General features: G+C 37.6%; 1 protein-coding gene across 1 annotated transcript; it reads right to left on the bottom strand.

Annotated features, from left to right (window-relative positions):
• Nucleotides 1-22503: 22503 nt before the first annotated feature.
• DSEL (dermatan sulfate epimerase like) lies at nucleotides 22504-26154 on the bottom strand. The gene has a single exon (XM_009485580.1). It carries the CDS (start codon nucleotides 26152-26154, stop codon nucleotides 22504-22506), a length of 3651 nt encoding a protein of 1216 aa, XP_009483855.1.
• Between the last annotated feature and the right edge of the window lie 262204 nt (nucleotides 26155-288358).

The raw sequence follows: 288358 nt of genomic DNA, 5'->3' as shown, positions 1-288358 counted from the left end.
CACATGAAAGAGAAATAGCAAATGTCTTTAAAAATATCAAATAAAGAAACACTGCAACAAACACTATGGAACCTGTAAGTGTTCTGCCCACTTAGTGCAGTGTCTGTAGCCAGTTACAGCCAATAACTGTTTCAGTAGAAGATACAACACTATGTATTACTTATTTATAGAATAATTTTTTCCTCATGTAACTTTTCCTCCTATTTTCCTGATGCTACAGGTTAGTTTATGACTAAAAGGGATTTTCTTTTAACTCTAGACTCTCCCTTTATCTTTAATACTGTATGTACGTATGTTTGTATAGATAGATAGGAAAGGAGATAGACAGATACAGATAGAAATACAACTAAATAATTTGAAAGGTCAGATTTCATTTTTTTCCACAATGTGGATCCATTTCACCCCCCTCAGTTCATGATTTCCCAGTATATTTCCATAACAGCATTCACTATGATTTTTGGAATTAATCCATTCTTTTTAATGCAGTGATATCAACCACCACTACTTACACATAAGCCACTATCGTTATTCATCATAAAATTTACTTGTATTTCTAAATACCAGATGCACTTACTTGTCTGACGTATGTCTATTATCCAAAATAGAAAGCCTGTGCAACAAACTTGGCTTGTGTTGGAAAGTCACAAATCAAGTGAAATCCTTTACGTATATTAAACAGTGGTTTAAATTGAACTCTTCCCATTTTCCCTGCCATACATTTTGCTACTTTTAAAGCTCTTTTCATACTTTTTCTCTCTTTCATTTTATTTTTTCTTCTTCTGTGTTTTCTGCTGGGCAATAAAAGCATTCCACAAACTTTTATATCAGTTCTTTTCTGCATGCCATCTACTATTAAACCATAGTAGTTACCCTTTGAGAGTACAAATACTTTCCTGACTTGCTTTGCCAACCTTGTTACACTCAGTATACAAATCCTTAATGTAACAAATATCCTTTCTTTTTAATTGTTCATAGCCTCGCCTGATGGGCTTATTTTGGGACCTTTTTGTTTCTTATGAAAATAATATGATGAGCAAATATAAAATGTAAATCCTTCATAAAGCTAGACTAATGCACCCAGCAAAGCCCAGGAAGACTAAACACACTGCAAACACTGTTCCCATTACAAAAGCAGTCAGGAATGAAAACTTGAACAATTATAATCCCAAATCAATTAAACAAAGCCAATAAGCAAACACTTACTTTCCCCATTAAGAATATACACAAAAGCTTTCCCAGTAGTGTTTTTCACTTCCTACCCAAATCACTCTGATGTTGCATATAAAATCAGACAGATCTGAACTCCTCCAGTTGCTGAATTCATGTTCCTAGGAAGATCAGATTAAAATCTTTAACACTAGGTCTTTGGGCCCCATCAAGGAGGCATGATCTTCCAACACTGGAAATGAATGCCTTTCACACAAATATATCACAGGGTAGTGACCATTCCGACTCTTTTGTGCTTGTAAATGGGAGAAGAGGTCCATTTAAATAAAAAAGCATTGCCAGTTGAGAAAGACTGATTTAGTTATTCAAATCAAACTTGTGTAGTGATTCTCTGTACATAGTGTGTGCTGTAACACAGACTTTCCTTAAAGAGCTTCAGTTCAGTAATGAGGAATGCTGCCCAAATAATTTGTGTTTTCTTTAAATACTTAGGACCATATTTTCCAGAAGGATTTTAACAGCTTCTCCAAAATTTAACGCTGTCTTTGCAATATTAGTTAGTTAAGAAGTTATCATGCACCTGCACATGCAAGTATACTTGAATACCTTTTGCAAGAGCACATATTTCTGCTGTTATATTTTGTTAAAGCTTGTTTCCACCCACCAGCTGGTCCATAAAGGAGGGGCACACTACTTCCTGTTCAAATCAGCACTCTGAAATCACCAGAAAAGGGGGCATGTTTGAATACTATGGTAAACAATCCATGCTAAAAATCAGTATCTACTCTTCAGCAAGGAAATGTTAACTTCTATCCTGCTTTGAATCTGCATAAGTTAAAAAAAAAAAAAAAAAATGCAGTAAATTGGCTCTGAGCAAGACATTACGTTTCTTTTTTTTTCCCTACCCAATTTAGGATGGCAGCCATTTCAGACATAAAAATAATGCATGGAACTTCTTAGGAATTTTAATTTTCTGAAATGAACAAAATAGGGACAGTCACAAAATGAAGCATAAGGCAATACAGAAGACTCAAGAAAGAAGTTCTCAACTGTAAGATTATTATTAACGTTTTGCAAGCATTAGCATAAAGTAAAAATTATTATACTTTTTTCCTAATGTTGCATTTCAGCTCACTAAACAAATTACTGTAATTGGAGATTAGTAGGTCACCTCAAATTGTTATAGTACCATCTAGAATTGCCAATGAAAATTAGGCATCTACTGTAGCCTCCATTTTTAAAGGGCTTGCAATTAAAGTTCAAAGTATAACAAGCCTAACCTGGGGGAAAATCCAGCACCCTTATAAATTGGATGCTGGGAAGTACAGAGATCGCAATCTATATGACACATCCAGAAGCACCCACCACACTCTTTACACTTATTTCAGTGTGGATGACCCTGGATCCCATGATGCACCAAATGTTGTCTCCCTGCTGTTCTTTGGTTTTCTCACTGGGAGAGCAAATTCCTACAGAGCACAGCAGGAAAGGCTGGAGCAAGGCAAGAGGGCACTGGAGGGTAGAAGGACCTCTACAAAATTGAGAGGAGAATACATCACTCTGAGATGTCACGGGGCTCATGAAGGAAAGGTCATACAGGATGCTCGCTTTGCCTTCACTGGCAGCCTCACTTTGCCTTCGCCTCTCAGCATCCTCCTCTCCTCCTTTAAGACCTTCAGCTATGAGATATCTCTCTATATATATATTCAACTCTTCCAAGTTAAGTTCTCCAAAATCAATTCCACTGCTTCAATCATCTCTGGAGGCACCAACTCTTCCTTCCAACTCCTTCCTTCTGTCCAAAACAAACCAACCCATACATTCCCACTCTCTCTAAAATACAGGGAAAACTCATTACACCCTGGGAGATGGCTGTCTTATTCCTGTTTTGTACTCTGAAAACATCCTTTGTGGAATATATATATTTAATATATAGTGGAAGAGATACTTATGGTAGTGAATCTGATCCTGGACTTTCATGCTGGAAGGTCCACAGTGGGAGTAATATACCCCTTTCTGATATATGCATACATCCTCCATTCATTGCAATTTTACAGTAGAAATCTGGCATCTTTAGCTTTCAGCCTGAGTGGGAGGAAAAGCTGGTCAGTGCCAGACATAAAGCAGAGTCACACTTACAGAGTTTTCCAAGAGAATGCTACCCACACAGTACCCTTTCCTGCCTCTTCTGTTTCTTTCCATCCCACACTTTCTTCCGGCTTTTTCAGTATTTCCCCTCTGTCCTGACTGAAGACTTCCCAAATCCTCTTGGTAGCAGCCAAGAACCTCTGTCTTCTAGAAACAGCAAGTTATTTTCTGCTTTGTTCCTCACATTGAAGATGTTAGGGTCCTCTTTATCACTGTCTGCAATCTGAAAAATGCTGTGTAGAGACTTGAAACAAAGTCTATCATTCCCTGTTGAGCAGGAACTCAGCTATATTTCCACACATGCAGTTAAGCAGCAGATGTGATTTGTCACTGTGATCAAAACCATAGGTGCAGCAACAGTAAATGTGGTGTGAGAGTTTGCTATGTTAACAACTCAGGTGGGGTGAGAATGCTTATATGACTACCAGTCAAAGCACGACCCTAGCCACTACACCATTTTGATAGCCATCTTACAGATGGATCCTATGGCTTTTTTTGAGTTCAGTACCTTCATTGAAGGCTGAAGGTTGCCAAATACTCACAGACTGCTGTAATCACCCAGATGATTTGTAAATTGGGCAACTGCGCATCCTGCTCGTGCTCCAGAGTGTTTGGTTTGTTTGGGATACAGGAGTTTGATCAGAGGGGCCCATTTTGTGCTGCCTTCTCAGATATGTGTCAGAGGGCCAAAGAACTTCAAGCCAATGTGAATAACATAGATTACTCAAGCAACTGTCTTTCATGGCATCATACAGGCCAGAGATTTCTGGATCCCTCTTCTAACTGGAAGTCTCTCATGACACACCAAGAGCACATGTGACTAGACTGTACACAGCCAGGGAATGCAGACTAGACATCTAATCTAATTATTTACCAGAATCAAGTGCATCCATTGAACCAGTTTCTTTGGAAATGAGACTTAAACATCTAAGCCAAACAACTTAGTAACACTGAGAAAAGCTATACTTAGATAACTTTAAAAAGTTAATCTTGTCAGGTCTCCACCAAAGTCTACCTAGTCACAAAGCAACTTTTAGGGAGCATATCCTCTCCTTTGTATAATCTTCTCCTTCCTGTGGACAGACATACAGCTACGTGTTCAGAAACTAGACTGATTTCTTTACTTCTTGATATAGGAAGATTACACCAGGTGGTCATGCAGGAAACAGCACTGAGAGCTCCAGCACTGTATTCTAAGCAGAAAATGTTCCTTCACAAAGAGTATTCAGAGAAAGACATGTTTGCATAGACAAGGTATCTTAACATGGGGTATATTTTACCTATATACTTATGACAAACTTTTCTATAAAGAGAGAAAAAGAGACACAGGGAACACAAACCTCTGTGGTACACCACATTTCTTATATTCCTGAAGCAAGATAAAAGCTCTTGAATATTTAAAGAGTTAATTAAATGTTCTCATACCTTTTCTTTTTTTGTGCAATGCCATGCAAAATCCAGAGGTGATTCTACTTTCAGATTTAACAAGGAACACCTTGTGCAGATTAACAGTCTGGGTAAAAATTTCAGAACTACACAACTGACTTTGAAGCCTAAGTTGCATCAACTTTCAGAACAAAGACAGGCTACTCCATTAGTATTTCTATCAGCTTATTAGCTATTCATTCATTATTTTGTCCTGAAAATTCACCCATTCTTCTCTGTGACAAAGTTGAAAACTAGTAGCAAATTTCGATTCTAAGAAAAAAAATAAATTTAATGTTGCTTAAATTTCACTGGAGTGTTTATTTGGCCAGTTTTCTTTGTAAACAGAGGCCTTGCTTTGTAGAGCAGTCTGAATTTTTTTGCTATGACTTGTAAACACTCAGTTAACATGGTCATAATTTATTTATAACACTTCTGTGTTTAATATGCAAACTTCAAAATCTCTCTCTGAGAATCAGAGTACAAAACAGAACTGGCTACAGTTGCAGGAAAAGGCAAATATCTTTAAAATGTGATTAGGCAACTTCCACCTCTGCCACCAATGGCAAACCAACTTGGAGTCATAATGAAACCATCTAAATCAGTGTTTGCCCACATCTTCAACATTATGTGCAGCTCCTGCTCCCCTAGGAAAGACAAAAACAAAAAATCAGATAAGAGAAGCAAAGATGATTATAGGAGTGGAATGCTTTCAAGCAAAGAATGACTAAGTAAACAAGGACTTTTCAGCTTGGAAAAGAGAGTACAGGAGCCAGGATGAAAAGAAATGCTAAAAGATGGCACTTAAAATAAGGCATAACAGCCTTGTTGAACTCCTTGCTGGAGGACATAAAAGATTCTAAATTTTACATGGGCTCAAGGGAAGACTGAAAAAAACTAATGGAAAAGAAATCTATCTAGATTTCCTAGATACATCTAGCTCAGTCCTGAGGCTGGGAAAGCGATCAGAGAAAGAATCCTGTTTTTACTCTATTCTTACTCTTGCCTAAGCATTCACATATGGCAGCTACTGGAAACAGCACACTGAGTTGAATGGTCCTTTTCTCTGACCAAGTATAGCCCTTTTTATCTTCTTATAGTCTTAAACTGACCCTTCCTTTGCATTTAGTGGAAAACTTATTTTGTCTTCATTGAGTTACGCCAGGTGCTTAAACAAACCCATACCTTTATAATACTTGAAATCTTATTTCTACCTCATTCATGTCCTGATGGGGTAATTTCATTCTGAAGGAGAAGTCACTGATAGAAAATCATTTCTCCTTAACTCCTCTTTTTCTTCTTTTTTCCTGTCTCCAAGCTATTAATTTGGAGGAGAAATGCCAGTGGAAATGTGGTAGCTGTGGGGTCCAAAATGTCCAGCCCTAATTCATCTGTGTTAGGGTATATGCCTGAGGAAAAATCGGCTAGGATCCATGTCCTTCAGACCTGTAATCTCTGGTCTGTTTATCAAATGGAATAGGATTTATAACTGTATGGATCTCAAGAGTGTCTTACTCATACCCACCCCTCTTGCTGGTGGCCCAACTTTAGCTTCAGAAGGCTGGAGGCAAGAGAGAGAGCTATAAGCTGGCTCATAGGTGTTAAAACAGGCTATCCTGGTTTTGGCTGGGATAGAGTTAATTTTCTTCCTAGTAGCAGGCGTAGTGCTGGGTTTTGGATTTAGGATGAGAAGAATGTTGATAACACACTGATGGTTTAGTTGTTGCTGGGTACTGCTTATGCTAGTCAAGGACTTTTCAGCTGCCCATGCTCTGCCAGGCGCACAAGAAACTGGGAGGGGGCACAGCCAGAATAGTTGATCCAAACTGCCCAAAGGGCTATTCCATACCATATGACATCATGCTCAGTATAGAAACTGGGGAGGGTTGGCTGGGGAGCAGCAATCGCTGCTCGGGAACTGTCTGGGTATCGGTCGGCGGGTGGTGAGCAATTGCATTGTGCATCACTTACTTTGTATATTACTATTATTATTATCATTATTGTATTGTTATTATTCTCATTACTATTTTACTTTATTTCAATTATTAAACTGTTCTTATCTCAACCCAGGAGTGTTTCTCACTCTTACTCCTCCGATTCTCTCCCCCATCCCATCGGGGTAGGGGGAGTGAGCAAGCGGCTGCGTGGTGCTGAGTTGCTGGCTGGTGCTAAACCACGACACAGGCATACATCAGCTTTAAGAGCCAGAGTGAAACTCCACTGAATTTAAAAATCACTTATTCATTGAATCTCTGAAGACTGAGTTCTAAAAAGCCAGTATCAAATTTGGGCAGAATAGCAGAACACCTGTAATTCTGTTGCATTGTAATTTCTGTAACACCTGCTACCGAAAACTTGCTAAGAATAAGGAAATTTCACTTAGGACTTGCATCATCTTGGATGATGCAACTCAGATCCTCTTTATCAGGTGACCTTATCATAAAGAAAGCCCGTGACAGGAAACCAGTGAAGCATTACAGCTGACATGCCTACAGATTCAAGATAATATAGAAAGGGTGCCTCCTGGAGAAGATCTCAGCCCTTGCTAAGGAGCAAATTTTTAGCATGTAGGCAAGAGACATGCTGTTTTATGCAAGTATATGCTTTGCAGTTCCACCTGAAGGTTAGGCTAATTACTCCCTTCTTTTACCTGGCTTGAAAGATCGTTGCAAATTCCATTCAGGATTTTTTTATTCACATTATTTTTGTCTGATATACTTGGCTAGTCTTTATATGGTGTTTTCTAAGTAAGTTCTAATCTCATTGCTGATCTTATATAACTAGATCTTCTGTTCAGCTGGCCTGTAGTGAAACACAAGCAGCATAGTGCATTCATGTAGCAGAAAAAACAGCCAAGAACTGCCATGCACTTTAAAAGAAAGAAGAAAATGAACCAATTAGTAAAACCAACAGACTTCTACTACTTGTCAAACTACTTTGCCTTTACTTTCTAACATATGGAGTGACAAACAACTTCAATGATGTCTGATTGAAACTTTTACTTCAGTTTCACTTGCATGGGTTTCAAATTCAAGGATATTATTTTTAATTCTGCTCAAATTCAGAATCTTTAAATGAAACTGAGCTGAAACTGCTGGGGTTTTATGGTTTCACCATTTGAAAGCAGTGCAGGTATCATCCTTTGTTACTGTGCTCTGTAAAACAAAATACCTCCACTGTTGGCAAATATCTTCAGGATATGACTACGTTATCAGACCTGGGTTCCAGGATTTGGCTGCAGGATGTAGCCATGCGATAAACCTGGACCTGTAGATTCAGAGCTCATGCAAAAGTGCCCTGGAGAGAAACCAGCCCCAGCAGTATGCTACCAAGTGGTTCAGCACATAGGTACAGACATAGACTAAGATACCTGATTTCTCACAAAACCATAGCAAGCATGCTAAGCAAAAATCCTTTATCATTATGATTTCAGTCAGGTCTTCAAAGAGAGCTGTAAATCTAAAGCTTAGCAACCACTTGGCCCGCCTTTCAATCTTTTAAACCTCTGTGATCTATTTTGTTATCAATAGGTTTTTCACTATTAAAGTACCCAAAGCACAGAAATAGGTGCCCAGCTAGTTCTTGCACAGCTTTTAGATAAAGATCCAATATCCTTTATTTATTATCAGAACAGGGACTGCCATACTGCCTTACAAGAGAACAAAGTAGTATGTAGTTCAAGTGCCAGTCAGTATTTTCCCTTTGTGTTTTTGATTGCAGGCTGATTACACAACACTAATGAGAGCTTTTATTTATTTATCTAAATGAACAGAAGCCAAAACACAGAAAACAAAAAGAGGTTAAATCGCTAAAGAGATTACTTTTCCGGGTCGTAATGGGGCTATGGACAGTACGCCTTTTTTAACCACAGAAGGAAAGCAGGAGGAGGACTTGAGGACTTGGGGGTGGGCACATAATGCATTGCACAGGCTGAGTTTTACAGTAGCTATATTCTGGCTCACTTCCCAGAGGTTATGCCATCCTGTCATCAAGATGAAGTCTCTGTCCCACACTGACATTTCTTCTGCAGACAGAAGGCTACCTACCCTCAGCTGTTGTAGCCCTGCTCAGCTTCATTATCTTCAGTGATACTATGCTAATGTACAGTGGTAGAGTGTCAGGCGCTGCTTGCTTTTGGAGCATCTTCTAAAATGAGAAGGTCCTTCTTTTTTTTTGAGGATCCATATATATAGCTGCTTAATGTTTATTCATAGAAAATAAATTAAAAAACAACTCACAGAAGTTAGATGACAAAATTGAAAACAAGGAATACAAGTGATGAGAAATAGTAGAAGTTTGCTACATAAAATTATTATGCTACAATCTAATTTCATAATACTGAGGCAGGAGAACTAGAGATTTTGCAGATAACATCCCAGTTTTAAAGTATTTCATTTGAATTGCTTGGAATTAGCAAAGCTCTCATCTCTCTCACTCTTCTATATTATTTTTAGTAGTTCATGGAGGTGCATATTTTATTTACCTAATCCTAATGGAAATCTGTGATTAAAAAAACCCCAAAAACCAAAAAAACCCAAAACTAACTTTCAAGATATTACATTCTGAGGTCTAATTTGTCATTAAATATACAATGTACGATGCTAGTCATTTTCATTTTTGTAAAAAGTGCTTAATTATAGAATTAAATGAGGCTTCTTTACAGAACCAATCATGCTATTCTCCTTCGCAGAAACCTGAAATGATAGCCACATTGCACAGCGGCTAACTTAGAGAAGTGGTATCATTACAAGCATTACAGCAGGTGCCTGTTAACATGCCACATTTTTGCCCCTTTGCAGATGGCTGGAATCTCCACTTCTCTACAAATTATTCATATCTCATCCCTTTTCTTTCCTGTTGTTCATCCCAGGCTGCCCCTGCCTTTTCATTCACACTACATACTTCCCACATCCCATTCCCACTGTCAGCCTAAGTCCTGAACTTAGCCTTGTACATGCCATACCTTGTACGTACTTTGGCATATTTCACTAGTTCAGAACCAACACATTAAGGACCTACAATGGCATCTTTCACCAACATGGGAAATTAAGGAAGTGGAGCCCATACCCTCCTTGTGTTATGTGGCCCTGAATGAGGCCACATAACAGCATTTGTTTTGATCGGTATCTTAATCAGTGCCTAGCGTTTGTGCTGACGCTAGCCACAGCTATCAATCTGAGCCAGCACTAGAAGCTGTGTGGAAGTCCGTTCTGTCAATTTATTTGCCTACTTTAGAGTCGTGCTGTGTCATGTACTTATGGCCTGATGAGCTGAAACATTGTGTTTCTTATATTCCAGAAAATTACCTTTTCTGTTACATGACTATATCCCACACCTGGGCATTTTCAATCTTTCAAGACCATCAGTCAAGGTCATGGAAGTTGTGTAATTACCTCATATGCCATGAGATTAAAAGCAATTTGAAGGATCATTTTTAAATGTCTTCTCATTTCTGAGTCTGTAGGGTGCTCACAAGTCAGAGATTTCCAAGATTTTATCCATGCCCTAGGAAGAAACAATAGGCTTGCTCTAGTATATATTTGTGGCTGCACAGCAAAGGTGACACTCCAGAGGGTCATCACATTGCATGGATATTCTGACATATATCTTCTCCTCCAGCTATGTCCCTTTTTCTCTACTGTGCTGGCAGCAGGGAAAGACATAGCATGAGAAAACTCTGCTAAGTCTTCCAATGAAGAAAGAGATCACTCTTTCCACAGCTTGCAGTATGCTCTGTGAGCAAAATAAAAATAATCTATTTACAGTGTATTTTTTGGCAATACTCAAATGCCACCAGTGAAAAACTCCAGGCTATAGTCTACCCTGTGCTGACTACCTCTTCTGTCACTGCATAATATGAGCTGGCATATCATCACTTTTCCTAGTGCAAGCAGATACTGACCTCAATTAGAAATACATACTCCAGTAAAATGTGATTCTCTATACATTCAGGCAAGAAAAGTAGTTATTAGGAAAGCCTGCTATATATTACTATGTATTGATTAAAACTACTACTTTTTCTCCTTGAGATGGCCTTTGTGTTGGTGTCAGGACATCCAAGAACATCCTACCACTTATTCCTAACAAGATGACCACATAAGAGCAGGATGAGAAGTCGTGTTGTGCATTGGTATTCATGGTCTGAGAGTCAGAGTTCTCATTTTGATACGAAAAGCATCTATTTTTGATATACTGATCTCCTAGGTGAAGATCTTAGGGCACTTTTACAATCATTTTGCAGTACGAATCGAATGGTCTACTGTTAAACTACCATATATTCTCTGTTGGTACTGAATGCAAAACATAAGGAGTACTTGAGTCCAGAAGTAATGTTTAATACGATGTGCTAATGTAAAGTACATCAGCACTTTCTGCAAGATGTCTAGAATGTCCATCACCCAGGAAATGTTTCTATTTAATAGGATTACAATGGGATAGATTTGAGGTATCACTGAGGATTTCTTTTCGAATTACACTTGTAACTCAAAGTCAAAAGAGATGTAACCAGTACAGGCCATATACTAAAGACATTTAAAGCAGTTTTACTCCTGTTTAGTTAAATTCAATACTCTTGGGACAATTAACAAAATTTAAACTTTACTGAAAGAAGAAAGGAGTAGAGCTATTAGAAATCTGCCTGTCAGCAAATTTTGGAGGGGCACAGGTAAGATAACTTACAGGTGAATTTAAATGAGTGCATTTTTCTATCAAAATGAAAGCACGATATTCAACCTTCACTCAAAAATAAGATCTGCAAGAATAAAATATGATAAAATATTGTTAAATTAAATTTCCTTTCATGTGTTTGGCAGTGTTTTAAGTGCCATGAACAGATTTTGCCTTAGAGCAGGAAACCTATTGAGTTGTTGGCCACTCTTGTCACAGTTGAAATCACAAAGGGTGCAAGAGATATTGCAGAAGATTTGGTCTACCACAGAATTCCAATTAGGAGCTATTCATAATAATAATAATTATAATTGTAAACTATAAGTATCTGTTTCGTTGAAGGAAGTGTATTTTATTTTAAATAAAAATGGGTGTATTTTCAACATAAATGGTACAATTATATCAATAAAGTTGCTGTAAAGAAAATAAGGTTAAATTCGTATGCTTTTTTTGTCAGTATAAGAAGACATTCTGAAGTTATTGATGTAGTTTGCAACCACAGTTATATTCTGACTACTTTCTCTAATTTGTGACTTTAAGAAATTCTGATAGATTCCTTCACAAAATGCCTGAAAGTATGATTTCTATTTTTAAAGCAACAGAAGGAAAAAGCAATGAAACAGTTCATCAAATTAACCCTTGATAAAAAAAATCTTTCTCAAATAAATAAATAAAAGTCTTATAAGGAAACTACACAGCATAAAAAAAGAAGAGCAAAAAAGGATGGTCAGTCTCAGAACACTTGCAGCTAAAAAGCCACACTAGCAAAAAAGAAGTGCTTCATTTGCAAGGAAAACATAAGCCACAACCTAAATATTTCCCAGTAAGCTTCATATATCAGAGACTGTTTTAAGTTCTAAATTAAGAGCAAATTCAGTGTATTTGCCGAGGGCCTTCATCACGTTAAAATCTCTCTGCACTTCACTGCATAAATTTTCTGTGTAAGACTTAGTTCCACACCACAGACATGGCTTGCTTTCCAGCATTTTGACTCTCTCCCAGAGTTAGCAGGACTTCATGAATTTGGTGATATGCATTCACAGCATATATGCTACACTACACTTGATCTTAGCCAGAAGGCCAAGAAGCCCCCTACTACAAGAAAGACACTGAAGTGCTGGAGCACATCCAAAGGGCAATGAAGCCGGTGAAGGGTCTGGAGCACAATTCTTATGAGGAGCCGCTGAGGGAAGGCCTCAAGCTGCGCCAGGGGAGGTTTAGGTTGGAAATTAGGAAAAATTTCTTCACCAAAAGGGTTATCAAGCACTGGAACAGACTGCCCAGGGAAGTGGTTGAGTCACCATGCCTGCACGTATTTAAAAGAGGTGTACATGTGGACATGATTTAGTGTGGTGGACTTGACAGTCTTAGGTTAACGGTTGGACTTGATGATCTTAAGGGTCTTTTCCAACCTAAATGATTCTATGATTCTATACTGCAAATGACTATGTTTAAGGATAAGTTGCATGTGATTCATAGAAGCAGACTGAAATTTCAGCTATTTAAATTCAACTTCCATTACACCCATAGAATTATCTATAAGCCTTATGTGAGTTACTGGACTTAGAACCTCTAAAATATAGATGCTAATAGTTACTTACCATTTAGACTATGAGATCTTTAAAGTTATGGACCATTTCTCCCAGTGCTCACACTTACTACTAACAATGCATCCGGAATAGTAACAAAAAATAAAACCAAAATTGAGTTACTAAATCTTCACTGATAACATGAAATAAAAGCCCGTAAGTACAAGAGTAACTGCAAGGTACCTAAATGTGGGTAAGCCTACCTTTTCATGAGGTTACTACATCTGCTTTCAGTTAAAAGTTTTTTGTATATCTAGCTGATTCTGTTCCAGAAGTCCAACAAAGGCAAATGGCTCATATTTGTACCTGTTTTGCAGGATACATTATAGAGTAATATTTTAATAACACACTTAATGGCAGTTCTGCTAAATTGACCCTACAGATTTCTTTTTTCCAAAACTTTAATAGCATCTGAACAACTTTATTTTAGAATGCATTTATTTATTTATATTTAACTTTAAAGGGAATTGAATAACTTTTTTTCTTTCATTTTCTTTGCAGCTTTAAATCAAGAAGAAAATTGCACCTACATTAATTTAAGAGGCACTAAAGCAATGAGATATATATATTAGCTGTTGAAAACTGTACCTTTCAGTTATAAACTTCTCAAGGGAGATTCTGCAAAGGATGCTATGAGTCTGTTGCTATGCAGTCAACTGAACTAAATGCAGATGAAGCAGATTGCTGGCAAACACTTTCAACAATCTGTGAACAATGAATATCAGAGCTTTTTCTTCATTGTCTAGCCTGGCTCTTTACTAATCATTCTATTCACTTCATGTGTTAAAGGTACTAAGGCGTGGCTATTATCAGAGAAAGACGGAATACAAATAGGTAAATTCCTGTACACTGAAGTCAACAGAATCATTCATTATGTAAGATTTGCAAATGTACCCTGGAGCAATTTAGAGGTACAGACATACATTCAAGTGACAGCAGCTTAAAAAAAATCCTAGTATATCAACAAAGCCACGGTATCTTCACATGGGCTTGCGTTTTTCTTTCAGCAAATGGAATTAAATTCATCTTAGCCTAGCCTGCAATTAAAGAGGGTTTTGAAGGTTAGTAATTAGGCTGAGGAATGGATGAGAGCTACACCCATACTTTTACAGATCTGATTATGAGACTGGCTTAATCATGACTAACCAATAATATCCTGACTGTCTATAATATGCATGTTTTCACATCACCTCTATTTTGTTCAGCAACAGTGCAGTCCATTCTTTAACATGAAACAATTCTTTATTACAGAAGTCAACTTTTCTTTCAAATGCGTAACCAAAGGATGCTGGCAGTTGAGAAACCATCAATATTGAATGTACACCCAGCAGGTAAAGCTGCACCCTCTTATTGAAAAGCATCTTTTTGGTGCCAACAATGTTCTTATAGAGCTACACTGGGTAATAGCTATCTAGTTATAAGTTAACACAGCTTGGGAGTACAAAAGAATAGCACTGCTTTGAAGAAAGAAAATAAAAATCAAAATACATCAAAACAAAAATTCCTTTTAACTTATCTTTCCGTCAGTACTCTTATGGTAATTTGAAACAGACAATGTTCAGCTGATCAGTTAAAGTGAATAAAAAAGTCTATTCTTCAGGCATTCATAGTGCATGATGCAGCAGCTCATTAAGACCTAAATATTCCAACACACACTTTCAAGTCTATTCTCTTCAGCAGCATAACATTTTGTTTCTTCTGTTTCTCAGTTAATTTCTGTGTACCTATCTCAGTCCTCACCAGGTCTGAGACTATGTTTCTTGAAATCAAGTGGCATCTGTAGGATGTAATTTATGAAAAGAATAGACTAGAACATCCTGAAACACAACAGAAGGTTCAAGAAAATGTACCAAAATTAACATTGCAAACTAAGATTCAGAAAATATAACTTAAAATCTATTTTTAGGCAAGCTGTAGGATGGAAACACAAAAAGGTCTAAAAAACCCCGAAGAAAATGTAAGCAATTCCTCTCTCAGAAAAGCAATTAGGAGTGAAAATATTAATGACTTTCACAAAAACAAGTGGGTATTTATTATCTCTGGCAGCCTGCTTTTTATCATGTTCTTGGTATTAGTTTTCTCTGAGCTCTGTACATTGAATTTATTTACTTTGAACAACCTTTCAGAAAATAGCTGGAGACAAATATTGTCAAAGAATTTGCAATAGACAGTAACATACACCACACCTTGTTGTTCCTATCATAAGAGGCATTTTCCATGTAACTCTCCCAAAAGCCAAAGCTGGGTTCAAGATTCAGAAGGTTTAAAAAAAAAAAAATTACTTGTGAGAGTACAGTGACAAGACCTAGGATGAGCGACAAAGGATAAACACATACCACCCACCAACTGCAAAATAACTCAGCAGCCACTAACAGAGAAGGCACAGGGCTAACACCCTCCAGAAAAAAAAAGCCCAACATTAAACCTGTTTCACAGCTAAATATAACCTCATCAAGACTTAAAAATGTGCAAACCTTTGCTTTACAACATAGAATCATAGAATCGTTTAGGTTGGAAAAGACCTTTAAGATCATCCAGTCCAACCATTAACCTACACTACCAAGTCTACTCTAAGCCAATCAAGGGTAGACTAGACTAAACCATGTCCCAAAGTGCCACATCTACCCGTTTTTTAAACACTTCCAGGGATGGTGACTCCACCACCTCTCTGGGCAGCCTGTTCCAATTCTTGACCACCCTTTCCGTAAAGAAATGTTTCCTAATTTCCAACCTAAACCTCCCCTGGCACAGCTTAAGCCCATTTCCTCTTGTCCTATTGCTAACTACTTGGGAGAAGAGACCAACACCCACCTCGCTACAACCTCCTTTCAGGTAGTTGTAGAGAGCGAACATGCTGAAGTTCACAGGAGAATCAGGTTTTATTCCTGTTCCTATGTTTAAGAAATATCCCAAGCACCTTCTGCTAAATTAAATGGACAAAAAAATCAGTTAGTTAAACCTGCAAAACTCTGCTGCAGGAAACTAGTTGCAGCTCAGATGCACCTGCAGTGGGTTATAGATCTTTGCAGCAATAAGGATGCTGAACTACCTGTGCCTCTGGATCTGATAGATACTGCCTGCACCAGCCCACATTCAGTAAGAGAGATCCAGAGGGCTGCAGTTACTCCAGTTAACTTGATTATGTGTCTTTTTTTTTTTTTAATTAAACACAGATGAGAACGTTCATGGCTGCTGGAACTTGCTTACCTACACTGTTAAATTGTTAGAATGGTCTCTGGGCCAAATATCAGTTTCTGAAAAAATTCCTGGGTACAGTTCAGGAACTAAAAGAAGAACTATTCTAAACATACATTTTGCATACAGCTATAGTGTTTATAGACTAGGAGACTTCAAAACCAGTTGGCCAGTTCCTGACAACTTAGCAGGAAATCACCCTTTTTGTTCTAGGAATACGGCTATTTTGTGGTCTTTTACTTAACACCAAACATACTTACTGTTCATCCAAGGGCAGACAGAATCAGGTCTTGCCATCAATACTTTCTGAAAGATAACAGTGGCTCCCATATTCAAAACAAACAAAAATAGTAATAGTTTTAAAATTTAAATACATATGCTTGACCACATCATAGTTTTGTGATATCCTGAGTGGTGAAGTAATTGAAGAAAAAAAAAAGAAAAACAAAAGGATAACACGAAAGTATTCTTTTACTAACAATAGTTTTATTTTATGCAGGATGTTTCATAAAATTTTGTTTGGACAGTTTATGTACTAGAACCATTCAGACACAGGAATCTACTTAGATGTAAGACCATACACATTTAAAGCCAAATTCACTCCACTTCCTTTGAGGCCTTTCAGTGGGCATCTAAAGTAAGAGTTTAGTCACCCTTGGCTTTTGAGGATTTACAAAGATGTAAGCAATGTCTGATTTACCTTTGAAGGTGACATTCACTTTCCATTGATTCTAGAGTAACAATGCTCCTTATTTGGGTGTGAAAGTTAAGTTACCTTATGTGAGCTAGATGAATTCAGGTCATGTTCTTAAACACCACAGTATCTTTCTCAATGAAGACAGTAAACTAAATGTTGAGTTTATACCAGCATAAATGAAGAACCTTTCAGAAATTATTGTGTTACACAGTTATGAATGAAATCAGACTGTCTTTGTTCTCCTACATCACATGTAACTCTCAGCACACTGTCAGCTCAAAAGATGTATAGTTTCATTTAAAACAGTATCATTTTGGTAAAGTGAAACAGCACTTTTCCATTATTAATTATTTTCTGAGAGAGCACAAGATTACCCATTCACATTCTTTATGACATTTATGAGAACAGCATAGATCACGTATCAGCAAATTTCTCCTCACTAAAGAAAATCAAAGTCCCAACATTTGAAACAGTGCTTTGTACATTATTTTGTATATCTGTTGGTTTCTATACCTCCTTTTATGAGTTTATAAATTTATCAGACAGCCTACAGGTATCTTTGATTAGGGTTACAGAGCAATTTATTTTTTTTTACAGTATTAAAATGCATTTTCCTTTTTTTTATCAAATAAAAAGAACAGTAATTTTTCATGATTATTTGAGGTATTTACTTCCCATAATTTCTGCTGGTTTGGACTATTCAGGCTAGGTGGATGAAAATAGTTTGATGATAGTAGATGATAGTATTTTGGCCCTGTTGAAGTCAATGGCACAACATTCATCGAGGTCAGCAAGGCTTCATTCCACTTATGGCCCAATTCTGAAGAGCTCACAATTTAGTGATTTGATCTATGACCCATAGTCCATGATATTCCACACTGAAATGCAATGAAATGGAATTTGAGACTATAAGAGTCTCCAGCCAGACTCCTCATTCAGAAAACACCCCATTCATGATGAGATTTAAACACAGGTTTTAGTCTGAACGAAAGCTAAAAGCAAGTCCAGAGAAAGGAAAGAAAGCTTATGATGCCCTGATCATAAAAGCGTTAAGATCCAGTACTTATCCTCTTGAAGAAAATCATTTAATGTGTAATTAAAAAGAAATAATTTTGATAAATTATTTCTAAGTCATCTAAATAAATAAGTTTCTAATTATAAAACATTCCAACATATGGACCCAACATATGGGCCACTTGCAAAGGGGTTAATTTTTGTAACTTACAGAAATATTGAGGTAACATATTTTCAAACTTACTCTTGAACTGTGAACTTCAAATGTTTTCAGCAAATGCAGTATTATATTCCAGATTATGTATGTTCATGTTCATCAAATAAATAGAGTCTCTAAGGCTAATAATGGAAATAATTGACTGTCAGGCAGAGCCAGGACTCCCCTAGCAGTCACATCATTAAGTTTCAACAGTAAGTGAAACCGTTTTATGGTTAAAAAAAAAAACCTGATCCATGACTGAAGCTTTACAAATCAGTTACCAATAACTTTATAAAACCTGAAGTGCATTTTTTGTTTCATTTGCATTCTAACACTATCAGAATAGTATTACACTGTCAAATGAATTGTGCCATATATTTTACGTATAATTGAGGATCTTGTACAGAAATTCAACTCTGTATCTGGCAAATTAAGTGTTCAAACATAAATCCGATGAGGACTGCATGCCAACTGCATGCTAGGAGGGTGAAAGGAACCAATCTGACCATGATACTGAGGCTCATCTCCACAGATGTCACTCTTGGAAAAAGCCTACTGGGAGCAATAGAGGCATTACGGTATGCTCAGAGACTATAGATTCATGTGATTTGATAGAACTTTGAATGACAAGACCCATCTCCCCAGGGCCAATGTCACTTAGAAAGTAAGTAAATATCTGAAATGTTTTCCTCGGCATTTATTTTTCTTAGGCTTCCAACTATGATTCAGAGATGTAAGCATTTAAATAAAGCCTGCTTTTAAAATATGTCAAAATCTTAGCTGTCTTGTAATTAGACAGTTCAAACCACAATATAGTACAAATAATTATCAACATTTAAGAGGGAGAAAAAGGAAGCAAAGTTAAGATAAAGTACTGAGACTAGTTTTCATAAGTGTCTTTATGAAAGTGTAACTGAAAGTGCCAGAACACTCTTCAATACAATGTACCTAAACAGACATGCTTTTCAAAAAGGTCTAACAATTCTCAAATTTTACTGACAGTCTTAAACATTACTATATGGAGAAAGGGGAGGTTAATATCTGTGTCTGTGTAGTGACCATTCTTCCTCTGGATGCTAGTGACAGAAGAGAATTTTGAGGGTAACTCTGCACATCCACAAAATCATTTCATATTATAAAATTGCACTCATATTATTCATACACAGAGCCATACTAGTCTCAATAGGAACACTTGCATAAGAAAAATAAAGATCTACTTAATGACTGATTTGACTTAAGATCAGCACAGACATAAAACTGGAATTTATCCATTAATAGACAAAGTTTATTTATTTTTTTTTTTTATCACCAGGCCTCCACAGGATTCGTACTTCTCCATGCCACAACTGTCACTTTATGGATGGTGCCACTGAAATTTATTCTACAAAGTCATAGATCTGCATCTTTTAGTGGGCATTCTCTTTAACCATATGCATGTTTATTCAGCTTTCTGCTGTGTCTTGGGTTGCTATTCCTAGAGGTAGTAGGCCACAATCTCAACACAAAGTCATTCAGCTCCATAGCTGGAATACCTCTCGTCTGGTACTAACTTTGGTCAAGTGGTCACGTAACTTACCATCTAAAACTCAACAAAACAATTATTTGATTGAAAATTAGAGACTTGCCATGCCTTAGGCATTCCTACCCTGTTGTTTTCAAAGACACTGTTTTTCCTTTTAAATATTTTTGTCATAATGATTTTAATGCATTTGCCCTCACAATGAGATCTAAAAATAAAGAACAGAGTTATCCTACCTTTTTGCATCTCTATAAGGAACACACAATGCAACAAATTCTGAATAATAGATTATGCATTCTTTGAACTGGGAAAGTACAGTACAGAAAAGAACTAGCTCCTAAATCTTGCATATAATTAATGACAGCAACGACACTATTATGAATGCAAGTGCATGGGATAACTTGATTCCAAAAGCAGCACAGATGATGCTTCTGACAGATGATTCTGTCCACCCTAACTCTTCAAAAACAAACAAAAAGTTGGTTTATAGGCTATTGTGGCATTCCATATGGCACTTTCAGGAAGGGATTTAAAAGTCTCTTTCTACTTCCACAAACACACAGTCAGTCTTAATTCTTAGCTCCAGCTGCCCTAAAACATCTGACAGAGAAAAGCCTTTTCATTTGTTCTGATTCTAGAGTGCAAATCCTGGAAACAGAAGGCAAATGCTGAAACTTATTCTGTCAAGTACAGACTGTACAGATATCCATACTTTTTTTTTTTAACATATGATCAAAAATGGCTTCAGAGAGAAGCCAATTTGAGAGAATGATACTTGGAAACCAAAGTTCCACTAACATGTCAGTGTATATTAACTTGTTTAATATTTCCTTAACATAACATTCGACCTAGCCAGGGGTGAGACGTAGGACTGAAGGGGGATAAAACAACCACTGCTAGTAAATGACAGCCAAGTTATGGTTAGTGAGACTGCAAAATATCAATACCTTTATCATGCTAGAGGCCTATTTTGACATACTAATGACTGGCTGAGGAAGAGCTACATTTATCTAGGTCATAATGAGATATCACAACATGCCCAAAGGACGTGAAATGTATGTATGGGAGGGACAAGACAGTGGGGTAAGAGGTAAGATTGGAAGGAAATGTAAGAACTCCTTTATATCAGAAATCAGCAAGGGTACCTGTAATCTGTATGAAGAAACTCACTGCACTTTTGACATTGTCTAATGCTTACCACCCAAATAAACAGTAATTACACACATATTTCAATATAATAAGCCAAAACTCTGATCCCAGCTCCCACAAACCAACTGAGGCATATTTCAAGACAATTCCATTTGTAATAAAAAACAGATGGTAAAGGCAGCAGATGTCTCTGTGCTCTGATTTACACATCTGCAGACACTTACAGTACACATGCATTTCCAAAGAATGCTCAGAAAGTTAAGTTGGAAAATGGGAAATTTTTTTCTTAATGGGCATGTGCCAACAAAGAGTGACTCAAGAAGAAAATAAGCTGTGACAAAGACACATATACCCTATCATGCCTATCTGTTTCCAAACCAATATCATATTACAGCACCATGTTAAAGAAACACCAATCATGATAAAAATCAGACAACTTTGGAAATAGTTTACTGCAGGGAAACATCACTCAAATGTGAGGTGGCTGAGAGATGAGTGATTTTCAGATTTCTCCCCTCTCTGAAAGAAGACTTGAGGTTAGCAATGGTAGTCCTTTCGAAATTTTTTACACAGAAAAGCAAAACATCGCTCAACAACACAGACCTGGAGATTTATTTAAGATCTTCTAAATCTCAGATTGGCATTTTATTCAGACATCAACAATAAACCATTGACAATGACATCAAATATTTGCACTGGCCTTGGTGAAATTATGCACGAGAATCAGCAGAGAAATGTGTTACAACAAAGAAGGATGGAAGAGTCTCACGCAAAAAGAGAAAATCCTTGCAGAACCTCTTAGACCAGAGGTACAGGATAAAGCAGTGCAAGGAGCCAACATGTTAACAACCTTCAAAATTAAGTTAGGTTGAGGCAGGTCAAAACTACACAAAATCTTCTCCAAATTTAACTGTTTGTTTTGAAGATCTTGTTGGTTTCTCAGATTTTTGTCCCATTTCTTTTTCTCTGTGTAGTTTACTTCAGGCTCACAAACAGTACCACATTGTCAGGCACAGAGAATGAAGTCGTCTTCTTTCGTCAAAGCACAAACCCCAATATAAATACCACATCTCTGAGCTGAAGGAACCACTTCCTATAATGATATTCGACATCCATGTCCATTCCAGTCCTGGGCCTGGCTGCTGAGACTGTCAATAAGGAACTAGATTCACTCAGATGTTCTGTTTCCTCCCACTGAAGGGATGCTGAACAGCCTGAAACCTCAGCTTATGTTTATTTTGCACCACTATAGTGACCAGAGAGACACAGACAGAATGCATCAGTAAACCTGTCAAAGGGGAGCTAATTATCACCATTGGGAACTGGGCCAGTTTAACCAGTTTAATTTCATATAAGCCATCATACAATCATCAGATGGTAAGTACTTTCAGGAACAAACCACTTGGGCCGGAATCAAACTGGTGAGCTGGAGGTGAAAAGCTCCATATTCTATTACTAATCCCCTGAGCTATAGAGTCCCCAGCTGGTAGTTTTATAAAGGTTCACACAGTTTTTTTTTTGAAAGGCAGCGAAAGTAGTTACAAGTTTGTTTTCTTAAAAAACAAAACAAAACAAAAAATTCACACTTGCAAGAACAACTATTTTTTTCTTAAAATAATCTCTTTGAAAGTAGCAGACTGTACACATTTTACAAGAATAAACAAAATTCTCTAATATTTATCCACAAACTGGGAGTCAGAGATTATTAGTGCAAATTTCTGCTGACCGGCAGCATTTATTCTATAAACTTTGGGTATCCTAAGTGGTCCATTAGAGAACAACAGATATCTTCAATCCGTCTAATCTCTTCATTGGGCATGTTTTGTTTCCAGGCATGAATGCTACTTGGTGAAATTTCCCCTTCATAAGGAAGATAGAAAAGACTGGTGGAGGTGGCAAATAATATTTGGTTTAAGCTAGCAGGAGGAAGAGGAATACCAAGAAAGGCAAAAATTGTTTCAGCCGTCTTCTGAGGAAAGCTCACAATATCTTCAAACTTGACCAGCTGATAATTTGTTGGCTGCAAGTCTCCATTTATTCTCAGTGCGGCTGCTGTGTTTGTTAGCCATAAATAGGACAGCACAGAAACAGCATTTGAATTAGAATTTGAAAGTTCTTTTTTTAATGATTCATATTCAAAGGCATAGCCTTCATTTAAACTACATTTTCCTTTACCATTCTTTCCTTTAAACATCGCAGCCAAGCGTTGTGGAACATTTTTCAAGGAGTAAAGGCTTGGCTTATTTTTGTACAACATTGAATAGATCCATGCCCGTGGGTCCCTTACTACATATAACGCTCTCATTGATGGTCCTAGGATTTCCTGAAAGAAGGGAAGCTTTAATGTCCAGCTCCCACTACTTAAACTAAGCACAGGTCGTGCATTAGGATAATAGATGAGATGTCTTCTCAGTTCCCTAATATATTCAGCATCTTTATCTTGACTCCTTCTTGCCCTGCTTCTTTGCTCTGAGAGAGATTCTCTCTTTTTGGATCTTTTCTTTTTGTCCTTGCTTACAACAGAATGCTGAGCAATTTTACTTCTGCTGGCTTCATATAAATGAATGTTTTGTAAATGTAACTTTGTGCCTCGAACTAGAGACTGGAGCCAACCTTGGATAAGACGAAAATGACCATTCTGGACATCAGAAACCTTCCATTCACATGGATCTACAAAGGAATCAATTTCGAATTCAGTCTCAGGAATTTCAAGATAGGGTGTAGGTATTCTGATGTATAAGAAGTCACTGCTATTGAAAAACAGCTGTTTCAAAATTTCTGCACCAGAAGCAGGAAGTGAAGTAATGATAACATCTGGCAAAACAACGCGATTTCCTTCTAATTGTTTGGCTTTATTGCCTTTATCATGTTCTAGCCTTGTCATGTCACTGCTCCATTTGGCACAGATGGGCTGAGTACACATGCTCCACACATCCACCAATTCAATAAGCCACAGTGTGACAACCAGTATCAAGATCCAACGCAACATTTTACTGAAGGATATGTAAAACCGCCACTGAAAAGCCAGTATGACCAAACTAACACCCAAAATTAACCCTGCAATTATGTTCACTTTGAATCCGAATGGGAAAACCACCTTATTATTTTTTATCCATTTTTCCACAGACTCAGTACCTAGACCAAACTTGGTCACTTTGTTTTCATGAACTACTTTGGCAAAACCACCAAATCCCAAGTAATCGAACCTTGCCTTTAAATTCTGATATTCAGTCACAACAGAGATGGTATTTTCAGTGTTGTTGACACTGAGCGAAATCTGAAACCCAGATTTTGCATTATCTATGAGTCTGCAGTTAGAAACATTGACATATGGGCCATAGAAAAGGTAAACAATCCTTGTAGGTGTGTTTTTCACTGGAAAGGTAACATTTACAAACTGTGTCCATCGCTTTTTGAATTCAGCAGCTTGTTCTGCCTCCTGTATCCTAGCAACAGGACTACTCCCATGATGATCAAACCAAAACATCTTGTAGTGGGCATCCCATACATCCATCATAGCTCCATTATATTTGTTCTTAAATTTATAGGGTATGTACTTAAAATCAATGTCAAGGTTATGAAAAAAGGCACTGACAGAATTAACAGGAGAGTCTTCCTCCTTCTCAATATGGTCTACTACTAACAATGTCTGAGAATTTAAGAGCAGCAAAACGCGATACACACTTTTCAATTTCATTGCTGTTGTGTAAGCAGATACTGCCTCACCACTCACAAACATCATGTCTCCAGCCTGGGAGGCTGTTATAATTTCTCCAGTTGAGTCTCCAACCTCATCACCAATCCACCTCAGCCACTGCGCACACTCACCAAGCTGTCCCTCCCAAGGCTGGTTGCACTGGCTTGTAGGAGATGGAGCAAAGACCAAGACATTGTTCAGGTGGCTGAGTTTAGGTCCATAAAGAGCCTCAGATACAAACACCTGTCCATTGGGAGCAAAAGTGAAAGAGTTCTGATCGGGATGTTCATGTCCTGGATTGAAACTTCTCCACCCATCAATCCAGGCATAGGGTTGAAAGTGAACAATATCGTAGACAGCACGTCCACCGAGTTTTCCAGACTTAAAGGACACAAAGGTGTTTGTCTGACTGTTTGGCAATCCAGCCCCATAAGTAACAACTCCCCAGTTAGGAAACACATGCATTTTAGCAGTGCCATAGTCAGGAGGTGGCTGAGGAGTGATTTCAGCAGCGTACCATATAAATTCAGTGTGTAGTGTGCTCCATCTCTGTGCAGTGGACGGCACCATTGGCCCATCCTTGGGTCTGTGTTTTCTAATCTGCTGTGCCAGCCAGTTGCCAGCTCCATTCTTCATGATAAACTTATCCAAGAAAACCAGTTGGCTCTCAGGACCATAAAACCAGTTGTAATTAGAATCTGCTACGCCAACAGTCCTCTGAAAGCCTGGTAATAGGGTGGCATAGTAAAACCAAAAGTGCATTTTGAGCCAGTTATTCTCCAAGTTGTTAATACCAAAGTGGCGCTGGGCCAGAAAAACATACTGGGTTACTGACTTGGCTGTGTAACTCCCATAAGCTACTCCCTCATCCAGAGACCCGTCTACAATATGATTGAGCAGAAACATTGTTTTCTCCATCACATCAACAACAGTGTGTTTCCAAATATTTGCCTGGGATCCTTTGTCCACCCCTGAAACCAAAGCCCCAATAAGCAAAGCAAGCATATTGGTTGCTTGGTGATTATGGAGAAGCTGCTTTCCCCAGGAACGAACCTTTGAGTACTCATACATTTCCTCACTTACAGACCATATCTTCTCCAGGTATTTTTGCCTTCTCTTGTTTTCCAGTGAATTATACAAGAAGTCAAAAGCAGTGGCAAATCCTGTTAGGGAGTGACCGAGTGGCACTTCATCTCCAGGTGCATTCTCAACCAACCAGTTTTTGTAGCCAGCCATTCTATCCATATACTCTAGGGCAAAGTCAAACGCAGCTTTATCTTCGGGGCACAGCAAACAATAAAATGCTAGAGGTGGCAGATTGTTACCATAAATCTCATTCCACTTTGCAGCAAAATCAACATGCTTGGGTGGAGGTAGGTAGTATAATGGGTTGGATAGCATAACCGTCACAGCACTTCTGATGGCTCTAAATAGATGGGAATGGCTTGTATGAGCTTTCTGCCTCAGTGCCTGGACATCTTCAGCATCGAAATACAAGCTTGGATGAAGAACTGTTTTTTTCAGCTTCTGCTCAGCATTAAGACCTTCAAGTTGCTGTTTTTCATACTGATCTACATTTTCTATGAAAGTCACCCAATCAGAGTAATTGCTTACAGATTCTTCAAAAGTGAAGACAGCAAACATCATTAATGCTAGAAATAAAGTATGCCCCGTGAACATCAGAGCCATGATCCATTAGGCAGCTCCTCTTCCCCAGGCATGCATTTCCTAACAAAACACAATGTTCAGATATCAAACTTTGATCCAGTTGGTACAAAACCAAACATCTTAAGGTGTATTTTTAGGAGAAAAGACTTAGCATGTACTGTGCATTCTAACAGATACTCAGAATACCTGTAATCTGAGCTACAACAGTGAAATAACAAGGCGCTTGAAAACTTAAATCTCAGCTGCCTTGTCTGTTCACACTTTCCTCAAACACAACACTACAGCATAAATACTAAAATTAGGGGAAAAGCAATATCTCTAAGATATGCATATAAACCACAGGTTGACAGTGCACGGTAAAAGACTGAAACACTCTCTCTTGATAACTTGAAAAAAGAAACCAGAGTCATACATTTACTTTTTTAAAAAGCTTTCATCAGGTCAAATTCCACTTCTAGAGCTGACAAAAACTCCACTGATCACAAAATGATATAATTTATTCAAAACAATATGTTATATTTGATGAAATAGGGAATTTACAGCACTTGGAAAACAGACTCCAAAACTGAAGTTATTGTCTTCAGCCTTCCCCTTATCTCAGTCTCCATACACACTCTTTCCATCTTTCTCTTTTGGGACTCATGGACAAGTGGAAAGAAAAAAAATTGATTAAAAAAAAAAATCAACATAGATCCTCCATTAGCTCCTTTTGATGAAACTGCAGTGCTTTTAACCACTATTCCCCTCTGTTAAAGGTGCGTCTGAATTAGTAGTCACAGAGTATTGACATATTTTCAAGTCTTCTTTCATCTTATCTTCAGCCAATGATGCCTAAATTTTGCCTCAATGATTCAGAGGACCCTGCTCCTTCCATTATGAAGCAAAAGGAAAACAGGTGAAAGAGGCAGAGAGACAATACTTTTTTGTTAAAAGAGCAGTTTTGTGTTTCCTTCCACTTTGCACGTTGGTTCTTTCTGTGGAAAGAGAAACAAAAGTTGTCTGAAGCTGTGTAGGTGTCAGAACATATTTAAAGGACTTAAAATACAAAGTACTGCTAACCTTGTAGAAAAGATGGGTCAATACACCTTTTCCTTTCCAGAAATGTAAAGAAGGGGCATTTTCAAAGCTCCACAAAATTTGTCTTTGGCAAAACAGAAATTCAGATTGGCTACTGAAGCTCACTTTACTTCACCTTTTCCTGCGTGCCTACGAGGTCGCAGGGCGCATTTTCCCGTCGCGCCATCAGGAGCTAACCAGGAAAATAACTCCGAAACACGCCACCGAAAGCAAACGGAGCCCCAATCAACACTAAAATCGTATGTATGGACAAGCCACAGGCGCGGTTCAGCCGGCGAAACGAAGGCGCGCAGAGGGAGAGCCGAGAGCCGGGCTGCCGCCGCGCCGCCCGCGGGAAGGGAGCCCCGGGACGAAGCCCGGCGGCGCCCGCCGCGCCTCCCCCGCCCGCGGCCAGCAGAGGGCGCCCGCCGCCGCCGCCTCCCCCGCTCCCCGCCGCCCCGGGGCCGCACAACTCGAACAAGTTTCGGCGGCGGCCGCGGGCGCGCCCCCCCCTCCGCCGCGGCCGGCAGCCTCCGTCTCCTCCCGCCCGCCCCCCCCCGAGTGTAACCCCAGCTTACCGCAGCGGGTCCGGCGGCGGTCGGGGCGGCCGGCGGCTGCCGCGCCTCTCGGCCCCGGCCGGCGCGGCCCGGGGCGCGGGGCCGGCCCCCGGCTGCGGGGCTGCGGCTGGCGGGGCGCTGCGCCGGCCCCGCTCGGCTGGGCCGAGCTGCGCTGGGCTGCGGCCCCTGCCGCGTTGCCGCTACTTTCCAGCCGGGCTGGCCGTAACTTCGGGCCCCCGCCCTGCGCCGGCGGCTCCCCGGAGCTGACAGCGAGGGAGACGAGATGGGGCGGCGGGCGCCCAGCCAGGGGCGCAGGCGGCGAAGCAAACTCGCAGGGATGTCGCTGCGGAGGGGCGGGGAGGGAGGGAGGGAGGGAGGGAGGGAGGGGAGGCGGCGGCGGGGTTGGCAGAGCCGCCCCCGGCGGAACAGGGATGTGCCGCTCCTCCGCGCCGTGCTCCGGCGGCGGGCGGGCTCCCGGCCCCGCCGGCGCTCCCGGCTGCTCCTCTTCCCTGCGACTGCGGGAGCCGGCCGCCGCTCCCAGCGCCGAGCCCAGCCCCGCTCCCGCCGGCGGCTGCCGCCACCGCCGGCCCTGCGCCTCGGCGGCGACTGTCGGCGGAGCGCAGCGCAGCGCAGCGCAGCGCGGGGGTGCGCTCGGGGGCAGGGCCGGGGCCGGGGCCGGGGCCGGAGCCGGGGGGGCCGCGCCCGGGAGCGACGGAGGCGGTGGGGGAGGCGGAGCCGCGGCGGCTGCCCCGAGAGCGCGGTGAGGGACGGCGAGGGAGGGTCCGGGGGGCGGGGATGGAGCGGGTCTCGGTGCGGGGAGCGGGGAGCCGCAGGCAGGTGTGCGGGGGCTCCGCGGAAGAAAAGCTGCCGCAGGGGGTGCCAGCCGCGGCAATGGCAGGGCAGGGCAGGGCAGGGCGGCAGGAGCCCTCGGTCCTGTGGGGAGCAACTTTGGAAGCACGGAATAAATAATAACAGTGCCCGTATCTCAGAAACCACGGGGATGCGCAGCGTCTGCTTGTTGGAGCCGTCCTGCTTTTTATAACTACCTCCCTGCGCGGGCGCTTTTATTTTATGCGAGGCATTAAAGTAGTTCTCATTCAGCGTTAGCTGAAGGCTTCTGAAGTAAAATATAAAACCGTAATGAGGTGTAATAAACCTCTGCCCCTCAGCTCGTTCACGGTCAGTGGTGCGGTGAAGGGCCCGTCGGAAATGCTGGCTAGCCCGCCTAGTGCCTGTGGCCCACCCACGAAATTCCAGAGGTATAATGCCAGTCTCGGTTTATGAATCGGAGTTTGGATTGCTGGTGATGACTTTCCGAGCCTGATTTTGTAACCTGTCTGATGTGATACCAAGCTATTCTTTGGTAGTAAGTGTGCTCAAGGAAAAGAAAGGGTGTGAGGTTTTTTTATATGTTACCAATTACTGTGTTTATAAACTGTACCTCAAAGGATGTAGGTTTTAATCAACCCGAGAGCATGTCACCACTTTTCCCCAGGCACAGCCTATATTATTCTTAACTTTTCTTTTTTTCCCCCCGAATATCTTAGAAAATACAGGTGCACATTTAAGTATTTCTCTAGCCACTCAATGTATAACTATCTTGAAATGAATATATTAATATATAATGGCCATACATTATGGATACTGGTTCTGTTTCTTTGTGCTATGGAGAGCACCTTAGGAGGACTCAATTCTTAAATTATGCACATTTCCATCAATGATGAACTATGTCTGTCTGGAACCATCCTTGTCTTTCAGATGTGCCCTATCGACTTGGCTTAAGAAGGAAAAATACTGTTTATTGCCTGGATCATATCTTCCCATCAGAAGAAATTTGCATAATGACCAAAGATCAGCACATATTTCCCTGACCTTGAATCTGTTAAAATTCTGCCTTTTCATGCTACTGGGGAAGTTATTCCAGGAGGAGAGCAAAGGGAAATGTAAAGCAACAATAGAGGCCACATTCCTCTTTAAGTTGGTAGAAACTGAGTGGAATACGCTACAAATGAAAATCTCCCAAATCTTTTTCCTTCTATTCCCATTGTACCAGGCATTGTACCCATAACATTTTTCCCAAGGCTGACCCATTCTGGAACATATTGCAGTCTCAGAGAATGACTTCTCCCATAAATTGTCAGGCAATTCTGAATGAGCAGAACATGTGGAGGACTTTTGTTAGGTTAAAAGCTAGAGTAAAGCTCTCCCAAGAGCCCTTCTTACTCTCTGGAACCTGTGGTGAGATCATTACATATACAGTGTTCAATTGCAATGTGATACTTGTAGAGAAGCATGAAAATGAATTATTGACTGGCCCCATATATTCACAAATGATACCATTTTGACAAAGTCTTATATTATAAGGCAGTGAAGGCATTTGTAAGGCATTTCGTTTTTTTCTGTGGAAGCTCTTTCACATTATCAAAGAAGCACTGGCAGAATATTTAAGGCTGATTTTCTGCTAAGCCAATTGCAAAGCAAGAGCATCCTTAACTGTGTGTAATTTCAACTAGTATAGGCTACTTACTTTCTGCCATTTTCAAGTCATTATGCTTAAAAAAAAACCCAACAACAAAAAAACCCAAAAAATGAAATAACAATAGTGGTAGAACTAGTATTCAATTATTTTTCTATTAGTAATTTTCAATAGTCAGCAGAGACCCATAGTTACTATACTACAACTGAAAAACAAAAACTCTTGGATCCAACTGGTATCCAGGAGAAACAATTAAGTGAAGCAAACTTCAAAGGAGTTGGATTAAGGTAATTAGAAATAGCGACCCTGCGTTGTGACCAACTCTTCTGCATAAAATGAGCCTGAATTGCGTTGTCATTCTGCCTTACTTGATTGCATTGTGGTCAGTAAAATAAAGGTCACTTTCAGAACAACTGTTAATTGTGAAAGTAACTATTAAAAGTTACCATTTACATTTTTATTTGTAGAAGCACTGACCATCTGGCAATAAAATGCATTATATTGTTACATTTCAAATATTCTTCATAACTATGAATAGCTGAAAAGCAAGGCTGATGGGCTATCAGCAGGAAAAAGATGCTGTAAAATCTCTACCAAGAAAATGAGTTTTGACTCATGGGAAAGTGACCTCGCTGTCACTTCAAGTTCTTAGTATAAGAAATCATGGTCATTGTTGGAGATGCGCTCTGGTGTACCCCTTCAGGGATAGCATTCTGCATTGATATCGAAATCAGCCATCTGAATGATCTTGAAAATGCTAGCAGCATTATCCTGCTTGAGTACAGGCCAAGTGCTAACAGATGGAAGTGAAGAGTAGGATAATCAGCTGGACCGCAACAAAATATTTGCCAGTGTCAAAGAGGATAATAATTCAAAAGTTCATAAATGAATGAAGTGCTGCTGTCAGATATGAGACTTTGATGCACCATTGAGCCAGATATTTAGGTAGAATCTGGACTGAGATAACTAGGTGTCCAGTAATGGAGAACTCTTGAAACTTCTGTCTAACTCCTCAAGCAGCAAAAGTACATAAACTCATAAGTTTAAAGTACAGGTTTTATTTCAGAGGCATCACAAGTCTGGGGGAGAATTCTTGACCACTCAGAAATCTCTCCATATTGGGAGGGCTCAGTGCTTATTTCATGACTAAACCTAACTGGCCTGAAAGATACGCTTTTCTTAATCTAAATCCACTTGTAGATCTAATTCATTGTGAATTCTTGAAATATACCTCATGCACAGCTCCTTCTTTTACAATAGACAAACAAAAAAATATTGGAGGACAATGCAGTGGTCATGAGGATCCTCTTTAATGCAATAATCTGTTGGTCAGAAGCACCCACCTTTCATAGAGAAAACATGGGTGCAATGGTCTTTTCTTCCTTAAAGGATGCTAACCAAAATCTCTCAACTCTTCAGTCACCTAACCTCTTTTCTGTTTCAGCATACAACATCTTTTTCTTCCAAAACAGAGGCATCCTGAGGGTGCCTCAGAGGAAATCATGTTAGTTTTCATTAATATAATCACACAGAGAAACATACACACATAAATGAATTGTATTCGAATGAAGGAATTAGACCCTCTGCCATCCATGAATAGCTCACTCACTTTATGACAAATAGGTTTTGGAATGAAGTGTATACTGCATTCTCGGAGCAGGAATCATTCCTTCAAAACAGCTCTCCCACTCCTGACTGTGATACTGACTTTTGCAATATCCAAGTCCGCTTCCACTCTGTGTAACCCCATGCAACAGGATCACAAACAAAAACCACACTGTTAGCTAGTCAACTGGTTTTGGAGGGAGAAATCTGATGTTGCTGATGAACATTTGACAAATAAAGGGGGTGAAACGTGAAGTATATAAACAATTGATATCTAAGTTCCTATCTTTTGGGGGTCAAACTAATACAGGGTAACTGTATTGTAGAGTACACAGAAAAGAGCAAAACAGCATGTGGTGATACTATTCTTACTTTTTAGATTTTAATTTCAATTTTTATATTTTTTATTTTTATTTTTACTTATTTTAAGATTTTTTTTAATTTAAGAATGATAACTAATTAAAAGCAACAGCAACAAAACACAAACAAATGAGAATATCCTGGTTTTATTCAAACTAAAAATTAACATGATTAAGTTTATCACACTGCACGAGCAAAGTAGAAAAGGCGTCACTTTTTTTCCATATTACAAAGGCTCTTCTTTTTAGTGGAGTTCTCCAACACTGCAAGACTGGAGTGCTCACAGGCTGAAAAGTGCCTGGTGTCACCGTCAAGCAGAGAGACATAGGATGGAGCAACTGCGAAAAGCCGCAGTGCTGCACTCTTCCTTGCCCCAGCTGTGTTCTCCTGCCAGCCCCTTTGTGCCCGAGCAGTTGACAGTCTCACTGCTACATAATTGCTTGTGCAGACACAACAGGGCAGCACAGTTCTAGGCCAGCTTAAGTAGACAGCAAAACTGCACCTTAAAAATGCCAGCTGCATACAGGTGTAATTTTAAGTCCATTCATGACTATCTCAGACACTGCATAGGAAGCAAATGGGACTATTCGTACTTTTTTGGTAGCATTTGTATCAAACAATCTTCAGTGGAAGTGATTTAAAAACATCAGCGATTACATTGTGTACAGCGGTGGGACCTCAAGAAGGTTCTCAGCAGTTGGTCGGAACAGTACAGCACCAAACTCTTAGGATACCAAATTCACTAGAATAACATCTGTGCAGATCTACATCAGTGCGCATGTTTCATCATGGAAACTTATCACCAACTGTAGAAAGATTAATGCTACAAATGTATTTATGGAAGCACTTAAGTATTCAAGGCTTGCTGATTGTATTTTGGCTATTTTGCAACTTGTCCCTAGATATTGCTATATTAAATACAATATGTTGGCAAATTAATAATAACAAAAATCCAAAAGAGTGGAAGAGGATGGTGTCTTCTTTTCCTTGCCCTAGTATCTTGGCAGTCTAAGAAACTCTTGAAATTAAACTACACCCCCCCCCCCCCCAAAAAAAAAAAACCCAAACACTAAGCTCACCAAGCATTAAGTTTAGAAGCAGGATATGACACATTCACTGGGTATATGAGTGATCAAATATACACTACAGTTTGGGACAGAGGAGAAATTAACATCAGAATCTCATGAGGTAGATAAGCTTTGTATAATACTGCTGTAAATGGGGTTTTACTCTTGGACTGCAAATGAAGGACGCACATGAAGAATCAATGGATGGAGGCCTACCTATCCTCTGATTTTGGTGTAACAAATCCCATGGTTTTTCATTTTAGCAAAGGTGTATCAGCTGTAGCTTTGCAATCCTAATGTAAGCTCACTGTTGTGATTTCCATGAAGTGTATGCCTTTCTATTGACTTCATAAGCTTTGGATCCCAGCCTAAATCCCAGTACCCCATCACTGGTGACCTTCCACTGGCAGTTATTAATACAGTATTCTTATTTGCTAGCAAACATAAATTAGAATTAGCTTAAAGAGATTTTTAAATATATTGTCCAGCCCATGAGGAATATATATGAAAAATGTTCTTGCTGGACAAGCAGAACCTACAGAGGTAGCAATTAAATCATAAGACTGAAAATAAAAACTGTTATGATCTACACCATTGTCTCCAAATTATATGATTAAGGAGATACTAAATTAGACATTATAGTGAAAGAGTACAACTACAAATCTTAACTAAGCATATTTTTTGTAGTTCTATTCATTATACTAATGTACAAGCTTATATTTAGCAGCTTTAGAAACATTAGAAAACTGGAAAGCTACAGATTACAGCCCATATGGGTATGCTCAGGTTGGCAGCAGTGATTAATAGTATCTCCTGGTTTTGCCTTTTATAAAGCAAACAATATTTAAGACAAATATTAAGATGATTTACATCACAAAGAGCTCAAACGCTGTACTTAACTTGAACAAAGAATACTGCATTAAAAGGAGTGTGGGCCGGAGTAACATGTATTAGTTCTCTCATTATCACAGGGAAACAGGCAAGTTCTCAGGTTAAAATGGAATATCTCAGTTTGCAGCACAGTACTTTAAATTTACATAACATTTAACCCATTCTACCTAAATATCCTAAGTCATTTGCTGTCAATAAAGGCCACATTCATCCAACTTAGTGGGATATCTTACTTTCCACAGTCCTATTAGATTTAATAAAATGACTGTGAGCTACTACTTAATGGAAAGGTGTGGTTCTACAAGCACCTTAACATTAATGAGGGTTCCTTGGAAAGGAGTGATCTACCACTCCTGTTATATCTGGTTGCCTATTCCCATCTCCTCCTTTTTCAAGGATGATATAGCTGTGATGAACCAGGTAAGGGGACTGATTTTGCAAAAATCTTACCTGACAAAATAAAGATTAGATTATCCAGATAGATAATTTCCCTCAGTTTAGTTCACCTGGCATAAGGCAATAATATATATCTGGAGGTGGGGAGCAATAAAAAAACGCTTCTTTGGAGACTACTTTAAGGTAAACAGCCTTTGTAAAGCTAGTTCAATCCTTCTGTACCTAATTCTGATGTCTTGTTCCGCAGGAGGAGAGGTCTAGAATGCCAACTATTTTTAATCATCTAAGTAAGCCTTAACAGTTTGAGAACTAGGCATTTAAAAATGTTGAAAGTATAGACTACCAAGCCTTTTCAAGTAAGAGCTCATTGTTGGAAATATTTTTTAATGTTATTGTAAAAAATACATTCCCAAGCACTTACGGTTACTGGTCAATTTTAACATTTACTTTGCTAAATGTTAAGTAGATTGCCACTGGCTTCCTTTAATTCATGTGGGGAAAGTGGTGCAGAAATATTAAGGTCATAAAAACATACCAGTAAATTGTGATTGACTTAGGCTGGATTATAGACAGCTCAGTGACCTGTGTTCTCTCACAACCTAGAATACAGGGTTTGTTTCAGTTGTTCTGGGTTTAACCTAGATTTTTTTGAAGGCTACATTATGGGAAGATTCCACTTTTATTACAGTTTTTCCTGCTAATGTATTTTGGCCTGCAGGTTTCATTTAAAGTATCTTCTCCATCTGTCATTATTTTTAATTTGTAAATGCTACCAGAGTGATGGGTTATGTCTACCTAACACGGTGTAGCTCTGCACACAGGTACCCAAGCTAGTTGTACCAAGCTTAGCTAACTGGAATAGATAACATGCTCAATTAATGAAGCTGTTCTTCTGGGATCTAAGCTGATACATTAAAAATTAGCCTGAATATTACTGCAGGGCAGTGGATGGTTCTTAGCTGATCCATGTTAAGAGAAGACTCTATTTACATTTTGGAGGCTAAAGTTAGGATGCAAGTTGACCAGTCTATAGATCACTACACAGAGAGGTCACACTGGAGGGTTCATAAATTAACAGCAGGAGATATGAAATGATCAAATAGCTGGGACCTGAAGCTCAAACTTTAATGATGTATAAGTTGTACATTATTAACAGTGGTTGTAATTAAGACTGGAAGAGCCTTTCAAAGAATATGATGGATTCTCTGTAATTTGAAGTCTTTAATTAAGACCGGATGTACCTCTCAGAAGATACTGTCAAATTTGATAATAAAAGAACTATCAGGAGAAATTCAAAGGTCTTAAACTCTATGAATTTTTCATCACATCTGACTTTCTTTTATGGCATTCATTCATCTAGAAAAGTGGAAAAACACAATGGACATTTATAAAGGTCATATAAATAGGTTTCTTATAATGGCAATTGAATTGCTCTCTGTTCTGCTAATATAACTGCTTTTGGAACCAGCTCAAGAAGTCTCAGCAACACAGACAAAAAAGAATTTTGCCACTCTAAGCATGAAGGCTGGTCCTTCAGCAGTAAAAGAAGACAGAGGGAGAAGAAGTAGAGCTGAAATGGGATGGCAGAATTTCACATCACACTTACTGCCTCTTTTCTCCCACCCTGGTTCCAAATAGCAGTAACTCCTAGCCCATACACCCTGACCTTTCTGGCAATATTAGCCAACCTGAGTGACTTTCCAGACATATAGCATAGCTAGGGGAAGATAATTAAGCTATGGATATTTTCCTGTCCATTCCAGTTTGCTGCCTAGGCAACAGCCTCTTCTGCCAATGCTTGAAGTTGGCCTTGATTGTACTAGTGATTCATTAAATTAGTGTGGACTCATTCAGAATCCCACCTTAACCATTGCAAGGCTCTCCATAATGGTCCGCAGTATAACTTTTAAATCAACAAGTCATATATAGTATAAAAGATGTTGTTTTGTTTATGAGGCTTTAAGAAGACACAAACATCTATACAGAGGTGTTGTATATCAACTGGTAAGTTTTTTTAAAATACACATACATACAATAGATATCCTTGGCAGATGTGAACAGTATTATTTAGGCTCATAGGAATGATGTATTCACAGAAAGATAAATTCAATCAAGTGTGCTTTCTAAATAGTACTACTGAAAGGCAAGAGATGTAAGAACAAAAATATTCACCCATTTAACATGCGATGCTTGCCATTGCAAATGCTTCAGAGAACACTTAAGCAGTTAGCATATTTCTGACATTTTTTCATTTCCAGAAAACATGGCTATTGATAGATCTCTTTTCTATCTAATTGTCCACAAACATGGAGCTTTTGGTTTCAAATATTTTTCCCCCTTGCTTTTCTACCACACAAAAAAATAAATCTGTCTCCATCTCCAGATCCTTTGTAATATATTTACAATCACAACAGCAGCAAGCAAACAAATACATAAACAAAGCCTGTCAAAAACCAAGATGAGTTCAATTGCCTGTGCTGAACCATGCCTTTCCCACTAACATGGGATTACTGCTGGCAGCCAGGAAGGCAGCAAAGTATCCCTAGTAAGCTCTGTACCCTTCCTTCTTCCTCCCAAATCCACACGGTTTTGCAATATGCCCAGACAACTATCCAAGTTCCAGCTATTTTAGTCCAGAGCTCATTAGAATTGTGACAGACATACACTGCTGCTGCCTAGAGTTGCAAAGAAATTTCAGAGAACTGTTCAGAATTTTCCTGACAGTTCTCTGTAAAAGTAAACAATATATTGATATTGCTGATTGATGGGATCTAAACAGTCTAGACAAACACATGAAATCTCTTGAAATTATGACAACTGAGCAAATTTCTAGTCATCTTACCTACGCACATCTCTATATTCCTCATCCCCTTGGCAGTTCACTTGTCAGGGGTAAGGTGCTCAACCTTCTTTTGTCCTCCAAGACCTTAGCAACCTAATGAATAAGAAAACAGGAACTTTCAGTCTGCTGCTAAATTAGCATGAGTGTTTTGAATCTAGTAGAAAATAGCACAAACCTGTTCAAGCAGTTGTTCTATCTTTGTTCTACCACAAAGTGAAACTTTTCTTTAGGTAAAGCTTCAACACATTAGGTTGCCTGAGAACATCAAACAGGACAAATTAAACAAGAAGAAGTTTTATCTCCATAATTAGAACACCTATTATTAAGAATATTAAAAATCAAAAGACCTGCCTTCCAAATATAAAGAATAGAACCACAATCAGAAAAAGAATGTGTAAGGTATCAGGAGTTACAAATTTAAATATTTCAAATATTAAACAATTTAAATATTTCAAAGCAATTCAGTTCTTGTTTTAAACTGGACTAATTTCTGCAAACCCTAATATTTTTAAGTTTCCTTCCAGGTCTGATGGCCTGCAAAGGAGGTTGGGACCGTCCTAAAAAAAAAAAAAAAAAAAGAAGAAAAGAAAAGAAAATAGGAGGCCAAGCATTGGCAAGGTGTTCTCAGAGGCCACTCATCTGGACTTCTCATCTGAGTTAGGTATGTGTCCTAAGTCACTTAGAATACGTTAAACAGTGTACAATAAGCACCTCTTTCCTGTGGAAGAAGTCTAGATAACAAGTCAAGATACAGGTCACTGGTTTAGGTATGTCAATGTAGACAGGTAGATGGAGATGAATCTGATGTCTGGTATCCAGTGCATCACTATCTGAAGTCAAGAACAATCTATTGTCTACTTCTCAGACATTAAATTAAACCCTTGGCCATTAACAGTAAAGCAAATCAATGTCTATTTCAATCTAGTGATATTACAGTTTGAGATGTAAATCATATCTTTTAAGAAAATCTGTGTAAAAGATACAAGCTAGCCCATAGCAGTGAGGCTTATATAGCATCAGAAATTTGGTGAAATAATGCAGTACATGAGTCATACATTGTGCAATATTTTAAAGATTTTCTTGACATGCTGCAGCAAATTTAGTTTAAAAATGGAACATTAAAAGAAATATCCTGCTATAAAAGTAGTTAATTTTCATCTCAACAGTAACATGATACTGCAGTTTAAAGAGTAAATATTGTGATGAGGTAATGTATGACTATCATCATCATTATTTTCAAACACAGATTTATTTGGGACTGTGAAATTTGCCATGTATAGCAAATTGACAACTGTATATAGCTTTCATAGACAACTGTAAACACATATGAGGAAGAGGCAGGAAGAGGAGGAGGGAAAGAGAAAAATGTTGAAAAGGATTCTTTAATTAATAAAAATGCTGAACTGTAGGAGGGAATACATTAAAAATCAGTTATAACTTACACAACAACAAAGCTGTATGCAGGTAAATTTATCAGTTGATTGCTTTAAATATAGGATGCTTTTGTTCATGATTTTGTAGGTGGCAAAACTGCATTAGCTGTGGATTTTGTCTGACTCAAATTGAGGAGCAAGGGTAAATACTAGCTCTATCAGCATAAGCAGAAAAAAAAAACCCTTCTTTGTAGGTGGTCTTCTGTCAGGATTGTTTTTCAAGTTGAGTGCCACTGAGTAAAGGGAAAGTGAGATAGCATATTCTTCTGGAATGGGAAGCAGCTGAACCTCAAATACTCAACAAAATACAGTTATTAATTACATTGACTTTTCCAATCAGCTCTCTGAAGAGCAGCTCACTTTTCCATTTCTTATTCTAAAATTCAAACCAAAAAGCAAAAGCAGACAGTGGTCGCATAATGTTACAAAGGTAAATTGTAATGGCTTTCCCGAAGAGGAGCTTGTTTCCACTTATGATCTCCACTTATGTGGAGGCGTTGGTACCACAGGAGCTTTGTCTCAGTCAGCATTTACAACTATACTGCAGTTGTATAGTGGACTTGGAAGCTTTCTAATTTAACACAGAAATTAATCAAATTCAGCCTGTTATTGAAACCATGAGTGGATTTCCAGAGGGCTTGTACTGTGCTGTCATGGTTTAGCCTGAAACCAGGACATGTGTGTAAATCAGGGCACAAAGCCAACTTCCTTTCTGTCTGAAGACGGACTCTGTTGAGAGATAGCCTTTCTCAGCCTTTCACAGCAAAACCAACACAGCAAAACCAACAACAGGCATACTGAAGCAATTTGCTGCAATTTTATAATTATTTTTGTGCAAGATTGTTTCCTGTCATTCCAATCAGAATATTGAAGGATGTGTCTAAATATATACAACAAATTTAGGGTTTTTTTTATGTCTATCTTTTTCTTTTTAATCAAAGTTGTATTTTTCCACCCTACATTATACTTGTAGACCCAAATGTGCCCTGCTGTTCCAAACTGACATTTGAAGTACCACAGATAAAAGTTATATACAGCAACACAAAGAAACTATAATAATCACTTTCAGGAAAATAGCATCAACAATAAAAGAGAGGTCACAATTTTTTTTTTTTTTTTTAATGTTTACCTCACCAAAATATAAACTACCACAGGTAGATTTTCATACTTTTTACCTGTCATGTGATTTGTCTGTCAGACTGTACTCTAAGTCACTCACTTAGAAATTTCCCAATCCAGTTTATATATTTGGTAATAGATATCTGAAATGCTCTCTGTAATACTGTACTCTTGAGAGAGGGTACCTCAGAGCTGCCAGTCTAACAGGTAGGATCTGCATTCAAACAAAAATAAGCACAAGAGCAAACCAATGGCATTAACAAGCATAAGGAACATGGTATGGGATGCTGACAACTCAAGTGTTCCATTTTAAAAAGAACATACTTTAAGATTTCCTCTAGCATGGAAAGTTTTTTTTTCTCTTCCCCCCCACCCCTGACACTAGAGGGACAAAGTGCTGTGGCATGGTGAGGGGATAAAATAGGTTTTATTCCAATTTCATAGCTCTTACCTAGCCTTCTTGTCTCCTATTCCTCAAGGGTCCTATTTTCCAACATCATAACATCTGCTTTTTGTTTCTTGACCTTGCACTATCCCTCTTTCCTTCCAGCCTATTCATTTATTTCCATTCCACTTCCTCCTTCTCACCAGGATGTCGGCAGGGGCAGGGGGAAGTGCAGCTTAAGCAGAAGACAGAAACTCCCTGTTCATAGTCTTGATTTTTACTTGGCATTACAGACAAACTTCTGCCTTCCCTTCTCTCTCCAGTAACAGCAAGTTACAACAAGCTTACTACAGAAGCCAAGTGCTATGCAGTTTCAACTCAATATGTGAAAAATGCATGTTTTGACAGTTGTTCTTTTGCTCTTGTGTTTCCCCTGCCCCTGTAGGCTTGGTCCAACCTTATAATTCCCATGTGAAATGACACATTCTTGATACTAGACAGGTAGCACTGTCTCAGCCCTGAAGAATTCCTTCTCTTTGCTCAAAAGAAAGGAAATGCTACAGTTTTGTAATGGACTTTTTTAACATTAACTTTTATTTTTTTTTAAGAAAAGATACTATTTTACCTTAAAATTCACCCAAAACACTCAGCCTGAGGCAGACACCTGACATAGACACCTTTCAGAGCTGCAGTTTAAGTTCAGCAGTTATAAACAACTGCAGATAGGGTTTTATAGAGACTGTAACCTCATAACAATTAAATACAATGCAGATGTAACTGTATTAGTTTAATGAATTAATTTCAACTTTTCATAGAATAGAATCACAGAATCAGAGAATCATTTAGGTTGGAAAATACCTTTAAGATCATCCAGTCCAACCATTAACTACCAAGTCCACCACTAAACCAATTAAGGGGAGTAGCAAATTCATGTTTCCTGGCTTGGTGGATGGATTATTTTTAATTTAAGTAAAAACTAGGAATCATTAAGGTTGGAAAGGACCTCTAAGATCATCAGTCCAATCAGCAACCCAACACCACCATGCCCACTAAACCATGTCCCAAAGTGCCACATCTACCCGTTTTTTGAACACCCCCAGGGATGGTGACTCTACCACCTCTCTGAGCAGCCTGTTCCAATGCTTGACCACGCTTTCCATGAAGAAATTTTTCCTAATATCCAACCTAAACCTCCCCTGGCGCAGCTTGAGCCCATTTCCTCTTGTTCTATTGCTAACTACATGGGAGAAGAGACCAACACCCACCTCACTACAACCTCCTTTCAGGGAGTTGTAGAGAGCGATAAGGTCTCCCTTCAGCCTCCTCTTCTCTAGGCTAAACAGCCCCAGTTCCCTCAGCCGCTCCTAACAAGACTTGTGCTCTAGACCCTTCACCAGCTTTGTTGCCCTTCTCTGGACACGCTCCAGCACCTCAATGTCTTTCTTGTAGTGAGGGGCCCAAAACTGGACACAGTATTCCAGGTGCGGCCTCACCAGTGCTGAGTACAGGGGGACAATCACCTCCCTGCTCCTGCTGGCCACACTATTCCTGATACAAGCCAGGATGCTGGTGGCCTTCTTGGCCACTTGGGCACACTGCTGGCTCATGCTCAGCTGGCTGTCAACCAGCACCCCCAGGTCATTTTCCACCAAGCAGCTTTCCAGCCACTCTTCCCCAAGCCTGTAGCGTTGCATGGGGTTGTTGTGACCCAAGTGCAGGACCCGGCACTTGGCCTTGTTAAACCTCATCCAGTTGGCCTCGGCCCATCAATCCAGCCTGTCCAGGTCCCTCTGCAGGGCCATCCTACCCTCCAGCAGATCGACACTCCCACCCAGTTTGGAGTCATCTGCAAACTTACTGAGGGCACACTCAATCCCCTCATCCCGATCATTGATAAAGATATTAAACAAGGCTGGCCCCAAAACAGAGCCCTGGGGAACACCGCTTGTGACTGGTTGCCAACTGGATTTAACTCCATGCACCACAACTCTCTGGGCTTGGCCATCCAGCCAGTTTTTTACCCAGCAAAGAGTACACCTGCTGAAGCCATGAGCCGCCAGCTTCCTTAGGAGAATGTTGTGGGAGACAATGTCAAAAGCTTTGCTAAAGTCCAGGTAGATGACATCCACAGCCTTTCCGTCATCCACTAGGCTGGTCACCAGGTCATAGAAGGAGATCAGATTGGTCAAGCAGGACCTGCCTTTCAGGAGCCCATGCTGGCTGGGCCTGATCCCCTGGCGGACCTGCACATGCCTGTTGAGCGCACTCAAGATGAACCGCTCCATAATCTTTCCCGGCACTGAGGTCAGGCTGACAGGCCTGTAGTTCCCTGGATCCTTCTTCCAGCTCTTCTCATAGATGGGCATCACATTGGCAAGCCTCCAGTCATCAGGGACCTCCCTTGTTAACCAGGACTGCTGATAGATGATGGAGAGTGGCTTGGCAAGCTCCTCCACTAGCTCCCTCAGTACTCTCGGGTGGATCCCATCTGGCCCCATTGACCTGTGAGTGTCCAGGTGGTATAGCAGGTCATTAACTGCTTCCTCCTGGACTATGGGGGTTCCATTCTGCTCCCCATCCCTGTCTTCCAGCTCAGGGGCCTGAATACCCTGGGGATAACTGGTCTGACAGTTAAAGACAGAGGCAAAGAAGGCATTAAGTACCATGACATCTCCCACGAGTCCTTCTCTGTTTTTAAACAGCAAGTCAAGTGAGGCACCTCCCCTGGTAGGCTTACTTACCAGCTGTGGCAGGAAGTTATCTTCCACACACTCCAGGAACCTCCTAGACTGTTTCCTCTCTACTGTGTTGTATTTCCAGCAGATGTCCGGCAAGTTGAAATCCCCCACGAGAAAAAGCACTAGCGATTGTGAGACTTCTGCCAGCTACTTACAGAATGCTTCATCTACCTCTTCATCCTGGTTGGGTGCTCTATAACAGACTCCCAGCAGGATTTCTGCCTTGTTGGCCTTCCCCCTCATCCTTACCCATAAGCACTCGACCTTAGCATCACCACTGTTGAGCTCTATACAGTCAAAACTCTCCCTAACATACAGGGCCACCCCACCGCCTCTCCTTCCTTGCCTATCCCTTCTGAAGAACTTATAGCCATCCAATGCTATTCCCCACTATTCTTTTTCCACAGATTAAATTACATGTTCTCTTAGGGTCCTCCAACTTCAACAGGTGTCAGGATAAAGCTGGAACGTATTTGACTTTTGTTTGGTTTGCTTTTCACAGTATGGGTGCAAGACAATAAAAGCTGGTTGTTCATCTACAGGGAAAATACAAATTTACAGGCAAGTCATTGCAAGAAACTCCCATTTCCTTTCAAGAGACAAAAAAACAGAAAACAAATTGTTCCCAACCAGTTATTGATCAACTTTTACTCATTTTAAGGTGATTACCTTCAACTTTAAAACATCTAATGGAAGAATAAGTGTAATTTATTTCAGGCTGTCGTGCAACGTATAGGTGTTAGTGACAATAACATATGTTCTTGTATACTTGTTTTGCAATACCAAGTTCCTATGTAATTTTTGCTCCTATGAGTGCAAATAACAGGAATGTATTTAATACATTATTTAGTAAACAGGCAGAAAAAGGCAGAAAATTGCAAGATAAATCAGATCAAGGTAAAGTAATACATTTAATCAGCTTTCTTCCTTCTCTTCTATTAACCTTGCTGAATATTTTGTCCCTTGTTCCAAGGTAAATGCATGTCTGACAAAGCAATATTTTCAGAATTTTCGTTTAAATTTGTATTCCTAAATTAAAGGAAGATGATAAACAAAAATTAAACTGACAATCAATGCTTTTTATGGCAAAAAGTTTTTTTCTAATAATTTGGGAACTGATTGGAAGTCCTTTTCTGGATATGAAGAAAAAAATTCATGTCTGAAGCTGTGAGTTATTTAATTTTTTATTTAATTATTTTTAAATGGAAGGGGAAACTTTTACTTAATAGTTGTTAAAATTGGAATACTCTATATGAAAATAGTGCATTATATTTATATTTCAAGATGTATATTTATACTTTGAGAGGCAGATGAATGCTGAAAATACAGTCTCATTATTAATCTGAAATATATGAGAATATTAGACATAGAAAAAAACCTTTTTAAATACAAATAAACTTTTACTTTATCCCTTTTGGAACATAAATATTGGTTAAATAGTCATCTAGAAATGAAGTGTCTTTGGTCATCCATTGGGTAATATAACTTAATTGATTATGAGTCAGATGTAAAGATAAAATTTTCAAAATCTAGCTGATAAAGGTATCAGGAACTCCCTAATTGAAGGTGAATGACTACAACCCCTAATCAGCTTTAGAAATTGCAAGACCAGGTTTATGTTCCAAACAAGTTTAAATTATGACTGCTGGCACTGTGTCATTTTGGCAAAGCTGACAGGAAATTAATGTTTATGACAGTTCTTGTTAACTGTATGTCTCAGTTTCCTTAAGAGCTCTGGAAAGCTGGCCTTGCTCCTGCTGTTGCCATTGAGGAAACGAGTGGCCTAGCCTGTAAGGACCATCTGCTGTAGTCAGGCAACCATACCAGTAGCAGCGTTCACCACTCATATGACAATCACGTGGTCAGAGGCCGTCTTGGGCTTAGTGACCATGATGTGACAGAGTTCTCGATTCTTGGCAACGTAAGGAGGAGGGGCAGAAAAACCACTACCATGGACTTCTGGAGGGCAGACTTTGGCCTCTTCAGGATGCTGGTTGGGAAAGTCCCTTGGAGGCAGTCCTGAAGGGCAAAGGGGTCCAGGCAGGCTGGGCCTTCTTCAAGAAGGAAGTCTTTAGGGTGCAGGAGTGGGCTGTCCCCATGTGCCATAAGACCAACTGGCAGGGAAGATGACTGGCCTGGCTGAACAGGAAGCTTTTGCTGGGACTCAGGGAAAAAAGGAGAGTTCACCACCTTTGGAAGAAAGGGCAGGCAACTCAGGAAGACTACAGGGATCTCATTAGGTCATGCAGGGAGGAAATTAGAAAAGCAAAAGCCCAGCTAGAACTCAATCTGGCCACTGTTGTAAGAGAGAATACAAAAATGTTTCTACAAATATATTAACAACAAAAAGAGAACCAAAGAGAATCTCCATCCTTTGCTGGATGTGGGGGGAACATTGCCACCAAGGATGAGGAAAAGGTTAAGGTACTTAATGCCTTCTTTGCCTCTGTCTTTAACTGTCAGACCAGTTATCCCCAGGGTATTCAGGCCCCTGAGCTGGAAGACAGGGATGGGGAGCAGAATGGAACCCCCATAGTCCAGGAGGAAGCAGTTAATGACCTACTATGCCACCTGGACACTCACAGGTCAATGGGGCCAGATGGGATCCACCCGAGAGTACTGAGGGAGCTAGCGGAGGAGCTTGCCAAGCCACTCTCCATCATCTATCAGCAGTCCTGGTTAACAAGGGAGGTCCCTGATGACTGGAGGCTTGCCAATGTGATGCCCATCTATGAGAAGAGCTGGAAGAAGGATCCAGGGAACTACAGGCCTGTCAGCCTGACCTCAGTGCCGGGAAAGATTATGGAGCGGTTCATCTTGAGTGCGCTCAACAGGCATGTGCAGGTCCGCCAGGGGATCAGGCCCAGCCAGCATGGGCTCCTGAAAGGCAGGTCCTGCTTGACCAATCTGATCTCCTTCTATGACCTGGTGACCAGCCTAGTGGATGACGGAAAGGCTGTGGATGTCATCTACCTGGACTTTAGCAAAGCTTTTGACATTGTCTCCCACAACATTCTCCTAAGGAAGCTGGCGGCTCATGGCTTCAGCAGGTGTACTCTTTGCTGGGTAAAAAACTGGCTGGATGGCCAAGCCCAGAGAGTTGTGGTGCATGGAGTTAAATCCAGTTGGCAACCAGTCACAAGCGGTGTTCCCCAGGGCTCTGTTTTGGGGCCAGCCTTGTTTAATATCTTTATCAATGATTGGGATGAGGGGATTGAGTGTGCCCTCAGTAAGTTTGCAGATGACTCCAAACTGGGTGGGAGTGTCGATCTGCTGGAGGGTAGGATGGCCCTGCAGAGGGACCTGGACAGGCTGGATTGATGGGCCGAGGCCAACTGGATGAGGTTTAACAAGGCCAAGTGCCGGGTCCTGCACTTGGGTCACAACAACCCCATGCAACGCTACAGGCTTGGGGAAGAGTGGCTGGAAAGCTGCTTGGTGGAAAATGACCTGGGGGTGTTGGTTGACAGCCAGCTGAGCACGAGCCAGCAGTGTGCCCAGAAGGCCACCAGCATCCTGGCTTGTATCAGGACTAGTGTGGCCAGCAGGAGCAGGGAAGTGACTGTCCCCCCGTACTCGGCACTGGTGTAGCTAGCAATAGGACAAGAAGAAGTGGGCTCAAGCTGTGCCAGGGGAGGTTTAGGTTGGATATTAGGAAAAATTTCTTCATGGAAAGAGTGGTCAAGCATTGGAACAGGCTGCTCAGAGAGGTGGTGGAGTCACCATCCCTGGGGGTGTTCAAAAAACGGGTAGACATGGCACTTTGGGACACAGTTTAGTGGGCATGGTGGTGTTGGGTTGATGGTTGGACTGATGATCTTAGAGGTCCTTTCCAACCTTAATGATTCCTAGTTTTTACTTTAATTAAAAATAATCCATCCACCAAGCCAGGAAACATTAAATTGCTACTCTACCCTTAATTGGTTTAGTGATGGACTTTGTAATGTTAGGTTAATGGTTGGACTGGATGATCTTAAAGGTCTTTTCCAACCTAAAAGATTCCCTGATTCTATGATTCTGTGAATATTCATGTAGCATCCTTAGAAATCCATTCTCAAGTGGCTACAAGAAAAGTAAGCCTGGGTCTCCAAGGGTGTTTTCCCAAATCTATCATCTCGACCCTGCCCTCATCCTCTGCCCTTTAGCTTCCCTGTGGCAGAAACAGTAAAATTCAGTTCTGCTTGCCCTGCCGAGAATTCAGACTGCTCTGAGTGGTAAACACATTCATGAAGAATAGCACCAAAGTATTGAATCAGTACATAATGAGTCTTTCTAATCATGCCTTTGCCCTTCATTCCAATAGTCAACAGCTCTCAGAAGTGTGAAATGTACAAATACATGAAGAGCTTTCCATAATATATTTGTGTTTACTGTGAATAAAAGAAGTAATGTGGCATCTCCCTGGCAAACATATATTACCTTTATCCATTAATAAAATATTCCCAAAAGGTTAATTACACAAAAATAAAATGCAGTTCAGCATTTAGAGACTGTATGAATACATTAATTAAGCCTTAATGATCAGGGTCTGTAACACTTCTGGGGGATTAATGACCTGCTGGGAGAGTTGGTGGCCCAAGACTTTTCCACAGGTCAGTCTGTTCATTCATTTTCTAAGAAATGTTCCTGAGTCAAGGTCATTACTGATAGGTCACTAGTATAAAAATAAATTGTAATAACAACAAACCCCACCTTGTTATGCTTTTATTATAGTGGAATATTTATCCAAAGCATAAGATATATTCTTTCTTTAAGCCATGCTACTTTTTGTTACAGCCAATATTTAAAATGGTAGGAGAGCAATTACATGGATGTATTTTTACACTCAGCTTTATTGTCAGAAACAGAAGTTTACACAACTTTATTCTTCTTGCTAACTCTAAGAAAAAGTGGGAAAAAAGTCAAAATCTACTCTTGCATTTTTTGCAAAAAACTACCTTGACTCTTTTTATATGTAGTCATGATTTGAAAAGCTAAAATTCATAGACTGTTTAAAAAAAATTGTCACCTGTGAAAACAAACAAACAAAAATACACCAATAGATGACTCCCAATTATTTTTTCTTCCAGTTGCCTATCCTGCAAACTCATCCTGCAATATGAAAATCAATGATAATTTTCTTTACTGAATGAATGAATATCAAGCTGCAGACTTTACCCAGACCTCTGTCCTGCTGGGGTCACAAAGTCCACTATCAGAAGTTATATTGAATGGAAAGGAAGGCAAAGCAGTGTACATCCTCTAAAAATTACCAATCTGATAAACATGTGTCCAAGAGACCACTCCGTACACCTAGTGATCTTGCCAGTTTGCAATATCAGCTCCTTTCTTAGGTAAAAAGCTAACATGATTCTTTTTCCAAAATTTCAATTCCTATAATCATCACAACCTTTTGTTGAAATTATTTACATTTTTTTGGTCCTACTTGATGGTGAGTAGGGTCAAGAAACTTGATGTTTCCTTGATAAATGGAAACAACAGTATGGTTATTTTTTTCATTTTGATAATAGCACAGTCAGAGACTACATTTATTTGCAGATATAGAACTCAATATGACACTGACTCTTAGGAACACCATTTAATAATGTTTTGCTGCCTTTTTAAATTTGTTTTTAACTTTAACCTTGTGTAGTCCTAATTATTATGTGGAGCCTTATATTCTCATTTTCCAGAGACTGTACTAACTTCCCATTAATTTCTGGATGTAAACCTATGCAATTGTTTTCTTCTGTAGTTATATCTGACTTGGGACCTGTCTTTTCTCCTTCTGCCATGTTGAGGCTATGTCTGCACCATGACAGCAGGCATTTCTGAGCCTTTCTTTGCTACCTGCAAAACTGGAAGCTTGGAGTAACAAGATGATGGGATTTGTAAGCCAGCATTTCTTTGCTCAGGCATAGGGCCATACAAACAAAGCTTTCTGGACTTTCACAACTGAACTGTCTGTCTTCACAGACCCTGTGGTGGTCATAATCTCTGCACCTCTGCACCAGGTACTGTTCCCTAAAGCAGATTTGGCAATGCCATTCCTGCTAGGGAAGAAGATTCAGTGATATTAAATTTATGCATAGATTCTGCTGATAACAATGGGCTCAAAAATGTCCAGGTACTTAATATTTGATTAACTAATGTTTTTACTATCTTTATGCATATCCAGTAATTGATCAGCTAGCAGACAATCTCAGCAAAAATAATAATACGTGAACAACAGTGGAAAGTGGACAATGTGTCTTGACAGTAATCAGTGGTAGGGCCTTTGACAGTGCTCAAATGCATGCTTATTCTCTTTATTTATTTTCCTTTTTGTCTGCCAAAAGGCTTTCTGAGAACACAAAATCTGCTTCCTTCATATCTATCTGAAAATGTTTAAAAAAATGAGTTGGCAGAGCTCAGATCTCCTCAGAGACTGAACTATTTTGGCTTCAGAGAGATACTAGTAATGGAGCTTGAAATTCAAACACTACATTAAAATATTGTGGAGAGTCTCCCACCTTTGCTAGGTTTTCATCATCTCTGTTTTACACACAAGCTTCCTCTGCTGTGATTCCAAGTCTCTTTGCAGGCACGGCTTTGTTTCTGTAAGCTGCTATTATGCTCTGACAAGCTAAGGGAAGCTGTCAGATATTCTACTTTGATGTCATCCAGATCCAAACAGAGAAGCTTTTTGTACAAACAAATCATTATCATTTCCTTGCTGCCCTTTGCCAGTGATCTATCATATACTAGTGGAACTATACAATGAGAATCTTATACTTTATTTCTCTGTTTGTTTTGTTTTGCTTTGGTTTATTTTTTTGCTTTATCTCATAATAGATAAGAATGTAGTATCTATTTACTGTTTTGGTCGTAAAATTGTTACATTATTTTACATATTGGGTGTAGTGATGAGTCTTCTAAAAGGCAATTACTGTGTTAATAATTTTCTCAGACGTGCCCAAGTTTTTACAATATTTTTGCCAGAGGTTGTATATTCAATGAATATTTAGTTTCTGGGCTTAAACCAAACACACTTCCTTCTAATTGCTCAGTGCTTTCTGTTTAATTTTTATCTTGTGTCTATGTATTTATAATGTCCAGCTGTATGCTGACTCCAGATTTGACAAGGAATGCATTAGGGTTGTCTGATGATATTTTAATGTATGCATATAGTCCAATATATCTTTGCTACTTAACAGTTCCCTTGATTCTTTCCCTGAAGCTCTTAAAAGTGAAATGAACAGAAACAACAATCAGATCTGATAACCTTTCAAATAAACATGTGAAATAGAAACAACGGAATTAGGCATTCTTCATCCCACTGCTTTGTTTCTTAGGCATTATGGCTTGCTTTCTGAAAACCTACATCTACACTAGATCCCCCAAAAACCCCACATAAAGCAGGCTGAAAGAACGTTACTTTAGATTTACAGTTAAACACAAAGTCAGAAAATGCGGTTTCATGTTTGCTTGTGCAGCCTCCATTCAGTCTATATTTGCATCCCATCTTAGGTACTTAGTAATTCATGGGTTCCAATAAAAAAATATGTTATGGAATAATGCCAATAGAAAATGCATAAAGTACTTGCACCCAGAGAGGTGTATTCAGTATGTGTAAAGAATATGGAGTCCAATATTTCTGAATTTTGAGTGCTTCACTTGCAGCCTGAGTTAAAGTCATCCAAGTGGTGCATCATGAGCTGATGTAAACCCATAGGAATCTTCCCCATCTGGCTTTTCCCTACAGGAGAGAAAGTGACTGTTAAGGAAGAAGTACTGTGCAAAGAATCAAATGGCCTGTCCTATATCTGCTTATAACCCTCCCCAGAGACAGAGGTTACTACAGCTTCCGTCACACTGGAAGGAATGGTGAAGGAATCTCTACCCTCACAAAATCCCCCTGAGTCACTCAGAGCAGCCCACTGCTGTTTCTGCCTCCGGAAGGCAGAATGTAAGGGGGTTGTGGCACTTCCAAAACACTTGTGTGTTCCTGAAGCTGGGAGCCAATTCTGATGTAAATAATAACCTCTGGTATAAACAGTGTTCAGTTTACTAGTTTCTAAGAAAAGAAAAATATGAGCAGAAAAACCTCCATCATATCCTGTAAGGATCAAACTGCAAGCTCTTAGGTTTATAGCACAGGCTTTTATCTTATAAAATACGTGACTAACTACATTAGTTGTCATCCAGATACTGTCACAGGAGGAAAGGATTCTCCTTAAGCCACAGGCGTTGAGCTGATTCTTTCACATCATTGTCCCATGCCTCCTGGCTGTTCCTAGGATGACATGTGCTGCTGCAGCTATATTGGCTGGCAAGATAGTCCTGTCTATAGTGGGTATGCTTAGTTATTATTTTCATATCTGCCAAAATGTTTGAGATAGATGCAACAGAGAGAAAGGCCACAACACATTTCAACCATTCACATCACAACAAAAAGCCAAGAAGAACATCTTTAGGTGAGAAAAGATCCCATTTGTCCCAGGGAAACTCCCTATCATGTCAGATGTAATAGATAGACTGAATTTCTCATAAAAGGTCTTTAGATAATATTTTTATAACCAAAAGGGTTTCTTCCTAACCAAAGGAGTCATCTCTAGCTTCCTTTAATTACTATGATGTAAGCACTATCAGGACAGAATGTTGTCTTCTTGTTTGCCTTTAAAGAACTGTCTTGTCAAAGACAGTTTTCATTAGGTCATTATTTTACAGATAGCGATGGAGAGTCATTTGTTTCCTGGTGGAAAAACTGGCATCAAAAAGGCCTCTAGATCCTATTTGTGCTAGATTTTTAATGCATTAAGGTAAATAAAACAGTAAAATTAAAAGTCTTACAATGTATCAGTTCCAAATGATTGACAGTAAGGGAATGCAAAAGGTTTATACTTTTCTTTAGCCTACAGGTTACTATCACTGAATATCTCTAAACTATGAGATGAGCCAAAGTCCCTCATTAGGAAGCTGAAGATATGTACTTTGCCTTTGTAAAAAGCATCAGCTGCTTGTCTGGGAAAGAAGAGCTCAGACTGTGAAGCTGGAGTGTATAAAGGAAAAAAAAACATTAAATACATCCGCATGAAGAAAAAGAAAATCTGCCTTCTATATGTTTATCTAATGTTTATGTCTTTCCTAAAAATATTTACAATAGCAAATACTGTGAATGCCAAGTCCAGCAAGATATAATTAAACAAAATAAATAGAAAAGATGATACCCACAAAATGGAAAAATATACTTAGCTGCAGGCAGCAGCAGCAGTAGAAAGAACATTTCAGCTGGCAGTGGACACTGAAAAATCTGAACTTGCAAGTTAACTAAAATTTCAACATTTTATGCCTTTCTGTGGCAGGTCATTTAAAAAAATGAATGCTATTTTACCAGATGTGCACAATAACTTGTTTTTCCCTTACTGTTGCGAGGATGGATATTGAGGTTTGTAGTAGCTCCTTCTCTCAAATCACTTCATATCACAAATTCCTCAGAGTGTGGAGAGGCTATATTAAATATACAGAGCCCAGACAATGCTGTCAGTTGATTCTGGGAAGCAGCCAAATCTCTGACATTGGTGCTGCATTAATAGAAGTCTGCACTGTGTTGAACATATGCTTCTCAACAGGCAATATAGTACTGTTTACAACAAAGAGATGGTACAATTATTTGCAGAACTTTATATTTGCCCAGAAGAAAATGTAAGATCAGACCTGATACTTCCATTGACAGCCAAAAGAATTCTGAGGTTTCAGCACTTTGAAAATCAAGTTATTTAACTGCCCTAGTATAAAGCAGCATAGTATAGATTTAGAATCTTAACTTTAGGTATACATTAAAGCATTCTGACTTCCTTTATTTGTCCCATTCACTAAAGATTTGCAGATGCTTTCTAGAAACTGGGATCCAAAGTTTCTGAAAGACCTTAGTAAACTATTGCAAGGTCTAAGTAACTCAAAACCAATTAAGCTCTTTAAAACATAGTAAGTACACAGAAGCACAAATCTAAGTGAAGCTTATGGTTTAATCTATAAAATAGGTTTAAATCACCTTAACAAGCAGAAGTTGTCACCTTAACAAGCAAAATATTGCCAATCCTAACTGGCTGCAGTTATGAAATCCGTATTCCTAAAGTAGGCAGCTTGACTCCCTATATATTACATAACAATATTAGTACGGTTTTCTCTCCTCTGCATTCTCTCTTACAAAGAGGTTTGTTGTTGTGGTGGTGGTTTTGGGGTTTTTTGTTTGTTTGTAATTAATTTTTATTTAATATTCCCATTACAAGCTGTGGTAGCTGTACCTGCCTTAGAAACAACTGCAGAAATTAAAATACATCACAACAAATAGCCTTCTGTGCACAATCTGTGTGGAGAAGGATTTGTTTTAAATGAAGTTTTTCTTTTCATGATGACAGAAGTGCCTCACTTCATGATGTGTCTGAGGATGTGATGTGTCACTGAGGATTTACAGACTTCATTCAGAATCTGCAATCTTGACTTCCTTTAGCAAGAGGTAAAGAGACCTGCTTTCTTTCAGAATATCGTGGTGATATGCCTCTTGTCAGAGGATAAAAGCACTCATCCAGAATGTTGTAAACACTGACTGTAGTTCTTTGCTTTGTGCAAACAGATATGGATCTGTAGTTGCCCCCTCTCAGGAGAGTATCCCAATCAGTAAAGACTGGGGCTCTCAAGCCCTTCTGTTCAAGTTTTATGGGGCAATTTTAAGAAAGAAGAGGTGAAAGAATACGTCTCTAATTTAATAGTTATGTACACTTGAATAGAGAAACCTCCGTTTTAGTTCCTACTCCAATGACTGTTAATGGAGAGGATTCTCAGGTACAAGTATTTCACACTTGTTTATAGATAGTAACCAGAATCTTGCACCAGCTGCTCTTGATTTTCTGTCTCCTTCAAATGGCCGATACTAGTGCAATTAACTAAAGCTCCTTTATCTTTCACTTTCAATTCACCACATAGCTATGCTGCTGTCCACAAAATGAGTGAAAGCTTCTAGACTTTTTCATGATAGGCTACAGAGGAGCAGAAACTGACCGTCCAAGAGTTTCAGGACCTCTTACATGAATACACACACTGAATACATGGATATGCATATTGAAGGGAAATGCACATTACTAGGCTCTTTCTTCCATAATGGCAAACTAGGTCATGGCTTCATCCCATTCTAGTTATTGACAGGTATCAGTAAGAGCATAATCATCTTCTAGATCTAGAACAAAATCAGAGCACTGAACTTTAAATTGCTGAGTCTAATTTGACATCTGGTCAAGGAAACACTTTCTTACCCTGAAATATGAGAATGTTGCATCAGGGAAACATTTACCTCAAAGACCCCATATCAAGCCCAAGAGGGTGGCTATCCTTTTTGGGGCCAGGATATCCTGCTGAAATCTCTGCTGAGTGGTGATGGAAAGTACTTTCAATCAGTCAACTGGACCACAAGTTGATATATCCTCAGGAAAAAGGCTCAACAGCAGCATCCCAAATGCCATTGTCACAGTCTTACTGTGCTGACCTATGGAAAGTTACCATGCAACTTGTATAAAAAAAAAACACAAATTGTCTGTGCAATCTTCCCTCCTATACACTCTTCTCTTCTTTTCTTTTCTTTTCTTTTCTTTTCTTTTCTTTTCTTTTCTTTTCTTTTCTTTTCTTTTCTTTTCTTTTCTTTTCTTTTCTTTTCTTTTCTTTTCTTTTCTTTTCTTTTCTTTTCTTTTCTTTTCTTTTCTTTTCTTTTCTTTTCTTTTCTTTTCTTTTCTTTTCTTTTCTTTTCTTTTCTTTTCTTGTTTTGTTTTGTTTTGTTTTATTGTAGTTTTGAATTAGAAGTCACATTCTTCACTGGTTCTCCAGTGCTGGTGTGCATTCATTTCTGTACATCTGGACACAGTGATTGTTATTGGAACAAACCTGATTTAATGCTTCAGGACTCCAAATGCTTGCAATTTCCCAGCCATCTACAAATTTCTTGAAGTCCATCAAAATATCAAATGTCTTAGACTGTGAAAACAAATTGTCTCCTCATTGCCTTGTGTGTATATGACTAACAGATCAAGCAATGCATAAGGCAAAAGGTCTAGATCGTGGGAGCACTCAGACATGAGATTCAATTCTGAATATTCAGGATTTTTGTAACTTCAGAAATCTTCATGTAAAAATATGAACTTTGTTTTCCAAAAGAGTCAGGGGTAGGAGAGCATTCAAAAAGGGTTAAAGTACTGAAAATCTGAAATCAAGGGAAATGGGACTTTCAGTTTAGCCTATGTTTTTTGCCATCTGATTTCTTTTATCTTGACATAGAGTGATGTATAAATTTATTTTTAACTTTAGAAGGTGTTAATATTTTAATCTAATTTCCAATACATTTTCTTGTCTATCTGTAGAAATTCCATTTAAAGCTTTTCTTCTCCTACCCAGCATAGAATAATGATCACACTAATTAGAATTTTAAAAATAATTGACTAGCTCCATTTTTTCTTATCTTTCCATTTAAGCCTTTCTCTATAGTACCTGTGTAGGAAATATGCATTGATTTTAAGATGCTTTATTTTAGTCTTCTCCGTTTTTAGCCAGGTATCAATAAATTAGCAGTTGGGAAACTCTGAAGAACCTTCCATCTTTATCAGTTTCAGAATAGTTTCAGCAGGCTCTAGACCTTGGAGAACTGCTGATTACTAGAATCATGTTAACTCTTATCAAGCCCAGATACACAGCTACAGTGGACCCCAACTACTTGTCCATGTGTACTTCTAAAACTAAAAAATAAATTGTCTTCCTATTATTTCATTCCCAGGCTCTGGTCCCCAGGCCATTTACACCTGCATAGGTGTCTATGCATAGACTCTCTTTTTGGAGTTCCACTTGATGTAGGAGTAGTTCTGGGAAGAGTTTTCTTTATGGAGAAATCCTGACAGGTTATTTAAACATGATCCCACAAGGTATGCAGCCTACACACCAAGCCATCCTTCAAAATCCTAACAGATGCTGTACCCTTCATGCCACGTACCTTCATGTCGTATGTCAGAAAAGCCATCTAAGATTCTAAGCTTCGTGGGTTTAAAATGTTACCCTTGGTAGGGCCACACATTATTTCAGACATTGTGAACTGGACAGAAAATACTAAACTCTAAAACAGCTCTTATAGAAGCAAGAGAACCACATTTAAGTCCAGACCACAAGCTATGCAATGAGGTCATAGCTGTCTGCCCCAGGCAGCTATGGCAGCCTAGCTGAGGAGTGAGGACGTGTGTTGCTTTGTACCACCCAGCCTTGAAGACCAGGGATCTCTCTCTTGGGGGGATACTTTTAGCCGTACTAATGTAGCTTGCTATTCCTAGACATGTTCCTATTCCTAGCAGAAGTGGGGAGATCCCTTTACAGGGTTATAGCCTACAAAAATATTTTCTTTTAATTAAATTAAAACAAGTAGTATAGCACCAATAAAGTTACACTGATCAGTTTTTTTTGTTTTGACATTTTAGGGGGTTTTATAAGATCCAGATAAAAAATCATCAACAGATAATAAAAGTAATGAGTATTTCAGTCAGCCTTCATTTTGTTTCTTTCATCATGTCAAGGAAGGTACACTGCAATGACAACATTTTGTTTTCATTTAATAGTGACCATTTTACCCTTTTTTTTTGCCAGGCCTGAAGGACAATAGAGAGGCATATTAGGAAAAAACCAGAATATGTTATATTCATGCTCTATTGCATATGAGCAGGGGAAAAGCTTGTAAGAGTGAGTTATCACATTTAATCAGGAGATACTTGTGATTAAAGTCACCTTGTGTTTGTTTGCTTAAAAATATTTTAAAGGACTAACTGCTGAAAAACACTCTGTTATTTATCCATACAGAGGTTACATAAACAAACAAAAAAACCTCCTTGCTAATATACTGAAATTGAGAACACTGAAGAACATGAGTAGCTTTACTCCCACGTAAATGTGTTGGGTACTGATGACCTAACTTAGCTCAACTTCCTGCAAACTATTTTTCCTGTGACTACATTTCATCATTTGATTCACTTGGGACCCTTCCCAGGGTTAGATTATTAGAAAAAAAATTATTTTTTCAATGAAAATGATTTTTTTTTCCCAATTTATTCTTAAATGCTCATACATATTTTTTTCCCCCCTTTGGTCTCTAAAGAGAAGTCCACTTCGTCAGAAACTTCGGTCAGTTATGCTGAGTTGATGAGATTCATCATTCAGCTTTTCCTTTTCTTTAGGAACAGCAGAAGACCCATGCACTGTATGGATCAGTTGCTGTGGTGTATTCAGACCTTAGCTTGCTTGTTAAGACTGCCAACATTTGTATCTGTCTCACCAAATGTATATGTATTGCTGTAGCATATTTGCTGTATTAACAATGTTTCACTAAGAAGTCAGATATAATATCCCATTTAGTGGCTTCAATTTACGTTATTATTGTATCTGCCTAAACTTGAAATATGGATTAAAATCTAAAGGAGAAAAAATGAGTGTGGAAAATTGTCATATCTAATGCCTAGGCATTTTTTCCTTTTTTTTTTTTTTTAACATATGAATTCCCTCTTCCCACTTAGAGGATGAAGTTCGTGCTGTATGTGACTGAAAATAATGCAAGTAAACACTTTTCTTCCCTCCATTCTATTTATGGGATTAGGGCAAAAATATCAATATGATATGTGAATGCTCATATTTTTTAACAATACAGTAATCTCTTTCTCCTGCTTTCCCTAGCCTGAGGCGCCTCTTCTAGAAAGTTCTGAAAATTCTTTCCAAGCATATTTAATTTCTTTAAAATAAGTCATGTGCACCCCTTTCTTATTTAATGGACACTTTTCCTCTGGGCATTAAAGTATTTACTTTTTCCACTCACCCAAACTGAGATGAAGACAAAAAAAAAAAAGACCAAACCAAAAAAACCTACAACCAACAAACCAAAAAAACCTTAAAAACAAAATCAGGCAGAAATTCATTAGGTCAAATGGAAGAACAATAATTCTCAAGAGATGTTTCATTGACATTTACTCTTGAAATGAGGGCTGATAATTTTAAGGGGGGAAAAAAGTTAGGTCAGTCTATTTATTAGGAAAATGTATTTCTATTCTTAAAATGCTAAATATATGCTCAAAATACCTAACTGGGGAAAAAAAAAAAAAAAAAAAAAGAACTTATCCTAACTCTATATGATGCTTTAAAAATATGCTGCTGATGCCTTAGGCCTTATACTTTCAGTATTTTACAACCCATTTGCAAAATCCAGCCAACTGGCATTTGTTCAGAGCATGTTAATTATGTCTATTGGCATTTAGATGGGAGATTAGGAGAGTAAAACTGCACTGCTCTTTGTGCACCATCTTTTATTTTTAACTGGTTTCTTGAGTATTATTGAAGAGGACAGTCTGTCACAGATTAGTACTGTTCAGTAAGTAATCCATTTCAGCTTCACATTCTTTGCTGAAATATAAATAATACATCAAAAAAGGTCTTTTTTGTCTCTGTTAAGGCTTTTGATCCTTCCTAGTCAAAGACTAATATTAAAGAACATTTCACTTGGCTGTGCTAGCAAGATTAAAAAAAGAGAGAATACACAAGATAGTGAAGAAAAAAAAAAAAAGAAAAAGAAAAAAGAAAACTTGAAAAACAATCCTCCTACTAGCATACTGAACACAGTTCAAAAGAACCAGCTGATCCTCCCATCTGCCAGATGGGTCCTACCAGCTATGTTTCAATTATGAGATGCAGGTTCTCTAGGGAACCTGGTATGTACAATAGAAATCTTTGCTTGTTTCCCCTCCCTCATTTTCTCTGAGTGTAACCTACACCCAAAATAAGTTTGAAAGCTGCTTCTTTGGACAGATGTGTAAGTTTGAGCAGAAACATGTTTTCCATTTTTTAAGATGATTTTTATATATACATGCATATATATTTTTAAAAATATATAATATTTATACGATATTCACCTTTTCTTCCCCTCCTCTTTCCCCCAAACTCACAAAAGCTTCATCAGACCGTTAGCAGTTCTTTGTAGGATTAAAGGCACTGTTCCTGAGCCATCATTAAAGAACATTCCTACCTGGAGCATTCTAATTAAAGTTTATTCAATTATTTCTGCCTGCCAGAAAGCCCCAGTTACCACTAGGAAGTGAAAATGAAATCCAGATGAAGTGAAAAGAATACTTGGTTAAGATTCATGAAGTGTTAAGCATATTTTAGGAAGTTAAAATAGATCAGTAAAATGGGAAATCACCATACGTCAGCATTGATCTAATATTTCTTGGGAACCTTATAACTGTGTAATATTCATAGGCTTTTCATCCTTTGGATTTTTTCCTTCTTACAGCATGTAAGTACAATTAGAAAGAAACAGAAAGAAATAAGGAAAATCAGAGCCAACTTCAGCATGGTGTGCTGGCCAGAGTTCTTTTGAGCAAAGAGTATACAGAAATGAGAGTAGAGATTAAAATTTATTCTATTTAGAAATTCAAGATAGGATTTTGGAGGCTGTGTGGGCTTGCATCGATTCTTTTAAAAGTAGCTTTATGGTGAGGAAGTGAGGTGTATTTACAAGAGGGAATAAGGAGGAATGAAAAAATTCAGTGGGCAGTGGTAGAGACTAAATAGGCCCAAAGATCTGCAGGTACAGAGTTAGCAAGTTTTATGCAAGAAATAGTTCAACCCAATCTAAGTTCATTTTTGTAATCTGTGACTATATGTAGCAAATCTTATAATGCAAGTTATACTGAAGGTTAAATAATTAAAGATACTTAAAAAGCACAAAAACAACAAACAAGAAAGGAGGATTCAATACTCTATTAACACAACTTAAGATAAAGATCCAAGAAAATTTGGGAGTTTTCTTATAGAATGTTCTTTTCTTACTGGAAATTGCTTTTTTTTTTTTTTTTTTCAAAATCATAATTTTCTGTTTGTGGTTTTAAAGGAAAAGACAAAGTTTAAATATTTTCATTCAAGCTCAACTTTGTGATGAATACGTCAGTCATTGAACAAAGGAGCAAAGATGCTCAATTCTTGTTTCATAGTTGCAGGTACTTTTGTAACACAGTTTAAAACCAAGTATTTCTGTATTGCTATTATTGGACTGCAGCAGATGAGAATGTGAATTATTTTTAAGAGCTTGGAAAAACAATCTGTAACAAAACCTTGAGAATATTTTGGCAGAACATACTGGAAAGAAAATATTAATAAAGAGTAGGAAAATAAGCTACAAGGAAAAACCCATCAGGAATACGGATATCCTTTTCTGCTGTTAAACAATCTGAATATCAACATAGCAATATGCCTATGGTGATTTATACTGTTCATGAACCATACCTGAAATATTAATAATATTTGCATTATATGCATTTGGTATACTACTAAAAAATAACAAAAAAAGAATCTTCTTATGGGATATGATTATGAGTTTAAAAATAAGTTAGCACAATCCCTATGTGTGTTCCTTCTTCCTGTTCCCAGATTCCAGTTGACTAGGAGGTAGTTTTCAAAGAACTTACAAGACAAAACTTCCTGTTCCAGAAAATAGACCCCTAAACCCTCCTTATTCTGCATAAAGTCTCAAATTGCTCTGCAAAAGACAGTTATTTAGTTTAAGAAAACTAAGCTTACATATAATTTTCTTTTCCTCTCAATAAGAATTACTCAGCAATGAGGTAATAACATACCCTTTAATAATGTAAATTTAGACATAGGGTTAAAAAATAGTTTTGCTCAACATTCCTTACATACTATTCCCCCACAAATTATTCTCCAAGTAGGAATAGTTTGGCTTTGCACTGCCTTTTATTAGCTAAGAAAAAAAATGAAACCAAAACATTTTTTGTGGAAAGCTGAGCAGAAATACCACTGGAAAATTATCTCAGACAACACGAGACAACACTTTAGCAGATCTGGAAAAAACATAATAATTTTGTATTTTGCTCATACTTAGAGCAAAGCTTGAAGAACCAAAACAATTCTCTTATGGAATGTGCCCAATGGTGAAAAGGTCAGTGTTTCCTTCCAAGTGAATCAGAACATCCTACTTAACACTTTTATTAAAAAATATTTAAGGCAGTTGGCACTCCTTCACTCTCTAAGTGTAAACTGTAAGGAAAAGCATTTTGCTAACTAATGTAAAGTCCTATGTAATTGTCTTGTATACCTTTTTATGGGGGACAGAATCTCCCTTTCTGGAAGTATTGTCCAAAACCAAATAGAGGAGTCATCACAGAAACATAGAATCATAGAATGCTTTGGGTTGGAAGGGACCTTTAGAGGTCATCTAGCCCAACCCCCCTGCTGTGAGCAGGGACAGCTTTAACCAGATCAGGTTGCTCAGAGCCACATCCAACCTGACCTTGAATGTTTCCAGGGATGGGGCCTCTACCACCTCTCTGGGCAACCTGTTCCCTTGCCTCACCACCCTCATTGTAAAAAATTTCTTTCTTATATCCAGTCTAAATCTATTCTTCTTTAGTTTAAATCCATTATTCCTTGTTCTGTCACAACAGGCCTTGCTAAAAAGATTGCCCCCATCCTTCCTATAGGTCCCCTTTAAGTACTGGAAGGTTGCAATAAGGTCTCCTTGCAGCCTTCTCTTCTCCAGGCTGAACAACCCCAACTCTCTCAGCCTGACCTCATAGGAGAGCTGCTCCAGCCCTCAGATCATTTTGGTGGCCCTCCTCTGGACCCGCTCCAGCAGGTCCATGTCCTTCTTGTGCTGAGGGCCCCAGAGCTGGACGCAGTGCTCCAGGTGAGGTCTCACCAGAGCAGAGCAGAGGGGCAGAATCACCTCCCTCAACCTGCTGGCCACGCTTCTTTTGATGCAGCCCAGGATACGGTTGGCTTTCTGGGCTGCAAACACACATTGTCGTCTCATGTCCAGCTTTCCATCCACCAGTACCCCCAAGTCCTTCTCCGCAGGGCTGCTCTCAATCCCTTCATCCCCCAGCCTATATTGATATTGGGGGTTGCCCCGTCCCAGGTGCAAGACGTTGTACTTGGCCTTGTTGAATATCATGAGGTTCACAGATGCCCACCTCTCCAGCTTGTCCAGGTCCCTTTGGATGACATCTCGTCCTCCTGGTGTGTCAACCGCACCACTCAGCTTGGTGTCATCTGCAAATTTGCTGAGGGTGCACTCGATCCCACTATGTCATTGATGAAGATGTTAAATAGCACCGGTCCCAGTACGGACCCCTGAGGGACTCCACTTGTCACCGGTCTCCATGTGGACATCGAGCCATTGACCACGACCCTCTGGATGCGACCATCCAGCCAATTCCTTTTCCATCAAACAGTCCACCCATCAAACCCATATCTCTCCAATTTAGAGAGAAGGATTTTGTGGGGGACTGTGTCCAACGCTTTACAGAAATCCAAGTAGATGGCATCCATTGCTTTTCCCTTGTCCACTGATGCAGTCACTCCTTCATAGAAAGCCACTAGGTTGGTCAGGCAGGACTTGCCCTTGGTGAAGCCATGCTGGCTGTCTTGAATCACCTCCCTGTCCCCCATGTGCTTGAGCATATCTTCTAGGAGGATCTGTTCCGTGATCTTCCCAGGCACAGAGGTGAGGCTGACAGGTCGGTAGTTCCCAGGGTCCTCCTTTCTTCCCTTTTTAAAAATGGGCACAACATTCCCCTTTTTCCAGTCAGCAGGGACTTCACCGGACTGCCATGACTTTTCAAACATCATGGAGAGTCCCTCAGGACCCCATCACTTAGGTCCAATTAAGTCTTAGCAGAAGATGAGTTTATTGAGAGAGAATAATTCTTTCCTCAGTCCTAGAAATACAAAAGTGGCAGTACTACTGCCATGTTAAACCCGTATTTTTAAAACAACAAACAACAACACAACAACAACAAAAAGAAGATTTGATGAAAAGAAATAAATGTTAATGTACGGTTTCAAAAAAACTTGACCCTCATCATCTTAAAAAAATTGTTTTCCTGCAGTGACATTTCATAGTATGTTGGCTTGTGGCTAATTAGGCCATTCACCTAGCCTGGGACCACAAACCTTTTGTGTAAAATGTTTAGATTCTCATGAGAATTCTGAACTCTGGACATGCTTTGGCATTGCTTTGTTAAGCTTTAATTAAATAAGTGAAATAGAGAATTTGTTCTCTTTCCTGTTATTTCATATCGCTTCTCAGCTCCACCCATTTATACTTCTTCTAATCATAAAGATATTTAGAAATAGTCTCCTTCAACTAAAGATCATTATAGTCACAATTTAACTGACATTTGTTTATGTGCCATAATATGTTTTTAAGTGAATTAATTGTGCATAGAATGGATTTTTTTTAACAGTACCCAGCTTGAGGCTAACAGGCAAAATGCTAAATGTTCCTTTTTCATTATAAGTCATGAGCAAGGTACAGCAGGGAGAAATACACCTCAGGCCTCGCAAGCAGCACTTACCCACCATAGTGTACTGTTCACAGAGCAGACATTGCCATTATTTTCTCATTCTCCCAGAACCGTTCTCTGATAGTATGACCTAGAACTGTGACCTAATAGTAGCTATTACATTCACATTTTACCACATTTCCAGAAGCAAAACCTCACAGTTTAGGCAAGCAGGCTCTGCTTATATATCAATTCTATATGCACACGCATGCACACGCACATACATACACAAAGCACTTAGGAGATGGTAAGTTTTCACAAACTTGAAAATGTCAAACTTCACAAGAAATCTGCAGATGGCTGGAAAGTTTCAAGCCTTTGGACTCCTAAACCATGAAATCGGGGTTGTCCCAGTAATGATCTCTGTGTCCAGATATACAGAAATGAATGTGCACTAGCACTGGAAAACCAGTGGAGAATGCGACTTCTCATTAAAAACTACAATAAAAAGGAAAAAAAAAATGAAGTGTGTAGGAGGGAGAATTGCACAGAGAATTTGTGTTTATTTTCATAAAAGGTAGTGTTATACTAGAGGTCTGTCCTCTTGAATTCATGTCAGTGCATCTCTCCAGCCCTGGCACACCTAGGGATTAGCTTGAGACACGTTCAGGAGATGGAGAAGAGATCTCCATCTTTGGTTCTGGGTTCTCCATCTCTGGGTTTTAGTAGAACATAAGGAAAGTAAGGTGTAGCTAGTTTCCAAGAAAGAAAACCACAACACTTGCAAAAACATCGCCAAAGGGTAAATGATACAAAAGCCAGGCAAATTACCCAGGGACAACTGGTATACAGGATAAGAAGCAACAGGTGCCCTGTCCCATCTTCTGGCAGAAGTCTGGCCCCTCTCCCAGCAGCATCCCGTGCCATTTGCCCTGGAAGTCGCTCCCCTTTTCTAGTCATCTGGTCCATTGTGATTGGCTGGTTACTGCTTTAGAATCTGGTTTTTGAGGTGAGGCCATATTAAAGCACACTAATAAAAATGAGCTACATGGATTAAGGAATATTCAGTCGGATAGTGGCTAGCTAGGTTGCAATTTACCTTTTGAACTCACAAATAAAGCAGCAAAAATAGTCAAGCAAATCTCTGTGTCATTCCATCTGGTTGGCCTGATGCCATAATTCTCTGATTTCCTGGCTTCAGCTTGATGCTGGCAAAACAAGATCCCACTCTTCCCTGCTCTGGGAAATTAATCTGTCATGTGCCAGAATTTGTTGTTGCCTCAGATTTCATGTCAGTCTTTCTGTAAGCTGGATCAGGCAAATAGGAAAGGTTAAAAATATTTTTAAAACCCTCAGAAGTCACATCACTGTTTCAAAGTATCTTCACCAACCTACAACTGCAAGAGTGGAAAGTTGGAGTATGGAGGAGAGAAGAAGAAATGAAAATGCAAAAATGTATTATACCAACTTCTCTTTCAAAACTAGTATTTTGGGTAAGATGGTCTAAAATGAGGTGCGATTTTGTCTTCTCTGTCTCTTTGCATCAGTTTGCAAACTCCATAAAACTGTCTAAATACCATAGGCTACCTACATAATACTGTATATTTAAAACTTCCTTGATTTTTATATTTTATCAATTCCTGATTTTTAAATATATTTAAACATGAAGTCTTGAGGTTTGATTTGCTCATCACAAACTATTGTTTCTTTATTATCTCTAAAACTTCTAAAACTTGGGGTTTTTTTTATGCTATGATAACAAGTAGAAACCCTGTTTTGCTATGACAAATACATATATGGGAAAAAACTGTGGCTGAAAGATGAGACACAAAACGTTAATGAGGGTCTGTTGAATTTTTGACTGAAAAATATTTCTCAGTTTTTTAGTCAAATTATAAATTTTAGTAGGAAGAGATAATTTATTGTTTACATTACTTACACAATAATATCAAGAAGGGTTGGAAGAAACAAGCAAAGTTCAGTTCTTGTCGATAAAAACCAGAAGAATTTCAGAAAAAAAAAAAAAACCAGTTACATACAGAACAAAACAACCCTCCAAACTAATACTTAGGTTGGCGGTGCATTTCCTAAAATGCCTGGTGTCATGGTTTCAGCTGGGATAGGGTTAATTTTCTCCCTAGTAGCAGGCATAGTGCTGGGTTTTGGATTTAGGATGAGAATAATGCTGATAACACACTGATATTTTAGTTGTTGCTGAGTACTGCTTATGCTAGTCAAGGCCTTTTGAGCTTCCCATGCTCTGCCAGGTGCACAAGAAACTGGGAGGGGGCACAGCCAGAATAGTTGATCCAAACTGACCAAAGGGCTATTCCATACCATATGACGTCATGCTCAGTATATAAACTGGGGGGGGTGGCCAGGGAGCAGCGATCGCTGCTCGGGAACTGTCTGGGTATCGGTTGGTGGGTGGTGAGCAATTGCATTGTGCATCACTTGCTTCGTGTATCATTATTATTATTATCATTATTATACTGTTACTATTAGCATTACTATTTTACTTTATTTCAATTATGAAACTGTTCTTATCTCAACCCAGGAGTGTTTCTCACTCTTACTCTTCTGATTCTCTCCCCCATCTCATTGGGGCAGGAGGAGTGAGCGAGCGGCTGCGTGGTGCTGAGCTGCTGGCTGGGGCTAAACCACGACACCTGGAAAAACAGTTTTTGAGATGTTGGTTTTAGGCAATATGACAGCATATTAAAAGGCTTTCAAGAAAAGGAATTCCTTTTATAGTTTTGAACAAAGGTGTGGATAAAAATTAAAAATGGTATTTTCTCTAGCATCTACTATATGAAAAAAAACAGTATACCCTGAGCAGAAATAGGTAATAACAGATTTTAAAAATGGACAGCTAAAGCACTGTATATCCAGTAACAGCCAACACAGCCAGGCTTTCCACAGGAATCCTGACTACAAGCAAAAGCTCATTCTGAAAATCCTGAGTCCTATTTCACTATAAAAAAATGTAAGGCTAATAATTAGATTATTAATAGCTTAATACCATGCAATACTTGATGTCTGATCTGTCTTATATATATTTAAAACTGATGGCCATTTTAATTTACTGAAATAAATGGCAGTAATAGTTACTTTCCTAGGAACAAATTTTCAAAATTCTTTTCAAAATGATAATTTGCAAAAATCAATTTTCTTCTTTGAATAATGGAAGGGTATGCTTTCCTGAAACTAAACTTAAAATTATCTGTTGCTACTGATCTACATTTCCTAAAAATCAACTGTGATATATGTTCACTCTACTTCAAGAAATGTTTTATGCCTCTCCCTTTGGAGACAAAGATTGTCTTTCATAACAGGATTTCTTTTTCAAAAGAAAATTTCTTTTTCTCCAGCTCTAACATTACAGAATGAGTCTGATTCCGTGAATACTTGAATAGAATTCAATGAAATCTGAATAGTGTTGGAGCCAAGAAAGTACAAGAAAAAAGTCCACAGAAAGTATGCTACTAAGTGTTGTGTGTTGTTTGCATTTGAAATGAAAAAATATTTTTCAGCTACAACATACTACTAAAGTGATAGTGGTGCACGTTACTACATATTCAGATATAAATTTGAAGCGTCACGCACATATTTGAAAAGTCAAAGCAAAAAAAAATTAAAAATAATAATAATTTTGATTCTGTTCATAGTAGTTTGTGTTTAAAAAACAGTTAAGAGGGGCCATTTACCAGTAAGACGCAGATAGTAAGATGCTACAACAGATGTTAAATAAAAAGGTGGGAGAACTTATTGAAAAATTTTAATTAAGCTTACTTTCCAACTACATTTCCTTTGTCACAGTTTAAGGGTATGATGACTGGTAAAGGTCAAAGACATCACCAAGAAGCTCTGATTCACCATTTTTTTTGTGGAAATTCCCATTTCAGGATAAAAATGGGAAGGTAAACACTTACTCAACCCAGAAAAATGGGTATACTTACTTTATACTTACTCAACTGGAAATTATTCTCAAGAGGAAAATTGTTGTCATGGCTAGAGAACGTTGGGTCTCAAATTGCTGTTTTCTATTTCCAAAGTGCTTGGGACATAGAGTCATCTGGAAACTGAATTTCCATTTCCTGATTGTAACAGAATGTTAAACAAGAATAACATATTGCTATAAAACCAGTTCTCATTCAACTACTTTCAGAAACTTCATATGTGAATTTTAAGTTGGAAATTACTCCAAAGCAAAACAAATAACCACATGTCATGGTTTAAACCTAGTTGGCAAGTAAGTACTGCACAGCCACTCGCCTTCCCCGCCCCCTCCCGGAGGGATGGGGGAGAGAATCAGAAGAAAAAAGTACAACCCATGGGTTGAGACAAAGACAGTTTAATAGGACAGCAAAGGAAGAGAAAATAATAATCATAAAAGAATATACAAAATAAGTGATGTATGGTGCAATTGCTCACCACCTGCCAACCAATGCCCAGACAGTTCCCGAGCAGCAATCACTACCCCCCAGCCAACTCCCCCTAGCTTATACACTGAGCATGACGTCATATGGTATGGAATAGCCCTTTGGTCAGTTTGGATCAACTATTCTGGCTGTGCCCTCTCCCAGTTTCTTGTGCCCCTGGCAGAGCATGGGAAGCTGAAAAGTCCTTGACTAGCATAAGCAGTACTCAGCAACAACTAAACCATCAGTGTGTTATCAACATTCTTCTCATACTAAATCCAAAACCCAGCACTGTGCCTGCTACTAGGAAGAAAATTAACTCTATCCCAGCTGAAACCAGGAAACCATAACCAAGATATTTTTATAAAACCAAGGTCTTATACTGTTCCATTCTGGAAACACTGGTGCAGGATCGCTGCTTTCAGCAACAAAAAGATTCAGTTTCATTCAGCAGCTACTAGGGTTTCCAGTGCTGAGACAGACGGTCCCTGCAACTGCCTTTGAGATAGGATTTCAGTCTTAACTGGGCTTCTACTCAAACCAATTTATTTTCTTCAGCTGTGCTGCCAGTCTTCCTACATTTTAGAAAGCCACTGTTGACATTATTAAGACATTTTATTTTTTCATAAACAGAAGCAGGGAAATTTGTGTATGGAATTTAATTTGACTTAAGCAAATTAAATTGTGGAAATGCTGATATAGACTAAAATATAAAAAAGCTGACCTGTTACCTAAAATGATTATAGCAAACACACTTGTTATGCAAAAGGAAAAAGAAATGTGTGATTTTTCTGCATTTAGAATATCTATGTTATTTGATGGAATCATTTTAGCTCAATAAATGAATATGAAATTAAAATGTAATAATATATAGCAATAATAGTATGATTCTGAAATAGTGAGGTAAAATTGACTAAATTATTTGTGCAGTCAGGAAGAAGTATGCCCTGGACAATTAATTAATACAGTTAAAAGATTCTTATGAAAATAAATATATTAAATAGATAAAATATGTCAAGCTTAGACTGATCACCCAGAAATTCCATTTCTGTGTCAAATTAAAATCTAAAATATTTTGTCTAGAGCTCCTGCACCTCACTGATGCAAGCTGCACCCGCAGTTAGGATGCCTAGGGACATAGTTTTAGTGTCCATATTTTTACAAACATAAACATAATTATTATAGTAATCCTAACTAAGAAAGACTTTTTGGTCTTTTTAAACAGAAGGACCCTCAAATTTTGCAAAATATAGCTGCTGCCTAGGACTGGTGCCTCCAGTGAGTGTCTTATTGCTTAAGAGCTGTCAGTTTGTCTCAAGGTTGTATAGGTCTTCTCTACATTTACCAGAAGGGGCTACTGAAGATATTTATACCCTTCAAGCCATTAGAATAACAGTGAAAGGAAAAAACTTTTTTGAAACTTAATAAATAGCCTAGCTAATCCAGGTGATTCAGGATTGTTGTTAAGGTTGATTTACACAGTGATTTTATGCCTATGCCCATGGATTTGGGAAGAGTTGAACTTTTAAAAAAAGTTTAAATTAAAAACTGGTTTTTGTTTTGTTTTTTTTTTCCACATTAAGGCAAAAATGGTAAATCAATCAAGAAAATTATAGATTTCTTTCCTAATTCTTCTTATTTTTCTGTTCCTTTCTAACAGCAACTAGTTTTTTTCCCCAATTTTTGGCAGGAGCTTTCTGATCAGTGGAGGACTGATCTCTAAACTAGCTTTTCCCTGTGGCCACTCGACATTTAGGATACCTGTTTTCTCAGAGCCAGCCATGTTACACCAGCTGTAGTAAGCTTCACATGATGGAACTGCCCTAAGCACAGGACCTTGTTACTGCCAGAAAGCTCAGGGAAAGTTAGACATTTTTTAAAAATATTTTTATTTTAATGTTTATCATTGGACATACGTTATTCTGAAAAGTTTCTGAGAGAGAAACTAGGATATTGATATGTGCATCCATACACTAAACAAATAAAAAATCACAAGTAAATACACATTTCACTACAAATTACTTAATGTTGTTTTATTCCTTTCTGTAATTTAACCAATCCAAGATAACACCGGTAGCTAATTCCTGGTTTTAATGAGTTTTTATTCAATTAATGCTGTCTTTGTTTAGACTAATTCTATTTTCTTCCCTTGGGAAGTATGAAGTATCAGAAGTATTATATAAAAGTACCAGAACTTTTTGCAGCACAGTATGTTTATTAGGTGGCTTTTGAACAACTTCATTCTATATTCTCCTGTTGTGGTTTTTTTTTTTACCCTCTTAAAAGACAGAGGTAAATTTTCAGTCACAGAAAGATGGCATGCTGTTAATAGTATGTTTAGAACAGAATAACAGCTTTGTCCTGACTGCAGTACTTGGCAAATGGACCAGACAGAGCCCCATCCATCCCACTGCAGTGTCTCTTGATAGCAGCCAGTAGGAGCAGGTGCTTAGGAACAGAATATTATAACCAGGGAACATGGAGGGTAATTCCTTTCTTAATAAAGCCTTCCTTACTCCAGCAATAGCTAGTAATTTCCTGAGCTTGCAGTTGAGTTCAGACTGTTGTAATTGGTAGCTATCAGAGTATGTAAAGTCCATATATTTGTATAATACATTTTTAAACTCTGTAAGACTGTGCAGAGTCAACTATCTAAGTATATAGAAGTATATGGGAAGACGGAGATTTTCTCTGTGCTTTTTGCCTTTGTTTCTAGATGCTGTATGCTTGCTTGGAAGCACCAATGGTAGACTCCTAGGAGAGTTATCATGGGTTTAGATAATATGATTTCAGAACTTGCACCTACAAATAATTTTTAAAAAAGGTTGTATTTAGTAAATAGTTCAAGACCAGTGTGCAAATTGCCATCACTACAGCTCAAATTAATCTCAACACAAAATAACAAGGTATATATGTAAGAAATAATTAACATTCTGCAAGAAATAACAATCTATTGTCAAGTCTGATGTTCTAAGGTTAAATTTAAAGTCTCAAATCAATGGACTAACTCAGCTGCTTCAGGTTAGCAAGGATACATGATTACCTTGTAATTTCCACTATGATGTTTGCTTTTTCTGCCAGACAAAATTCTACTTGTAGTCACTGATGAACAGCTCCCAGGTGTCTCTTCCCCACTTCCCTATTATTACTCTGCATTTTTCTCATTTCAAAGGAAGCTTAAGTGGGAGTTACAAGAGAGGAACAGGCAATAGCGAAGCAGTTTGGCACACTCAGATCAGTGAAGGCACTGAAGCAGATTCTGTGCTGCAATTCTTTCCCTGAACTGAATCATGGAGAGTTTGGGATGAGATCAGTGATAATTTTTTTTAGTTTCCTTTATTCCTTAGGATTTCCTAGAGCTCATTCTATGGTTTTAGGTCTGGAGGATATTTCTGTCAGTTCAAAGATAATTTCTTCATTGAAATATATTTTACTTTTATTAGACATGCAACAACCATGCTGTCTGAAGACAGATTTTAGACTACCACATGAAGTATATGAAAGCATTGTGCTAGTGGCATTTAAGGTATTCAGTTCACTGGATTTTATGCTCTTTTTATATGAAAAAGTTATTTTACCTCCAGCTCAAAGTGGATTTTTCTTTTTATGATTGTTTTTGTTGCCTCTAAAATTTGCTGCAACACGTGGATAAGAATATTCTAGTCAGGACTAGCTCAGACTGTGTTGATGCCTGTCATGTATTAGTCTATTCTTGAAACATTTTAAAATCCTTACAAGACTCACAATTTGTTAATAGTTTCCAACAAACATTGCAGAATGTTAAAACTTTGGTTTTATTTTAACAATTTTCATCAACTTAAAAGTCATTTAAAATAAAAAAATGTTTCCAATAATACCCTTTGTAGACTGGATGGAGCAAGAAAACAACAACAAAAAACAACCAAAAAACTTTGAGTCAAAGCTGCATTTCATCATCATTGCTGAAAATATTATGAAATCTTACAATTTTTTTCATTCAATACCCTTCTGGGAGAAGAATTCACACACAGTTGCGACTTTTCAGTTCAGTTTTGGTAGATGAAGCTTGTAAAATATGGACACATTTAGAAAACCATTTTCTTGTTTTTTCTTTCCATCTTTTTCCTATCTTGGAGCAGCAGAAATAACAGGATTCAAAACAAAAAAATCTTAATTTGGTACTGTCTGATTAAGTTAAATTATATGTGATATTTTACAGTCATAGCAGTAGGCAGGTGTTTATCATGTTAGCCAAAATCTGTACATTAATATCCCAGTGGAAGTGTTTTGTATTTCAGCTGACCTATGTTTAACATGTCTTTTTCTAGCATTGTTAAAGTGCACCTATTTTTATTTTTTAAGATATATCCAGTTTATATAAAAAAAAAAAATCTGAAATTTTGTTATACTGGTATATAAAAGTCCTCTCACACCGTCAGTCAAGTCCAAAGTAGTCACTCGTTCATTCTGAACTGTTCTGTAACCCCACAAACAAATTCTGCTAAAAAAAAAAAAAAAAAGAAAAGAAACGAAAAGCAAAAACAAAAACAAAAAAAAAACCAAAAAAAAGAGAAAGCTTTTGGTAATCTTGTCAACATCAAGTTAAAAAAGGGTTACAGTGAAATACATTCCAAAGTTAATGACCTCATTGAAAGCATCCTGCCAAATCGCTACCAGTATCCAGCTCCCCACTTCCACTGCTCTTGAGAGTATGAGTGCCTGGTGTGATGGTAGTTACCATGGTATGATACTGCAACAATAGTAAACAACCTGACAGACTCAGAGATTAACTGTGTCTACTATATTATTGTCCATACTGGCCTAGAATTTTCACTTACAAAAAAAACAGATGTTCATTTACAATAGTGAAAAAAATGAACTAGTGCAAATCCACCCCAGGATTTTATGGAGGTTATGCAACATCCATAGCAGTAGGTACACAGAAATGTACTTTATGTTACACATCAAAAATTTATTGACTGGGTATCTAACATGAACTGTGAAACTGGAACTATCTGCTGATGAAGAGACGTTTGGGCTGGCTTAAACAGAGGGAGACTGAATGGAGCTAAGTTAGGTGGAATCTGTCCTTCGGTGAGTCACTGACTCTACCAATGTACTGGTTAGTGGAAAGCAGACATGAAAGAAAAGGTCAGCTGAACAAGAGGAAGAGTAAAAAAAAGTCTTATAATCTCTAGATCACCTAAGCATCTGGCATTTTGCCCCAGGGACACGCAAAGCAGGTATCTGCCTGCCGGTCTGTAAACAGATGAAGTGAACAAGAAAGAGTTTATGCTGTAGACGTGTCCACTATAATCAAGAAGAAAACCTTATGGCTGCAACAAAGGTGTCCAAATCCTGTTTGGTTTGTTACTTTTTCATAGGATGAAAAGGTATGCAAGCAGAGTATGCATTCTTCAAGAAATGTGCCACTATGTTTGTTGCAACCTAAGACAACATGAGACTTTCAGGTGGAGACTTGTGTAACCTGGAAAGAAAAGGTTATGAGAAGACACTGAGAGACTAGAAACCATGGCTAAAAGGCAAGTGCAGCAGAAAGATTTGACCAAAGGTTGCAGAGAAAGAAAAAAAGACCTAAAGATAACTACTCTTCTGTTTAGTTATTATATACTGAACAGGGTATATTAAGTGTGTATGCCTTTACATAGCAAATATTTATACACAAAGTTGTGTCCTGTCATGTCAACTTTGTATCATGTGCCCATGCCATCCATGCCAAGTCTTTGTGGTCAGAGACAATAAGTATCAAGGCAGGCAAAAGTCTCTTGGGGAATAATTGGTTCACCAGCTGATAACTGCTGTGAAATAGGTACAAGCAGATGTAAGTAACAAACTTGCTACCTTTCACACCAGTTTCTCACTGTAATTTTTTGCTATTTCTCTCAAATATACTCGTGTATACAGTGTAGGTAAGGTAAGTTGCTTCCCATTATTGCCATTTATCCTACAGCATTCCTATTTGTGGAACCTTTCAGATACAGCATGTTTTGTTGAAGTTTAAGAGTGGAGAAAGACATTTAAAAATATCCAACCAAATCAATGTATACCAAATATTATAAAGAGATCCAAAAATGGTTTGGGGCTTTGCATTCACAAGCTGACTTGTATTTCAGTGAGAGTTATAATGTCTGTGTTGTGAATGATTCAAAATGTTGTACAAATTATAAACAAAGCTAATGCTTGAGAAAAACTGAGTGAAACCCCCTTGCATAGAATAAACAACCAGAAATAACAACATAATCTATAAATAGATGGATCGAAGATAAAGACATTAAAAAACAGAGAGAGAAGCTAGTCACTGTATATAATGTGCCCTTTATTGGTTTTTACTAAGGTATTTAATGTTTGATTCTGGAGTGCTCAGGAAAAGACAAGCATTCCTATTTCCACATCCTTTTTCTCTTTGGTCTTGATCAAAAGTCACTTTGTAGACTGTAAACATACTGTCACTAGCATATGTGTATGTATGCAGAAATTTGTATAGGCAGCTGGTTCTAGCAGCCGCATTCTCTGGGCAGCAGAGGTTAAATAAGTGGTCACAGAATACATTTGGAATTCCCAGTGCATTTTAAATTTCCCTGTTTTAAAGATTAATCACTGCCTTTGTTTTCTCATAACCTCTGTCTCTGTCTTAATAGGTAGAAATACAACTGAAGATTACCCCTGGCTTAGCCAGGCTAAGGAAAATTTGGGGCTTTCAATTAGCAGTAGGATCAGTAGTCAAACACTGTGTGATAGTATACTATACTGGCCTTTAACATAAGCACTTTTCTTTTTACAGAATAGACTTCATGGCAGATTTCCTCAGTATGTATACTGGGACTTTTTCCATCCTATTTCAACTAGAACAACCAACGGGGCACTTTTACATTTAAAGGTACAGTACATTATGGTTGTTTATTGTCATACTTGACTTATTCCCCTAAAGAGGAAAAGTCCAAGGACCATTTTTCTTTCTATACTGTACAAAATGAATGGGGTATATTTTGCAGGGATCCAGATATCCATTACCTGCCACTGAAAGAAGTGGCTCAGCTGTGAAAGTTTTTTCTAGAAGAAGAGGATGAGAAGTTATGAGATGTTACTATAAGAAATGTTTTTAATAGAGCTTCCTTACAAAAATTCTACTGAGAAATGCATAAATAGGCTGTATCAGTCTGCATAGATAGAAGTAAGAAGGCTGAAACACTTCTGCTTCTTAATTTGCTTTAGCAGTCTGAGACCATTGATGATATCGACCAGCAAAGTAAGTAGTGCCAGAAATAACACCTGACTTTTCTCTCATTCTCCATTTCAATGAAAATATTGGCTTTGGAGAATACCATTCCCATCAGTGTCACTGTTATTAGGGGGAGGAGTGATTAACTGTAATGCTGATGAACAGAATCATCAATGATATGTAGAATATAGTAAAAAATTAATACCCTCCTTGTCCAAGACAAAAAACAGTAGGAATTTACACCTACAGCAAAATAAACATGAAATTAAAGGTCTGAAATAATTAATTGCTGTAAAAGCAATGAAAAAATACCTTACGTATCAGCAGTGTCAGGTGCCATGGAAATAACTGATAACAAAGGCACAAATGTCAGACATTAGAATTTACATGAAAACTACTTCAGATTTAAATCATAGCATAAAAGCCAAATTTAACTTGAGGGCTACATCCTTATCCTTTGATAACTGCATTAGCAAAACACATAGAAAATATATCCTCCAATAAGCATACATTCCCAAGATTCACTTACGTGCTAGGACAAAGTGGTGATCCACTTGGAATGAGAGCAAACCCTACTACTATGGCCTAATGATTGTAAGCAGCAGCATACAGCATACAACTTTCCTGTAGGAAAGGACAATCTGTTAAACAAGCACAGTAACTGCAGTCTTTTCAATCTCAGGATATAACTTATTAAAGCAGATTGTCAGATAAAAAAACTTCCTATTAGAAATGCAGTATGGCACTAATGAAGGAAGACTGTCTAGGATTAAAAGGGGGAAAACATCCCTTGATTTGTACCACTCTCCTGCTGAGATGAACATGTCCTTGTCCCCAGCATGAGTCCTACAAAGTCCTACAAAAATACTAGCTTGGGCATGGGACGTAACAGGTAAAATAGAAAATACCAAAACAGTTGGTCCATCAAATTTACATTCATACAGGCCTGGGAGAATATTGCCTTCAGAGACGGTGTTGACCAGACTGCAGTCCAAGACTGGGGGAAGGAGAAGAACATACTATTTATCACATGCTTGGTGACTTAACTCATGATTCTATGGAAATTCATCACTAAAATTTTCTTTTAAGTTGTCAGTGATGGATATAAAATTTATTCGAGGCCAGTCCCCCTGTCTAATAGATAATGTCTTAAACATGGCCACGCTGACTGCCCACATTGGTAAAGCAGTAAACAAACAAAAAAAAAGGAAATAAATTAGAAATCTAAAGGAGTTTTTGAATGAAAAAGTAATGTTATATAGCTCATATTTTCTCAGTACAAATGAATAAAATACTAAAATTAAAAATACAATAAAAAAATCAAGTCTCAGACTTCTCAGAGTGTAAGTCTCTATGTTGTAAACAGATTTTTTGCTTTATAACTCTTCTTCATTCTTCATTTTTCTTTTGCTAGGCCTTTACTCAAGAGAAATCTCTCCACAACTGTAAAGTATTGGTATAACTGTAGTCAGATGATGTAGTCAGAGTAGCTATATAAATTGAAAATACAGATTAATTAAAGCTAGTGGAAATGTAGTGAAAATTAGAAACCATTTATGAAAGCTCAAAGGAAGAACATAGAAGAAGAATACAGAACAAACATACTTGATATTGTAATACAGAAGCTAGTAATCCTTTCTGACATGACTAGCCGGGTTAGCTCAGTTGGTTAGAGCATTGTGCTAATAACTTTGTGATGGGCAGAATGCTCAGAATCCTTCACACAGTTGTGAAGATATGTCATGCAGTTTTTCTGCTAACTAGTTGCAATATTTAATAAAGACTTGGAATTTTTAAAAATAAATAGTAATGGATTGATGATCTTCTCAAATAAGAGGATAACTTACATTACAGAATTGAAAAAGTTAATACTCCAGATTCAGGTTAACTGCAAAAATGGAAAGACAATGTGACAGAAAACAGCTACTTATTGGTTTTGGTATTACAGAAATTCATTTTTAAAGATGTAAATCAGACATTAAGGTCACAATGTTCATTTGTTTATCCTTGCACCTGAGAGTCTACATATATTGCATAGCTTTGGTAAATCCCTCCTCATCCCTGTCCATCATTCCATGCATCAGTTTGATCATTTGTATGATTATTAAAGGTAAATAGCAAGCAATCTGAAAAATCCAGGGGGGAGGGGGAGGGAGAGGAAGTATTTTCCTTAACCATTCAGCTGTCTTAAAGTGCACAACAGTCAAAACTCAATTACTATTTAAAAGGACTATTGAAGAATTTGATCTAATGTGGCCTATGCTGTAGTTCCTCAGCAGGTTCTTATAAAGAAATTAAGGAATAATAATATTTTCATCTTTAAACAAATACATGAAATAATGTTGAAACAAATGGAAACTTGACATCAGTGTAACAAATGGTGCAAATACTAGAATAAGAAGCATTGGAAAAAATCCTGCAAAGAAAGAATAAGTTACAAAATCTGCAAAGTGAGAAGTTGATAGCAGAACTAAACTCATATGGCATAACTTAATTTCATAAATATTTATTACCATTACAATTGTGTATTTTTATCATAATTTATAAACTTTGTGAGAGCATTGTGCAGTTTTAAAAGTAACTGTGTAATAGAGTGGCACTGATAAACAGAAGAACAGTGTGTTGTTCAAAAAATGTAATGTTGAAAGTAAAAGCTTTTTAAAATTGAGACTTCCTCACCAAGATTTACTGATGAGGCAATGATTTTTTTTTTTTTTTTAATATTCTTTTCTTCAATGGTACCAAAAATGAGTATGTTCAAAAGTGGAAACTGTATATTGGGGGCGGGACATTCATATATTCTACTCTACCCTTAATCGTTTTACCGGTGGACTTGGTAATATTAGGTTAATGGTTGATTGGATGATCTTAAAGGTCTTTTCCAACCTGAACGATTCTATGATTCTATGATTCTATATCCTTACAAAAAATTGGATTGGGAAGAGATCAAAATAGCCCAGTAACAACAGCTAATTGTTAAAATATTATCGATCACATGTTCCATGTAAAGAATAAAGAAGTAAAAAAGGGACAAGCATAAAGAAAGTAACAATGCTATGACTAGGTTGCAGATTAATAAGTGATTATTGGCAGTCTTGATTGAGAAAGGGAATCAAAGCAATTTTCCAGCATCATTACTCTTTCTTGAGAGAAATCGTATGTGGTCTAGGAAGATGATGGAATAATTAAACAGACAACTTCTCAAGTAAGGTTCTTAATATGATTTAAAAAGCCAGAGCTTTCCAAATTGAGTGTAAGGAGATATTCATCACACTTTCCTTTGCATCTTTCACAGAGTTTTTTTTTTTTTTTCCTTTGTATCTTCCACATAAAAAATTGAAGAACAAGTTATGGGAGGACACACAGAAATTACCAGAAGCATATTGTTAAAAACCAAGTTAACTGCCTAGCTGTTCTCTGAGTAATACTACAGAAGAATTTGTTCTAAATCAGTTACATGCTGATGAAAGTACTTGATTGAACCATTATCATCCTACGTTGTTTAAATTTATGAGATCTCTTACGGAGATGAGTTTCTGAATTTCCCATTTGCTGGCTTGCTGGCACTGCTAAAGAGAATCCTCATTTCTTCATATTGTTGTTTGATTTAATAGAATAGGGAAGAAATTAGTGGGGTTAAATTACTAAGAAAATAAAAAGGCTTATATTGTATATATATACCAGGAATGTTCAAAGACAACAGAGAATAAGTGTTATCAAACATCTTAGATCAGGAAAAGAAAGAAAGAAAAAGAGGTAAAAATATCTGGCAAAAATCCTTAGAACAGATTGCCATTCAGCTAAATATATTTTAGAAACCTGAAATACCCTTGCATCTCTCAAAAACCTTACAGTTCTCTTTCTCCTTGTCTTTATGCACACCAAAACCTAGGGTTTATTCAGCCTTCAAAGAACAGTGTCATCTTTGATCTATCCCTTTACTCCAAGCCAGCCAGACTAGGTCTAAACTTGACCGCTGCTTTTTGAATTTTGGGCTGTGCCAAATCTTCTTTTGGTGCCTGTGGCTGAGTGTGGGCTTGATTTTACAAACACAAGAGTCTCAGGCAAACTGTTTCTATATTGCCTAAACAAGTAGAATACAAACATGAACCCAAAATAGTTTTTCTACATCGGAGAAACATTTGGCTCATTCCACACAACACAGATTGAGAACCAGCATATTAGACACTGTGAATGATAAGGGAATTTGGGCTCAGTTGTGAATTTGAATCTGGATCCTAGACCGCCACTTATTTAATCTTGTGCTTTCATTTTTTGCTTTAAATCTTGGACCAATAGAAGCAGCAAGAGAGAACAGAACTTTATGCAGCAAATATCAGAACTGGAGTGCAGCATCTGGTGTAGAATAAAACTAAATAATAGTATGGCAATCTAGTGTGCTGTAACTTAGAGAATATGCTTTACCACACAATCTCATTTAGAATGTAAAAGCAAAACTGAAGAACCTGAAACCATTTGTCAAAATCTTCAAAGTCAGAAATAGTAGGAAGACAGTAACATTCACTGTAAAACGAAACACATTTTTTTTCAAGTTCTCACTATAGAAAGAAACTAAAACTGTAGTAAAGAACCAATTTAATCTTGTAGGGTCAAAAGTCAGTCTCTTCCCTCTCTCTACCTCTCTATTAGTTCAAAATCCTTTGAGATGTTTTTATGCCAGAATCTAATACCTTCCCCCCTGCCCCCCCCCCAAGTCACTCTGTTAGAAAAGGTGTAACAAAGGGAAATACTCATTTCTTCCTCTAAGGTCAAGGGTTTGCACCACAGTGACATTAAAAAACAATTAACTTTTATGTGCCTGCTTATCTCTTACCTGTGAGTCCATCTAACCCTCAAATGTGAGATATTACGGAAAGTACCAGTCTGCAGTATCATCCTCTGCACATTCTTTTAGGCTCTTGCAAACTACGTAGTCATTAGTGGAATCCTGGGCAAAACTATTGTTATAACTGGGTGAAAAAACCCCAAAGGAAATACTAGAGAGAACATTCCTGTATATAACCTCCAAAATTTTTGTCCAATGTTTTGAAATCAAATATAATATATAAAAAATATATATACTATAAATATAAAACCACTATTTTTTGGAAATTAAATATAATATATAAAAATATACACACTATAAATATAAAACCAGTATTATTTTATGACATACATTAATATTTGCTATATATCAGGTTTTGAAAAGAAAGCCATTTGACATTTTCTTTCTCATAGTTCATTAGTAACAAAAGATTCTGATCTCATCTTTATATAAATATATTCAGTTCATCAATTTTTTAAAATATGAGGTGTGACATAACCAAATGAAAATTTTTACTCCTATGCAGATCTGGATGCAGGTCCAGTCTACAAATTAATCATTGACTCTGATGCACTTTTTTTAACTAGTCTGCTCTTTTACTGGCTTTCAACCACTGGTACTCAAATAAGAGTTTTGTTCTAATGGTTCTCAGTCTGGTCTCTCTGTTCGCTGGTGATCATCTTGTTTATGATACCAGAGTCTTATTTACACAACATAGATGCTTCTCCCTAGCTGCTCGTATTAGAATCTTAATCCTTCCTGGGTGGGCAGTGAATAACTCAGTTCAGCAGCACCATTCTTGTCTTGGACCTTGCTAGGTACCTTTGGTAGCATTCCAGACCTGTTCTGCATTAGGGAGTTGGGGAAGTCAGTAATTGAACTGTCAGTGAGAGACATCATGTCTGAGCATGTTCACGCGTGCTCAAAGCTGGTGTTCTGATATGACTCTGACTTGGGGAAGGGGCACCCCTTTGAAGAAAGAGGTTCAAATTTTTTCAAATGCAAGAAATGCAATGGGATTTGGAATCCAAAAAGCTGATTTGGCAAAGAGTCAGAAAAGAATGGCACTGCAGGGACATGTCTATTATGTTAATATCCTCTTAAATCTCTGTGAATAATCATTGTTCTGCCTGTTTTATACCAGGCACTTTATTCTGGGTCTCTTATATTGGAACTGGGTGCCCTAGCTGTTACACTTTTGGGGTTTTTTTCCTGATTTTTAACAACAATTGCAAGTAAATAAATAAAAAAGTAGAAAATATTAACAATTGTCATAGGATCAACCAACACAGCAAAAAAATCTTTCGTCATCTCATAAACAAATATGAAATCTCAGACAGGAATAAAAAAGAAAAAAAAAAAGACAGTATTGGTTCAAAATTAATATTTTCCTTTTCTTTGTCGGTATGTGTTGTAGTTTAACCCCAGCCACCAACTAAGCACCACAGAGTCACTTGCTCACTCCCCCTGCCCCAGTGGGAAGGGGGAGAGAATCAGAAGACTAAGAGTGAGAAAAACTCCTGGGCTGAGATAAGAACAGTTTAATAATTGAAACAAAATAAAGTAAAATAGTAGTAGTAATATAATATAATAATAATAGTAGTAATACTAATATAGAAAGCAAGTGATGCACAATGCAATTGCTCGCCACCCGACGACCGATACCCAGCCAGTTCCCGAGCAGCGATCGCTGCTCCCTGGCCAACCCCCCCAGTTTCTATACTGAGCATGACGTCATATGGTATGGAATAGCCCTTTGGGCAGTTTGGATCAACTATTCTGGCCGTGCCCCCTCCCAGTTTCTTGTGTACCTGGCAGAGCCTGGGAAGCTGAAAAGTCCTTGAGTAGCATAAGCAGTACTCAGCAACAACTAAAAACATCAGCGTGTTATCAACATTCTTCTCATCCTAAATCCAAAACACAGAACTACACCAGTTACTAGGAAGAAAATTAACTATCACAGCCAAAACCAGGACAGTATGTAATATTTCTGTTTAGACTTTAAATCTTTCTGTTCCTAATACATGCCTACATAGCTGGATATATTAAAAGTTTAGATAAATCTCAGAAGTCTGAGAAGTGGCTATGATCTTTTTTTCACAGGAAATAAATCTATAATTTTAACTAAAACACCTAACTGTGATGGAGGACAGAGTGCAAGTTAAGTGAATCATCAGGCTAAGTGTGATTGTAGTATTCTTAAACACTTCAGGATAGAAATACATTTTTAAATGTCTTAAGTGGTAAAATTAGTTGTTAGAGGTGTATGAGGATAAAAAGCAAGCAGAAAGACAAGTTTAGGTATCGAATCTAATAGTTACCAAGAAAGAGAGAGATTAAGGGTTTAAAATTGGTTTAAAAGCCTCAGAGCAAAATGTTCTTACTCTCATAGCTGTTTATGAGAGAGACTGAAAATAATAATTGGCAAACAGTGAATAAAATAGGAAGTTTATATCTGTTAAAGTTTCTTAACACCATTTGAACTGGAATAAATTCAGTAATGTGACTGTGAAAAGATGTTATGTGAGATGTTGTGAAAGCTTCCCTCTGTAATTTGCCCATAGGAATTCACAGTACCAGAGGACTTTTCCTATGTCTATAACAGACTTAAGGGAGTAAAAAATTCTCTATCACATACACATAATACATTTCAGGAACATTTCCCTTTTCTTTCCTGGTAGGAAGAAAATGAAAGAGGAGAAGAGAATAAAAGAAGATGAAAGAAACAGAATTATTTTTTATTGTAATGCAGTAAAATTACTGTATTTGAAGGACTTGGTATCTTTCCTGACATTATCCCATATTCCTCTCCTTCCATATTTTCTCCCCTAATAATGGCTCTTAGTACAGGTGCTGAAATACCAAACACTGGTAAGAAATGCTATCCCTCCAGGAGGTTTATTTATGAGATTGGAATTTGTGTTCTCAAAAATCTTGGATGATAATTTAAAACCTATGATGATTATTAATAACAATAATAATTATGCAGAGGCGAATGACTGGGATGATCAGTTTTTTTCTGGACTTTGCTGAAGTTGAACAGGCATCTTCTGTTTTCTCTCACAATGTAAGACTAAATCCTTCAGACTCAGACTATTGGACTATACAGTTCTGTCTGTGTTAATGCACAGAGCTGTCTAGGATAAGTAGGATAGCTGGGGGTGGGTGGAGGGTGGAGGGAGGGAAATGATGCACTACCCCATCACAAACAAACCACTGCCATGCACACTGTCTCTTTGTCAGCTCCTTAACATGTCAAGGTTATTCCAGATGGTTACATTATTTTTAATTGTGAATAGGGGTGTGTCCTCTATTGCAGAGCTAGCCCTTTATAGGATTATTAAGGTACTTAATTCGTGGCCAGGAAGGCATGAATACCTTTTTTGTCTTTGAGTAATCATAAAAGCCAAATGTATATTTTCCCTGAATGACTGATACTAAGAATTTAATTAAGTTAACCTAATGGCTTTTAGTTCACTGTGATATGCATTATCTGGGGACTCGACGATATTTTAATAGTCTTAGCAAATGTTCTCAGACAGTGAGAGTGTTTTTGTGGCTCATGTATTACTGATTACTTTCAGAGGATGATTTCTGTCAAGATAATGTTGCGCTTTAACACAGATTATTTTATTCAGTGAATAGAACTGTTAGACTGTATTTCACCTTGTCGTGGTTTAGCCCCAGCCAGCAACTAAGCACCACGCAGCCACTCGCTCACTCCCCCTGCCCCGATGGGATGGGGGAGAGAATCAGAAGAGTAAGAGTGAGGAAAAACTCCTGGGTTGAGACAAGAACAGTTTAATAATTGAAATAAAGTAAAATAGTAGTAATAATAATAACAATATAATAATGATAATAATAATAATAATAATAATAATAATATACAAAGCAAGTGATGTGCAGTGCAATTGCTCACCACCCACCGACCGATACCCAGACAGTTCCCGAGCAGCAATCGCTGCTCCCCGGCCAACCCCCCACAGTTTATATACTGAGCATGACGTCATATGGTATGGAATAGCCCTTTGGTCAGTTTGGATCAACTATTCTGGCTGTGCCCCCTCCCAGTTTCTTGTGCACCTGGCAGAGCATGGGAAGCTCAAAAGGCCTTGACTAGCATAAGCACTACTCAGCAACAACTAAAATATCAGTGTGTTATCAACATCATTCTCATCCTAAATCCAAAACCCAGCACTATGCCTGCTACTAGGAAGAAAATTAACTCTATCCCAGCCAAAACCAGGTCACACCTGAATTTATACATTGTATATGGCCCATGTACACCTATGCTGTAAAATATGGGGTTTGTTTCTGAAGTTGTAAAAAGGCAAAATGTAGACATAGACAGCATCCAGAAGTGCAGACAAATAGATCTGGAAGGGTTTTATAAACCCTCATTTATATACCAACATTTATATACTCATTTATATACTCATTGTCCATTCAGTTCCTCTTCCTATCAGCCACACAGCTATGCAGTTATCAGTCCTGGAACATTCACCCAACATGTTCTTGAAGATTTGAAGTGATCTCCCATCTTCTCCAACAACTATTTCAAATGGACAGAACAGTGCTTTACTAGGCTTTATAAAGCATGTTTTTCCCATCTATCTAATCTCTCTGGTTACAATTTGAGAACATGACATCTATCCAATGTGAATGAGAAGAGATAGTCCTTTCTTTGCAACAGGTTTCTTGTAATTGAGGACTGCTGTGATGTGGTTTCCCCTTCTCTATCACACAAAAATACACACATACGTAATATACCCGATCTGCCCATGTCAACGTTTCCTCATAGATCATTTTATACAGGACTGATCATTCTTTTTGCTAGAAAACTTGACTCAAGGAACAAAACATAAATATTGGTCTCAATGTTTATAAATGAAACACTGAAATATGTTAACAATGACACTGACAATATTGATACTCCCTGTGTATTGGGTGCAGGTGCCCAGGTGATGGCAGTAGGGGGCTGCAGGGTGGCCTCTGTGAGAAGAGGCTGGACCTGCCCTGTGCTGGACACAGCTGGTTCCAGCTGGCTCCAACAGACCCACCACAGGGCAGAGCCTTAGCCAAGATGGTGGCACCTCTGGGAAAGCATGTGCAATAAAGGGTAAAAAAATCCTTAGGGGCAGCTGTAAGAGAGAGGAGTAAGAAAAATGCGAGAGAAACAGACCTGCAGACACCAAGACCAGAGAAGAAGGAGGGGAAGAGGTGCTCCAGTCACTGGAGCGGAGATTCCTGTGCAGCCCAAGGAGACCACGGTGATGCAGATTGTCCCTCTGCAGCCCATGGAGGGCCAGAGTGGAGCGATGTCCACACTGCAGCCCATGGAGGACCCCACACTGGAGCAGATGGACATGCCCTGAAGGAAGCTGCAGCCCATGGTGATTCCACACAGGAGAAGGCTCCTGGCAGGAGCTGTGGCCCACATGGGAACCACACTGTGGAAAAGACCCGTACTGGAGCACTTCTTGAGGAACTGCAGCCCATGGAGAGGACACATGCTGGAGCAGTTCATGAAGGACTGTATCCCATTGGAGGGACTGAATGCTAAAGCAGTGCTCAACTGCAGGGGAGCAGTGTGAGGAGGAAAGAGCAGCAGAGACAAAATGTTATGAACTGACTACAACCCCCTTTCCCCATTCCACTGTGCCACTTGGCCAGGGTGGGGAGGAGGTAGAATAGTTGAGAACGAAGGAGTGAAGCTGAATCTGGGAAGAAAAAGGGTGGGGGTGTAGTAACAGGGCTTTTGTTTTTGGTTTTGTTTCTCACTATCCTACTCTATTTTTAATTGGCAATAAATTAAATTAATCTTCCCTAAGTCAAGTCTATGTTCACTATGACAGTAATTGGTGAATGATCTCCCTGTCCTTATCTCAACTGATGAACTTTCCATCTTATCTCCTCTCCTGCCTACTGAGGAGAGGGAGTGAGAAAGCAGCTTGGTGGGCACCTGGCAGCCAGCTGAGGTTAACCCACCACAACCTGTATTTATTCAACCTTTCTTATTACTAAAACTACTACTTTTCATCTTCCCAAAGACTTATAAGCAATGTATTTTCTGTAGTCAGAGTAAATTTAACTGAGCATAACAATAATGTTTGGGGAAATATTATGTAATTATAAAAATGACTTTAAAACATCAAAATAAAAAGAATGTTAAGTTGTTTAGGAGTGTATAAATATTAGACAGTGGTATCTAAATAACTAGCTCATTAAGACCAAACACTTTCTAGCAATACCATATATGTGGTTAAACATTTTACAGGAAAAAAAGATCTTACTATTATCAGAGTTGTATAAGTAAATAATTTGATTGAAGAGCATTGATTTCTGACTTAGTAAACAAATCAAACACCTTTGTAGACAAAACCCTGCTAGATCAACAATGACAATTTTCAAGAGGTAGGTAATACAATTTTTATGTTTCAAATGCCTAAAATGAGTGTTTATTTCATTATTCCCAATTTCAGCTTAAACTGTTATGTGACATGTCAAGAGCAGTGTCATCTTATCTAGTTGACGTGGTTATTATTTCAAATTTTCAAGGCTGGTGTACATGATCTATTCCTATTTGGCAAAATGAAGAAATAAGATTGTTCACAGTTTTGAAATCAACTATTATTAAGTGGAGAAAAAGGAGAAATTTTGCTTTAATGCAAAAGTACTCATTATTGGCTGTTATAATAGTAACACCTTTTATGCTGTTCATCATGCCTTAATTATGCTTTGTTCTTCTCCGTCTAAAATAGGTTGCTTGAACTGACAGTAGATGTCAACAAATTAGTTAATGCTTGTTCTTCCTTAAACCTTTTGTAGTTTTCAACAAAGAAGTACAGGTGAGTAGGAACAGCCCTCAGTTAGTAGTCATATTTTTCAATAGGAAAATTATCTTCTTAAGCCTGACTTTAACACCAGTTTCAGACTATTCTTCAAACATTTTTCTTTAATGAGATGGTTCTCTGTGGACACTTGAAATTCAGTAACAAGAGTGATACAAGTCTCTTACACTTCAGTTTTCTCAATGTCTCGTTCTCTTTCATTACCTCCAATTAAGACCCATATACCTATGTTTTCAAAGGCGTTAGGTGGCCTTTTTTTTCAAAGGCGTTGAAAAAACCCGCCTTTTTTTTCAAAGGCGTTAACATGATTTTTCTTGTTTTTGAAGAAAACAGATGTTGATAAAGATCACTGCTTCAAAATTGCTAAGACTTGTTTAGTAGAGTTACATACTCTTTTTTCATTGGGGCTCCTTTTCTTCTTTGCACCCCCAGTCCTCTATTTGTTTTTCAGTAACTTTCTTCTCCAGTCATCCAGGTAGAGTTTAAGTAGTTTTCTCTATCTGACAAATAACAGTTAAGGCTGTACAAGTCATGGGCAGTTACTGAAGATTGTATGCATAGTTGGATCATTGTAAATACATGAGTTATGTGTGTATTTCTGATATATTTACAATGACAAAAACTTTTAAGCAAACAGGTGTTTACAAGACAGTATATAGATGCTTTGACTTCTGTTGCAGCAGAAATATTTCTTATAAAATTGAGGTAGGACAGCATTTGGTGATCCTGTGGAACTCCAGTTTGCATCTTGTCACATCATCCCATAACGACCAATGTTATGCAGATGAAGAATGTCCATCCATGTTCTCCTTCTGTTATACAGTTAAGCTTATTCTCAGTTACATTGCCTAACCTAAAATTTTAGCTGCAGCTTTTAAAGTTTGATGTTCATTGCTTATACTATATTCATTTCTTTAGAAACAGTCATGAAAAGATGACTTTGGACAGAGACTATTATAGGACTATAAACCAAATTTTGATGTTTGGCATTGCTGTTTGCATAACCTAACATTATCAACTAATTTCTTGTATTTTGTGTAATGAAATGTAGTGATTTGCTCTGCTATTGCCTCTCACAAATCAATAACAGATGATCCAGACTTAACATATTCTACAGTCTAGTTACACACTTTAAACAAGAAATAGGACTTGAGCACTTTGGGACATAATCCAAATGGTTGAACTTTAAATGTGAAATAATTACACTGTGAAAGGTATTTTTCTCATAATTGAGATGAGCCCATAACTACACTTCAGTCTTATTACAAAACTGTGCTCAAGAGGAAAAAAATGGACATGGTTAAATAACATTGTGCAATATAGATTAAAAAAAAAAAATTGAGAATTGTCATTCAGCACAGGAAATTTAATAAGCGTAGAGTAAATTCCTCAATTCCAAGTTAGTAGGAGGCAGGTGGAAGTGAAATTGATCAGCAAGCAGTCTCCCTCAGAGCTCTTCATGGTATAGAAGTAGGTCACAGACTAACCATGCAGTGAAAGAAGAAACTGAAACACACTTTTGAGGTCCTTGTAAATGGTTTGCAAGTAAACAAGATGGAAGAGAGCAGTGATTAATCATGTGCAGGTTTAGCAAAAAGGTGTGGAAAAGGCAGACAAAGCTTTTTTCATCAACATATGCCCACTGATGTTGGAAACATGGGAATATAATTTTTAGAAGATATGTGAAGGGTATCATCATTTACATTGAATCTTACAGAGCCTTCTACATATTTGTGTGGATGTTGAACCTCAGGGCACTTAAGGATTTCTCTCACCAAAGCTAATTTTCACGCTATTTTTTTATGTTTAATTTTTCACATGATCATGATATAACCATAGCTGAGGAAGAATAATTACAAAGGTGAGTGTTTGCAAAGAATATCCTGCTAACAGTTCTGTCAGAACTATTATAATGGTATTCCATAAATATTTGGGGAAGGAAGAAGAAGAAAAAGAGAAAGAAAGCTTGATGGTCTGGCAAATCACAACTATGCAGATTCTTGAAAATAACGTATCACTCAAGAATTTGAATATTTTTAGTGTTACACTCAAACTATGGTGATATTTATAGTAATGGTTGTGTGAGTGGTCACATGTTCTTTTTTATGCTTCGTGTTTTAATAACAACTATTTTAAGCATGAAAATAATACCTGCCTAATGACAGAAAATGCTGTACAGATTATTAACTATCAAGTAAACATTTGCAAAGAAAAAAAAAAGAAAAAAAGGAACTCAAGAAAGCTGATAGATAACAAATAATACAGGTACATTTTTAGCAGGAGCTGTTTATTCAGCAACAGCCCATTTGTTCTTTCATTTGTCCAGCTCTGTAAAATAATATTTCAGGGTCTGTGTTCTATGTAGGAGCCAAGTTTTATAAAAAAACCCTGGACAACATAGAATCATAGAATGAATTAAGTTAGAAGGGACCTTGAATGTTCAGCCACCTCAGAGAAACGGGGCCAAATAGATCAAGTTGTTCAGGACCTTTTCAGGTTCTTTTAAATATCTCCAAAGATGGAAGTTTCACCACCTTTCTGAGCCCCTGATCCACCCTCAGGTTTCACCAACCTCATGAACAAAACCCAGTTATCTCTTCCTCTCCTTGTGCAACATGTGCTCCAGCCCAAATTATCACAGTGGCCCTCCACTGGACTCACTTTGGTTTGACAGTGACTTTCTTGTATTGGGACCTCTAAACTGAGAACAGCACTTTGGATGCTGCTGACATTCAGCTTGTTGTATGACCTTCAAGTCCTGCAAAGGTCTTTGTGAGTCTTGTAGAGCTGGTGTCCAGACACGGTCCAGCCTACACTGTTACATGTGGTTATTTCAAACCAGATGCAGAAGTTTCCATCTGCCTTTGTTGAATTTCAGGAGGTTTCTATCAGCCCATTTTTCCAGGGTCAAGGTTGCTCTGCAGCAGCTCTGCCCTACAGAATGTCACTTGTCCTCCTGTACCTCCACTCCATACACAGTTTGGTGTCATCCCCAAAACTCATTGAGGTGCACTCTGTCTCATCATCTGGATATTTATTGAAGACATTAAACAGTATTAGCTTCAGCATTGACCCTTGAGGAACACCACTAATAACTGGCCAAAGGTTGGACTTTATATCATTGACCTCAAGCCTTTGAGCACATTTTTAATGCATTTGGTAGCCAACCTTCCCAAACCGTATCTCACTGGCTGTAAAGATAATATGGGAAATCAAGTCAAGGCAAACAACATCTACTACTCTTTCCTCATCCACAGGGGCAGTCATCTCTTTGTAGAAGGTTATCAGGTTGGTTAGACACAAGCTGCCTTTAGGAAATCCATGCTGGCTGTTCCTAATAACTTTCTCTTCCTTCATGTACCTATACATAGTGTGTAGGAGCATTTACTCTGTTATTTTCCTGGAGACTGAGATTTAGCAGATCACCTCTACTTCCCTGGATCTTCTTTCATGCCCTTTTTGAAGATGCTGTTAAGGTTTTCTTGAATATATTCTCAAAAGCAAAAGTTCTTTTACAATATACTAGTAAGCTGTGTTAAATAAGTAAACAAATCCTATTTTTAGACTGCAGCAAGCCAAACATATTTTAAATATATGAGAAAAGTTGTCTGTCTTAGTATTGGTCCACAGCAACTTCAAACATTTACATGCTAATATGGTACTGGAGTAGTGTTTAAACACTCTGGTAGAATCCAGTCTGAAAACATAAAATATTTGATACGTCAGAAAGCATTAGTCAAACCAATTTAACCTCTCCAACTGATGGAGTTTCTACTTAATGCAAAGTAAAACATCCCATCCAACGTAATTAGTCATCTTTAATTACCTTGATATCAGAATGCAAATGGAACAAAGCAAAACCTAAATAATTAAGCTAATTAGTGTACTCTTTCTGTTGCATTAATATAAAGGAAAAAAGTTAATATGGCTATAAGTCCTTTATTCATTTTTTAAAATTATATATAGATTTATGTCAAATTATTTTTTTAAAAATGTGTTATTTATAGTTTAATCAACCATATATTGCAATTAAAAATTAATAAATATAAGTTCATGCAATGTAACATACCAAGGTCACAAGATCTTCATTCATAAAATAAAATATGGAGGCAAAACCTCCATATATAATGTCTAAGCAGCCTATTGAAAGTGCTGTCTTACAGTGGTAAAAAGTCTGCTAAGAGAGTTAGGACAGCTTATAACGGCTGAGAATCTGGCCTTTGGTGATACAATTCCTGTTTGGTGGCATAGTATCTTCACTTGAGAGGGGAAATTGTTAATTTCTAAAAACCTATCTACACTCATAATTTTACATATATACATCTATGTACTGGAGACAAGTGAATCCACAGAAACCAACCTCTTTCAAAATCTTTAAGTCATGTTTTATCACTCAATGCATCATTTTTACTTTGTTCTCTTATATAGGTAACATTAAGTGCATATATAAATAATATTGTCAGTCCAAAACAATTTTTACTTTTACTGACTTTTTACATTGTATAAATGCTTCAGAATATAGTATCAGCAGAGTATAGTCTCATCATGGACCAAAGTGCTCATTAACCATCCTCATTGACTGGAGGAAGAATCCAAGAGCTGGTAACTGATGGAATGAACAGATCTGAAGTTATTAACTCAAATTATTTTTAAAGTATTCTTTCTTTAGAAGTAAAGTAATATATATGCTGAATTATATATGCCAAGTAAAGTATGATGCTGAGATTTTTGTTTGGTTTTTTTTGTTTGTTTTCTGCCCTACAACTGTTTGTTTAGAATTAGTAAATGCTAAAGATAATAGCGTACTACTGCTGGAATTACTGCTGTAGGAATTACTCCTGTAGCATGTAATGCACAAGATGTTCTGCCAGCAGAGAAGAGTGATGTGTGAACCCTAGGCGGGGGATTCAAGTGTTTCCTACTTGATTTTTCATTCTTTATTAATGTCTCAATCCTTGTTAGGAGTAACTGTATACTGAAATATATTGCAAGTAATTTTCAAGCTGTTTGTGATTCATACTTAATAATATTGTGGAACAAAAATTAGAATTCAATATACCAAACTCCAATGATGCAACTGTAATCCTCTGAGAAGTTCTACAAATCACTAAAGCTGATTCTATCATTAAAATTGCCCATGACACCTAAAATATTCCAAAAATTAGGTCCATTCCCTGCGGCTTATAGTGAAACTTCAAGCTATTGTTATTCAGACTTTTGCAGCAAGTATTTACATAAGTCTGTTAGCTCTTTTGAAAGACTTTGTTGTAACCCAAACGCTTTCCATTGGTACACACATACATGTTTTTCCATAGGTATATATGGGACAGTGTTCTACTCAGTCATATCTCTGGAGATGCTTATTGCTATTTAAAGCACAGTATTAAATTATAATTATGATGAAACAAACATTTCTGAAAAGTTTAGAAAAATATAAATTTTAAATGCAGCACACATACTCTTTGAGGTCTCAAACCAGGATGTTCACATTTTGGAGCTCACAAGACAGTTTTTTTTAATATATTTGGCTTGATATTAGAAAAAGTATTAGCAGCTTGATATGAGGAAAAGGATTAGATAACATTTGTCATTGGCCTATCCAATTTGTAATTGTGCAAATGTGAAATTATGTGATGTATCAATGCTTTTGATTCACCAGGTTCTAACTCTAATTTCCGAAACTCTACTTTCCTACAGATTGTTCCAAAGCCATCATCTGCTGGGTTGCCTCATATGCAAGGAAGCTTAACCATTCTTTTTTCTGAGGTTTGGGGACAGAGCTGTTGGGTGGACTGCCTTAGGGCAGGAAACCCAGACCTCCCTACGTTGCACGGCTCGAAGAAACACACAAAATCTGTTCCTGTATACAGGGAAGGTTTAAACCTGGAGTGTTTTAACTGAAACATTTTAAGCTCAACAAAAAGGCATTTTCTGATGAAACTCTCTTAAATAGGAAATCTATCAGAAATTTTCCTATTAGATCTGTCCCTGCTAATTTATTCTCACATCATCCTTGCACTTTATAGGCAGTATATTAGCATTTTCTTTGCTTTTTGACATTCGTGACGCGAGGTGGTGGCTCTGTACTGATCCCGTGCAAAACCTGGACAATTTTACATATTCTTATGACCACCGCTGCTTGTGGTATCATGGCAAGGCAAATGTTAGACTGTTTGAATGCTTTAGCTCAACATTTCCACAAATTAATTATGCTGTATTATTTTTCACTTTAACCATAACTCTGAACTCTATAGGTTTGCAATGCTTGTTTTAAGGAATATTACAACACTTGCAATATTTCTAAACTTACACTTTTGCATGTACTCCAGGATTTAATTCCTGGTTAATGGTATTTCCAAGCTTTGAAATTTTGTGTACTGCAACATATTGTAATATGGTAGTTCACCTTCTTAGAATGTAGTTCAATTCTAAAATTAGGTTTCAAGTGGAAATAAAGGACAGAAATAAGATTATGCAATTAATGTTCATTACAAGATCTTCACACAAATCAGTACCATTGACAATTTTTGAGCAGAGTGAGAATGACAGGACTTTTGAAAGTCAGGCAATTAAATTAACTGGAAGAGTTATATGAAGGAAGAGTTATATGAAGGAATTTACACCACCCTTTCCAGTCTTTTGCAACCTCTAATGCTTAGCTCTATTATAAAAATTACAGTTCACTTAGTTTACTTCAAAGTCTTGCATATCTTTTATACAAAGCTAAAATGCAGAATCGTTCATTTAAAATATGTAATTTATTTGTGGACATGGTCAGTCTTGTAAAAAGTTACTAATGTTTAATAAAACTTAAAATAGTTGTAGACAAATAAAAGCGACCATGGTCTTAGTAGCTTACATAAAAAATTTTACTATTATTTTTCTGTCTAAAAACATAACTACAGAAGATATCTGGATGACTACATAGACAGTGGAAATAGCAAAACTGAATTTCTAATACAAAGGATTGAAAACCTAAAGGCAGTATTCCTGAAACAAACTTGAACTTTATTATTGCTTTTTGTCAACCAGGTAGAATTGCCATATTATAATTTCACTTCTGAGTAACTATATTTATTGCAGAATAAGAGGAGTGTAAGTTATATGCCTTTAGATTTGCAAAGAGCTAGTGCTGTTACTATGGTTTTACTTACAGCTTTTCCTCTAAAAAGCCATATTTTTCCATAGGTAAATTATGATTCCTCACACAGAGCACAATGGCACACTGTAGTGGCAAATACAATAAGAAAAGTATATTTCTGGAGTCTACTTCACTGTGGCTGCTGATGGTACCCAGAACACCCACTAAACTTTCTCCAGGTAGCTGTTCTCACGCCTTGTTGACTGCTTACTGATAATGACTGGGCTGCTTGTCCTTTCTTTACTGATCACATCACTCTCTGGAGAATTAATTTATTGATTCATTGATGACTTCTTTAGTAATGCAATTACCTTTCATCCTGCTTAACTGATTCACTACTTCTGTTGATTGTCCACTTATTGATTTTATTTGCTCAGCTAATTTTTAATCCTTAAACTTTGCCTGTTTAATTCCACTCCGTTGCCTGTGTATTTTACTTATAATGAGTTTTATTTTACAACCTAATTGACTCTGCACCTACATGATTTTCTCAATTAATTGTCTGTTTATACAATTAATTGCTTGATTTATACACCCCTAATTAATTTATTACTGCTTAATCATATAATTTCCTGGCACTGGGTTGCCAAAAGGTTTGGTAGCCATAGTCACATTCTGCCAATATTTGTCCACAACAGACCATGTCTCCCTTTTTCTCTTTACTTTTCTTCATCTATCATCATCTCCTCTACCTTTTTAATGCCCTCATTGTTTAACTTATACATTTCTTCAAATTAATTACTCACTAATCTTTAACACTGTCAGAACTTCTCTTTATTAATTCAATAATTAGTTTTAATCAAATTTTTATTCCAGTTTTGCTTTTTCTAGTTAGAAGTTAGAGCATGCTTCTGCAAGGAATCATAGAATCTGGCTTTAATCCCAGATTATCCTATATCATTCTAGATTAATCCTGGTAAATTAACTGGAGTCATTCAGTAAAAAAAAAAAAAAAAAAAACCACCAAAAAAAACCCCCACAAAAAAACAGAAGTAGATCCACAGAGCATAGACAGGAATTCAAGTATTTTCCATACAGGACTAGCCACAGGGCTACAAAATACTGCTATCAACATAGTCCTATGAATCTTAGAGAGACCTAACTTCACAGGAGAGGCGCCTCACTAAAACTAATCTATACAATAGCTCTTCAAAAATTTTATGAGAAAATTAGATATGGCTCTGAATGCCTTCACTTGAGGAGGACACAGGACCTAGGCTCCTAAATCCCTTATGAGTGTTCTTTTTTTTTTTCCCTCTTTTTTTTTCCCCCCTCTCCTTAACGGATCACAACATTAGTACCGCCTGCTCATTTTCAGAGCTTTCCACAGTTATGTATCTCGCTTCTGGAGTGAATCTGGTCTTTGAATCCCAAAAGGATGGGACATCTTTATGTGCAGACAGAACTCTATGTGCAGACTGCTATAAATAGGAAATGTCTTGATAATATGGATGGATTCTGTGGATCATCCTTTCAAGGAATGTAACCAACCCACTATCAACACAATATTTCATGCTCTCCGAATCACATTGCTGCAACCAGACAGAGGTTAAGAAGCAACTAAGTAGACTTGTTTAATGTCTCTATATAGAGAGAAAGATTTTATCGGGATTAACTGAAGGGAAAATTGAAATAGATTTGATGGACAGAAGACTAAAATTACTCCTCAAGAGAGAATACCCAGATGCAACTGTGTTTGAAACCCCTTTAAAGTTCACTCACCTGCTGTAGTAGGCTAGTTTATGTATCAAGCTCCTAAAAAGTAATATTAGACAGCTAGTAGCATGTCTTCCAAGTTCCAAATTCTGCTATCAAATTAAATCTTTTGTTTCTAATTTGTTTTAGAAATATTTTGAACAAATAAAACTGCACCAGCTGGCAACATATTATTTCCCCCAAATATAACATAGATAAAATAAACATTAAGTTATAACATTGTGCCAACAGGGGTATGCACACAACTCAGATTGTTGAGCCAAAAAGGATGAAATGTTGAATCCCATTTTGCCTGTCTCCATTATATAAAAAAGTGATGGCAATGTGGGGAGACAGAATTAATGTCCTAAATTAATGTTGAAGAAATTAGACTAGGCTAAAGCAAAAGGTTAGAAACTGTCCAAATACAATTTTTGATATCTGGTGGGCTCTGTGAAATTTGACTTAGAGTACTTAAGGAGATGAAGTAGCTGGGTTAAGCTTAATGCCATGTACTGTTATCTTTGAGAAAATGAGGAGAGCTGAACAATCAAGTCTTTGGAAAAGCACAGATACAGTGTTTAACGTTCAAAAGTGGAAAGCTGTAAATCTATATCCTTTAATTAATTTTCTCAGTAGTGAAAGAAATAACTTAGAGACATCTAGAAGACAACAAAGAGATATGTGAAGGACAAATAATTGCAAAGAAACTTTATTTCTTTTTATAAGAACATAAAAGGCTTTGTGGATAGGACAGTACAATGATACCACATATATTGATATATCTAGTCATATATGGAGTCTTCACAGTAATGGTTTTGAAACGATATCTCTCATGATTGTTTAAGTATATTAGAGGCACGTGGACTATTTGAAGCTACTGCTGACTAGATATAAATTTGAAAAATAACTTCAGAACAGGTATTGGGTTTTTTTCTGAGAAACTTGGAGGATACAAAAGGTGGAAATTCTGGGATTCTAGATCTCATACTAATCAAAATGTCATGAAAGATTTTGATGATTTAGTAGTATGCATGTTAAATCTGCAGATGACAGTAAATCAATGTAGGCCTATTGGCAGACAGGACTAGTCTTCAGAGAGATATCCATACCTCAGAAAAATAATATAGAAAATGTAATTAAGATGAGATTCAGTTTCCTACACTTAATAGAAAAAATTACAGAAATGCAAGGGTTGAGGAACGTTGACACGAGGTTTGCAGAAAATTACTTGTAGGTCATAGCAGAGTTAAAAGTTGAATATGAAACAACAGTATCACACTGTTATCAGAAAGGCAAACAAGATACTAGGATACACAGAAAGGTCCCTGATTTGTAAAACTTGCAACAATCTTAAAATGTTGTTTTTCACAAGTAAAGATGGAACTGGAATATTGTGGCCAGCTTGAGGTATCAGCTTTCTAAGAAGGTCCATAATAGAGTGAGAAAAATTATTATATATCTATTAGAACAGATTTAAGGAAAGCTTGTAGGACTTAAACTTGTTAAGTCTAGAGAGAGAGAATCAAGGCTCTTAGTTCTAGGTCAGAAGCTGTTCTTCATGTGCTCAACTGATGGTTCAAGAAACTATAGCCTTATATTATAGCCAAGGAAAAGTAGTTTTGATATCAGAAAAAGCTTTTAAACTACAAGGCTGGCTAAACCCTGGCTATGATTCCTTTGGCAGAGTAGAAAATTCAAATAACAGCCAGACATGGTTATATATCGAACAATAGATGGGCTATTGTCTCAAGATCCCTCTTTGACCAACTCGCTGTACAAAACACCTGTATATCTGTTTTGCCATAGTACTTTGCAGGTTTCTATATGTTCATTTTTCCCATTTGTGTTCCAGTTTCATATATTAGAAATTCAGAGATAGGCATGTTTATCCAATTTAATACTGGAGTATTAAAAAAAAAAATCTGTGATCTGGGATTCAGTTTAATGCAAGACATACTCCTTAGTCTCACTAACTCACTAAGCAAATTGACACCATTATTAGATGAAAAATGGTCATTATAGTGGAATTATAATGGCAAAAAATGGGAAGTGTTTTCTTAAGGAAATACTAGTCACTCATTGGTGCATTCTTCATTCACCATTCACTTAAATGAAAACTAAAAAACTACTTTTCACTTCTAATTTCATTGGGATTATCAGTTTTTGTGTTTGAGACCATCTAGAGCAGACAGGCTATGTAAAACATTTGCTTCCAGGACAAAAGCTGAAGTGCCTACTTTTTTCAGATGATGACCAAAGCACCATGAGCTTTTGAAGAAAGAGTCTTGTGGAGAAAATCTGGATACTAAACAAATGTGTTTCAATCTTCTAAAATCAAGCAGAGATGGGTAATCTGAATACTTCACAAACCTGGCCATGTATTTTTTAGACTTGTCTTTCCTAACTGTACTTCTAGCAAAATCAGTAAAGCTTCACATTTTACACAACTGACTGCAGAAAAGAAATGACAGTTCAAGGTCCTAGAATATAAGAGTTTAGGCAAGACAGGGGCTGTTTTTTTCCCCACAGTCTGGTACCAAATCTAGTGTCACAGAGGCTGTGAGTCCAAATGGAAGCTCAGAAAGCATAAGGACAGCTACAAAAATCACAAAACATGCTTAGGGAAAATATGAAAATGTACTTGCATTTTCCCATCTAGCAACATTCATTTGTTTATCCTTGCACCTGAGAGTCTACATATATTGCATAGCTTTGGTAAATCCCTCCTCATCCCTGTCCATCATTCCATGCATCAGTTTGATCATTTGTATGATTATTAAAGGTAAATAGCAAGCAATCTGAAAAATCCAGGGGGGAGGGGGAGGGAGAGGAAGTATTTTCCTTAACCATTCAGCTGTCTTAAAGTGCACAACAGTCAAAACTCAATTACTATTTAAAAGGACTATTGAAGAATTTGATCTAATGTGGCCTATGCTGTAGTTCCTCAGCAGGTTCTTATAAAGAAATTAAGGAATAATAATATTTTCATCTTTAAACAAATACATGAAATAATGTTGAAACAAATGGAAACTTGACATCAGTGTAACAAATGGTGCAAATACTAGAATAAGAAGCATTGGAAAAAATCCTGCAAAGAAAGAATAAGTTACAAAATCTGCAAAGTGAGAAGTTGATAGCAGAACTAAACTCATATGGCATAACTTAATTTCATAAATATTTATTACCATTACAATTGTGTATTTTTATCATAATTTATAAACTTTGTGAGAGCATTGTGCAGTTTTAAAAGTAACTGTGTAATAGAGTGGCACTGATAAACAGAAGAACAGTGTGTTGTTCAAAAAATGTAATGTTGAAAGTAAAAGCTTTTTAAAATTGAGACTTCCTCACCAAGATTTACTGATGAGGCAATGATTTTTTTTTTTTTTTTAATATTCTTTTCTTCAATGGTACCAAAAATGAGTATGTTCAAAAGTGGAAACTGTATATTGGGGGCGGGACATTCATATATTCTACTCTACCCTTAATCGTTTTACCGGTGGACTTGGTAATATTAGGTTAATGGTTGATTGGATGATCTTAAAGGTCTTTTCCAACCTAAACGATTCTATGATTCTATGATTCTATATCCTTACAAAAAGTTGGATTGGGAAGAGATCAAAATAGCCCAGTAACAACAGCTAATTGTTAAAATATTATCGATCACATGTTCCATGTAAAGAATAAAGAAGTAAAAAAGGGACAAGCATAAAGAAAGTAACAATGCTATGACTAGGTTGCAGATTAATAAGTGATTATTGGCAGTCTTGATTGAGAAAGGGAATCAAAGCAATTTTCCAGCATCATTACTCTTTCTTGAGAGAAATCGTATGTGGTCTAGGAAGATGATGGAATAATTAAACAGACAACTTCTCAAGTAAGGTTCTTAATATGATTTAAAAAGCCAGAGCTTTCCAAATTGAGTGTAAGGAGATATTCATCACACTTTCCTTTGCATCTTTCACAGAGTTTTTTTTTTTTCCTTTGTATCTTCCACATAAAAAATTGAAGAACAAGTTATGGGAGGACACACAGAAATTACCAGAAGCATATTGTTAAAAACCAAGTTAACTGCCTAGCTGTTCTCTGAGTAATACTACAGAAGAATTTGTTCTAAATCAGTTACATGCTGATGAAAGTACTTGATTGAACCATTATCATCCTACGTTGTTTAAATTTATGAGATCTCTTACGGAGATGAGTTTCTGAATTTCCCATTTGCTGGCTTGCTGGCACTGCTAAAGAGAATCCTCATTTCTTCATATTGTTGTTTGATTTAATAGAATAGGGAAGAAATTAGTGGGGTTAAATTACTAAGAAAATAAAAAGGCTTATATTGTATATATATACCAGGAATGTTCAAAGACAACAGAGAATAAGTGTTATCAAACATCTTAGATCAGGAAAAGAAAGAAAGAAAAAGAGGTAAAAATATCTGGCAAAAATCCTTAGAACAGATTGCCATTCAGCTAAATATATTTTAGAAACCTGAAATACCCTTGCATCTCTCAAAAACCTTACAGTTCTCTTTCTCCTTGTCTTTATGCACACCAAAACCTAGGGTTTATTCAGCCTTCAAAGAACAGTGTCATCTTTGATCTATCCCTTTACTCCAAGCCAGCCAGACTAGGTCTAAACTTGACCGCTGCTTTTTGAATTTTGGGCTGTGCCAAATCTTCTTTTGGTGCCTGTGGCTGAGTGTGGGCTTGATTTTACAAACACAAGAGTCTCAGGCAAACTGTTTCTATATTGCCTAAACAAGTAGAATACAAACATGAACCCAAAATAGTTTTTCTACATCGGAGAAACATTTGGCTCATTCCACACAACACAGATTGAGAACCAGCATATTAGACACTGTGAATGATAAGGGAATTTGGGCTCAGTTGTGAATTTGAATCTGGATCCTAGACCGCCACTTATTTAATCTTGTGCTTTCATTTTTTGCTTTAAATCTTGGACCAATAGAAGCAGCAAGAGAGAACAGAACTTTATGCAGCAAATATCAGAACTGGAGTGCAGCATCTGGTGTAGAATAAAACTAAATAATAGTATGGCAATCTAGTGTGCTGTAACTTAGAGAATATGCTTTACCACACAATCTCATTTAGAATGTAAAAGCAAAACTGAAGAACCTGAAACCATTTGTCAAAATCTTCAAAGTCAGAAATAGTAGGAAGACAGTAACATTCACTGTAAAACGAAACACATTTTTTTTCAAGTTCTCACTATAGAAAGAAACTAAAACTGTAGTAAAGAACCAATTTAATCTTGTAGGGTCAAAAGTCAGTCTCTTCCCTCTCTCTACCTCTCTATTAGTTCAAAATCCTTTGAGATGTTTTTATGCCAGAATCTAATACCTTCCCCCCTGCCCCCCCCCAAGTCACTCTGTTAGAAAAGGTGTAACAAAGGGAAATACTCATTTCTTCCTCTAAGGTCAAGGGTTTGCACCACAGTGACATTAAAAAACAATTAACTTTTATGTGTCTGCTTATATCTTACCTGTGAGTCCATCTAACCCTCAAATGTGAGATATTACGGAAAGTACCAGTCTGCAGTATCATCCTCTGCACATTCTTTTAGGCTCTTGCAAACTACGTAGTCATTAGTGGAATCCTGGGCAAAACTATTGTTATAACTGGGTGAAAAAAACCCAAAGGAAATACTAGAGAGAACATTCCTGTATATAACCTCCAAAATTTTTGTCCAATGTTTTGAAATCAAATATAATATATAAAAAATATACATACTATAAATATAAAACCACTATTTTTTTGAAATTAAATATAATATATAAAAATATACACACTATAAATATAAAACCAGTATTATTTTATGACATACATTAATGTTTGCTATATATCAGGTTTTGAAAAGAAAGCCATTTGACATTTTCTTTCTCATAGTTCATTAGTAACAAAAGATTCTGATCTCATCTTTATATAAATATATTCAGTTCATCAATTTTTTTAAATATGAGGTGTGACATAACCAAATGAAAATTTTTACTCCTATGCAGATCTGGATGCAGGTCCAGTCTACAAATTAATCATTGACTCTGATGCACTTTTTTTAACTAGTCTGCTCTTTTACTGGCTTTCAACCACTGGTACTCAAATAAGAGTTTTGTTCTAATGGTTCTCAGTCTGGTCTCTCTGTTCGCTGGTGATCATCTTGTTTATGATACCAGAGTCTTATTTACACAACATAGATGCTTCTCCCTAGCTGCTCGTATTAGAATCTTAATCCTTCCTGGGTGGGCAGTGAATAACTCAGTTCAGCAGCACCATTCTTGTCTTGGACCTTGCTAGGTACCTTTGGTAGCATTCCAGACCTGTTCTGCATTAGGGAGTTGGGGAAGTCAGTAATTGAACTGTCAGTGAGAGACATCATGTCTGAGCATGTTCACGCGTGCTCAAAGCTGGTGTTCTGATATGACTCTGACTTGGGGAAGGGGCACCCCTTTGAAGAAAGAGGTTCAAATTTTTTCAAATGCAAGAAATGCAATGGGATTTGGAATCCAAAAAGCTGATTTGGCAAAGAGTCAGAAAAGAATGGCACTGCAGGGACATGTCTATTATGTTAATATCCTCTTAAATCTCTGTGAATAATCATTGTTCTGCCTGTTTTATACCAGGCACTTTATTCTGGGTCTCTTATATTGGAACTGGGTGCCCTAGCTGTTACACTTTTGGGGTTTTTTTCCTGATTTTTAACAACAATTGCAAGTAAATAAATAAAAAAGTAGAAAATATTAACAATTGTCATAGGATCAACCAACACAGCAAAAAAATCTTTCGTCATCTCATAAACAAATATGAAATCTCAGACAGGAATAAAAAAGAAAAAAAAAAAGACAGTATTGGTTCAAAATTAATATTTTCCTTTTCTTTGTCGGTATGTGTTGTAGTTTAACCCCAGCCACCAACTAAGCACCACAGAGTCACTTGCTCACTCCCCCTGCCCCAGTGGGAAGGGGGAGAGAATCAGAAGACTAAGAGTGAGAAAAACTCCTGGGCTGAGATAAGAACAGTTTAATAATTGAAACAAAATAAAGTAAAATAGTAGTAGTAATATAATATAATAATAATAGTAGTAATACTAATATAGAAAGCAAGTGATGCACAATGCAATTGCTCGCCACCCGACGACCGATACCCAGCCAGTTCCCGAGCAGCGATCGCTGCTCCCTGGCCAACCCCCCCAGTTTCTATACTGAGCATGACGTCATATGGTATGGAATAGCCCTTTGGGCAGTTTGGATCAACTATTCTGGCCGTGCCCCCTCCCAGTTTCTTGTGTACCTGGCAGAGCCTGGGAAGCTGAAAAGTCCTTGAGTAGCATAAGCAGTACTCAGCAACAACTAAAAACATCAGCGTGTTATCAACATTCTTCTCATCCTAAATCCAAAACACAGAACTACACCAGTTACTAGGAAGAAAATTAACTATCACAGCCAAAACCAGGACAGTATGTAATATTTCTGTTTAGACTTTAAATCTTTCTGTTCCTAATACATGCCTACATAGCTGGATATATTAAAAGTTTAGATAAATCTCAGAAGTCTGAGAAGTGGCTATGATCTTTTTTTCACAGGAAATAAATCTATAATTTTAACTAAAACACCTAACTGTGATGGAGGACAGAGTGCAAGTTAAGTGAATCATCAGGCTAAGTGTGATTGTAGTATTCTTAAACACTTCAGGATAGAAATACATTTTTAAATGTCTTAAGTGGTAAAATTAGTTGTTAGAGGTGTATGAGGATAAAAAGCAAGCAGAAAGACAAGTTTAGGTATCGAATCTAATAGTTACCAAGAAAGAGAGAGATTAAGGGTTTAAAATTGGTTTAAAAGCCTCAGAGCAAAATGTTCTTACTCTCATAGCTGTTTATGAGAGAGACTGAAAATAATAATTGGCAAACAGTGAATAAAATAGGAAGTTTATATCTGTTAAAGTTTCTTAACACCATTTGAACTGGAATAAATTCAGTAATGTGACTGTGAAAAGATGTTATGTGAGATGTTGTGAAAGCTTCCCTCTGTAATTTGCCCATAGGAATTCACAGTACCAGAGGACTTTTCCTATGTCTATAACAGACTTAAGGGAGTAAAAAATTCTCTATCACATACACATAATACATTTCAGGAACATTTCCCTTTTCTTTCCTGGTAGGAAGAAAATGAAAGAGGAGAAGAGAATAAAAGAAGATGAAAGAAACAGAATTATTTTTTATTGTAATGCAGTAAAATTACTGTATTTGAAGGACTTGGTATCTTTCCTGACATTATCCCATATTCCTCTCCTTCCATATTTTCTCCCCTAATAATGGCTCTTAGTACAGGTGCTGAAATACCAAACACTGGTAAGAAATGCTATCCCTCCAGGAGGTTTATTTATGAGATTGGAATTTGTGTTCTCAAAAATCTTGGATGATAATTTAAAACCTATGATGATTATTAATAACAATAATAATTATGCAGAGGCGAATGACTGGGATGATCAGTTTTTTTCTGGACTTTGCTGAAGTTGAACAGGCATCTTCTGTTTTCTCTCACAATGTAAGACTAAATCCTTCAGACTCAGACTATTGGACTATACAGTTCTGTCTGTGTTAATGCACAGAGCTGTCTAGGATAAGTAGGATAGCTGGGGGTGGGTGGAGGGTGGAGGGAGGGAAATGATGCACTACCCCATCACAAACAAACCACTGCCATGCACACTGTCTCTTTGTCAGCTCCTTAACATGTCAAGGTTATTCCAGATGGTTACATTATTTTTAATTGTGAATAGGGGTGTGTCCTCTATTGCAGAGCTAGCCCTTTATAGGATTATTAAGGTACTTAATTCGTGGCCAGGAAGGCATGAATACCTTTTTTGTCTTTGAGTAATCATAAAAGCCAAATGTATATTTTCCCTGAATGACTGATACTAAGAATTTAATTAAGTTAACCTAATGGCTTTTAGTTCACTGTGATATGCATTATCTGGGGACTCGACGATATTTTAATAGTCTTAGCAAATGTTCTCAGACAGTGAGAGTGTTTTTGTGGCTCATGTATTACTGATTACTTTCAGAGGATGATTTCTGTCAAGATAATGTTGCGCTTTAACACAGATTATTTTATTCAGTGAATAGAACTGTTAGACTGTATTTCACCTTGTCGTGGTTTAGCCCCAGCCAGCAACTAAGCACCACGCAGCCACTCGCTCACTCCCCCTGCCCCGATGGGATGGGGGAGAGAATCAGAAGAGTAAGAGTGAGGAAAAACTCCTGGGTTGAGACAAGAACAGTTTAATAATTGAAATAAAGTAAAATAGTAGTAATAATAATAACAATATAATAATGATAATAATAATAATAATAATAATAATAATATACAAAGCAAGTGATGTGCAGTGCAATTGCTCACCACCCACCGACCGATACCCAGACAGTTCCCGAGCAGCAATCGCTGCTCCCCGGCCAACCCCCCACAGTTTATATACTGAGCATGACGTCATATGGTATGGAATAGCCCTTTGGTCAGTTTGGATCAACTATTCTGGCTGTGCCCCCTCCCAGTTTCTTGTGCACCTGGCAGAGCATGGGAAGCTCAAAAGGCCTTGACTAGCATAAGCACTACTCAGCAACAACTAAAATATCAGTGTGTTATCAACATCATTCTCATCCTAAATCCAAAACCCAGCACTATGCCTGCTACTAGGAAGAAAATTAACTCTATCCCAGCCAAAACCAGGTCACACCTGAATTTATACATTGTATATGGCCCATGTACACCTATGCTGTAAAATATGGGGTTTGTTTCTGAAGTTGTAAAAAGGCAAAATGTAGACATAGACAGCATCCAGAAGTGCAGACAAATAGATCTGGAAGGGTTTTATAAACCCTCATTTATATACCAACATTTATATACTCATTTATATACTCATTGTCCATTCAGTTCCTCTTCCTATCAGCCACACAGCTATGCAGTTATCAGTCCTGGAACATTCACCCAACATGTTCTTGAAGATTTGAAGTGATCTCCCATCTTCTCCAACAACTATTTCAAATGGACAGAACAGTGCTTTACTAGGCTTTATAAAGCATGTTTTTCCCATCTATCTAATCTCTCTGGTTACAATTTGAGAACATGACATCTATCCAATGTGAATGAGAAGAGATAGTCCTTTCTTTGCAACAGGTTTCTTGTAATTGAGGACTGCTGTGATGTGGTTTCCCCTTCTCTATCACACAAAAATACACACATACGTAATATACCCGATCTGCCCATGTCAACGTTTCCTCATAGATCATTTTATACAGGACTGATCATTCTTTTTGCTAGAAAACTTGACTCAAGGAACAAAACATAAATATTGGTCTCAATGTTTATAAATGAAACACTGAAATATGTTAACAATGACACTGACAATATTGATACTCCCTGTGTATTGGGTGCAGGTGCCCAGGTGATGGCAGTAGGGGGCTGCAGGGTGGCCTCTGTGAGAAGAGGCTGGACCTGCCCTGTGCTGGACACAGCTGGTTCCAGCTGGCTCCAACAGACCCACCACAGGGCAGAGCCTTAGCCAAGATGGTGGCACCTCTGGGAAAGCATGTGCAATAAAGGGTAAAAAAATCCTTAGGGGCAGCTGTAAGAGAGAGGAGTAAGAAAAATGCGAGAGAAACAGACCTGCAGACACCAAGACCAGAGAAGAAGGAGGGGAAGAGGTGCTCCAGTCACTGGAGCGGAGATTCCTGTGCAGCCCAAGGAGACCACGGTGATGCAGATTGTCCCTCTGCAGCCCATGGAGGGCCAGAGTGGAGCGATGTCCACACTGCAGCCCATGGAGGACCCCACACTGGAGCAGATGGACATGCCCTGAAGGAAGCTGCAGCCCATGGTGATTCCACACAGGAGAAGGCTCCTGGCAGGAGCTGTGGCCCACATGGGAACCACACTGTGGAAAAGACCCGTACTGGAGCACTTCTTGAGGAACTGCAGCCCATGGAGAGGACACATGCTGGAGCAGTTCATGAAGGACTGTATCCCATTGGAGGGACTGAATGCTAAAGCAGTGCTCAACTGCAGGGGAGCAGTGTGAGGAGGAAAGAGCAGCAGAGACAAAATGTTATGAACTGACTACAACCCCCTTTCCCCATTCCACTGTGCCACTTGGCCAGGGTGGGGAGGAGGTAGAATAGTTGAGAACGAAGGAGTGAAGCTGAATCTGGGAAGAAAAAGGGTGGGGGTGTAGTAACAGGGCTTTTGTTTTTGGTTTTGTTTCTCACTATCCTACTCTATTTTTAATTGGCAATAAATTAAATTAATCTTCCCTAAGTCAAGTCTATGTTCACTATGACAGTAATTGGTGAATGATCTCCCTGTCCTTATCTCAACTGATGAACTTTCCATCTTATCTCCTCTCCTGCCTACTGAGGAGAGGGAGTGAGAAAGCAGCTTGGTGGGCACCTGGCAGCCAGCTGAGGTTAACCCACCACAACCTGTATTTATTCAACCTTTCTTATTACTAAAACTACTACTTTTCATCTTCCCAAAGACTTATAAGCAATGTATTTTCTGTAGTCAGAGTAAATTTAACTGAGCATAACAATAATGTTTGGGGAAATATTATGTAATTATAAAAATGACTTTAAAACATCAAAATAAAAAGAATGTTAAGTTGTTTAGGAGTGTATAAATATTAGACAGTGGTATCTAAATAACTAGCTCATTAAGACCAAACACTTTCTAGCAATACCATATATGTGGTTAAACATTTTACAGGAAAAAAAGATCTTACTATTATCAGAGTTGTATAAGTAAATAATTTGATTGAAGAGCATTGATTTCTGACTTAGTAAACAAATCAAACACCTTTGTAGACAAAACCCTGCTAGATCAACAATGACAATTTTCAAGAGGTAGGTAATACAATTTTTATGTTTCAAATGCCTAAAATGAGTGTTTATTTCATTATTCCCAATTTCAGCTTAAACTGTTATGTGACATGTCAAGAGCAGTGTCATCTTATCTAGTTGACGTGGTTATTATTTCAAATTTTCAAGGCTGGTGTACATGATCTATTCCTATTTGGCAAAATGAAGAAATAAGATTGTTCACAGTTTTGAAATCAACTATTATTAAGTGGAGAAAAAGGAGAAATTTTGCTTTAATGCAAAAGTACTCATTATTGGCTGTTATAATAGTAACACCTTTTATGCTGTTCATCATGCCTTAATTATGCTTTGTTCTTCTCCGTCTAAAATAGGTTGCTTGAACTGACAGTAGATGTCAACAAATTAGTTAATGCTTGTTCTTCCTTAAACCTTTTGTAGTTTTCAACAAAGAAGTACAGGTGAGTAGGAACAGCCCTCAGTTAGTAGTCATATTTTTCAATAGGAAAATTATCTTCTTAAGCCTGACTTTAACACCAGTTTCAGACTATTCTTCAAACATTTTTCTTTAATGAGATGGTTCTCTGTGGACACTTGAAATTCAGTAACAAGAGTGATACAAGTCTCTTACACTTCAGTTTTCTCAATGTCTCGTTCTCTTTCATTACCTCCAATTAAGACCCATATACCTATGTTTTCAAAGGCGTTAGGTGGCCTTTTTTTTCAAAGGCGTTGAAAAAACCCGCCTTTTTTTTCAAAGGCGTTAACATGATTTTTCTTGTTTTTGAAGAAAACAGATGTTGATAAAGATCACTGCTTCAAAATTGCTAAGACTTGTTTAGTAGAGTTACATACTCTTTTTTCATTGGGGCTCCTTTTCTTCTTTGCACCCCCAGTCCTCTATTTGTTTTTCAGTAACTTTCTTCTCCAGTCATCCAGGTAGAGTTTAAGTAGTTTTCTCTATCTGACAAATAACAGTTAAGGCTGTACAAGTCATGGGCAGTTACTGAAGATTGTATGCATAGTTGGATCATTGTAAATACATGAGTTATGTGTGTATTTCTGATATATTTACAATGACAAAAACTTTTAAGCAAACAGGTGTTTACAAGACAGTATATAGATGCTTTGACTTCTGTTGCAGCAGAAATATTTCTTATAAAATTGAGGTAGGACAGCATTTGGTGATCCTGTGGAACTCCAGTTTGCATCTTGTCACATCATCCCATAACGACCAATGTTATGCAGATGAAGAATGTCCATCCATGTTCTCCTTCTGTTATACAGTTAAGCTTATTCTCAGTTACATTGCCTAACCTAAAATTTTAGCTGCAGCTTTTAAAGTTTGATGTTCATTGCTTATACTATATTCATTTCTTTAGAAACAGTCATGAAAAGATGACTTTGGACAGAGACTATTATAGGACTATAAACCAAATTTTGATGTTTGGCATTGCTGTTTGCATAACCTAACATTATCAACTAATTTCTTGTATTTTGTGTAATGAAATGTAGTGATTTGCTCTGCTATTGCCTCTCACAAATCAATAACAGATGATCCAGACTTAACATATTCTACAGTCTAGTTACACACTTTAAACAAGAAATAGGACTTGAGCACTTTGGGACATAATCCAAATGGTTGAACTTTAAATGTGAAATAATTACACTGTGAAAGGTATTTTTCTCATAATTGAGATGAGCCCATAACTACACTTCAGTCTTATTACAAAACTGTGCTCAAGAGGAAAAAAATGGACATGGTTAAATAACATTGTGCAATATAGATTAAAAAAAAAAAATTGAGAATTGTCATTCAGCACAGGAAATTTAATAAGCGTAGAGTAAATTCCTCAATTCCAAGTTAGTAGGAGGCAGGTGGAAGTGAAATTGATCAGCAAGCAGTCTCCCTCAGAGCTCTTCATGGTATAGAAGTAGGTCACAGACTAACCATGCAGTGAAAGAAGAAACTGAAACACACTTTTGAGGTCCTTGTAAATGGTTTGCAAGTAAACAAGATGGAAGAGAGCAGTGATTAATCATGTGCAGGTTTAGCAAAAAGGTGTGGAAAAGGCAGACAAAGCTTTTTTCATCAACATATGCCCACTGATGTTGGAAACATGGGAATATAATTTTTAGAAGATATGTGAAGGGTATCATCATTTACATTGAATCTTACAGAGCCTTCTACATATTTGTGTGGATGTTGAACCTCAGGGCACTTAAGGATTTCTCTCACCAAAGCTAATTTTCACGCTATTTTTTTATGTTTAATTTTTCACATGATCATGATATAACCATAGCTGAGGAAGAATAATTACAAAGGTGAGTGTTTGCAAAGAATATCCTGCTAACAGTTCTGTCAGAACTATTATAATGGTATTCCATAAATATTTGGGGAAGGAAGAAGAAGAAAAAGAGAAAGAAAGCTTGATGGTCTGGCAAATCACAACTATGCAGATTCTTGAAAATAACGTATCACTCAAGAATTTGAATATTTTTAGTGTTACACTCAAACTATGGTGATATTTATAGTAATGGTTGTGTGAGTGGTCACATGTTCTTTTTTATGCTTCGTGTTTTAATAACAACTATTTTAAGCATGAAAATAATACCTGCCTAATGACAGAAAATGCTGTACAGATTATTAACTATCAAGTAAACATTTGCAAAGAAAAAAAAAAGAAAAAAAGGAACTCAAGAAAGCTGATAGATAACAAATAATACAGGTACATTTTTAGCAGGAGCTGTTTATTCAGCAACAGCCCATTTGTTCTTTCATTTGTCCAGCTCTGTAAAATAATATTTCAGGGTCTGTGTTCTATGTAGGAGCCAAGTTTTATAAAAAAACCCTGGACAACATAGAATCATAGAATGAATTAAGTTAGAAGGGACCTTGAATGTTCAGCCACCTCAGAGAAACGGGGCCAAATAGATCAAGTTGTTCAGGACCTTTTCAGGTTCTTTTAAATATCTCCAAAGATGGAAGTTTCACCACCTTTCTGAGCCCCTGATCCACCCTCAGGTTTCACCAACCTCATGAACAAAACCCAGTTATCTCTTCCTCTCCTTGTGCAACATGTGCTCCAGCCCAAATTATCACAGTGGCCCTCCACTGGACTCACTTTGGTTTGACAGTGACTTTCTTGTATTGGGACCTCTAAACTGAGAACAGCACTTTGGATGCTGCTGACATTCAGCTTGTTGTATGACCTTCAAGTCCTGCAAAGGTCTTTGTGAGTCTTGTAGAGCTGGTGTCCAGACACGGTCCAGCCTACACTGTTACATGTGGTTATTTCAAACCAGATGCAGAAGTTTCCATCTGCCTTTGTTGAATTTCAGGAGGTTTCTATCAGCCCATTTTTCCAGGGTCAAGGTTGCTCTGCAGCAGCTCTGCCCTACAGAATGTCACTTGTCCTCCTGTACCTCCACTCCATACACAGTTTGGTGTCATCCCCAAAACTCATTGAGGTGCACTCTGTCTCATCATCTGGATATTTATTGAAGACATTAAACAGTATTAGCTTCAGCATTGACCCTTGAGGAACACCACTAATAACTGGCCAAAGGTTGGACTTTATATCATTGACCTCAAGCCTTTGAGCACATTTTTAATGCATTTGGTAGCCAACCTTCCCAAACCGTATCTCACTGGCTGTAAAGATAATATGGGAAATCAAGTCAAGGCAAACAACATCTACTACTCTTTCCTCATCCACAGGGGCAGTCATCTCTTTGTAGAAGGTTATCAGGTTGGTTAGACACAAGCTGCCTTTAGGAAATCCATGCTGGCTGTTCCTAATAACTTTCTCTTCCTTCATGTACCTATACATAGTGTGTAGGAGCATTTACTCTGTTATTTTCCTGGAGACTGAGATTTAGCAGATCACCTCTACTTCCCTGGATCTTCTTTCATGCCCTTTTTGAAGATGCTGTTAAGGTTTTCTTGAATATATTCTCAAAAGCAAAAGTTCTTTTACAATATACTAGTAAGCTGTGTTAAATAAGTAAACAAATCCTATTTTTAGACTGCAGCAAGCCAAACATATTTTAAATATATGAGAAAAGTTGTCTGTCTTAGTATTGGTCCACAGCAACTTCAAACATTTACATGCTAATATGGTACTGGAGTAGTGTTTAAACACTCTGGTAGAATCCAGTCTGAAAACATAAAATATTTGATACGTCAGAAAGCATTAGTCAAACCAATTTAACCTCTCCAACTGATGGAGTTTCTACTTAATGCAAAGTAAAACATCCCATCCAACGTAATTAGTCATCTTTAATTACCTTGATATCAGAATGCAAATGGAACAAAGCAAAACCTAAATAATTAAGCTAATTAGTGTACTCTTTCTGTTGCATTAATATAAAGGAAAAAAGTTAATATGGCTATAAGTCCTTTATTCATTTTTTAAAATTATATATAGATTTATGTCAAATTATTTTTTTAAAAATGTGTTATTTATAGTTTAATCAACCATATATTGCAATTAAAAATTAATAAATATAAGTTCATGCAATGTAACATACCAAGGTCACAAGATCTTCATTCATAAAATAAAATATGGAGGCAAAACCTCCATATATAATGTCTAAGCAGCCTATTGAAAGTGCTGTCTTACAGTGGTAAAAAGTCTGCTAAGAGAGTTAGGACAGCTTATAACGGCTGAGAATCTGGCCTTTGGTGATACAATTCCTGTTTGGTGGCATAGTATCTTCACTTGAGAGGGGAAATTGTTAATTTCTAAAAACCTATCTACACTCATAATTTTACATATATACATCTATGTACTGGAGACAAGTGAATCCACAGAAACCAACCTCTTTCAAAATCTTTAAGTCATGTTTTATCACTCAATGCATCATTTTTACTTTGTTCTCTTATATAGGTAACATTAAGTGCATATATAAATAATATTGTCAGTCCAAAACAATTTTTACTTTTACTGACTTTTTACATTGTATAAATGCTTCAGAATATAGTATCAGCAGAGTATAGTCTCATCATGGACCAAAGTGCTCATTAACCATCCTCATTGACTGGAGGAAGAATCCAAGAGCTGGTAACTGATGGAATGAACAGATCTGAAGTTATTAACTCAAATTATTTTTAAAGTATTCTTTCTTTAGAAGTAAAGTAATATATATGCTGAATTATATATGCCAAGTAAAGTATGATGCTGAGATTTTTGTTTGGTTTTTTTTGTTTGTTTTCTGCCCTACAACTGTTTGTTTAGAATTAGTAAATGCTAAAGATAATAGCGTACTACTGCTGGAATTACTGCTGTAGGAATTACTCCTGTAGCATGTAATGCACAAGATGTTCTGCCAGCAGAGAAGAGTGATGTGTGAACCCTAGGCGGGGGATTCAAGTGTTTCCTACTTGATTTTTCATTCTTTATTAATGTCTCAATCCTTGTTAGGAGTAACTGTATACTGAAATATATTGCAAGTAATTTTCAAGCTGTTTGTGATTCATACTTAATAATATTGTGGAACAAAAATTAGAATTCAATATACCAAACTCCAATGATGCAACTGTAATCCTCTGAGAAGTTCTACAAATCACTAAAGCTGATTCTATCATTAAAATTGCCCATGACACCTAAAATATTCCAAAAATTAGGTCCATTCCCTGCGGCTTATAGTGAAACTTCAAGCTATTGTTATTCAGACTTTTGCAGCAAGTATTTACATAAGTCTGTTAGCTCTTTTGAAAGACTTTGTTGTAACCCAAACGCTTTCCATTGGTACACACATACATGTTTTTCCATAGGTATATATGGGACAGTGTTCTACTCAGTCATATCTCTGGAGATGCTTATTGCTATTTAAAGCACAGTATTAAATTATAATTATGATGAAACAAACATTTCTGAAAAGTTTAGAAAAATATAAATTTTAAATGCAGCACACATACTCTTTGAGGTCTCAAACCAGGATGTTCACATTTTGGAGCTCACAAGACAGTTTTTTTTAATATATTTGGCTTGATATTAGAAAAAGTATTAGCAGCTTGATATGAGGAAAAGGATTAGATAACATTTGTCATTGGCCTATCCAATTTGTAATTGTGCAAATGTGAAATTATGTGATGTATCAATGCTTTTGATTCACCAGGTTCTAACTCTAATTTCCGAAACTCTACTTTCCTACAGATTGTTCCAAAGCCATCATCTGCTGGGTTGCCTCATATGCAAGGAAGCTTAACCATTCTTTTTTCTGAGGTTTGGGGACAGAGCTGTTGGGTGGACTGCCTTAGGGCAGGAAACCCAGACCTCCCTACGTTGCACGGCTCGAAGAAACACACAAAATCTGTTCCTGTATACAGGGAAGGTTTAAACCTGGAGTGTTTTAACTGAAACATTTTAAGCTCAACAAAAAGGCATTTTCTGATGAAACTCTCTTAAATAGGAAATCTATCAGAAATTTTCCTATTAGATCTGTCCCTGCTAATTTATTCTCACATCATCCTTGCACTTTATAGGCAGTATATTAGCATTTTCTTTGCTTTTTGACATTCGTGACGCGAGGTGGTGGCTCTGTACTGATCCCGTGCAAAACCTGGACAATTTTACATATTCTTATGACCACCGCTGCTTGTGGTATCATGGCAAGGCAAATGTTAGACTGTTTGAATGCTTTAGCTCAACATTTCCACAAATTAATTATGCTGTATTATTTTTCACTTTAACCATAACTCTGAACTCTATAGGTTTGCAATGCTTGTTTTAAGGAATATTACAACACTTGCAATATTTCTAAACTTACACTTTTGCATGTACTCCAGGATTTAATTCCTGGTTAATGGTATTTCCAAGCTTTGAAATTTTGTGTACTGCAACATATTGTAATATGGTAGTTCACCTTCTTAGAATGTAGTTCAATTCTAAAATTAGGTTTCAAGTGGAAATAAAGGACAGAAATAAGATTATGCAATTAATGTTCATTACAAGATCTTCACACAAATCAGTACCATTGACAATTTTTGAGCAGAGTGAGAATGACAGGACTTTTGAAAGTCAGGCAATTAAATTAACTGGAAGAGTTATATGAAGGAAGAGTTATATGAAGGAATTTACACCACCCTTTCCAGTCTTTTGCAACCTCTAATGCTTAGCTCTATTATAAAAATTACAGTTCACTTAGTTTACTTCAAAGTCTTGCATATCTTTTATACAAAGCTAAAATGCAGAATCGTTCATTTAAAATATGTAATTTATTTGTGGACATGGTCAGTCTTGTAAAAAGTTACTAATGTTTAATAAAACTTAAAATAGTTGTAGACAAATAAAAGCGACCATGGTCTTAGTAGCTTACATAAAAAATTTTACTATTATTTTTCTGTCTAAAAACATAACTACAGAAGATATCTGGATGACTACATAGACAGTGGAAATAGCAAAACTGAATTTCTAATACAAAGGATTGAAAACCTAAAGGCAGTATTCCTGAAACAAACTTGAACTTTATTATTGCTTTTTGTCAACCAGGTAGAATTGCCATATTATAATTTCACTTCTGAGTAACTATATTTATTGCAGAATAAGAGGAGTGTAAGTTATATGCCTTTAGATTTGCAAAGAGCTAGTGCTGTTACTATGGTTTTACTTACAGCTTTTCCTCTAAAAAGCCATATTTTTCCATAGGTAAATTATGATTCCTCACACAGAGCACAATGGCACACTGTAGTGGCAAATACAATAAGAAAAGTATATTTCTGGAGTCTACTTCACTGTGGCTGCTGATGGTACCCAGAACACCCACTAAACTTTCTCCAGGTAGCTGTTCTCACGCCTTGTTGACTGCTTACTGATAATGACTGGGCTGCTTGTCCTTTCTTTACTGATCACATCACTCTCTGGAGAATTAATTTATTGATTCATTGATGACTTCTTTAGTAATGCAATTACCTTTCATCCTGCTTAACTGATTCACTACTTCTGTTGATTGTCCACTTATTGATTTTATTTGCTCAGCTAATTTTTAATCCTTAAACTTTGCCTGTTTAATTCCACTCCGTTGCCTGTGTATTTTACTTATAATGAGTTTTATTTTACAACCTAATTGACTCTGCACCTACATGATTTTCTCAATTAATTGTCTGTTTATACAATTAATTGCTTGATTTATACACCCCTAATTAATTTATTACTGCTTAATCATATAATTTCCTGGCACTGGGTTGCCAAAAGGTTTGGTAGCCATAGTCACATTCTGCCAATATTTGTCCACAACAGACCATGTCTCCCTTTTTCTCTTTACTTTTCTTCATCTATCATCATCTCCTCTACCTTTTTAATGCCCTCATTGTTTAACTTATACATTTCTTCAAATTAATTACTCACTAATCTTTAACACTGTCAGAACTTCTCTTTATTAATTCAATAATTAGTTTTAATCAAATTTTTATTCCAGTTTTGCTTTTTCTAGTTAGAAGTTAGAGCATGCTTCTGCAAGGAATCATAGAATCTGGCTTTAATCCCAGATTATCCTATATCATTCTAGATTAATCCTGGTAAATTAACTGGAGTCATTCAGTAAAAAAAAAAAAAAAAAAAACCACCAAAAAAAACCCCCACAAAAAAACAGAAGTAGATCCACAGAGCATAGACAGGAATTCAAGTATTTTCCATACAGGACTAGCCACAGGGCTACAAAATACTGCTATCAACATAGTCCTATGAATCTTAGAGAGACCTAACTTCACAGGAGAGGCGCCTCACTAAAACTAATCTATACAATAGCTCTTCAAAAATTTTATGAGAAAATTAGATATGGCTCTGAATGCCTTCACTTGAGGAGGACACAGGACCTAGGCTCCTAAATCCCTTATGAGTGTTCTTTTTTTTTTTCCCTCTTTTTTTTTCCCCCCTCTCCTTAACGGATCACAACATTAGTACCGCCTGCTCATTTTCAGAGCTTTCCACAGTTATGTATCTCGCTTCTGGAGTGAATCTGGTCTTTGAATCCCAAAAGGATGGGACATCTTTATGTGCAGACAGAACTCTATGTGCAGACTGCTATAAATAGGAAATGTCTTGATAATATGGATGGATTCTGTGGATCATCCTTTCAAGGAATGTAACCAACCCACTATCAACACAATATTTCATGCTCTCCGAATCACATTGCTGCAACCAGACAGAGGTTAAGAAGCAACTAAGTAGACTTGTTTAATGTCTCTATATAGAGAGAAAGATTTTATCGGGATTAACTGAAGGGAAAATTGAAATAGATTTGATGGACAGAAGACTAAAATTACTCCTCAAGAGAGAATACCCAGATGCAACTGTGTTTGAAACCCCTTTAAAGTTCACTCACCTGCTGTAGTAGGCTAGTTTATGTATCAAGCTCCTAAAAAGTAATATTAGACAGCTAGTAGCATGTCTTCCAAGTTCCAAATTCTGCTATCAAATTAAATCTTTTGTTTCTAATTTGTTTTAGAAATATTTTGAACAAATAAAACTGCACCAGCTGGCAACATATTATTTCCCCCAAATATAACATAGATAAAATAAACATTAAGTTATAACATTGTGCCAACAGGGGTATGCACACAACTCAGATTGTTGAGCCAAAAAGGATGAAATGTTGAATCCCATTTTGCCTGTCTCCATTATATAAAAAAGTGATGGCAATGTGGGGAGACAGAATTAATGTCCTAAATTAATGTTGAAGAAATTAGACTAGGCTAAAGCAAAAGGTTAGAAACTGTCCAAATACAATTTTTGATATCTGGTGGGCTCTGTGAAATTTGACTTAGAGTACTTAAGGAGATGAAGTAGCTGGGTTAAGCTTAATGCCATGTACTGTTATCTTTGAGAAAATGAGGAGAGCTGAACAATCAAGTCTTTGGAAAAGCACAGATACAGTGTTTAACGTTCAAAAGTGGAAAGCTGTAAATCTATATCCTTTAATTAATTTTCTCAGTAGTGAAAGAAATAACTTAGAGACATCTAGAAGACAACAAAGAGATATGTGAAGGACAAATAATTGCAAAGAAACTTTATTTCTTTTTATAAGAACATAAAAGGCTTTGTGGATAGGACAGTACAATGATACCACATATATTGATATATCTAGTCATATATGGAGTCTTCACAGTAATGGTTTTGAAACGATATCTCTCATGATTGTTTAAGTATATTAGAGGCACGTGGACTATTTGAAGCTACTGCTGACTAGATATAAATTTGAAAAATAACTTCAGAACAGGTATTGGGTTTTTTTCTGAGAAACTTGGAGGATACAAAAGGTGGAAATTCTGGGATTCTAGATCTCATACTAATCAAAATGTCATGAAAGATTTTGATGATTTAGTAGTATGCATGTTAAATCTGCAGATGACAGTAAATCAATGTAGGCCTATTGGCAGACAGGACTAGTCTTCAGAGAGATATCCATACCTCAGAAAAATAATATAGAAAATGTAATTAAGATGAGATTCAGTTTCCTACACTTAATAGAAAAAATTACAGAAATGCAAGGGTTGAGGAACGTTGACACGAGGTTTGCAGAAAATTACTTGTAGGTCATAGCAGAGTTAAAAGTTGAATATGAAACAACAGTATCACACTGTTATCAGAAAGGCAAACAAGATACTAGGATACACAGAAAGGTCCCTGATTTGTAAAACTTGCAACAATCTTAAAATGTTGTTTTTCACAAGTAAAGATGGAACTGGAATATTGTGGCCAGCTTGAGGTATCAGCTTTCTAAGAAGGTCCATAATAGAGTGAGAAAAATTATTATATATCTATTAGAACAGATTTAAGGAAAGCTTGTAGGACTTAAACTTGTTAAGTCTAGAGAGAGAGAATCAAGGCTCTTAGTTCTAGGTCAGAAGCTGTTCTTCATGTGCTCAACTGATGGTTCAAGAAACTATAGCCTTATATTATAGCCAAGGAAAAGTAGTTTTGATATCAGAAAAAGCTTTTAAACTACAAGGCTGGCTAAACCCTGGCTATGATTCCTTTGGCAGAGTAGAAAATTCAAATAACAGCCAGACATGGTTATATATCGAACAATAGATGGGCTATTGTCTCAAGATCCCTCTTTGACCAACTCGCTGTACAAAACACCTGTATATCTGTTTTGCCATAGTACTTTGCAGGTTTCTATATGTTCATTTTTCCCATTTGTGTTCCAGTTTCATATATTAGAAATTCAGAGATAGGCATGTTTATCCAATTTAATACTGGAGTATTAAAAAAAAAAATCTGTGATCTGGGATTCAGTTTAATGCAAGACATACTCCTTAGTCTCACTAACTCACTAAGCAAATTGACACCATTATTAGATGAAAAATGGTCATTATAGTGGAATTATAATGGCAAAAAATGGGAAGTGTTTTCTTAAGGAAATACTAGTCACTCATTGGTGCATTCTTCATTCACCATTCACTTAAATGAAAACTAAAAAACTACTTTTCACTTCTAATTTCATTGGGATTATCAGTTTTTGTGTTTGAGACCATCTAGAGCAGACAGGCTATGTAAAACATTTGCTTCCAGGACAAAAGCTGAAGTGCCTACTTTTTTCAGATGATGACCAAAGCACCATGAGCTTTTGAAGAAAGAGTCTTGTGGAGAAAATCTGGATACTAAACAAATGTGTTTCAATCTTCTAAAATCAAGCAGAGATGGGTAATCTGAATACTTCACAAACCTGGCCATGTATTTTTTAGACTTGTCTTTCCTAACTGTACTTCTAGCAAAATCAGTAAAGCTTCACATTTTACACAACTGACTGCAGAAAAGAAATGACAGTTCAAGGTCCTAGAATATAAGAGTTTAGGCAAGACAGGGGCTGTTTTTTTCCCCACAGTCTGGTACCAAATCTAGTGTCACAGAGGCTGTGAGTCCAAATGGAAGCTCAGAAAGCATAAGGACAGCTACAAAAATCACAAAACATGCTTAGGGAAAATATGAAAATGTACTTGCATTTTCCCATCTAGCAACATTCCTCCCAATACCTGCAGGCAAGTGAACACATTAAATACAGTTATTTCTAGTTAACCCCTAAAAGCTTGGAACTTGCCTTTGAACACTGTTGAAATCTTTCTTCAGAAAATAGAAAAACTTCAGGATGCTTTTATAACTACTTAAAAAGTGCTAAGTAGTTTGGATGCAGAGTGTAAATCCGTGCAAGCTCATATGGAGTTTTGGTTCTTTGTAGATAGCAGAAAGTGTTGTCAGATTATGAGGTGGAAACAGCCAGTGGAGTTTTCAGTACACAGAGACCTGAGATAAAAACAAAACAGTATTGTCAGTTTATAACAGCTTTAATCATGCATAACAGTTTATTCTAATGAATATGTATGAGACACTGATGAACATGAGTGATTGATATCTGTGATTCACAAAGTGAAGAAGCTTATCTATATGCAGATTAAGTACCTCAGAGAAAACTATTCTTCCTCTTCTCCCTCCTGTTTTGGCAAAATTCCTTCACCACTGAATGTCAAAACTTGAATCTTTCCTGCAATAACAGCTTTCAGTTCCTAAGAACAAATCTTGTCTATTCTCTTCAAATGATACTTCAATTTGAAATTTCTCAGAATAATTTGGAAGAATATAAAACAGCTGCTATGCAGAATATTATTTTAAAGTATTTAGGAAATACAGTTGCAATGGACAAACAAAACCTGACTGGTTTATCTTTTATATTAATGTTAATGTATTTAACAGAGCTACTATTGGAAATAGAAGTATTATGCAAAAGCATTGTGAATTTATTGTACCAGTTATGATAATGAATATACATATATGGGCTCAGAACTCCTGGTTGAAGATAGCTAGTTTTGGAGAAAGTGAGCCTTTCTCATTGCAGTCTGAAATTCCTCTTACATGGTATAAATCCATAGAAAGCATAACACTGGCCTCTGAAATAAAACTTAACTTCACATATTTTTATATAGCGGAAAATGCCTGATGATTAAAAAAAATAAAACCTTGGGCAAAGTTACGAGATTTTTTTCATATTTTCCATGTGATTGAGATCTTTAGTTGCCTGTCACACAAGTACTATGATTAACATACAACACCAAGCTCCGTCTATTATTGCATGTTGGAACAGAAAATGAGAAATCTATTGAAATACTAAAATCATATATGTTCACATTACATTTAATACACAACACAGAACAGAAACAGTATTAGAGGCAATAGTAAAAAATATTCAATAGTATCATGCTTTCATTTGAGAATGAAAGAGAAATTAGGCCTTATCTGAATAATGGTGGACTTAACCTGTTTAGATCTTTTACAGCTCCTGGAAGGCAAGAAACCAAATAGTTGATAGGAAATCCAATAGTTAGCAAACAATGAGTTAATATTCACTGGTGGGTTGACCCTGGCTGGATGCCAAGTGCCCACCGAAGCTGCTCTATCACTCCCCTTCTCAACTGGACACGGGAGAGAAAATATAAAGAAAAAGCTTGTGGGTTGAGATAAGGACAGGGAGATCACTCAGCAATTACTGTCGTGGGCAAAAAGGACTCAACTTGGGGAAAATCAGTTTAATTTATTGCCAGTCAAAACTGAGCAGGGTAATGAGAAATAAAACCAAATCTTAACACACCTTCCCCTCACCCCTCCCTTCTTCCTGGGCTCAACTTCACTCATGATTTTTCTCTACCTCCTCCTGAGCAGCGCAGGGGGACAGGGAATGGGGGTTGTGGTCAGTTCATCATTCGTTGTCTCTGCCGCTCCTTCCTCCTCAGGGGAGGACTCCTCACACTCTTCCCCTGCTCCAGCATGGGGTCCCTCCCACGGCAGACAGTCCTCCATGAACTTCTCCAATGTGGGTCCTTCCCATGGGCTACAGTTCTCCATGAACTGCTCCAGCGTGGGTCCCTTCCATGGGGTGCAGTCCTTCAGGAGCAGACTGCCCCAGCGTGGGTCCCCCACAGGGTCACAAGTCCTGCCAGAAAACCTGCTCCAGCGTGGGCTCCTCTCTCTCCAGGGGTCCACAGGTCCTGCCAGGAGCCTGCTCCAGCACTGGCTTCCCATGGGGTCACAGCCTCCTTGGGGCACATCCACCTGCTCCAGCATGGGGCCCTCCCTGGGCTGCAGGTGGATATCTGCTCCCCCGTGGACCTCCATGGGTGCAGGGGCACAGCTGCCTCACCATGGGCTGCAGGGGAATCTCTGCTCTGGTGCCTGGAGCACCTCCTGCCCCTCCTTCTTCACTGACCTTGGTGTCTGCAGAGGCGTTCCTCTCACATATTCTCACTCCTCACTCCAGCTACAGTTTGTGTTGGTTTGGGTTTTTTTTCCATTTTTTAAATTAAATATGTTATCACAGAGGTGCTACCACTGTCACTGGCTGGCTTGACCTTGGCCAGGAGTGGGTCCATCTTGGAGCCGGCTGGCATTGGCTCTATCGGACATGGGGGAAGCTTCTAGCAGCTTCTCACAGAAGCCACCCCTGTAACCCACCCCGCTACCAAAACCCTGCCACATAAACCCAATACATGTACTAACAATACATGCTTACATAAATGTTAGTTATATTTTCCTGTATTATTTTAAACTATATTTTTAAAGGTTAATGAAGTAAAACTTTGTTTTTCTACTGTATGTCATTGTTTTAAATATTTTGATTGTTTAAAACAAGTAGGAGCTTTTTCTCTTACTAAGAGAAAATGCAAGAAAAGATATGATCCATAGGTTAATAGCAAGTCATAATTTCTGTTTATTTTGCATAAATATCTATCCATTTCTCTTATTTTTAGCTAATATTCATGTTATGGATGTGAAATTTCCCAGCACCCTGCATGTCTAAAATTACTGCAGAAAACACGTCAACTGAAATATATCCATAAGAACCTTATCTACATTCCATGTTCCCAAGTCAGGCAGTTGCCCAAAAACCTGTACAATAAAATATTTTCTGAGCACTTTGATGACATGCAAATTAGAATTTCTTGTGCTTATGATTGATCTGAGCAGAAAAACTACCACAAAATATCTGATAGCTTTTTCAGACTGAGAAATATAGCTAAGCATCCACACATTCACATACAGATAATGAAAATTTACCGGCACAACTGTTCTAGGCAAGGAATGGTTTTAGATAAAAGTAATCTCTTTTATTAGTGATGTTGTTATAGTTAAGAAAGGGTAGAGATCTTTTTGGACATACCAGATCTTCTGGTCTGAAACTGAAGCAGAAAACTTCAAAACTAAACACAAGTCAAGAATAACTGTTCTGACCTTAATTGGGTACATGCTAGTTAGACTGCTGAGAAAAAGGGATTTGATATCTAAGGCACACATGAAAGTTGATGTGAGTTTAGAATGCGGGCAGTGAAGGGTGACAGAAATTTTCTCTAGGGAAAGAGAGTTGTGATATCTAGATTCTGAGTCATTAGTGGTGGGAGGAAAATATATTCTGCTATAAATTCATAGCTCTATAGAGTCTGTGTCCTTTGGTAGATGCCATAGGTATGAATTTTAGTAATGACGTTTGCCTTTGGAATAGTTTTTTAGGCCTTTCTTGATTATCACAAATGAGAGATGATGGATGGGGTAACTGACTCTGTGTTTGGCAAGATGTATTTCCCAAGTGGCAAATGTGCTTCTAGCTTTTTCCAATTCTCAGTCTGGGTTCATTCTGATATGTGGTGGTTAAAAATTTCATCTCTATATTTTCCATGAGGGCATTTAGTACACTGGATGAAGTATATACATTCTGAACAGCAAAGAACTGTAGGACACTGGAATTGGGATATTTCCCAATTTCACCAAAAAAATAATTTAGACTATCTAAAACATGCACTGTTAGAAGTTCTTTTTAGACCTATTGGAATATGGTGCTATAATTATTTTAAACGTGGTGAATATTTACTCCTCCTATACATAGGTAACTTGGGAAAAAAAAAGTATTCTTTCCTGAATTAAAAGATGTGCTTCTTTGGAAATAGTCTTGCTACAGATTTCTTCACTGTGATAGCAGAAAAACCTTAAACCCCAAAAATAAAAGACAAATCCAGCAGAACCAAGGCACCAGCTGACCTATGGTAGGAGAAATAAACATGTAATTCCAGGCCAGCCTAAATGTTTTGGGATTTTTTTTGACTGGATGTGTATGCTTAGATATTTTTTATAGACCTAAGCTTTAAAAATGAGGTGGTTTTGTTCTTCTAATGTTGCGCAGCACTGTAGGAGTCAGGTGTGCTTCTCAGAATTTTGGTGTAGCCCTTGTGCTGTTTGTTGATTTGATCTTAGGGTGAACTTGATGAGTTGGCTGAACACCATCTGCCTTGCCTGAAGTGCCACTTTGCTTTCTGACAAAAGAAAAAACAAAACCTGAAGGCTGGAAGAGAGCCATAGTATCTCTTCTCACATAGAACAGCAAAAGAACTTATGATGACTATATTAAGAAGCGGACATCCTGCAAGACAGGTTCCTTTTAGCGTCAATCTAACATCATAAAAGAATTACCTAAAGGCTATAATGAATGTGTTAACAGGAAATTAAAACTCAAATAAAACTAATTCTGGTAATTCTTTCTGTTCATTTTTACATTGTTACAGGAAAGTGAGATTCAGGAACAGGTGGCACATACCTGAGCCATGCTTATTGCTCATGTTTAAACTGAAAATGAAAGGTCCAGCTGTGATAGCTTCCAATTTTATAGAAACATGTTAATTACATGACCATTTTTTAACATAGCAAGGCTACTCTTGATATTGTTAGTCACTCCTTCAGAGGAAAAAATATAACATCAGTAAGGTAATAAAAAAGCCCAACAACCTTTATTTCATCCTAGGTAAAGACATTAAAGTCATCATATACCCCCCTCCCATCATTATGACAAATATAAACATTGTGTGGGGAGGGATTTCTTTCTGTCATACCCTTAAATGCATATGAGAAAACTTAGGAGACTGATAAATTAGAATCAGACACAGTGTTGATGGGTTTAAGCTTAGCCAGAGTTTTAAGAATCTATGCAAACAAGATATTTTTGTAAGTGGAAAATTGTGTGATGACAATACTTCTCTTTAGATGATCTCATAATAGTAGTTCACCACCTCCTGTAACTATCAGGAGAGATATCCTTAACATCTTTTAAACGCCATGTCTCTCATCGTATCAGCACTTCAAGGCATACTCAGCTTCAGGAAGCCCAATTAGTAACATAATGATACAATTAAGATGAAAAGAAAAGGACCTGCTATTTAGGAGATGGATGTTATGCATGTGATTTTGCTGGACTAATATGTCTCTCAAGAAGGACAAATGTGTGTAACAAAAAGTGCTATGTCCTTAGAAGATATTTCTACCCTATGTCTTACAAATTCATCTAGTTACCTGCATTGATTTCCATGGGCAGTTATCCTATGAATTAGGCATTTCCTTTACATTTAGATTCATGTCCTGCTCCTGATCTATGCATGAAATTTATAAAATTGATAGTATTCCCAGAAAGTGGCCTTTTATAGCTTTCAGTTTTGATGGAAAATATTACAGGTTTCATCAAATACGCTCAACAGATACTCCTTCCACATGTGGTGGGTGTTTATGTAAAATGACCTTTACTGAGTGAACAGCTTTTGGTTAGCTTTTAGACCTCTCTCAGTCCTCAGGTGCAGATTGAATGTTGTTAGTATAGGCCAAATATTTAAATCTCAGAAAAAATCCATAGTTCCCCCTGAAAGGCACATTTCAACTCTTTTACAGTTTACCCTGATAATGATCTAAGAAGTCTTGAACTGGTTATCATTGACAAGCATTGAAGTTTGAAGAAGAGAAAGGAAGGTTATTAGATGCACAAAAAGAGAAAAAGTTTTCTCTAGAAAAGGAAAAAAGGTGTAAAAAAAGCTAACAAAAACAATTGGAGTAGTCAAAAAACAGCTAGTGTTAAAGCAAAGAAAGAAGGAAGGAGAGCTGGAAAAGACAGAAGAAAGGGGATATATTTGCTATTGGTAATGACACAGTTAAAATTTCTTTACAGTGTATTGAGTACAACACTTACAATATTCCAGTCTATTACACCAAAATAATATTTTCCTTAATTAAAAAAAAACAAAACAAATTTTTTTAAATCAATACCTCTGATATACCATAATGAATCAACATTAGTGTTCTCTTCTAAAGGTGACTGTCATTAAAAATTCATACACATTACATTAACTGCACTTTAACACCCAAGACCTGGACTTTGACACAGCAGTGAATTTCCCCATAAGCTGTCATTCAGTGTAATAATGCTCTATCCCATTAAAAAATATATACTTCCAATCTATTTGATGGGAAATTATTGATGGTTGGTTTATTTTTTTATTGTATTTTAAAGTTTTTCATTATTTTATGGACTAAATTACATTATACGCTAGAACTATCATTCATATAGTTTCATTAACACAACTAATATATCTAGCTTTCGACACAGAAATATATTCTGCTGTATCAATCATAAGTGGCAAACATTGATTTATGTAACAAGTTCTATAAAAGATGGAGGATTATTGTTGATTACTTTTTATTAGAAGACAAAAATGGTGTTATATTGGAGATACTAAGAAAAGTGTGTTTCAGAAGAAAACTCCAGTACAAAGAATAATGATTTTACTGAATATTTTTGGGCTTTGTTGTTATTATAATTCTTATCATGGTTAAAGGTTATACAAACATTCTAACAGCTAATTTGGATGATAATGTCTGAATGGGCTTTTAAGCCTGTGTGTTGCACAGTTAGGTATTGCACAGAATATTTCACATGTCTACATTCAGTTCCTATCCAGAGTGATCTATCTAACATCTACTGTAAAGTCTTTTATGTAGGATGTAATAGGGGCAGGTGGAGACAAAATTACAAGAACAAATTTTCTTTTAGTGAAGAGGGCAATGTTTTAGTATTTAATGAAATACCAGCCAACAAGCAATTATTTTAGAGAAGTCTGTCTTAAATTTTTATGATGCTTTTAATTTCTCCTTTTGATATCATTGCACGTACATACTATATTTTCACTGAACATATGCAAAATCTCAACACTGTTCTTTTTACTGAAACAAATTCATGTTTCATTTAAGTTTAGAAAACTCCAAATAAATTAGTCTATTAAAAAGTCTACTTAGCAAATACATTCAAACGTTACAATGACCTGCCTTTTTGAGTGGAGCCCAGTCTGAGTTAACATTTTCATTCTGCACTAGTGTATAGGTATTTACACCCTACTCTCCTATCAGCTGTCTTAAATACAAACAGTTCCAGGAAAGGATTTCCCATATTTGTCATTTTGATGGCAAACTGTGAGCTTAAACATGCCCATATTCAAATGAATATAAAAGTTCTTGCTGACATAAATACTAACGAATTTATCATTTAGAACCAAGCCTTATTATTTGTGTGATTAAATCCCGGTAGCTTTGAATCTGCTAATTTTTGTAGCTGGACAAAGAATAAAGAATAAGGTTCTCAATTACTTTTTTATTTTTTTCAATGAAAATTGAAGAATTGCTCATATGCTTACATAAAACATAAGAAATGAAACAACTAGCTATTTCTTATCTACATTTGTTATCGAAAGATTTCAAAGTGCTTTGTCTATGTGAAATGATTAGGTTATCCAAGACTACGTGGGAGGAACAATACAGAATCTATTTTTTATTGGGGATAATGACAGTAATTACACTACTTCAGATGAAATAACCACAAGTATATAGATTAGACCTAAAGCTCATGCTACCGAATTTACATTTAACTCCGTAATAGTCCCCAGGTCTTTTGATTCATGTATAGATGCAGATAAGGTGAAAAAGGAGCATCTAGTACCCAGATCCAGAGATGTTCCAACTTTTAAAAAATACCATTTTCACACAAATATCAAGTGAAAAAAGCATCTGCTCAACTCACAAAATTGTGAATTATACTCTCATTTTTGAAAATATTTATAATACTTATTAACTGACACAGCACTTGCATGATGCAATTGGCATAGTACATGATGAGTATTTTCACTTTTAAAATCAATGGTGTTGTATTCAAGATTTTTACATTTAGAGGACAATGTTCTTTACTCGGGAGTAGAGTGCATACACTTAAAGACTCACAGATATCTCTCAGTGTCATGGATTTCCATGTGTGATTCAGCTTCTTTGCCCTTCGTACATTATAAGACAACCCTGACTCATAGACAGCACAGTATAAATGAGAGGATTCACCAAACGTGAACAGTAGGTCTTTAAAAACTTAAATGACCTTTTGTTCACACCAAACTTCCTAGCAGTATACATTTAAAACTGGGAAGAATAATGCATGTGTATAATAAGGCTAATAACTTCAATGAACAAATAATAAAAAAAAAATCTATTTCTTCTTTTTCCCTTCTCAGTGAGGAATGTGAAACCAGTAGAGTAATAACTTCCTCAACATGTCATCAGACCTGCACAACAATAACCCATATTAAATTTTTCTTAGACAGTTAGCTTGAAAATTAATGGGATTAGTATTGAAACATCAGGAAGATATTGTCACCAGTGGTATTAAAATAGTATAACTTTCAGTTAGATGTCCTTGATATGCTTCAGCAACCATATCTCATTTTAATATCAGCTTTTAAATCAACCTCCATGTACATCTCATGATAATAAAGAAGGTTATAAATTAATTTGCATAATAAAACAATAATCTTGGTGCACATTCAGAATTACAATGCATATTTTAATACCATTATACCTGTGGATTTAAAACTTATCATTTCTATTCTTTCTAAACAGATCAGCTACCAAAATTGATATGAAAATTTAAGAGCAAAGTGCTGCTTTGCAAGGATTTTAGTGGCCTAACACATTTTACAAAGAAGTCAATGGTGACTTCAAGTGGGATATAATGTTATGACTTAGAGAAATATTTTTAATAGTGTATATATAGATATATTTTATAGTATATAGGCTCTAAATAACTAAAGCTATTCAATCAGACTAAAATTATTTTTTTCTTTGTTTTTCTTTCATACCTTCTTAATCTTGCCAAAAATTAACAAAACTACCTGTCTTAAAACCAAAACAATAACCCATAAAGCTCACATACATTGTGGCACCTCTTATCTGTAGTATTTGCTATGACAAAGCTCATGCATTGTGTAACAAATTGCTTTATAAAGTAAATTTGACTCTGACCTTGCCTTTGATAACCCTAAAAAACGAGTCACTTAAAAAATATACATAGTGAGTGGTTCTGGATAAGCTTTTTTTTTTTTTAATTTATGGGAAATAGTTCTACATAGGTTTCTAGATTTTTTTTATTTTATTAATTCACTGTGGATCTCAAAATATCAAGCCACTGCTTAATGTATCATACCCTTAAGGAAATTACTCATACTTCATCCAAGCAAAAAAGCTATTGAAACAACTTATTTTTTGGTCAGTTAATAAAATGCTTTAGGTTTTTTTCTATTTATTCCTGGAGTTACCATAACTAGCGAAACTCTGGAAAAACAGTACTTCTCTGCCATGTACTTCAACCCTACCTATATCTGCTTCATTTTTCTGTCTTATCTACATATTTTTTCAAGTGTTATTTGGTCATTTTATTTCATATTTCTGTTTTTACCCAATCAACAGACTTGATAATATCAGTCTCACTGACAGTGAGCAAAGCAGCTGCCTTTAATGTTTAAATGTTTTATGGCAGAGAAAAGAATGGGACATGAACAAAATTATTTTATGGAGGAGAAAGAAGTAACAATGAAAATAATATGCCCTACGTTTTCTTTATATTGATTTTTCTGCTAACACCTCTTACAGTAAAACAAATGCAGATTAAGAAACTGAAATAAGGCAGGCATTAAATAATTAAAATGTATCTGAAAATATACCTCTAAAAATAGTGCAACATCCAAAAAGAGAGTAATAACATTTACCAGTTGAAATGAAATATTTGGAGAAAAACAGATGTGCATCCAGGTCTCAAATAGAAATGCACCATTGCTATTGAGAACAATGACTCTAAACTTAAGTGGGTTAGATGATTAGGCAAATTAGACTAATTTGAAAGATGAGATAGCTGTTACCTGTGGAGCAGAGGTTGGGGACGATGATATGGAAGCAGCGGGAGAGGTGACAAGGTTGTTAACTCTCACAGGACAGAGACAGGTGGATAATTATCACTTGTGGAAGATTATGCTGTTAGGTGTGGGTGGGGAAATATGACAGAGTATCGTAAAGCTGGTCTCCACTTGAGGACACAAAGTCATCATATTTATGGATTTTCTCAGGCTCATCTTCTGAAGTGCTTTGTAGTTGTTTCAGGCCTAAGTCATCAGAGATGGAAAATTTATTTGTCAAAAATATTCTAGTGTTAACTGCACGTCTCCGTCCTTTTCTTCATTGTAGGCATGGAATCATTCTGACATGTAGATGTTCCATCTATATAATTACCAGGGGACATCAGTTTTATCCTGGTATATGCCTGTATGACAACCAACAATTCAAATTTTTCTGTTGTTTGATGAGGGGTAGAAGGGAGAAGATTGCTGAGATACTTCGGGGTCACACAAGCCCTTTTCCAAGAACTTGCCAACACAAAACACGCACAGATAGCTGTATCAGTTGGTATCATAAAAGATACCACCTCTTCCTACAACCCTTACCTTGCTTACATCCTTATGCCATTGCAGCTGTAAGAGCACTGTTACTACCTTTAAGATGTATCATTCTAAATAGACTAAAAGTCTTTAACTCCATTCTTCTCCTTTGTAAAAGTCAAACTAATTTGACAGTTGTTTTAGAAGAAAGACAGTCCAAACCTTTGAACCACCAATGCAACAAACCCACATATTAACTTTCTGCATAGATGGAAATATAATGATTGTATCCTCTCTTATCCATGGGGGCACTGCACATATTAATCTGTAAATAAATAAAACCCAAGTTGTCAGTGTAAGTCAACATGTCTCTATTCCCTTGAATGAAATTGCTGACTTCTATTTTTTCAGGGTGTAACAATATAGTTGAGGAGATATCCCTACTCAGACAACCATTGCTTTTACCTGGGATAGGGACAGTGTTGCTGTCTCACATCAGAAATGAACATCTGCAGTGTAAGGTTGGAAGTGGAAGAGGAGAGACACAGCATCTGTGGTGTGAACTAACTTGTTTGACTTTATACCCAAGGGGAAGAGAAAATTTCACAGAACTGTTCTACGTGGGAAGCAGTGATTTATTGTACCACTTTTCATAACCTGTCCCCCAATATTTAAAGAAAGGTTTACTGGGACCAGTGCTGTTTAATATCTTCATCAATGACATAGACAATGGGATTGAGTGCATCCTCAGCAAGTTTGCAGACAACACCAAGCTGAGTAGGGCAGCCGACATGCCAGAAGGACGAGATGTCATCCAAAGGGACCTGGACAAGCTGGAGAGGTGGGCCTGTGTGAACCTCATGAGGTTCAACAAGGCCAAATGCAAGGTCCTGCACCTGGGACAGGGCAACCCCCAATATCAATACAGGCTGGGGGATGAAGGGATTGAGAGCAGCCCTGCGGAGAAGGACTTGGGGGGTACTGGTGGATGAAAAGCTGGACATGAGCCAGCAATGTGTGTTTGCAGCCCAGAAAGCCAGCCATGTCCTGGGCTGCATCAAAAGCAGCGTGGCCAGCAGGTCGAGGGGGGTGATTCTGCCCCTCTGCTCTGCTCTGGTGAGACCTCACCTGGAGCACTGCGTCCAGCTCTGGGGCCCTCAGCACAAGAAGGACATGGACCTGCTGGAGCGGGTCCAGAGGAGGGCCACCAAAATGATCCGAGGGCTGGAGCACCTCTCCTATGAGGCCAGGCTGAGAGAGTTGGGGTTGTTCAGCCTGGAGAAGAGAAGGCTGCGGGGAGACCTTATTGCGACCTTTCAGTACTTAAAGGGGGCCTATAGGAAGGATGGGGGCAGTCTTTTTAGCAAGGCTTGTTGTACAGGACAAGGAGTAATGGATTTAAACTAAAGGAGGATAGATTTAGACTGGATATAAGGAAAAAAATTTTAACAATGAGGGTGGTGAAGCCCTGGCACAGGTTTCGCAGAGAGGTAGTGGAGGCCCCATCCCTAGAAACATTCAAGGTCAGGTTGGCTGGGGCTCTGAGCAACCTGCTCTATTGGAAGCTGTGCCTGCTCACTGCAGGGGGGTTAGGCTAGATGACCTCTAAAGGTTCCTTCCAACCGAAAGCATTCTATGATTCCATGATTCTATGAATACATAACCCACAGTTAAGAATCAGCTCCATAGTACTGATGAGGCTGCAAGCTCTTTCTGGGTGTCTGAATGCATGACTAGAGACTCAAAGATACAGATATATTAAGGATATGCGGAAATGTTCTGGGAACATACATGAGCTTCCCACATCATTGTGATGAAATGGGATTTGGAAGCTAATGGAAGGCTGAAATCTTCCTAGCCTCTCCTACATCCTCCAACCCTGAATTTTTCCAGCAATATGATGTGTCTGAAGTAAAATATCATAGGGCAGCACAGACTAGGTTGGAGACTAACTAAGCAAACAAGCAGCAAATTAGGGCACATATATAGACTGAGCATGAAGAGCAGAGAAAGTCTAAATCTTGTTTCACAGGAGAGGTATTAAAGAAGACAGGCAGCTACTTACAATTTTTCATACTACTATAAGTTAGTTCCAGCTTGCATTTACTGTGATTTTTATTAGAAGATGTCTAAACTGTCATAACATCTAGTTGGCAGAAGATGAATTTCAGTAGTTAAGAGAGACAGAACACCCTAGGTGTAGTAAATAGAAATCTGTGAGATATTATCACTGTAAGAAATTATTACCAAGTCCTATTGCCTTTTCATCAAATTGAGTATTGCTTCAGGATAGTTTTTAATTGGCATTTGAATGTCCACAAAGCTTTATCTGTGGAAAATGTGCCTTCTAGGAAATGATTTTTAGGGTGTGGGCCCTCTCATGAGCTACAGTCCTTCATGAACTGCTCCAGCAGTGGGTCCCTTTCAATGAGGTACAGTCCTTCAGGAATATCCTGCTCCAGTGTGGGTCCCACACAGGGTTACAGCTCCTGCCAGAAAACCGGCTCCTGAATGGGCTCCTTTCCACAGGTCACAGTTCTTGCCAGGACCCTGCTCCAGTGTGGGGTCCTCCATGGGCTGCAGTGTGGATATCTGCATTGCCATGGTCCTCCATGGGCTGCACAGGAACAACCTGCATCACTATGGTCTTCTCCATTGACTGCAAAGGAATCTCTGCTCCAGTCCCTGGAGCACCTTCTCCACCTCCTTCTTCTCTGGCCTTGATGTCTCCAGGGTTGTTTCTTTCACATTTCCTCACTCCTCTCTCTCACAGCTGCTGTACAGCGTCCTGTTTTTACCCTTTCTTAAATATGTGCTAATAACGCCAAGTTCACAGGTTCAATCCCTGCTTACTGCAGGGGGGGTTGGGCTCGATGATCTCTCAAGGTCCCTTCCAACCCAAAGCATTCTATGAGTCTATGATTCTATGATTCTATGTTATCACAAAGGTGCTACCAACCTTGCTGATGGTCTCGTCTTTGGCTAGCAGGGTCCTTCTTGCAGCTGGCTGGAACTGTCTCTGTCTGACATGGGGGCAGCTTCTGGTGTCTTCTCACAGAAACCACCCCTGCAGCGCCCCCAGCTACCAAAACCTTGCCATGTAAACTCAATGCAGCATTACAGTCAAGAATTTTAACTGCCATTGCCCCTGCCAAAAGAATAAAAGCTGATGGCAATCAGAACAGAAAATACATTGTGCACAGAAAATTTTAAGACATAGAAACTACAACTCAAAACAGGAATGCCAGTCTTATTCTGAATTCAACACTTTCCTTCCTTTGTTGTTAGAGGGTACAGCTGTAGAGGCCTTGTTTTCTCCAGGTTAGCCAGAACCTTGTCTGACTCAAGTTGAGCAGACAAATCAATCATTACATCTTGATCTGTAAGTAAAGGTAAAAATGCTCTCTTATGCATTTCAAATCCAACTTTTCTGTAATAAGTACACTTACCTTCATTCCTAACTATGAATACTATTTTATCCCTAGCTTCTTATATGAAATTGAGACATTATTATCAGAAAGACTGTCTCACAAGTTCTTTCACATGATTATACAGGTACTCTGATATACTAAAAACAAAAAAATCCTAGTTTGCTGTTAAGATTAGTGCAAATTAAATATTCCAAGTACTATAGTGCTAGATATGTAATTGTTTAAAAATCTATAGCTTGCGACTAACTTATTATAATAAGGTAGTTTCAGTGACTTATAACTCTATTTTAATGCCAACAATGGAATTGTATTAGTCAGCTCTCAGGGAGAAAAAAACACAAACAAAAGTGTCTTCTTCCTTTCTGTTCAGCCTCACTGAAGACTGCAGATTACAATAATGGGTCAGATCCTCAGAGTGAGTGCACATCAAAGCCACTACAAACTAAAAATCATCTGTGGTTCAGTGCCTGATAATATTAGGAGAATTTTGTCTTAAGTTGTCCATTTCTTATATTTCAATATGACAGTAGGACACCAAAATATTTTAATTGCTTTCACCCTTTTTCTAACTCTTATCTTTCAGGACTGAAAGAAAAGAGAGAGTAAATTTCCATAGTTTTCAACCATAGTAGACTTCAGTATTTTTTCTGACACAACAGAAGTAATACACATTTATGGATTCATTTTATATATAAAAATAAAAACTACCATGAAGTGCTTTTAATTTTGACAACAAATAAGCAATCAAAGCTGACAAGATCTGTCTTTATTTACATACTTGGAAACAAATAAGGACCTGTTAACTCTAATAATGTATTTCATAAAGTATTACCCCAAATCCACAGAATGAAGCAACCAACTATATTACCTAAATATAGTTGACAAAAATTAATTAGTAACAAGGGGAAATTAAAAGAAAGACATATTCTATTTCAAGAAATTACATTTTATAAATTCAGATGATTATGACATAGCAATTGTAAACAAAAAATAATAAAGTCAAAATGAACTAAACAGAAAAAAGACTGAAATGAAGAACATTTCTTACATTACAGAAATTATGGGGGGACCCATCAAATTCAAGAGCAGCTTCATTATGACTCAGCTTGTTTGAAATTTGCTACATGTTCTTTACAAAGGGAAAATCAGAAAAAAATATTTTAATATTTCTTCAACATCTCTGTATAGCATCTAAACTACACTGAGTTAATTCTCTATCAGCCTCGTTAAAGAAGCTGAACTTAATCAAGATCTGTTTGCAGTATTAGTATATTCAACATATACCTACTACTAGATTTTATAGTCTTGCTTCAGTCTTACTACTACTCCAAATAAAAAATGTTCATAGTAATACTTTAAGAAAGGAGTTTGAAAGTATAAATGTAATCATTAACAGCTGTGTTTATGTCATACCCAAACTGAACTACCATGTTTTCTGAAATCCTAAGACTGAACCTGACCTCTAAAGAATGGTAGATCACTTCCAGCTCTGATCTGTGTTGAGTTAGTGTTACAGGTACTTTGAAATCAAGGCTTGCACAAACTAAGCTATAACTGATAAACTTCACTGCATCTGTGAAGTTCCATTTTGACACCATCGCGCTAACCAAACTTTGCAGAATTTTAACACAAAGTAGTAAATCAAAACCCTACACAACGATAACTGAAGTCAAGTTTGATTTTCTTCTTTTTATTTTTTAACAAATTATAAAATGCAGTTTGAGTACGAAGGCAAAAGATTTTGTAAAAATCCACGCAACTGTTAATTCATCACTTTTAGAAGTAAAGGATGCTGTTTAATATCATATTAATCCCTGTATGTCTTTTTGAGTTTCTGAAGTCTCCAGTACAAACATTTTAAACTAAATTACTGAAGGAGTTTCACTAATCTGTCATAGTTCTTCAGTTTCTGGGTTTAAGGTGTGTCTTCTTGCTTCATATATTCCAAGGAAGGAATATTTCTAGTATACAGATTAACCTTAATCATTTGGAAAAGATACCAATGCCATCTTTTCAACAGCCCCAATGGTAACAAAGCAGAATTTCATTGTAAATTCACAGAAAAAAATATTTTCTTGTCACTTGGACAATAAAAGGCTCAGAAAGTTTCACAGGTTATTATAGGAGCAGTTAAGAAGAAAGGTTAACTTAAAGCACAAGGCCACAGGATGGAGAAGTAACAAGCATAGAGAAGGGAGTCACTCCTAAACACTGAGGTAGCAGGAGCATTTATTTAGCCTTGGTATGTGAGAGAGGATTAGATCTTAAATCAGCTGATAAAATACTCTTTCCGCTTTCTCTTCCATTGACCTTTTCCTCTCAGCCTGCCTCTCTTTAAATTCTTGTCAAGACTCTACAGGCTCCTGCCTTCTGCTCATCCGTGCTTTGTACAAGCTCGGCCTGCAACAAAACAACCCGCTGCTGTTCTTCAGGTTTCCAGTCTGTCTGCTCCCCTCCTTTGTTCACTGAACATGTTTTTCCATATATAAAAGATAAGGCATGCATCAATTTTAGATCAGCAAAAGGACAATTAAAACAGCTCCTCTTCTGAAGAATTCAAACATGGAAGAAAAGATATAATGCATTTAAGCAAGTGCCAAATAAGAGTGAGGTTTGATAGGAACATTACTGACTCTTCTTTCCTTTTCTATTTCAAGTTTGTATTTGCATGAGAATTTAATCAGCTCCTATCTTGCAGTGGTTCACAAAGCCCTTGCCATATCTTGAAAAAGTCAATATACATTAAATGAATTTGCATGAATACTTCTAACAACAATTAAAAATTTAGCTAGACCTTAGCCTCTATTCAATTAAACGTTTGTGAGGTGAAGAGTTGAGCACATGGCTTCAATTTAATTAAAAGTAAGTCCATATCACTTTTTAACATTAATTATAATTAATCCAAATAAGACACTTCAATGAGGGGGGAATACTGATGAGTTGTCTTCTGAATCTTTGATAGTTGCTGATAGAAAAGAATGCAAAGATATACTCACGCAACTGGAGATGAAGAGAAATCACATTCCAGGCTGGCAATGCTCGTGATGCCTCATATTAAACATAAACCACTTTCTCATTTGTCAGGCTACCAGAATAGCGAGAGAGAGACCAATAGCTAGAGTTAATATATCTGCAAAGCACAGATAAATGCGCTTGTGCATGTATTAATGATATCTCAGTATCAGAATGTGAGGATAACAAAATACAGTAAGTTTTAGCATTGCTATGTAGAATACAGCTTCTTGATAGTTTTCCGTAGCTAAGACAGTTCATTATTGCCAGCTTAAGGTGATTATACTTTATTTAATGCGAATGCAAAGAATATCATGCTGAATGGGTTTAAAGCACTCTTATAACTTTGATCCCACAAAGCAATCTATTGCGACACAGATTTAAGAATCTTTGCACTAGCAGAGCTAGTTTTAGCAGATGAATGAGAAACTGAAGTACAGACTTCCAACTTTAAATTACCATTTTGAGTGACATCAAATTTGACTTTGGCTGCTATATAATTTTGTTATGTCATAATGAAATTCTCATTAAAAATTATATTCTGAGAAAGAGACTTCAGCTGAATTTTTGTTTGTAAATTAAACAATGAAGCAAATAAAACACTTACTAGAAACCAACTGTGCAATTATTAAGCAAAGCTATAATAGTTCATGATGTTACACTCTGCTATGTCTGGCCTTTTTGTCACAAAGGTATCATAACACAGAAGCCTAGTAAAATCAGCATTCTCTTGGATATGCCCAAATGGTTGAAGAAAATATATTCATCTTATCCCTTCCCCTACAGTTCTCAATTTTTTTGCATTGTTATATGTACATATCTGTCCTTTCTCCAGCTAAGCAGCAAAATGTATAGGCCGTGAAGTTGGTGTAGCCCAAACAGAACAGGTTCAACGGCCTGTCTCCCAGTGGGAACAATTATTTCAAAGAAAAGCAGTGGGAAACAAGAAGGGTAGAAATTCCCCAGATGTGCACAAGAACTTCGTTGCCATATGTAGTAGGACATTTCAAGGACTGACAACTGAAACACACTTTCTGTTGAACAGAGACCAAAATTAAACACAGTTCTTGTGTTCCAAAAGATGCTAACTCCTGGAATGCTTTCCTTTTTTCATTTAATGAGAGAAAACAATAGGTAGGAGTGCAGAAAAGCCTGAATCTCTGTTGGTTCCAATTATCATCAGGCAGAAATCCATACCACAGCATAAATCAGCATTAACTTCAGCAACGGACCCTGATTCCCTGAGAATAAATGTAATATCTCAGTTTCCATGCCTCTCACATTGATTAGAGATCAGTCAATGGCATAGCCCTTTAACTTGTGGACTGAGAAGGTCTAGAAATAGGCTAACCAAATCCATCCTTTCTTATAACCTGCAGTTCCCTAGAAGCAGCCTTCCATGCCATTCCCCTCCATACAACCAAAAAATATTGCTTTCATTATCAGTCCTTGAAAAAAGAGGGTGGGGAGGGGGGCAGGGGGAGCGAAAAAGGTTTCAAGATTTCCTACATGATTTTATCTCACTTAAAATGTACTGCCTTCAAGGTTTCTAGGAGCAAGTATATTTTCTCTTAGCTTTTACTTAATCCATTTATAAACCTAGAGTAATAATGGGGAGAATTAGGTCAAAGAGTGGGGGGAAGCCTCTTTATATATTATTTGACCCCACCTACCACTTCAAACATACGTTAAAGCACACATTTTTCAATGTTTCCACATTTACTTTTATTATTTTATTAGGAATTTTATTTTTATATATTCTTTTTGTAGAATGAAAAACACCCCTCCTCCCATCAACTGTTTATAGACTGATCATACTGTAGGCTATGGTGTTTCCTCAAAAAAGACATCTTCACTGGTCATCCACCTTATCAGCTGATATTCTGGTAATCAATATGGAGCTTACATAATAGCACATATGGTCTCCAGTGATAGCTTTTATTTGGTTTACTACAGTTTAGGAAAAAAAAAAAAAGAGAACGACAGACAAATTCAATTCAAGAAGCAAAATCTTCTACAGTTTTAATGTTATTTCTCGTATTGTTATCAAACATGTTACTTTCTCGTTACTCCTTAGTACGAAAATACAGGGTTTAGGGAATATTTGATTTTTTTTTTTCCAATATTTGATTGAAAACAGTAACAAGAAAAAGATTTTAAACCAAATTTCTTCTCTTTATACATGCAAATAAGACAGGGTATGATGCTGGGTTCTCAAAATACATCTGACAGTCACTGTTTGTCTCCTTACCTTTAGTACTTCAATATCAGAGGCAATTTGCATCGTAGGCAAGAAGTTTGAAAGCCTTACCATTTTCACGATTTGAGAATTGCATCAACTAAAGTTTTGGGAAACAGGTTGCAAAAGAGCTGTTAAAGACACTTATCTGACTTTTGGTCTGGGAATGTGTGTGATGCAAGAACTGAGTCTTAGTACTTAAATCATCTTGTGTACTTACTAAGGAAACCTTCTACATAGACAGTTTCTCCTTCAGAGAGGAATATGCAACCAACTTCCAGGCAAAGTTGCAAAAAGGACAATGACAAACCTAATTAAAGAGATAATATAGACATTTACTTAAAAAAATCCAAGAATAGGTATTTTTTATATAATGAATTAAATAAACATACCATCTTATTCCCAAGTGTGAGTACTTCTGCTTATCAGTAAGTGAGGATTAATCATCATTACCCCAGTGATTTCTGTTAGCTGTGGAGAGATTCCAGATAATTTAGATAAACTGCAAATCTATGACATACATGAAAGCCAAGCCTAAAGCTGACTTTCTTCTCAAGATTTGGAGAATTCCAGTTACCAAATTTTAAAGATTGAAAATATGGAAGTTTGAATGGTATGTTAAAACCAAAATTAAGAAGATAATCAAAATAAATATAGTAAACCCCAAAACATTTACTGCCTAGCAGGTCTTGATCAACAGCTTACAGTGTTGGAATGTTTTATACTATGGAAAATTATTTGATTATGCATTAAAGGTTGACTGAGGAGTTTCACAGTAACTGAAGCAGATAGTGAATTATTGTGTCATTAGGGTTTATGTAAATGATTAATCTTCACTGATTTAAAAAACATTTTGAAGACAGAACTCTTGGGGTTATTGTGTCTTAAACTTTAGCTAAGGACAGGAAAAAAGTGAGTGTAGAAGAATTATATATAGGACTGCCTTAGGATTCTCAAAGACAGGAAGTCTTTCTATGTCTGGTCATCTGATTGAACTCTTTCCTAGTTATCTCACATGGTAGCCTGGTACTCCAGCTATCAAGTAAAATGTATAAGCTGTATGATCAATCAATCAATCAACAAATAAATGATCAACATGGAAAAAAGGAATCATTGTGTATATACTGTCTAAAAAATAAATAACAAACAAATATGAAACATAATTTTAATTTATTGCAGCAGCACAAATGGCTTGGCTTATTCAAATATATAAACACAGCTTGACCTTTGCAGGTGGTTCTTTCAAAGCAGTCAAATATCATGCAGTCTTGAAATAATGGTACAGCATAGCTATAGTATATAAAATAAATATGTTTCTGTGTCATTATGAGACAGAAAGCAGTCTTTGCATTGCTGTTGTATCATGTTTTATCAGTACAAATTTCCATGAAAAACACTCTTTTTTTCTGTTCAAGAGGGAAGGAACATTGAAAGCTAACATTTGTAAGACAGTTTTGTAATATTATAAAGTGGACAGCAATTGTCCTCTTGTAAATTATGTTTACAGATAGAAATTGTATTCATTCAGACTGTCCAGTTACCATCTGAAATAGTAGTTGCCATATTTATTTAAAAAAAAATCTGTAGCTTTTGACCAAGAAACAACATTAGTCAGAAGAGTCAACTCTAAGCCAACAAATTAAACAAAAAGGAGAATGAGTTTATGAAAAGTCTGTATTGCCGCAGGTCATTAGAAGGGGACACAGATATTACTTAGAGACTTGAGCTTTTTATCATCATCTCTGTGATGATATATGAAGGCAGTGAACCACAAACCTGACATAAATACAATGGTCTATGCTAGCATTTAGTAAGTTATGTTCTATTAAAAATTATGCAACTCTATATCTCTAGACAAAATTTAATTGGAAATACTTAGAGTATGCACACAGAAGTTGAGGAAGGAAAAGAAAGGCCTAAAAGACCATTGCACTTTAAAATAAACAAATGCTTTATAAAACCAGAAAAATGACTGTTTGTGTTAAACTTGGAAATAACCTAGAGTTTTGAGTTACAGCTATATAAACAACTAGATTACACAAACAACTTTAATTATGCCCTCATAGACGCACCAGTTTTGAAGCCACTCTTTTTTCCTCCTAATTTTTAGTTTTGTAAAAATCTCTTACAATAGGATGAAGGAGTTTTTCTATTGGTTTAAAGAACTCTATTACCCTGACCTGATTGTTTCAAACGTGCAGACGCAACTTCAGAGTCACTACAATGTCACAATATTACCAACTTCTTTTTATTGTGTTCATAGAAAGTTTATTATTTTAGGGCAGCATATGTAGCTGATTCTGGGGTAGAAACAAAGCAAAATGAAAACCAGAAGCTACGCCATAAATATCATGCACTGACATTTATATATATAATGCAGTGCTTTTACACTGTCATTAATTCTACTTGGTATATTATTGTTCTCTCTAAACAGTGCAAACACAATTATATTGACAATTTATGATTTATATGACCAAAAATTTATGTCATTTCCCATTACTTCTACAGTTTGTGGGTGTAACAGAAGAGAATAGGTACAAGCGTTCACCGACAGAATCACCAAGGTGCTCACCAACTGTTGTGTTGTCCATCAGGATGACTTCTTCAAGCGTTGGACTCCTCGGATATGAAGGCAATGACCACTGATAGACCTATCTCGCATATGCTACTACTTAGCAGTTCCATGTAATGAATGCAAATGGAGAAGTACTCGTAACTTTATTGTTCCTGACCCACCGGGTCTCTTTGATGGGCACGTCTGGCCCTTGTACTTAGAACACGGGAAAGAAATGGAAGACAGCAGTGTTGATGTTGTTTATTTAGATGGATATTGTACCAATTGTTGCTTGCAACAACCAAATTGTTACTTGCAACAACCCAAAGGGCAGGAAAGCTTTGTCCAGGCTGGTAGTGAAAAGAAAACTTTTAGCTGTTGTACAAAAGACTTTTCTTGATCCCTAGCCTCCTTCTAAAATTCAGCTGGGGACAATGATAACCAAGTAGAAAAAAAATACAAAATGCTGGGTTGGTTAGCTGAAGTGCCAAAATGGGATGTGATGTTTTAATGCCCATTCCTTTCCTATCTTTCCCCAGACTATAGGTATAAAATGTGGATTAGGCATGTTTCTGTATGCTGGTCATTTCCACAAGAAAATAAACAAAATACTTCCTCTGACAAAATGGCCTAGTAATTTTTTCTTCCATCTTTCTCCCGAGAAGATAATAATTCAGTTGAGTACAAATTTATTGGAATGACAATCAAGCATACCTCCCAAAGTAATACTGCAGAAAAATCATGGTATTTCAACTGCTTTCTTCCTCCTACAAATTAACAAGCTGGAAGACCAGTAAAATACATGCTTTATTTTGTCCAGAATTTTGCTGAAGGATCACCAATCACAAGAATGTTAGAGTTCAACTGGATTAGCAAATCTGCCAGCAACTGGGTTTCATTGTAGTTCAGCTCAGTAATGAATACTCATAAAGAGGAATGGGAACTTCTGGTAATTTGGGGCAAATTACTGAAAAAAAAAAAAAAAGAATACTGCAAAAGTAGTGAAAATATTCACCTCTTTCACAATGCCACTTATTTTCCAGTACCTTTTCCTGGTGGTGTGGTTTAGCCTCAGTTGGCAACCAAGCACCACACAGCTGCTTGCTCATCCTCCCCCACCGGTGGGATGGGGGAGAAAATCAGAAGAGTAAAAGTAAAAGAAAAAAACTTGTGGGTTGAGGTAAGAACAGTTTAATAATTGAAATAAAATAATAATGATGATGATGATGACAATAACAATATTGTAATGAAAAGGAAAACAACAAGAGAGAGAGAGAAAAAAATCCAAACAGGAAAAACAAATGATGCAACTGCTCACCACCCACTGGCAGATACCCATTCCAGCCCCCAAGTTGCCCTGCAGCCAGCTGCCCCCAGTTTATATACTGAGCATGAAATCATATGGTATGGAATATCCCATTGGCCAGTTTGAGTCAGCTGTCCTGGCTGTGCCCCATCCCAGTTTCTTGTGCGCCTGGCAGAGCATGGGAAGCTGAAAAGTCCTTGACTAGCATAAGCAGTACTCAGCAACAACTAAACCATCAGTGTGTTATCAGCATTCTTCTCATCCTAAATCCATAACAGCACTGTGCCAGCTACTAGGAAGAAAATTAACTCCATCCCAGCTGAAACCAGGATACCAGGTTATTTTAGGGATCCAGTCTGAAAATATTTCCAATACAGGTTTTCAAGAGGCTGATAAGCAAAGTTGAGTTACAATCAAATGGATACCCTGACTAGAAGACTAAGGAGGTTTGGGTCAGTAAATATCAACCTTTCATTTAAGCCTAACTTTTCATGTTTCTCTTGTTTTGATTTCAGAGAAACCTAGGAACAGTTGATGTAATGTAATGAACACATTACATTTAATCACAACACTAACACCGCCTGGCACAACTTAATGAGCATTCATTTTAGATTTTGGAATTTCATTTTTTAGTCATTAAAACAAATAAACATTACTGTCAACAAATTCTGTCTCACTCTATTTAGAAGAAGTAGTGTACATGAATGGCTCTAGCAGTTCATATACAACAATTTGTGACCTCAGCAGTGCTCAGCCTTATACAAACATTATACTCATCTGAAACCAAGGAGTTTGTTCTATAGGTCAACTGCCTAATATCCTGAACTTCACCATGATAGATTTTAACTTAATTTGGATTTGATTCTATGATCTTTCAGTTTTAATTCTGTCACAAGTAACAATGTGAAGGACAAGTAACTGAAAAGTCAATGTCTGTTTTCTATGTATTTGCTTTTATTGACCATTCTATCAAACTACTCTGTACATATGAAATATATCTAAAGGGCAATGTGCTGGTTTTCTATACAGCAAGCTGCAAGACAGTTTCACTTGGTCCCTAAGCTCCCAAATATGACAGTGTGAGGTTCTAGTTTAAGATGTGTCTAAAATGAATTTCAAGTGTGACAAGCCAGCTCTTCTTTATTCTCTTAGAAAAGATCTGTAGCTGAAACTGCATGAGTGATTTTGCACTCTTAGTAAATGCAAGACCATCAAGCTTGAACAAGATTTTTATGTTAGGAAAGATGTACAGTTTACACCATCCATTGTTTTAATAACATTGGTTGAATTAACTTAAGCAAGATCTGTAAGACTACACACAATAGTCATATAGATTGCATGGTATAATAATAATTGGTAGTATTTCCACAATAAAAAAAAAAGAAAAAAAGTTTCTGCTAATGACAAATATAATTGTAGTTACTAATAACATTTTATAAATCATTTTTCATATCTTGCATTCTAATTTTCCATATCAGACCACCAAAAAATGAAAGGAAATTTTAAGTAAAAAGTCAGTCTGTGGCTGGGACACAAGAAAAATGCCCTAAATATTAGGGAAACCCAGTAAGAGACCTCTCTTTAGGGTTCAAAAAGGAAGACAAGCCAAAAGAAGATCATAAAGGGACATTTCTGTTTTAAGAAAAAAATAAAGGCTGTAGCTACCAAGTCCTCCTTCTGCATCACCTTTATATCACTGCACTTACAAATAGTCCTCTACTACCTTGAATATTTTTTTTATTTCTCCACTTGCCAACCTTAGATTATAATTACTTAAGTATAAACATATCACTACATTTTAAATAAATAGAAAGGTTATTCTTCAAAGGGATTTCCCCCAACATGCAGTTAAAAATCATCTATAGAAGTGGATTTCAGTGATAGGTCCTAACTAAAATAATTTCAATAGTAGAGTGAGTATTAGACCCATGTATTTCTTTCACACCATGTTTATAGTTTCAGTGCTGTAGTGGAGAGCTCTTGCTATATAATCTGGCTGGTGCCCCACAAGAGTCCCATCCCTTCCTCTTGCCTTCCTCAAGTCTCTCTTGTTCTCTTTACCTAGGATGAACACATTACCAAGGGACATCTCAGGCTGCAGACTCATTATCTCTTCTCTAATTATAGGCACACACACATACATAACTACTCGGCTTTTGTTCTCACTTATGTGATTTATCTGCATAAGTTCCTGAAAGAGGTGACCTAGCAAACCTAGCACAGACCTGGCAGGGTCAGTTCCTATGAGAAGAAAAAGCAGGATACCTATCTAGCAAGAGTCACAAGACTTGCATGTTTTTAAAGTATCAGAGACTGTTTAAGTAGGTATCAGTACACAAAGACAACCAGCTGACACCCCCCCCCCCCCCAGCCTCTTCCAAAGGCAAAACAAACAAAAAGAAAGTGAACCAGCCACTATTTAGCAACAAGTACCAAAGAATTTTAAATGCCAAATTTTCCAAACTACAAGCTCAAGTACAGACTATTGCCTAACTATCACTAAAATTAATTGCTACTGGAAAAATAAAAGATGTTATGTGTGTTACAGTTATCAAAAAGATATTCAGGAAGAATTCAAGCAGCCACAAAGTTGGGGGTCAGATTTCAGTATCAAGCCAATTAGTTGAAAATACATTTAAAAAGGAAACAAACAAGAATCAAAAAATAGACACACAGATATATTATCTAATGGGGAAGTGTCTATATTGGTTTTATAAAGCATAATAATTCCCCACCAACATAGTAGCAGTCTTTGACATGAACAGTCACTTAAGTAGCTAAAGGTAGCTGCAAGTGTATTTGTATTTTTAAATAACTTCTAATAAGCTTTCCAACCTATGATTCTTAATATATCCTTAGCTGTCCTAGGAAGGTTCTTTTGTGATTTGCAAACTAATTATGAAATAAGCAACCAAGAATATGTATTTATGTGTATTGTATAAATGGTCAAGGTATGTTACCAACAAAGTCCCAAAGGGACCTGTGCTGAGACGGATGGATTTCAATACAAATTTATAAAAAAGGATAACTAGTGACAATTTTTTCCCTATACAAATGCTGAATTCAGGATAATGAGAACAAAAGTTTACTGTAAAGAGTTAAAATATCTCTGAAACAAAGGCTCTAAAGGTTGAATAAACTATCCTGAAGATAAAGTCAAAGGATACACTTGCAACAGGAAAATGTGTCTGGGACATCGGTGATTGGTTGTCAGGTACTTTTTGAATAATCCATCAGCAGAATACCTGCAATTTAAATACCTTGTTAGAGTTAATAACAGTTATAAAAAAAACCACATTAACATACCTAGGGGACTAATTCTCAACTTCCTTAACTGCACCTATGTGAGTAAGGCAAAGTTCAACATGTGCTGTGTGGTCCCAGGTGAATATATTCTGTTTTATGTGATGATAGTTCAAACTAGCTAAAATCCTGTAAAAACATTATTTCATTAGAAGACATACTTCCAATATAGAGAAATGAAAATTTTGTAAATTCATCCACAAAACAATCTACAAATGTACCAAATCATAACCTTGTTTAATCAAGCTCAGCCAACAAACTTCCACTTGACTGCAGTTTCTACTAAGTTTCCGTAAGATCTGCATAGAGAACATGATGAAGTATGGGCTGAATGAGAAGACAGTGAGGTGGATTAAAAACTGTCTGAATGGATGGGCTTAGAGGGTGATCAGTGGTATGAAGTCTAGTTGGGGGCCAGTAATTAGCAGTGTACACCAGGGGTCAATACTGGCTCCAGTCCTGTTCAACATCTTCATTAATGATTGGAATGATGGGACAGAGTGGACCCTCAGCAAGTTTGCAGATGGCACAAAACTGGGAGGAGTGGCTCACATGGCAGCGGATTGTGCTGCCCTTGAGAGGGACCTCAACAGCCTGGAGAAATGGTCTGACAGGAATCTCATTAAGTTCAACGTGAGGAAGTGCAAAGTCCTGCACTGGGGGAAGAACAGCCCCGGGCACCAGTACATGCTGGGGCTCACCAAGTGTGGTGGTACATCTCCCCCTGCCCCTGTTCTTCTGTTCTGTTTTTCCCCTTCACTTCGGCCGCTTTACAATCTCAGGAATTCCGGGCCGCCGCTTTTGTGTAGCGAGTTGGTCAGTTAAGCGCCCCTTAATTGTACCAGAAACTCCTACATGGCTGGAGCAGAGAGTGGCTCTGTTCTTATCAAGATTCATATTATGGCTAACGAGGGGAACGAGAACAAACAGCTACCCCGGACAGCCTTGAAACAGGGTGGCATCATCGCTGCTGGAATTCCAGCAACAAGCCAACCCGAATTGTGGCTTGGATGAAAATTTACTGGTGATTAAAGTCAATCATCTCACAATCCTATAAACAGCAGTCCTAAGTGAGGCCCTTTGAGCTCTCCTGGACTGCCACGGGCTGCACCAGCATCTCCCTCTGATCGAAGCATCGCTCGGAGTCAGCGAAACTTAGCAGGTATCTGAAAGTCTGCTGCTACCAGAACTCCATTGCCGGAGATCGACAACGGAGCCTGGGCTGCTGATATTCTTCACTCCTCGAGACTCTACTCTCGCCCGTTGAGAAATTCCAAGGCATTAGACGTATTTCACTAAACTTGAGGGGAATTTTTAACAGGTATACTATTTTCATATATGCATTTATAGTTGTAAGTGTGCATGCATGAATCAATTTAAGTAGTTTTGTAGACGTATGATTTAATTTTAAAAGGAGTTTTATATTGCTGTACTATTCTTATAGCATTACTCTCCTAAACAGTTGACCAAGTCTGAGACTAGGACTAGACCCAGCCGCACCTCGGCTCCTCTCTGAGAAGGAGTTTAGAGAGCAAGGGGGTCCATTCCGAACCTCGTGTCTCAACGGAAGGCCCCCCCCCCCCTTTATTCCATATATACGCAATGCTTTTATGAATCATTTTAACTCGTTGTGATTTAATTCTCTTTTGTTTCTATGTAGTAATAGAGTGAACCTTGCCATCTTCAAATCTGTAACTAAGTCACTGTTTTGATCAATTTTGTCTAATCACTGTATTAATCATTGATGATTGAGTGCTATTGAAAATATTATAATCAAATTCTGCAATTTGCTACAAGTAAATTCTAACTGTTACTAAATCAAGCTGTGTAAAGTCACTCATTCATAGTGAATTGACATAATCAGCAGGATTCACAAACCTGCATTCGTGACACCAAGCTGGAAAGCACCTTTGCAGGAAAGGACCTGGGAGTCCTGGTGGATGCAAAACTGAATATGAGATAGCAACGTGCCCTGGTGGCAAAAAAGGCTAATGGTATCCTGGGCTGCATTAGACAAAGCATTGCCAGCAGGTTGAGTGGTGATCCTTCCCCTCTGCTCAGCACTGGTGAGGCCACACCTGGAGTACTGGGTACAGTTCTGGGCTTCCCTGTACAAAAGAGACAGGGACATACTGGAGTAAGTCCAATGAAGTGCCACTAAGATGATGAAGGGACGAGTATCTCTCTCTCATGAGGAAAGGCTGAGAGCTGGAACTGTTCAGCCTGGAGAAGACAAGGCTCAGAGCGGATCTTATCAATGTTTGTAAATGCCTGAAGGAAAGCTATACAGAAAATGGAGCCAGGCTCTTTTCAGTGGTGCCCAGTGAGAGGACCAGAGGCAATGGGCAGATACTGAAACACATGAGGTTCCCTCTTAACATCCAGAATCACTTTTTTACTGTGAGGGTGACTGAGCACTGGCACAGGTTTCCCAAAGAAGTTGTGGAGTCTCCACCCCTGAAGATATTCAAAAGCTACCTGGACATCGTCTTGGGCAACCAGCTTTATGTGTCCCTGCTTGAGCAGTGGGGTTGGACCAGGTGACTTCCAGAGACCTCTTCCAACCTCAACCATTCTGTGATTCTGTGATTCTGCGGCTGAAGTTTTATCATCTCTCTCATGTTTCAAACCCCCACACAAAGTGTGGTGCATGTGACCATGCAAGATATCTCTCTTTCCTATTTTTCTTTTAATTTCTAAATTTTTGGGAGACAGCTTACAGTACAGTAGATTTGTCTTACTGCACAGTAGCCTGAAAGAACAACATGATAGGACAAATAATAAGATATTCCCATTGGGCCAGGTTGTAAACCATGCAAACTGACACAGCTTTACTGAAGTCCATTCATATCAGTAGAAGCATCTGTCCTTTTAATAGTCATTTGGTTTAACGCTAACTAAATTTAAAAAAAAAAAAAATCACTCAGGATGAAAATGTATGGTTGTTCTTATATTCAACTACATAAGAGCATGGCATGCAACAGACATCGATCACTAAAGAAAGATGAATAATGGGTCATAAAGGTATGCAGAGCAACGTTCAACAGAACAGAATTTGAACAAATGCCTGTAGTACAGAAGCTAAGCATTGGTGACAAAGAGAAGTCTTGTAGTTTATATATTTAAAGTGACAGCTTATAGAAATACAATGATATACAGTTTAGTGAAGACAAATGACTACAGATTTTATACTCAAAGTTTTGGATGGATGTTTTCTTGCAATTATCATTAAACACATAAAAAGAAGAAAAAAGAAGCAGAATTGCAAGCACTGATAGTGAGTGAGTTATTTTAAATGCTTGGATAGCACTATTTTCCAGGCTAGTTTAAAAAAATACAGTTTCAAAGAAGTACTTAAAAGCCATAGAAATTGGTCTGGAAACAAACTGTTGAGTTACAGATGAAGTTTAAGACTTATTTTACAACAAATAAAACCACGACAAAGATCAAAACTGAAAATAATTTGGCTCCTGCACAGAGCACAGATAGTACAAATGACACACTCATATTTTTGGTGAGGTGTTCATGGCATTGTTACCTCTGCCATAGAATCATAGAATCATGGAATGGTTTGGGTTTGAAGGGACCTTAAAGATCATTTAGTTCCAACCCCCTTCCTAGTGGAAGGGATACCTTCCACTAGATCAGGCTGCTCAAAGCCTCATCCAACCTGGCCTTGAACACTTCCAGGGAGGGGGCACCCACAACTGGTACATTTATGACTTCTTCAGTCAATAAGTGTAGCTCCACGAAAAAAGAGGTAAGTGATCCTTGTCATGCCTTTATATATCATTCTCTTTCAGAAAGTCCTTCTGATATGAATCAGTCCTTCTGTTCTGATAGTCATGAATCTCTTAATCTCCATCTTAAATAACTGCAAGATGGTTCACATATACTTATGTCAACTTGTACATTAGCTAAAATATCTCTTCTCCCTTCCTGCAATTTAGCTTTCATATGCATTTATAAAAAGCAATCATAGCTGTTTTCTACCTTTGTTCTGACATACACATCAAGCCAAACTTTTCTAGTCAGTTGCTCTTTTATGATGGATTCTTCCTTACTGTGAGCATTCTAGTAGCACTTTCTGACCTTATTTTAGTTTACCTTCTTGGAAAGGAGCAGGTGACAGTATACATAATCTTGAAAATTAAATTCTGTCTGTGACTGGTATAGATCATGAGTATTTCCCTGTCTCTGTGGAAATACCTTTTCCTTGGTTCATCCTGTGATCACATTAGCTCTTTTTATGATTATATCACTTTAATAGATCAGTCGTGATGTAATCAACAAGTTTATCCATATCTTTCCTCTCCTTTAGTATTTTTTTAGGATTTTGTACCTTTCCCTCTTCTCTTTAACACTAATCTTAAAGTTAAACCTGTCATCAAATAACATTCTTTTATTCCATATTAACAGTACATTCCAGTTTTGTATCAGCACTATTAATCATCACACTTTTACTTTCTAGGGTCTCATTGGTCTCAAAATAGTATATATATAATAAGTCTAAGACAAATGCTTGAAGATTTACAGTGCCAGTTTCCCACTCAATATTTTCATGTTGCTAGGGGAACTCTCATTTAACAAATTCCTATGCACCTGTATCTTCTTCTTTTCCAGGTCTACAGATAAATTCTTGCATGACACTACATCAAAGGCACTACTTTAATCCACATCTGAAAAAAGACCATCTTGTCCATCTAAAAACAATCAATCATCTTGTCAAAGAAATATAGTCCAGTAAACTTATTTTGCAATAAGCCATAATGTATTTTAATTTAGCATCCATTAACTTTGTCATTTTAATTATTCTTATGCTCAGGTTTTTTTCTCTAAATGCCTTTATACCAATGAGGTCAAACTAATAAGGCTGTATCTGCCTTACTCTCCAGGTATATATTATTTTACAATCTGATGTTATTAGTCCTGATTTCACAATTTATAAAAAATGGAAGCCAGTTTTTCACATGCCAGTTCTCGCAGAATTACAGAACAAATAATTTAGTCCCTGTATTTTCCATGAATTCAAAGCTAGGCATTTCAGTAACACCAGTTATATTTTCTATAACTGGCCTCCTATTAGCCAAATTAATAGTCCTCTTAGTGTCTATTCATACTGATTATTTATTACTGTATTTACTGCAGCTTTACTGTCCAGTCTGCTCTTATGTTTCCTAACTTTCTTTATACAATTCAAGAACCTTCTCCTGTCTCTTTCAATATCTTTTGCTAGGTATGTCAGTATGTCTTCGAGTAGGTCTCATTTTATCCCAAATCCATCTGTTAATTGTAAATGGATTTTCTAAATCAGAAACATGTTAAAGACCAGAATTTGCCTCCCAAGTCTAAGCAACCATTATTTTTCTTGGTCAGATGACTTTACTTAAGTCTAGAAAGAAGTCTGAAATGTCACTATATATTAACTGGAATGATTATAATGGATTCCTAGTAAACCATACAACAATATTCTGTTTCCAGAATGGATCTAGGAGCTTAGACTGCATGTAGTAAATTCCACAGCACTGGAATTACATCAATTTTGCATTCAGATCAGTAAATGAAAATGTATTTCTGCAGCCTAAAACTAATGCCAAGGATTTATTTTAGAATTTAAATAAAGCTCAATTTTGACAGCCATTAATTAAAAAGGAAGATATTTTTGTTTATCTGACATACTTTAAAGGAAAGCAAGCAAATCAAGCCAGAACAAATAGATTTATATGTGAGCATAAACACTCAATTATGGAATTGCTCCAGCCTTCATGTCATTTGGTCAAGGTTCTCTTTTTCCCTCAAGCAGCAAAGTAGTCTGCTGGCAGCTAATGAGGTGAAAACAAACAGGGATAATTAGAGATTGTATAATTAACATATTTTCCACCGTAAATATTGATTTGTTGAAAATGAGTTTGATGTTTTTGAAAAGTTTCCAAATTTAAAATTGGAAAAGAAGAATAATATTTTTTAAGGAAAAATTATCTGATTCCATAAAGTATAATTTAATTCTTATTTTTCATTTGTTACTTCTGAAAAGTTGATGTGTTAATATTTCACCATAGAGATATCAATTTACACTTTGTTACATAGTGACATCAAATATTAATTTTAAATAATTAAGTAATTACCATCATGTTCTTAGGAGATTTTAACCTTTTCTTCAATGGGAAAACCACAATCAAAACAACCAAGCTATACTATAAACCTCCAATACAGTCCCTCCAATTTACATGGCGCAGTAAATTTCTTCCCACATGGAGAAATTGACTGTGATTTACAGTAGTTCCTCAGTGCTATATTGAAACATATTCACAGGTTAGATTTACCATGTTAAGGATTACTTTACATCCTTGAAGACTTAAAAAGTTCTGAGATCTGAATCACCCTCTAGAGATGTTCCTCTCTTTGTTTCAGTTCACAATAGATGGAGAGACTAGCATATGTAGCATATTAATTTATCTTCTTTCAGGTCAGTGAACTGTTCCTGGGCCAAAGCTATATGATCAATAATAGCATGTGGGGTGTAATCTTAACTGCGTACAAGTCATCCAGGTTTGAAATTTCTTGACATTGAAAAATTATACAGCCAAAGTCTTGGCATTTCTTTTCTATAAATATACCCCTGAGAGTGCAGGTGCAAAATTTTAATTAACTTGATAGGTAATTACATTTTTTACTCTGATCTGTATTACAGGCCTCTTGAATATTCTGCTCTCATTGTCGACCTGCAGAACTCCCATTGACAGAAACTTGAATACTGCATAGGGAATTAGTATATGAAGTGATGCTGTGGATGGAAATGAGGCAGTGTCCTGCAGATATAACGGACTCAGTTCTGGTTCTGCAGAGGCTGAGACAGAGTGGGAGGAAAGGAGAAGCATGGTGTTTGATAAAGAAAGGGGGCTGAGTGGATTTCTTCTGATTTGCAGTAGTGTTACTGCAATGATTTCCACAGGGCCCTACTGACTGAGGAAGTAACAACTGGGATCATTGTTACTTTATAGGGAGGAATCTTCAGGGAGAGTAGATAGCTGTTCTTAAGCCAGCCAATGCCTTTTGAAAGTCAGAGTGCTTTTGGATTAGGCATGCCCATTAGTTCTGACAGAAGAGCAATAAATGCCAAAACCAGGTTGGACACAACTGCTTTTGGTTTAATTTAATTATCTTAATCAGTTAAGTTTAGCAGTTTGTAAAAGTAGACTGCGTGTACCCTACAGGAGTGGGCTGGTAGGCATTACCACATGTGTGCAAGAGGTGGCAGGAATACTCCCTTATGACAGAGAGCTACTGATGTACAGGCCCTTGCCTCTAGTACATCTCTTTGAGATGAATAGCTTTACCTTATCCCTGACTCCCTATTCTTGCAGCCAAACAGACAATAATTACCTTGTATTTTCCTCTGCTTGCTCCTTGACCCATGCCCCAATATCTATCTGCATTGGAAGCACTACAGTGAAACAACACACATAAAAATTGTTTTGTCAAGGAATACACTTAAGACCAAGTTCGGGCAGACTAAACTATTTCATTTGAAAGGGACATGCGCCGTTTCGGAAATGAGATTTGCAGAGCCAACTGTAATTCACTATTGCAGAAAGACAGAAGAATCAGAAATTGAATGGAAATAGTCCTGAAATAGCTCCAGCAGAGAAACATAGCTTTAGACTAATACACCAGTCAGGAACATACATTTTAATCAGAAAATCCAGAGTCCCAGAGATTAACCTGCAAAGAAATCCAGTGGCTTTCATATAAGATTTCAGGTCAGACCTCATATTAATTTACCAGCCACCTAAATACATCCACAATAATTTGCTTTCTTTAAAAAGATGAGTAAAGTCAGTACATGCTTTACAGAGGCATTGCATTTATTGCATATGTCTTTATGAAGAAACCCATCCTATATTGCAGGCTGAGTCCACCTATATTTATAAAAACTTAGATAATGATCTGGATAAGAATGAATCTTTCTCTGCCATGGTAAAAATACAATCTAAATAGCAATGGGAAAGTATAGGAGTTCAACCTTCTCAAATTTTATCACTGTATTTTTTCTACTAATTTCCTATCAAAAAATGTATTAGACCTAGTCAATATTAAGTTATTTTTATCAACAAATATTGTAATTTATTTGTATGTAAAGCTAATATGCTAAAACTTTTTGCTTAAGTACATTCCCTTTGCTCTCAGAAGTAACAACTAGAGACCTCACATCCTCAGAACAAGAAAAAAAACAGATGACAAAATTTTTACTCTGTGCTCTTTCTAGGAGTCTTCATGCTTTAAACATTTTTCCTCCATGTTTTTCTGCATTGGCATACATGTAGTGTTCACAGTATATGTCTATGATTTCTAGGTATGCAATAAGTCAAAACAAAAGCAATTCAAACATGAATAAAACCTGGGCCTGTATGCAGCTGAAACTCTTCCATCAGCCATCTGTAGCTGAAAAAAGAGCTGGGAGTTTACTCCTCCTGTTTAATATATGATGAAAATAATGTGATTTATATTGACAAAGTCCTTAGCTGTTTAAAACACAGAGAATACACCACAAGTAAATATTGTATATTTTCCAATTTTAAAACTTTTTTCTGCAACATCCAATGTTAAATATTAAATATATCATCAAATATTAAAACATTACATGATAGGTATGTATGTATGTATTTACTAGTATTTATCAACATATAGATTATATTTTCAATCTATGCTATGTGGAAATACTTTTAAGGCATCTACAAGTTCTTTGGCAAAATGTTACCTCATGTTAATGAAAAGAAACTGACAGAAGGTTCTCCAGTCATCTGTTATTATTGCATGTTGTATTGTTGATCATCAAGAGAAGGTCAAGTGAAAATGAATAATGTGTTCTCTTCTAGTAATTGCTTTCCAGAGTCAGGCTAATGAAAAGTGAAAAGTAAAAAGTAAAAAGTAAGGGAAACTGATAAAAAACCAGGACCTGTACTTTAGAGATGGAAAACAAGCATATCAGTCAGTCTTCTTGAGACATACGAACGACATTGATCACAAAAAAACTGAATAGCATTTGATTTATTTTAGGAGGTCATTTAGTTACATAGTTTCTTAACCCAACATTAGGACTAAAAAGAATACAGGTAAGTGTCACATTATACTGGCTGTCTCCTATAGGCCACCTGCCCAGGAAGAACAAGCAGATGAGGCCCTCTACACACAAATAGAAGCAACCTCACATTTGGAGGCCCTGGTCTTCATGTGGGACTTCAACCACCCTAATATTTGCTGAAGAAACAACACAGCAGGACATAAGCAATCCAGGAGGCTGCCGGAGAGTATTAACAACAGCTCATACAAATGACAGAAGAGCCAACAAGAAGAGATGCTCTGCCTGACATCATACTCACCAATGAGGGGCTTCTTGTGGATGCAAAGGGAAAAGGCAGCCTTGGCTGCAGTGACCATGAGATGATGAAGTTCAGGATCCTGAGGGGAGAGAGGAGATTCACAACCCTGGACTTCAGGAGACCATCTGCTTGGAAGAGTTGGGTGGGATAGGGCCCTAGAGGGAAGAAGGGCCCAAGGATCACCTCCTCCATGCTTGAGTGGTCCATCCCAACAAACAGGAAGTCAGACAAAAATGCCAGGAGGCCTGTGTGGACGAACAAGGAGCTCCTGGCCAATCTCAAACAGAAAAAAAGAAACATATAGAGGGTAGAAACAAGGACAGATAACCTGAGAGGAATACAGGAACATTGTCTGAACATCCAGGGTTAAGGTAAAGAATGATAAAGCCCAAATGGAATTGAATCTGGTCAGAGATGTCAAAGACAACAAAAAGGGTTTCTATAAGTATCTAGGTGACAAAAGAAAGGCTAGGGAAAATGTGGGCCCATTGCTGAATGAGACAGGGCACCTGGTTACACAGAGGATGGAAAAGGCTGAGGTCCTGAATGCCTTTTTCATCCCTGTCTTTACTAGCAAAACCAGCCTTCAGGAATCACAGGCCCCAGAGACCAGGGGAAAAGGCTGAAGCAAGGAAGACATACACTTGGTGGAAAACATTCAGTTCAGGAAATATGTAAGCAAACTGGACACACAAACTGGCCTGATGGTATGCATCCAGAAGTGCTGAGGGAGCTGGATGATGTCATTGCATGGCCACCCTTGATAAGCTTTGGTTGGTCATGACAACTGGGAGAGGTACCCAAAGACTGGAGGATTCTGTAATACGTTTTCCACCTTCATCTTTTCTGAACTGTCCAATGAGGAATATAAAGATCTTTATTTATTTATTGCAATAGGCATGCTGGAAGTAGAGATACTTAGAATCAGTGTGTCTACCAAATACCTCTATCCATCTTGATGCTTAAAAAAAATTCTCCAAACACTCACAACTAAATGCAGTAGGAAAGATTTAACAGTTTGTCCTGGTTTCAGCTGGGATAGAGTTAATTTTCTTCCTAGTAGCAGGCATAGTGCTGTGTTTTGGATTTAGTATGAGACTAATGTTGATAACACACTGATGGTTTAGTTGTTGCTGAGTACTGCTTATGCTAGTCAAGGACTTTTCAGCTTCACAAGTCCTGCCAGCAAACCTGCTCCAGCGTGGGCTCCTCTCTCTCCAGGGGTCCACAGGTCCTGCCAGGAGCCTGGTCCAGTGTGGGATTCCCACAGGGTCACAGCCTCCTTTGGGCACATCCACCTGCTCCGACGTGGGGTCCTCCCCGGGCTGCAGGTGGATATCTGCTCCCCTGTGGACCTCCATGGGCTGCAGGGGCACAGCTGCCTCACCATGGGCTGCACCAGGGGCTGCAGGGGAATCTCTGCTCCGGTGCCTGGAGCACCTCCTGCCCCTCCTTCTTCACTGACCTTGGTGTCTGCAGAGTCGTTCCTCTCACACATGCTCACTCCTCACTCCAGCTGCAGTTTTTGTCAGGTCTTTTTTTTTCCCCCTTCTTAAATACGTTACCATAGAGGCGCTACCACTGGCTTGGCCTTGGCTAGTGGCGGGTCCGTCTTGGACCTGGCTGGCATTGGCTCTGTCAGACATGGGGGAAGCTTCTAGCAGCTTCTCACAGAAGCCAGCCCTGTAGCCTGCCTGCTACCAAAACCTTGCCACACAAACCTGATACAGCCTTAGGCTAATAATTTCTCAGAAAGAGTAATCATCTATGGAACAAATATACTCCTCTGGCTGTTTTTTAATGACACTGAAACATACATCTGAGGAGTCAATTTTCTATGGTTATTAGCAGTTGCAACAAGTTCACTTCCAGACATTGTACTTTATATTGATGCTTGCTACCAGTTCACATCTCACCTTGACATATGCATAGCTGGTGCACTGAAATAACCATTTAACACTTATGAAGCAGTAGACAAAAAGGGTGCTAAGAACTTAGAAGTAAGTTCTGGTTTTTCAGGTGTCAAATCTGCCAAACAAATTTGCTTTTTACTGAACTTATTACTGAAGTTAATTGCAGATACATTTCTGCCACACTTGATTCATTTATTTCACTCCAATCCAAGAGCAAGAAAGAGTGACTTAGTCTTTTCTTTTAAATTTACTTCTGAGAAGGGTGAGGTATTCAATAAAGGAAACACTTGAAGTGGATGTATAAACAGTTTTCTGAGTTCTTTGCTGTCCCCTTCCTGGATCATGTCAATATTCTCATGCTGAAATATTCTTACGTAGTTTTCAGTTAAGGATGGGTTTAGACACTTGTGAAAAGCAAAATACTCTAGAACAAATCTCTACAAAATATTTTAAGGCAAGCTTAAAGTCCCATTCACTCTCAAATAAAAGATGTTTTAGCAGTTGGACTCACAAAAATATAACCTGTATTGTTATTACAAAGAGTAGTGCATTGATCTAGGAAGCATTATTAGAAGTTTCTTCCACAGAAATTCTCAACATATAGAAAATCACGTTAATAGTTAAGACTTAGGCCACATAACTGGCTCAATACAGCATTAAAAAAGAAACCAAAAATAATCTGCAACTGAAGTGAAACTTCAGTCATAAGCCATCCACAGTCCCATTGTCTTCTCCTTTGTTTGAGACTTTGAGGCATTCAAAAGATGATTAAATCTGTATTTACTACTGAACACCTCTAATTTACCTCACAAGCTATTTCAGTTGCTGACTAATCTCAAATAGCATCTTTATTGCTGATTCCAGCCTATTCTAAACCTGACAGAATAAAATGTTTAAAATTTAGTTTAAAAGTACTCTTTGAACACAATTAAAAAGAATATTTGTCTCACTGTTAAAGAATCCTTGAGTCTTTTGTTCCTGGGCAGGAACAAATATGCAGGAATTTTGAGAAGTTAGATAGCCTTTTCTTTCAGGTAATGAACCTTTACTTCTTAAAAACTGTAGAAGACTACAGGACTGGCTGAAAAAACCCCAAAAAAACCTTCAGGAAATATACTACAGTCTCTGATTAACTAGTGTGGCTAAATTTTTTTGTTTGTCATCTCCAATGAACTTCTTGATTCTTAAAACCCTACCCAGAAAATTGATTAATCCATCACCTAAACTCGAAATGGTCACCTTTGAAATTCCTCTTCTGTTGAATCCTAATTCAAGAAACTTATAGGCACCATATGTTTTCCACATAAAATGTCCCCTGACATTCTTCATTCTGTATCTAGAAGATTTGACAGTGCCACGTTTTTCTCAAGACTGTGTAGTAGCCTTTTCTATTTCTCTGCTTTTTTGCGCAGCCATGCTCTGGTAGGCACTCTCAAATCATGCCAATTAGTTTAACACCTGTGTAAAATGCTGCAGTAATCACCACTTTCTTCTCAAAGAACAGAGTTTGTTTTTCTTCTGTTCATTCACCAGCTCCATTCAGACATCCTGATGTTCAGTTCTCCTCTCTGCTTTAGAGGTGAACATGTTTCTCCCTTAAGAGCATTCAGCTACATCTAGTGCTCTGAGCTGCTGTGTGTTGGGAGGACAGAGCACACTACCCTTTCTGATAGAGGTATGCCATTTTGCAGGAAAGAATAAAATCATTTTTAAACTAGACAGAGCCTGTAAGTGAGATTTTAGTGCAGATAGCTTATAATGAGTAGTGAACTCCAACTTGATTGCTACGGCAGCCACCTGTGGATATCCAGTTTCCAGACCATGTTGCAGAGGTTGATTATATATATCACTGAGGCTGCAAAAAGTTGCTTTGTCCTTAAAGTTTAATATATATAATCTGATCTAAGTTACTTATTGCTGCAATTAATTTCTCCCAGCATCCCTGATACAATTTGGCAATTTCTTATTTTTATTAACAAAAGTGACTCTTGAAGAGGCTGTATGGCAATGTAAGAGCAACTGAAAGACTGTGGTACACACAATTTGCAGTCTGAATGGATTACTATTACTGTCCTGACTATAAAGTAATATTCTGCACTCCTTAGAAACATTCTTTCCTCTGTACTTTTAAACCAACCTTGTTTACTACTGAAAATTTACCAGTGACAAATGCCATTGAAGTCTCTTAATGATAATGATGACAGGGAAGGCAGCTGCAAAACAATTTAGTTACACTGCAGTGCTCTATATACCTTTCTTCCCTGTATCAGATACAGGCATCCCGCATCTCATACAATGGCAAGAAATTTGTTTTCACATATTCAGCTGTTTGCTTTTTCGAATTTTATCTCAGCTCTTAAAAATCTAGTACACTTTATTTTTTAGTCACTCTCTGCTTTATGGTGGCTGGATTTCCATTTTCTGAAGGAAGTATATTTGACCTCCATGGGTTTTAAACACAGCTGGATTTCTTTTTTACTGAGGAAGATATTGTGAGCCAGATGGTTTCATATAGCTGCAGATTTATATGTTCGGTTTTCTGTCAGTAAACTACTACCATTCCAATAAAAGAATGCAGAATAGTGTGGGGTTTTTAATCTGACACCTTCACTATGGACAAATAAGCACCTTTTCATAAGCCAAAAAATACTGTAGAGCAGTACTCTTGTGGTGGTAGTGGTAATGGTGGGAAAGTAAACAAAACCACACTGCAAAAAAAAAAAAATCCAAGTGCAGTGAATTAGATTATGACTGTCAACACTCTCTGCACAGCAATGAATATCTGTAAGAGTCCCTCATCACTTGTAGTTCAGACTTCTGTTTCACAGCCCATTTTAAAAGGAAGGAATCCAGGTATTTCAGAGCCATTACACCTTCATAATAGACTGTGAAGTAAACCAGGGAGGGAGTATACGAAATTCTTCCTCCCTCCACTTGTCATAGCATGACAGACTAGTTAAGGACTGATACAACACTAATGTAAATGTGAAGACTGAGCTTTCCCTCCATAGGAGAAAGTAAGTGATGGGAAGGGAACAGATTTTCTTAAGCAGCAAGAACTCATCCTGGTTTGTTCCAGCAAGCACAGTACCTCATAGGTGCCAAACTCTTCATTGTAAGTGAAGCCACTGCAGGACTATTCCAACTGCAGACAGTCCTTTATACACAAAAGAGCTGGGGCACTTGCCACAGAGGCAAGCTTTAGGTCTTAGCTTTTAACCTTCTGCCATCGCTCTAGCATAGTTTGCATTTCCACTGTGAAGAATGCAGATTGTGTTGACAGTATGGAATGGCAGAGCAGATGAGAATTAAGACAGGCTCAAAGTTCCCTTCCCCTTTCACTGCCATTAATTCCACAGGTGAGCACAGTAAATATTTTATTAAGTATGCTGATTATTAAGAGCAGTTATTATTGAATAAGAATGGAGAAAGAGCAGATGAAGACTTCACAGGGTCTTCCTGGTGTAGGAGACAGTACAATGTCCTCTGCTTCGGGCAGTTCTGCAGCAACTGTTTGGCTGAGACTGTCCAACTCTATTAACAGACCATGAGCTCATTATCATGAGTTACATGGTAATAACCCCAAAGCCATTGTATTAAGACAGCAAATTATCTTATCTTTGCCTAAGTAATATTATTCCAGGAGCAGAGAAGAGGGAAGGAATGTTTTATTTATGGCTATCTATTCTAAAAGATCAAAACAATTAAAGTGTTCATTAATATATCAAAATTGTAATTATCACCCTTGAAGAATGTCCTTTAACAGATTTAAACCTGTAACAAATGATATAGCAAACCAACAACAAAAGCACTGCTGTGTAGTTTATTTTAGAATTATTTCTTTACAGCAATTTCCTGTCAGTTGGTGTTTGGACAGTTGCAAAATGGATCTTTCCAGTGTATGTTCTGTATTTCTGTATTTCTTTTATAATGAGCCTGGTATCACCAGATTATGTAGTTTAAATTTTTTTTCCTTTCTCCTTTTCATGTTTGACCATTTAATTTTAAAGGTAGAGAAAAGCAGCCATAGCCCTAGTAACACTAAAACCTTCTATTAGGTAAAGGTCTAAAAGGTCTTACATTTCATTTGCACAATCTGAATCAATGACTTCACAAAACCTTGTGCTGTAGAAAAAGAAAGAACTCTGCAGAGTCTGTGGATATTGAAATGACATAATAATCCCTGTGTTAGTGGCACTGCTAATCTACCTGGAGAACAAAAGCTCTGAAACCTTCTAGTCAAGAGCTCATGGAAAAGAACTGTCTTGTGGCTGCATATAAAATTAGGCAGAAGATCATCACCTCATTCTGGTTAGTTTTACCTGATTTCTGTGATTGAGTGTGTCTGCTGTGTCTGGGATTTATAAATTATTCAGCAGAGAGAGACTGCTTAATGCAGCTTGACAGTCTAAAACTCTCATGTTCTGCACTTGTATGTACATATATATATTTATGTACCTCTATATAATTTTATATGCATATAATATACTTAAACCTTGATCTGCTCCTGCATTATTTTATAGCCTAGCTAGAATAATTTGCTTTTCATTAGTAGAGATTACTTCAAACTGTGAATTAGAATATTCAGCTGCATGTAGTTTACAATCTAAAATTCATGTCAGCTGAAACAAATCTTTTTGCTGGAGCTAGCTGCTAATATTTAAGCAAAAATTATTTAGATGGTGCTTCAGAAGACTGTAATTCATTGGATTTCTGTGTTCATTTGTGTATTATGAAATGGATTTGTTCAATAACAAAATAAGGTAGAAAGGGACCCACCAAAACTGTATGCACAGAAATAAGGGAGTGCCAAGAGGACAGCATTACAGGGTTCTTCTAAATCCTCAGTTCTTTGTATAATAGGACTTCATGAGATATTCAGTCTAGCTGTCTTTACACTCCTCATGCAGAGGACATGATTATTCTGGGAAATCAGCATGACTAGTACCCAAATAAAGTGCTTGTACTCCAATACATGCAGCATGGGGAACAACAGAAGGAAATTAGAGCTTGGTGTGCAGTTCCAGGGCTATGATCTCATTGGCATCAAAGAAACATGGCTCTTTGGGAAGGGCAGGCAGGGACAGTAGGGATGAGAAGTTGCCCTTTTTATAAAGAGAGAGCAGTGGCAATGCTGAAAGATCTGCCTTGGAATGGATGGTGAGCCAGCTGAGAGATTATGGGTAAGGATTAGTGGACAGACTAAAATGTGCAACATTGTGGTGGCTGTCTCCTACCAACTCTCTGATCAGGAAGAAGTAGATAAGGCCTTCTTCAGAGCTCACATTTGCAGATATTAGTTCTCATGGGTGACCTCAATCACCTGATACCTGTGGAGGGGCAACACAGCTGGACACAAGCAATCCAGAAGGTTCCTGGAATGTGTTGGTGATAATTTCCTAGATAAAATGAGTGGAGGAGCTTACAAGGGGATGTGATCTGCTGGACATCATATATACAAACATGGAAGAAATGGTCAGGGATATGAAGACTTGTGGGGGGAGCCTTTGCTGTGGTGACTATAAGATAGTAGAGTTCAGGATCCCACGAGGTGGAAACAAGGCAAAAGGCAGGATCACAGGGCTTCAGCAAAGCAAACTTTGGCCTGTTTGAGGAGCTGCTTGAAAGATTCCCATGGGATACACTTCTGAAGAAAGGAGGTCCAGGACATCTGAATATCTGGTTGATATTCAAAGATCACCTTCTCCAAGCTCAAGAAAGATCCATCTTAACAAGCAGGAAATCAAGCAAAAGTGAGAGGAGGCATGTATGGAACAAAAAGGAACTCCTGACTAAATGCAAACTTAAAAAGGAAGTGTATAAGGGATGGAATCAGAGGCAGGTGACCCAGCAGGAATATAGAGACACTGAGCATGCAGAGATCCAGTTAGGAAAGCCAAAGTCCATGTAGAGTTAAATCTGGTGACGGATGTGAAGGGCAACAAGAAGAGCTTCTACAGGTATATTAGCTGTAAAAGTAAGACAAGAGAAGATGTGGGTCCATTGCTGAGTGAGGCAGGGAACCTGACAGCAAAGGACATGGAAAAGGACAAGGCACTGAATGCTTTATTTGCTTCGGTCTTTACTAGTCAGATTTACCTTCAGAAATCCCAGGCATGTGAGGCCAGACAGAAAATCTGGATCAAGACAGACATGTCCTTGGTGGAGGAGGATCAGGTTAGGGAACAATTTAAACGAACTGGACATACACAAATCCATGGGACCTGATGGGCTGCACCCATGAATGCTGAGGGAGCTGGCTGATGCTATTGTAAGGCCACTGTTGATGACCTTTGAAAGGTCATGGTAGTTGGGAGAAGTTCCTCAGGGCTGGAAGAAAACAAATGTCACTCCTATATTCAAGAAGGACAAGAAGAAAGATTTGGGGAACTACAGGCCAGTCAGCCTCACCCTGGGAAGGTGATGGCATGAATCCACCTGCATGCAATTTCCAATTGTATCAAGACAAGAACATGACTAGGAGTAGTAAGCATGGATTTAGGAAGGTGTCCTGGTTTTGGCTGGGATAGAGTTAATTTTCTTCCTAGCAGCAGGCATAGTGCTGGGTTTTGGATTTAGTAGGAGAAGAATGTTGATAACACGCTGATGTTTTTAGTTGTTGCTAAGTAGTGCTTATGCTAGTCAAGGATTTTTCAGCTTCCCATGCTCTGCCAGGTGCACAAGAAACTGGGAGGGGGCACAGCCAGAATAGTTGATCCAAACTGACCAAAGGGCTATTCCATACCACATGACGTCATGCTCAGTATATAAACTGGGGGGGGTTGGCCAGGGAGCAGCGATCACTGCTCAGGAACTGCCTGGGTATTGGTCGGCAGGTGGTGAGCAATTGCATTGTGCATCACTTGCTTTGTATATTATTATTATTAATAATATTAATATTATTATATTGTTATTATTATCATTACTATTTTACTTTATTTCAATTATTAAACTGTTTTTATCTCAACCCAGGAGTGGGTTTTTTTCACTCTTACTCCTCTGATTCTCTCCCCCATCCCATTGGGGTAAGGGGAGTGAGCGAGCAGCTGCGTGGTGCTTGGTTGCTGGCTGGGGCTAAACCACAACAGAAGGGGAAATCTTGCCTGACAAACCTGGTGACTTTCTACAATGAAATTACTAGCTCGTTGGATGAAGAATGAGTGGTGGATGCTGTTTACCTTGACTTAGCAAGGCTTTCAACTGAAAGACAAACTAATGAAGTACAGACTAGACAAATGGATTGAAAACAGCCCAAAAAGTTAGGCTCAGAGGGTTGTGATTAACAGCACAAAGCCTAGCTGGAGTCAAGTCACTAGTGGTGTACCCCATGGGTCTATACTGATGCCAACAGTGTTTAACATTTTCATTAATGACCTAGACAATGAGATGGAGTACAGTTTGCAGATGATACAAAACCAGGAGGTAGGATTGATAGGCCAGATGTTTGTGCTACCGCTGGCTGGAAAAATGGGCAGAGAGGAATCTCATGAAGTTCAATAAATGGAAATGTCAAGTCCTGCCCCTTGACAGGAACAACTCTATGCACCAGGACAGACTGGGGGTGAAATGACTGGAAAGCACCTTGGCAGAAATGGGCCTAGGTATCCTGGTGGACACCAAGTTTAATGTGATTTGAACACAGCCTTGTAGCATTGAAGGCCAGCAGCACCCTGGGCTGCATTAGGAAGATTATTGCCAGAAGATTGAAGGACGTGATCTCTCATTGAGGGGAAACCTCTACACAATATGGGTGAGACACATCTGGAGCACTGGGTCCAGTTTGGGCTCCCTGGTATAAAAGACATGGACATACTGGAACAGGTCCAGCAAAGGACCATGAAGAGCTTTAAGGGTCTGGAGTATCTGCCATAGAATGAGAGGCAGAGACAGCCTCTCAATGGCATCCAGAGACAAGACAAGAGGCAATGGGCACAAACTGAAACAGGAAATTTCATTTCAACAAAAGAAGCAACTTTCTCACCTTGAGGGTGATCAAAAGGTAGAACAGGTTGTCCTGAGAAGCTGTGGCATCTCCATCCTTGGAGATACTCCAAACCCTACTGGAAACAGGCAATTTGCTCTTATTCAGTATTCTCCGAGCAGGAGGGTTGAACTAGATGATCTGCAGAGGTCCATTCCAACATCTGTTCTGTAACTTCGTAATTTTTTCAGTTACGGTTGCATATCTTAATATAAATGACTGTATTTTTGCAACTCTAATCAGAGAATTTATTTTCAGTTGTTATCTTCACTGATCTGTAATATCTAATAGATATCATAATGCAGAAGGTTGGGTTTTTTTCAGATGGAAGGTGCAATTCAATACCATGGGTTTATTAGCAGTACAAAGTAAAGTAAATGCTTTATCACAGTCTTTTGCAAAACTAGCAGGAATGGGAAGAGAATAGAAAAAAATAGAATAGAATTGTTAAGGTTAGGAAAGACCTCTAAGATCATCAGTCCAACCATCAACCCAGCACCACCATGCCCACTAAACCATGTCCCAAAGTGCCACGTCTACGTGTTTTTTGAACACCTCCAGGGATAGTGACTCCACCACCTCTCTGGGCAGCCTGTTCCAATGCTTGACCACTCTTTCAGTGAAGAAATTTTTTCTAATATCCAATCTAATCCTCCCCTGACGCAACCTGAGGCCATTTACTCTCGTCTCACTGCTAGTAACTTGGGAGAAGAGACCAACGCCCACCTCACTACAACCTCCTTTCAGGGAGTTGTAGAGAGCAATAAGGTCTCCCCTCAGCCTCCTCTTCTCCACACTAAACAACCCCAGTTCCCTCAGCCGCTCCTCATAAGACTTGCTCTCCAGACCCTTCACCAGCTTTTGCCCTTCTCTGAACACTCTCCAGCAACTCAATGTCTTTCTTGTATTGAGGGGCCCAAAACTGGACACAGTATTCCAGGTGCGGCCTCACCAGTGCTGAGTACAGGGGGACAATCACGTCCCTGCTCCTGCTGGCCACACTAGTCCTGATACAAGCTAGGATGCTGGTGGCTTTCTTGGCTACCTGGGCACACTGCTGGCTCATGTTCAGCCGGCTGTCTACCAACACCCCCAGGTCCTTTTCAGCCAGGCAGCTTTCCAGCCACTCTTCCCCAAGCCTGTAGCGTTGCATGGGGTTGTTGTGACCAAAGTGTAGGACCCGGCACTTGGCCTTGTTGAACCTCATACAGTTGGCCTTGGCCCATCAATCCAGCCTGTCCAGGTCCCTCTGTAGGGCCATCCTACCCTCGAGCAGATCAACACTCCCACCCAATTTGGTGTCATCTGCAAACTTACTGAGGGTGCACTCAATCCCCTCATCCCGATCATTGATAAAGATATTAAACAAGGCTGTCCCCAAAGCTGAGCCCTGGGAACACTGCTTGTGACTGGTCACCAATTGGATTTAACTCCATGCACCACAACTCTCTGGGCTTGGCCATCCAGCCAGTTTTTTACCCAGCAAAGAGTACACCTGCTGAAGCCATGAGCCACCAGCTTCCTTAGGAGAATGTTGGGAGGCAATGTCAAAGGCTTTACTAAAGTCCAGGTGGATGACATCCACAGCCTTTCCGTCATCCACTAGGCTGGTCACCAGGTCATAGAAGGAGATCAGGTTGGTCAAGCAGGACCTGCTTTTCAGGAACCCATGCTGGCTGGGCCTGATCCCCTGGCGGACCTGCACTTGCCTGTTGAGCGCACTCAAGATGACCTGCTCCATAATCTTCCCTGGTACTGAGGTCAGGCTTACAGGCCTGTAGTTCCCTGGAGCTTTCTTCCAGCTCTTCTTATAGATGGGCGTCACATTGGCAAGCCTCCAGTCATCAGGGACCTCCCCTGTTAACCAGGACTGCTGATAGAAGATGGAGAGTGGCTTGGCAAGCTCCTCCACTAGCTCCCTCAGTACTCTCGGGTGGATCCCATCTGGCCCCATTGACCTGTGAGTGTCCAGGTGGTGTAGCAGGTCATTAACTGCTTCCTCCTGGATTATGGGGGTTTCATTCCGCTCTCCGTCCCTGTCTTCCAGCTCAGAGGGATGAATACCCTGGGGATAACTGGTCTGACTATTAAAGACTGAGGCAAAGAAGCCACTAAGTACCTCAGCCTTTTCCTCATCCTTGGTGGCAATGTTCCCCCCACATCTAATAAAGGATGGAGATTCTCTTTGGCTCTCTTTTTGTTGTTAATATATTTGTAGAAACATTTTTTATTCTCTCTTACAACAGTGGCCAGACTGAGTTCTGTCTGGGCTTTTGCTTTTCTAATTTCCTCCCTGCATGACTTAACAAGGTCCCTGTACTCCTCCTGAGTTGCCTGCCCTTTCTTCCAAAAGTGGTAAACTCTCCTTTTTTCCCTGAGTCCCAGCAAAAGCTCCCTGTTCAGCCAGGCGGGTTGTCTTCCCTGACAGTTTGTCTTACGGCACATGGGGACAGCCCACTCCTGCGCCCTTAAGACTTCCTTCTTGAAGAATGCCCAGCCTGCCTGGACCCCTTTGCCCTTCAGGACTGCCTCCCAAGGGACTTTCCCAACCAGGGTCCTGAAGAGGCCAAAGTCTGCCCTCCGGAAGTCCATGGTAGTGGTTTTGCTGGCCCCCCACCTTACTTTGCCAAGAACTGAGAACTCTGTCATATCATGGTTGCTAAGCCCAAGACAGCCTCTGACCACCACATCTCCCACAAGCCCTTCTCTGTTTGTAAACAGCAGGTCAAGTGAGGCACCTCCCCTGGTAGGCTCACTTACCAATTGTGTTACGAAGTTATCCTCCACACATTCCAGGAATCTCCTAGACTGTTTCCTCTCTACTGTGTTGTATTTCCAGCAGATGTCCGGCAAGTTGAAATCCCCCACAAGAACAAGGGCTAGCGATTGTGAGAGTTCTGCCAGACGCTTATAGAATGCTTCATCTACCTCTTCATCCTGGTTGGGTGGTCTATAACAGACTCCCAGCAGGATTTCTGCCTTGTTGGCCTTCCCCCTCATCCTTACCCATAAGCACTCGACCTTAGCATCACCACTGTTGAGCTCTATACAGTCAAAACTCTCCCTAACATACAGAGCCACCCCACCGCCTCTCCTTCCTTGCCTATCCCTTCTGAAGAGCTTATAGCCATCCAGTGCAGCACTGCAGTCATGAGAGTCGTCCCACCATGTTTCTGTGATGGCAAGTATGTCATAGCTATCCTGCTGCACAATGGCTTCCAGCTCCTCCTGTTTGTTGCACATGCTTCATGCATTGGTGTAGATACGCTTGAGCTGGGCTATCAATATCACACCCAACATTGGCATACCACCTTTAGTCTCCTCTCTAGTGAGCCTGGTTATATCTCCCTCCCTCCCCCTTCAAACCTAGTTTAAAGCCCTCTTGATGAGCCCCACCAACTCACGGGTGAGAATCCTTTTTCCCCTTTGAGACAGCTGAACTCCATCTGTCACCAACAGGCCTGGTACCGTGTAAAGCTCCCCATGATCAAAAAAAACATAATTCCACTGATGGCACCAGCCTCTGAACCACATGTTAATCAGGTGAGTTTTTCTGTTCCTTTCAGTATTCTTCCCTGCCACTGACGTGATTGAGGAAAACACTACCTGTGCTCCTGATCCTTCAACCAACCACCCCAGTGCCCTGAAGCCCCTTTTGATCACTTTTGGACTTCTTTCTGCAACCTCATCACTACCAACCTGCATAACCAATAGCAGGTAATAATCAGAGGGCCATACCAGAGCAGCGAGTTTCCTAGTAACATTTCTAACCTCGGCCCCAGGGAGGCAGCAGACTTCCCTGTGGGATGGGTCTGGTTGGCATATTGGGCTTTCTGCTCCCCAGAGAAGGGAATAGCCTGTGACAATTACCCCTCCTTTTTTCCTTAATAAGAGACAGTCAAAATGCATGGGTCTGACTAACTCACCTTAGGCAATGCCCTGGATAGACCTTCACCTGCATCCTCATTTGCCTGGCCCTCAAGTTCCAGAGCCCCATATCTGTTGTGTAAGGGCAACTGGGAAGGTGAGGGAGACCAGGAGGGGATTCGCCTGCTGCCCCGAGCAGGGACCTGTTTCCATTCCCCCCCCGTCTCTTAGGTCCCCTCGTTCTGCTTGCTGGCAAGAGGGTAGGGGATTCTCTGCTTCTTGTGGAGCCTCCATCTGCTGCCTTGGCCCCAGGGATGGTAGGGTGTGGCTCCACCAATCTATCTCCCTCTCGCACTCCCTATACTCCTTAGCCTTTCCACTTCATCTTTCAGCTCTGCCACCACGCTGAGCAGACCATTCGCCTGGTCACACCAAAACCAGCTGTTGTCTCTGCTGCCTTCCGGTATGAGTGACAGGCTCAGGCACTCCCTGCAGCCGGAGACCTGGCCAGCTGTATGTTTGTGTGGGAGCTATGTCTGGGTCGTCACATTCCTTTTGGTGATGGTTTTCAGGCGAGTGGAAACCACAGGTAGGTCCTCTCCTGGGAGGGTGATGACCACTAGGTGAGTTACCCTTTCCAGCCAGGAGGGGGACTGCACCCCGCCCGCACAAACTGCGGCGCTACGCCCTTCTGCTGCGCCATGCCCTGATTGCCTACCGTGGTCACTCACTCTCCTTAGGGGCTGCTCTTGGATGTGAGGGGGTTTGGCCGCCATCACTCTTGTCCCTGTCCATGCTGAGCCAGAGCTGCCGCTTGTCAGGAGCTCGCTCTTTCGCACTCTGGGGTGGGGGCTGGGGTACCCTCTCTCTTTCTCCACTTTTGCCTTCGCAGTTTTGCAACAGTTTTACCACATTTTTGCAGCCTTAGGAATGGTCCCCCGGTGTGCTCCTCTGCTCTGGAGTCCTTTGCCTTGGTGGCTTCACTGAAAAATGAAATTGTGTTGGATTTATTTTAACACAAACCAAGTATAAAGAATTTTACTAGGCAACAACAAGCCGTAAGAACAGGAAGATGAACAAGTAGTGGCAACATCTGATTTGAGATGCCATACTGTCTTCCTCTTGCTTCCCAAGGCCTTGGGACTGAATGTTTAAGCAGTTTTTAGTTATATCTGCCTTTCAGATATGCCTATGAGAAATTGCAAAAGCTATGCCATTAGTACATGCTGTACCTAGACTTTTCTCATGGCCATTACATTCTAGGACGTTTTAGTGTGGAAACTGGAAGAAGATTTTCCATCTAAAATGAGAGGGTTTAGAGCTCTTAACACTTGCTCTGACCTTTAGAAGTAGAACATGAGTTACAGTCCTTCCTTTAATGAGGGATTTTTATCGACTCACTTATTCCCCCAAGTGTTCTCTACCTATTTTACCTTTATAGAGATCAACATTACTTTGATGAAGAAAGAGAAAATAGATCTATGATATACTTTTTATATCTTTTCCACGAATAAAAATCTCTGTACCTAAGAGTTACCTAGCTAGATGAACAGATTCTTCTACCTATTCTGCTAATGAACAGTCAAAAGAACTGAATTTTAGGTGCTACATTTTCATTCCCTGATTCAGAAAAGTACTGATGCTAGTGGCTATTAAATTTCTTTTTTTCCCCTCAAATATAGAATGCATTCTTTGAGAGTCTTTTATACAACAACTAAAAGAAAAGATCATGCAATCAAAGTACAAATCATGATTCACATAACATAACCTAAAAATGGTAAGCCTACTACACTTCAACAAGTGCAGCCACATATTACACCTTGTATAGAGGATTAGTTATGTAAATTGTCTATACACGATCAGTAAATGACACACAGACTTCACAATAAATAATTTCACAGCTACATAGCAGAAAAGACAGATTTAAAACCAAAATGAAAGCAAATTAAAAAGGAAAAATAATCTGATTGTGACTAGAGAAAATATCTTAAAGTGTCACTGAACATATCAATACACAAGGTAAAAGTCTTAGGCCTCATTGAAATTGGGGTTCATATTGAGTTCAATAGGATTTCACCTTTACAGTGTCACTCCAGCTCACTTTTTCTTGGGGAAAAAAACAGTACTTTCAGTGATATAACAAAATGAAGCAGCAATATATCTTATCTAAACTCTACACAAGCCACTGGCTGGCAGCAACAAGCATTACAAGTCTTGACAGGATGGAATTTTAAACCCAACACAATCATATCAATCGGAGGGCACAAGCCAGAGCAAAGCTTAATAACCTGGTGCCTCCTGCATTGATGACAGCCAAAATAAATCCATAAGCCAGGCAGTTTTAGGAAGGTTTCTTTCCCAGCCCTTTTAAAAAATACAGGTTTCACTACAGCCACAGACCAGCACAAGATGCAATGAAGAAAAACTCTACTATGTTTTAAATCAGCTAAATGGGTATTGCAGAAAGCCCGGTTCCATGATAACTGATATGAGCAGCCAAACAAAAGTAAAAGCAAACAGCAAACAAACAGGAAAAATAGGCTGATTTATTAATTAAATATAAATGAAAGACACTGGGTAAGACAATTCTCTGAGGATAATTAGCCCCTTTTACATGGAGTATTTAGCAGGACGAGACCAAAGAAGAGGAACATCCCATACAATTTCCTGGGAAGTGTCCTTCTAAGTCAGAAAGGCCTGGAGTACTGCAGGGAACTGAGGGAGAAAATTATCCAGGAAAACAGGTTTGGAGCACCTACCTGATAACATGTATTTAGTGATTCTTCATCAGAAGCTCTTACATGTTATGAAGAGCTATTAGAGGGGCTGCACATACCTTTTTCATAGCACTTTAAAATAAAATACAGTCAAAACCCAAAAGCCATAAAAAGACAGTACCCCATTATCACGAAGTCTGACTTGCCCTTGCAAAATCACTTGGCAAGTCATGCATCACTAAATGGAAACTTTGACTTTACAAATGATGCAAAATTAAGTCTGCATTGCTTTTTTTAATAAGACATACACCTGTAAGCTTTAACCTGTGCTTGCTAATTGTCAGTCACATTAAAAATACCTATTAAAGACTTAATAGGATTAAACATAAACCGTATACAAATGAGAATCATAAAAATACCTGTGCCCCAGACATCATGGTTTGAAATACCACTCTCAAAGCTAGTACTATTTATAACTACTTGATTTTACATCAAAGAATAGGGACTTGAGACTTTGCAATCAGTTCTGCTTGTGGTGTTATTGTAAAATTACACCCATACCCAATGAGAAATATCATAATCAGTTCCCATTGCGAGTCGCTTTGAATCTGCCTGGACCAATTAAATAACTGTAAGACCATTCTGAAAGACATATTCTCCTCAGAGCATTGCAGAAATTTAATTTGTGAATTAGCCACAGTATGTAGGTGGCCTGCTCTCTGCCTGTAGGTATAATTTTTAAGCATTTCTAAGATCTACTCAATCAACTCATTGACTTTGTGGCTGATAACTGTAACAAATACCATTTTTTTTCTGGGTAAGTTTTGCCTCGTTTGTTTCAAAAATGTGTACTGGATGTAGCAATTATGCAAGAGTCATGATTTGTAATTATAAACTAGAATATTAAGGCCTAGCTTCTTGCATAAGTGCAAGTACCACAATTGAAAACAAAAACAAAACAAAAGAATGTGGAAACAACATTCAGTTTGAGAGCAGTAGTAAACATTACTTAGTGATGACTTAATGACATGGAAAAAGAATACACTGTTTTTTGTAATGATGAAACGTGAGGATTAGCTTTGAACACATGTAGTTTTATAGAGTAAAGAAGAAGTGGCATCCATCCATAAATAATTGCAGGACAAGGGATCAAAGTAGTGCTGATCCTAACATTCATATCCTACTTTCTGGTAAGAAATGAAGGTTTGGAGTTATCAGAACAGGGGCCCTAAACATTTCTGACTTACCTCCAGAAATACTGCAAAGCATTCACCTGACCACATGTTGCAGTAGTAATCAATTCCTTTCCTACTGTTATTTATGCTGTGATCACAACCACCTCTGCAAAATGCCTTATTTTTATCACTATAAGTTATTTGAATACACCTCAGGCATTCAGTTATTTCTGATACAGAAACACTATATTGCAGCATTTCTGGGTCTGCGATAAGAATTGTAATCCTCCCCTCATTTTATTAGTAACCATTCAAATGGACACAATAGATATATATTGCTACTCCAGTGTTCATAAGTTTGTTTATATTTTGTTATAAAATTCATTCTTTTGTACTAGAATGAAAAGGCATATACAAAAAGAAGTATATAACCAACCATAATTGTTTTGGAAATTAAGTGCATGAAAGTCAGGAAATTAAATTCCTAGTGTTCAAGTTCAGTATTAACCCAATTCACCTGTGATCACATATGGAAAAGTGATTTCTAGAGGACTTCAATTGTACTTTTCTATTTGTCAAATTATAAGCCGAACTGATAAGGTAGTTTGACACTTCCCATTAGAAGAAGCTGTTTTAGATTGCCAGTAACATCAAATTTGAAATATACCAGCTTGAATCTCTGCTTTAGGATTATTTCTTTTTATTTTCATGAGTGCTTAGTAGATTTAGTTTATGAAAAAGAAGAGTGAGAGGTGAGTTCATCACAGCTTGTAAGTGCCTTCATGAGGAGAAAATACCAAATAATAGAGAGCTCTTTAGTCTAGCAGAACAAGACATAGCAAGAACCAATGGCTGGAAGATAAAACTAGGCAAACTCAAATAGGAAATAAATATACATTTCTTTTAAACTGAGTAATTTATCTATAGAAAGAAAACTACCTGGGAAGTACTATGAAATCCATTTTTTAAAACAAAGTTGCTTTGAAGCAAGAGTGATATCTTTCTGGAACATACTTTCATTGCATAATACCACGACAAATGCCAGGGAAAAATGTATGTTACGTGATGACCTGAGCTATACAAGAATGTAGTCTGTAAGTCCTGAGATAAAAAGGCTGAAGGGAATTCAGCAAATCGCACAGCACCAATGAGAAGGCTCAAGCAGAATAAGGCAGCAACTAAAATCCATGAGATTCTGGTCGTAAGTATCTATCTGACTAAGAAAATCAATACAAAGACTGATTTAGATTTCCCTGGCTTTAGAAGGGAAACAAAATTACATACATGACCCTGTAAAGATATCTTTTCTGTAGGTTGTGACAGTCCTAGAGCCTTCCAACGTAAGCAGTTTGGCAGGTGTATGGGAGGCACTGGCATCTGTGAAGTCAAAACATCCGGTTCTCATGCACTTCCTCTAAATGTGTTGTGAGGATCTGTTTCTCTGATATCACTGGAATCATCTCAGCTCTGAGGTCATACTCAGCTTTCCGTGACTATTATTGCTAACTCCTGAGAACAGTGAGAAATGGTGCTTTCTGGGCTTTATATATGATTTTTTTTGTTGTTAACTGCATTTTTTTTTTTCTCTTCACAATAATATCACTACAGTTCTCTTCTTATTGGCTGCAAGTTCTCAGTTATTTCCTGGGGATGTGCCTGGCATTTGAAAGTCCAGTTTTTAAAGCTAATACATTTGTTTCTGATAGCAAGCCCCAATTAAAATAAACTGTTCTACCTTCTAGGTAGATGCAGTGTTTCAATGTCTCATGGAATGCAGCTTATTTTTACATTCCCTTTAATCCATTTAATGCAACCAAACAGCACAGTAATGGAAAATCTTTTCAGGTGCAACGGAAGTTACCATACATCTGTTCACTCACCTCAATACTCACTGTATTGAACTATGTCTTACTTCCAGAACATGTCTAAAATCTGCTCAAAAACCTTTTCAGATGGTACCCTGAATCAGTAACAATTCAGAATTCAGTAAAATTGTGTCACATGTGCAGTAACTATAAGGTACAGCTGAAAAATCCCGAGATGGCATATACACAGTAAGCTTGCTAGATAACTACAAGTTGAACTTGTGCAAGTTGCTTTATAGATAGCTCAGAAAAGTACTACTGTTATTAGGAATACAATCACAACATTATTGCATTTGCACGAGTAACAGATTATCAAGTCCGTGAATATATTCTGTTTGAAAATTTTGAGGGGTTATCATGAAAGACAGAGGGAAAACATATGTGCATAAATGCTCGTAGGGATAGGGAAAGAAGTAACAGGCACAAGGAGTAACAGAATGACAGTAAAAAAATGTGCCCATACCACCATCATATTTTTAGGGTCATTTCACTGTCCCGGTCAAATTTAGTCCCAGATAGATCTGATGTTTTTGCTCTTCCCTTGGTATTAGAGAATGAGACAGAGCTTACTTTTCCTATTGGGCTGTTTCAGCTTTTTTCTCTCTCATTAACAGGGCACTTTTAAATTTCACAGTACTTTCTAACCAGATTTTTTTTTGTTTACTTTATTCTGATTTTCAGCTTCTAGTTTATGCTGCTTTCTGATAGAATTAAAATGCTTCTAGAACTCATGGTTTCCCAACAAATAGAGAGATGATCAGTTTTACTACTTAGTTTCACCAATAGAAAAAAACCCATATGTTCTTTATCATGTGAATGCAAGCTTACTGTATAAAAAAAAAATCACCATTTTTTTAATTAGTAGTAATACTTTCATTAAAAAGCAGACATAAAATTCACTCACATAAAAATTTATATATCTACATACTTGCATTGACTTCATATATCTTGTTTTAACAACAGAGACAAAAAAGAAAAAGTTTTTTTTCCTATATATCTTTCATCTTTTAATATTTATTTCCTACATGGATATCAACATACAATATAATACATTGGTTGATGTTCTATCATTACCTTCTAATGGCTGGTGTAGTGCCTAGAGCTTAATTTTAATTCACAGTACATCAATAACAATGAAATAAGCATCCTTTCCTTGGTAAATAAGCATTCTTTGAAGATCAGCTAAATGTTCCTAAAAGTTATATTTACAGCAATGTTTACCTGCTCATTAAGGAGTATTCATATTATAGACTTCCAGGGCTTTTTATTAATCCCTGAAATTAAGATTGCACAGAAGGCTTCTCTGTGCAATATGGAGGTAACAGCACAGCTGATGATAGATTATTAATCTCAGGTATAGTCTACCAGATAGCATAAATCTGCATACTGACAAAATTATCAAAGTCTTCCCAAACTATGTACTACTGGTTATTTCTCACAGTGGTATATGGAGCTGTGATCAGAGGAATCACTGATAATATTTGGAAAATGTCCAGATGCTGCTGACAATAACTTTCAAGATAAAAATTCCTACAATGCTTTCTTTATGGTTTTCTGCTAGCAACCTTTGCTTTATCTTTAAGAAAAAATATTTTAAGCAAAATGCTGGAAAGATAATGGAGCCCCATAATTTTTCTTAATAAACTTGCTTTAATTTGCAACTATGGAATAAAACAATCACATTCAATACCACTACATTTTTACTGAACCTATTAAATTGCATGCAAGATCATATAGTTAATAATTCAATTAGTCAATGAATCAAAGCTAAACAACAGGTTTCGGTTGAATACTTATTAACAGGTATTTATTTTTAGGGAAGTTTTTCTCACCACTCCCAACTATACTCTTAACATCCTTGTGCAAACCTTACATTCCTGCAAACAGCTTTGTTGATATCTGGAAGTAGCAACCCAAGCGTCTTGCAATAGTTTGCAATCTTCTTCACGTTTGTCTGGCTGACTCAGCCCTGGCTGGCTATCTTTCAAAATTTTCCTCTGAGGAGCAGAAAAGGCAGACCTGCCTAAGGCTATGCTGCCTGCGACCAGAATTACAGCCCCGTGGAGACAACGGCCCAGGCTATTTCTGGATGCGGTTAGTGCCAAGTTTTTCTTGACAACTCTGCTCCGCACTGACAACGCAAATTACTGATGATCTCATTTCAAGCCACTTTTTCTTCCTTTTTGCACCTCAAACTGATGATTATAGCAGGTTCAGGCTTTTTCCTGCTTACTCCCTTCGTTGTCTGCTGGAACAAGGCTGTCAACAAGCTGACCCTCTGATCTTTTAGCTGATAATCACTGTCAGCTTAGTTTGCTTTTGGATAGTGCTCTCACACTGAATTAGCATTCTCCTTAGAGAAACTTGTCATTTTCAGCTTTGCCATATAAGAGGTTTGGAGTCTGTTAAAGTGTAGGTGATTTTAAAAAGAGAAGCTAAGGTAAGTAATATTTCAAAAGTTTTGCAGCTGCTTTCATTAAAGAGCACTTTCATCAGTGCTCTTCCTCTCCTGAGGAAGAGCAAAATCATTAAGCAATTATATGCTTAAAGACCCTTTAAAATGTATTACTTTAGAAGTTCAAGTCAACTAGTGGCTTTGTTTCAGTCGTGCTCCTTGATGTTTCTAGTTTACTTTCAGAAAATAGTATCATACTTTAGATTCTATTTTATTTAACAGCCACAGTAGGAGACCAAACTCAACATCCTTATTTTTTTACAAACATTTGAGGATGCAAGTGGGAATTTTAACACACAAGTCACAGTTTGTACCACATAAACAAACAACAGAAGCTACTCAGCAATCAAGTGAAAGCCCAGAAGTTTTCAAACGACCCTCTCTTTTGTTGCCATAATTCTAGATCTTGAAAAACAGAAGATAATCCCTAGCAAAGACAAAATAAAACCTACAACAGAGTATTTATGAAGCATCTATATGATAGCGTGTATGTATAATAACATCTATTATTTACATTAATATGTCACAAAGTTTACAAAAAAGAGAAAAGACAAAATCTCTCAAAGAAACAAATACCATCATTTGATTTTAGATAAGGAAAATACATTATTTACACAATATTTGTAGTGCTTGTACGTAAGAGTTGGCTGTGTCCCTATGTAATATCGAGTTGTCTCTCCTGTTAACAATGAGGAGGAAGTTCATTACATAATATCCTGTGTATTACTGCATGAGAAGACATGAAACAATGCAAAATTAATACTCCTAATGAAAGTTCTGAAGAGGAAAGAAAAGTTAAATATGTAAAATTTGTTGTATTAGGCTGAGATAGTCCCCACTTTTTGTCTTAACTGTTTCACTACTACCATTAGCAGATAAGAAAGGATGTTATGATTTGTAATTTTGTCCTGGTTTCAGCTGGGATAGAGTTAATTTTCCTCTGAGTAGCTGGTATAGTGCTGTGTTTTGGATTTAGTATGAGAATAACGCTGATAACACACATATTTTAGTTGTTGCGAAGTAGTGCTTACACACTAAATCAAGGACTTTTCAGCTTCTCATGTTCTACTGACTGATGCACAAGAAGCTGGGAGGGGGCCAGGACAGCTGACCCAAACTGGCCAATGGGATATTGCATACCATATGACCTCATGCTCAGTATATAAGCTGGGGGAGTTGGCTGGGGGCCTACTGTTGCTCAGGAACTGGCTAGGTATTGGTTGGCAGGTGGTGAGCAATTGCATTGTGCATCACTTCCTTTGTACAGTCTATTAGTACTATTACTACTACAATTACTACTACTATTTTATTTTATTTCAATTATTAAATTGTTCTTATCTCAACCCATGAGTTTTCTCAGTTTTACTCTTCCAATTCTCTCCCCCATCCCATGGAGTGGGGAGTGAGTGAGTGGCTGTGTGGTACTCAGTTGCCGGCTGGGGTTAAACCACAACAAATTTTTAAAACATTGAAAATTTATTCTTCTATTCTTCAATAGCCTAGCAGTCAAAATTGGATGTTTGCAAATTAATTTCAATTTAAGGTACAATTTCAGATAAATAAGGCAAAATGTCACAGATTTTGAATATATGGTCTTCTAGAGATGAAAAAGACTGTAGATTAATTGACAGATATAGCTTGGCTTAAATCTAACTAATCCCTTGCTTAATTCTTCACTAAAGAATGCCTGAAGCTTTAAGTGGATGATAAAATAATAGGATAGTAGGAATCCTTAAATAAATAATATAGTTGCTTAGGATAACAAACAACTTTATCTTGAGAAAACTATATTGTTTGTATCTATCTGTTCATATTATTTGTACCCATCTGTTCATTCCATGTAAAACTGATAAACTAAATGGTTTTCATGCCTAAAAAATCGAAAACCTTTATTAAAAAAAGGAATTCCCTCATCAGAAATAAATTTCTTACTTTAATTGCATCTGGATGCAAAGCAATGTCTGCTGCTTCTATTAAAAAAAAAAAAAAAAAAAAAGTAGAAATTATTTCAAAAGTGCCTGAAGAAAAAAAGCATTGGAGGACCACAATCACTCCTTAAAAAATAACACATTCCTAACAGTCATCTAAACAGCTACTAAAGGGGGATCTACACAGCCAGGAAATGGAAAAGGCATGCCTGAGTCTTGGCTGAATGTATTTAGAGGTGATGTCTTTTGGTTGTTTCCTCTAATCTAGACCATTTAACTCACCAAATTAGAGCATAGTCACATGCAAAAAGGACCAGAGCACTGAAGGAAGAAGTAGACCCTTAAATAACAAATGCTTGAAGTAACTTCCCCCATTAGATGCTTGGGTGTATTAGAAGTACTGTGAAAGACAATGCCACATCTGGCTTTCGAAGTATCTTTGGTAAGTGTGTTTTGTGCTCTGTAGGCAACATCTAACCAATATTACTCACAGCAGGCTATGCTTTTATTTACCATTTGTTCCCTGCTCTATAGCTCATGCAGCTGTTCAGCAGGACTTTGATCCTGAACACTTATTAGTGTTCCGACTTCAGAAGCACGTCGTCAAATCTGTGGGCAATTTCATTCTGAAACTACTAGCCCCAGTACATCTACTTGCTTTTTTATAATGATGTGAAAAAAACTCAGGATACTGTGGACAAAGGAAACAATTTTGCTAAAACTTTCATATAAATACTCTAAATAGATGAATAGTACAAGCACTTGATCAAATAGCTACCAAACAGAACATAAACACAAACCTACTTATTTCAGTAGAATCAGAAGCAATAACAATTTCTTGACATACATAATCTCTCTTGCCAAGAGATAGCTAAACATTTTCATTCTGGTTAATAGAACCATATGTGGTGGTGCAGCCCCCAGGGCCACTCTGAGATCCCAGGAAAAGCCCTATTGTGCTGTTATCTTGGTCATAACGATTTGGGCATTAGGCAATCTCTGTCCACACCTGGGCTATCTGCTGCCTGAGTTGTGTACCAGAACAACAGCACGAATTGCGGCCAGAATGTAAAATACTGACTGAAGCCAATCATCTCAAGATCTTATAAACAGAGATCCAAAAGGGAGACCTCTTTGAGCTCTCCAGGACCACAGCGGACTGTGTGACCCAGTATCTCCCCCTGAGCTGAGATGCCTCTCAGGATAGATTTCGTGAGGATTGAAGGACTGACTTCATGAGGTTCACCAACCATCTGTTGAAGAATACCAGCACATAAAAGTGAGAATTCATGAAACTCACGAAAAGGGAAATTTTGATCACAGGATAACCTTGGTGTGTGTGTGTGCAATTTAGCGCTATATATATTTCCAATATGTACTATCCCTGCTCACATAAGCCATTGACCAAGTCTGAGACTAAGATTGGACCTAGCCACACCTAGACTCCTCTCTGAAAGGAGTTTAGAAAGCAAGGGGGTCTACTCTGAATCTCGTGACTCAACGGGAGGGTCCCCCTTATCCCCTGCACCCACAATCCCTCTGTGAATCATTCTGACTCGAGTGTAGCTGAATTCTCCTTTATGTACTTCTTCCATGTAAGTAATAGAGTGAACCTTGCCATTCTCGAATCTTTAACTAAGTCGCTATCTTGATTGTAACAAATTCAATCAAATCACTGTTTCAAATTGGCTGATGCTTAAGTACTGTTAAGAATTATACAACCTATACTGTGATCTATCTCAAAATGTTAATAAATCTTAAATCGCTGCTAACCAAAGCTGTGTAAAAAATCATATTCACGACAAATTGGTGTAATCAGCAGGATCCACAAATCTGTATTTGTGACACCATATTATACACTGGAGCCTCTTGTGATACTTCAGTTAAGATTAGTGGAAATTTTTTTCCCTTCTTAATAGAAAGTGTATTCTTCTACAAGTTTAAAAAAAAATAAAAAGGCTTACAAATGGATTTTCTTCCTAGTTATGAGTCACAGTGTGTATTTTAGATACCCTTAACTGTTTCTTTTTTTAAAAAACTTTCTACTAATGTAGAAGGGTCTACTTTTTTTTTTTTTTTTAATGGATTTCAGTTGTGAATAGCAAATGTCACACAGATTTCTTCAGTAAAAGATAAAGTCTGTAATCATCACTCCCCTCGACCCTAGTAAGGTTTCTAAATCAAGAGTTTTTATTTAATCCCAGAATCACATTGCATTTTATTTCAGCAGACTTCCACTTATAATGATTGTCAATGTCATGTTGACCTTTCCTGTCTCCTACTTTCCTATGGCTCTATCATGGGAGAAAGAAATCCTTTATTATTAATACATTATTTTGAAATCCTCTGCACATCTATCTTGGAATCACACAAAGTCAATATTCAATGATATATGCTGCCCTATCTGTCATTTTTAATCACAAACTGTACACACCCTGTAATAGTTCTTATAATAGTGAATGAATCATGCCACTTTGATAATAATAAGGCTTACAATGCATGTAAAATAGATGGGAATTTCCCCTGAATTTTAATGATTAGTGTATTTTAATAGACTATCATTCTGACATGTTACCGGCATTGTGGTAGTAGATGGGAGTTATCACTGAGCATATACAGAATTTTAATTTAAAGGAGCTTAAGATAATCAGAAGCAGACCAATGCATAAAAAAAATCAAGTTGTCAAACTGATAAACTGTATCAGGATATTGTCATCTAAAAATGATTCTTTATGATAGAATTTATAGTTAATTTAACATCTGAAAAAGAATGATAACTTGCAGGAACCAACAGACATGCTGGTTTCTTTTTACCAACCATCTTTTTTTGGGGTGGGGTGGAGGATGTAGGGTGATGCTTTGGCCCTTCTGGTTTAAACTCTTTAAGAGTGACAAAAAGCAAAAACAAAATTAAAAAACAAAACAAAACAAAACAAAAACCCCACCCACAAAAGCCAAGAAAGGTGCCTAGTACAACAATAATAATTTATCATATATTGTATGAATCCATATCACAAATCCTTCAATTTTATTTAAGAGACCCTTATCATATCCTAATGTTAGGATAGGATAGGATAGAATAGAATAGGATAGAATAGAGAATAGACTAGACTATTTCAGTTGGAAGGGACCTACAGTGATCATCTAGTCCAACTGCCTGACCAATTCAGGGCTGACCAAAAGTTAAGCGTGTTATTAAGGGCATTGTCCAAAAGCTTCTTAAACACTGACAGGCTTGGGGCATCGAACACCTCTCTAGGAAGCCTATTCCACTGTTTCACCACCTTCTTGGTAAAGAAACATTTCCTAGTGTCCAGTCTAAACCTGTCCTGGCACAGCTTTGAACCATTCCCACACGTCCTATCACAGGATCCCAGGGAGAAGAGCTCAGCACCTTCCTCTCCACTTCCCCTCCTCAGGAAGCTGTAGAGAGCAATGAGGTCACCCCTCAGCCTCCTCTTCTCCAAACTAGACAAACCCAAAGTCCTCAGCTGCTCCTCATAGGACATTTCTTCCAGCTCTTTCACCAGCTTTGTTTCCCTCGTCTGGACGCATTCGAATACCTTAACATTCTCTTTAAATTGTGGGGCCCTGAACTGCACACAGTACTCAAGATGAGGCCGCACCAACACCGAATACAGTGGGATAATCACCTCTTTTGACTGGCTGGTTATGCTGTGTTTGATGCACTCCAGGATGTGGTTTGCCCTCTTGGCTGCCAGGGCACACTGCTGACGCATATTGAGCCTGCTGTTGATGTTACAAAACTAAACTAATGTTAATCACAAGAAGAGAAGTATAAACAAATTATAAACTCACATTAGGGACTGCATAAGGACAATGCCACATGCATTTAGAACACCATAAAATAATTTCTGTTTGGTTAGAGATTATCACAGAATTTTTATTTCCATCCCCATATCTTAAATAGCATTTCAGATTTTTTTTTTTGTAGAATACATAAAAAGCAGTATAAGAAGGGGAAAAAAAATCCTAAGATATCTTAGTAGAAATAAAGAAAATAAGTTGAAATAATATTTAAAAACATAATTCTGTTTTCCTCAAAAAATTTTTAATGAGCATCTGCCTGGGAAAGAAACTCTAAGTTTTATCCCCCTTTTTTTAAGCAGGAAAAAATGCAGGTTACTGCTTCAAAAGGTGGGCAGGGAGATGGGAGAGGAAGTACCTTTTTCCTTTCTTAAAAATCCAACTAGTAAAAATAATGCTAAAAAGGTTTTTGTAACAGCAGAGTGTTTTGCATTTCCAATGTATTTTACCAGAGCTCAAGTTTAATACAATGTTCCCTCCCTCCCTTCTGGCTTCAAAAGTTTCAGTTCCAGTCTTTATAACCATGAAAATGAAGAAATTGGATAATGAACTTGTAAGTCATCAAAGACGATAAGTATTTGACTACATTCCATTGAGGACTTTTTATTTAGACTATACATGCACTTAAATGTTTTGTAAAGTGAGGACTAACCAAATTTGTTTTAGGATCACAAAGATATGTCCAATGTAAATGTTCAGAAACATGGGTTTCTTGCTACTGATGTTAAGCGTGGATCTTTCTAGCTCATATGTTAGTTTTCTTCCACATGTTAATTATACTTTCTTAACAAGTACAGCTATGAGGTGATATCTTAAATCTGCAAATAAGAGTTTTCATATTATATATCTTACATTAAATAGACACAATAAAGTGCTTTTTGGATGCTATTTTAGTTTATTCTTGTAGGTTTGGGATACTGAAGCTTTTTTGGTCTAACTGTAGTAGTTTAAAATCTCAGTATTTATATGTGGTTTAATTATATGTATACCTTATAAATAATGTTAGGAGTAGGATGCACACTGTTTGATACTAACAAGAAGTCACTAGCCTTGCTAGCTGCAGGGTTAGTGACGCAAAGCTAATAAATTAAACTATGAAGCCAAAAACTAATAAACCTCCAGGAACAAAAAGAATTTCTTTCAGAATTGAAAACAGGAGATACCTGTGAGCCAATGGCAATCGCACTACAGAGTTCAGTGAATAAAGAACAGTCCCTAGAAGGCTGGAAATATGAGATATTCAGCATCAGGAAAGAAAGAGGAGGGGAAATGTTTAGAGGATTATATTCTGAGGGCAAAGGCTGCAGCTCCGGCTGGGGATTCTGCACCGTCTACCCCAGTAATGGCCAAAGCCTACACCCAGACGGAGCTGCTGAAGGGAGAGGCTACAGTGAGGACCTTCAGACTGCAGGAAGCGCTTAGACCTTTCTTGTGGGGCAGGGACAGGTGGCAGACCTGCCTGCAAAAAGTGTGCCCAGGTGGAGGACTTGGTGCAGCAGGTGGCTGAGCTGTGGGAGGTGGTGGGAAGGCTGCATAACATCAGGGATCTTGATAGCTGGTTCCAAGCACAGTCTGCAGTGGACTCACAGCTCATGGACAAACAGCCAAAAACTCCCCAACCCACACACACAGAAGGCAGGAGGGCCAATAATGCAGAAGAATGGATGGTTGCAATGGCAAGGACCAGCAGGAGGAAGACACTTCCCCAGAAGCCTGAGGTGCTCTTGCAGAATCACTTCACCATTCTGCAGACTGAAGAGGAAAGACCCGTCAACAGCAGGAGCAATACTGGAGCTCAGTAAGGCAGCCCGATCTGCTCCACATGTAACAACTAGAGCAAGTAAGAAAAGCCAATGGGTAAAAGCAGTAGGCGACTCTCTTCTGAGAGGTATGGAGGCACCCATTTGCCACCCTGATGCACTCTCTAGAGAGCTGTGCTGCTTGCTGGGGGATCGTATCAGGGATGTCACCAAGAAACTATTTAACCTTATACAGTCTGCTGACTATTATCTGCTGCTGTTGTGGCACATGGACACCAGTGATACACCCAGGATCAGTCTGAAGAGTACCAAGAAGGATTACAGAGCCCTGGGAGTGGCAGTAAGGGACTCTGTAGTGCAGATAGTTTTTTTATCAATCCTCCCAGTTAAAGGGAAGGGGTTTGAAAGGGCCGGTCGAATCTGGAGAATCAACAAATGGTTACAGGATGGGTGCCACAGCCAGAGGTTCAGCTACTTAGACCATGGGACTTACTTTGAGAAACCTGGTCTACTGGGGGCTGATGGTATCCATCTGTCAGAGAAGAGGAAGAGCATCTTTGGTCATAGGCTTGCCAAGCTGGTGAAGAGTGTTTAAGGTAAAGTTGCCAGGGGAGGGAAACCTCCATCCATCCCAATCCTACCAGTTTGATGCCAGCACCAGCAATAGAAGCCCAGAGCCTGGAGAAAGATCACAGTTCAGTAGGAGAGCAGCTGAAGAGCAGTGCAAAGGAATTGCAGGCACTCCAGACAGTAAGTCATCTTCATCAGCAGCTCAACTTCAATGCCTCTATGCAAACACACATAGCATGGGGAATAAACAAGAGGAGTTAGAGATGTGTGCATGCCTGCAGGGCTGTGATCTTGTTGGCATCACAGAGACGGGGTGGGTTGACTCCTATGACCGGAGTGTTGGAATGGAAGGATACAGGCTCGTTAGGAAGGACAGGCAGGGAAGACAAGGAGGGGTTGTCTCCCTCTATGTCAATGACCAGCCGGAGTGCATGGAGCTCTGCCTGGGGCTGGATGAAGAGGCGACTGAGAGCTTATGGTTCGGGATTTAAGGGCGGACAGGGACAGGTGACCTTATAGTGGGGGTCTGCTACAGGGCATCTGACCAGGAAAGCCAAGTAGATGAGGCCCTCTATAGACAGATAGGAGCAGTCTCATGTTCACAAGCCCTGGTCCTCATGGGGGACTTCAACCACCCTGATATCTGTTAGAGGGACAACACAGCAGGGCACAAGCAATCCAGGAGGTTCCTGGAATGCGCTGATGATAACTTTCTTCTCCAAATGACAGAGGAGTCAGCGAGGAGAGGTTCTATGCTGAACCTTGCTCTCACCAACAAGGGTGAAGGGCTGGTGGGGAATGTGAAGCTCGAGGGCAGCCTTGGCTGCAGTGACCATGAAATGATGGTGTTCAAGACCCTTAGAGCACTGAGGAGGGCACACAGCAAGCTCACTACCCTGGACTTCAGAGGAGCAGACATTGGCCTCTTCAGGGATCTGCTTGGTAGAGTACCATGGGATAAAGCCCTGGAGGGAAGGGGAGCCCAAGAAGGCTGGTTAATATTCAAGGATCACCTCCTCCAAGCTTGGGAGTGATGCATCCCAACAAAGAGGAAGTCAGGCAAAAATGCTAGGAGGCCTGCATGGATGAACAAGGAGCTCCTGAACAAACTCAAACACAGAAAAGAAGCCTACAGAGCATGGAAGTAAGGACACGTAGCCTGGCAGAAATACAGAGAAATTGCCTGAGCAGCCAAGGATTAGGTTAGGAAAGTTAAAGCCCTGAGAGAATTAAATCTGACCAGGGATGTCAAGGGCAACAAGAAAAGCTTCTACAGGTACATCAGTGATAAAAGGAAGACTAGGGAAAATGTGGGCCCTCTCTGGAAGGAAATGGGACATCTGGTTATGCGGGACATGGGGAAGGCTGAGGTAGTCAATGTCATTTTTGCCTCAGTCTTCACTGGCAAGTGCTCAAGCCACACCGCCCAAGTCACAGAAGGCAAAGGCAGGGACTGGGAGAATGAAGAACTGCCCACACTAAGAGAAGATCATATTCGAGACCATCTAAGGAACCTGAAGGTGCACAAGTCCATGGGACCTGATGAGATGCATCTGCAGGTTCTGAGGGAACTGGCGGATGAAGTTGCTAAGCCACTGTCCATCATATTTGAGAAGGCGTGGCAGTCTGGTGAAGTTCCCACTGACTGGAAAAGGGGAAACGTAACCCCCACTTTTAAAAAGGGGAAAAAGGAAGACGCAGGGAAATACAGGCCAGTCAGTCTCACCTCTGTGCCTGGCAAGGTCATGGAGAAGATCCTCCTGGAAACTGTGCTAAGGCACATGGAAAATAAGGAGCTGACTGGTGACAGCCAACATGGCTTCACTAAGGGCCAATCATGCCTGACAAATTTGGTGGCCTCCTACAACAGGGTTGCAGCGTTGGTGGATAGGGGAAGAGCAACTGACGTCATCTACCTGGACTTGCGCAAAGCATTTGACACTGTCCCACTCGACATCCTTTTCTCTAAATTGGAGAGGCATGGGTTTGATGGAGGGACTGCTCAGTGGATGAGGAATTGGCTGGATGGTTGCACTCAAAGAGTTGCGGTCAACATCTCAATGTCCAAGTGGAGACTGGTGATGAGTGGCATTCCTCAGGGGATTTTATTGGGACTGTCCCTCTTTAACATCTTTGTCGGCAACATGGACAGTGGTATGGAGTGCATGCTCAGCAAGTTTGCTGATAACACCAAGCTGTGTGGTGCTGTCAACACGCTGGATGGAAGGGACGTCATCCAGAGGGACCTTGACAGGCTTGAGAGGTGGGCCCGTGTGAACCTCATGAAGTTCAACAAGACCAAGCGTAAGGTCCTGCACATGGGTCAGGGCAATCCCAAGCACAAATTCAGTCTGGGTGGAGAATGGATTGAGAGAAGCCCTGAGGAGAAGGACTTGGCGGTGTTGATTGATGAGAAGCTCAACATGACCCAGTAATGTGCGCTCGCAGCCCAGAAAGCCAACCATATCCTGGGCTGCATCAAAAGAAGTGTGACCAGCTCTCCGTTCTTGAGAGAAGCCACCTGGAGCACTGTGTTCAGCTCTGGAGCCCCCAACATAAGAAGGACATGGACCTGTTGGAGCAAGTGGAGAGGAGGGCCACAAGGATGATCAGAGGGTTGCAAGACCTGTCCTATGAAGCCAGGCTGAGAGAGTTGGGGTTGTTCATCCTGGAGAAGAGAAGGCTCCAGGGACACTTTATAGCAGCATTTCAGTAGTTAAAGGGGCCTTATAAGAAAGATGGAGACAAACTTTACAGCAGGGCCTGTGGGATAGGACAAGGGGTAATGGTTTTAAACTAAAGGAGGATAGATTTAGACTGGGTATAAGGAAGAAATTATTCATTAGGAGGGTGTTGAGGCACTGCAACAGGTTGCCCAGAGAGGTAGTGGAGTTGTTCAAGGCGAGGTTGGATGGAGCTTTGAGCAACCTGGACTAGTGGAGGGGGTCCTTGCCCATAGCAGGGAGGTTGGAACTAGGTGATCTTTAAGGTCCCTTCCAACCCAAACCATTCTATGTTTCTGTGATTCTGAAGTGCAGTATACCTTAAATCCTAAGGGAAAACTGTCATGCAGAGCACTGTATCATTCTCATTTTAAGGTCTTCCACTAGAGGAGTATTAGTCTTGACAAGGTTTTCCTTTCTATCTCATTAGAGACAGAGCAAACCTGCTGAGATGCAGGGTTTCACATCTTATAATTCTCTCCTACCGGGAGGGAATGAAAAAGTTCTCATCAAAATGAAGATCCCCTGAAAATCAGTTCTGTGAAACTGGTCTCCCTGCTGTTAACAGGCAGTGTGAGCAGCAATGACATGTTACTGTATTTGCTTTTCTTTAAATGAAATGCCTCTTGCATTCTCTAGGGAGGCAGCATTGTTAGAAAACTCCACCTACCCTAATGCTTCTCAGACTGCCCTACTATAAGGGTAGAACTATAACCTTCTCTGTCTGCATTTCTGCCTTCCCTTTCCTCTCCTTCCCTCTGTTTTAGTCCATTCCTTCATATATATTTCTTAATTGCCTGCAGCTGAAGTCTGTTCTTGCTGGACACATAGCATTTATCCCAATTAAAAATTAAATACATTGGCATCAGTGTTTTCTTGGCCATTTGCTAGACACTAGAACAATATTTGCTGATACTGAGAAATTCTCATTGATGTGTAAGGTCAGGGTTTGGACTGAATGTTTGCCATAAAACTTGTCTTTCGCAACTACAAGAAAAATAAGAATTTTAAATGAACCTTATGTATGAGCTGCATATTCTGATCTGTTGCTCCGGAAAGTAGCTGAACCTCTTGTCTAGGGGTGGCAGAGCAGATAGGAAACACTTTAATATATATATATATATATATATATATATATATATATGTTTGCATGTGTATATATCAATACATGTAAAAGTAAATAAAAAAGAAAGGCAGGTTGGAGGAAAAAAGTGAATCTTAAAGTTTAGGGGGGAAAAAAGCCATGTTTAGCTCAGCATGAAAAGACTGTAAGTGCAGTTTCTTATCCTTTTGCCTTCAAAGGACTATTTTTATTTTTTTTAATGTTCCATTTTGCATTCAGATGCCCACACTAGTCCATGTCTGGGTGTCACCTGACACTACAGGGGCAGGCAGATTGTTTTAGGAATCCTTGGTAGAATGAGGACAGGCCACAGGGTTGTAGTTATAATTAGAGCTTTATTATTGCATTAAAAAAAATAATAATCAGCATAGCTTATTGTTATCTACAGTTTCTAGCAGTTAGCGTAGCTTACTGTTACACAGAACTTTTAGCAATAATCATAGCTTTCAGTTAAACAGAATTTCTAGTAATTAGTCTAACTTTCTTACTATCTAGAGTTTTTAGTTATCTAGACTTTTAGCCACCTGGACCCTTTGCATATGTGGTCAAATTCTTAATAATCAGCATGTGATACAATAATCATAATCTAGAATCAAAATTTACCTAAAAGAACATGACTTACTCAGTCCTCAGAGACTTCCAGTTTGGTACCAGCCTACCAAGTGAACTTTGGGTAGTAAGATTTGCTGGTGGGAAACCAGGAAGATTTCCTTGAAAAAATGAGTTTTATAACATGGTGCCATGGAATTTTGGAAGTTCCTCATGTTAATGACTTCCAGCAGAATATCACATCCTCTTGGACAAAGCATGACTATAACACAGTAATATTTTGTGACCTTCCCATATACAAACATCTGAGTTCTCATAAAAGCTGGTATTTTTGTGGTAGCTATTAGTGGTGTTCAGTAAACATAAGGCGTTTCTGGATCACTATTAGATATGCATGTAATTTTTTGTTGTGCTTCTTGGATGTTAAATTTGTATTTGAACTATTTGAATGCATCTCTTTTATAGAGATGTTTCATAATGTGTCTTTTGTCTTTAGATTATTTTTCTTGTGACAAATCAATGATCAAATATGAAGATTGTTTCCAGAAAAATAAGTGTTTGTGCCAATGAATCATAGCAGCTTCAAATATATTCTGGGTTGTGTGCATGTTCTGAAATCATTCCATTACCTATATGTATTTTTTTCCCTAATGCATTAGGGTGCATTTTTCCATTTTAATTTATATTGTGTTCTTTAGACTAAGATGCTGGAGATTAGATTTTTCTTTTTTTCAGTGTTTTAAAGGAACCACTGTCATTTACTAGAGTAATCTGAAAAATATCAGTATATATTTTTCATCATTTTAGATATTTTTACTTTTTTTTTTCCTAGCATTTTGTTTCATTTCATAATATAGTTGTTTTTACAGAGAAACAGTAAAATAGCAGGGAAAAACCAAAAAATCTCAGAAAATTTGCAGTTCATATATGGAGCTTTTCAATTATTTGAATTAGTCTGGTTTTGGAAATGGAGGAGTTGGTGTCACTGGGAAATGCTTACACACATCAGGTCTAACTAGAAGAGTTAGGCAAATGTATTGTTCCTGTGTAGTTATGCATGTATTGTTATTGACTTGTTATTGGTAGGACTTTGTATTCTATTAACAACCACTTGAGCCATTCATTTACTGTGCTTTCAGTAAACTAATCCAAATTTCTAGACATTCAAACTAGTATTATAATTGTCTATCTCTGTATGATGCAGAATCCAGAAAATTTCCTAGGATTAAAAATATCCTTACTATTTTTTAATCAATGCTTACTTGAAACCTTTTACTGTTATAATTATTTTTTTCTAAAAGTTTATGATTATGAGAGGATCAATACAAAACTGAGATAAAGATAAACCAATTTTAAGTTTAATAAACAGAATAAATTGCTTTTATTTGAAAGAAGTTTCTTATCCATGCTTTTTCAAGTATATAATCGTAGCTTTTGGCTGCAATGGGGTATTACGTGTTTGTTTTTTCCTGTTAAAGTCCCAGTGTAGTAATAAAGTGTCCCTGTGTACGCTAAGTAGCTCTTAGTTGCCATCCATTTAGTATGAACACATAATAGTACTGCACTATATTTTGCTTTTACCTCCAGTATGTACTTTTCTAATGAGTAAAGATCCTTGGTCTAAAAAGATACCCTGAACTAAATTCATCCCTCAAATGTGACTGTGATGATTATCTGGGGCATTGATTGCTATAGAAAAAAATTGTCTTATTAGTTTCTTCATGTAAATGCAATCATGCTTCAGAAAGTTATTTGTCCCCTAAATCAGGAGCATTGCTTTAGTATCAGGGACATCTACTGGACCATGCTTTTGCTGAAAGAAAAAATTACCATAACAGCTCTAGATTAACGTTAGTAGTAAAGTTGGGATTTATCTCTCTTTTTGTTACAACAAAATAATTGCCAAAAGTAAAATTCCAAAAGCTTTATTCTAAAATTGGCAAAATGAAAATCCCCCTTCTCTGTTCATTCAATTTCATCCATTTCCACTGGGGAATATTTGAAGTGATCCAAGTTGTAAAGCTTATGGTGAGAAAGCAGCTGAATCCTATTAGAAAACTGACAACCTGTTTGTCCAGACAGGATGCCTGTCAACCCAAGTTTGTCTAATCACTGACATTTGGGCTGGTGAAAGTGATGGGAGGTGATTGATGCATGATCTCCACATTCACTTCTCATTCTGCCTGGTGAGTCAACGACTTGTCAGTGAGAGAAAATAAGCATGTTATAGGGTAAGACGTTGGTCCCACAGATAAGCAGGAAGGATTTGGCTGTCACCTATGGCAAATTTAGTCTTTAGGTAAGTGAGATATTCACAGTTGGCAGAATTTGCTGCATATTTCGAGGCAGAAACAGACCCTTCTAAGAGAAGAACTTAACCTGATTTTTATATTAACAGCTACTTTCATTTTCAGCAATAAATTTCTTAAGGTAATTTAGAACTCCAGATATGTGGGAAATGAGCTATGTACTGCTGAATTAGAAAGGTTTTAAAGAAAATTGTCTGAATAGCTATATTAACTGAGTTTGACTCTGGAATTTGTATTTTAAAAACCTTTTATCCGGAGAGTTTGTTAGCAAAGAGTCATTTTGAAGGACAGGTAGTAAACAAGACTAATGAGAAGAACTGGATAGTGAAGCAGCATTGTTTGCAGTTTCTGTGCATTTTGTAAAAAAATAAGTGTAAACACAATGTTTCAGCATCTGAATATATATTTTAAATATATATCTCCCTCCCTAAGTTTAGACTAAGCCTATGTGGACTGAGAGTTGCAAGGAGTCTTTCAACTCCCTTGTAAGGCCGGGCATGATTGCTGAAATTGTTCCCAAGCTCAATTTCTTTTCTTTTCCCCGTTCAAAAAGCAGCAGTTCCTAGAGAAGGTGGTGTTCTAGCTTGCAAATGAGACACTAGTTAATTGGGACTTGTCAATAGCTTTAGTAATAGGTATTTTCATACTAAAGTATGTTGCTCCATCCTACAGATCATCAATAAATGTAACTCTTCTTTGCCAGTTGTAGATAAGGAAGGGACACTATGTTGAGCTAGGAGAGCATCAGATGGCACGCATTGCTCCTCCCATGACATATGTCATTTTGGCCAATCCAAATATCTTTCAAATATTCATTTTACATAAATACCTGTAAAGTAGGTATTACTTTACAGTGATGTAAATGAAATCACAATAAGACTTATTTAGCTCTCCAAAATCATACCCTGAATGTTGGTCAGAAGGGCAGCCAGTAATATTGGTCTTTAATCTCCTACATAAACTGTTTTACTGTCCCTCTGTTTTATAGAAAATATATTACCTGTGTTTAAATACACTTTTTTACAATTTTAACTGTTTATGAAATCATATTTTTAAAAATCACTCATCTTTTTCAGAAGAGTATGAAATATCTAAAATTCATTGTAGTTAATACATGTGAGTCTCTTCTGTCTTCCTCATCATGTAAATTTTTACACTAAGGAAAAATCAGATCAATTTTCATTGTTTCCCTGCTATGAACATACAAATTCAGGTTTGGATGACAACAGTTTCCTGAATGACTACACAAGCATGAGAATGAAGACAAAGCACTAAGATTACTTGATCATTTTACCATCACAGAGACAGAGAATCAGCTTGCTGGACTGCCACCCCAGTCCTTTGACCACTGCAAGATGTAATTTTAAACCTTCACCTGGAAATGATAATTTAATTTGGTGACCCTCAGCTCCTGCTTAGAGGGAGAAGGTGAAGTCATAGTTTTACAGACTTTTTTCAAGATAAAAATTGAAGATGGGTATAAGAAGTTATGACTCATGGACCCAATATGCCCTCTAATGGAAAGTGATTCTTCCCATAAGTTCTTGTTGTTTTTCTTTATAAGTCTTTGAAATAATATTTAACTTTGTGGAAGCAGAATTAAAAAAAAAAAAAATAGAAAAAACCACAACTGTTTCCAAAGGGAAAAAGTGTGTTAGGCACCTAGAACACTAAAGAAAAGTATGAAAAAAATGTACAATAATGCTAAAAGTATCTATGGCTAGTACAGAATGAAGTTTGTTTAGGGATAACTACTGAAGAAAGAAACATCAGAAATACAAATTCTGTAATGATACATAACACTAGTTGAATTGTTTGTCTGGATATAGGAAAAATGTGCATTGCTAAGAATCCATTCCTGGGGGAATATGTATGTAATTTTTTTACAACCTGTCCAAGCAATTAATTCTGTTTCCTTTCTTTCTTTACACTTACTGCAGTCTGTTTCTGAAAAGCTGTGCAGAGTAGCATGTAACACAGAATATTTTTAATCTTTGGAATAATAATGACAAGGCCTGACTTCTTACAACAGTCCATAAACAAGGATTTAGTAATTCAAAATGTTACCTATCCTACCTATTAACTGACAAGAGAAAGCGTTTTTTTCTCCCCCCCCCAAAAAAAATTGCTCTGCTTAGACATTCGCTTTCTTAAGTACTGAATGCTCAGACATGAGCATATTGACCACAGCACACAGAATTTGGTCAAATCTCCATCTCCTGTGAGACAGAAGAAATAAACTTCAAACTGACTTAGAAAAACAGCACTTGGACCTTAGGGCTGTTGCAACATTTTTTTTATTGCAAGATTTTATTGAAAATAAATTTCCATCGGTTTTGATTAAGTTTTGATAAATTCCAATGTTTTGAGGGTTTAAATACCAGTAAAATGCATAACACACTACTTTCATTTCCTAATAGTTTTGGTAGAGTTGAGTCCTAGTCCTGCAGTTAGCAAAGCTCCCACTGACTTTTTTGAAAGCACAACCTCCACCAGTATGGCCAGTAAGATTTCCTTGATGATTGTACTGATGATCCCTTGACTTTCACTAGCACTCAAAGGCTACAAGATGAGGCAACTCATACAGTCCAAGATGCAGTTCGTGTTGTGTTAATCTCTGAGGGATAGTGGACAGGTGGCATAGCATGAAATAAACTTGAGAAGTATGGGCCTAGAAGATTCGTTACTTGCAAGTGGTAGTACCACATCTCCAAGGCAGGTGAGAAAAGTAGTCTGAAATATGATACCATGATTACTGATTGTTATTTCAGAGTTCCTTGAATACTTTTTTCCCAAAGTGAATGATATAATCTCAATATTTTGTTGAAATTTGTTTCATTTTACATGCAGCATTGCAACTGAAGAGATTATTTTAGGAAACAGAGAATTGTTGTTTTGTGTTTTGAGATAAGGATGTGCCTGAGAGAAGTACAGCACAAAACTTTGTTAGGTAAATAACTTGAATCTTGTTTGCTCCAGATAAAAGAAATCTGGTTTTGTCTAATCTTTAGTAAAAATTATCAAAAAAGCAAGGACTAAAGGTACAAAATTAATTTAAGGTCTAGGATGCAATACTTTATTATGAAACCACAATATTTTAAGAATGCTTCAATCCAGTATACTCAGTAGAGGATACATGCAAAACTTTTTACTTTATTTGCATCCAAAAATGCATACCAATACACTATATATTTTTAAAATTGTATCTAATAGGATATTAAATAAATGATCCTGGAAAGATGAAGCAAGTATGTCTCATACTAAGATCTATTAGTCTTTATTTGTTATATACATACTACTTTTGGTTCTAGCAAGAACAAGAGCTTTGCAATGAAAATACTCTTGTGTGACTAATGTTCAAATTTACATGAATGTTGCTAGGTATAATAATTTGTTAATTTAATGGAAATGTTCAGCATAATATTCAGCTGAAACTTTTTAATTTGACATATTTTTCATAGGAGCTGAAAAAGGACAGTCTAAGACTGGAATGGATCCCTCACTGCCACTGCCACCTTTTTTTTCCAAGACACATAGGACGTGCCATTTAAGGAAGAGTAGCTAAAGGGTATGACTGCAGCTTGATTTTCACAGGGAAGGGAAGGGAAAATACATGTCAGCTTTTGGAATCAAAGAAAAATTGATTAAGAACTTGAAGAATATCCTGAGCTGGAAGGGACCCTCAAGGATCATCGAGTCCACCTCCTGACTCCACACAGGACAACCTGGAAGTTAAACCATATATCTAAGAGCATTGCCCAAATCCTTCTTGAACACTGACAGGGTTGGGGCCATGACCAGTTCCCTGGGGAGCGTGTGTCAGTACTTGACCATGCTCTCAGTAAAGACCTTTTTCCTAATATACAATCTGAACTTCCCCAATGCGGCTATAAGACATTCCCTCATGTCCTACTGCCCGACACCAGAGAGATCAGCACCTCCCTCTCCGCTCCCCTTCATGAGGAAGTTGTAGACAGCAATAAGGTCAAGCCTCAGTCTCCTCTTCTGCAATCTGAACAAATTTAGTATCCTCAGCCACTCCTCATAAGTCTTGCCCTCTGCTCCTTTCACCATCTTTGTTGCCCATGTTTGGGTATATTCTGACATTTTTATATCCTGCTTATATTGTGGAGCCCAATGCTACACACAGTACTTCAGATGGGGCTGAGTGCTGTGTGCAAAAGCAAAATTGATGAAGAACTTGAAGGAAAAGGCAAAGAAAATTCACCCCCAACATTAAATGCGCTCACTCTGTTAACATTTTTGTCATATGAAAGTTAAGTATATTTTCAAAAACCTATGGGTTTTGAAGACATTTCTTTGAATTTTACTTTGGTGAATACTTTTAATTGTACTACTTCATATGTTTGCCATTTGTCAGTTTTTCTTTCTGGATCTTTTATCTTAAAAAATATATCAGCCTTACAATCTTCTTTCTATTTAAGCCAAAAAAAAAAGACTGACTTTCTCCCAGCATTCACCTTAAAGTAGAACAATATTATCATAGAATCATAGAATGCTTTGGGTTGGAAGGGACCTTGAGAGATCATCGAGCCCAACCCCCCTGCAGTGAGCAGGGATTGAACCTGTGACCTTGGCGTTATTAGCACCATGCTCTAACCAAATATAAAATGTTTCACTTGAAAAGTCAAAAAAGTTTACCTTTCTCTTTTTCAAGTAGAAAAACTCCTTTTTTTTTTTTTTTTTTTTAACTTTATCTGGTTTCCATAACGCATTTTGCCAGCTGGCAGAGACACTGGAAATTCAAAGACTGTTCTTCATACTTGCGGTATGATGAATTCTCAAACTACTATTTCCCGCTGTTCTGCTTCTGAATAAAACTGTGGGTCAGAAGGTAAAAGGTGACAATGTCGCCTGGCATGATTCCTGGCATCCTGGCAAAAGGTGCCTCTGCTTGCCAAAGCCTATTTGGAGAAATCTCGGCACAGAAGAGAACCTATGTCTTTGCTGGTGTGATAGGTTGGAGAAGACCTCATCTCTGCTCACCAACAGGGCCCTCTGCCTTCCAGGCACTTTGTTCAGCTATCTAGCTCTGGATGCTTCTCATTCTTGGTTTGCTCTAAAAATATTTTTATAGCACTTGAAATTAATTTAATTTGTGACATTTGAAGTTCACATTTTTTTTAAATTATATAAAGAAGTCCCCTGAGAAGCTTCCAAGGCCATGATTTAGTGTTTGTGTTCCCTGGAAGACACTTTCCTTCAGGCTGTAAGTACTACTGCCTTGCCAAGGCTGTCTCCCATTTCCTCCCTTTCCTAATGCTTTGCTAAACATGGATAAACAGTAAACTCATATAAGACTTGGCAGTAGCACAGCACATCTTCATCAGAATGGTTATATTTTTTAATACCAAATGTTGATACTTCCCTGTCCAGAGGAACTGAAAGAAACAACAGAGGGAACTGGGAAACAAACTGAGTTTTGCTCACATCTGTGTAGTGATTCACTCATTTTCTCTTCCAGTACCAACTTAGTTACCCCTCTAATGCCTTCACATTGTTTCATGTTGGATTTTTTTGGTGGGATAATTTATGTTAAAAAAAATCACTTGAAAATGTGATTCTCTCCCATTTTATGTCCTTCCTGCAATTCGGGTTCAGGACTGTGAGGATTGCCTTGCTTCACCCTAACACGAAGTGTCTCGGCTGGGAAAGGGGTTCCAGCGCTGGGTTATGATGTCACAGCCCCAGTGTAACCCACCCTGTTTTCCCCATGCACCCACCAGGTGGCTGCCTGCAGCCTCTTTGGTACGTGGAAGTCCTTTCACCTTGGTGGAGCTGTACTTGTGATCAGGGCTGTAGCAAACACAACTTTTAGAGCAAAGTGTCAATGTATTACTAGAATTGCAGCTTTTTTTTATCAAATTTGGGGATGGACTTAATGATCTTAAGGGTCTTTTCCAACCTAAACAATTCTGTGGTTCTATGATTCTATGATTCTACAAGGAAAGTTTCCCAGAAAAATTCTGGTTAGATTTACTTGTCCATGTCATATAGATTATGATGCCAGTTTGTTCTTAAAAATAAAGAAAAAAAGGAAATTTGTATGGCAACATTTTTAGCAGGTTAATAATAATAATGATTATTATTATTTATTTCAATTTCAAGATAAGAGCAGGATTTATTTAGAGTAATGTCTCAAAAAGATCAATAAGAAATTTCAGTAGATCAAAACAATAAAAAAATATTTCAATTGCAAAGAAGGAACTGCCTTTTGGTGTTGATCTAAGATGAAAAATATTTAAATTAAAAACAAGAAAAATTAATTTTAAGAAATAAAAACCACTAGACTTCTTTTTTTGTCTCCACAGATTGGCAATTTCATTTCATAATGAAATTGCTTTAAGTTCAGATATTCCATAGGCCTTTAAAGTGATGATTGTCTGAGGAAATCATTTCTGGTGGTAATAGCAAAGTGTAGCATTAATAAAATGTGCTTACTCTTTGCAATATTGAAATGATGGCAAAAGAGGATTTTTCCCTTGCATTAAAAATACTGCATATTCTTGTAATGTTTTCCAGCACAGCAAAACTGTGAGCAGGCTACAGTCAGTAGGATTTCCTATTTGAAGTATTTAAATAAGTTGATGGCAGAGCATGAATTGTTGGAATATTTTGGTACTAGGAAAATTTATTTCCTGTCTGCATGGATAAGTAATTTGACCCTCCAAGAACTGTCAATAAACTTCAAATTTAACTTAGAATCAGTGTAGAGGTCTGCCTGAGTTAACCTTAAACCTGAAGGCTTTTCTTTGTCTTTCACCTTCCATTCATATTTTTTTGGAGCTTTTCTGTTCTTCAGTCTTTTTACCTCCCTACTTCCTTGATGGTTTCAATTAATGCCTTCCAGAAACCATTTCTGTAGTGTGTCATGTTCACAGCATTATACTGTTTGTACACACCATGTACTACATAGCATTCCTGAGAGTCAGTTCACTTGTTATCTCTGTTTCACAGGTCAAGAAATTCAGAGATATTAGTTGAGAATCTTTAAAAGTAGTTCTGTCATTTGGATCCCTTTTACAAAACGCAAATATTTCTGAATTCATCTTGAACAAGATGCCTCAGTCCCATCTATCACCTCTTGATGCCTCTGGGTTCATTGTGGTCTGGTCTTAAAACTTCAATACTGAAACTGGTATTTAAGGTAGTGAGTTATTTGAAGTAACTGCCAGTCAGGCAGTGGAGAGGTAGTTGAACTGAAACACATCATGCACCATTTGATTTTTATGACCAAATGATTTGGAAGTATTCATTTCAGCTGGCACAACTGAGCAGGTGTATGGCTGCTGTATCTACCCTTGCTTTACTCCTCTTACTCCTTGACAGAGAGTAGGAGACAGAAAACACAGATGTGCATGTTTGTCTCAAAAAGACTGCTTAGAATTTGTTTTCAGCCCATGATATGCTTATGAACAGCTATTTTCCATTCACTGTTTCATCAGAAAATTATTAATGAATAAAGTCCCTCTACACAGTGAGGTCTAATGTCTGTTTTTAACATATTTTCCTACATTTGTTGAATTTGAATGGAAGTGCCAATATGCATAAAGCTAAGCATGTTTGCCAAGTCAGGAGCTAACTGAGAATTACTTTGACTAGTGCAATGTAATAAATGAAGCCTTTCATTATTTTACTAGAATTAATCTGATCTGTAGAAAAGGCTGTTGTTTTGATTACCTGTAAGTTAATTCAGGTAGGTTCCCACTATATAAAGAAATGTTCCATAGCACTAATATCACTGGAAAGCTTTTTAATTATAAAATAAACACTCTAGTAACTGAAATAGTAAGTGAATTAATATAGATTACACAAGTAATTTCTTTAGGTATAACCTTATTTTATAATTAAAAAGCTTTCTAGTCATACTACTGATGCATAACATTTCTATAATTAATGCAATGCTCATAACTATGTCTAATTAGTATATTTCCAAAATAATTTGTTGCATAAACCAAAAATCACAAATATTTAACAGCAAGGTCAGATCTTTTTTCTTATGGTGTATTTTTCAACATCAAAAGAAACAGTTTTAAAAGTCGTAATATGTAGTTTTGCTCCAAGTTGGAAAAGACCAATCTTTGTTTTTTCTTTGATAAATATTTACAGGCAAAATTGCAACCAAAAATTATGATTTTCTGTTTCTTTTAGTAGTCTAGATCTTGTTTAGACTATTCTGGAAGGATGAATCTGTGACTACAGCAGAACCTACACTGTGAAATTCACTCTGTTAAGACTGGAATGACTAAAGACCTTTCTCAAGGCTAAAAGGAAAGCTAATTTTTCAGTGTGACACTCCTCCCTCAGTAAGTAATTCCCAGAAATGTACATCAGTATTCTAGCACCTTGCCCTCTCTCCCAATGAGCTAATCAAGCTTGCTCTCTCCAGCAGGCTGGGAAAAAGTGTATACTTGTAGATAATAGGAATATGCTTGGAGTGACGGTGTTGTATGCATAACCAAGCACCAAGTATTTGCCAGGAAGCCCTTGACTATAAATTGTTCATTGGGATTGTCTGGAAGGCTTTTTGTGATTTATTGGTGTAAAACACATTTGTAGCTGTCTGACCTTATGGAGACTTCAATACCTGGAGCACAGAGAATGTCAGTATTGGAGAAGTACTTAACCAGAGAGGCTAGGGTTTAGATGGCAGGCAATGGCAGGGAGGAGGGAGAAAAGATTAGGTCTCAGATTTGGCAGTAATGGCTACATTCTACTATTCATTGGTTCTGATAGACTGAGAGAGATTTCTTTCTCATTGAAAAGAGGCTTGAAATACATTATTTCCTGGTCTAGCACCTAATTTTAATGTCTTATTTGTGTTCCATGTATCAACATGATGACAAAAGACTATTGAAAACAAAATCTGTTTCTCATCCCCTCTGAATCCAGTATATATGGACTCTCCAGCCTTCTGTAGCTGGGAAGGTTTTTACATTGATAATTGCTCCAACATGGGGTTCCTCCCACAGGAGACAGTCTTTCATGAACATCTCCAATGTGGGTCCTTCCCATGGGATGCAGTTCTTCAAGAACTGCTCCAGCGTGGGTCCTTTCCATGGGGTGCAGTCCTTCAGGAACTGCCTAAGTACTTGAGCACACAGCTTGAGAACCATAAAATTCTGTCCTCATTCTCTACGTGCTTGGAAGGTCATGGTGGGTTTTTTTGGAAGATCCACCAAGTGTTTGTGTAATGGATTTTGATCATGCAGGTATTAGCATATTTGCACATACAGCTCCATGTTTAGTATCTGGGTGGTTCAGAAAAGGTCATAGTTTTATTTAAAACAAACATACAAAACAAAACAATAAAACACCCACAAGGATGAATTCTCCAGCTCAGTAACTAGGAGATTAGTTAGGAAACTGAGTCAACCTTGGGGAAAGCAAGAGGAGTTGGTAGCTGAGCAAACACTTTTTTGCATATGCTATGTAGTGTAAAGCAGCAGAGAGTGATAGATGTCAGCAAGCAAATCCTTGTGTCATTTGAAGAGACCAAATGAGAATCCCACTTCTCAATATTCTACAAATGGAGAGGTCACTCCAGTAGTTATTAAAGTAGCTATTTAAAGGAGAGTTCCTCTTGGTTGCTATGAAGTTTGGAGATTTCAAAGTGCTTACTGGTGGGGAGTATAATTTGAATCATTTACAACATCAATGCTTCTTATCTCACTTACATAAAAATATCATGCTAGTAATAAACCTATTCCAGGATGTACCTGTATTTTGGTAGGGCAGTATTTAGGTAGGGCAGAGATCTCCTTCCTGCTCTAACTCTGGTCACAGTATTTCAGCACAGGGAACACAGGGCCCCACCACAGCAATGGCACGGAGCTCACAGCAGGATGTGTTGCAGACGGGAAAGTAGAGCATATCAGCATCTAGTAATTTAGTGGTATCGCTGCTTGGAGTTTTGATATTACACGTCAGTTGTATGTAGCTAGCCACTGCTCTGCAGACTGTAGCATGGTGGGAGTATCTCCTCCTCTGAGGCAAGATAAAGCTTTTCAGTGCTTGAGAGGGAGGGAGGGAACATGAAAACAGAACTGGTCCACTGCCACATTTTAGTCTTCCAGATACTACTTAACAAAAGAAATTTATTGGTTTTACCTTGTCCACATTGCTGATGTCCTCATAACTCTTAGTTGCAATTGTGAGTTGCTCTGCTGTAGACTGTTGTGAGAGGAGGTGCACAACAGGAAACCTGCTGGTTCTTCTCTTAGGGGAGCAGCTTACATTGCTTCCTTTGACAAACTCTTTCATACTTATCCACAAGTTTTCTGCCCCTGCAACTGCTAACATGCTAATGTTTTTAATTGCATAAAAATGGCACTAAAACTGAGAAAAACACCTGTGTACTGCTAATCAACATTATATACTGGAAAAAGACAGCTTAGACGAAATACAGGGCCAGCTTCCCAGTGAACCTAATAATAATTTCTTCTGAGAAATGAGATGGAATGGGGTTTTTTGTTTGTTTGTTTGTTTGTATGTTGTGTTTTTTCTTTTTTTGTTTTGTTATTTGCAAACACTGTATGATCAGCAAAAGAGAACCTGCTTTATCTTAAAAAAAAAAAAGAATATTTCAAAACAGCACAGCCACCTACCAAGTTTTCACTATACAAAACAATTCCTATATTCCATAACTCTTTTTTCTATTTTTCTCATGAGGGTAGGCTATAAAACTGAAATACTATCTGTTTACAATCTCCTAATATTAAAATGCCTGAAGAGAAAATGTGATAGTACTGGGTATTTTGTTGTGAGAAGCACAAGCTTTCCTGCTGTGCTATGTAGGAGATTTTTTGGTTTTGTTGGTTTTATCTGTCTTTTTTAACTTTGGGATAAATTCCCCTTCAATATTTTAAGTATGCCAAAGCTAATGGAAATAAATTCACTGTCAATTAACAAATATATTTTTGGAAAATATATTTTTAATTGAAAAGATTGCTCATTTTTCTCAGCTTTTTCAAATGTACTGTCTTTTGGCAAATTTTATTGAAAATTTCCCAGGTTTTTTTCACAAAACAGTTACTTAGAAAAAGTATGCATAAATGTGCTTTAAAAATGTTGAGGATTTTCAGTAGCAGACTTGCAGTAATTGAGTCTTTCATGTTTTTATTCATTGCAAATACAAGGTATGTATAATGTTAGCTGACTGGCATAGTTGTTTCAGCTAGCACTTTTCAACTGAGGAGTACTATTTTGTTAATCTGTGGAAATTAGGTCACGTGATTGTGTAAACATATCTTGCTGTTTATTCATAAAACAGGATTTTTCTTTTTTTAATGAGTGTCAAATATAGTTCAGCTTGCTGCCAGATGTTTATGAAAAGAGGGCAGAAATTACTTCACATAAACATTTGTGGTTCTGCAATACCAATAGCTTCCCGGTTCCTAGATCAAGATTCCTGTATGACCTCATCCTTACATGACTGGCTTCTAATGAACTCAGTGTAAAAAAAAAAGATAGATCTCAAATCTCAAACCATGAAGCAACATATTACATATGGAAAAAATAATTTTTGTTTTGTCACGGCAAAAGCAGTTTACTGGTCAATTGTCTTTAACAAACTTTGCAGAATCTTGCACTGGGTTGTAACTCCCTTAAAAAGTGTCATGCAAGACACTGGAAAAAGACAACTAGTAAAAGCAAATATTTATCAATTCAAAAAAACAAAAGTGGAATTCCTAACTATGCATGTCTATATACACACTGTCTAACCAGAGCATATATGTCATGTTAAAAGGCTGTGAAATGAGTATGTTCCCAAGGCAGGAACCAAATTTCAGAGAAAAAGTTGAAGGTGAAATCCTGTCAGAATTCTCCTTGATTTAAACAGATCAGCATTTTACATTCTTCATGTGCTCAGATTGTACTTTGAAATACTTTTCATATGTTACTGCTAAAGATATGCTTAGGTTGCCATGTTTCAGTTAGGGAAGATTTCAATCACAGTGCCTGATCTTTTTCCTGGTCAAACCAAAATGACCTCTGTAATTGGTTTAGTCTTTTATATTACATTGAATATATTTTTCCTGGTCATTTGCGACAGAGTGAAAAAATACCTTACCACTTCTTGTCTTTCTTCTAGTGCTTCAAGAGAATAAAATACAAAGCATGATAACAATACCTGTTCTTTGACAAAAGGCACATCAGGAACGGAAGAAGTTACAAAAAAAAAAAAAAAACCAACTGGTGAAAGCCAATAGTCAGTCAGTCTTTGTGTTATGTTGAGGTTATATTACTGCATGCTCCAATATGCAATTTTTCTTTACTCATAAGTAGTAAATTGGCCCTCAAATTTTACACACAGAGAAAACATCCATTTAGTTCATGAAATTGTAGGTATGCTCTTCACTGGTTCTGAGATGTTCACTTTTATATATGAACTAATTTTAATGAACTAAATTAGTTCATTTACTTCTTAACTTAAAATTTCTAACATCTGCAGTAAGATTTTAGACAGTAACTATGACATGATTTACTGGAGACAGTTAACCTTCTGAATGTCATGCAAATTAGCTTACTGATGTTGAATTTGTACATCCCATAGCTGGTTTGCTCAAAAGCCGGTCTTGCTTCCAGTGCACGAGAACAGGAGGGAAGGAGAGGAGGAGCAAATGCCCTGTCAGTTCAGTGATGCAATTTCAAGGTGTAGTCTTGTATGTTTGTTGCTGCATCTAGAATGAACCTTTACAGTAAAGATGATATGAATATTGGACCTTGTTTTTCTTATAAAAGGAAAATAGATTTTCACCTAACCACACCCTTGTGACTGATTTAAGAGACTGTTATCAGATCTTGTAGAATATCAAGTAACTAGTCCTTCTAGCACCACATTGAGCTGTAAGTGTAGCTAGAGTCCCACTTTCCAGCTGCTGTGCTTTCACAAGTGCTGTAATCTTAATTTTTCACTGTTATCTATCAGCTGCCTTTGACAAGCATACAGTTCATTTGCATAATTAAAATCAGAGGAGTAACTTTTCAGAATAAACACTGTGTTTTCCCTTTCATATCAGTATAAATCAGGCTTAATGCAACTAAGGTCAATATAGTTGTATTTGTAATAGGACTGATCTCCATGAAAGCACGGTCAGGTCCTTATTTTGATTTGTCTGCTGAATGATACAGTAAAGATCCTTCATCTCTGGATTTGATTTAGTTGATGAGTGGTATAAAATCGACCTTAACTTTTATAATTTATCTTCAGATTTAACTGAATAACGGTAAAGTGATTCGTAAAATATTTGTTTTAATCATAATTATTAAAATACCTAAGGTAAATTTTGATAGGATTTTATACTAGGAAGAGGTCTGGTGTATTTCTTTCTTCTCCAAAGGAGAAGGCTTGAAAATCACTCATCTACACAATCAGTATCATATTACTTTTTATGTCAGAAATTCTAATTTCTTTCTCCACTGAAAAAAGCAACCCAGCTCTCTCTGATATTATATACTATATATCCATAAACAATGATTTTAAAAGAGAAAGTCCCTCTAAATTCCTGCCATGTGCATTTGGTGTTTCATGTAATTAGGTCATTTATTCAGAATCTCTTTTCAGTTTTAAGAAATTAAGTATAAGCTACTCAGCCATTTTTGCTCATTTGGATTTATTCAGTTATCATTCTGTCAGTGTTTTCATTTACTGGAGTCTGCTTCTTCCTTTTATTCTTGAAGTACAGTAGGGCTGATCTCACTAAAATCAAATACTGAAGAATCAAACTCTGTGAATCCGAGCTTTTTTCTTTATTATCACTAAGGAAATCTATATTTGTGAGTCTACTTTGGCTTTAGAAAATATAATTTTTATTTTATTGGAAAGGGGGAAAGAAAGTGTCTTTCTTAGTAGCTTTTGTCCATTTAACATGCATTAATGACCTCTAAATTGGTTATTAATACTGGAAAATCTATGTCCATAGTGTAGACTTCCTCACAGGAAAGAGATCCCAGCTTTTTTCTAAGTAACTTATCTGGTCAATTTGATGGTGCATGCTACTTTAATAATTGCAAGGCATTAAGTAACGCTTTGGGCAGTCAAAAAGCATTGTAAATTGTTTAACATAGGATATTATTGGGACATCAATTAAAGTTAATCCAGCAAGCTGAAGGAGAATTTAAAAACAGTCTAATTGACACTCACCCTGCAGTGTCATAGTTTTTCAGTTTTGACTAACTATCCATTTATTACTCAAGAAAGTGCAGAAGAGGCTTAGTAATTCAAAATGTAATTGGTTTTCAAAGAGAACAAAAGAGGAGGAAGAATTGGGGAAGGTTTAGCATACACATGCTAATATGTTGCCCTCTGTGTATGCAGATGCACAGCTTAGTATGGCTTGATGCCAGAAAACTCACAGCCTTTGCACTGATGTGTTAATAAATATTTATGTTTTCATATATTAGACCATATCCCAAGGTAAATATGATTTATTCTGTTTGGGTTAGAGATGCAGTCTTTCTGCTGAAAAGACGAAAAAAAAAAGTAGTTTAAAAAGCTGTGCCTGATAATTTGAGAACAATATGTTTCCAAACAGCTGGTCATGTAACTGCTTGGACTCTGCATTTTTCCATCATTTTTTTCTAAATTGCTTTTACAGCTAATAATCTTACACCAGCTACTAAAGTTCTGCAACCTATGGGCTATTTGGTGTTTACTTTGATGTCCTCATTAAAATTTGTAGATAACAAAGCTTTTTTGAAGACAAAATTATAGAAAAAGAAAACCAACTTTTTTTTATCCCTGTAATCTTTTGAATGCAAATATTTTTAATGTTACATGTACTTAGCATGCACATTTTCATTCCTTTAAGACCAAGAAATCAGAGGAATAATTCCTGAGCATAAAGCTAAGCATGTACTTGAAGATTTAAAGTCTTTCAGCCCATCAGAACAACTTCCTCAAGAAATACCTAGTCCACATATGTTGGGGGCCTTTTATATGGCCCAGTTCAGCATATTAAAGGACATAATGTTTTTGGTTTACCATTGTAACAGTCCAAAGAACTGTTAATTGAGCTTCATGTCTGATCAGGCTCTGACAAAAATTGGTACTGCAGTTGCAGTGTGAATTTTGTTTCTGGAAAATGACTGCAACTTCTTACTCTAACTGAATTAGGAGAGTTTGTTATTCATTTCTTTATTTAATGAAGGATGGTATAATCATCTGAATCAGACAAAAATAAATATAGATTCATAAAATCATAGAATCATTTAGGTTGGTAAAGATCCTTAAGATCATAAAGTCTAACTGTTAACCTAGCACTGGCAAGTCCACCACTAAACCATGTCCCCAAGCACCACATCTACACGTCTTTTAAATACCTCCAGGGACGGGGACTCAACCACTTCCCTGGGCAGTCTGCTGCAATGCTTGATAACCTTTTTGGTGAAGAAATTTTTCCTAATATCCAATCTAAACCTCCCCTGACACAGCTTGAGCCCATTTCCTCTTGTCCTATCACATGTTACTGGGGAGAAGAGACCAACACCCACCTCACTACAACCTCCTGTCAGGTGGTTGTAGAGAGCAATAAGGTCTGCCCTTCGCCTCCTCTTCTCCAGACTAAACAACCCAGATGCTCCTCATAAGACTTGTGCTCTAGACCCTTCACCAGCTTTGTTGCCCTTCTCTGGACACGCTCTAGTACCTCAATCTCTTGTACTGAGGGGCCCAAAACTGGACACAGTATTCCAGGTGCGGCCTCACCAGTGCTGAGTACAGGGGGACAGTCACTTCCATGCTCTTGCTGGCCACACTATTCCTGGTACAAGCCAGGATGCCATTGGCCTTCTTGGCCACGTGGGCACACTGCTGACTCATGTTCAGCTGGCTGTCGACCAACACCCCCAGGTCCTTTTCTGCTGAGCAGTTTTCCAGCCACTCTTTCCCAAGCCTGTAGCGTTACATGGGGTTGTTGTGACCCAAGTGCAGGACCTGGCACTTAGACTAGTTGAACCACATAAAACTGACCTCAGCCCATCTATCCAGCCTGTCTAGATCCCTCTGTAGAGCCTTTCTACTCTCAAGCAGATCAACACTCCCACCCAACTTGGTGTCATCTGCAAGCTTACTAAGGGTGCACTCAATCCCCTTGTCCATATCATTGATAGAGATATTAACCAAATATGTTTGGTTTTCTTATATAACATCTGGTCAAAAAATTTCTCTTAAAATATGTACTTGTAAGAATGGATGTTGGTATTCTTAAACAGTTAAGTACTAGGAACATTATTCTTCACCTTATTTTTTTATTTAAATGACTCTTTTTAATGTTTATTCCTCCTTCACTGTCTGTTTACCTTACAAGCATACCCATAGCTTGAAGTGGATATCTACAAATAATATTGCTATTCTTAATTCAAAATTATGTTTTCATATTATAAAGAATAAACAATTTAGTGTGAATTTCAGATAGAACCTTTGTTTTCCATGTGCATTTCCTCCGTTGACAGGCTCATTCCTCTTAAAATTCTTTGAGCAGAATCTGTCCAGATGTTTTTTTGTGAAACTAAAATACTACACTACTTCAGTCCACAGACTGACAGATTGTCATTTGCTGAGGAGCAGAGCTTTGTTTCTGTACTTTGGACCTGAAATGTCAAACTGGCATAGAGAGAAGAAAATGAGAAATATCACGGCTAGGAGGGGTAGGTTTCAGGAGTATTGTTTTTCTTTTTAAATATGAGAACTAGAAAGAGATGTTCATAGAAGCTGAGGAAGCAGTGAAAGTGACACGAAAAATGGAGGACACATAATGGGTTATGGGATGCCAGAACTGCTGGATGTACATTTTGCTTGAGTGGCTACCTGACACGAGTTATTTATGAATGAAATATTGACAGATAGAGTTCATGGAGAAATAGGTCTGAGAACCAAAAAGTGCACCAAGGAGAGAGGATAGCAGTCAGAGAAGGTTTCTAACATGATAGGAAGATGAGTTATTTGTCTAATCTCTGCTCTTAAAATTTACTAAGAGAGGCTAGAGGGCAAACTCTTAAGAAAGGGTGATGCACTGAAGAATGTGATCACATGAATAAGTCAGGAGGAAAAAGGCAAATTGAGGGGAAAAAAATTACAAAAGAAGAAGACAGACTTCTCTGAAGAGTGTGTAGGCAAAATTGTCAATCAGAAAGTGGAGTGCTAAGGAACAAGAATAAATTAGCTAGACCCATGGGAAGATGATGACAGTAACAGCAGACTGTGAAAGAAGAGGGGAAGATAACCAGGAGGTATCCAAAAAGTCAGTTAAGATTCTTCTCAGACCTGAGAAGATTTGAGGGACTTACATCAACCCTGAGAGATGCAGCTGTAATCAAGGACTTGTCTTTTAAGAATAATCACTAAGGTTTTACCTGGAAGTCTGAGAAGCACATCTCATTTGCCCACCAAGATGAGCCACACAAAATGTAGAATTCAGGCTGGAAAGATATATGCTAAATGGGATGACTCATGTAGGCTATAAAACTTGTTCTAAAGTAACGGAAGAGCAGTCATGAACAGAGCACAAGGTATAACACAGAAGGCACTGAAATACTAGTACAATGAATAGAATAACAGCATATATTGATGAAATAAATGACTCAAAAACAAAACAAAAGAAGCTATAGAATAATAAAACAAGCTTGATACAGGTCAAATTCTTTTGAGGAAAAAGTTAAAAATGTTAGAGCAAGGTTATATAAAGATTCTATTAAAAGGCTTCAGACTCAGATCAAGATATGAACAGAGATCCTTTGATATTATCTGGCTTTTCTAGGAAGTAAAAATGAGACAACTGACTAATGGAAAAATCATAATAGCACAATTTGGTCTCTTGAATGTGAAACTTACAGATTTTTTTCTGTCAGTAAGTAAAAGGAGATTGCTTTTTCAGACTTTGTTTTGCCAGGCATATTGTAGAAAAACTAAAAAACAAAAGAGTTTTAGAAAATTATGGGAAGCTCATAAGCTCTTTCAGTTTAAATTAGATATAGGAATGGACAAAACTAGACCTACCATTGTGCCTACTAATACAAAAGCCATCTCAAATTTACAAATCCTGTATTTTCTAGTTGATGATGATCTCATGGCACCAAAGATGATCATATATAAAAAGGATAAAAATTATCAAAATTATTTCTCATGAACTATACTTTTTTAAAAAATGGTACCTTGCCATTATGCATGCTTCAGATGTGAATTTTCTTCTTTAGCCAAAAGGATGATGTTTTGCCCTAAAGATTAAATATAGGGAACCATTCAGAGTTTAAGTAATGAACCTTTCTCTGGGAAAAGACATATACAATAATTCAAAAGAAATATTTATATCAAATGCTTCTTGACACACAGCATGCCCCCCTTAAGTAATCCAGATATATTAAATTATGATACTCTACTAACAAAATTAAGTGAAATGAGGAACATGGCTGAAACTGTTATGAGCTGATGTTTTAGTCTGTAGCCATATTGAGTTTATGGAATCAACATTCAGGAAAATAGAACAAGACTGAAAGGAAAGACTGCACAAGGTGTTTCTACTTCCTCCCAGCACAGGGACTGTGTATCATAAGGCCACCCAGATAAAAATCTAATAGAGAAAGAAAAAGAGAAAGAATGTGAAAGAGATTGAAAAGGTTAAGAGGGAACTAAATAAATAAATAGATAAAGAATGAAAGAGAGAAAGATGAGAGAGCAGGAAGAAGAGGAAGGAATTTTTTTAAAAAGAGGAAAGAAAAGAGGAAAAAGAAAATGAGAGTAGAGGAGGAAGAAAAGAAATGTCCTCAGAAGAGGAAAACAACTTTAAGATGGGTACAACTGTATTCTGCTAACCACTGACATGCTCTGTTTTTCATCTTTTGACACATTTCTGTCAACCGGTCCAGATGGAAAGTGTCTTCTCCATTAATCCTTTAATCACTGCCTGTGATGTTTAACACATTACTCTGCAAATTCAAAAAACTCAGAAATTCAAGCCCTGGCTTAAAAGAAAATGGAGATATTTGACCTTTCAATGAAAAAGTGACTGTATTTACCTAAAGGAGAGGATTCAGATTAGTGAATGACAGCTTGCCTTGCCGTAGTTTTCAGTCAAGAGCGTGCAGGACAGGAGTGCTAAGCAGCAAATTACCTGCCATGCTCACTGTTTGCATCCAACTCTGAGGCATCTATATTTCATTATAAAGCCTTTGTTGGGGTCTAGATTCCATGAAGGCTGTCAGTTCTAGCACTCCATAGAGATCCTCCTCACAAAGACTGAATGTGAAACCTTCTTTTTTTTTTCTTTTGTTGACCAGTGTATTGGGTTTGTGTGGCAAGGTTTTGATAACAGGGGGGCTACAGGGTTGGCTTCTGTGAGAAGCTGCTAGAAGCTTCCTCCATGTCCAATAGAGCCAATGTCAGCTGGCTCCAAGATGGAGCTGCTGTTGGCCAAGGCCGAGCCAGTCAGCGACAGTGGTAGCACCTCCATGATAACATATTTAAGAAGGGGGAAAAAAGAACCCTGCTGTGGAACAACAGCCAAGAAAGGAGTGAGAATATGTGAAAGAAACAACTCTGTAGACACCAAGGTCAGTGAAGAAGGAGGGGGAGGAGGTGCTCCAGGCACCAGAGCAGAGATTCCCCTGCAGCCCCTGGTGAAGACACAGGAGGTTAACAGTGGAGCAGATATCCACCTGCAACCTGTGAAGGACTCCACGCCAGAGCAGGTGGATGCCTGAAGTAGGCTGTGACCTCTTGAACAGTCCATGCTAAAGCAGGTTCCTGGAAGGACCTGTGACCCCATGGAGAGAGGAGCCCACGCTGGAGCAAGTTTGCTGGCAGGACTTGTGACCCCATGGGGGACCCACGCTGGGGCAGTCTGCTCCTGAAGGACTGCACCCCATGGAAAGGACCCACACTGGAGCATTCATGAAGAACTGCAGCCTGCAGGAAGGACCCACATTGGAGAAGTTCATGGAGGACTGTCTCCCATGGGAGGGACTCCATGCTGGAGCAGAGGAAGACTGTGAGGAATCCTCCCCTGAGGAGGAAGGAGCGGCAGAGATGATGAGTGATGAACTGACCACAACCTCCATTCCCTGTCCCCCTGTGCCACTCATGGGGAGGAGGTAGAGAAAATCAGGAGTGAAGTTGAGCCCAGGAAGAAGGGAGGGGTGGGGGGAAGGTGTTTTAGGGTTTGGTTTTATTTCTCATTACCCTACTCAGTTTTGATTGGCAATAAGTTAAATTAATTTCCCTAAGTCGAGTCTGTTTTGCCTGTGATGGTAATTGGTGAGTGATCTCTCCTTGTCCTTATCTTGACCCACTAGCCTTTCATTGTATCTTTTCTCCTGCTGTCTAGCTGAGGAGGGGGAGTGATAGAATGGCTTTGGTGGGCACCTGTTGTCCAGCCAGGGTCAACCCATCACAACAAGGCCAAATGCAAGGTCCTGCACCTGGGATGGGGCAATGCCCGGTATCAGTACATGTTGGGGGATGAAGGGATTGAGAGCAGCCCTGTGGAGAAAGACTTGGGCGTACTGGTGGATGAAAAGCTGGACATGAGCCGGCAATGTGCGCTTGCAGCCCAGAAAGCCAACCGAATCCTGGGCTGCATCAAAAGAAGTATGGCCAGCAGGTCGAGGGGGGTGATTCTGCCCCTCTACTCTGCTCTGGTGAGACCTCACCTGGAGTACTGCATCCAGCTCTGGGGCCCTCAGCACAAGAAGGACATGGACCTGCTGGAGCGGGTCCAGAGGAGGGCCACCAAAATGATCCGAGGGCTGGAACACCTCTCCTACGAGGCCAGGCTGAGGGAGTTGGGGTTGTTCAGCCTGGAGAAGAGAAGGCTGTGGGGAGACCTTATTGCAACCTTCCAATACTTAAAGGGGGCCTACAGGAAAGATGGGGGCAATCTTTTTAGCAAGGCCTGTTGTGACAGGACAAGGAATAATGGATTTAAACTAAAGAAGAATAGATTTAGTCTAGACATAAGAAAGAAATTTTTTACAATGAGGGTGGTGAAGCACTGGAACAGGTTGCCCAGAGAGGTGGTAGAGGCCCCATCCCTGGCAACATTCAAGGTCAGGTTGGCTGGGGCTCTGAGCAACCTGCTCTAGTTAAAGCTGTCCCTGCTCACTGCAGGGGAGTTGGGCTAGATGACCTCTAAAGGTAGCTTCCAACCCAAAGCATTCTATGATTCTGTGATTCTATGAATCAGAATAGCTGTATGGCATGGGACTATTGCTCTACTGTCTGAGATCTGAATATGGTTTGAATAATTGGACAAGACGACTCTGTATACTGCTTGAGAATTGAGTAAAAAAAAAAAAAATGTTCCTTTGTTTCATGTGCTGGATTTTAACTTAGATTATATTTTTAATACAAATGATCTGTTTGGCATATATAGATGTTTATCAATTAATCTAGAACTCTGGCCCCTTAGAACGGTAACAAGGTTTCCCTCTGTCAGTTAGATTATGGCAGAAATTCTATACATTGGACTTGAAGTATTCTACACACAGATATTTTTACTTTCAGACTCTGAAATGAAAAGCATGTGTTTCTGTGTGTGTGTGTGTGTAACAACTAATAAATCTATAGAGTTCTTTGAGTGTTTAAAGAGTAATAAGTATCCCTAGGTCAGATACTTTCAGGAACTTTAATCTGTTCAAATTTAAAAAAAAAATCCTGAAGTATTAATTCTTTATGTATGATGTAACACATAAAAATTGTCTGTGCTTAGGTTTTTTTCACTATAATACATTTATTTATTTTCTTGTTCATGCTAAAGGTCATGCTGCACAAATATTGTTGCTTTTAATCATTCTGAATGGGCTATGTGGGATGTTTGCTGACCCACATGATCTATTTTCCTTCTAAGTTTAAGTGCAACAGCTTTGTTAAGAAATCTCTCATTCTGGCTCCGTATTTTCTTACAAATAATGTGAACTGTAAGATCCAGCATTTCAGCAGTATCACCCTAATGTTTGATTTTAAGGTCTTGTTATTCATATTGTGGAGATTTGGGAGTAGTGAGGGGAGGGCAAAGACTTTGCCTTTTATATTTCCTTCTTTCTCACTGTTACACATTTTATTGACATCAGATTTTATATTAGTTAGAAGTACGGATTATCTTCACTGTGAATGGCTTTTGTGCCCTTTCATTTGATTGGTTTGTACAGAAATCACCAAGAGGCTGCAGTGAATCACTCTGACTCATTACCTTCAAGTAATAGGTTAGACTTTTTGCAATTTCATTTGGTTGCAAATGTGATTTGAAACTTTTTTATATTATCTTCTAAACATGAATCGACAAGAGTTTAAAATTAGAATAAAAATCCCTTTTCTTGATGTGGCTAATATTGTCTTCAACAAAATTAAGATTGTGGGTTTCGGGTTTCAATGCTTTTTGTTTTTTTAATTTGCTGGGAAGAGTATACTAGAAAGAAGTACTGTTACCAAAATAAAGAACCAAAGCATGAAACTGAGACTTCTCTGTTCTATATTTACTGCTCTGACAGGATATGTTGTGTATTTGGCATAACAGATCCAGCATACTTTAATTTTCCATCTTTGAAATGGAAAACATGCATTATAACATTATTTGCTATAAAAGTATTATTCTTCTGTCAATAGGTTTTACAGAAATGGTTAACTGCAAGTAACCTAGCAGTTATAGAAATCAGAACTCCAGTCTGGAGGATCTCTGGAAGTTATCCTCTGTGTGTGTGGGTGTCTATGTCTGTCTATAACTTTTAGTATTTATTTGTAAATTAGATATGAAAGTTTAGGCCCTCAACATTCCACATCAAATTAAAACATCTGGCCCTAAAGTGATTAGCCATGTTAATGTGTGAAAGCAGTAGCAGAGCTGGAATTAAACCCCAAGCTATTTTTCCTATTGAACTACAGACATAAGACAGTGTAGAAAGTCTTTAATATGAGTGCTCATCAGATAATTGATTAAAAAATGATAGTTAACTGCATGCTTTGAATGAAATAGACACAATTTAACAAAACCAATAGATTATTAGTTTATATAATTTTAATTCATTTGTAATTTCATGACATGTATAACCACTCACCTTTAACGGAAACTCAATTTTTTTTTTTTTTAACAGGTTTTCTTATGCATTATGGAAACTACAGTGCACTTGAAATAAACTTACAGTATACTCTAAGTATACTTAAACTATACTTTATTTAACATAGGATACTTCTTCCTAAATCCAATTAAGGATAAATTTATTCTTTGAGGTTTGAAAACTAATAATAGCTTTTCTAAATTTATGATAATTAGTGCTGCTTAATGTGCAATTTCCATACATATAATGTCTAACTTATTTTGAAAGATGTTTGACTGGGAACTTATAGAAGTGAATTCCACAGCATAATTATACAATGTATTACATAAAAAAGTATTACATTTATTGTTATTTAATTACAAATTAGTTTCTTTCATGCTGAGACTACTGAACTGAAACTTAGTAGTTTCTCAAATTCCTTTCAAGAATCAACACTAGAACACTGACAGGCTGTACTAGAAGATTTTATATACCCTGATTTTTAAGCACTTAATTTTGCTTGTTTATTTGATTATCAATAGTATTGAAGAGGTGGCTGGATAGCAATTCTTTTTTTCCCGCTGAAAATGTTGCAAACACCATGGATGGTCTCATGGTATTTTCAGAGCAAAGTAGTGTGAATGGTATAGGAGAAAATACTAAATTTGTATTAATGCCTGTAGTAGTCTAAGTGACAGAAGCAATAACTAACTGAAATAAATTCATAGGGCAGAAAAATAGAACAAAATTCAGTAGAAATCCTGTCTGTCCCAATGGAACTAGGGACCTGACTCTAATTATATAAATGTATATCTGGAAAAAATGAGATGTTTTACTGGAAATGATTCTCACTGGAAGACTGAACATACACTCAGATAATGAGATTTTCTTATAAGAATCTGCTGCAGACTAGCATAAAGTCTTCATATGAACAAATGAAGAAAGCAGGAAGCGTAAGAGATGTCTAAGTGAAAAGATGGGCTAGCAGTGGTGAGGGAATACTACCACAGAGCAGTTACAATACTATATATTTAGTACAGAAAAGAGGTGCGGCACTTGAAAAAAAGCAAAGGGCTTAAGAAAATCAGTCTCTCTTTTTCTTTTAATCTCAGTCAAACAGATTTCTTATATGATCCTTGAAAAATTCTTAAGACACTCTGTGTCTTAATTTCTTACCTGTGACATAGGGATGCTACTTACCTGCAGGTACAGAGTGGTCAGACATTGCTGTGAAACAAGTTTGAATAAAAACTACAACCCCAAGAGTTAGGTTAATATCCTAGACACCATAATGTCAGCAATATGTGTTCGTATGCCTTCATATATACTCCCTTATTCTCATATTTAAAATTTCTTTCTGCACCTGTATGCCTTCCTAACAAATGTTTAGCTGAAACTGATTGACCCCTGCAAACATTCTGTTTTGATAAATGATTTCCTTCCAAAAAACTTCGCTCCAGAGGTCCTTAGACGCACATAATGAGGTGTATCGAAAACCATGTATTGATCAAAATGTGATATGTAGCCCAATATAAGTGCTAAAATTTCCCCTCAATATTTTCTACACAGAAATAACCTGACCTCCAACACTCCTGCCACTGCAGTATGAGTTTTATTCTGAATCAGGATAGATAGTTGTAATAAAACAAGCCACAGTTTTGTAACATGCACAAACATGCCAGGCAGTCAAGTTGCAGACAACCGAATACATTTTAACTTCTGAAAAGTCAGGTGTCATCCTGCATTGTCTCACAGGTGAAAAATCAGAATAGTAAGCCACTGTGTCATCTAGTTCTCTGGACATGACATTTTAAAGAAATGGTATGAAAATAAAGTGAATAAACCAGGAGAATTTACCCTTTCCTATTGTTTTCCACAATTTTCAGATTCTGACGCATAGCAGATTTACAGTGGAATGGTAAATTTACAGTTCCTCCAACCCATACAAACCAGACCTTTAAGTATAAGTATTCTTATCTGCAAATACTTAAGTGACATGCTGCAACTGAATATTTCGCAATGCAGTGATTCCAAGAAGATTATTTACTGTCATGCAAATTGATAGGCAATTTCCAAGGCTTTTATGAGAGAATCATATCTCTAAAGTAGATGGGACAAAAAAACATTGCTACCAGGTCAGGTTGGTGGGGTGCCTTGCATTCAGTTTTAGTCAATGTGCCTCAGTGCTGATATTGAATCTTGCTGAAGAAGAGAGAACTTTAATGTCTACATTGGTTATGTCTGAGGCAATGTTTACCTAATGTATTGACATAAAGAAATTTTGCAGACAAAACAGACTGAGGACTGATTCAGGCTTTTTATTTCCCATGGGTTGAACAGTCATTTCTACATAAATGGAAAAAAACCGAAGCAAACTTTTTTGTAACAGAAAGCTTGTATGTTTGCAGATGATGTTTAAACCTTGGATTGCTTCATAAGGTTTTCATAGTTTGCTTCATGAAGCTCATTCTGACCACATGAAAAGTGAACATTTTTCATGCCAGCTTTGTAACTGAGCCCATTCACAATATGTGTTCATTCATTAAAAAGAAGAGAGAGTGTTTACTGCTCTAGAAAGTATGACTTTTTCCAAGGGCATCCTTTATAACCAGAAACATCACTCCTAATCCCTCCCCTACCTCTCAGTTTGGACCTCTAATTATAACTCATTTTTGCAGACAGAATTTATTGAAGATTATTCTTGCCTTTTCACCTGCAAAAGAAACCTTGTTTACAGTAAAATCAGTACGATAATGAAGAGGCTTCCTTACAGTCTGGCATTTAGAAACCTAAGTCATTTGCATTGCTTATTGAAGTACACACTCACTTTTGCTATTTTAAAGTGTTAAATTGTTGATAATTCCTTAATTCATCATAACTGTTAAGCAGGAGATTCTCTGGTCTAACAACTAAAAACACTGAAGAAAAGAAGTTCGTTGGGGGAACAGATGTGTGTTGGGAATTCAGGGATAACCTGTGGAAATGTGACAAAAGATCTAGTCATGTTTCTCCAGGTATCTGTGCTCCTGCCCAACAAGTTTTTTCTAAATACTCTATCACCTGATCAAATCTGATGAGCTATTTCTATGTCCGAGCTCCATACTTGCAATATTTCTGCAACTGAGGAAATGGAAAAATAGCCTAAAAGTAATAAATTTTGTTTCTCAGTCATGAGACAGAAATAGTTTGAAATAAACAGCTTTTGAGGGCCTTGGCATCCATAATTCACTTACATGACCACAGCTTTCATTTTCAATTTTTTTTCTATACTACGAGGTGGCTGTGCTGGCTACATCTTATTCTTCAAGAAGTGATCTGAAAGGTAAATGAATTCAGTATCCGTGTAGGATGAAGTAAGAATCGTTACCCCTGTGCTGCAGAATATATTAGGAAAGCAAAAAGATATTTGTCGTTCTGTGAAAAGTTACGCAATTGGAGTAAAGTCACACGTAATGGGTTTGGACTGGTTTACTGTGACCTGCGGTTCATTCACTTAATTTTGTTTCCCACTCTCTTTGAATATATCTAGATGAAATAAACAGGAGGATTTCAGGTTTGTTTGTTTGGGGTTTTTTTTAAAGTTTTCTTTTTTCTTTATTTCAATTGTTATTAGTTTTGCTGATAAAAGCAATCCCAAGAAGAATTGCAATATCTTGTCTAGCAGCAGAAGGTTCCCTTACCTTTTTAAACAAGAAAAGAGATTGTATTCACAAACAGGACACAGCATCCTCAGCACAGCTCAGTGCGTTCTTTTCTGCCTCAGGTTACAGGGAAGTCCTACAGGCTATAAAAGAAGTTATGAAAGTGGTCTTCTTCCTCTTAATATGTTTGTTTCAAAAAGGAAGGAGAAGACTCCAAGAGGTGACCTGTTCTGTAAAGACCACAAGATCAAGAGAACTGTGTTGAACTAAATGAAAGAAAAATTTAAAATGGAGTATTATTTTCAAGAACTTGAAAATTCCTTCCTTTTATCCGATTTTTTTAATAACAGCTTTTACTTAATGTAGAATAACAATTGCTGAAGTTTGCAAGTTCATATGTTAATATATGACATTTCTGCAAATATGAAGAATTATGTTTGCATTTATTTTGTCTGGATAATCCAGTGCTAGACAAGACTACTTTCCACAGGGATATATTGCAGCAATTTTCAAATAATGCTGACACGTTTTGAAACATCCTCAAGAAACTGGACCCATAAATACCCTTCCTCTACTTTAAAACAATGAGATTGGTATGGGATTAAATCTAGATCCCCTCCTGTTTATTTATTAGAAAAAGTGAAGAGAAGGAGACAATTTTTGCCTGTTCAGTCAACTCTGCTGAGAAAGAGAGGGAGCCCTAAACAGCTTGGAAAACAGATTGTCTTCTGTTTTGTTTATCATTTCTTATAATCAAAAATAGCAGTAATGCATCTTCAACCTGCATAATATGAAGCTCAGGGACTTTAATCTTCTTAGGTTAATTTGCATGATTATCCATATGGACCATAACAACCATTCAGTTTTTAATCTGTTGTTTTTATGAATAATAAAAATTTTATAAAAGAGCAAAAAGAAAACAGTTTTCTTTAAATAACATTCTGCTAATTCCCTGGAGATATAAAGTGCATGAACCAAAATAGAAAGGAAAAGGAAATACTGTTTTCTTTAGTTTTAAAATTTGTTGTGTTGGTTTGGTATGTTATGATTGTATCTCAGAGATGACTAATTAAGGGTTTGCTTTCCACACACACACCCCTCCCCCCCCCAAGTCTACAAAAATAATAGGTCATTTGAGTTTCTCCTATGAATAAAATAGTGCCATCAATCTTGAGATGAGGTTTTCATAAGCTTTTTAGTTTAAACATCACAACACTTTTTTTAGGGAACCTTCCTGGTCTGGAACAAGAAGGAAATAAAGACTGCATTTGCCTTAGCAAGTCCAGTTTGTTACCCAGCTTGAGTGAGAAAGTAGTACTTGAACAGCAGAGAGAAGGAACACTCATTTCTGTTTTTCTGTCTTAATTTGGAAAGATTTGAGCTCATCTTTGCCAATGAAGACATGTCTTGGGTTTATATTATCTACTGTAGAGCTGTCTTTGTTGTTACATCAGGTCCATTGTTCTGTCTAACTGGAAATCTACCACATTTCAAGGGAAAAAAAAGCATGTGTCAAAGTACCATCCATACAGAAATAAGATGAGAAGGCTTTGCTCTCCTTAGCAACCAACACCTACTTTGAAATATGGGCTTTGTTACCCTGATGAGATGTACAGTTACAAGACAGGTTAAACTGGACTCGGAATCTGGACTAACCTCTATTACCAAGGGTGACAAAACTGGAGAGTTTCAGAAGTTCAATGCAGAAGCAGTGACAAGTGTGGAGTGTCACTATTCTTTCTGGTCCCAGAAAAAGTGAAAGTAGAATATTTTGTTGTGACTGATAGCCATAAGGTTAATAGATCTGATTTAATCTAATTTCCTCCTCTTCCAATTATTGCTGTTGGCTGTGTTGCATCCTACTTTATTCTGACTTTGGGCTGCTGTATTAACCACCTTGTCATATGGGAAGATTGGAGCAAAAAGCACACACACAGGCTGCTTTTAAAAATTCTAATTAAATAAGCTATCAATGTAAGAAATAATGCTTTACATATGATTCCTTAGTTTTGCTAGCAAAATGGGGTCAATGACAAAACAAAAAGCAGTGCTCTGAGGGACGATTTACTTCAGATATGCAGTGGTGTTGGTGAAGCATGGTGTCATTAAAACTAGGAGAAATTCCACTCTGTGGTCTTCATTTGTCCACATTTTGTAGAGGCTGCAACAGTTTTTTATACCTTCTTGCTTTTTCCCTCACATTTTTACTATATGACTTGTTTTGCGTATACTGTTATGCTCTGTTATGCTCTGAAACTAACTTTATCTGGCTCGGAAGGTTGAGAAGATATTGTCTGTGATTTGTGTTTATACCAGTTGGGCCTCTGGTGTCAACTTGTGCCTGTACTCTCAAGGTCTCTGCTACCATCCTATGCTTGCATTCCCTGCTACAGTTATGATGGATGCTAACCTTTGAAGCTTTGTGACCTGCCTTTCCAGTCCCTCCAGAGTTTCAATCTTTGGGTTGTCTCCATGCTATGATCTAGTGCCTTGGAAATGTCTCAGTCTACACACTTGATGCTTGTGCCCTTCTATTGATTCCTCCTTCAAACTGTTTAACCCCATCTGCATTGCACACAGTTTTCCCAGATGAGCATGTTCTGTTCTTAAAGATGACAGATCACTTTGTCTAGAAGGCCTTACCTGACCTATGCTTCAGCCATATACTTGGACATATATTTAGCTAAAATGTATTGTGCATTATGACCAAGCAAATCAAACTGTTTTTCCATTAATCACACTAGTAAAATCCTGTATGAGTGACAGGTTGGGGGCTGAAATGCTTTTATCTGATTCTTTTTGTCAAAGAGGTGATTTGTTTATACTAAATAAGTGCATCCTGCTGTCTGTTTGCTATGGTTTAACTTTTAATTAAAATTTTCCCCAGGATATAACCTTTATATCTTGGTAGAGAATGCCTTTGCTGAGTGTAAAATATGTAAATTAACTTTCTGATACTCTGATCAAATATTTCTGGAGTATGGAGGGAGATTGCAACAGCCACATGACTAACATATATTCAAGGAAAAACAATTCCTGAAACTGTTGTTGGATCCTACTTTTCTCCTGTATGGAAAGATTAAAATGACTGGATTTACTAAATGGATTATAGCCATGGCTCTGATGGATTTGGTTTGTTCATTCTTTGTTTCCATATTTTATCTGGATCTTGCTGTATTGCATATTTATTTATGTGTTTAGCTAGACAAAGCTACTAGTAATAGGGAGGATAAACAACGTTGCTGTACAGCTTGTCAAAATTTCATGAAATTAGAAAAAAGTGCAAGAACTTCTGTTCAAATTTCTTTTTGTATTTTTATAAATAATGGGAAATTAAAAAAAAAAGTAGTCCTTTCTATATTGACACTGATGAAATTCAGAGATAAGTGAGCACTTTATGCATACTGCTAGCTGCACATAGGCACATGACAATATCTGTACTTAGTCATACGTTTTAAAGTGCTAAAGAAAGGAAAATATGCCTACTTAGAGATAAGGGAAGAAGTAGTTAAAGTAGAAATGGTTAACTGCCTTCACACGAGATTATTCCTAAAGTTGAACCAGACCCCCTAAACTTTAGTATGCTCTTTCATTTATGTTCCTCAAAAACCTCAATTACTTTTGTATTAGAGGAGTCATTGGGTGAGTCAGTATTAGCAATTTAGTAGGTAACACCTGAGTGTTGTAGAGTGCATTGTGTGCATCACTACTGAGAATAAAACTGTTTTGTATGATCTGCAGTTGCCATCAAGTGATAGTTTTGAACTACTTTCTATGCACAGTGTTAGATTTTCCATAGCTAAAACTGTATGTATGGCAGCCATACATATGAAATCCTGAGAGATATAATTCTATGCTAATTGCCAAAAGTCTCTCAGTTGCTCATATTAAGAACTTACTAATTTTGAAAATTTCAGGGAACTGTCAGTTTTCTTTGGTCTCTTCCCATTTTCTAGGACTAGGGTTTTTTGGGTTTTCATCCAACCTCCTATTATTTTTTAACTTTTTTTCTTCCCTCTCTTTTCACTTCTCTGCAAAGTACTCTAGATTTTTTTAAATTATTATTATATTACCTGATTTTTTCTTTTTTTTTTTTTTTTAATTTTTCTTCTCTATTATACCTTCTATTTTCTAGCCCATTTAATTCCTCTAGCTTCCCTTTCTTTTTAACCCAGCTTTATTGTCTGCCTATCAAAGGGCTGGATATATGAGGGAAACAGAAACACTTGACATTGCTAGCCAGACATTTGAAAAATATTTCTTTATCTTTTAGTAGCACATGTTCTTCTTACCATGATCTTCTTAAAACCTGAAATTAAATGGGACACTCTGGAAGAAAGGATTGAATTCTAAGGTGCTAGCATAGTAACTGAGTAATGTGTGATGAACATCGTCACATACCTAAAACTCTGTAAAAACTTGTTTTAATGAAAATTATTTTTCTGTTGTAGCTGACAATATTTGAAGAGAATCTTGCCTTAGGATATAAGTTTTGAACCTTCAGAGGTCTTTTCTGACTCTTCTTCAGGTTGGGGGGTGTAAGAGTTCAGATTTTGCTTCATTTTTCAGCTTTCAAAAATTCTTTTTCTTCCCCTAAGCTTTAGCAGAAAAACCTTTCCTTAGTTCTGTCTTCACAGCAAGTCAAAAAATGGGTCCAGCTTTCTCATTCTGCTTTTGATTTTTTCCACAGCATGCTTCCAGATTATTGCAATATATCATCACTTTCGATAGGTACGAGTTCAAGTCTGGGTCAAATGTTCTTTCAATAAGACATCAAAAAAAATTGCTAATAGAACATGCTGGGAGAAAGTTTGTGTTAGTGCTTATGTATATTTCATTGCTAACCTTTTTTCTTCTGCTGCTTTTAGAAAAAAAGTGAAGTAAATATTTTTTCTTTCAAGTGTCGTATTTAAAAGAAATCATATTTGCAGACCCATCCATTTCAAAATTGCTAGAATAAGTCAGCTTAGACAGTATGATAAATTCCAGTGTTGTATAAAACTTTGTAGTGGAATTACTAAAATTCATGTAAATGTCCTTCATTCCTTTTGTGTTTTTCATAAGGAGGATGAATAAGCATTTGAACATTTCAAATCAATCTTGTTCTTTCAAGCCCAAGCCACATGATCCAACAAGTCTTGGTTTTTTATTATTATTATTATAATTAAAAAAATTGCTGCTTTTGCTTTCCAATTACAAAGAAATGCAAGGACTTGGAATCACTATAAATTGTATGTTTATTTCTTTATTTTTAAGATGCCAACTGAATCCTGGGCTGCATCAAAAGCAGCGTGGCCAGCAGGTCGAGGGGGGTGATTCTGCCCCTCTCCTCTGCTCTGGTGAGACCCCACCTGGAGCACTGCGTCCAGCTCTGGGGCCCTCAGCACAAGAAGGACATGGACCTGCTGGAGCGGGTCCAGAGGAGGGCCACCAAAATGATCCGAGGGCTGGAGCACCTCTCCTATGAGGCCAGGCTGAGAGAGTTGGGGTTGTTCAGCCTGGAGAAGAGAAGGCTGCGGGGAGACCTTATTGTGACCTTCCAGTACTTAAAGGGGGCCTATAGGAAAGATAGGGGCAATCTTTTTAGCAGGCCTGTTGTGACGGGACAAGGAATAATGGTTTGAAACTAAAGAAGACTAGATTTAGACTGGATGTAAGGAAGAAATTTTTTACCATGAGGGTGGTGAAGCACTGGAACAGGTTACCCAGAGACGTGGTAGAGGCCCCATCCCTGGAAACATTCAAGGTCAGGTTGGATGTGGCTCTGAGCAACCTGATCTGGTTAAAGCTGTCCCTGCTCACTGCAAGGGGGTTGGGCTGGATGACCTCTAAAGGTCCCTTCCAACCCAAAGCATTCTATGATTCTAAGATTTATGTAACCACATAGTGTAAAGGTTTTCACATTTTAAAATCATTTTACACTTGTTTGATCTACTGGTAATACATAGAGCCCTCAGCATCATTATATAAATCATTAAATACCAAACCTTCTCAAACACTGGGAGATCCTTTGCTGCTTTCTTAAGGAATCAATGCCTATTAACATCTTGTATGTCAAGATTATTTGAGAAGAGCCAGAGGCTGCTGATGTATTAGGAACCAACAAGGAAACACCTGTGAAATGCCTCAGAGGAATTAGGCCATGTTCCTCTAAAATGGTTACACAGTTGATAGCCCAGCTGAAGTGCCTCTATACCAATGCCAATGCCAATGCCATGGGTAACAAGCAGGAGGAGCTAGAAGCTATTATGCAGTTAGAAAGCTATGATCTGATCACTATTGCTGAAATGTGGTGCAGCGAAATGCTCAACTGGAACATTGCATTTGATGGCTATAAAATGTTCAGAAGGGACAGGTAAGGAAGGAGAGTTTAGGACATTGGCCTCTGTAAAAGAATGGATTGACTGTGCAGAGCTGTCTTTGAAAAACAGTGATGAACAGGTTGAGAGCCTATGGGTAAAAATTAAGGGCCAAGCCAACAAAGGAAACCTTGTGGCTGGCGTTTACTACAGGCCACCCAATCAAGGAGAGGATGTTGACAAAGCATTCTTACTTCAGCTACAGGAAACATCACGTTCACAGGCTCTGATCCTGCTGGGGGACTTCAGTCACCCTGATATCTGCTGAAAAAGCAACACAGCAAGCTGTAAGCAGTCCAGGAGACTCCTGGAGAGACTCAAGGATAATTTTGTAATCCAGGTGATAGACAGCCTGACCAGAGAAGTGTTACTAGACCTGTTGCTCACCAGCACAGAATACCTAATAAGGTATGTCAAGATTAGTGGCAGCCTTGGCTGCAGTGATGATGCCCTGGTGGAATTCACAATCTTGAGGGATATGGGCTGGGTGAACGGTAGAGTCATGATGTTGAATTTTAGGAAAGCAAACTTTCAGTTGTTTAAGGAATTAGTGGATGAGACCCCCTGGGAAACTGCCCTCAGGGACAAAGGAGCTGAACAGAGCTGGCAACTCTTTAAGGACATTGTTCTTAGAGCACAAGAGCTCTTAATTCCCACATGTAATAACTTGGGCAAGGAAGGCTTGAGACCAGCATAGCTCAGTAAGGACCTCCTGGTCAAAGTATAAGAGGAAAATTCACAGGCAGTGGAACCAGCAATGTGTACCTTGGGAAGAATGTAGGGATGCTGCCCAGACGTGTGGGGATGGGATTAGGAAAGCTAAGGCATAGTTGGAGAAGAGAAGGCTCTGGGGAGACCTTATTGTGGCATTTCACTATATATAGGGGACATATAACAAAGATAGAGAAAGATTTTTAGCAGGGCCTGTAGTGACAGGACAAGGGGCAACAGTTTTAAACTAAAAAAGGGTAGATTTAGATTGCATATAAGGAAGAAAGTTTTTACGATGTGGGTGGTGAGACACTGGAATAGGTTGTCCAGAGAATCTGTGGATAACCCATCACTGGAACTATTCAAGGTCAGGCTGGATGGGGCTTTGAACAACCTGATCTAGTGAAAGATGTCCCTACCCATGGCAGGGGGGTTGGACTAGATGATCTTCAAAGGTCCCTTCCAACCCAAACCATTCTATGAGTCTATGATTCATTTCTCCTCATCCTTTTTTGGCAGTTGAATCAGACAGTTTTGGGGGGAAGAAAAAAAGAGGAAGGTTAACATCAGGTTAAATGTGCACACAAACCCCTATTTCTTTGTGGGTTTGGTTTTTTTTTATTTGTGATAAAAGCTCAAGAGTTGATTTTTATGTGGTTTAGAGTTTTGTCATGGAAATCATACAACAGAGTTGCTGTCACCTTGACCTGTTCTCCAAATCTCCTATGGAAATCTGTAATTACACATATGCCCACACAAAAGTTAATAGTGTATGAAAGGCAGAGAAAGCTGTTGTGTTTCATATTGAACAGACATTTTGAGGACATTTAAAAAAATCAAATGTTTAAAACATATGAGTCGTCCTTTTTCTGTGATTCATCCTATGAACTTAATTTATCATCTACCAAAGAACAATCTATATTCAGAACATACAAAAATCCTGTTATGCTAAATTGCTTTTGGTGTCTCTTTTTTGCAGGTGTCAGTAGTTGGGGTAATTGACAAAATTTATGAGAGATAGAAAGAAAGAAAAATGAGCCTATAATATGACAAAGGAAGAAATGAAGCATTATCAAGAATATCTACTTCATTATTAAAATAGAAAATTAAGTAGAAAAAGATATAACCATAAAACATATAGTCTGACATTTATAATAAATTATTATTATTGTAAAATATTGATATGGGCCACTAACTGAACCAAAAAATGTATCAACTGCCATTAAAAAAAATTATTTGTATTAACTATTTGTATCATACTTTCTGAATTTTTGACAGGTATATGTATCATGGCTTTGCACCTGCTGGGGTTTTATGCTGACTTTTTAATGGCAGCCACAAAATGTACTGTATTCAAAGCCCCTGTGAGGATGGGGAGTGGGAGAATTCTTTTTGTAGAGCAATGGCTGAGGTGCTAAATTACTTGTTTAATTGAGAAAGAGGAAAAATCAGTTCTTGGGGTTTACAAAAGTATTTATGGATTAGTGTGAAAATGTTCTGGCCAAAATAATAGGATTTTTTTCCCCTTGGCAGTTGAAAAGAAAAAAAAAAGGGAGGGGGGGCTTATTTCACAGTGTATAAACCATTTCACAGAGTGCTACTCAGTATGCAGTTGTTTTTCAATCTCTGCAGCTTCAATCCCCACTCTCTGTGGGTTTATATTTGTAGCAAGTTGGGTGTGTGTTATGTTGTCTATATATGTTGTATATTATGTTGTCTTTGATATCTGAAATCAGCCTGTTGCCTACACTCTTTCACATGAGCTCTTTCAGCATGTTTTCCATATGTGTTATCCATTGCTCTGCTCCTGTTAGATGCTCTGGGGTACTCAAGGATTTTGAAATTTATGTCCATCTCTCATTCCCAGAACAGGTATGCAGTCCCACAAAACTTACAACTGCAGATAATACCAATTTTGATTCAGCAGTGACGTACAAGAAAGGAAATTTCTCAGTGCCTGTAACATACATAGCTTGGAGGTAGGAGATACAGGGCTAGGAGGCAGTAGAAGAGAGCATGCTGCAACATCTGACTGCTTTTAGACTGTCATTGACCATCCTCACCTTTCTCAGTCATTACAGAATTTTAAATAATTTCATAGTGTAAATCAGTATTAAGTGAAGACTCCTCCCAGTAGAATGAATCATAGAAAGTATTATATTTATTTACATTAAAGACCCTAATGAATAAAGGGGGAGAGGGAAAGACTTCTGGAGAATTTTTACTATCTCACTCCACTGTTAGGCAACTGAAAACGTGTCTGAAATTCAGTCCAAATATATGGTAAGGCAACAGGCTTTGAAGTATTTCCTGTTATTCCCCATTTCCATTTTCTCCCTGCCTTAATGATTGTGATCGGTGTTGGACTTCATAAGATATAAAAATCAGATACAGGTGAGGTTAAATTTAATAGAGGTTGGACAGCTTTACAAGAAGCAATCTAAAGGTTTTTTTGTTTTCATGGAATATCTCTTTCAGCATACCTCATGCTACATAATTACAGCTAGCTCAGTAGCACCATCATTTACACAATGCAGAAACTTATCTTCTTCTTCTGTACCCTTTAGCAGACTTTAGGCACTTATTGATTTTTTGTCCATACGCTAGGATAGTAAGACCAAACCAGACAGCTGGATTGCATGTTTATAAATTTTTTTCCATTTACACTAAAAAAGATTACATTTCAGTCCCTCACCTCCTTCTACTAATTAAAAGAGTTACTTCTCTCATTAACTGGAAAGCATACAAACTTTTACTTGCAAACAAATTTTATTTCATAAACTTTTACCCTGAGGTGAAATATAAATAGAATTAAACATTTGAGGGTTACTTTCCTTGCAACAAAGATATTTAGAGATGTATTTGTGTGGCAGATACTTCAAGCAAAAACCCTGAAGACATTGAAAAATGTCCTTTTTTTTTTTTTTTTTTCAGTGTTTCATTTTTAGATCCAGACATGGGAATTCCTTCTCTGTGAAATCAGCCATTGGCACTAGACAATGAATGCTAGTGAGTATATTTGACTTGCCCTATTCTTTTTTTAGCTGTATTACATTATCAATTGTTTAAAAACAAAACAAAACTGTCCATTTATGGCACCTCAGTTTATAGTTTTGAGACAACGATTTCTAGAAACCCTTTAAGAACTTTGAAATCCCTTCACATGATCATTTTCTAATGTTAATAAACATCATTTTTTTAATGCAAGTTGTTCTAAATTATTCTAATACTTCCTATTACATCTACATCAACTATTAGTTTTGTATATGTCTTTTGAAACAGCAATGAATGGCGGAGTTGGTAAAAATGCATATATAGGAAAGTGTTTCAATTCTGGAATTTAGATAAAATAACTCCTTAAGATTGTAATCTGAAGATTTCATGCCCCTGTTCTTTATGGGCTGGCTTGCTTAGCTTGGTCACATCTTCATGAGGTACATCAGTTATGCACCTCTCCTACAATATAAGGTTTCCTCTGATCAAGAAGCTTAGGTAATGCTGCATTTAGGAGAAATGATGCAGTTAGGTAGCCATGCCTGTAAATGAGAAAAGCATCTGGACTTCAAATCTTCAGCAATAGGAGCCACAAAAGTTACATTTGAAATATTTGGTTGTGGATAAGGGGGAAGAGAGGATGAAGAGTAGTTGGATATTTTGTTTTTCATTTGAAAAATAAAAATTTGGTAAAGGAGAACACATTCCAAATGTATATCTGATTGAGAATGTAGTTTTCTTTATTAAAATAAACAAAAAGTTTTCCACAAGGCCTAGTGTTTGCCTATTTTGGAAAGACATATTTAAATATCTAGGAAGAATTTTCCAATAGCAGTTAGCAAGACAATGTACATTTTTCTTTCTTTTAGGTGACATCCTTAATCAGTTTATGAATCATACTATGGCAACCTGTGAAGCCCCATACATTGCCAAGAATGTATCTTTAAGAAAACTGTATTTTTATGACCATGTACCAAAACAGGAAGTGGACATTGGTAAAAGAAATTTTCTTGAAAGAGCATGTAATTTTAAAAACTATTTAATTTCTGGCTAAAATCTTCTTTCCCATTGCTCCGCTTTAATAGATGATATTAAGCACAGTGCTTTCAGTGCATACAGACTTTCAAACTAGGCCTTGTACAGGACCCAGACTGGCAGGTCCTCATCTCTGTCGTTGCGTACAATAGCCATCCATGCAGACGCAAGAACCGGCAGAGTGAGGAAGCGGTGTCAAAGGCACAACAGTTGGTCAAACGTGCGCCAGACTGGGTCTGAATGCAGTCTCATTGTGTCTGCGCAATTTGGTGCCTGCGCTAATGTGACTTTGGAGCTGGGGATGGTCAGCTGCACCTAGCACTAGCCTATTAGCCCTGAGTGTTCAGGACGCTGCCAGGCTGTGCTGCAACTTGATCACCTTTGCTCCATGCTTCATGCCGCAGTGCAGACAACACGTACATGAGCACATCTTAGCCTATGAAAATAGACTTAGATGTACCTGATTACCTTCTATGAATATAAAGGGTGTGGGAAAACTGAACATGTGAGAAGTTGTGTTTAACAGTAACACTGCTGTAAGAATTAGGACAACCTCGTTGCAAATAAATGTACTCTGGAAATTCCAAGATAATTTCCAAAAGCCAGAAAAGTCTGGAATAAACATCCTTGAAAAGTGACATTCAGAAGTTGAGCTTAACTGAGTAGTCCCTTGAAAAATTTTACTCTGTTGTTAAATTTGAGGACGACCACACTTAAAAGTCTGAGAAGTCATTAGAGGAACAGGACAGGTAAGAGAAGTTCTCATTACTCTGTAGTGTATTTTAATGCCCTCTGAAACCTGAGCTCATGTTAAATAAATTTTAAACCAGCTTTTATGTTCCAAAAATGTAATGGAAAGGAATATTTGAAGTATATGAATAGTTTAAATCCTAGCCTAATACATCCCTGGACTTCTGTTATGGTATCTATAATGTTAAAACTTCAAATCTAAACTGAAACCTTGGAAATTGTGAATGCTCAGTAGCATATGAATTAGGAAGATCTAACATATTTTTAACAGAACTGTGCATTCAGTCAAATTCTAAATAAGTAATTTTTTCAGTATGGTACATCTCAATTTAGCCTTTATTTACCTATTTTATTGAAAACATCAAGAGGTAAAACAAAGGTTTCATTTAAATAAAATGGTCTTACATTGTGGCAAATTTGATACCTATAAATGGTTTCTGAAACTGTAACTATACATATTCTGATGATAAATATTCCAACCTTTTAGGTTGTTAGGTGAGTTTTAACAACAAAAAAAACCACTTTTGTATGAGATTGTAAGCTGCTGTTTAGTATTTCAGTAACTGTTGTTTCAAAGCTGTTGATTGTCCACGCATAACCAATCTGATCAACATCAGAGAAGGTTAGTGACTTTTTCAATTTGGGTCTCTGAGAAGAAAAATTAGTCTTAGAACTCCAAAACCCAAACAGCACCAGTGCAAAATTCTATGAAATTGTTCTCCAAAAGAGCATATAGAAATATTTTAAGAGTGAAGGTTGAAGAATTTTCCATTGAAAACAGCTCTGAAAAAAATGGAGGAGCGTCTATAATGTTTTCCTTGGAAAACCATTGATTTTTATGAAAATCTTTGATTGAGAAAAATAAAAATTAAATAATTTCAGCTCATTCAGCCAGTCAGTTCACAAAAGCAAAATGATGTGTTGAAATGTCCTGAAATGCTTAACTGCAGCACATATTAATGCTGAGCAACATTAAGCCATGTTGTAAATATATTTCTTCTTAAAGTTGAACTAATGATTCCACTGCTTCCATACATCTTACATATCCTGACCTGAACTGTTCTTAGAATGCACAGAATGTTATGTGATGTAGTATTTTTAACACCATTAGAAGATGTTACTTTCATGGCAGAAAAAACCACCTTTTTTTTTGTTTGTTTACAATGCATCAAAATGCTTAGACTTACTAGACATGCATTTATAATATTTCAGAACTGAAACTTCCATGTGAAATTTCTAAGTCAAAAAATCGTCAAAAATGGAATTTATATCTGTCTCAGGTGAGATGGAATTCCAACAGGAGAGAAAAGATTTTCTGAAAAACTCTAGTTTTAGGTAGTTGTTTTAGCTAACTAAACATTGACCTTTAAATCACCTAGATAAGATTATAGGAAAAGAAGAGCACGAGGTAGTATAAGATAGTAAACTATTATAACAGACTAGCTGACAATATTTTAAAGATAGCAGATAATTGACTTACCTTCAGTAATTATAGTACAATAGGAAAATCTATTCCTCCATAAAAATCAAATGCAACTGTGAATAGGAGTGTCATGCTGTGGATAGGTATGACATCAGTCATTCAAAATTAAGTGTTTTCATCTTGTTTATGCTTAATTATAGTTCTTAAATCATGTGAGAGCAGACAAGCTGAAATACTGTGTTTCAAATATAAGAATCTCAGTCTGTTCTAACATATTTGTGAGTTGCTATCAGTTTAATTTTCTTCATCTAGTAAAATAGCTCAATATGCAACATTCCTGCTGAAAAATGTGGGTGTTTTTTCTAAATAAATTTTTAATGCTGATTCACAGATGTGCTGTACCATGGAGTAGTGAAGTTGTTTCTTGTGGCTATGTTACCTTCATATTCCTACTGATGCCTTCAGTTATGCCACTCCCCTAAGTATTTAGAGAAACATAGGTTTCTTGAAGTGTACCATTTTAAAAAAATCTTGTGGCTGATGTACATAATTCCTGTTATTCCAGCGGTTTTGGCAATGGAAACCAGAGGCAGATGATGCTATGCATGAACTGACAAGTTTTTGGTTTAACATAATCCCAACTTCACAATTCCTGGGGCTCCTGCAACTGCAGTGACTGAAACCCTGGCAACTCTAGTGTAGTACCCTGACAGCTCTTCCTTGTTTTCAAGCATGGTGCTGATAAATTTACACAGAGCAGGGTTATGTATGTAAAAGAAGAATGACTACATATATTCTCAGATGATCACAACGGATGCTCCTTTGCAAGTTTATGTATCATAAAGATGTTAGCGTACAAACTCTTTGCTGGTTTATGTCAGGTTTTCACTGTTGTGTCGCTTGAGGTGCTCTGTCCTGGAGAGAAGCTCTGTTATCTTCTACCAGGAATTAGAGTAACTACTATGGAAGACGTGGCAAAAATATCTTTTGGTTACCTTTACTGCAAGCATCCATACTCAGCCAGCCCAATTTACTGGCTACCATTGTATTCCCTGGTAAATAAAGACTGCAACTATGCCTTATGCCCTCTCTGAGACACTATTTCTTTGTTGCCAGATCGTATTCAGGAAACTATTGCTTTTTTTTTCCCCCAGTCAAAATTTTATTTTCTAAAACTTGAGGGGGGGAGGGAAGGGGTTGACACTTCAAAACAAAAGATACATGTAAAAAAATTCAGAATAAATAGTCTGAAGCCTCATAAACAATGCTTAGATTTGCCAGTCTGTGGAATAGACATATTCCATGTTTCAATCAACAGCTCTTTGTTTAAAACATTATCAAAGGATATGGGATACTGGGTTTTGTATTCCTTTACCTGAATGTAAATCTCTCACATTTAGAAGACTTTTCTAACTACCACTCTATAATGTATAATTTATGGTATTCTCTGTCTGTGCTGTTGACACGGCTCAATTTTGGAAGGTTTGCTTAAATGCTGTTTGTACAATAGAATTTAGCCTAGTGTTTAGGACACCCTCCTGACCATTTAAGAGCTCACTTTGATTTAAGCAGTGAGCAGAGGTGTAATATTTGATCTCTTCACCCAGAAGATGGTTTGTAATCCCAGCTTTGCACAGTCTAAATGGCAGGAACAACACAGCTCCCATTTCAGCAGTGCAATACTTAAACTTCCCAATTCTTCTCTCTACATTTCTACCTGACTTGCTGCATTATATTTTTCCTTGCATTTTTTTCCTCAGAATTCCTCTTTCAACCAGTCTTTCTAGAAGTTACTCTACTGTTTCCTAAGGTTTTGGCAGCTGTACCTTTCACCGTACCCCATCCGTCTCCTCCCAGATGCTCACTTCTACACAGTTCTGGGTTTAGGTATTTAAAACAAACACACACAAAATTAAATATCTTTGCCAAATTTTCTAATGATGATCCTGGCCCCACATGCCCCTCTGTTCTCACCACATGCCCAGCCTTGTCCTGCTCCTTGTTTTCTGAGTTGTCTTTGACGATAAACTAAGTACTCCATTTTACAATAAATCCCCATTGTTACAGAGTTTCATTAATCTGGTTTCTTTTTGGTATCAAGATAAATAGGCAAAGGCTGAGAGAACTTGTTCCTTCTCTCAATGGTTCAGCTCTGTGGGGGGGAAATGATGGCTAAGATACTTGAAAAAAGGGAAGTGAAATAGTGGGCTTTCCATGCTTTTCCCCACAATGCTCTTTTCTGATTGCTGACTGATGTCAGTTCATTTCTTACCTGGCATACGTGTGCAGTGAGCAGAAAGCCTGGCTTTGAAATCCAGCTCACCAAATGTTTTAGAGTGGTTTCGAGGATTCCCAGGGAAAGAATGGCACGCACACACAGACTGTCTAGCAGCACAAAAGTTTTTATTAACTATACTATGAGCGTTCAGCAAAGCAATAGCCTTACCAACCCGAGGACTGTGAGGAAGATGGTCCATCCATAGTCTTGTGCCGTCTTGAGCTACGAGCTCAGCCCAGTGATCGGTAGGTGCCAGCTTTACGTGGGCGTCCCCACGGAGGCAACGGTGACCTCGCTGGACACCTGCCCACCACTCTTCAGGAAATCCCAGTATTTATATGGCAGAGGAAACGGGTTTCGACACACGTGGTCAGCAAGTGCCGAAAACATGCCTTGGTTGCAACAAAGGGAGCCTATGGCGCGTGCGCCCGCTGGCCAGGCGCGCTGCACGTGCCATAGTCATCCCATCTATCGGTTCATGGGCTTTGTTCATGCGGCATATTACCATAATCCAGCAGTCACGTATTGACTATGCTCACGCCAATAACAGGATGCTTGTAAAGCAAGCAAAATTGTGAGCTGTACCTTGTATCTTCACAGCTGCACATCCTCCCTAACATTTCTCAGCTTTTTATCTCTATGGTCAGCATTTCAAACAATAAGTTATCTGTCTCTTGTGCTAACTGCATTCCTTGGCTATCTACTTCTCACCCAGTGCCCATCCATGGACCAAAATTCCATCTTTTAACCCTTCTGTACACACGAAGCCAGAGATTTATAGTCATCTAGCTACTCTAAAGCATAAGAAGTAAAAATTAATCCTGGAAGACTGAGTTCTTAGTTGTTATTTTGTGTGCTTTAGAGCATCATGTGAACTACAATACACTGTTTAGCCAGCTCCTCAACTCCAAAATGAAAGAACACTTTGTAGGAGATTTCTTTGTCTATATAGCGAAGTATTTTTAGATGAGGTACACTAACAAATAAAAACCTCCCACAACAAACACAATGATTAAATCTAACACACTGCTAACTAACCTTCAGGATTGATATTGTATAATACTCCCAAACCAATATAGAATATCTGTACAAAACAGGTGCCAAGACATGTAAATCATGCAGTGGATAATTGTGTTTAATAAGCTTCATAAATCTATCACTTACTTTCTAAATCAACTCTAAGTTACTGTTTTTTTTTCAAATGTGCCTTGTATTAAGAAGAATACAGGTTATTTCTTAAGTGAAACTGTCAACGAAAAATAGATCTCCTCACCTGTTGATTTTATAAAAACCTTTATAAGAATTATGATAAACTACATCTTAATGCACTTAGTTAGGGAAGTGTAATAAGTACACCTAAGAATGTAGGACTAGTAGTTCTAGGTCATTAACTATTTGTAAACATTTAGCAAAGAGAAAGACAAAGCAAGCATTTTCTTTTAATGTTCTGATTTGAGCACAGGTATTTCTTAAAAGAACATGGATACTCTTTCCCTGATACCAGTTTCTTAGAGGGGGAAAAGAAGGGAGGAGACACGAAGACAGAGATCTCCTAGACACATAGTCATGTTCCTTTATTTTCTAGTGCAATAAGGTTTTGAAAGTGGAGAGCAGACATTATCTGTGAGCTTTTACTTCAGAACAGGGACTGGATCAGCTAATTAGATGTGCTTTTGGAAACTTTTTAATGTTCTTTCTTTTTCATAAGATTATTAGAAATACAATTTAGTAATAAATCTGTGAAATATTTGGAAAGGTGTCAATGTAAATTAATTAAAATACCTTGTGTCTCAAAAAAGGTAAAACCTAAACTTTAGGTCTTCCTCCTGGTCCTTCTCCAACAGGACATACTCCTAAGTGATCCTTCTGTTGCTGTTCTGCTTGGTACACTGTACTAAATCCAGGAAATTACTCTATCAATCATAGACTGAAAAAGTTAATAGTGGCACAAAAACCGCTATAGTTTAAAAGTAAAACACAAATGCATTTTATTTTTAAATATAAAACACAAATGCATTTTATTTTTATATATAGGAGAGATTTTGTGGGAACAATGGCATTTCATGCATTATTTTTCTGGCTACAACAGATTATGCCCGCAGATAACAGTTGGCACATTTTTGTTATTTGTGTTGTTGGATCTCATGAGAACAGCAATAACGTAAGTTGTTGTAATGGCTATTTACATTAATATATGGGCACTGGATTTTGGCAAGCAAGTTTTTTTGCTTAGATGTCTAATTATGAAAGGGGTTTTTTTTGTTGCTGTTTTCTCAGTCATTTCAGCAACCGTTCTAGAATGCTAATCCTTACTATCAGCTGCCAAATGCTGAAGGTCTTCCACATATTTGACAAACAAATTGGATTTAATATCATCAGTGAAATGATGCAAGCAATTTTCTCCTTTATGAAGGGTAGTTAGAGGCATTGTGTCTTGATGGTATCACTAACTAGAAATATTATTTGATGTCAGAAATCTTAAAGACCTCTTATAAACTATATTACTTGATCACCACCATTAATGTCATCATCACCTTGTATTGTCTTAAAGACTGCACTTTGCCACAGCTATAAAAAATTAGATGTCACTACATACTAGAAGTTTCTCTTGAGTCCAAGGTCCTTGGTAAAAAATCATAACAACACTGTTTGTGATATTAATAAACAGATCAGAATAAGTCTTTCACAGAGTTGGTAGTAAATGTCTCTATCATTATTACTTCTCCCCAGCCTAGCAATTCAACTTTTGAACAATTTTCAGCTACCAGGCCAGGGCCAGCTGTGTTGGGTTTAGTCCTGAGCAGGACGTTGGTGCCAGGCTGCTTGCATGTGATAACTTGCCAATCAATTCCCACAGCAACAGTAGAGGTCATTCTGCAAGAACAGGGCTGCAATCCAGGCTGTCATAAGAGGTTAGGGCAAATAGATTTGGAGAAATAAACATGTCATAAAAGGGACGCTAAACAAGACTGAAGATATTGTTTTGAATCTTAATATTCACAGGGCAAAACCAGTTCTGTCTGCTTTGCTGATGATGGGCTTACAAGATAACAGAGTCCCAGTGATTTGGCAGTGATATTTAGATGCTAACATCCATTAAAATACACTCTTTATGAAAAATATTCCTATTTTTTACATAAAATGAATGCGCTACATATTGCATGCAGCATAGTAATATAAAAGTAGAATCACAGAATGCTTTGGGTTGGAAGGGACCTTTAGAGGTCATCTAGCCCAACCCCCCTGCAGTGAGCAGGGACAGCTTTAACTAGAGCAGGTTGCTCAGAACCCCAGCCAACCTGACCTTGAATGTAGCCAGGGATGGGGCCTCCACTACCTCTCTGGGCAACCTGTGCCAGGGCTTGACCACCCTCATTGTAAAAAATTTCTTCCTTTTATCTAGTCTAAATCTATCCTCCTTTAGTTTCAAACCATTACTTCTTGTCCTGTCACAACAGGCCTTGCTAAACATTATCCCCATCTTTCCTACAGGCCCCCTTTCAGTACTGAAAGGTCACAATAAGGTCTTCCTGCAGCCTTCTCCAGGCTGAACAACCCCAACTCTCTCAGCCAGGCTTCATAGGAGAGGTGCTCCAGCCCTCGGATCATTTTGGTGGCCCTCCTCTGGACCCGCTCCAGCAGGTCCATGTCCTTCTTGTGCTGAGGGCCCCAGAGCTGGACGCAGTGCTCCAGGTGGGGTCTCACCAGAGCAGAGCAGAGGGGCAGAATCACCTCCCTCGACCTGCTGGCCATGCTGCTTTTGATGCAGCCCAGGATTCGGTTGGCTTTCTGGGCTGCAAGCGCAGATTGTTGGCTCATGTCCAGCTTTTCATCCACCAGTACCCCCAAGTCCTTCTCGGCAGGGTTGCTCTCAATCCCTTCATCCCCCAGCCTGTATTGATATGGGGGGTTGCCCCAACCCAGGTGCAGGACCTTGCACTTGGCTTTGTTGAACCTCATGAGTAGAACAGCTTTTCTGGTAAAATGCACTTGGTAAAATGTGACCGTGTTCATGAAATCCATACCTACAAAGTAGCATAATATCCCACTTTTAGAAACACTTTATCTTCCTCACAGTTTTGGTATGACTTTTTCATTCATTAGTTTAGACAGCAAAGTTACTGCCTGCTATCCTAAACAAATTCTTCAACTACTTTTTATGAAATCAATGTGTAGTCGTGTTAATTTATAGGTCTATACTGAGAGTTATATAGACCTGTGTCTGTAGCAGCAAAAGAAAGTTAGAATAAGGTCCACCCATAAGGGAATGAATAAGAATGTCTGACATGGACTGAAACAGAAAGGGTACCAACTGCCTTGGCAATACTCATCAGCTACAGCTTGGGAAAAGCCTACAGGAAAACTCCGAGCTCCAGAAAATTACAGAATTCTGAGATGTGATAAAGAGGAGGTAAAAATGGAAAACAGAGGTTATTTAGATGTGGACCTTAGTTGCCCAAAGAGAGTTGGACTGGGATATACGGCAGGGCAGGGGCCTAAATTCCATGCCATGCCATTATTTCCTTTTTAACCATCAAGAACTAATGACCTGTGGTAGTGAAAGATATCACATGTGGAGGCAAGGACCACAAGGCTGTGGATTTAATTTGAACTTTGGGTGACACTGGAGAGGACTAAAACCCTAATGATCCAAAAAGAAAACAGAGGCAGTAACAGAAGACCATGGATTGGGTCACAAAGGGATAATCTGATGGTTGTCTAAGCTTTGAACAGAAGTCTCATGTAAAATGATCAGAATCAGTAGATGATGCAATATAAGAGTTTGGTATAAAATTGTCTTTCCAGTCCTTCTAAGAAAGCAATGGTGCAACTTTTGATATTGTCTGATTGTTGTTAGCAAGTGCCAAACTGGTAACTGTATGAAACTTAGCATGCTTATTCTCATGAAAGAATCTTCTTTGCTCTATACCAAAAGGAAAGCAATACTCTAGAAGTTAAAGTTAATACCTTAGACAAACATAATTAACATCATTTATTTGTAGCTGTCATCTGAATGTTATGCAATCTACAATCATAGACAGCAAATTATTCACTGAATTATTTAATACAGAAGTTTTTCTTTGAAACAAGAAGTTCAGAAGGAATTATGGTCAGTAATTGATTTATTTGAATTTTAACTTTTAGTTTGTCAGATAATATATCTTCAGTTCTTAACTAAAATAATTAGATTACCATCCTTCATTGGTAATCTAAGGAGATACTTTCACAGTGTCAACACATGGTGAAAATTGAATTAATTCCCAGACTAACAATAAACAAGTTTAACTTCTGTCCTAGAACTGCATGACTGTAGCCTGGACCAATTAATGCACTGTGTTGCTTCTGTACCTGACAGGCCTACCAATTTACCTAGAAATAGTTTGTGTTGCATTATGTTGCATACACTTCTCCATGTTTAATGAGTAGAAATTTCACTTTTTATGCATCAATTACCTGTTCACATCTGCAATTGTTGAATTTGCCTTGTGAATAATACAAGTCTCCAAAATTATCATAAACCCCCTGTTATGCTGCATATCAACTGCCATTATCTCTTCATCCTATTAGCCTGTCTTGTGAAAGAAGTATTTTGAAACATGCTTTTGGGCTCCCAAATCTCTGTTCCATCTCTTTTTGGAGGTAAATGAAATCAGAGAGGAACAGAGAGCTATAAGCTGGAAACATATGAGAGAATTCTATAGACAAAGGATGGAAATAGCATTATTTCTGGGGGAGGAGGAAAGAGTGGAATTACTCTCTTTCTTTTTCTGAGAATAATTTTGGGTCTCTTTGATGGCCTTCCCTGTTTTTATACACAGGAAAATTAATTAATTTAATTTTCTGTGATGAAACATTATTTAAGAACAAATTTTATTCTTGGAAATCATCATAATCCCTGAATCCCTGGTGTATTCAATAACCAAAAGTTGTCTCACACCTTTGTCGCCTGTCAAATACATTTTGGATTGTGTTGCATTCCAATAGGCTCCAAGGTTGAGAGGGTTTTTAGAACAGTGAAGGATATATCTGCTCACTTTAAGAACTACAACTAATGTTGGTGATGTTTCTATTTAAAAAAAAAACAGAAAAAATCTGTTCTCCCAATAGGATTAAAAAACTTAAACCAAAACAGGGACATAAGGACAGTGGTGACTGACATGTTTGACCTGCATATTAATGTTAAATTTACAGATTCAAATTATTAAAATCCATATCATCAAACAGTCCCATAGAGCAACAGTGCCAATTAACAACTGTGCCCTACTGCCATGCTGTAATGCAAAATCACACCACCTCAATATTCTTGTCTATTGATCATATGAGATGCTCCACTTACCACAAAAAGCAGAAAAAATAGAACAGTATGGATTTATAGCTGTATTTTTTAACAAGTATTTTATCTCACTTAATATAGAATAAAGGAAACTCTCCCAGCAACAGCTGGTGTTTATAAGTCATGCAAAACATTACAGAATATTCTAGTGTGTTTACTCACTGTGGTTTATGCTCTTTGCCCAAAAGGAGCGATAGGTTACAATTAAAAATTTAAATAATGCTTTAGAAACTATGTCCTCAGCTTCTTTTAGGTGGATAGTAAGTAGCACAGATATTTCAGTCAGTTCACATAGTTTAATCACTGCTGTTCAGTGAAACAACAGACAGAGAGGAATACCATATCTTCCTCCAGGTCTTAGTCCTTGACCACATGTAGGTTCAACTGAGATATAATTAATCAGTTACATAAGCATTTTTCAACTCTAACATTTCTTACATTGACATCAAAGGTAATTTACATTAATGCCTCTCATTTTTCAAAGTTTAGTAGTATCCAGGAATTAGCATATTGAGCTTTGATGCTTTTGAACATGGTGGGTTGCTGATTTAATCCTATAGTTCTGAGTAAAAAGCAAAATAATATTTGACTTGCTGAGGAGTAGAGCAAATCACAAACTTGATACCTTAGAGTGCTAAATTTTATATTCTTCAGCCACAACTGAACAGAAAATCCACTTAAATCTCTTCCCAAAAAATCTTGTAATAACTTGGGGCCGACAGTAACTTGTGTTATGTCATTTTTTAATCAAAAGCAAAATAGCAACAGAAAGTTGATAATAGTTACTATTATGGTCCTGATCTCAAATGCTCTTTACCTGTATTAAGACACTGCTTTAGGATGCTTTAAGAAGTACTTAATGTTTTCATATTCATCCTTTTACCACATTTTATTAGAATAAAAGAAAAAGAAGGAGCAGTGATTACTTCTTGCATTCCAATGACCAGTAATTTAACTCATATGAAATTCTGTATTATTGTTTAAGTTCAGTTAATGGGACTTTAGTCAGGTACTGTAAATTTTACTCTGTCTTTGTTACCTGATCAACACTTGCAACCTGTATATAGCATAAGGTGGCTTAGTCATATTTTAAAATTTTTGCTATTATCTGTGACATATAGTACTTTTTTTTTTAACATTATTGTTAGCAATTCTTGAAATATCAATTGTAATACAATACATTTTTTTTAGTTCAAACTTGGAAAACTTAGTTGACACAGAAATGAAAAGTGCAGTCCTATTGAAGGTCTATTTTTATCTAGATGAACCATGTACCATTTTTGGCAAAGGAACCAAACAGGCTTTATCTTTTCTGCTTGTTCACATATCAACACCGCCTGCCCCTATCACATGAATAAATACTTTAGCTTTGTTTCCACTATGGAAGCAAACCTTTGTTTTACCTGTCTGTTTTTCTTCACTGTGAGCACATACAAAGTAAAGCTGAAAATAACCCAGCTTTGCCTTAAAGTGTTCTGTAAAGATCATTTATCATTTATGGAATGATGAATAACGAAATAATAAATAGTATGATTTTCTTCTTAAAGGTTTACTACTCATGCAATGGTTTATGGGCACTATTATGCACCCTGTGATGTTGGCATTACATATCATGCCAGTGCTTTAAACATGATCTTTGTCTTTTACCTGTAAGGGCTGTGGAATTAGAAACGTTAATGGACAAAAGGGCTTCAACTTCCAAAAATGTTGGCCATTCACCAAAAAGCCAGATTTTTAAAGCAAGATAAGTAATTAAAGCTCTAGTATAGCACTTATATGCAAATAAAATTTAAGATCAGCTCTTTCATATATGATAATTGTACTACTGAGGTTACAGATAAAGGATGTACTGGCAAGGTCTTCACAAGAGTCCGGAGAGAGCTTTTGAAAAGTGATACACTCTCCTAGCTTGCTCCATCAACATTTGTATTGTCTTTTGTTTGTTTGTTTGTTTTGTTTTTTTTATTGAGGGAAAAAATTAACTTCTTATTCAAAAAGGAAGAGGAAAACAATTATCTCCAGAGAACAATTAATCTAGGAAGATATGATTTTTTTTTTTCTTTTAATGGAAGACAGTGAAAAATCTTTATAATGATATCTGCATCATATAATGAATTTCATCTGGTAGGTGGGTTTTCTCCCCTTTTTGTAATCATTGTTTTTCCTTCTGATTTTAGATTTTTTTTCAGGATCTCAAAAGCTCAGGTAGGATAGGAAGACTGTTTCTTGCCTGCCATTGCCGAGGAAAATCTCTGGATTTTGGTATGTTTCTGTAGTATACAAATTAAATTATCTTTTTAAGACAGTTGTCTGGTTTTACTCTGTGTCTATGCATGTATTCTTCATCTTTCCTGTCATCTGTGCAGGATACAATAATAAAAGGGCCCACTGGAAAACTAGTCAATACATCATTAGAAAACAGGAACAAGTTATTAGAGACATTAAACTGTGCCTTTAGCACAAATAGTCCTAATAGTATTATAAAGATGCTAGTTCTCAAGAGAGCCTCCAAAATTATTACGAATCACTTTGTATATCCCAAATTGCTCCAAATGATCCAAAATTGTCAGTAAAATAAGGAGACGTTCATTGAAAATGAGTGAAACTTGGCAGGTCTATGAATAGCATTCATTCTAGATTCTTGATGGCATTTTGAATATGCCCAATCATAATCCATCATGTAAAACAAAGGTTTTATACTTCTGGAGAAGATCCTCCTGGGTATTTTAGACAGGACAGAAGTGAAAATAAATTCTTCCTAATGCTGAAGGTAGATGTGCACCATATACAGAAAAGTCTGAAAGTGAGTGAGAGTGGATGAATGTCTCCTTAATGGACAAGCAGAAACTGAAGCAGACTCTACATGTCTGCATGCTTTCCTTATGCTGTCATCTCTACTTTTCTAACCTTGTATTCTATAAGAAGGACCTGTCAATGGTACCAGGTTTCTATGTGTATAATGAATGATTTTGAAGAGGTCACTAACAGGTGCAAAGAAGTTATAAAACTCAGCTTCCAGTCACATCACAACTTGAATTTGCGTCTCCATATACGGAAAGCGAGAGAGAATTTTGGCTTACTGTTACTACACCTCTAAAAAGAGTGGAAAAAACCTGTCTGCAAATATCATAAAAAATCTTTTTGTTGTGTGTTCTTAAATTTAAATGGCAAAAGAATCCTTTTGTAGGTATAAATTGTCATTCAATAAAAAGTGACCAAGAAAGCAGGAATAAGTTGTGATCCCACTTGACAGATTAATCCTTGAATAAGGTCTTTGAATCACAGGTTTATCTTCATAAAACATAGTCCCATGTTTTTGAAAAAGGTGGTAAGAATCAGTATGCCATTTGGCTAGTTTTATATGTTGAGCATCACCATTTCTTTTGGTAGGACAGCAAGGAGAGAAAGCCGGCATTTGAAATGCCCGCAGGAACTCATCAGGAGCTGCTGTCTTTACAGAGACAGAAGTAATTTTGAAAAATCTGCTTTTACACAGTATTTATGTTTTAATTCCTTCACCCAAATATTTAGGCTTCATTTAAACAGTATAGGTCCATGTCAAAATCTTAAGACTGAACAAACTCTCCTGGAAGAATGATTGTATTATACCAGGAATTAAAAGAACTGATGAAGGCATTTCTTTGGATTTTGTGAAAAGTCCTCTGTGTTCAAACCTTCAGGTCTGTTACACTGTGATTGGAGCAATCTCTTGTATCCTAGATAAATCTGGCCAATGCACTTCACTCAATAAGTCAAACTAATTTCATTTAGAGGCAAAGACAAAGATCTTAACTTCTAAATACAAACTAAGAAACAGGAGTCCCATCTGTTAAAAGGACATATCAGGTCTTGCATGGTGAGTATAGAATTTGCTGCTATGATTTCTGCCTTGACATATTTGGTGCAGTGCATATAAGTCATCAAATGAGTGCTAGGCATTTTAAGCAACTGTGTGCATGCACATGTGCATTTGTTCCGGTTTAGTTGCATCCACAATGTGCAGTTTCTCCTTGTGCTATGAGGGAGCAGACAAACCAGCAGTACCTGGCATATGCTACATTATAGCAGGAAAGAAATGGCTGAACTGCACACATGCAATCTTTGTAGTACTGTGCTGCAACATGGGGGTGTATTATATTGGAAGCTTCATAAGTAGGTCCTGTGTCAGCCTCATATCAAATGTCCTTTCCTCTCACTAAACTGGAGTGATGAGGGAACATCAACCATAAACCTGTCCTTCTTCCACTTCACTAAAGCATGCATCATCAAGCATTGAAATTCAAACCAAGACCTCTTTAAAAAAAAATTAAAAATAAACAGCAATATCTTAGAAATTTTTGAAAAAATGCCACAAGACAATTTTATTACAGAGATGGGGAGAAGCTTCATATTTTGGCCTAGTTTTTGGATTGTATGTATTCTAAGTTGGTTGATAAAATTTCTGTAACAAAGATTAATGGAAATAAGCAATTTTCTAAATAATATAGTTCTTTGAGAGGGGGGCCTTGAAGAGGAAGAGGCAATAAAGTATTACAACCTAAAGGTTAAAACCTATTCTGAATTTTATTATGTGTTTACTGCTTGCTTCAGGAATAAACTTTCCATAAAACTTAGAGTAGGAAATGGCAATGAAAATTTGCTTTTTCAATATTACACATGAAAGATCATCAGCAAATTGCTTGTGTTAATGTCCTGATGGATAATCACAGTTAGTAACACTTGCCTTTTATTACAGATATATCTATATATAGATGTAGTTATAAAATATTGTTGCAGCCACACTAATTTTGTGTGTTAAAAGAGCAACTTACCAAAACCAAAATATTTAAAATCCTGAACAGTAAAATATATTACACAGCATATAGTCAGGTTGATTAACCCCCTGTAAGATAATATTTCCTTTAATTTATTACCTAATATTTAGTCTAATAAAGCACAAGCCCATCTTTATTGCCATAAATTATATGAACACCTGTTTTGCACTGAATGACCTTGTAGGATATTTCTTACAGTTTTGACTGATAACCAATGTGTATTTTAAGACAGCAAGGACAAACAAAGTGCATGAAAGAGGTTCATGTTGACAATGTAATTTATAAACATGCTGCATGAGTAATGCAGAGTACATGAACGATGATGGTGCAGTAATATCTACTTATAGAGCATATTTAACAAATCATTGTGCAATTCCATTGCCTGTAGTTTCATGCAAGTTGATGGGAAAAGTGCTGACACTGCAGATGGACTGCTTAGCGGGGATAAATAGGATACGGTGTTCAAAGACAGCCCAACTCAGTAGTGAGTGAAAGTCATAATGTTCTATGGGTTCTGCTTGCCTACACAGAGAAAATTTGTGTATCCTACAGAGGTCTTAATAAACTAATCCAGTCAAAACTGATATCAAAGAAACCTTTTATCTGTACTCTACATTCATTTATGACAACAGATAAAGGAATGATCTAATTCACTCTTTGTCACTGTTTGCACTTATTTTGGGAAAGCATATTGGCTATTTTGGACTGTCAACTCTTCCATATTCTGATTCCCCTCTACTATCAGTCCAGAGCTGTCTAGGGGAAAAGGGAATATTTACAATATTCCTTTTAAGATTATTTTAAGAAATATGAGTAGAATTTCTGTCAGCATTGACAGATATAAATCATGCTTTTCAAAATCAAAATTGTGGATCTGTATTGTCCTACCTATGTCTTTTGCCATCAGTGTGTTCTTTGGGAGGAGGGTGAGTGCAGGATGGAAATAGGTTAAAGACTTAATTAACAAGAAAAACTTTCATCCATTTTCTTCTGTTTTTTTTTCAGGAAAAAAGAAAAGAAAAAAACCAAACTTTCTGGGAATCAGACTGCTTCAGGGCTAAAACTGTACCTTGTGCTTAGTAAGCTGAAATGAAACAAAAATATGTTGCTTACTGAACATATGGGTTAGGTGAGTTCATACTAAGGTCTGTAAGTGTATATTGTTCTACACACATGTATTAAGATTTTGGGACACCAAGATAAATGTGGAGCTCAGTCTTGCCTGCAGTGTTAATTATGTCCTTAGAAGCATATGTACCTGGAGGAAAGGACTGAGTCAAGAAGTTAGTCACCTTGGTATCTTACCTGTTGAATTTGTGCTTGTCTGGATAAAAATACTAGAAATCTTCAGCACTACCAAATGTGATTTTTTTGCATTTGTGTGTTGTGCTGGTTTACTATTTAGCAAGTGTTCATAGTCATTACTAGAGATTATTTAGTGGTTTTGTTCTTATATGTGAGAAGTCAAAAGCTGCAGAGGGAATTTCCTATGTCCAGCAAATCCTTTTCTGAAAGGCATCCCAGGCACCCATGTTGTCCTTCTCCTAATGTATTGAGCAAGGGCTTATTCTTAAACACTGCATGTAAACATTTATGTTGCTGGTGAAACCTAGTTTTTTACATTCCTTATCTATAACCTGGTGGGAACAATGATGCATGTAGCTAGTGGTTATACATGTTCAAAGGCTTGGGAATCCAGATAGCCAGAAATTAATCTGGAGCAGATAAAGAATAGGTTGAAGCAATGACAGCATTTATTGGAGGGAAAAACAAACAAACAAACAAAAAACCCCAAAGTAGCTTTCATTTCTGTATCTCTCATTGAAATAGTAACTCTTCTTTCAGGACCTGGAACCTGTAATGTGTTACTCCTTTGTTCATGGATTGCTTCTGGAAAGACGAGCATGCTTTTTCACTTTCTTCTCAGTAGTGATGTGACTAATTAGTGAAGTGGGCTAAGATAATCCTGAACAATCTCATGAAAAGCATGTACATATGTAGTTTCTTTTAGTTTGTTATGCCTAATTACACGGTTGTTCATAAAGAACTTCTTAAGAAAAATAGATGATCAAATATGGTGAAGAGAAGAGCGGAAAAGGCTGTTTCTGTTTTGCTATTGGTAATTAAAAAATTACTAACCAGAAATTAAAGTGTGTCTATGACTAATATGTTTGTAATTATTTGTGCTAAAATCAGGAAGCAGACCAATATGTTAAAGCCCAAACAAAGAATGATAGTATGCAGAATTCTGAGGGATAGGATCAGTCTAACCTAGCAAAGACAAGGTAAATATTGCCTCCTCCCCTGCATTATCCACATCAATTTTCAATGTCAATAGTTGACCCATAAAAATCAGCAGATCTCCTTCCACAAAGTAATGAACAAGACTTAGAAACTGTGTTTTGTAACTGTTACATGGCTTTGGTGATATTCTGTTGTAAACATTTACCAACTACACATTGTTAGTACTTTCAAATAAAATAAAATTTTGATGAGTGATTTACAATAAGTTCGGAGGCAGGCTTCAAAGCAGTCTTCCTTCTTCAAGAAATATTATTTCACTTTCAGAAAGTCTTTGCATTAACTCAGTCTCTGAAAAGAGAGAGAACACATTCACATAAAAATCAATAAATATTTTCTGATCATCTTAACATTGTGTCTGCTCTAGAAAATCTTCTCTAAAGGGGACTACAAAGCCATGATACATGTTTGTGAAAACATAGATTAGGCTCATACATGTGGTGAGAGCACCACAATCTGTAATGCGGATAGTTGGCTTCCACTGCAACTGAAAAAGTCACTAAAGGCATCAGAAAACATGTGACATTTAGCCAAAATATGCCATCAAGGGAAAGCATTCAGCCTCAATACTAAACTCTATCAAAATGTTGAATGTTGAGTAAAAAAGCAGTGTACAGGTCTTTTTCATATATCACACTTTTAATTGTAGCAGAGACAAGAAATATCTAGTAATTTGCTTTGAAGAATTTGAAACTTACAGTCCTTTTCTCTTCCTTCCTTCTATCTTCCCTTTCACCCCAGGAATAAAAGAAGGAATCTGCCAACAAACACTACTGTCATCATAGGTATGACTAGAGAACAGCAAAAATGGAGGAATAGTATCATTAATGCTCATTAAAGATAAGTTTCTGAGATGTCCTCAATAATTACTGCTAGTAGCAGACAAAATTACTTGGATATTTTCAAACAATGTCATGTCATTGATGTCCTATTTTATTCCCTGGTTGACATGCAAGATGTTTTTCTTGTGTTTTGTCCCTTCTTGTATTTCATTTAAGTGTTATCTTTTCTTTCTTACTTTCATCCTGAAGGACAGATAGGAAGTGTTAGTACTCAGCCATATGTGTACATATATTTATACATACATACATATGTATGTATGTATACTGTATTAATTTTTAATTATAACTAATTATGTATACTATGTGTATGCGTACATATTAATCTAGATGAATGTTCTTAAGAACTATATAGACTCTATAAATTAAAATTCTCTGTAAGGCAACAGAGCAAGTGCTCAGCAGTGCAACGAACATGGATTGTCACAGTGAGCAATTAACCTCTCTCTCTCATTGTTGGTCTGTAGGCTATATTTCCCATGCTGCCAAGATTCTTTCCTTGAAATTCCTTGCAGTTGTTGTTTTACCATATATTAAGGCAATAAGGCATGTGATACCTCCTAGCATTTCAGATGTTATCACATGTCTAATAAAATTTTGTTGTAAAAAGAGAGACCTGTAATATAAATGTAGGTGTTTATGTTAAATATGCATGTTTTTTCTATTTAAAAAAATCCTGTGAAATTTAAGAAGTTTAGTTACATCATTACCTGAGAAACAGAAAAGAATAAAATGGCAATTGGGACCTAAGTAATTGCCAAAGTTTGCCTGCATTCAGTTACGAAAAAGAAAGAGAGTATCTTTATGTATTGATGTTCATAGTGTCATGAGATGCTCGAGATGTTTGCAATGAGTTGTCCAAACTAAAGATGTCTGTAATTATTTTTATCTTTTAAAAATTTTGCATAATGCTTTCAAATCTGGTAGACAATGTGTTATAATCCTACCTTTTTAATCTAAATTCTTTCTTAAAAATAATGTTTATTTGGCCACCATTTGATTTTATGTACATTCCCTTCCTAATTCTTGAAAACAACTATAATTGACTAGGATTGTACCTAGTATTTAAACAAACTTAAATTTCTCTCCCTTTCACCCCCAAAAAAGTTGTTTTATGTGTAATGTATCGCTATCTACCAGTGATTTTAATTACAGTAAATGATTATTCTGACATAGTGAGCCACATGAAATTTGTCTTTGTAACGTTGAAACTGTTTGACCAGTGAGGATAAGACCCTGAAAACATTTGTGGAAGTGATGTAAAACATACTGCTACACACATATTATACTAGTTGGGAATCCCACTTACAAACATTGTTTTAAGTGTTTGGTTTTGGTTTTTTTTTTCTTCTTTAAATGTATTTAACTATAATGTCCTACATTTTAGAGTAGGATTTTTAATAAATCCCATTCTTAATAGGCTAACTCTTTTTATCCCACAAAATGACTTTTATTGCTCTGCATCTCAATGTATATTATGCCAAATCTTCCTTTTTCATGTTATGTGCACTCTTTTTTACTTGAGTCTGCTGCAGTTTATCAAGTGTTTTATTGTTTTTCAGACTCTATTACACTCTTCTTAGTATTAATCAATCAACAATACATATATTTGAAATATTTAGGAAAATAAGGGATACTTTTTGATTTGTTGCTCTGGGCTTTTAGATGGACAGTTATACATATCTGTGTATGTTAAATCCAGAGACTGCATATTCAAATACCTGTAATAAGTTTTCTGAAATAATTATATGTGCATTGCAGATTGAAATATACAGAGAAAATATAAAATATAACTACAAAGGAGAGTCCTCATAAAAAGCATACTTTTTCCATAATAGATAGACTAGTTTAGGCAAAGAAGCCTGAGAAATATAATGCTCAGGAGTTAAAGATAGTTCAATTGTCTGTATTTTAGAGTAGCTGAAGATTTTTGAGACTTTTAATCCTGCATGTTTCACTTCAGGATTACTCCAAGTTAATTATACTTCTGTGGAATCAAGATTTCAGCTTTATTTGAAAAATCATTCAATAGAAGGTAATATAACATTATTTTATAAGTAATTTATAAGTAATATGACCAGCCGGGTTAGCTCGGTTGGTTAGAGCATGGTGCTAATAACGCCAAGTTTGCAGGTTCAATCCCTGCTCACTGCAGGGGGGTTGGGCTCGATGATCTCTCAAGGTCCCTTCCAACCCAAAGCATTCTATGGTTCTATGATTCTATGATATATAAGACATATGAAGTAGTTAAGAAACCCGTGAAATGTAGATAACAGAAAATAGCGTATCTCATGTTCAAACTGTAACGTATCTCACTTTCTGATTTGGCTATTCCAAAATGCAGCTATTCATTTCATTTTTCAAGGATGATGGATAAAATGTGGATACGTAGTGTTATAAACCTTAAAAATGTTGAATCTTTAAAAGAAAGAAAACCACCAACACAGCTTTCAAAAAAAATTTTTCAGTCAGCAAAGGGAAGAGAATCTCCTGTGATCCACCCTTTCAAACATATTTTCTGAACTGGTATAATTTTGTATAAATGCATAAAGTTACTAACTTTAACTTCACTTTCTGTAGGCAAAAATAGCCAGAACTGACACATTGTATTCAGATTTGAGAGAAAATTTCCATCTAGCAATATTTACAAATCTCTTATATACATTTCTGTATGCCTTACTGTGAAGTAAGTGTACACATGCATTCAAAAATATTCACCTAAGTTTCCTTTTTTGAGGGGATTAATTTTCTGTTGTAAATGTCACTGAAATAAGTCACTGAAAAGTGCCATATAATGAGGTAAAAATGACATGTCGTTTTCCCTCCCTCCCTTCTTAACCAACAGTATCAAATTACTTTAGCATATTTTAAGGAACTGTTAAAAAGATGAATATAGAATAAAATAATCACATGTTGAAATGGTAAAAAAAATTTATATAGTATAGCAAGGAATTTAATTCTCCATTTTTTCACAGATGGACGTATTTTGTTCTTTTTTTTTAATTATCCTTTGTTAATTATTTCACTATCTCTTGAAACAATTATTTATAACAGAGAAAAAATACTGAAAATGAATGAAGGAAAGCCTTCTCTTGACAGTATAAAATCACTACAAGCTTCAGTAAACGCCCTTTTTTGCTGTGGTGGGTTCTTTTACATTTCCAATATTGCACCTAGCAGAGTTGTATAAAATAACAATAATAGAAAACATTAAGTTTAGGAAATATAAAGGAAATTTTCTCAGTCAAAGCTGAAATAATGATGTTTTATTATTGCTAGCTCAAACAAAACTGGTAGAAAGGAGGTTTCTCCTAACACATCTGTCTCCAAATGCAGTTGTTTATGAACTTTTCAGCATTCTGGCTCCTATTATTGTTCTCATAAGTACACAGCTTGTAAAATAAAAATATGGAATTTTTTTGGTGTTTCTTGTGCTGTTTCGTTGTGGCTTTCTTTTTTTAAAGAGAAATTGTGAAGCTTTCTCCCTGAATGAATCACTTTCAGATAGGATTAACAGATTGCTTTACAATTAAACACATGAAACCATTCACAGGCAGAGACATTTTGAAGACTTCTTTACAACAGTACCTAAAACTGCATTAAGAATATTCCATTTGCCAAAAAATGAGGGAAAAAAAGTATTTGAATAGATTATTATGAAAGAAAGCTTCAGAAATCAGGACGAACTTACACTCTGTAGAAATGCATTACAAAAGATGACATGTGAGTGGAGCCTATTTTAAGTCTAAGAACAAAGCTTAGCAAAATGTTTGCAATTTAGTTCTAAGGAACCTTTACATATTTTGGGTTTTAGCATTACTGAAGATTTTGCTAGCTGAAGGGAATGAAAAAAATTCATTGAAATCAAACCTGGAAAAGAGAAAGCTATTTTAAAGAAAATGTATTCTTCTTTCCTTTAAAAACTGTGTCTTTAAATAACTTCCTTCTTAAATTTTCTGTTCCAGTCAAAGAATCTCAGTTTTACTTTTGAATTCAGATAATTCAGTGATTTTAATGGGTGGCTGAAGGTATAAATATTTCCTTCATTTTAAGGCCATTTTACAGCATAGGATTGGGAGTCCCACAAGAACGTGCAAGTTCATCTCCAGTAAGCTGCCAAAATCAGTTTTCAATTCTAAAAATCTGATGCTTTTGAGAAAGAAGATTCTCATTGCTAAATATTAGCCACAGGTGTTTAGGTGTTCAGGGGATCAGGGCAGTCAGATAAAGGGAAACTAAGGAAGGAAGGAAGGAAGGAAGGAAGAGAAAGAAAGAAAGGAAAAGAGAAAAGAAAAGAAAAGAAAAGGAAAGGAAAATAGAAAGGAAAGGAAAATAGAAAGGAAAATAAAATAAAATAAAATAAAATAAAATAAAATAAAATAAAATAAAATAAAATAAAAGAAAAGAAAAGAAAAGAGAAAAGAAAAGAAAAGAAAAGAAAAGAAAAGAAAAGAAAAGAAAAGAAAAGAAAAGAAAAGAAAAGAAAAGAAAAGAAAAGAAAAGAAAAGAAAAGAAAAGAAAAGAAAAGAAAAGAAAAGGAAAGAAAAGGAAAAGAAAAGAAAAGAAAAGAAAAGAAAAGAAAAGAAAAGAAAAGAAAAGAAAAAAGAGAAAAGAGAAAAGAGAAAAGAGAAAAGGAAAAGGAAAAGGAAAAGGAAAAGAAAAGAAAAGAAAGATTGAAACTGAGGCAAGTGTATTGTATTTATAAAGGAATTTTCGGGTGGATGTGAGAGCCTAAATTTCACCTACTTTATAAACCAGTAATGTAAGTGAAAAAATAAGTTACAATATTGCAATTAAAAATAACTACAAGGCAAAATTACAGTAAAATCCCATGACATAACAGCCTTTCCCTGGTAATAGCTTTTTCTTACTGTTCTAAAATACCTCAGCCTGGAATTCTAAAGAAGTAGTAAAAAAATTATGGATAGAAGAGAATATAAGTTAAATATATAACTAGTGGTCACGTATTGCTGGTTCTGCTATTCACTAGTTTAACTGAATTTACACTTTTTCTTTCTGTTCTACAGGAAGAGTGTTGGTATCTGATGTCCTTTCCTCTCCAGAAAATTTAGTGAAAAAAAATCTGGTGTATACTAAGAAATATTCTCAGTGGATGGAGTGGAATAAGAGCTGCTTTTATATTGCTAAGAAAGACAGATTAAAGTACATCTACTTAAAGAACTATATATTTTATAGGAAACTAACTGAGCTCTGACAAAACTTTCTAATTAAAAAGATATATATTTTAAGAAAAAGTTTGGAGGAAGAATCTGTATGGGTTATATTGTCAAGATTCTATGCAACCTTTTCGTGCCCATTCTATGTTTTCTGTAACTTTTAGCTAAAGTCCTCAATTAATGCAATACTTCGATTTAATTCTAAAGATATGGAAATGTTTTTAAAGAATGTGTTTAAGAAATGTTTTTATTTCCTACTATGGTGGTTTAACCCTGGCTGGATGCCAAGTGTCCACCAAAGCTGCTCTAACACTCCCCTTCTCAACTGGACAGGGGAGAGAAAATATAACAAAAAGCTCGTGGGTCAAGATAAGGACAGGGAGACATCACTCACGAGTTACCATCATGGGCAAAAAGGACTCAATTTGGGGAAAATCAGTTTAATTTATTACCAATCAAAACTGAGTAAGAGAGAGGAGTAATATGTGTACAGTAATGAGAAATAAACCAAAATCTTAAAACACCTTCCCCCCCACCCCTCCCTTCTTCCTGGGCTCAACTTCACTCCTGATTTTCTCTACCTCCTCCCCCTGAGCAGCGCAGGGGGACAGGGAATGGAGGTTGTGGTCAGTTCATCACTCATCATCTCTGCTGCTCCTTCCTCCTCAAGGGAGGACTCCTTACACTCTTCCCCTGCTCCAGTGTGGGGTCCCTCCCACAGGAGACAGTCCTCCATGAACTTCTCCAATGTGGGTCCTTCCCATGGGCTACAGTTCTTCATGAACTGCTCCAGCGTGGGTCCCTTCCATGGGGTGCAGTCCTTCAGGAGCAGACTGCTCCAGTGTGGGTCCCCCACGGGGTCACAAGTCCTGCCAGCAAACCTGCTCCAGCGTGGGCTCCTCTCTCTCCACGGGTCCACAGGTCCTGCCAGGAGCCTGCTCCAGCGCAGGCTTCCCATGGGGTCACAGCCTCCTTTGGGCACATCCACCTGCTCCACTGTCGGGTGTTCCACAGGCTTGGTGTCTGCATAGTCATTCCTCTCACATATTCTCACTCCAGCTGCAGTTTGTGTCCCATTGTTGGGTTGGTTTTTTTTTTTTCACCCTTTCCTAAATATGTTATCACAGAGGCACTAACACCATCACTGATTGGCTTGGCCTTGGCCAGTTGTGGGTCCATCTTGGAGCCAGCTGGCATTGGCTCTCTTGGACACAGGGGAAGCTTCTAGCAGCTTCTCACAGAAGCCACCCTGGACCCCCCCACTCAAAACCTTGCCATGCAAACTCAATACACCTACTTACAAACTTATGTGCTAAATATAAAAAGCAAGTTTATAATTCCCAAATAAACAAACTTTATGGAGGTGGAATTATTCTTTAAGGTCTTTCTCACATTTTTGACTAAGAGGAATGAATGAAATAGCTACATTATCTCTGCAATCTCAAGGGCAACACTGGGGCTCCCTTTCTATGTACTTACTCCCTCACAGCAAGAGGATTCATTGATGTGGAAAAACAGAATATAAAACATTATATACAAGAAAATTTTAGCTGCCTTCTTAACTCTGAAGACTCCATACTGTTAAATAATAAGAGCTCTTTTCTGGTATCCATTTCCTATGTCTAACTGTAAATTTAATCATAACCAGGATATGATTATATATGAAATTTAAAAAAAGACTATAAAAAATTAAAAAAACTATTACAGTAGCTCCTTCTAATTCTGGAAAACTCCTCAACAATCACTTTTGTTCCCTTTGTTCATATTCCCCAGCATACCCATCTAACACTCAACCACCACTACCACGCTTCCTCTATAACTGTTTGGAAAAAAACCACCAAACAAAAAAACCAACAAATCATTGGCCACAAATAATGGCAGGATTAGGATTCCATTGAAATTAAGACATAGAATGCTGTTAATATAGTCAGTGGAGATTTAAATAATTGAGCCTGGAATGCTATTCAGCTGAACAGGCTGTAGGTGTTTCCTTTAAAACAGACACCCTATATTGGCATTCACTGCTTTGACCAGCTTTCTTTCAGTATAATGACAGCACAAACAGCATTAATACTTATTTGTAGAAACTTTTATTTAGGTGTCAATCCTTCTCTCTTGGTCTTATGTTACTGAAATATGTAACAAAACCTCTGGTAATCATCAATTAAATTTTCATCTCTAATCCTCTCCTCACTCTTAATGGGGTAACTGTGCATAGCCAACCACAATGGAGATTATTTGCAGTCAAAATCAAGTATTTTCTTACTGAGGTGGTCTGCTGAGTTCAGCCATACCCTGGCATTCTCTGTCTTTAGCTTTATTTACATCTATCCTTATGTATTTATAACTGTAATTATAATCCTGTCATTAAAGACTGTGAAGACCATATCCATACATCTGTGGACAGTAAATTACCACTAAACACGGGACTTTGCAGCAAACAGTTATAGTGCAATCGTCTTCAAGTTCCCAAATTTTTACTCTAACCATAAATTAAACAACAGAAAGAGAACAATTCTGAGGTAAAAAGCCTGAGGAGACCAGTTCCTGCTTCATACTACATCAGATCAGATGATACTCATGGTGTGCCTGTTGTGCTCATGCAGGTGGATGGTACTGTTGGACTCTGAAGAGGCAGCAACTGGCAGAAGAGAGCTCCCTGCTGACTTTCTGAAAGGGACCATGCAGTGATATGCTTGCTGTATAGACCATATGGACTATGCCTGGGCATTGTAGGGAGCTAGCTCATCTGCTCCAAAAACAGGACCAATCATGCACATGTTCACTGTGGGTACTCTGAGACCATGGCCATGGAGCAAAGAAAGAACAAATGTAGCTGACTGTTTAGAGACAGCTACAACTCAGCTCAGCTGGAACAAGGATTTCTGCTCTCACCGGTGCTTCAGACTGAAATCCATTTTATACCTTCTGAAATACAAAAAAATTAAGTAGGGTGAAATAGAATAATAAAGTTATAGAACACCGATTGCATAAATACTTCAAAATGAAGGGGTTTCTTTCCCCATTATTTAAACATACTTGTATTTGAGCATATTGCATTGTTGAAATGCATATTTGACTATGCTCTGTAATGAATATAGAATCATAGAATCATAGAATGGTTTGGGTTGGAAGGGACCTTAAAGATCATCTAGTTCCAACCTCCCTGCCATGGGCAGGGATCCCCTCCACTAGTCCAGGTTGCTCAAAGCTCCATCCAACCTCGCCTTGAACAATTCCAAGGAGGGGGCCTCCATTACCTCTCTGGGCAACATGTTGCAGTGCCTCACCACCCTCCTAGTGAAGAATTTCTTCCTTATATCAAATCTAAATCTACCCTCTTTCAGTTTAAAGCCATTACCCCTTTTCCTATCCCACAGGCCCTGCTGTAAAGTTTGTCTCCACCTTTCTTATAAGGCCCCTTTAACTACTGAAATGCTGCTATAAAGTGTCCCCGGAGCCTTCTCTTCTCCAGGATGAACAACCCCAACTCTCTCAGCCTGGCTTCATAGGACAGGTCTTGAATGTGGATGGACAGGGCCATCATCCTCGTGGCCCTCCTCTCCACTTGCTCCAACAGGTCCATGTCCTTCTTATGTTGGGGGCTCCAGAGCTGAACACAGTGCTCCAGGTGGTTTCTCTCAAGAATGGAGAGCTGGTCACACTTCTTTTGATGCAGCCCAGGATATGGTTGGCTTTCTGGGCTGCGAGCGCACATTACTGGGTCATGTTGAGCTTCTCATCAATCAACACTGCCAAGTCCTTCTCCTCAGGGCTTCTCTCAATCCATTCTCCACCCAGACTGAATTTGTGCTTGGGATTGCCCTGACCCATGTGCAGGACCTTACGCTTGGTCTTGTTGAACTTCATGAGGTTCACACGGGCCCACCTCTCAAGCCTGTCAAGGTCCCTCTGGATGACGTCCCTTCCATCCAGCGTGTTGACAGCACCACACAGCTTGGTGTTATCAGCAAACTTGCTGAGCATGCACTCCATACCACTGTCCATGTTGCCGACAAAGATGTTAAAGAGGGACAGTCCCAATAAAGTCCCCTGAGGAATGCCACTCATCACCAGTCTCCACTTGGACATTGAGATGTTGACCGCAACTCTTTGAGTGCAACCATCCAGCCAATTCCTCATCCACTGAGCGGTCCCTCCGTCAAACCCATGCCTCTCCAATTTAGAGAAAAGGATGTCGAGTGGGACAGTGTCAAATGCTTTGCGCAAGTCCAGGTAGATGACGTCAGTTGCTCTTCCCCTATCCACCAACGCTGCAACCCTGTTGTAGGAGGCCACCAAATTTGTCAGGCATGATTGGCCCTTAGTGAAGCCATGTTGGCTGTCACCAGTCAGCTCCTTATTTTCCATGTGCCTTAGCACAGTTTCCAGGAGGATCTTCTCCATGACCTTGCCAGGCACAGAGGTGAGACTGACTGGCCTGTATTTCCCTGCGTCTTCCTTTTTCCCCTTTTTAAAAGTAGGGGTTACATTTCCCCTTTTCCAGTCAGTGGGAACTTCACCAGACTGCCACGCCTTCTCAAATATGATGGACAGTGGCTTGGCAACTTCATCCGCCAGTTCCCTCAGAACCTGCGGATGCATCTCATCAGGTCCCATGGACTTGTGCACCTTCAGGTTCCTTAGATGGTCTCAAATCTGATCTTCTCTTAGTGCGGGCAGTTCTTCATTCTCCCAGTCCCTGCCTTTGCCTTCTGTGACTTGGGCGGTGTGGCTTGAGCACTTGCCAGTGAAGACTGAGGCAAAAATGACATTGACTACCTCAGCCTTCCCCATGTCCCGCATAACCAGATGTCCCATTTCCTTCCAGAGAGGGCCCACATTTTCCCTAGTCTTCCTTTTATCACTGATGTACCTGTAGAAGCTTTTCTTGTTGCCCTTGACATCCCTGGTCAGATTTAATTCTTTCAGGGCTTTAACTTTCCTAACCTAATCCTTGGCTGCTCGGGCAATTTCTCTGTATTTCTGCCAGGCTACGTGTCCTTACTTCCATGCTCTGTAGGCTTCTTTTCTGTGTTTGAGTTTGTTCAGGAGCTCCTTGTTCATCCATGCAGGCCTCCTGGCATTTTTGCCTGACTTCCTCTTTGTTGGGATGCATCACTCCCGAGCTTGGAGGAGGTGATCCTTGAATGCTGGTTGTCGTGGCTTAGCCCCAGCCAGCAGATAATCACCACACAGCCGCTCGCTCACTCCCCCGACCCCAATGGGATGGGGGAGGGAATCGGAGGACTAAAAGTGAGAAACACTCCTGCGTCGAGATAAGAACAATTTAATAATTGAAATAAAGTAAAATAGTAATGATAATAATAACAATATAATAATAACAACAACAACAACAATATACAAAGCAAGTGATGCACAATGCAATTGCTCACCACCCACCAACAAATACCCAGACAGTTCCCGAGCAGCGATCGCTGCTCCCTGGCCAACCCCCCCAGTTTCTATACTGACCATGACGCCATGTGGTATGGAATAGCCCTTTGGTCAGTTTGGATCAACTATTCTGGCTGTGCCCCCTCCCACTTTCTTGTGCACCTGGCAGAGCATGGGAAGCTGAAAAGTCCTTGACTAGCATAAGCACTACTTAGCAACAAATAAAAACATCAGCGTGTTATCAACATTCTTCCCCTACTAAATCCAAACCACAGCACTATGCCTGCTACTAGGAAGAAAATTAACTCTATCCCAGGTGAAACCAGGACACTGGTGAAAGGTCTGGAGCACAGGCCTTAAGAGGAGCGGCTGAGGGAACTGGGGTTGTTTAGTCTGGAGAAGAGGAGGCTGAGTGGTGACCTTATTGCTCTCTACAACTACCTGAGAGGAGGTTGTAGTGAGGTGGCTGTTGGTCTCTTCTCCCAAGTAGTTAGCGATAGGATGAGAGGAAACGGGCTCAAGCTGCACCAGGGGAGGTTTAGGTTGGATATTAGGAAAAATTTCTTCACAGAAAGGGTGGTCAGACATTGGAACAGGCTTCCCAGAGAGGTGGTGGAGTCCCCATCCCTGGAAGTGTTCAAAAAATGGGTAGACATGGCACTCTGGGACATGGTTTAGTGTAGTCTACCCTTAATTCGTTTAGTGTGGACTTGGTAGTGTAGGTTAATGGTTGGACTGGATGATCTTAAGGGTCTTTTCCAACGTAAGCAATTCTGTGGTTCTATGATTCTATCAATATTAACCAGCCTTCTTGGGCCCCCCTTCCCTCCAGGGCTTTATCCCATGGTACTCTACCAAGCAGATCCCTGAAGAGGCCAACGTCTGCTCCTCTGAAGTCCAGGGTAGTGAGCTTGCTGTGTGCCCTTCTCAGCGCCCTAAGGATCTTGAACACCACCATTTCATGGTCACTGCAGCCAAGGCTGCCCTCGAGCTTCACATTCCCCACCAGCCCTTCACCCTTGTTGGTGAGAGCAAGGTTCAGCATAGAACCTCTCCTCGCTGACTCCTCTGTCATTTGGAGAAGGAAGTTATCATCAGCGCATTCCAGGAACCTCCTGGATTGCTTGTGCCCTGCTGTATTGTCCCTCCAACAGATATCAAGGTGGTTGAAGTCCCCCATGAGGACCAGGGCTTGTGAACATGAGACTGCTCCTATCTGTCTATAGAGGGCCTCATCTACTTGGCTTTCCTGGTCAGGTGCCCTGTAGCAGACCCCCACTATAAGGTCACCTGTTCCTGCCCGCCCTTAAATCCCGAACCATAAGCTCTCAGTCAGCTCCTCATCCAGCCCCAGGCAGAGCTCCATGCACTCCGGCTGGTCATTGACATAGAGGGAGACAACCCCTCCTTGTCTTCCCTGCCTGTCCTTCCCAATGAACCTGTATCCTTCCATTCCAACACTGTGGTCACAGGAGTCAACCCACCCCATCTCTGTGACGCCAACAAGATCACAGCCCTGCAGGCATGCACACATCTCTAACTCCTCTTGTTTATTCCCCATGCTATGTGTGTTTGCATAGAGGCGTTGAAGTTGAGCTGCTGATGAAGATGACTTACTGTCTGGAGTGCCTGCAATTCCTTTGCACTGCTCTTCAGCTGCTCTCCTACTGAACTGTGATCTTTCTTCAGACTCTGGGCATCTATTGCTGGTGCTGGCATCAAACTGGTAGGATTGGGATGGATGGAGGTTCCCCACCCCTGGCAACTTTACTTTAAAGCCCTCTTCACCAGCTTGGCAAGCCTATGACCAAAGATGCTCTTCCCCTTTGACAGATGGACTCTTTTTTCTCTTTTGTTTTCTTTTCTCCCTGTCAAATTCATTATCTACCTTACTTAGTAGCAGAGTAACAAATTAAAAAGAAAAAAGTAAAAAAAAAAAGTTTGCGTTTAAGGACCCTTTAAACCTCCAGACATTTTTAGATGTGAATTGGTAACTGCCTTTTTTATTTTACTGTCCCATACGTCATGTGAACCCATAATCCCAGTAGCAATTTGAGTTAAACCCAGAAACCTCTGCCAGAGGTCATGCAGAAAAGGTTATTTACATCAGACTTGCAAATTTTTGCAAATCTGTGAAGTCCAAATATTTTGTCTTTATCTTGCAAAAGCAAAGTTTGAATATTATGGCTTCATGCAGCAGAAATACGTATACACTGAATTACAAACACAGTTAACAGTATTAATTCCATTGTGTAAAATGAGTGTTAGTTTAGGCAGTATATATGGTTTCCCCACCGTTCCTAGAAATGATTATTTAAGAAGAAAATAATCTAAACATTTAACACTAACATTTTTCTAGTTAAAATATTGTAATTGTTAAAAGTGGGGAACAATAGACCTCATCTAGAGAAAAAGCTGTTTGTTGGGTTGTTTTTTTTTTTTTAATATAGTGTGTGTGGAGTACTGTGTAAGAAATATAGATTTGAAATACTGTGCAGAATTGGCATGAAGTGCTTTCAACACCACCTTCAATGCAATATATTTATTCTACTGATTTTATGTTAACTACTTTTATACTCAGAGTTTGTTTGCAATTAAAGAAGAAATATCAAAATAAAACCTCAAGTAAAACTTACGACAGCTCCACATTTAGGAACATTGCAAATCCATATCTAAGCAATGACAAAAATTTTCTATTTTATTTCAGTGGCATTTTATCTAATTAAGCACTAAAACATGCAGCTGAAGGAATACTAGAGTTAAACGATGTACCTTAGTAAGCAAAAAAAAATCCCAAACCAGCTGAAAGGCATGCACATGTCCCAGCTGGAAGTCATGTAAGTGGCTAAAAAAGAAACTGGAATGAGGTAGGACTCACAGATGGTGATAGCAGGTTTACGTGTGTATTTGTATAGACAGACAGAAAGACAGAAATAATGTTTAATAAATGAGAGCCAGAATATTCTACAAACCTTATTTCTAGAAAAAGATTTGTGCAAAGCTTTTGAAGATAATTGCTCAAATATTGTCCTGTCCAGAGGGAAAAAAACCAAGCCAAAATCTTGGATTGTATGTGCTGTTGGGGCTTAAGAATACTTGAAAGAAAGATGAAGAAAATGGAGCTTTATGAAACAAAACTTTATCCTTCCATTTGATTTTCAGATCTTTTAATAGGCTTTAGAGACATCACAGGAAACATGGCACTTTCTGTTTATTACTTAGTAGCTTTTCCCAGCTTCAAAAATGCAGCTTAATGAAGCTGTAACTTTTATAGCCTCCAAGACCTTTATTTGTGGGGATTTATTGCATTTATAAATTATATGAAGAGGAAAGGAAGTCTCCTGAAACTGAAGTGTTGCAACAACATGACTAGTTATATTTGAACAAAGGCACAGTAAAAGGCTTTAAAAGATAAAAAGAGCTGAGTCTCTCAAAAATATTGTGGGGAGATAAAGAAAAAAAAAAAACCTGTAAATCTATGTCAAAAGGAAAGCCACTGCAGAGGACTGTTAAACATTGCTGTTATCCAGGGAAGGTGCTTCTCAAGGCAGCCACACAATGTGCTGCTGATTTGAAAACTCTTGTTCTGGCCGGGATACATCCTTGTCTGCAGGGAGGGAATATAGATGAGGAATGCACAAATATCTCAGTTTTGCTATTTATAATTCCTTTGGTACCACCTTATGATACCTATAACAATGGAATATAATTAACTTGTATTGACTCAGGTAACATACTGAGGGATGGAAATCCTTTGCTGCTTGCAGGTAGTGGCAGTAATTCAGTAGGCACATGTAAATCATTTCATATGACAACCTCCAGAATCTTGGTGCAGTTCCAAATACCTGGATATGGAAGGTTTCCCAAATTTCACATGCAAGAGTGAAAAAGTTCACACAGTTCTCTTGCACATATTGAAATAATGTAGGAATCTTGAGTGTACAGGTCTGCCTCTAATTTAATACACGTACTTTATCTTTCAATTGCTGAAAACCAGGAAAACTATGCTTCTCATTCCACAGTAAAGAATGAAAAAATTAGATGGGATTTTGTGTAAAATAAGGAGTGCAGCTTGGTCATCTTTCACATCATCTCTCTCTCTTTGTCATTTGAGTTGATATCCTGATAGGTTGTGGTGTTATTTTAAGAAAGCACAGTCCTTATTAAGTCACCTCCATGGCTGTTGTTAATCCAAAGTGGGTTTCAGATACTGGCTACAAAATTCCTCTTAAAAAATACCTGCTAGGAAAAAAGTAGCCGTGATAGTAAATAATTACTCATGCAAGAACAATTTTCAACCTTTCCATATGTACATTTATTTGTGGGGGCGGGGAGAATGGTAAGTGGGAAGAAAAGCTATCTCTAGCTAAAATGACTGGGGGACCTTAATCACTGTCATCTCTGACAGATGACAAATCTATTCCTTTTAAGTGAATTTACTGCAGAAAGCTGTGCACTTCCCCCCGCCCCCTCCCCCCGATTCTTCCTAAATGTATGTCTGAATCCTGAGAATATGGGTAGCCTAGGAATGAATAACTAATCTTTTACCCTCACTGTCAAATTGAAACAAAAATGACCATCAATTGGCATTCTCTTATGTGGAAGCAAAGTGCATACAACTATTTTAAAAAAATAAATATCTGAATGTCTAAAATGGAATAATCACTTGTTTTCATTCCTCATCCATCTAAAAGATATACACAAGCTGTCAGACAGTATTTTGATAATTATTTTTCAGTGCTGCAATGGCACAGGTAACACTAACTTAAAATATAGTTACACTACATTTTTAAAAAAATACAGATTTTTTTTATTTGTTTGTTTTAAGACTAACCATATGGATGCGTTTAATTTTATGTTCTGCACATAAAGTACAGGGAATTCTGAAGGAGACTACCACCGGTCCACTGGCTTAAGTATATCAAAGCCAGTGAGCCTTCAACAGTGAATGTTTCAAGGCCAAGATGTGTGTAATTCCAAGACCAATGTAATTTCACCTAATACAGAGCAGAGTCCTCCCATTTGAGGTAATGCATCACTAAGAAGTGGTAAACTCTAATACACAATTCTAAATGTCCAGTTTGTTTTATGAGAAGACCTAAGACAGGACCAGCTTAAGTTCATTAGCCAGTTAATTTAATAGTTTCTTATTCTGATGATATTTTAAAAATTTGCAGTTTTAAAGTCCAGACATATAGGAAAGCCATTAAGCTAAAACTTATTTTATGCTCCTATAATGAAAGAAAATCGACCAAGGAAAGCAGAAAACCTGCCTTCTTCCAATAGTAGTTAACCTGATGTCACTGAAAGGAAAAAATAATAATAAAAAAATAATTAAAAAACCCCCAACAAGTCAGCTTGTTACTGCTGTGAAATAAAAGGAAATCACAATTATTTATTTTTTTAATTTGCAGTTGAACAAGTTTTCCATATTGATTTTTTTACTTTTCACCCAAAGCATCTCTCTCCTAAAGATTTTTTAATTCTTTTACTGGATTTTCTTTTGCTCTACTAGGAATCCATACTAAGAGTTATACTTTGTTTAATATTGACCCAATAATAGTGCAGTAATTTAAACTCTAGGTAAATAAAATAGACAATATAAATATTTTTTCTTGATGTTAAATGTGCAACAGTTCCCTTTTAAAAACTCATCAATCACCCTAGCCCAAAAACAGTTGAAGCAGTTGGGCATCAGAATGCTTAAGGTCCATTTAATGTTCCTTACTTTAGCTATGTTTGACTGAACAGTCACATTAGAATTACTATGTGTCTCATCCTCTCTCTTGGACTTGTGCATATCTGATTGCTGTTAAGAAACCTGGTGCAGCAGAAAATTATTCACTTTTTCATTTTGGTTTTCTTTTGCTGTTTAGCTTCCTGAGCTGGTTCACAGTGGGATCAAATTAAGAAGCATCTGAAGTGCTCATGAAACACCACCACATTCACAGGATTATTAAACAAAAACCAAGGGGCAAAGAGTATTTCATGGTTTTATTGTTGTAACAGAAACATTCCTGCAAAGCTAAAACTTGCTGTGATTATCAACTCTCCTTCACTCACAGTATTATCTTTGAAGAACAAGATGACCAAACTCATGTGAAAAGCTAGACATTTTGGGGAAAGTTCAGTAGCTGAGTTCTACAGTACAGCTGGAGTATCTCATTTTATAACTTCTACACTACCATTACCACCACTTCTACACTATTACACCATCACAGCTATGGTAGAAGTGTAACTCAGCACTCAGTTGCAGCCTAAACTCAAAACCAACTTGTAAGAGCCTGTCACCTACGTTAATACATTACTATGAAATGTAAACGTGTCAGACCAATTAATCAGTATTATTTAAACACTTATTAAATTACTATTTGGTTAACAAAAGCTAAATACTTTTTTTGTCATCAAAGCTCAATGTGTTAATATGCTTCTACACAGCTGCCTTCACAGCCTCATTCCATTCACTTTACAGAACAACAGTTCCCAGAAATGTTAATCTGCTTCCCACTTGTACTCTTCCCAGCCTATATGTGAGCTACTACTTTTGAGAATGAGTATGAACAATTTTAATAAGCATATACACATTTTATAACACTAGTCATAGTGATCCCAAAAATAACCTTTTCAGTGTTGCCTACTTTGTGAAAATGTAACTCCATCACCATCACTCTAGTAAATTTGAAATAAAAATGAAACACTGTAAGTCTAAAAAAAGACGAGCATATAAAGAGCATTTTTTTCTGATAAGATGAACCAAACCATTTTAATTTGTGACAGCAATTCATAAACATCTTGGTTTAAAAAAATGTTACACTTATTAGTTTCAAAGAAATTAATAGTTAAAACACTATATATAAACTAAGTTTTATTGCAAACACTGCTGTAGGCTTTTTTTTTTATTGCTGTCTTTTAACCACTATCTTACTGAAAAAAGTTATTTATACTTATCAGAGAGTCATAAAATATTTACCCTATTTGTATGCATCTCATTTCTGCATTTACAATTTCTAGTTACTCTTGAAGTTCCTTTTAAAATAGTTTGTGTTTATGTTATTTTCTCTTTAGTACTACTGAATGTATCAAGATTTAGGGAGTTCTGTTTGCCTGGTGTTTCAGATACAAAGATTTGCTGTATATAGAAGCATAACGACATGTATAGCATACTGCTCTATAAGCTGTATATGTGTTGCTGCTTTATGGAATGCTAAACACTCAGCAAGGTCACTTCCAATATCAGTGAACAAAGTATTTTTGTAAGTCATAACAAATATTTCAAATGGGTTCTGAATTCTTCCAAGAAATAATCCTCTATTTTCCTTCACACTAGTGGAAAAAGCCTGAGAAGTTTTACATGTCAGCTTCTGAGTATCCAAAGGCAAAGTATGTCATCCCTGACAGGCAGCTAGGTCCTTATGCCCTAGAAGGAATCATAAACCAGGTGTTCCTCTGCTTACAAAACCAGCAAGGTAACATTTTCTGGTATCATGCCTACCAACTCGGACTCCACACACAATGTTTGATTGCAGTGTTTAGGCATCAAAGAGCCCAGCAACCGCCTCACTCATTTGAGAAGTACTCACCTTCAGTTCTTTTTTTCAGTCTAAAGGAAAGGTTGTGCCTTCTCCAGTTAGACATTTTTGCACAGGGAGGCAGAACCAAGAGTTGCTGCAGGAAAGGCATATCTCCCTTAGTATTTCAGTAGCACTGCATTATAGCATATTGCATTGGAAGTGATGATTTCCTGCTCGTTCCTTGCAGTCAGAGGAGAGACTGAGGGAAACCCAACCTCATGCCAAAGTGGCCTGTCAGCTGCAGGGCCCAGACCAAGACCCTCAGTCTTACTCCTGGTCTCCCCAGCCCAAACCTGCTCCTCAGCTCTCCCTGACTTTAGCAGAAACACACTAGTCCTATCATTCATGCCTTCTGCTTTCTCAGACTGAGATCATTGCTGTTTCCTACTCCTGCTATGTACGGGTAGGCTCCTGCGGTCAAGCAGGGCAAAGGGGAGGCATGGCAGTCACTTGCCACGCTTGAGGCAAAGTTATTACCACAGCATAAGCAGGAGAAAGATGGTAGTAACTGCTGCTCAAGAGGCCAATGGCTTCCACAGTGTTTTGTCATAAAAGACATAGGAGAAAGTGTTTGGTCCATTATTTTAAGCTTTGGAAAAAAAAAACCCACAAACCTATATTGACGTTCTTTAATGTTACACTTTACAATGTCAGCCAATGGCCTAGATCTACATTTCATATACATGTGTGAAGAAACTCAGTCATCGTTCAAAATGTTTCCACCTCCATTGTAAACCGTCAATATCCAGAAAAATCAATTCTTTGTTTCAGTCTACAAGGATGCTACTTTTGAATTTAGAGCTACCTAGCTGAAAACAGCAGGACAATAATCTAAAGACACTGATCTGCTGAACCAGTCAATACTAAGGAACTGAGGGATGAAAACAAGAAATATCAACGCTTCTCTTCCATGTAATACGCATGACTGAGACAAATGTTTACCAGTCTTGTTTTCTGCACCCTGTTTGCCGTGTGTTACTGCAGGCTGGATCCCAAAAGAGTGGCAAGAGGAGGTCTGCCTCACTGCTTTGCCCAGCCTGCCTTCCAGAGCCTCTGGGTGACTTCTGTCAGAAGGCTGTTTCCAGAAGGGCTTTGTAAAGTTTATTATAAACCAGAAGGCCAATAAAACTTGATGGAGTGACAGCAAGAATGATAGAAAGACGCCACCCTGGGAGGACACACTATACAGGGAATAGATGTGGCTTGAAATAATTTCATTTTTCTTCTATCTTTCTTAAAGGTCATTGTTCCCTGTTTCAGAAGTTCTCCCTCAAAGAAGTAGACATATATCAAAGCTCTGGCTCACTTGGAGTACTACAGCAACGCCAAAGAGTTTTTTAGAGCTTGTCATTTGTTTTTCATTGGTGGCTCTTTCAAGTAAAAAGTAAACATATCTGAACAGCTTTCACATGTAACATTTAAAATTATTTTTTATTTGTTATGGATTATTTTGGAAATGAGACAATAAATGACTATAAAATAATTCTAGCTCCTTTTTTTTTTTTTTTTAATATCCAGTTCTTCATCCCTTTATTTAAGACTTTAAATATGCTGTCATGTAAGTTGGGCTCAAGAAGTTCACAACCTTTAGTAACTAAATGTTTTGCATTTTTTTTTTCTAATTAAATATTTCACCCTATCAGACTGATTTATTGTTAGCATCTAATCAGTTTGACTAAAATCATAGGACTTGAAGTTAGGCAACACTTGCTGCATTTGTAATCTGATGAACGGAACAACTTTGCCATAACAAAATATGAGTTGGCTGGAAAAGATTTAAGGTTAATCAAAGCTAGGATCTTGTAATTGGCAGTGTCTGGCTCTATATTTATTAAAAAAGAGAAAAGAAATATCTTTGAGAATTCTGCAACGTCCTTGAGCTATTGTGTCTTTTTTTCTTCCATGAACACATATATGCACATATGTATTCCTAGAGCTCACCAGTCACTGTTCTTTGACTACTTTCCAAGGCAAAAGATAAATATATTTAGCTGTCTAAATTTATTTTTATCCTGAGCTCAGAAAGTTACATTTCAAGATGTAAATGTGTTTCTAAGGCTTAACATTTCCTTCTTATTATTAACTTTCAGTATAATTCTTGATGCTTCTGAGATTCATATAAATGTTAAATCTCTTTTCTTAATTTTAATCTAAATTTTTAGCCTCAATGAATCCCTTTGGCATTTTTTATACTGCTAAATGACACTAAGTGAGTTTTGCACCTTTGAAAATTCTTTTCTTTGTTCATGAGCACAGATTTTAAAGCCAGAAGGGGCCATTATAATCATCTAGACTTTCTGCATCTATGAAGCCCATAGTGATTATGCACAGCTTCTTTTTTGAATAATAACATCTTTTAAATCAGTCTTAATTAAAAAAATCTCCAGAGATAAAGAATCCACCATAATTCCCATTTCTTCAGTTATGAGTTTCAGTCTAGCTTTCATTCCTCACTCAGTATTTTAAATACAAGTATTGTGCTCCACATTTATTTGTCTGCTTTCTACAGTAAAAAGTTTTGCTTCTTTCCTCTGCCTTATACTTTATGACATCCCTAAGAGGATTTTGTCTAGAGAACTCAAAACTCAAGTTTCAATTTTTTCCCTTCCAAAGTTAAGGTTCCAAGTCAATAGAATATCTACACATTTTTAATTGAATCACAGACTCTGTGTTTGCTTGAATTCAGCTTTGCAATTGATTGTCTTAGAATTTATCTATGGGTCTTTCTCTGTTTAACTTTTGACTTTTCCAAGTCAAAGGGAACATGATTCAAAAGCACTAATTTTAGCGTGCAATACATAACTTCAGAATTTTATAGATAAAACCAAGAAGAGTTCTTCTCAGGTATTAACTGGCAAATGCATAATTGCAGTATCTCTAAATACTGCTTATTTTTATTTTTATTCTCTTTATAGGTGCTACCTACCTTTACTACCTTGGATTAAGAATTTAATGTCTTATCTGTAATGATGGAACATTTCTTACTTCCATGCCTCCTTTAATGAAAGTTGACCTTCATGGAAAAAAAAAAAAAAAAAAAAAAAAAGTAGATATGGATAAAATAATTGACAGTTTAAGTTTTGCTTTCAGTCCAGAACAAGCACCTTATGTTGCAATAATACAATTTCAAGGAGAGATGAACTGGGATTCAAATGTCCTTAGAGCATAAATTTGATCCCACCTTGCATTCAGCTTTTGAAAGTCTAGTTTCAGATGGGATAAAACAGGAGCAATCGTATCAACCCATAGGATTCATCCTATTTTAAAAAGTTTCTGAACTTTTAGATCAGTCACACACAAACTGAAGTTTAGTCTTTACCTAGCTTTATAATCAAACAGTAGCTAAAAAACCTAAACCAGTTTTGGATTTGTAAATACTATTCCTTCAAGTGCAATCTAATTTTCAATAGCTCTTATTCTTAGAATATTCTACTATGGTACTATTTTTCCATTACACCTGGATGATGTAATATCATGTGCTTAAGCCCCAGAAATAGGAATAGAGCATCTGACAAAACTGTGTAGATTGTTCAGTGCTAGCTTCAGTGTTGCTAACAGGACTACCCGATAAATCATAAGGTGTAGATTGCTCCTACTTGATCTGGACTGATCAGATGTGTTGAGTGCTGTACGTTTTCCTTGGTCAAGAATACACCTCAACAATCTACAACCTACGCACTAGCGAGCTGACTCTATAACCCTTTTGACTGTATCTGCCTAATCTAACATTTGCATGCTGATTCCTTGTCTCTTAGGGCCAGAGAGAATAAAACAGGTAAATGGAACTGCCACTGTCTTGACCTCAGAAATCCAGACAGGCTCCGTTTTTTGGGAGGTGGTTGGTGTGGGCTTTGGTTTGGGTTTTTTTTTGGAGGGAGTGTTTGCTTTTTTATGGAGAAGGTGGTATTATTCCCATTTTATAGGTTACTGAAATTTGTAACTAAGAAGTAGTCCAAATCTAGAAAAAATACTTAAAATATCAAATGATGTTTTTCCTTCATGTAGCTGACAATCAGATTTTTTATGCGTAAGGTTCCATTGCTGATGACAAATCATTTATTATGGTAATACCACTGACACAACTAAAACAGTAAGTGGAAAAATGAATAGAAAAGTAAAAAGCATTTCTATAAGCAATCATTTTTTTGTTTTCTCTCTAAAAAAATGTTTTGTGGATTAATCTGACAGCAGCTAGAGTTAAGATGCAATATAAACATAAACATGCAATATTTTCTTAAGGTTTTAAACTGGAACAAAATTTCATCTAATTATTCTTGAAATTTATTACCTATTGGATTGGCATTCTGACTCCAAATGAGCAGCTTATTTTTAATTCATTGGATTCATCTGTGCTTTTGTATTTTTAATGTGAAGGGTAGAACAGAACAAATCCAGTGCAGGCAGATGCCAATTTTAATACAATGTTGTCCTACTTTGGGGACTTCACTAGCTGTGTGGGTTACCCCATAATGCCAGTCAAACTTTGCAATTGTCAGTAAATAATTCTCCTGCAGTCACCCACTTCCATTTGCTAAAGGAAGTCATGCCATAATAAAACCAATTCAATTTGAAATATTAGAAAACAAACTAAGTACTTCAGATATCTCAGATTTCCGTTCAGGACCAAAATTAAAACCACCTACTAGATACTGATGAAAGAAAGCTTATTTTTCAAGTTAATATATTTCTTAGCATATAGGTCTAAATATTATGTACAACATGCAAATCAAAAGTTCAAGAAGGATGAAAAGTGGTCAGTCAAATGTAGAAGCAATGAAACCTAGTCTGCACCAGCTACAGTGGAGTATATTTGCCCACAGGGCTCTTTAAGTTTTGATCTTTTTGCTCTTTTCATTCTCCTTCTACTATGTTCTCACATCTTCCACATTTCTTTTCATTCTTGAGTTCTTATCACTATGACACATTATTGGTGAAAATTTCCTTGTAACATTAATGTACCTGGACATATCACATTACAATAGGTTTCATATGAGAACAATATTATATATTGATATAGAGCACTTCATACTATAAAATTTGAGGGCTTAAGATGACTAGTATTATGGCCTTTAAATACAAGTATGTCATACTGAAAGAACAGGTAGAAGAGATGACAGGTAATGAGCTAACTTAAACCTTGTCTCACTCCTTTACCATTTAACCTTCAAAAGTCTTGCCATGTTTCCTCAACATGTATGGCTATGTGCCCAGAACTACTCTCACCTTGTGAGGGCTGAATTGTAAAATTCAGATATGCACTCAACTGATGTATTCCTAGCAAAGCTTCCTGCATTGCCTAATTTGGGTAATAACTTCAAAGAATATCTGGTCCATGTTCACAAACTTCAGTTGTGGCTTCCATTTATTTTAAAAAGGACTGCAGAAAGGTTTTCAACTTTTCTTGAATGTTTTCTTTCCAGAGTAGTTACACTTTGTATGTGAGATAAAGATTTTATCTCTTCTGATTAAAAATTTATTAGGTTAAAGAAAGAGCACAGAGTGTTCAGGGTAATCATTGTTCACATAAGCACAAAATAATTTAACTGCAATTTACAATAATTTTAAAGCCTAAGATAAGCCAATGATTTGGAGTCAGGGATAAATGAATAGCTGTTAGAGATTAAGAAGAAAAAAGTGATTTGGGTTTAAATACACACAGCTTTAAACAAAAAAATTAACTGGCAAAAGTACAAGATAAATGTTAATCTTATCCAAAGACTGTCCACCAAGTCCAGACTTTTAGACTAGGTCTGTTCCCCTCCCCTTGTCGATGTTCTTCAGTTACCTAACAGCATCTTACTTCCGATATACAAATATGAAGGTACTCTGGTTTATAATTTACTTTTCCAGAGATCCATCATAGTTAAAATATGAGGTAGTCAAGTTCTGGAAAGTTTTGTCAAATCAGTTTTACCAACATGGAAAATACACAATTTAGTTAAAGGAACTTATTTATCTTTCCTTATTCTGTATATGGTCAGGCTTGCTTTATTTTATTATTTCTCTGAAATCTCTGCCTAAAATATTTGGCAAAGGCCCACCATTATTATAAACTGTCAGAATATTTAATGAACATTTTGACCTAAGTTTCCTTAAAAAATTAGTTTACAGTTGAATAAAAATATACAGATAGGAAAATTTTCACATTCTGTGGTTTCTACTGACTGTATGGGGAGCCCAGAAAAAAAAAAAAAAAAAAATCCTTGTATTTCAGCTACTGCTACACGATGCAAAGCTCTGCACCAGTACAAATCTCATCGCGATGATTCAAGTGTGCTCAGAAATGTCAAATGAGCAGAAGTAAGGGCTCAGCTGAAGCAGGTGTCACCCATCTTCCTGCAGCACACGACACACTGTGCTCTGGCACCAACAGCATGATCTCCAACTTGGCCCGAGCCAGCTCATACAGTAGTGCAAAGATCTGGCACTCAGCCCTGCAGTAAGTGCTGGAGCGGATATTATATGGGGATCTCCATAACTTTTATCTGGGATTCAGAAGTGCAAATCCAAATTTGTAAGACAGATGTGCACGGCCGACTCAAATTATCACAACAGATAGGGACTCCTCAGGTGTCAAGAGGAGGAGGATAAAATAACAAAGTTTTTTTGTCACTGGCAGGCAAGTTCTTACTTTTTAGTCACGTGTTCCTCTCTTTTAAACAGTTCTGTGCTTCTGGATGTTAAAGGAGGTAGAAAGATTGTTGCTCAAATACATTAACTTATAAAGAGCTAACGAGGGGTTTTTAGCTTTCACGTATATCTATGCTTAGTCTTTTTCTAATTACAATAAGAATTTTATATCAGAACCTCTTGGGATTCTTCCCTCTTCCCACAAAGAAGTTTTTTTTGTGTTAAGTGGCTTTAGAAATTTTTATACTTGTATATTTTTTCCTTTTTTTCTGTGGTACAATGTTATTAGTCACTGTAAAGCTACTCTCTGGTGTAAGCTGATAACACAAATTAATACTGGACAAAGTCTTTTTTTGTGACATAGTGATGATATGACCTTTTAATTGTATTGGTTTCATACAAGTACATCTCATAATTTATAAATAAAACTATGAAAAAAAAGTGCCAATTAAATTCCATGTGAAATTCTGCATCAGAACAGCCACTTCTTTGGAAATCACCAATTTTGTAGTTTCCAAGCTTCGGTTTGGTCATATTAATAAATTTTTGCCATAAAATCTCAAATTTATCTGCAACAAAAATTACCAGAAAGAGTGAAATGATAAACTGTATTTGTCTATGAATAAAATTCATCAAAGCATATCCTATAAAGAAGTTTAAACTCAATGAAATCACAAGTATCTTATCAAGACCCATTTGTACTGTAACATGCTGCCATCTTATCAAGTCTGGCTTAATAGCAAGCATTAAAAAGCCAGTATAATATCAGCAGGATGAACAAAGTCAGAAGATGGTTGCAACTAATTATAGTCTTCTGCCAGAAGTGAGCTAGTAAAAAAAACCTAACATGAGGAACAAAAAAAAGCAATTAGAAGGAATTCAAAAAACATGTTTGAAACACCTCTTTGCTTCTTGCTTCAAGTCCTTTCCCACTGAGAGCAAAACAATATGCCAGCAAGAAAGGCACGGAGAGATGACAGCTGGCAGTCCAATAACATACTAGAGCTGTCAATGCTGTCCACATGGTTCTCCACATGAGGTTTTCAGAGAATCCTGATACTGTAATCTGCAATGCATTAGGAAACATCGCTTTTCAAGGCTGTTCTCCACAGAAGAGAAATACATGGTTAATGCAAAGAAAAACCACTCCCCTTTATATTTTTGTAAACCAGAAACTAAGAAAAGGACATTGTAAGACCAAAAGTATTGAAAAAGCCTATCTCCAAAAAGTAGTACAAATGCTTATCTATACCTTGCAAAAAATGTTTAGATGATATACAATTTAAAAAAGGAGACCAATTAGAAAGAAAATATTAAATAACATTATCACAAAACATGTTTTCTCAGTTCCTTCTACTTTAGAATTCACTTAAAAACCAGTAGTCCTGTAACACGTATATGTTTAGAAGGCATTACTTTATTATTAAAGACACAACTAAGACTGAGGAAGCTTATGAAGAAATAATGTATTATGATAGAGTTCATTTCAAATTTTATCATTAATCACCAACAATTGGACTTTTAATGATGCTTTAAATAGAAGCAATTTTTCAATAAGGAAGAAATTAATGATTACCACAATAAATAGATATTATTAATACTTTAATAATGTAATATACACTTGCATTTTGAACATGAACATATCAATTGAAAGCTTTTCTATTTGTTTTGTTAACAGTATCCAGACAAGTGGTACATTTAGATCTAGCTTTAAAAAAAAAAAAAAAAGTTACATAATTACTATGACAAGCAAACATTTATTAAGAAAGCTTTTGTCCTCTCTCTCTTGTATAAAGTGAATTTGGTTACTTCATATTTGACCATGTTTTTTGTAGTGATTACTTTTGCCCTTTATTGACATTTAGGCTTTGCTTTTCAAAGGGCTCAGATGCCATGTCCAATGTGAGAAAAAAACTTAAATGTTTGCAAGACTTTAACTGCCACACATTCTTTCTTTATCCTCTCTTTTTTTTTTGTCTTTTCCTCTTTCTTATGAAATAAAAGCCATTTCCTCATTCTTTAGGGTATCTCACTGATAAAGTAAGATATGTCAGGCAGTCAGGGTGATAGTCAGTATTTGACATAAATTTAAACCAGGAAAGGCAAGTTCCTTCCCACATCCAACCAACTTGTGACTAACAAAATAAAACAAAGAAAAGTTCTGTTTGTTTGTCTGAAAATGAAAAAAAAAATCAAATTTTGAAGACTTTAAGAAAATGTGCACTTCAAGTGGAAAAAAAGTAGACTTTATGTTTTGCAAAACATTTTTGCAGAAAGATTTCTATGGGGACAAGGCATAAATTACTGTATTTTTACAGAGTTCATTTAGAATGCATCTTTTCTGAAGGCACTCTATGTTAAATGCATGCTTTGTATAATTGCTCTTTGTCTTTCCTCATGTCTATTCAAATTCTCCACTTGGCTTGTGCTTCTTTAGGCTATGTTCCACCTTCAACATTGCTAGAGTAGGTACAAAATAAGCAGAGTTTGATTCCTACTCAGTAAATTATCTTTCTATCTCACATGAGACATTGGCTGACTACAGGAAGGAGTCTGCCTCCACAGAACTTAAATCTATCAAACAGAAAAAAAGTTATCAACATCTCTTCACATTTTACCTGCACTGGTTTTAAAATTAATGAGATACTTGTGGTGGGTTGACCCTGGCTAGATGCCAGCTGCCCACCAAAGCCACTCTATTACTCCCCCTCATCAGCAGGACAGGGGAGAGAAAATATAACAAAAGGCTTGTGGGTCAAGATAAGGACAGGGAGAGATCACTCACCAATTACCGTCATGGGCAAAAAGGACTCGATTTGGGGAAAATCAGTTTAATTTATTACCAATCAAAACTGAGTAAGAGAGAGGAGTAATATGTGTACAGTAATGAGAAATAAACCAAAATCTTAAAACACCTTCCCCCCAACCCCTCCCTTCTTCCTGGGCTCAACTTCACTCCTGATTTTCTCTACCTCCTCCCCCTGAGCAGCGCAGGGGGACAGGGAATGGGGGTTGTGGTCAGTTCATCACTCATCATCTCTGCCGCTCCTTCCTCCTCAAGGGAGGACTCCTCACACTCTTCCCCTGCTCCAGTGTGGGGTCCCTCCCACAGGAGACAGTCCTCCATGAACTTCTCCAACACGGGTCCTTCCCATGGGCTACAGTTCTTCATGAACTGCTCCAGCGTGGGTCCCTTCCATGGGGTGCAGTCCTTCAGGAACAGACTGCTCCAGTGTGGGTCCCCCACGGGGTCACAAATCCTGCCAGCAAACCTGCTCCAGCGTGGGCTCCTCTCTCTCCACGGGTCCACAGGTCCTACCAGGAGCCTGCTCCAGCGCGGGCTTCCCATGGTGTCACAGCCTCCATTGGGCATCTGTCTAGCATGGGGTCCTCCACAGGCTGCAGGTGGATATCTGCTTCACCGTTAACTCCATGGGCTGCAGGGGCATGGCCTGCCTCACCACGGTCTTCTCCGCAGGCTGCAGGGGAATCTTCGCTCTGGCACCTGGAGCACTTCCTCCCCTTCCTTCTTCACTGACTTTGATGTCTGCAGAGTTGTTTTTCTCATATATTCTCACTCCTTTCTTCTGTTGCTGTTGCAGGAGGGGTTTTTTTTCCCCCTTCTTAAATATTTTATCACAGAGGCACTACCACCATTGTTGATTGGCTCAGTCTTGGCCAGCAGTGGGTCTACCTTGAAGCCAGCTGACATTGGCTTTGTCAGACATAGGGGAAGCTTCTAGCAGTTTCTCACAGAAGCCATCCCTGTAGCCCCCCCGTAACCAAAACCTTGCCAGGCAAACCCAATACACTAGTAAAAATTTGTTGTCTCTGGTGTCAAGGACTTATAACTCCAGATAAACTTTAGTTTAGTAGTTTCTCATTTTACCACTATAAAATGTTATACTTTAAAACATCATATGGGCGTTCAAACTAAAAGGAATTCAGTAGTTTCTACAATAAGTACTAATTGGATAAAACTGTTGTCTCTCTTTAGCAGTGGTAACAATGTAAACATAAGGATGAAATTAAATTTCTTATCTGTTTATAAGAAATAAAGCCCCAATATATTATAAATAAATATCATTTCATGACTTATCACAACACTTCCACAGTAGAAAAATATCACAGGAGTGGGTTTTTTTCTTGTTTGGGGTTTGGTTTTTGGCTGGTTGGTTCTTAAACAGTAGCAGACAATCACTGTCTGTCTTACATCCAGGGTTCAAAAGAGAATCAAGGTAACAGGTCATTTTGCTTCAGTCCACAATTCCATATCTCCTTTTTTTTTGTCTGATATTTCAAACAATGGGATTATGAACTCTTAGGATCTTAATACCTGTCTTCTACAAGGACATTATCAATGTATTCAGTACAGTTTGCTAAGCTGTCATCAGGTCATAACTAACTACTGTCTGTCACTGTTCTACTGACCTTTAGCAAGCCAAATCAAACAGCTTAGAGTCAGTAGCTTCCATTATCTTAGGAGCAATTCTCTGCGTCATCTGGTCTACAAGTAAGAACATCTAATAGATTAAACACTACAAAAACCCCCCAACAAACCCATAACAAAAACCAACCCCACTTTTAGCCAGCATCAAAATTTGGGCTGTATTCTTATTAAAGTCACAGATAAACAGCAAACGACACTTGGAAGGACATATTCTTTGAATATCTGAAATTAACATTTTGTATCTCTTGCTGCTGCCTAGTACCTCATTTTCTGGAGAAAATTGCCTTTCTTGCTGTTGTATACTTTAGTCAATAGGTGGCAATGCATACTCTATTACATTTCTTCCATGGGCATTTGTAACATTATTTAGTCTCCATGATTTTACTCCATATCAGCCTTCAATAAAGTATTTCCATTCCACCTGAGGAAAAAAAAAAAAAAAAAGAAAAACCAACCCATCCCACACACCCCCTGGCTTAAAAAAATGTCTGTATGACATTAAAGTCTTCTATTTTCAGAACCTCCTTTTAACACCATTTACCAGCAGTAAATACTGGTGTTTGGACCTTCTCTTAGCCTCCTTCCCCAAATTATAATTATATTTCACCCCACTTGTTTGAAATGGACATATTTTTGGTAGGAATACTTCAGAGTCTAGTATCTTTGCTTTGATACATAAGTAATTTTGAAAAAGAAGTGCCTGTTTAGTCTGAGGAAAGAGTAAGCCATGATGGTATTGCATTCTAAATAGTTTTCAGAAGTACTAACTGCTAAACAATTAATTGATTTTGAGAAGCTAGCCAATCCATAAATATTACAATGAAAGTTACAGAGGTGTGTTGTATGTGGCAAGTGGGGGTCTCTTGCTCCTTTTTCACACTGCCCATGATTTACATAAATAAATCTATGTTCCTTCGGCACTAATTTAACCCTGATTGATAGGTCATTCTTAAGAGATCATTTCAGCAAGACTTCTATATTTTTTCCCTGTAGAGCCTTAAATAGCATCAAGGATTTAGCCAGCCCCTTTTCTAACAGTGGCTAACAGAAGATGATATGAAGAATGTTTTTTCCTTTCATCTGGTAATGGAAAGCTGCTCTTGCAGTTCCATCAATCCATATTGAAAAGACTTTCTAAACAAGAAACTACAAACTATACTGTTTATTAAACTAAATATTATGCACTGAAATAATAAAAGCAGAACAAAGCTTGGCTTTTCCTGGTATGTGACTTTAACAGCCAGATCCCTCTGGAGAATGACCAGTAGAACACAGAAGATCTTGAAAATGTATTGGTTTCAGAAAAATTTCTTCATTCCAAGATCAATGAAGGCAAGCACAGAGTTATTACATTCAGGCTTAGCTGCCCAGAATTATATCAGTGCCAGTTTAAGCAATTCCTAAACCCTGGTTTCTTGCTTCAGTCTGTGTTGTTCCTCCACTTGTGTTTCAGAGCTAGGTGTAGGACTCCATAGTGAACTGATCTGGATTAAAAGTAATAATTTTGGCAAGGTTGGTTTTAAAATCAGAATCAGTCTCCTGACTCCAGTGACAGGTCTAAGGCTTCTCAGTTGGTAAAGAACACAACTGAAAATTTGTAGTCATAAGTAGTAATGCCTTTCAACATTTGTTATAAAAGCAAGCAAACTAACAAAAAGCTATAGAGAATTGTTACACAGAGCAGTTTTTTACAACATGTTCTCTCTGCATTACATCATTATTGCATTTTACTACTGGGAAAAAATGGCAAAGGGAGATTTTAGCAAGGTGTATGGGATTCTTGTGGGGAGGGACCTTACCTCAAAATAAAGTCAGTCCTGCCTGATTCAGTTCTTCATGCTGCTCTGCACTAGCTGAAGTAAGGATGGCCAAAAAAAACCAAGCTAGCAAGCAACACCATAATATGTGTATAAAATCAAGCCCTTGGGAACAGGGGAAGTTGAAAAATAGACGTGTAAATGTAACATAGGAAACCGCTACTGAATGGCGACTTTTAATATAATAGAATGATTTTGCAAAAGAGTCATTGATATTGATTTTCAGAACTGTCAGTCATATACATAGGAAGTAATTGCTTCACTTTACTCATGAAGCACAAGTTTCCAGCAAATATCTGTGTGCAATTTGGGGTATTACATTTCAATAAGAACATACACAGCTGGGAGAAAGTGCAGGGGATACAATTATAAGCAGTTTTGGAAAGAGATCTTGTGAGAAAGAACCCCCAAAAATGTTATTTATTTTAGGGGGGAAAAAAAAAAAAGGCAGAGAAGATAGAGACTGTATACAGAACAGTCTTCAAATGCAGTTGCTACATAGAAGAGAAAGTAGAAGTATTGTTGTACCCTTAATGACTAATGAGATCACACTTGATTAAATGTAAGGACAGTTTAAATTAGATGATGTGGAAAAAAATATTTTACCCTTCGGAAAAGAAAAACATTGTAATACATTACACTGAGAAAACCTTACTATTGAAGTTCTAAGGCACATTTTGACTGCTTCAGAGCAGGAAAATTTATTAGATGTTCCTTTCAGATTTCTTTCAGCTCCAAATTTCTAGGTTTCTCTCCACCTCCCACAGAAACTCTACCTTCTAATTTTGCTTTCTACCATCTACCTTAGTCATTCCAGCTTCAATTCTCAAATGCTCCACAACAGAACAGACTATGACAGGAGAGAATACAGACTGCTAATGAGGTAATGTAACAAGTGCCATTATAAAACCAAAAAAACTGTAGGCGTATCTTATTTCATCCTTACTTCTCTTTGTATTAAAACAAGCTCAAGCTACTGCAAAAGGTTAGTGGTCTTGAATGTGATATACCACTAATAATGAAAAATCAGTAAGTTTAGAACTGTGATTCCCATAACAACCATGTGATGCTGCAGAGACAAAATCAGTTTCTTGAGTGGTCAGGCTTCCTAAATATCAAAGTGCTACCAGACACCCATAGTCACAAGGGAGCAACTGGACTTTAGTTCTTAAAAAAAATATCACAGATGAAATATTAAGTCAACAGAACAGGTTAGAGAAAAAATGGACCTTACTGAAAATGTGCAGAGCAAATAAGAAAAATCTTTATAATTAAAGTCACACACAATAACACTGTAAAGTCACAGCTCTTAATGTGTCATCTCAACTCATGGTTTGTGATGATAACAATAGTTTGCCTTTGGCAAGTTGTGGCAAACAAAATAATTTTATTTGTGTTAAGAATAAAAGCTTCTCCTAACAGTATTTCACTATCAGCATGTAGTATTGATTGTCTATCTCCATCTCACAATATAGCCACATTTTGAAATGACAACATATTATAATTATATAGTTTCCATCACTGTGGTGAATAAAACAATATATGAAGAGGCTAAAAGATGGATAACACAATAGAATCTAGTCCTATTTGTTTCAGACCACAGACACATGATTTCCTATTTTTATAAAGAAGGAGGGGGGAAAAAAAGTAGGAAAAACCAAACAAAGCTGAACCAGCTCTTTAGAATCATAGAATCATAGAATCATAGAATGCTTTGGGTTGGAAGGGGCCTTTAGTGGTCTTCTAGCCCAACTCCCCTGCAGTGAGCAGGGACAGCTTTAACTAGAGCAGGTTGCTCAGAGCCCCATCCAACCTGACCTTGAATGTTACCAGGGATGGGGCCTCCACTACCTCTCTGCGAAACCTGTGCCAGGGCTTCACCACCCTCATTGTAAAAAACTTCTTTCTTATGTCTAGTCTAAATCTATTCTTCTTTAGTTTAAATCCATTATTCCTTGTCCTGTCACAACAGGCCTTGCTAAAAAGATTGTCCACATCCTTCCTACAGGCCCCTTTTCAGTACTGAAAGGCTGCAATAACGTCTCCTCACAGCCTTCTCTTCTCCAGGCTGAACAACCCCAACTCTCTCAGCCTGGCCTCGTAGGAGAGGTGTTCCAGCCCTCAGATCATTTTGGTGGCCCTCTTCTGGACCCGCTCCAACAGGTCCATGTCCTTCTTGTGCTGAGGGCCCCAGAGCTGGACGCAGTGCTCCAGGTGAGGTCTCACCAGAGCAGAGCAGAGGGGCAGAATCACCTCCCTTGACCTGCTGGCCACGCTTCTTTTGATGCAGCCCAGGACATGGCTGGCTTTCTGGGCTGCAAGCGCAGATTGTTGGCTCATGTCCAGCTTTTCATCCACCAGTACCCCCAAGTCCTTCTCCGCAGGGCTGCTCTCAATCCCTTCATCCCCCAGCCTGTATTGGTATCGGGGGTTGCCCCATCCCAGGTGCAGGACCTTGTATTTGGCCTTGTTGAACCTCATGAGGTTCACAGATGCCCACCTCTCCAGCTTGTCCAGGTCCCTTTGGATGACATCTTGTCCTCCTGGCTTGTCAATGGCACCACTCAGCTTGGTGTCATCTGCAAACCTGCTGAGGGTGCACTCGATCCCACTGTCTATGTCATTGATGAAGATGTTAAATAGCACCGGTCCCAGTACGGACCCCTGAGGGACTCCACTTGTCACCGGTCTCCATGTGGACATCAAGCCATTGACCACGACCCTCTGGACGCGACCATCCAGCCAATTCCTTATCCATCGAAGAGTCCACCCATCAAACCCATATCTCTCCAATTGAGAGAGAAGGATGTTGTGGGGGACTGTGTCGAGAGCTTTACAGAAATCCAAGTAGATGACATCCATTGCTTTTCCCTTGCTTATCCCTTCCTCCAGTTATCCTTACAATGGAGAAAGAAAAAAAAATGTGGTAAATATACCTGCAGACATGACTCTATCTGATTAATCATATTTCCATATAAAAACTTGTAGACAACAAACTATAACTTAAACTATAACACCAGGTTCTAATGTATAAAGAACATGTGGCCAAAGAACTTCAAAGGAAAGAAAGGAATCACAACAAAGTGGTTGTGCACATGTATATGTACCTGTATACATAAGTGCAAGTTATAAATGTTGCTATGGAGCTATCATGTATTGAAGATAAATTGTACTGTGCTGCATAAAACCTTTCTGAAACGGAACAGGTTTGCCTAGAAAGTTAATATGTGCTATTTCCAGGAGTGGCACAGGCAGATCACAACCACCCTTTAAAAATAGGACCTGGAAATGTATCCTATACCTCCATTACACATCAGGATGTATCTTGATCAACAGTATGCTGTTACTGTATGTTATGTTGTTACTGTAACACAAGGTGTTACATGCAATGGGAAACTTCTATCTGAAAATTTGGTCCTAAATGCTTCTGGATGACAGCTACTTTTGCAAAACTGTAAAACTTGTCAGAAATCTTAGTTCTGTGCAAGTATCCTGCATGTCAAATTGGTACTATAAAAATAGCTGAGAACTGTTCTGATAGAGTTTTCTTTAGAAACTGCATATATCACCAGGAAAGCATTTTCTCACTTAAACTATTTTTTTAGGTACAACTGCTGTTCAAAAGCTGCTCATACAAGCAATCTAGACCACATAGTATCAAAACGTTAGCCAATATGATTTATTCTCCTTCAAACTTTAAAAAATGTATGTTTACTTGTTCTGCCTACAATTTTTCTGACAAATATTTACATAGGTATGACAAGTTCAGAAACTAAGATATTGTCAATTCTATTAAAGCAATATCTACTCGAGAAGAGTCATGATTTTATCCATTACTATTTAGTTAACCACTTCCCATCTTCTCATTTGGTGATCCTTGTTTCTTTTTCATACAGCATACTTTTGTGAGTGAGAACACTAGAACTTTACCTATTATGAAAATTAACAATTTTCTTGAATGGTCTGTGCTTTGTATTTCACAGTGAAACTGCAATTGCAGTATAACTTAAGAAGGATTAAACATAATGGCACTGGAGTCCCATCTTCTTAGAGGAAAGTTGCCACACATGTGGTGGGACAATCAGCTGTTTACAACAAATAACCTGGCCAAAACATAAGCACAGCTAAATCAATTTCTTCTTGAACAGGTAACTTCAGTTTCATGAGAAGAAATGCTGGCACAGTATTGTGGACATGCATTGCAGGCTGAGGACAAGACTCCAGTAGCTCAAGTTCAGCAGGCAGTTCAGTTTTCATTTTCTTTTCTTTTTTTTTTTTTTTTTTTTTTTTTTTGTTATAACAGTATGTATATATATTTAATAAGGCTGGTAGATTTTCATTTTACCTTGGAAGTAAAACCTAGACTAAGTACACATAGGTAGTTGTGGCATTTACTTAGTTGGGAAACCTAACAAAACAGGATCTTGGAGTTTCTCCTTTATTGGTTATTCTATAAAGACAGGTAATTTCCCCTATAATTTCTAAAGAGCCTTCATGCTGTGAAGGACTATAAAGTCAGCAAAGATTATTATTATTATGTTACCATTACATTTCATTATCAACCTCTATATTCTTTGTCTTGAAAATTTTAGTAATGCCATTCTGTTAATAAATTTGTAGTATAATAGCAAAGACAACCTACTGCCCAAGATGATATTCTAATGATTAGATGTATTACTTTATGACATAGCTGTCCTATTTTATTATAATATAGCAGCTACACTGAAAAAAAAAAAATACCAAGGCAGTAATATGAATGTAAAATTGAACACCAGCATGCCAGATTTTACATGAAGGCTCAATGGACATAAAGAAAATAGAGAACAATCTGAATAATCAGCAGAAGTAATAAACTGTCACTCCTAAGCAGTTTAAATGAACCCATCCAATTTACACAATCCACTAGCCTCACTTTATCTCATAGCAATTATCACAATCTCACTGATGCTCTAGTGTGCTAAGGAAATACAATCCTCTGCCTTCCCTTGAGTCTTGCTAAATAAGCAAATTATATCAATTGTTGTCTTAATGGAAAGTACCAACACAAAGTCTTTAAGGCCTTTTATCCCGTGGAAAAGAGGAGAGAAATGCTCCGTAAAGTCCTTTTGGTTTTGTTTTTCAATTGAGAAGGAATTTTTTACAGTAAGCTTAAAAAAACCCCAAACAAACAATAAAAAAAAACCCAACATGTTTTTCATTTGCATAATTCAATCCTCTTTCCAACATGAAGGAAAGAAGCAGTGTTAGTTTAGCTATTATTCAGATAGATGACTGCAGCAACCAACCAACCTCTTCATGGTAGTGGCAAGTTTAGCTTCAATCAGAATTATACAACTTATTTATTTTTTTCCTTACCAAATCAAGACAGCTATAAAATTTCACAAACCTGCTTGTTGAGAAATAGTGTGGTAACCAGTGTCTTAAGTATTCGATAAGGAACTGGGTTTTTTCACTTCTCTGTTGGACAGACAGACAGGGATCAAATGAGCAATCCTATTTCCACATGAAGTTTTTCTAAGTATGATTTTTCACATTCCATGAGTTGTGAGACTCAAAACTTTAGAACTACAGTTCTTTTGAAAGGCAATCCTGAATGAACAATTGGAATAAAAAGTCTTAATATTGTAACATAACAGGTAGGAAGCTAAGGCAAGGAAATCAAAAACAGTGACAGGGTCTTTCAGAAAGTGTGCAACCGAACTGTCAGACTGGTAGTGTCCTGACCCTTTTCCCTTTCTGCTCTTTATTGCATATTTTACTACTGCTCAGAACTGATAGTCCCAAAAAATTAATAAGCAAGATCTTTCAGTCAGCTTTTACACAGCTCAGACTGGAATACATTCGTTTTTCAACTTCTTTTAATGCAGGCAGAACTAAAACAGAAAAACATCTAGCTAGTGGAATAAAATAAACCAGAAATTCTTTCCAAATAAGTGTTTCAATCCTATTTTCCAGATCCAGATTAATTTTTGCTGATTTTAGGCTGACCTGGACCTGAAATCCCTAGAAATAGAGTATGGAAACCTGGCTTAAAGGATGACAAGATTCTGTGCTATTCATTTTCACTTTTGGCTAAACAGAAGAGAACAATGAACTGACAGGTAAAATCAGATATATCTAAATTACCTAAAAATCTTATTTTTCCACCTGGAAAAAACAAAGGAGAACAACAAACACATACTTCTTGTTTAGGAGGTTACAATAAGCCACCCTTGCCACTACTGCCCAATGAAAAAATTGAATATTGGCCTCAGCTGCTTCTTCCTGCAGAGACAGGAAAAGAAGAGTGCTGCAGCCCAAAGCTCTGGTGCACTGAAACAGGATAGTTGTACAAAAAAAAAAAAAAAAAAAAAGGGCAGCAGGTTGCTATCAGACCCGCTTAGCTGTCTTAGTTGATTTCAGTCTTACTGTTATAGTTTTACAGTCAATTTAACCTGGCATAAACTGGCAATGAGGCCAAATAAGCCCTTCCCACTGATCCCTTCTTCCTTCTTACTTGCTCTCACTTCTTTTTGATGAGGCATAAGAGTTAATGAGGCCATTGAATGCATGAGAGTAGGAAAAGTCCATATGAACTCTTGTGCTGACACAAGACAGGGAATGAGCAGTTAGCAACGGGATTGCTGTCAGGAGTCAAGGATGCTGTCAGCTGAAGATGACTGAAACTATGGTCTGAGGGGACACCCAACTAGCAGAAATATGTGCCATATGGTCATAGATACTTCTGTATAGGTTTGTACAGTACTGGAAGCTGTGGAGTTGTATTAAACTCTGTCATGGTCAGGCTAGTGATCCATTCTGATAGAGGTCATTGGTACTGATCTCTGGCATCAGGCTAGCTCACACACAGCTGTATTTGTCACACGGTGATAAACTAAGAGTTTAGCAAAGGAGTTATGATTATTCCTTTTGAAGAAGATCGGGAGACAGGAAACAAGTGTATGAAACATGTAACTATACTTGAAGGCAGGACCAGCACAAATGAGCATGAGTAAGTTTGGTTTAATAACAGAGAAGTGAGGTTTTGCATCAGCTTCCCATCAGAAAGAGTGACTCTAAAAAGCCTATTTTTAAGTTGAAAATTGTTCAGTTGATGAAAAATATTTACATTTTGGTTGCTACAGACTTCTTCAGAAGGTTTTCTCCACTTCTGTGTTCCCATAATCCACTAGTCCTTGGCTGCCAGCACAAAAGCGTTCATCCAATAACCAGGAAAATAAATGCTGCAAGTATAATACAACTATAAATAAGAAAAAAAAAATTTAAATAGCTATCTAATAAAAACAGGAACACATAAAGCTAGTCTTTTCATCAGATTTGAATATAGAAAGTGGCATTAAACTAAGTGCTTAGTATAAATAACCAAATTACTCCTATGAAGGCTTTTTGCAGCATCCTCCTAAAGAAAGTGTGCATTTTGTTAAGGTATTGACAGGCACAAAAAAGACCATGTTAGAAAAGAAGCACTGGTGCCCTCCAAATTGAAAATAAACAAACAAACCCCCTTCTGTTGTTCATGTACTTGAGGCAATTGTGTTGAGACAACCTGAGGCTGTGAAGCACAGATTCCTAACTACTGCAAAGAGGTTCCTCATGAGTCTCCAGTTCTTACTGGAAGGTAGAAAAGGTACTCTTGACAGATGGACATGCACATGACAGCATTTTCTTTTTTGAAAGATAGATAGCCAGTTAAATAGATAGGTATTGTGAGACTAACACAAATAGACACCATTATGCATATAGTAAGCTGCATATGATATTTAGTGATGTTTGCTTTTTTCCTCTGTATTTTTAAATAAACTTTTTGCATGGAGGTACTTTTTGCAAGATGCATCTAAGATGGCCTAGATTCACTTCTGAAGATGGAAAATGAGGAAGAGGATGGTCTTTGAGCCAAACCAGTCACAAACACAACCCCGGGCAGTATCTTTCCAGTCAGACTTTCAGGCTGTCACTGAGAGGAACTTTAGGAAAAATTAGTTAGTATGAGCAAAACAAAAAGGAACAAGAAGTACAAGGAGCTTAGTGACATTTGCTCCATGTGTTCCTGTGAGAGTGCTCCTCTGGAGAAGAGGGATACTACACAACAGAGAACTGTCTTAATCTTCACACAGGACAAATTCATAGTGTGTCAATTTGCACACAACATCCTGTGTAGAGCAGCAAACTTCTCCCCTCTCTGTGAAGTGTCATACACATGCAACAACCTCCTGCACAAGTAGGTGTTATGTTATTCCTTGGCAACACTGGGACACAGTCTTACCACCTGATGTCAACATCCCTCAAGGGAAGCTTTCAGGTCCATCTCCACAGTTTCACTGTTCTGCTCAGACCTACTCTGCATCATGAAGAGAGAACAGAAATTTTGAAAAAGTACATCTGAAACACACAATGGGGAAAAGCTAAATTCCAATAAACTTCTGATAACCCAATAACAGAAAGACATACGATAATTTGTTCTCACATTTAGCCTTTATTAAACTTAGTAAATTACATCCAGAGGGAAAAATCTTGGGGAAAATACTGTGCCTCCAGCTCGTGTTCCTATCTTATCTAAAGTTAATACAAAAAACAATGAATAGGAACTGGAGAGTGTGAAAGCAGATTTAGAATGAAGTCAAGGTATGTGCACCAGCTTTCCCTGAACTGTAAGCAAGAAGATATTTCTAGTAGCAGCACTTTCAGTAGAAACATCACCAGACCATCTATTAAAAATCAAGCTGTCTCTGTAGAACCACTCCTTGAAGAGCAGGAAACATGAAACTAAAATAGACCATCAGTAAAAGTGGTGCAGAAAGAAAATAGTTTTCCCTCGAATGAACAACACCACATTGGTTTAGAAA

Source organism: Pelecanus crispus, chromosome 2, assembly GCF_030463565.1.
Source record: "Pelecanus crispus isolate bPelCri1 chromosome 2, bPelCri1.pri, whole genome shotgun sequence".
Classification (NCBI taxonomy): Eukaryota; Metazoa; Chordata; class Aves; order Pelecaniformes; family Pelecanidae; genus Pelecanus; species Pelecanus crispus.
Note: the sequence above shows the minus strand (reverse complement) of the source record. Positions and strands in the feature narration are given on the sequence as shown.

Excerpts from the sequence above, each read along its gene's own strand:
- DSEL (XM_009485580.1), bottom strand. The coding sequence starts at position 26,154 with ATGGCTCTGATGTTCACGGGGCATACTTTATTTCTAGCATTAATGATG.